This window comes from Coregonus clupeaformis, chromosome 40 (genome assembly GCF_020615455.1).
Source record: "Coregonus clupeaformis isolate EN_2021a chromosome 40, ASM2061545v1, whole genome shotgun sequence".
NCBI classification, from domain to species: domain Eukaryota; kingdom Metazoa; phylum Chordata; class Actinopteri; order Salmoniformes; family Salmonidae; genus Coregonus; species Coregonus clupeaformis.
Window position 1 is genome coordinate 33,368,360 of NC_059231.1, and position 288,358 is coordinate 33,656,717.

Sequence of the window (288,358 nt, forward strand, 5' to 3'; positions counted from 1 at the left end):
GATTATGTAATGGGCAGGAAGAAGCTACGGACAATGAACACAATTGCATTTTATCGATGTCAACTTGAATGCACAGAGATACCGTGACGAGATCCTTAGGCCCATTGTCGTGCCATTCATCCACCGCCATAACCTCATGTTTTAGCATGATAATGCACGGCCCCATGTCATAAGGATCTGTACACAATTCCTGGAAGCTGAAAATGTCCTAGTTCTTCCATGGCCTGCATACTCACCAGACATTTCACCCATTGAGCATGTTTGGGATGCTCTGGATCGACGTGTACGACAGCGTGTTCCAGTTCCCGCCAATATCCAGCAAAATGGTTACAACGGGGGACCAGAGTGTTTGTGTCTCAGGTGAAGAGGGTGGATCTGATCTCCATCACCTAGGACTTGACATAGATTAAATAGATTAATCAAATCTCACATTGTTTTCAATTTCTGCTCAATATTGCATGCTTTCTCAATCAGCTGTAACTGTATATGCATTCGTAAATCAGGTCCTTTCCTGAGTTGGGCTCTGGGATGTAACAACTGTTGAGCATCTGATTTTATGGTTGATTGTGGAGTAAAGGGGTTGAGTGTGTTAGAGTATGTGAGTATGTGCGTGTGTGTTTATCCCACATCTGTTGCAAGGGGTTAGGGATGTTAAGGGGAATATAGGATGAACCACAATAATTGTTTGCTAAAATAATAATTGCTTGTCAAAAATGAAATGTAATACAATGGCAATCCAGGTTATATGATAAAATCCTACGCATGAACTGCCGACATTATTACGCATATTAATTGATAATGATGGAAAATAAGATATGCAAGATATTTGAATAGATATATATTTTTAAAAAGTTATATACTGTGTATATATTGAGGTGACACCATTGAAAATGCTTTTGGCGGTTAACCTGCTTCTGTTTTGTGGGTGGTACTGTGTGCTGTTTTCGATGGATGGGTCCTGGCCTCTCGGGGCCCTGAGAATCCAGAGGGACGGGGGTGGGATGCCGATCACTGGGATGATGGCACAACTTGGGATGAGGAGGGGCTTTAGCGGGGGAAGTAGTGGAGAACAATTGGAGGGTTACTTAGTAGCAAAGCAAATATCATGGTACAGCTATATGGACACTCAATCATTCCGGTATCTTTTATTGGTAAATTTACAAACATATATAATGATAAATAGACTTGAAACATGTATCTCATTGTGTATGGTGAAATAAGTATAGCCAGTTATAATTGTAATGGCTTAGCAGATAATAACAAAAGAAGAACAATATTTACATGGCTCAAAGAGAAGGACTATAATATCTATTGTTTAAAGGAAACTCATTCAACAATTCTAGATGACATTGCGTGGAAAAAAGGAATGGGGGGGGCAAATATCACCTCGTGGGGCATCAATGATCATGAGGAAGGTGAGGGATCAGCCCAGAACTACACGGCAGGACCTGGTCAATGACCTGAAGAGAGCTGGGACCACAGTCTCAAAGAAAACCATTAGTAACACACTACGCCGTCATGGATTAAAATCCTGCAGCGCACGCAAGGTCCCCCTGCTCAAGCCAGCGCATGTCCTGCTCCGTCTGAAGTTTGCCAATGACCATCTGGATGATCCAGAGGAGGAATGGGAGAAGGTCATGTGGTCTGATGAGACAAAAATATAGCTTTTTGGTCTAATCTCCACTCGCCATGTTTGGAGGAAGAAGAAGGATGCGTACAACCCCAAGAACACCATCCCAACCGTGAAGCATGGAGGTGGAAACATCATTCTTTGGGGATGCTTTTCTGCAAAGGGGACAGGACGACTGCACCATATTGAGGGGAGGATGGATGAGGCCATGTATCGCGAGATCTTGGCCAACAACCTCCTTCCCTCAGTAAGAGCATTGAAGATGGGTCGTGGCTGGGTCTTCCAGCATGACAACGACCTGAAACACACAGCCAGGGCAACTAAGCAGTGGCTCCGTAAGCATCTCAAGGTCCTGGAGTGGCCTAGCCAGTCTCCAGACCTGAACCCAATAGAGGGAGCTGAAAGTCCGTATTGCCCAGCGACAGCCCCGAAACCTGAAGGATCTGGAGAAGGTCTGTATGGAGGAGTGGGCCAAAATCCCTGCTGCAGTGTGTGCAAACCTGGTCAAGACCTACAGGAAACGTATGATCTCTGTAATTGCAAACAAAGGTTTCTGTACCAAATATTAAGTTCTGCTTTTCTGATGTATCAAATACATATGTCATGCAATAAAATGCAAATGAATTACTTAAAAATCATAAAATGTGATTTTCTGGATTTTTGTTTTAGATTCCGTCTCTCACAGTTGAAGTGTACATATAATAAAAATTACAGACCTCTACATGCTTTGTAAGTAGGAAAACCTGCAAAATTGGCAGTGTATCAAATACTTGTTCTCCCCACTGTATATGGAGGCTTATATCCTGATCTAGTGAGATATACATGGCGATCTAGTGAGATATACATGGCGGAGACTCAATCAAGCTAGTCGTCTTGACTTCTTTCTTATGTCATTCTCGTTGGCACCAGATATTTAAAAAGTGTTGATAGAATGCGGTCGGACCATCATATAATTGGCATATACATTACTCTTACTGAATCAACCAAGCCTATAGGATGATCATTTATTTTTAACTAGGAGAAAGGAATGTATAACTGATATTTTCCGACATAACATAGGTACAGCAAATCCCCTTATTGTATGGGACACCTTTAAATGTGCCTTTAGAGGCCATGCAATTCAGTACTCATGTCAAAAACAAAAGCAATTTAGGTCTAAAGAGTTTATACTAACAAAGGAAATAGAAGGTCTAACAGAACAGATAGATGGCAATAAAAACTGTAACATAGAGGCTCAGAATAAACAAATAAACAAAAAGAAATGGAGAAACTTATTCAAGAAAGATCAAGTGTAATATATTATAAAAATAAAGCAAACTGGATGGAATATGGGGAAAAATGCACCAAATTATTTTTTAATCTTCAACATAGGAATGATACCAAAAATAATTTTATGAAACTGGTTACAATTGACGGAGTCACCCATGATTCACCAAATTATATTTTGAAGGAGGAAACAAAGTACTTTAAGCATATGTTTTCATTTCAGTCACCTCCATCTCCTCTAACTGAAGCTAATTGTAGAGTTTTTATTTCTATTGATAATATACAATTAACAGCCATACAGAAAGACTCATGTGAAGGTGAAATTACAGAGGAGGAACTTCTGGATGCAATTACAGACTTTAAGTCCAGGAAAACTCCAGGGTTGGATGGCATACCAGTCGAGGTATACCAAACCTTTTTTGATATACTAAGAGGACCGTTATTAGCATGTTTTAACCACTCCTATGTAAATGGTAGATTATCAGACACTCAAGAAGAAGGTCTGATTTCATTATCACTGAAACAGGATACAAGTGGAAAATTATAAAGATCCAGTTCATTAAAAAAGTTGGAGGCCCCTTACACTTCAGTGTTGTGATGCAAAGATTCTAGCAAAATGTATAGCACATAGAATTAAAAAGGTATTGTCGGACATTATTCATTCTATTCAGGTTTTTTTTTACATGGAAGATACATTGGAGATAATATAAGGCAAGTACTGGAAACAATAGAACACTGGAAAATCTGGGAAACCAGGCCTGCTATTCATAGCAGACTTCGAAAAGGCATTTGATAAAGTACAACTGGGGTTTATATATAAATGCCTGGAGCATTTCAATTTTGGAGAATCTCTTATAAAATGGGTCAAAATCATGTATAGTAACCCTAGGTGTAAAATAGTAAATAATGGCTATTTCTCAGAAAGTTTTAAACTGTCAAGAGGAGTGAAACAAGGTTGTCCACTATCGGCATTCTATTTATTATAGCCATCGAGATGTTAGCTATTAAAATCAGATCCAACAATAATATCAAGGGATTAGAAATCCAGGGCTTAAAAACAAAGGTGTCATTGTACGCTGATGATTCATGTTTTTTTTTTTATCCACAACTAGAATCACTCCACAGCCTCATAGAGGATCTAGATGCATTTTCTAACCTCTCTGGATTACAACCAAATTATGACAAATATACTATATTACATATTGGATCACTAAAAAATACAATTTTTACATTACCATGTAGTTTCCCAATAAAATGGTCTGATGGTGATGTGGATATACTCTGAATACATATCCCAAATGAAATAAATGATCTCACTCCAATACATGTTAATAGAAAGTTAGCAAAAATAGATAAGATCTTGCTACCATGGAAAGGAACATACCTGTCAATTTGTGGAAAAATCACCCTGATTAACTCTTTAGTATTATCCCAGTTTACTTGTTTGCTTATGGTCTTGCCTACAACTAGCGACCAGTTTTTTTAAATTATATGAGAAAAAATATTCAATTGTATTTGGAACGACAAGCCAGACAAAATTAAACGGGCCTATTTATATAATGAATATGAATTCGGAGGACAGAAATTATTAAATATTAAAGCATTAGACCTATAACTAAAAGCTTCAGTCATACAAAAGTTATACTTAAATCCGAACTGGTTCTCTAGCAAATTAGTAAGATTCAAGAATGGCCTTTTTCCCTTTATTCAGATTACAACCTCTCACTTTCAGTTATTTGAAAAGGAAATAATCTCCCAAATATCACTATTTCTAAAACAAGCCATAGAAAGTTGGTTGCAATTTCAATTTAATCCTACAGAAACGACAGAACAAATAATGCAACAAATATTGTGGTTAAACTTAAATATACTAATTGACAAAAAACCTATTGTTTTTGACAATGTTTAAAAAAGTTATAATCTTCGTAAATTATATCATTGGTAGGACTGGTGGAGTTTTGTCGCACATGCAGCTAACAAAAACATATGGAAATGTCTGCTCTACCCAAAATTATAACCAAATAATTGCAGCCTTACCGCACAAATGGAAGAGAAAAGTGGAAGAGGGAGAAAGTAAGGAACTTGTCTGTCGGCCTTGCATTAAATAACATAATTGGTTAAAGAAAACTGTGATAAATAATAAAGTATACCAGTTTCATTTAAGGACCAAACGATTGACAGCCTTCCCATATAGATTGCAAAATAGTAGGGAAGAGCTTTCTGACGTACCGATCCCATGGTTTATGGTTTATGAACTGATACGCAAAACGACACCGGATTCAAAACTTAGAATCTTTAAATTTAAATTATTATATAAAATTCTTGCTACCAATCGAATGTTATTTATATGGGGGATACAATGTTCCCAGCTCTGCAGATTTTGCTGCGAAGAGACAGAATCATTAGATAATTTGTTTTGGTACTGTCCATTTGTAGCTTGTTTTTGGACACAGGTCCAGGAATGGCTAAAGGATTGCAATATTTACCTGGAGCTAACCCTGCAGATAGCACTACTGGGTGATCTGAAAAATCATAGTCAATCGATCAATTATATAATAATACTTTTAGCAAAAATGTTTATTTTCAATTTACAATCTGTAGAAACAATGAGAATAGAAAGGTTCAGAACTTTTGTAAGACATCACAGTACAGTTGAAAGATAAATGGCAAATAGAAATCCTATATGGATGGTGTTAAGAGATAGATGGGTGGTGTTGAATGGAGTTGAAGGATGGGACTAATAACAACTAACAACAACTAATAACAAGATAAATAATAATGTAAGCATACTTTGTCCATTATAAGTGTATGGGTTGTAGGTTGGGAGCTTTTGTGAAAGAGCACAGTTAGAAAGATATGGCATATAGAAGCAAACCGGATGGACATCATGAAAATGATCAGAGAGGTTGAGAGTAGAATAAGTTCAGGACCTTAATGTGCTTCTTCTTGAGCCACTCCTTTGTTGCCTTGGCCGTGTGTTTTGGGTCATTGTCATGCTGGAATACCCATCCACGACCCATTTTCAATGCCCTAGCTGAGGGAAGGAGGTTCTCACCCAAGATTTGACGGTACATGGCCCCGTCCATCGTCCCTTTGATGCGGTGAAGTTGTCCTGTCCCCTTAGCAGAAAAACACCCCCAAAGCATAATGTTTCCACCGCCATGTTTGACGGTGGGGATGGTGTTCTTGGGGTCATAGGCAGCATTCCTCCTCCTCCAAACACGGCGAGTTGAGTTGATGCCAAAGAGCTTCATTTTGGTCTCATCTGACCACAACACTTTCACCCAGTTCTCCTCTGAATCATTCAGATGTTCATTGGCAATCTTCAGACGGGCATGTATATCTACTTTCTTGAGCAGGGGGACCTTGCGGGCGCTGCAGTATTTCAGTCTTTCACGGCGTAGTGTGTTACCAATTGTTTTCTTGGTGACTATGGTCCCAGCAGCCTTGAGATCCTCCCGTGTAGTTCTGGGCTGATTCCTCATGATCATTGCAACTCCACTAGGTGAGAACTTGCATGGAGCCCCAGGCCGAGGGAGACTGACAGTTCTTTTGTGTTTCTTCCATTTGCGAATAAGAGTTTGGAATCTGATTGATTGATTGATTCTGTGGACAGGTATCTTTTATACAGGTAACAAGCTGAGATTAGAGCACTCCCTTTAAGAGTGTGCTCCTAATCTCAGCTCGTTACCTGTATAAAAGACAACTGGTAGCCAGAAATCTTTCTGATTGAGAGGGGGTCAATGACTTATTTCCCTCATTAAAATGCAAATCAATTTATAACATTTTTGACATGCGTTTTTCTGGATTTTTTTGTTGTTATTCTGTCTCTCACTGCATTCAGGCTAACGAGTTCAATCTTGGTTTCATCAGACCAGAGATTTGGCAAACTCCAAGCGGGCTGTCATGTGCCTATTACTGATGAGTGGCTTCCGTCTGGCCACTCTACCATAAAGGCCTGATTGGTGGAGTGCTGCAGAGATGATTGTCCTTCTGGAAGGTTCTACCATCTCCACAGAGGAACTCTGGAGCTCTGTCAGTGACCATCGGGTTCTTGGTCACCTTCCTGACCAAGGTTCTTCTCCCCCGATTGCTCAGTTTGGCCGGGCGGCCAGCTCTAGGAAGAGTCTTGGTGGTTCCAAACTTCTTCCATTTAAGAATGATGGAGGCCACTGTGTTCTTGGGGACCTTCAATGCTGCAGACATTTTTTGTACCCTTCCCCAGATCTGTGCCTCGACACAATCCTGTCTTGGAGCTCCACTGACAATTCCTTCGACCTCATAGCTTGGTTTTTGCTCTGACATGCACTGTCAACTGTGGGACCTTACAGTGAGCTCCATAATTCACTGGACAGTGACCATTCTTTTGTTATTTTGGTTCTGTACTCTAGCACTTTGAGTTTGAAAGGATACAATGACAATGAGGGTGAAGTGCAGACTGTCAGCTTTAATTTGAGGGTATTTTCATACATATCGGATGAACCGTTTACGAATTATAGAAGCTTTTGTACATGGTCCCCCCCATTTTCGGGCATCAGAAATCATTGGACAGTTTAACATAATGTAGAATAAAGTAATCATTGTTAATATTTGGTCGCATATCCTTTGCATGCAATGACTGCTTGAAGTCTGCGATGCATCGCCATCACCAGACGCTGGGTATCTTCCCTGGTGATGCTCTGCCAGGCCTGTACTGCAGCCATCTTCAGTTCCTGCTTGTTTCGGGGGACTTATTGCCTTAAGTCTCCTCTTCAGCATGTAAAATGCATGTTCAATTGGATTCAGATCTGGTGATTGACTCGGCCAGTCAAGGTTTTTCCACTTTTTGGCCATCAAAAACCCCTTTGTTGCTCTAGCAGTATGTTTAGGGTCATTGTCTTGTTGCGTGATTAAGTGCCGTCCAATGAGTTTGGAGGCATTTGGTTTTATCTGAGCAGATAAAATATTTCTGTAGACTTCAGAATTCATTGTTCTACTTCTGTCTGTAGTCACATCATCGATGAAGACAAGTGAGCCTGTTCCACTGGCAGCCATACAGGCCCAAGCCATAACACCCCCTCCACCATGTTTCATGGATGAGGTGGTATGCTTTGGATCATGGGCATTTCTTTTTTTCTCCACACTTTTGTCTTTCCATCACTCTGGTACATGTTAATCTTTGTCTCATCTGTCCACAATATTTTTTTCCAGAACTCTTGGGGTTCTTTTAGGTGCTTTTTAGCAAACTGTAATCTTGCCTTTCTGTTCTTCAGGCTTATCAGTGGTTTGCATCTTGTAGTGTACCCTCTGTAGTCCTGCTGGTGTAGTCTTCTGCGTATGGTAGACTTTGACACATCTACACCTGCATCCAGGAGAGTGTTTTTGATCTTTTGGGCTGTTATCAGGGGGTTTTTCTTCACCATAGAGAGTATTCTCCGGTCATCCACTACAGTGGTCTTCCTCTGTCTACCGGGTCTTTTGACATAATTGAGTTCACCGGTTGTTTTTTTCTTGTTAATGATGAACAAAACTGTTGACTTGGGCATGGCCAGGGTTTTTGCAATGTTCCTGAATGATTGATTTTCATGTCTGAGCCTTATGACGGCCAACTTCATTTGCATCGACACTGCTGTCTTCCTCATGTTGTCACACCCCAATAACAACCTCCAAAGGCAATAGCAACGTCTAGAATCATTACTATTCATCAACAGCTCTCCTGCATTCACTAACGACACAAATGAATACACCTGCCTAACGACACACATCTGTGAAGCCAATTTAACAAATACTTGTAGTACCTTAAAATGGGGGGACCATGTACAAAAGGTGCTGTCATTTCTAAACGGTTCATCCGATATGTATGAAAATACCCTCAAATTAAAGCTGACAGTCTGCACTTCACGCTCATTGTCATTGTATCCTTTCAAACTCAAAGTGCTAGAGTACAGAACCAAAATAACAAAACAATGGTCACTGTCCAATGAATTATGGAGCTCACTGTATATAGACAGGCGTGTGCCTTTCCAAATCATGTCCAATCAATTGAATTTACCACAGGTGACTCCAATCAATTGTAGAAACATCTCAAGGATGACCAATGGAAACAGGATTTACCTTAGCTCAATTTTGAGTCTCATAGTGAAGGGTGTGAATACTTCTGTAATCAAGGTTTTTCAGTTTTTTGTTTTTAATAAATGTGCAAACATTTCTATAAACCTGTTTTTGCTTTGTCATTATGGGTTATTGTGTGTAGATTGATAGAGAAATTTTAAATAAAATACATTTTAGAATAAAGCTGTAACGTAACAAAATGTGGAAAAGGGGAAGGGGTCTGAATAATTTCTGAATACACTGTATGTGTTATGGCTTTTCAACCTCTGCCATATCGTGGATTATTTATTGGAAGCTTCTCTAATGTCAAACATGTAAAGTGTGGTGTACCGCAGGGCAGCTCTCTAGGCCCTCTACTCTTTTCTATTTTTACCAATGACCTGCCATCTGGCATTAAAAAACTAATGTGTGTCCATGCGTGTTGATGATTCAACCATATACGCATCCGCAAATATTTATATTTCGTATTCTAATGTTACCTAAGACCTTCATAAACACAACCAAATGACATTGGCACGAAGGGGGTCCAACAGGCCAGGCTTATCTAGTTAAATTGATTTATTAGACTGGCAGCAACTATTCTACTGTTAAATATTCATACATCATGGCGCTTTGAGGATGAACTGGTCAGAACGTTTTCGTATTTTATGATATTTATCTCACAGTACTGCTAGAGTGTAAAATACAGATATTTAGGAAAAGTCAGGGACAGGTGGGTTCAAGGTTTTTGTTGAAATTAAGTTATTGAAATTACTAAATTGAAAATGGTCAGATTTACATCTTGGCGTTTCAAGTGTTAAATGACTAAATAATTGAACAGTGCACCAGGGGCACTTGCAACTATGATACATGAAATACAGAGCCTGTGGAAGTGTTTGTTACCAATATTGTACTGTTGTTGCACCAGATATACTGCTGTTGCATTGTTTGATAGCTAGCTGGTTAGCTAGCTGTCATTGAAAACGTTGCTAACGGCAGTTAGCTAGGTAGCCATAATTAATATCACTTGTTTTCTCCAACGTATCATAGTTATGTTGGCTTTATTAGGAATATAACAACCATCTGCTGTTGAAAACAGCAAACGATTTGAGAGCACTTCAAGCTACAAAAGTAGTTAGCAGCTTTGACTGCATGGACAGTGCATTCAGAGCCATCCAGTGCTAGCCACACAACAAACTTAATTTGACCATGTTCCCATGAAGCAATTGTAATGACCGTTCACCACAACATAACTGAAAGCATCCTGATCAGCAAGGGGTAGTCTGTAAAAAAACAGAGTTTGAGATCATTGTAAGGGTTTTTCTCCAGTGGTTTGAAAGGGGAATTTGGCTTCCCAGAAAATTTTGATTGAGGTTGCAACAGTATCACCTTGTCCTGCAAGGTGAATGGCCGATATCATTGAGTGAGAAGCCTTACTACTCAACATCTAGGATACGATTGAGCATCATCTGCTCATATCACATGGTCTACCTCAACTGCCTCAGCAGCCCATAAAGAAGAATAGATTTCAGTAAAGGAAAATAAAGGGTGAGAACATGCTATGGTAACATGGCATTGTATGCCTGTGGCTGTTGTGCTACAAGGTGAATGGATTTTCTCATTGAGTGAGTGTCGGCCTCGAGTCAGGACACATAGGACACAACTCAGCATATGTGCTCACGTCACATGGTCTATCTCTGCTACTGTACCTCAGAGGCCCATAAAGGAGAATAGAGTTCGGTATAGGCCCAGTCTCTTCCTACCTTCTTTATTACAGGTTGAAGGGAAATGAGAAATGACGCCAGGAGGATATAGAACAACTATTGAATTAAAATAGTATTGAGCGAGCGAGAGAGGATCAGGTACAGCTCTCAAGGATAGTGGAATTATCTGTTAATGCTGTCTGGAAAATAAGAGTTAGCTTAATGCTAACTCTGCCTTCGGGCACAGATCATTTAAGGTTGTCTGCTCTCTCTCTCTCCCCCTCACACACACACACACACACACACACACTCTCTCTCTCTCTCTCTCTCTCTCTCTCTCTCTCTCTCTCTCTCTCTCTCTCTCTCTCTCTCTCTCTCTCTCTCGCTCTCTCTCTTTATCTCTCTCTCTCTTTGGATTCTGGTGGAAGGCTAAACGTATCTTTAGCAGAAAGAAAGGTTAACCCCTGTGCTATCTGTACAGTACCTGTACAGTAAAGCAGAGGATAACAGATGCCACGCCCCACACGCACACACACACACACATACCTCTATAGCTAGTACAGACCCAGGTCTGATTTAGCACATATAGCCAGTGCCCGTGTGTGTGTGTGTGTGTGGATGGGAAAACACCAGGTGAATCCAGGTGAAAGCTATGATCCCTTATTGATCCACATATAAATCCAGTTCAATCAGTGTATATGAAGTGGAGGAGACAGGTTAAAGAATGATTTTTAAGCCTTGAGACAATTGAGAAATGGATTGTGTATGTGTGCCATTCAGGGGGTGAATGGGCAAGACAAAATAATGAAATGCCCTTGAACAGGGTATGGTAGTAGGTGCCAGGCACACCGGTTTGAGTGTGACAAGAACTGCAATGCTGCTGGGTTTTTCATGCTCAACAGTTTCCCATGTGCATCAATAATGGTCCACCACCCAAAGGACATCCAGCCAACTTGCCACAACTGTGGGAAGCATTGGAGTCAACATGGGCCAGCATCCCTGTGGAATGCTTTTGACACCTTGTATACTTCCTAATCTTTGGTATACTATGTTGTTGTTTATCTATCTTAGTTGAATGTACTGACTGTAAGTCACTCTGGATAAGACTGTCTGCTAAATGACCAAAATGTAAATGTATATGTGAAAATAAACATACCTAAATAAACTGCAAAGCACAATGGGTATTATTATTGGGCTTGTTTCAGGGCGGAGCTCATTAGAATAATACTCAGCATGAATTGCAATTGTTCATTTTTACATAAACATTTATATTTAGTTCATTTAGCAGACGCTCTTATCACACCATAGTGCCATCAGACTTCTGATACCAGTGCAGGGTGAAAGGGAGCCACAAAATGTGAACTGCTATAAAAAATGGTATAGAAAAGTTTTGAAAATACCAATTACAGCTCTCGAAAATAACTTGGTACAAAATACATTGGAGTGTAGTTCAGCCCAAGGTAATTCAAATAACAAAATACTCAGAAGTAATTTCAATACATATTTCAAATACATGTAACAGAAATACTGCCAATGTGTGTGTCTGTGTGTGTGTGTGTATGAATGAATGAATGACAGAGGTAGGGATTCTACTAGAGTGGTGAATGGTGAATGGAACACGGAAGCCTGGAGCCTCTAGCTCTGCCTGTGCGTTTATGGATGATCCCCAGCGAGGTTAGGACTATACAGTACATGTAGCGTGGAACCCCGTATTATCGGCATATTCAACAGCGTTTAAGAAATACATTACCTTCAATAGTGTTATCTTGTGATCAAGCCATCAATGTTATGTGATTATTGGTGTCGTAAAAATGTTAGCTAACGGGTTAGCAATTAGCAAGTTTGACATTTCAGTGGAAATACTACTATTATCAGCTTTTTGATAAGCGGTTTAGGAAAAAAAATATCTTATCGGCATACAGCCCCCAGTTATTGGCCACCTTACTATTTTGTTCAATTACAAGATATATCCTTTTAATTTTCTTCAAAAAAGAGACACCAACTACATACCCGAAGTGTTTACTAGATAGTTGACTAGTTGGCTAGCCTTCCGGTAAAAAATAATGATTTGCCTGTCAACTTTTCATTGCGTAGCCCGGTGCGCCCTCCTGTGGACTCTTAAAAAATGGTTCTTCACCAACATATTCAGTGTTGTAACCAAATAATGTCTCATCATTTTCTTTACAGATTAATCTTATGTTTTGAGAAAGTAGATAACAGTTGAATACTAAAATATGAGTATTAATAATTTACATCAAATAAAACTTTAATTTCAGTAACGTGCATTGACATAAACAATGAAAACACTGTTGGAGTTTGTGTTGCAGAGATACACTTGGAAAGTAAAGGAAGAAATACACAAGATGGGTTCAATAAATATATATATATATTATATATATATATATTTTTTTTTGGTACAAATAAATAATTACATATGAACACAAACAAAACAAACAATTAAATCTCGACCTCCATCCCTATTGTCACGATCGTTTAAAGACTGGTTGAACTTCTTGGGGCTGTCTCTCGGGCTTACTCCTCGGCTGGCACCTTCTGCGTTGCCGCTGCTCCTCTCTATAGCGCGCCTCCACTGTCTCCTCCCAAGGAAGGCGATCCATTCCGGCCTGAATCTCCTCCCAAGTCCAGGATCCCTTCCCGTCCAGGATCTCCTCCCAGGTCCAGGCTGTCTGCTCCTGGACACGCTGCTTGGTTCTTAGTTGGTGGGATCTTCTGTCACGATCGTTTAAAGACTGTTTGAACCAAGGCGCAGCGTGATAAGCGTACATGTTTATTTATGTACTGAACACACGACAAAACAACAAAACAAACGATACGTGAAGTCTCAAGGTACACACTACAAAAATATACAGAACAAGATCCCACGACTGACTGGTGCCAAAAGGCTGCCTAAGTATGGTCCCCAATCAAAGACAACGAGCTAAAGCTGCCTCTGATTGGGAACCACCCTGGCCAACATAGATCTAAACGACCTAGAAACTAAACATAGAAACTACACACCCTGACTCAACATTTAAGAGTCCCCAGAGCCAGGGCGTGACAGTACCCCCCCCCCCCCAAAGGTGCGGACTCCGACCGCGCAACCTAAACATAACAGGGTAGGGGCCGGGTGGGCATTCCACCTCGGAGGCGGATCCGGCTCTGGGTGTGACCACCACTTACTCTCCACCTCCCCGTTGCGCCCCTGGTCTGGTCTGGACCTCGGCGCGCTGCTTCCCCTCTCCTTCCTCCCACGACGTACCAAGTCCTGTCCGGACCCTGGTGTGGGAGACCCCAAACCTGGAGAGGGGCTGACGTCTGGGTCTGGACTGGAACCGCTAACTGGAGCTGGACCCGACGACGGTGGAGCGAACTGCTCAGGCTCCGGACTGGAGCCGCTGACCGGATCTGGACTGGACCCCGGTGGAGCGGATTGCTCTGGCTCCGGAGTGGAGCAGCTGACCGGAGCTGAACTGGGCACCGGTGGAGCGGACTGCTCTGGCTCCGGAGTGGATCCGCTGACCGGAGCTGGACTGGACCCCGGTGGAGTGGATTGCTCTGGCTCCGGAGTGGAGCAGCTAACCGGTGCCGGACCAGGCACGGGCCGGACAGGCACGGGCCGGACAGGCACGGGCCGTGCCGTACTGGACACACGCACCACTGGCTTGATGCGAGGGACAGGAACGGGCCGGACCGGGCTGGCGACGCGCACCACTGGCTTGGTGCGAGGGACAGGAACAGGCCGGACCGGGCTGGCGACGCGCACCACTGGCTTGGTGCGAGGGACAGGAACGGGCCGGACCGGGCTGGCGACGCGCACCACTGGCTTGGTGCGAGGGACAGGAACGGGCCGGACCGGGCTGGAGACGCGCACCACTGGCTTGGTGCGGGGAGCAGGAACGGGCCGGGCCGGACTGGGAACACGCACCACTGGCTTGGTGCGGGGAGCAGGAACGGGCCGGGCCGGACTGGGAACACGCACCACTGGCTTGGTGCGGGGAGCAGGAACGGGCCGGACCGGACTGTGGAGGCGGACTGGAGGTCTGGAGCGGAGAGCTGACACAACCCGTCCTGGCTGGATGCCTACTTCCACACAATATGTGTGAGGCATTAGCACAGGACGTACGGGGCTGTGCACGCGTACTGGCGATACAGTACGTAGCACCGGCGCAGGATATACGGGACCGAGGAGGCGTACTGGAGACCATCAGCGTTGAGCCGGCACACCCCGTCCTGGCTGAATGCCCATCTTCGCACGACACGTGCGTGGTCCTAGCACAGGACGTACAGGGCTGTGGACTCGCGGCACAGTACGTAGCTCCGCATAACACGGAGCCTGCCCAGTCACACGCTTCCTTGCATGAGTACGGGGAGTTGGCTCTGCTCTAACACTAGGCTCCGCCAACCACCCTTTTAGCCCCCCCCAAAAAAAAATTTATTGGGGCTGTCTCTCGGGCTTCCTCCTCGGCTGGCAGTTCTTCAACAACAATAGTAATTGATGCAACTGAGAGAGAGAGAAACTGATTATGAAGTACCTGAGAGTAGTGCCATGGGTGGCGTGACAGACGTGACCGGTGGAGCTTTTCTCTTCCATTTCTGTGCTGCAGTTTGATAAAAAGTAGTGTTAGACTGAGCATGTTTCATCAAAACCCTTTTCAACTTTTTTACATCAATACCCCTGGAGGAAGCTGCAGAGGTTTTGGAGGAGGTGGAGATGATTTGATGGCTGGTGCTATGGACTGTAGATATGTAAAGAGAGATTTATTTTACATTGCTGTTTTATAAAACAGATAACAGTCCTTTTTTTGTAATTGAACATGTGTTTACCTGTGGAGGTGGCTGTATTCAAATTGCAGGGGGCAGGGACACCAGACGAGGCTGCTATGGTGGTGTGACCATGGGAGACGGAGGAGGGAGTTGGTCCAGAGGAGGCCGTGTTGGTGGTGACAGACAGGGGGGTGGTGTGCATCGTGATGGTGGTGGACAAAACCGCCGACGATGGCTTGGAGGAGATGGTGTTTGTAATGGTGGGGTTGAGGGGCCAACGATGGTGTGGCCTGGAGAGTAGGCACATAGCCTTCTTCTGCAGCTGGGGACTCTGGCGGCTCCTACAGGTGTTGCACACTGGGAGGCACTGGCAGTGGTGATGCAGCTGTAAGGAGTGGTTCCAGCAGGGGGTCCAGCAGAGGCGATGGGATCAATGGTCACATCCTCCTGTGCCCTCTGTGTTCTGAGGGCTGCCCAACGCTCTTTCTCCTCTGCCTCGGCCCTCTCCTTCTCACCCCTCTCCTGCCACTGGCGCATGTATTCCTCCCCGGTGAGGCATGTGGCGACCACAGGAAGTCTTCTGTATCGATATAGCCGATACTTAAGGACAGTAAGGATGTGCCCCAGGTCCTTCGCTATCAGCCCCCCCTCTATTAGGGGGTGCTCTTCTAGAGCTAGGGCTGGGGCTGGAGCAAGGGCTTGGACTGGAGCAGGGGCTGAGGGTCCTCCTGTGGTCACTGGGGAGGAGGTGCTGATGGACGGCACAGTGCTGCTGGTTCCAGGAGAGGCGGTGGTGGGACCTGGAAGGGACCGAGACGGCATTAAACGGGACCCTTCAATGGCTGAAGGTTGAAAAGGGAAGAGGCCAAACTTCTTAAACCCTTCCACCACATAACGCATGTCCTTGCAGCGCTGGTACAGGTAGCGGAATACTCTGGCAAATTATTTAAAGGGCCAAAGTATGCCACGTCCAGCGGCTGCAGGACATGGGTGCAGTGTGGTGGAAGACAAATAAGTATAACCCCTTCCCTTAGTGCCGCCGCAAGCATCTCTGGGTCCATGTGGCTCTTGTGCCCATCGAAGAGGAGAAAGAGAGGGCTGCATGCTTAATGAAGTGCTGAAACCACTTCCTGAACAGGTCCACGTCAATGTAGCCACTGTTTGACTGTCCATACAAGGCTTGGGGGGGGGCCTCCCAGTGTGTAGTGGCCACCGGGGAAACACTTGGGGTAGATGATAAATGGGGGGACATCCTCCCCAACTGCGTTGAAGCAGACCAGTACTGTGATGTGCTCCTTGGCCCCCAGACTCATCGCAGTTATAGATTTGTCTGGGTTTCTCCCTCAACCCACTCTCCTCCAAGTGCTTCTCATAAGAAGTGAAGAAGGTGTCCATCATCGGGTGTGTGGCACTCTCAGCTCTCCCCCTGTCCAGGGTGTCTAGCCTCCTCATGCTCAGGTTCTTGTGCCTCCTCCTGAACATTTCCCACCACCTCTTCCCCAGTGGTGGGATTGTTTCCCCTGTGTGCCGAAACCTACAATAGAAGAGAATATGTAATTGTCCATCCAGGATGAAAATGTTTGTTTTGGCATCACCTTTCACATCCACATTTACATCACACACATTGAGAACAGTCAGTCCAGCATTCTACATACATAAACACATAGAACACCAAATACCTGTGTATTCTGTTGGCGTATTTCATCAGCCTCTGTCTGGTAAAGGGGAACCAATGGCTGGCGCAGTAGATACAGTACTGCACCAGATAATTGTCAAGCAATGTGGGTGGTCCACTGCGACAACCATGGGTCACCCGGCCGCTCAGCCTGTCCGCCAGGGTCTGCCGAGGTACCATGCACCTTGGTAGATAAGACAATAAAACTGTTACTAGCAAATAAAATTCACATACACGTGGTAATCTCCTAAAAACAAAAGATGCCTAACCTTGGCAGCCTGGATGATAGCCATCCCTGCCCCGCAGTCCTCCATGGCATGGAACATGTCCACCTCACTCCACTGCTTCCTCTTGACTTTCTCCATGCTGTGGTGGTAAATACATGTAGCTAAATAACTTGGCATACTATATACATTTTAGAAAGATAACTCAATCTGAATATGTATAAACATTTACATTTCAAAGCTAAGGCATTGAAAAGTGATGAAAGTTTTCACAATAACTGAAAGTGTACCCACATTTTTTGTTTGATGTTATCTGTAATGAAAATTAGTGTCCCAATTAGTTTAATATTGATGCATACATTGTAACATTAGACTAAATACTGCCTATATGTAGCTGTTGTAAGATTAAACATAGCCAACAAAATTTTTTTTGCAGATTGTGTAAAACGCCCCCGTCAAAGGACTCCAATTCTGAAAAGGTCAAGCTTGACAACATTCAGCTGTTTTCGTGATATGTATTATCTAATGCTTACAATTTCTTTCCTTTTTGCTTACTTAGCAGTTCTATCGACATTTAGCAACTAAGCTAGCAACATTAGAAAATCCGTTTGCTATATTTCAGAGGTAAAAAGTTGGATATTAAATGAGGTGTGGTCTGTCGCGCAGTCGAATTTTACAATATACAGCGTGTCCCACAAAATGTCTATGTATATAACTTTTTTGAAAACTATCAAAACCTAACTTAACTTACAAAAATTGCAATGAAAATCGGTGGTCAGCTAGCTAAAAGGGTGTCTTTAGTCGCAAAACTTACCGTTATTTTCCAGTCCATTTAAATGTTGAACTCGAGGTGATTTAGTCCTCCAACCGCTAGAGAGTGTCCGAAGTTAGCTATGACTGGTTCATTGTATAAACGATAAGAGGCTGTCTGTGCTCTAATTACTGAATAGTGTCTGTTCCAGGTGCGTAGGAGTCATTCTTTGTATAGACACATTATTCTAGTGTAATTGGGGTAATATTATGTCTGTGTAGTGACATGCATAGGTAGAGTAAAGTGGATGTTTACAGGAAATTAATATTGAACAATGAATGTTTCTAGACAGGCATGATGTGAGTGATGAATACTTGCATGTTTATGACATCTTGGTCAAACCGGACAAGCACATCTTGCCCACAAAACTGAAAATACGCACGGACTCATGCACACATAAACACACACAGACACAAGACACACAGACACACAGACACACACACACACAACAGAGAAAGCAGCCAACCAGTCAACCAGGAGGTAGGCAGACATGCAATCAGTCAGGCAGGCAGGCAGTTAAATGGACAACCAAGCACAGCCCACAGCCTCCATCCACCACGCTGCAGGCTGATTGGCCACTTCCACTTAAGGTATGGTATTACAGCTGAGCACTGGGGAGTCTGGGTAATGGGATGAACCATCTCTAACAATCACATACCGGTACATCAGTAACAGACAACAACAAGGTCTTAGTCAAAGAGTCACAGCTATGGGGAGACTGGAACCAGCCATCGAAAATCACTGGGTCTGTGTCCCAAATGGCACCCTATTACCTACATTGTGCACTACTTTTGACCAGAGCCCTATGGGTGCCATTTTGGACACAGGCTGGGAAGTCTCAACGGGGTATGGGACTGTGGAGATGCCCAGGATTAAATACTTGAATCTATCTTGTATGGGAAGCACTGTATTCCCTCTACCACCACCAGCAGCTGGCCCTCACCAGCCTGTCACTGTCCATGACTATCAGCTCTTTTTCTAGCATGGCGATGGACACCATCCCCCCAAGCCATCTCAGCTTGTCCGGTCTCCCACACACAACAGATAGAGACAGGAATACAGATGTGGGAAAGCACGCATGCATGCACACACACACACACACACACACACACACACACACACACACACACACACACACACACACACACACATTTTCACCTAAGCCTGACTGAGATTTCTAACTAAGAAATTATGTACAGTATTATTCCAATTAGGTTTCATTTACTTGAATCATTGAATATGAATGAAAAGCCAATAAAAGGGATGTTTTTGAAAGTGGATAAAACATATATCAACAGATGCCGTCCTGACTGCTTGATAAATAATCTACTATCTAATTGACCATAATATAGTGTTAAGAGACAAGCCGGGAGAGTTATTAGCAAAATGTTAATCTCGTCGTTAAAGTTGGCATACTGTACTATGTGTGAGATGACGACAAATAGGTTATCTTTGCTCCGCTGTATTGACAGTGTGCTCTCTTTGATTACCATCAGTCACACACATCCGTTTAATATGAGTTAATACACATAAATTATAGAGATGCAGACAGGATACATAATTAATGAATGAAGACTGTCCTCTTTATTTGATATTTATTTATTATCTCCAGTGCATCTGCTCTCTAAAATAATAAAGGTCGGCACCGACTATTCGACAACTTCTACACTGACTGACTGAATGACAACTTGACAGCATGACAGCTTGAGTTACAAAGTGAGTAGAGCTTTGCAGTTGCACATAAATAATGGGTTTTTACTTTGTAGTGGAGACAAACCAACACACAGCCCCTGTTCCAGAGTAGGTCACAGACTGGCAGCACAGGAGAAGGACTGAGCTGAGGTGTTTTGGCAGGTAGCTAGGTTGTTTGACAGTGTAACACTGCATTTATGTAAGGGAAATATAATAGCTAGCAGGTATCTGCTGATGATAGCGTGTGTATGATGCAGGTAGGTTAGTGTAATCATAACTGTCAGAATATGAAGACTTGTAAATGTGATATTGTTTGAAACTATTCCACATGTGTTGGTGATTGTATGTAAGGGGAATGACTAGAAGGTATCTGCTTTAGTTGATACCTTGTGCATGACACAGGTAGGCTAGTATTTCTAATCAAAACTGTCAGATTGTATGAAGACTTGTAAATGTGATATTGTTTGAAGCTATTCCACATGTGTAGATGATTGTTTCATCATGTCAGTGGAAATGAGTAATGACTCATGCAGGAGAAAGCCTAATCTACGCAACGGATACCTGAAACCCTGAGGGCAAATCCAATACATAGAAAAGCTTTAAATATGCATCGTAAGATCAAGTCTGCAAGCAACAGTCAGTGTAGACTAATGATTGCTACTCTTGAGGATAGATACACTATACAAAAGTATGTGGACACCCCTTCACATTTGTGGATTCGGCTATTTCAGCCACACCCATTGTTGACAGGTGTATAAAATCGAGCACACAGCCATGCAATCTCCATAGACAAACATTGGCAGTAGAATTACCTTACTGAAGAGCTCAGTGACTTTCAAAGTGGCACCATCATAGGATGCCACCTTTCCAAGAAGTCAGTTCGCCAAATTTCTGCCCTGCTAGAGCTGTCGCGGTCAACTGTAAGTGCTGTTATTGTGTAGTCGAAACGTCTAGGAGCAACAATGGCTCAGCCGCGAAGTGGTAGGCCACACAAGTTCACAGAATGAGACCGCAGAGTGCTGAAGCACGTAACGCGTAAAGATTGTCTGTCCTCGGTTGCAACACACACTACCGAGTTCCAAACTGCCTCTGGAAGCAACGTCAGCACAATAACTGTTCGTCAGGAGCTTCATGAAATGGTTTTCCATGGCCGAGCAGCTGCACACAAGCCTAAGATCACCATGTTCAATGCCAAGCGTTGGTTGGAGTGATGTAAAGCTCCCTGCCATTGGACTCTGGAGCAGTGGAAACGCGTTCTCTGGATTGATGAATCACGCTTCACCATCTGGCAGTCTGACGGACGAATCTGGGTTTGGAGGATGCCAGGAGAACGCTACCTGCCCGAATGCATAGTGACAACTGTAAAGTTTGGTGGAGGAGATAATGGTCTGGGGCTGTTTTCATGGTTCGGGCTAGGCCTCTTAGTTCCAGTGAAGGGAAATCTTAACGCTACAGCATACAATGACATTCTAGACGATTCTGTGCTTCCAACTTTGTGGCAACAGTTTGGGGAAGGCCCTTTCCTTTTTCAGCATGACAATGGCCCCATGCACAAAGCGAGGTCCATACAGAAATGGTTTGTCGAGATTGGTGTGGAAGAACTTGACTGGCCTGCACAGAGCCCTGAACTCAACCCCATCGAACACCTTTGGGATGAATTGGAACGCTTAATGCGAGCCAGCCCTCATTGCCCAACATCAGTACCCAACCTCACTAATGCTCTTGTGGCTGAATGGAATCAAGTCCCCGCAGCAATGTTCCAACATCTATTGGAAAGCCTTCCCAGAAGAATGGAGGCTGGTATATCAGCAAAGGAGGGACCAACTCCATATCAATGCCCATGATTTTGGAATGAGATGTTCGACGAGCAGGTGTCTACATACTTTTGGTCATGTAGTGTATATAGGTTCCAGGTCATCTAACTACAAATCTTAAAAAAGGAGAGCAAGGCTTGTGTTCCATCTTAGAGTAGTAGTGCTGATAGGATCAGTTTTGCCTTGTAAATTAAAATAGTGACAGTGCAAGCCATCCATCATATGATGTTATTTTCCTTCAGTGGGGAACAAAAACTCTGGCTTCTAATTATGACTGAGCAAGACAGTCTGTTGTCTTTGCTGGTGATGATGGCATCAATAGCTGCTGCTGCTGTTTCAACAGCTCGAGCACGACACATACACACACACACATACACACACACACACACACACACCATATTTCATCGGAATGGGAGCATTGTCGCCTCCGAGCACACCGGGTCATGCAGTTTCAGGCGTGAGCAACGAAAATCTATTTGTTGGAATCAGCAGCCGGCGGGCAGGCGGGCAGCTGCTGAAATATGTTACCGTAAACAGCATGGAGAGATTAAGAATGTATATCCCACTCTCTCTCGGCTATCACAGATAATACACACAGGCGTATAATGACACAGCATTTCCCCATGGAAGATGCCGGGTTGTATTCCTCTCCGTATACTGCTACAGTATCCTGACGCATCGTATATCTGAGCCCTGGAGTTTATTTTCCCTTTTCAGGAAACTTATACCACAGACAGACCATGCATGCATCCCAAATAACACCCTATTCCCTATAAAGTGCACTACTTTGCTCCAGGGCCCATAGGGCTCTGGTCAAAAGTAGTGCACTATATAGGAAATAGGGTGCCATTTGGGACGTGCATATTCCTGAATCTCTTTAAGCGATTATTGTATTCATCCTGCTTCCAGAGGTTGGTCTCGCATGGCTGTGCATGGCTCAGCACAGAGAGGAGAAGAGCAGCAGACAGAATCCATAAAGCCAACCCTGAGGACCAGGCCTGTCAATTTGTGTTTTTCTGAGAATACAGATCTCTGTCCTTCATGCTGATCCAGTCTTCTTCAGTCAGAGGGCTGAGGGCTGGGTTGTGGGTCTCGGCTCTCTATGACAGATACAGGGCTGGGCTGTGGGTAGATCAGACAGGATCAGGCCTCAACTCTAAGATATGAGGAGGAGGGCTGGGGGTCCTGGAGGTCTAGAGGGGCAGGGGGGATCTGATCAGGGCTCTGCTAGGATATGAAGACAGAAAGATTGTTGGTTTGTCTGGTGGGGCCCTACCAACTTTGGTTTGTTTGGTGGGGGCTCTGCTGGAGCTCAAGCCCGGGACATGAACATTCAACCACAACAATACTTTGTACCCAAAAAGCATCATGGTAGCCAGTGGTCTACCAAAACTGTTGGTCTACCAAAACCATGACCAGTGGCACGCTACTTCAGGTTCACAGGGACGATGACGTGCTAGCTTCACTGGTGTGCTACACTGACGTCCTACATTGTTGGATGAGCTGCTACACTGGCATTGTGAAACACCTAATCCCAATAGAGCTCCACTTTCAGGGTTTTGCAGAACACTAACTAGCTAATATAGGCCTACAAACAATCATTCTGATTAACACTAAGCGCCGATGCAGGCATTTTGACTGCATATGAATTTAAAGTCCTTGACTTTTCCTAAATAAGTCTATTTAACACACATATGTTGTTCGAATTTTGATATCACAAACAGAATTTGTGTTATTAGCAGTTTTAAGAGGATGTCATTTCCCCCCCCCCCCAGAGCGCCAAAAAGTGACTTTTTGAATCCACCTACAGAGTCACACGCAGATAAGACGTTTTGATTTCGATATAGTATCAAAAAGAGCAGATTCTGAGGTTTCCAAAACACTTACCTTTGCCAAATCGTGATCTTGGAACTAATTTATAAGGTTCTATCTGCGCTAAGCATACTGTAGTTCTGAGATATTGAGCATCAACGTTTTTACATCCCAGATCTCAGAACTGTTTTGTAGTGAATTCTTCTTTCATAACCCGTTAAGGTCCTCACCTTTTAGGTATCTAAAGTGCGAAAGTATCAAAATCCTGAGACATTTGTAAATCCGTTTTTCTAAGGGGGTGCAATCACAGATAGAACCTTATGGTTCTGAAATGTTAATCTGGGTTGAACTATCTGACACTTCTGAATTAGACATTTGAATACATAAATTATAAATAACACTATTTTACCAACACATCCTCAAATACATTAACAAATGTATTATGATCATCAGACGAATTACTGTCATCACTGAACAACGATGTGACAACATCATTTACTTTAAGATTTCTGACTGTGTTGATTTTTTGCTTGTGTGCCATTATTGCTGGCTAGACTAGCCTAGACCATACTTAGAGGGAGATGGCAAAGACTTGTTCTGATTGGTCGTTCTGTATTTGTCCAGGCTTGTGATTGAATTGCAGATAGAACCTTATAGTGCCAAGTTTAAATGGGTTTATGCAGATATAACTTTCTAGATTTTAATTAGTTTAAAGTTTACTTTCAACCAAATCTAACTTCACAGACATAAGAACCATCTAAAGATCAATTATATGTGACTAACTCATTTTTAATAACAATTTCAGATAGAACCTTATAGTCCCAAGGTCTCAAAATTGATAATGGCCTGGCAGTTTAACTGTTAAAGTCTGATTTAAAACACTACCTCCCATTTCCCTATCACCAATAGTTCTCACATTCACACTTCCCTTCCAACCGGCGCCAAAAACGCATATGGGAACCGTTTCAAGATCCCAGAGAAATATATTCATTACCATGAAAATTGGTTTGGGAATCGTTTATTAAAAGCATTCGCCATACTTAATTTCAAAGTCTGTAAATGCAATTAATGTGACTTCATTCACAAGAAAGCGGAATTCACCGCCAGATAATTGTCATTGTCGCCATCCCATTAAAAAAGTTCCCCCTTCCGATCCAGAGGCAGTGGCAGTGCTCAGCGGTTCTTAGGAAAGCCTTTCCCTCATGTTGCCTTGACATGGGCCTCATAATGGGATAATAAAAGTTATTTCATCTGCTGTGAATAGAGCGATACTCACAACAAAGCGCCCAGAAAAGATTTCCACCATTATTTCTGAGAGTGCCCTTGTTCAATTACCACCCCGAGAACAATCTATGCAAATACCTGAAACGCAGTCGCAGCCTGCTGCTGATGACAACCGCTACCGCCGCTTAAGATCCTACTTAGCAGGGATACAGTGTGGAAAATAATAAAGGGGATAAAGAGAGAGAGTGAGGGATGGGGAGGTAGGGAGTGAGAGACAGAGAGAGAGCGAGAGAGAGAGAGAGAGAGAGAGAGAGAGAGAGAGAGAGAGAGAGAGAGAGAGAGAGAGAGAGAGAGAGAGAGAGAGAGAGAGAGAGAGACATAAATAAATGAGCAACTGAAGGACTTTGGGAGAGAGACATTTAGAGGAGAAAGAGAGAGAGAGAAAGAAAGAGAGAAAGAGAAATGAGCAACTGAAGGACTCTGAGACTCAGCCAAGCCCCATAAACAAACAAGTACCCAAACACAAGTTTTTGAGCAAGGCAAGGGTGCCTATTGTTTTCAAATAAGCAGAGTCCAAATTGGACGCTGTAAATTATGCCGTTACAGTGCTCGGAATAACAAGAAGCACTAGGCTATTTCTCTCTCTCTCTCTCAAAGTGAAATGCCAGGGAAAGCATTGCTATGGTGATAAAGGGGACTGTCATTCTGTGTTATTTGAGCAAAGCCAGCCAACTCCGACACTCCATGGGGTCATGAGCAGGTTATCGTCACTGTCACGGAGGCATATTCAATAGGCCTTTGATGACAGGCAGAAAGTACGTTGGAGCAACGCGATACATAGCCTACACAATGTCAGTCAGTGAAGATGTAGCTACTGTAGTCAAGTAAGCCTATTCCCCTTTTGTAGCGGAGTGAATATTTTGCCATGATCAAATAAATGAAACAACATAATTTATGTGAAACAGTAGCATGGGTGGCACTCGCATTGCCTGAAATGAATAGTACTGTATGCGTCAATTCAAAGATAACAGTTAGATTATGTATTCATTCACCTACATTGTGTGACTCATCCTTAGTGTCTGTGTAGATGTCTCAATACAACTCTCTCAAACTCATTTAACCTGTCCTGATGTTGTACATCAAGCCAATCCCTCAGACAATATTTTGTCTTTGAGCCAGCTGTGTATTCTATTCTCACGTGACAGAGGAGAGGATTGTGGATCAGGAACCAGATAAGTACACAGCATATTGGCCAGAGATGCATTTCTAGTGTTGATTCAGGAGTTAAATTAACTCTGTAAGTGTTAAATTAACACTCAGTGGTGTAAAATCACCCCAGTGTTGATGTTAATAACCAGTGTTGAACCAAAACCAGTGTTGAACCGAAATCATGCCCATCATTATCAAAAGAGTTGGCAAAACTTATCAATAATCAACTGACTGACTTTCTTGATGTCAATAGTATTCTCTCTCTATGCAATTTGTTTTCGGCTCTGGTTATGGATGTCACTGCAACCTTAAAGGTCCTAAACTATGTCACCACTGCCCTAGATTCTTTTATTTTTTTTATTTTCTTTATTAGGATCCCCTTTAGCCGATGCCAATGGCGACAGCTAGTCTTACTGGGGTCCGACATATAACGAATAATACATTTCAGACAAAATACTTTACAATATTTACAAACATTAACATGTAGTGTGTGTGTACATCTATCAGTTACACATACATGTCAGTACATACACCCAACAAGTAGGTCACATGGGGAAAGCAATGTGCTGCTATTTTTATTGATATGGTATTTCCATTCTTGTGTGTCAGCTAAGGAGTATTGGTGTCTCTGAGGGATCTTTGGACTGGTTTGAACCAAAACCAATGTGTAAAGTCAGAACATCTGCTGTCTCAGCCACTGCCTGTCACCAAGGAAGTACCCCAAGGCTCGATCCTAGTCCCCACACTCTTCTCAATTTACCTCAACAACATAGCTCAGGCAGTAGGAAGCTCTTTCATCCATTTATATGCAGATGATACAGTCTTATACTCAGCTGGCTCCTCCCCGGATTTTATGTTAAACGCTCTACAACAAAAGCTCAATTAGTGTCCAACAAGCTTTCTCTGCCCTTAACCTTGTTCTGAACACCTCCAAAACAAAGGTCATGTGGTTCAGTAAGAAGAATGTTTAGAGCTTGAGGTAGTCACCTCATACAAGCACTTGGGAGTATGGGTAGACTGTACACTGTCCTTCTCTCAGCACATATCCAAGCTGCAGGCTAAGATTAAATCTAGACTTGGTTTCCTCTATCGTAATCACTCCACTTTCATCCCAGCTGCCAAACTAACCCTGATTCAGATGACCATCCTACCCGTGCTAGATTACGGAGACGTAGATCGGCAGGTAAGGGTGCTTTACCATTCGGCCATCAGATTTGCCACCAATGCTCCTTGTAAGACACATCACTGCACTCCTCTGTACACTGGCCATCTCTGTATACCCGGCGCAAGACCCACTGGTTGATGCTTATTTATAAAAACCCTCTTAGGCCTCACTCCCCACTATCTGAGATACCTACTGCAACCATCATCCTCCACATACAACACCAATTCTAATCAAATCCCCCGTCCCCCGCAGTCTTTTGCCTCTTGATAGGCCGTCATTGTAAATAAGAATTGTTCTTAATTGACTTGCCTAGTTAAATTGACTTGCCAGCATGTTCTATTGCATGTACATTGATTGATGAATTCATCTTATGCTTCTCAAATATAAATAGCATTCATTCTTCTAAACTAATCCAATATATTATTTGGACTTATTGCACCCGTTACTGAAATGGTTGTTCCAGTTTAGATGCTTTAGGTAGTCTCATATCTTAGTCTTCCCAGCCCTGACAGTCATTCTGAATGCAGGTTGCGGGTGAATACAAAATAACAAATGTTGGATATCCCCCACTGGCTGGATTCCAAATAGGAATTACACATAACTTTGCAACCAGCAGAATGTGACTTGCAGGCCTGATGTGGCCTCTAAGCCATGAGTTTCAGGCCATTGTATTAGGGTAAAACTAGGCATCAAAATAAGGCCTCATGAATTATGTATCGCATTGTCTTAAAGAATGTAATATCTATGATAACATATTAGCTTAGGATCTCACTTGGTGAAGTCCCCAGGACTGAAAATGAATGAATGCAACAACCATGTCTCTGTCACTAACAAATACAGTCATGGGTGGCAACTCTACAATTCACTCGAAACGCAAGGCAACCTGGGAAATATGGAAATAATGAGCAGTATGTTAATTTAACACTGAATAGTTTGGACCAGTATAGAAACTGAAACACTATTAAATGTAACACTCTCAGTGTTGATTTAACACTGGATAATTTGTGTAGTGAGGTTAATCTGGTCCTACTAAATTATTTCCAGGTCACTGAGTTCTTTCCATTTGAACTCTGTGTGAGGACACAGTATCTGTAGTGACCTCTCTAATAGGGACATTTAATGTCCCTAATTTCACTCTCAAATTGCAAATTATCACTGGGTGTATAATCGCACCATCAAAATGTCTCGAATGCCATTATATAATCAATGTTATTACATTCCCTCGAGGATCCATTGTCTGTATAGATAGATTTGGTGCTCTGTTCCTGTACATCATTATCCCTCTTGAAAATGATCACTGAGAGAACAGGATGTACAGAAGTACTTTGGTCATCAGGAGGACATGACACATTTAGCCCATATCTCTAGATTATCAGGCAATTGTTATGTGGACTGAGCAGTGCCATAAGGACTGCATTTTCACCTTAGCGTGAAAAGTTTTCAAAGAAGTACCAGGCTGTAGTCATTACGCTCCACTATTGGAGTCCTGTATTCTCTCTCTCTCTCTCTCTCTCTCTCTCTCTCTCTCTCTCTCTCTCTCTCTCTCTCTCTCTCTCTCTCGCCAGTGTAAAATATCAGAGAGCACCCACAATATGAGCAGAAAGCCATCAGGGGACGTACACACACACACACACACACACACATTTTTTTACATTTTTTACATTTTAGTCATTTAGCAGACGCTCTTATCCAGAGCGACTTACAGGAGCAATTAGGGTTAAGTGCCTTGCTCAAGGGCACATTTACGTCATTTAGCAGACGCTCTTATCCAGAGCGACTTACAAATTGGTGCATTCACCCTATAGCCAGTGGGAAAACCACTTTACTTTTTTTTTTTTTTGGGGGGTAGAAGGATTACTTTATCCTATCCCAGGTATTCCTTAAAGAGGTGGGGTTTCAAATGTCTCCGGAAGGTGGTGAGTGACTCCGCTGTCCTGGCGTCGTGAGGGAGCTTGTTCCACCATTGGGGTGCCAGAGCAGCGAACAGTTTTGACTGGGCTGAGCGGGAACTATGCTTCCGCAGAGGAAGGGGAGCCAGCAGGCCAGAGGTGGATGAACGCAATGCCCTCGTTTGGGTGTAGGGACTGATCAGAGCCCGAAGGTACGGAGGTGCCGTTCCCCTCACTGCTCCATAGGCAAGCACCATGGTCTTGTAACGGATGTGAGCTTCAACTGGAAGCCAGTGGAGTGTGCGGAGGAGGGGGGTGACGTGAGAGAACTTGTTAAGGTTGAACACCAGACGGGCTGCGGTTTCTGGATGAGTTGTAGGGGTTTAATGGCACAGGCAGGGAGGCCAGCCAACAGCGAGTTGCAGTAATCCAGACGGGAGATGACAAGTGCCTGGATTAGGACCTGTGCCGCTTCCTGCGTAAGGCAGGGTCGTACTCTCCGAATGTTGTAGAGCATGAACCTGCAGGATCGGGTCACCGCCTTGATGTTAGCGGAGAACGACAGGGTGTTGTCCAGGGTCACGCCAAGGCTCTTCGCACTCTGGGAGGAGGACACAACGGAGTTGTCAACCGTGATGGCGAGATCATGGAACGGGCAGTCCTTCCCCGGGAGGAAGAGCAGCTCCGTCTTGCCAGGGTTCAGCTTGAGGTGGTGATCCGTCATCCATACTGATATGTCTGCCAGACATGCAGAGATGCGATTCGCCACCTGGTTATCAGAAGGGGGAAAGGAGAAGATTAGTTGTGTATCGTCAGCGTAGCAATGATAGGAGAGGCCATGTGAGGATATGACAGAGCCAAGTGACTTGGTGTATAGGGAGAATAGGAGAGGGCCTAGAACTGAGCCCTGGGGGACACCAGTGGTGAGAGCACGTGGTGCGGAGACAGCTTCTCGCCACGCCACTTGGTAGGAGCGACCGGTCAGGTAGGATGCAATCCAGGAGTGAGCCGCGCTGGAGATGCCCAGCTCGGAGAGGGTGGAGAGGAGGATCTGATGGTTCACAGTATCAAAGGCAGTAGACAGGTCTAGAAGGACAAGAGCAGAGGAGAGAGAGTTAGCTTTAGCAGTGCGGAGAGCCTCCGTGACACAGAGAAGAGCAGTCTCAGTTGAATGACCAGTCCTGAAACCTGACTGGTTTGGATCAAGAAGGTCATTCTGAGAGAGATAGCAAGAGAGTTGGCTAAAGACGGCACGCTCAATAGTTTTGGAAAGAAAAGAAAGAAGGGATACTGGTCTGTAGTTGTTGACATCAGTGGGATCGAGTGTTGGTTTTTTGAGAAGGGGGTGCAACTCTCGCTCTCTTGAAGACGGAAGGGACATGGCCAGCGGTCAAGGATGAGTTGATCAGCGAGGTGAGGTAGGGAGAAGGTCACCGGAGATGGTCTGGAGAAGAGAGGAGGGGATGGGGTCAAGCGGGCAGGTTGTTGGGCGGCCTGCAGTCACAAGTCGCAGGATTTTATCTGGAAAGAGAGGGGAGAAAGAAGTCAAAGCATAGGGTAGGGCAGTGTGAGTAGGACCAGCAGTGTCATTAGACTTAACAAACGAGGATCGGATGTCGTCAACCTTCTTTTCAAAGTGGTTGACGAAGTCATCCACAGAGAGAGAGGAGGGGGGGCTGGAGGATTCAGCAGGGAGGAAAATGTGGCAAAGAGCTTCCCTAGGGTTAGAGGCAGATGCTTGGAATTTAGAGTGGTAGAAAGTGGCCTTAGCAGCAGAAACAGATGAAGAAAATGTAGAGAGGAGGGAGTGAAAAGATGCCAGGTCGGCAGGGAGTTTAGTTTTCTTCCATTTCCGCTCCGCTGCCCGGAGCTCTGTTCTGTGAGCTCGCAATGAGTCATCAAGCCACGGAGCTGGAGGGGAGGACCGAGCCGGCCGGGAGGATAGGGGACACAGAGAGTCAAAGGATGCAGAAAGGGAGGAGAGGAGGGTTGAGGAGGCAGAATCAGGAGATTGGAGGGAGAAGGATTGAGCAGAGGGAAGAGATGATAGGATGGAAGAGGAGAGAGTAGTGGGAGAGAGAGAGCGAAGGTTGCGGCGGCGCATTACCACACACACACACACACACACACACACACACAACACACACACACCACAGCCCAGTGCCCTGGTCACCCTGGCTGGCGCTCAGGTATTCATAGAAAATTCCAGCTTTAGAAGCATTGGAAAATGTATAATAACACTGTTTAATTATGTTTTTACTGTATGTTCCATTTGGGATGCAGAGTAGGCCTATGTTTCCCTGAATAAAGGGGTGAAGTAAATAAAAAACAAAAGACATTCAAGTCTACCCATGTATAATGATTGTGTTTTGAACTAAGACATTCAGCTAGAAATAACCATGGACCTCAGGATCCTTTAGAGTCAAAGTGAATTAGTGAGATCCTGTTTGAACAACATAGTGTGTTCCAGGGTGAAGTTTAGGTACAGAGCTAGGATCAGCTGCCCCACCCCCAATCCTAGCCTTAACTATTAGTTGGGAAAATGCTAAACTGACCCAAGGTCAGCGACTAGGGATAACTTCACCATGCACCAATATTACTGTAGCTGTAATACTTCTCCTCTCTAATGGCCTGGTTCTGTTTAATAGGTTTGTATTGTAAATCTCTCCCATCAGGAAGTGTCCTCAGTGGGCCTGGGTAGCTCAGTGGGCGAAAAGCTGAGTTCAAAGCCGCTTCACCATCCAGCCAGACCCAATAAAGAGGAAGTCATCATGTCTAGCCAGATCAAAGGGATAGCAGAGAGTAGCAGAGAGAGAAGGTCAGGTCGGTCTGAATCTGCGTCCCTAATGGCACCCTTTTGCCTATATAGTGTGCTTCTTTTGACCAGGCTCTGGTCAAAAGTAGTCCACTCTGTAGGGAATAGGGTGCCATTTGGGATGCACACAATCACAGATGGCTGCGCGAGGTAGCATCAGGAGAGGCTCCCTACTAAGTGGTGTATTACCAGAACAGAAGCACCACAGAGAAGGCCAGGACTGCATCCCAAAAGACACCCTATTCCCTTCATAGTGCATCTAATATGGGCCCTGGTCAAAGGAGTGCACTATATAGGGAATAGCTATCCATTTGGGACGCATCCTGGGTCTGGGTTTCATACAGAACAGATAAGCCCAGGACAGAACCCTGTCTTCGCACCATAGGACACAACCCAAAAACTAATAACAAAACTTCAGGAAGGAGTCTGTCAAATCTGAAGGTCGTGACCTGAGCATATTTGAGAGCAAAGTTAGTGTATTGAAATGGGGGAGACAGTGTTTTCAAACTCAAACACACACTCCTAGGAAGAGAATAGACTATACAAGCAGAGCTTTGGTCACACTTTCAGAATGACAAAATGCTAATTGAATGACTAATACCAGATTTTTGAATGAACTATGTAGGGCTATTTCTGTATGGATGGCGCTTATGTGATCAAGCTTCTCCCTGCCAATACTCAGAATAAATGTGCTGTGATTTAGCTATTACAGGGGAATTCCATCGGTCATGGGTTGCAGCTTTAGCTACTCATTCACAACAATATTTATATTTTCTACTATACCCCTGTTTATTCATGTCTAGTCATTTCTACCCTCATCAACAGACTGTACATTTGGTGCTTGGAAAAACCTGTCAGAAAAAAGTGAGGGAATGAAAAACATATGTAGGCCACACCTCGTGCCCTGTCTCCTGGCTGGAATTAATGCAGCGAGTGCTGGTTGAGTGTTCCCCGTGCCAAGGTGAGGCCAGGCCCGCTGTACCTGACCCACTGCCAGCGTAGCGCAGGCACCATGCCAACCGCTCTCTCTCCCTTCCCCTCTCTCTCTCTCTCTCTCTCTCTCTCTCTCTCTCTCTCTCTCTGGCTCTCATTCCAACCATCTATTCATGCACTGCTTTCCGTTTAAAACATGCTTAGAATTTAAAATGCTTAAGTCCTGATGTGAGAAGAGAGAGGGGGAAGGGGAATTGATGTAGTGGAAAATAGTATTCATATTCAGCGCTTGTCTGTTAGAATAACTAAGCATAACTCTGAGCTCTGGGTCTTTCAGATCACTGAAGTATGTAAGAGAGTAAGGCTCATAGAAATGGAATCCCTCTATTTTTATGCTAAAGCAGTATGTGGGTCCAGTCCATAGCGTCTTTGAATGGTTTGTAGGCCAAAATTTTAACCAAGAGATAGGCCTACAAACCATTCAAAGATGCCATGGACTCACATACTGCCTTATCCTAGAAATACAATCCCTATTATTAAAAAATATAATATTTCGAATTTAGGGTATTAATTTATTAGATATAATGACTCAGGTTATTAATGCATGGTCATTAATGCATAGTGGCTCATACCCCCAAAACAGAAATGTACAGCACTTCTCTTCTGCAGTTGTGGTGCTGTCCATTATCAGTGGTGCTGAACTTCGAGTTAGGGCCGGCTTAGACACAGAAGTTATGGGATTCCTGCCCAATAAATGATATGTTTAGGCACTATCAATCAACTAACATCCTCTGACATTCTTAACATGTTTCTACACTATAGGACATAAACTATGTTCTGTACAGGTGAAATAATGTTGTGTTTGATATGTGTATGTGTGATTTTGTTTCTTTCCAGGAAATGCACTTACATATATAGACTGTACTCTCGGCAAAAAATTAACACACACACACACACGCCACCTGTGAGCATCCCAGTATGTGAGTTTAGGGAGGGCTGCCTGCATCGGATGGCTCATGTCCTGTACACACAGCAAGAATCACATTATTAAATGTATATGTTTATTGGGGACCGATGTCAAATGTATGTTCTAGTCTCAAATTCATTTGGAGGGAACTTACGACGCATCCTGCGCACAATCTCTCCTTCTCTCACTCTCTCTCCTTATTTCTCTCTCCCTCATCCGTTTTATTCTACCGGTATAGAATAACGGTGCGCATGATTGTGATCTTGATCATCTACTTGTTTGGGTTTGAGGACAGTCGATAGTGACTCGTGATCTCCCAGGACTTTCTTTCTAGGGTAGATCCCATATACTATTCTTTATCAGATTTTAAAGGACATTGTTGATGAACTACATATTTTCAGTGTGTCTTTACCTGGGAGCCTAAACGATTCACACATCCTCCACCACAGTAGAATTAGAGGAGCTTTACGACGTTGCGGTACAAGTGATTGCATCTTTCAGCCTTTTAAAGTAATCATATTGGAGATCATACTGCGATTTCAGGATTTCACCCCTATTCTCTTGAACTAGCCTACTACTTCTAACAATATCACTAAGAAGTAGGTTATTTTTGGAATAAGGAACATTAAACATTTAATTGCGTCACATGCAAAGTAAGCAGCCAAGCGTGCTAAGACACCTTTTTTCATCGACTATGAACTTCAAAAAGATGCTATCTTTTTTACGCACCGGCTGCATAGCCATATGAGAGCTTTTGAAATTAGAGGTTCGTTCTCAACATGTTTTTTCCTGGGATTACACGTGGAGAGAGGCGCTTCTTGAGAGGAAGACCTGGCTGGTGAAATTACTTTTGATTTTTGTGAGAGCATATCGCTCTGTTCAATGGCTCCGGCTTTAAGGTTGACTAAACGTAAGGATGCCAGCCCCTGGCCAAGGATGTCTTCAACTTTCTGGGCTGTGATACTGTTGACCAGTCTCCTAATCATCTACTGCGGTAAGCCCTCTAGCTCTGGCTCGTTTTCCCTGGTCATATTGGTTCATATTGATAAAGTGCTGCGGCGGTAGACTATAGGGTGACCGTGGTGTTACTGTCTGCTGCTTTGACATCAAAATTATGCGACAGCAATATCGGAAATCACTTCAAGGGTTATTGGTTTTGTCATCGCAGTCGAGCTGTTATCGTTTCAAAAGTAGGCTTTTGGATAACAGTTTCGATCTCATGCAAGAACGCGCCCACGCAGGTATGCACAATTACACACACACGCACACGCACACACACACAGGCAACAAATAACTTCCTTATAAGGACACAGTTTATAATTAGAGTAGCAGTTGGCTGCTTACTTCATCATCATGACCATCATCCTGTGGAAAGGACAGTCATGCATCAGCCACTGTTTGTGCTATTGGATCATTACTGTATTTCACCTGGTTGCGGTTGGATTGCACTGGACTGTGATAGACTCATTATGGGGAAGCTTCATCATCATCAAATGTAAATGAAGAAAATACCATAGGCAGGTCATGAATGAAACATCTAATTTCTTATTTATTTTACCTCATCTTTATTTAGCCCAGCCAGGTTAGTCTCATTGAGATAAAATGTAATCTAAGAGAGAGATATTCATGGGCGGCCCTAACTCATCTATTCTGACCACGAAAGGATAGCGTGCCATGCCAGTGTTATTCACCCCCAGGGAGCCAATCACCCAGTCTGAGTCACTTGAGAGCGATCTCCAGCTGGCACTGTGGCTTATGTGTGAAAATGTATGGGAAAGGAAGCGTTCGTTGTGCATTAACCACGATAAGCCTATTACAAGCTAAGCTATTTTATTAGCGCTTAAGCTAATAACTAATATGATCATTCCGTTGTCTTAGGGCACATTTACCACAAAACAGATCCCTCTCTTTCGCTAGAATTTCATTTAACATTTTTGTCATTTAGCAGACGCTCTTATCCAGAGCGAGTTACAGTAGTGAGTGCATACATTTTCGTACTGGGACCCCGTGGGAATTGACCCACACCCCTGACATTGCAAGCGCTCTACCAACTGAGCCACACGGGACTAATTTCCTCTACTCTGCCCGTGTCTTAGGTTCATTATAGGCTGCAGCAAAAGTCGAGGAGGGAATTGAATCTGTTTTTTTATTTTCTTCTATTTTGTCTTGAGAATTGAATCTGCTTTTCTTTTCTTTTGTCATGAGAATGAACGGCCTGTGTTTTTCGATCACATAGAGACTGTAGCTGTTTAATCAGTGGCCGGTGTTTCTCTGCATGTTTCAGATCAATGTGTGTGTGTGTGTGTGTGTGTGTGTGTGTGTATATAAGTGTGTGTGTAGCAACTCTTCCTCGGTGGAAACCTAACCTAGCAGATGTAAAAGAAAAGCCTGAAACTAGATCCCCCACATTCTGGTATTGAGGAGAATTAAAAAAAACACTGTAGAGGGAGGTTCTCTTCTGCAATGTTGGCTGTTTGCTCTGGTCAGCAGTCAACAGAGCCATACTGATCCTCCCTACTGTTAAACAGCCTTTTGTTTCTAACTTGATTTTACACTTGTTTCCTGTGTTCCTTTCCTTAACGATTTCTTCTTTGCCTCACGTTCTCCTCTCTGTCTCTTTGCTTTTGTCCTGACCTACCTGTTTTTGTCAATTTCTTCCCTCCTGGCTTGTCTTTTCTACCATGGTCTGACTCCTTCCGCTGGCCCTTTCCTTGTCCTTGCCTGTTTCCTGTCCAGTCCTGTCTCTCTTGTCCTAGGCTGTCTCTACTGTACTCTCCTGTGTACTTTTGCCTGTCTCTCCTGCACTATTCCATCTCTTCCCCCTATCCAAAATGGCTTCTGAAGCAGTGCCCTGACCGACTTGTTGTCTCTGACATGAATCTCAGTCACTGGACTGGCTGACCAACGGATGGCATGCTTCTCTTCTGTGAGTCACAGAGCAGAGACATAGCCAGAGCTGATCCATGTTTGTTATGCTGAGACATAACTCTCCTCTTGGGCATGAGATGAAAGTGTAGCCTGTGTAGGATTACAGCAGCTGGATGAGAGGGTTTGGACTAGGGCTGGGCGGTGTACTGTATTTTACCGGTATTGATGCACGGACCGGTTTGGATTTTTACTTTACCAACTATAACGGTATTTCAGCGTTTGCTACTTGAGTCGTCTCTCTCCCTATCCTCCTGCATGCCGCTTCCCCATGCGCTTCCCACACCAAGCCCTGCCCCCTGTCACTCAAGCTGTTGCTCAACCAGACAACCACGGAGTCATGAGCACTTGCCATGCTGTTCACTCTGTATGCATGGTCAGATGCAACAAGATGTTAACAACGATGCTGATTTCCACTTTGGTTCTTAATATAAATCCACAAGCGTTCTATAATTACACCATTAGTTTGTGTATCTTACTGTCTGCAAACCGCTAGTTTGTCTTTTCTTAGCAAGTTGTGGCTAAGATAAATTGTGTTAGCTGCTAATGCTAATCGCAAGTAAGCTGGCTAGCTAGCTAAATGTACAAATAGTCAGAGGAAACGTAGCTAGCTCGTACAGCCAGTGCCAGTGCTAGTGTAGGTAAAGATCATTATGTTGTTTGTGCAATGGTATCTTCTAAATCAGAGATGAATAGGCAAAGCATAAATATGAAGTAAGAGAAAACATGCAATCTAACATCTAATTAGGGTCCCCTGGGAAACACTGACCAACACTTTGGTTCCTACCCTTTCACAATAATTCCTCCCTGGCTTTTTCATTCATTTTCATGTCAAATAACAATGTATTCAAAGTGCTGCCCACTACACTGAGTGTACAAAACGTTAGGGACACCTGCTTTTTCCATTACATAGACTGACCAGGTGAATCCAGGTGAAAGCTATGATCCCTTATTGATGTAACCTATTAGATCCACTTCAAATCAGTGTAGATGAAGGGGAGGAGACAGGTTAAAGAAGCATTTTTAAGCATGGAGACAATTGAGACATGGATTGTGTATGTGTGCCATTCAGAGGGTGAATGGGCAAGACAAAAGATGTACGTGCCTTTGAACGGGGTATGGTAGTAGGTGCCAGGTGTACCAGTTTGAGTGTGTGAAGAACTGCAACGCTGCTGGGTTTTTCACACTCGAAAGTTTCCCGTGTGTATCAAGAATGGTGCACCACCCAAAGGACATCTAGTCAACTTGACACAACTGTGGGAAGCATTGGAGTTAACATGTGCCAGCTTCCCTGTGGAACACTTTCGACACCTTGTAGAGTCCATGCCCCGATGAATTGAGGCTGTTCTGAAGTCAAAAGGGGGTGTAACTCAATATTAGGAAGATGTCCTAATGTTTTGTACACTCAAGTATAGAATTAGAATAATAATTATATTTCCATGATTCCAACAGTTCACCAATTAATTAGGCCTAGATATTTTGCCCAATATCATGCAGCCCTACATGGCACAGTGTGGAAATGATAACAGATGAATGCAGGAAATGCCAACATTTATGAAAATGCTTATTGTTGGAGTTGGATTGAACAGTATAATACAATCAGAATGGATAAAGCCCCATTGAAATCACTTTTAATGTATGTGTTGCCACCCTAGGGTCATGAACTACTCATTAAACATATTTAGAACTTTTATTATAAAAAAACTCAAAATACCGTCAAATACCGCCGCACCGTCAAAAATTTAAAAAATATAATGATATGACATTTTGGCCATATCGCCCAGTCCCCAGGCATTATATGCCCGCAGATGATGTTTGTCAGGCAATGACAGAGGTAAAATCTAGCCCTATATAGCCTGGAAAATAACTGGCAAAATGTTTTAAGGGGGTTCTTGTTCATGAAAATCCTGTTACTGAAGGCATATCTATAATCCGTAACTCCTTGTATAATCCCAATTGTATAATGTGTGGATATCTGTATAGAAACCTTCTGAGCCAAACATTTTTCCAAACTGGCACCTATAACTCGGCTGTGGTAGACAGTGGTAGGCTACACGAAAGCGTGTCTTGCATGCCGTCTACCACAGCAGAGTTCAAATCAAATCAAATGTTATTTGTCACATGCGCCGAATACAACCTTACCGTAAAATGCTTACTTACAAGCCCTTAACCAGCAATGCAGTTTTAAGAAAATATAATTAATTAAATATTTACTCAATTATCTAAAATAAAAATAAATAAAAAAGTAACACACTAAAATAACAATAATGAGGCTATATACAGGGGGTTTTGGTACTGAGTCAATGTGTGGGGGTACAGGTTAGTTATAGGTGTCAGTTTGGAGAAAAGTTTTTCTCAGTCGGTTCCTATGCAGATATCCACACATTATACATTCAGGATGGACGGACAAGGAGTTACAAATTATAGATATGCTTTCAGTAACAAGATTTTTCGAAAAACAAGTACCCCCTAAAACAATTAGCCAATTATTTTCCAGGCTCCTCATTGTAGCCATCTAGGACGCCCATGCGCGGTGTCCTATATAAGGCTAAAGAGAATCTAGTCTATGTTGTAATTAGCATATATTGCAGAGCAATGTCATCTGACTTTGTGTACTATTGACCATAAACACACACACACACACACATACACACACAACATTGCATGCTCCGAGTGACACCTACAGTGCATTCAGAAAGTGTTCAGACCCCTTGACTTTTTCCACATTTTGTTACGTTACAGCCATATTCTAAAATTGATTAAATAAAAAATTGTCCACATCAATCTACACACAATACCCCATAATGAAAAACAGGTTTTTAGACAATAATACAAAATAAAAAAATAAAAAAATTAGAAATACCTTAGTGACATAAGTATTCAGTCCCTTTGCTATGAGACTCGAAATTGAGCTTAGGTGCATCCTAAGCAAAAACCAAGCCATGAGGTCGAAGGAATTGTCCATAGAGCTCAGAGACAGGCTTGTGTCGAGGCACAGATCTGGGGAAGGGTACCAAAACATTTCTGTAGCATTGAAGGTCCCAAGAACACAGTGGCCTCCATCATTCTTAAATGGAAGAAGTTTGGAACCACCAAGACTCTTCCTAGAGCTGGCCGCCGGCCAAACTGAGCAATCGGTGGAGAAGGGCCTTGGTCAGGGTGGTGACCAAGAACCTGATGGTCACTCTGACAAAGCTTCAGAGTTCCTCTGTGGAGATGGGAGAACCTTCCAGAAGGACAACCATCTCTGCAGCACTCCACCAATCAGGACTTTATAGTAGAGTGGCCAGACAGAAGCCACTCCTCAGTAAAAGGCACATGACAGCCCGCTTGGAGTTTGCCAAAGGCACCTAAAGGACTGACCATGAAAAACAAGATTCTCTGGTCTGATGAAACCAAGATTGAACTCTTTGGCCTGAATACCAAGCGTCACGTCTGGAGGAAATCTGGTACCATCGCTACGGTGAAGCATGGTGATGGCAGCATCATGCTGTGGGGATGTTTTTCAGCGGCAGACACTGGGAAACTAGTCAGGATCGAGGGAAAGATGAACGGAGCAAAGTACAGAGATGAAAACCTGCTCCAGAGCACTCAAGACCTCAGACTGGGGCGAAGGTTTCACCTTCAACAGTCAACGACCCTAAGCACACAGCCAAGACAACGCAGGAGTGGCTTCAGTACAAGTCTCTAAATGTCCTTGAGTGGCCCAGCCAGAGCCCGGACTTGAACCCGATCGAACATCTCTGGAGAGACCTGTCCCCATTCAACTTGACAGAGCTTGAGAGGATCTGCAGAGATAAATGGGAGCAACTCCCCAAATATAGGTGTGCCAAGCGTGTAGCGTCATACCCAAGAAAACTCGAGGCTGTAATCACTGCGAGAGGTGCTTCAACAAAGTACTGAGTAAAGGGTCTGAATACTTACGTAAATGTGATATTTCCGTTTTCTTTATTTTTATAAATGTGCAAAAAATTCTACAAACCTGTTTTTGCTTTATCATTATGGGGTATTGTGTGTAGATTGATGAGGGGAAAAACAATTTAATCAATTTCAGAATAAGGCTGTAACATAACAAAATGTGGAAAAAGTCAAGGGGTCTGAATAATTTCCTAATGCACTGTATTTGCTCATGAGTGTGACCATAAGTGGCTGAGAGGAGAGAAATGGGAGGTCTGTGATTATGGCTGTGACTCATATGGTAACTGTCTCTCGAAATTAGCATCTCACTGTGAGATCTGCACAGACACAGCTGAGAGCGAGAGAGAGAGCGAGCGAGAGAGAGAGAGAAAGAGTTAGAGAGGAGAGCGATAGGGAGTGTGTGCATGTGTGTGTGTGAGAGAGAGACACACAAGGCTGCACACTAGAGATGACACTTCAGCCTAATTCACCAACAGCATGTGAAAGACTGGTGTTAGTTTATTCCTTAGCCACTGATTATATTTATTGTTATTAAGTGAATTACACACAACTATATTCAGTTATAGAGACAGTTTTATTCAGTGCACTGTAGCTCCCTCCTCTGGATGTGACTCGAGATGCATTTGTTTTCCAGTGATATTATTATTACTCATTCATTGGCTCTGCTTGTTAGCTTTGAAGTGCTAACGATGAGGCCACAGAGGTAAAAGTCAAATTGCCAATGACGTTAGTGCAGTGCTAGTTAGAGCCATAGGAACATATCTGACTGGGGTCCTCTGTGGGGTTACTACATGAATATCAGTCAGATGGTTGTGAACGTGCAAAGTAGAACAAACGCTGGGCCATTAACAAGCTGTACTGGGAGTTTAGGTCGTGATGTTGATGCTGCTGGAACATTATCACTGCATGTATTTGAATGGGAAAAATGTGTTTGTGTGTTTGTGTGTGTGTCCTGTTTCAGTGTGTATGTGTGCTGTTTCAGTGTGTTGTGTGGGAGTCAGTCTATAAGTAGGTGCTCAGGAGCATATTGTTCCTCAGGGTGCTTACGCTGATTGTGAGAGAGAACAGAGAGGGAGAAGGTAGGTGAAGGGAAGACTGTACAGTTTTCCCCTTCCCCCCTGCTGTACCTCCCACCCTCAGGGTCAATTTCAGCAGTAGCAGATGAATCATACCTGGTCCTGATGTAACACCTGCTGTCAGAGATAGGCCGACAGCACCACCAGCCTCTATAACACACCACTGTGAGTCACTACCGCCCCACACATCTTCAGTAGTCATTACAACCCACCACACATCCCCATGCACTTTAGACATCCACTGACTCACACCCACATCCTCAGCATACACATCACTCACCCAAATCCTCGGCATACACGTCACACACATTGTACACACACTGCATACCTGGCTCCTCCAACACCAGCACACACACCCACAGATATCCCACTGACTTAGATTAAGCATCTTCTAATGCTCTCTGTTTTGTTTGTTTATGTACATATCTCAGTCTGCTCTACCTGAATCAATAATACTGTACTGGCCTTCAGACGCTGCATGGGGAACACAGCCTTCTGTAGCCTGCTGTAGCCTCAGTACTGTAGACTCAGCCTTCAGGGCATTCATGGGGAAAACCCAGTATGATATCATCTGATAACACAAGCCCCTGATACCTAGCCTGAGGAACTAGCCTGAGACATCAATGTGTTTGGAATCTCTGTAGCAAGATGAAAAGGAACTGCCCTCAAAATCCAAGTAATACTAGTAGATAAACAAGCTTGCATTTTAATATCTAATTCTATTTCTGGCATTGGCTGAAGGGCATTTTTCTGGGTATAGAAATTGAGCCACTGTCCACATGTACATCTAGAACTATCAAACTTGTTGAAGTTTTCACCAAGAGAAAGGAGAAAGAAAGAAAGAACATAATGGATCTCTGTGTGTAAAATGGAGCTACTGTACAGTTGGTACTTTACAAAATGTTATGACCATGGGTGTCATATATGATGTGGAGAAAGTTCCTCAGCTCTATGGTGTTAATGTATGTATCACAGATGGGCCAGAGAAATGTTGGAAGAAGATGAGGATTTTGTGACTTATAAAATATTGATAAGTGATGAAATCCTCGTTGGTATAATGTGTGAGCATCCATCAGAGCAGCGTGGTATCAGAGGAATGCTTCTCACTGATGTCATAGTAATCTACTGCTGATACTGATCACGTCCATTAACTGATGATCACTTCTAAGATTTGCCTTTGATATTTATTAGTCTTGTGATATTGGTGGATGTGGCTCAAATACTGTACATTTAAAATTGATTTATCTTTTCTATTGCCTGTATTACCGGAGTATCACAGATGGAATCCAACTTTGATCAAATTCCTTAACGATTATTTTTAACGAACTCTCCCTTTAATGAACATGATCAGCTATGTCTTTGATATTGGTGGATGTAGCTCAAGTATATCGGAATATTGATTGTTTATAATTGCTTATGAATCCAGTCTTCTAGAGAAGTAATGATCCAGTTACAATGCTGTGCAAAAGTATTCACCCCCCTTGGCGTTTTTCCAATTTTGTTGCATTACAACCTGTAATTTAAAATTATTTTTATTTGGATTTCATGTAATGGACATACACAAAATATTCCAAATGGAATTCTAAAAAATAAATAACGGAAAAGTGGTGCGTGCATATGTATTCACCCCCTTTGCTATGAAGCCCCTAAATAAGATCTGGTGCAACCAATTACCTTCAGAAGTCACATAATTAGTTAAATAAAGTCCACCTGTGTCACATGATCTCAGTATATATACACCTGTTCTGAAAGTCTGCAACACCACTAAGCAAGGGGCATCACCAAGCAAGCGGCACCATGAAGACTAAGTAGCTCTCCAAACAGGTCAGGGACAAATTTGTGGAGAAGTACAGATCAGGGTTGGGTTATAAAAAATATCTGAAACGTTGAACATCCCACGGAGCATGGATGGAAAGAATATGGCACCACAACAAACCTACCAAGAGAGGGCCGCCCACCAAAACTCACAGACCAGGCAAGGAGGGCATTAATCAGAGGCAACAAAGACACCAAAGATAACCTTGAAGGAGCTGCAAAGCTCCACAGCGGAGATTGAAGTATCTGTCCATAGGACCACTTTAAGCCGTACACTCCACAGAGCTGTGCTTTACGGAAGAGACATTGTTTAAAGAAAAAAGTAAGCAAACACGTTTGGTGTTCGCCAAAAGGCATGTGGGAGACTCCCCAAACATATGAAAGAAGGTACTCTGGTCAGATGAGACTAAAATTGAGCTTTTTGGCCATCAAGGAAAACGCTACGTCTGGCGCAAACCCAACACCTCTCATCACCCCGAGAACACCATCCCCACAGTAAAGCATGGTGGTGGCAGCATCATGCTGTGGGGATGTTTTTCATCGGCAGGGACTGGGAAACTGGTCAGAATTGAAGGAATGATGGATGGCGCTAAATACAGGGAAATTCTTGAGGCTAACCTGTTTCAGTCTTCCAGAGATTTGAGACTGGGACGGAGGTTCACCTTCCAGCAGGACAATGACCCTAATCATACCGCTAAAGCAACACTCAAAAGGTTTAAGGGGAAACATTTAAATGTTTTGGAATGGCCTAGTCAAAGCCCAGACCTCAATCCAATTGAGAATCTGTTGTATGACTTAAAGATTGTTGTACACCAGCGGAACCCATCCAACTTGAAGGAGCTGGAGCAGTTTAGTCATGAAGAATGGGCAAAAATCCCAGTGGCTAGATGTGCCAAGCTTATAGAGACATACCCCAAGAGACTTGCAGCTGTAATTGCTGCAAAAGGTGGCTCTACAAAGTATTGACTTGGGGGGGTGAATAGTTATGCACGCTCAAGTTTTCTGTTTTTTTTGTCTTATTTATTTATTTATTTATTTTGCATCTTCAAAGTGGTAGGCATGTTGTGTAAATCAAATGATACAACCCCCCCAAAAATCCATTTTAATTCCAGGTTGTTAGGCAACAAAATAGGAAAAATGCCAAGGGGGGTAAATACTTTCGCAAGCCACTGTACTTTGGTCCAAGATAAAAACAAAAATCATTCAGAGAGACAACACAAAATTCTATGTTGTTCTCTGTGGAATGGGAAAATCAACGATTATTGCCTTTTCAATCTGCTATTCCAATACCTCACACCTGGTAACACCTAGGAAAAATAAAGACATGCTATTCAATTACAAGCCCAGTGTCCATCTTCTACATATCCCCATCTTATTTATTGGCTCCATCTGTTCCAACAATTCATTTTGAGAACACCCAGGAGAATAGCTTAATGAAATAAACCAGCAGGACAATCCATCTCTGTCACCATGGTTGTTTATGTTTACAGATTACCACACAAACAAACATAACAAATGGGAGGGGTTGAGGGTAGCTGAAGGATACTAACTGTAAGTCGCTCTGGATAAGAGCGTCTGCTAAATTTCTAAAATGTAAATGTAAATGGTTACAAATAAAAGATGGCTAGTGTAAAATGTACCGTGTCCGTAAAATGTATATAGTATGTATAATCTGGAAGTAGAAGCCTAAGTATTGTTGTCCATTAGTTTACTCCAAATACAGGAGGGGTGGTAGGGTTAGGGTAAAATAATAAAGAAGGAAAATATATTTATGGGGGATTGGAAATTATGCAGACAATTACATTGTGTTTTTTGAGAAAATCAAATCTGTTACACTATAAACTACCAGCTTGTCTGTTAAAAGAGTTAAAGAGATGGATATTGTGGATATTTGTAGCTCTGTTTTCACAACTCAATCAGCAGTGAAACTGCAGCTTCTGAAAACTGTACCTCCTCTATTGCCTGCATAGGGTCACCATAAGAGAGGTTTGTTGACTAGAAGACATGTTAACAGATCTTGGGTCCTGTAAAGGGGTGATAGTTGTGAAGGCAGTTCACATTAAGTTGGTTTCACAGGGTAGAGTGCTGGTGTCTTGTGTTGTGTTCTAGCCTAACTAATATGTCAGCTTGGGTTATGTATGGTCCTCTGTAGCTCAGCTGGTAGAGCACGGCGCTTGTAACGCCAGGGTAGTGGGTTCGATCCCCGGGACCACCCATACACAAAAAAAAATGTATGCACGCATGACTGTAAGTCGCTTTGGATAAAAGCGTCTGCTAAATGGCATATTATTAATATGTATGACTACAATGGTTAAAAATCACTATTTTTTACATATTCTATTGAGACCATGTTGTCTCTCAAAAGCCTCTGTCTCTCACTGTGAAACCTGATGTAATTGACACCTATACAGAAAAATAGACCGTAATATCAAACACATGTAAGCTAGTTTGTTAACTTTCTCATAAATGTCATTGAGAATGAATCAAATCAAATCAAATGTTATTAGTCACATGCTTTGTAAGTAAGCATTTCACTGTTAGTCTACACATGTTGTTTATGAAGCATGTGATGAGTAAAGTAAACAAACTAGCCTACATGTGTTTGCATTTAGCTCTGGCATCAGTGAGTGTCATCAATTATAGAGATGATTTCTGGTTAAATGCTGCATGTCACTCACATCATGAGTTGATATGAATGTAATATATTTTTGATAGGCATTAGAACAGCATGCATAATGCATGGGTATTGACATTTCACACTGATGAGTTTAATGCCTGTACTGTAACTTGCAAGTTGATCATTGATAGGCATATAGAGTAATAATTTAGTTACACAATGACTCATAACAACAGAAACACACAAACATATACACCTGGGGTCCTGTCTGGACACTTGGAGAGACAAAAAGAGAAAGTCCGTTTGATTTGCTGAGGGAGAGTAAAGCCATTCACAGAAGACAGATATAGCTACTTCTCTGTATTATTGAAAAAGCAATTGCTTGGAAGAAAATGCCACAATGGCGTTTTGAATTCCTGGGCCCTAGCCCCGTCACAGACAAGCAGCTCACAGACCCACGACAGCAAATGTCTGGAGCAGAGAGGAGATGCCAGCAAAGTGGAGAGAGAGCGAGAGATAGAGAGGGGTTGAGCGAGAGATAGAGAGGGGTTGAGCGAGAGAGAGAGAGAGAGAGAGAGAGAGAGAGAGAGAGAGAGAGAGAGAGAGAGAGAGAGAGAGAGAGAGAGAGAGAGAGAAGGGGTTGAGCGAGAGAGAGAGAGAGAGAGAGAGAGAGAGAGAGAGAGAGAGAGAGAGAGAGAGAGAGAGAGAGAGAGAGAGAGAGAGAGAGGGGTTGAGAGAGAGAGAGAGAGAGAGAGAGAGCTCAAAGACATTGCTCCTGCATTTTTAACAAAATATATAGATTTAGAGTTAGATAAAGTAGGATTTTTTGGCAGGGACATATACAGGATGCTACCCTCCACAACATAACCTTTATTCCAAACCAAAACTCCAAACCTACAACCTGATTTTGGACGGAATTACCTGGAAAGCTTTCTACTACCAAGGATTACTATTCTCAAACTATACAGCAAATGCTCTGGAAAACAAACAGAAACCTGAAAACACCATCCAACCTGGAACTGAGTGAGTAATGTTTAGTATGAAGCTATTTTTCACTTTCAAAAACCAAGAAGAAAAATTCATTACAATGATATATTTTATATTATAAGGACTGAATTCTAAGGCTACCAAGCTTAAGCTTGCTACAAAGAGATACAATTTCAATTAGCACTGACGTATGAAGTGAGAGGTGTCAAAGCCCTTGAGCCCAACAATGTCAGGAGAGTCGTACAGTCTACCCCAACTAGAGGCCTTAGAAGAGGCCTTAGAAGCACCCCCCCACTGTTCAGAGGTCATTAAAATACAGTACCCTCTGAATGTAAAAAACGACAAGACACGAAAAGAGTACAAATTGAAACTTCTTTTGGGGAAGCACGAGACACTTTTTGCTGATTTGTATAAAAATGGGAACATAAGCAACCTTATCTTCCACACAGACCATCCCCTGGCATGGCACAGTGCTATACTAGCACACTACCCCTCTGTTAAGAGGGGGGTGTAGCGACGGTGGAAACTCAGGATACTGGACAACGAGGACTCTGAGTCGTCTAATATTAATCTCTATAAATCTGGAACCGTTTTGGTTCAAGGCAACACCAAACAGTTCCAGCTGGACTTTCACCTAATCAAAGAAATAGCTCAGCAGGAGAAGCTGTCCCTTGAGAAAGATACCTCTACCCCCGAGCGGGTCAGACCAGACCTCTTCATTAAATAACCCCACAGAGCAACCCCAAGCAGAAACTCAACTTCCCAGCACAGAGTACTACTCCCTCATTGAAATGAAGGATAAATTCACCCAGCTGGAGGTAAGGCAGGTGGAGCTGGAACAGCAGGTGAACACACTCCAGTCAGCACAGACCCAGACAACAGTCCAGCACAACAACACCCCCTTAACTAGACCTGGAGAGCTGCAGGTAGAGAGAGACATGTCTGCACTCTGGACTGTGGTGAGACAACATCAACAGGAGAAAGAGCAGGTGCAGGAGAAGAACAGAGCACTAGAGGAGAGGATCAGAGTGCTGGAGGAGAAGGTGAGAACGATGATGGGTGACATTGAACAACCCATTAGAGAACAGCCCACCTCAGATCCTGGCCAAAGTCTCGACACCGCAGCAGAACAGTACACCCTAGACTCTGACCATAGCCTCGACATCACACCCAGACAAACAAATGAAGAACCCCAAGCCCTGGGGACCCCAACCCCTCTGAGCAACCCCCCAGTCAGACACCCTGATAGCCCTCATGACGACCCCCCCACACCCACTGAGGACATACACAAGCCACAGATTGTACTCCTTATGGACTCAAACGGGAAATACATACAAGAAAATAAACTTTTTCCAAAACACACAGTGTCTAAACTCTGGTGTCCAAATACCCAGCGCGCCCTAGACCTTCTGTCTAAGGACCGACTAGGATCACCCAGCCACATAATAATACACACAGGCACAAACGACCTGAGAACACAGCAGGAAAGGGTGGCCACATCACTCAAGGGCGTGATAGAAAAAGCTTCTTCTACTTTCCCCAACGCACAAGTGGTTATCTCAACCCTGTTACCACGAAAAGACTTCCACCCTGCTACCATACAGCGGGTAAACGCAAGTATTTCCCGTGACTGTGCATCAAAACCAAATGTCTTCCTGGCCCACCACTCCACCCTGGACGTGAACAGCCTTTACGACCAGGTCCACCTATACAAGGCAGCAGTGCCCACCTTCGCCCCGGACCCTAAAGGATATCGCCCTCAACCGCAGACCCAACACCTCACACAGGAGCAACAGATCAACAGACACCCCGCCCAGACCAGCGAGACACTCTCCCAGACCTGCGGGACCCCCCAGGACCTACACATAGAGGACCCCCGCAGAGAGGACCTACATCCAGACCACAGCACCATCAACCACATCTACACCCCCACCCCAACCAATTAACTCCCCCCAAGTCAACCATGCCCACACCCCATTTAGGCCCCCTCAGATCAGACCTATGCCCCTCCTACCCACCCCAAGCCCCCACTCCCACAAAGAGGGCCTCAACATGAAAGTCACACATACGCCCAGGCCGTGAGCAGGCAAACAGGCCCAACACCCACTCTTACACTAGCCCAAGCCAATGGCATGTACCAGATGCTCAGCAGGCTCTGCTCACAATTACTGGCCTGAGGCCAAACCACACAACCAACAACATTAGACACTTTATGGAACACAAAGCCTTCACTATTTCATCCTGGAATATCCAAGGCCTGAGGTCATCTGCCTTTGGCCTAAAGAGCAGGAATCTGGACTTCACCAAAGAAATCGGAAATACAGACATTGTCATCCTACAAGAAACATGGTATAGAGGAGACGGACCCACTGGTTGCCCTCTAGGTTACAGAGAGCTGGTAGTCCCATCCACCAAACTACCAGGTGTGAAACAGGGAAGGGACTCAGGGGGTATGCTAATTTGGTATAGAGCAGACCTAACTCACTCTATTAAATTAATCAAAACAGGAACATTTTACATTTGGTTAGAAATTCAAAAGGAAATTATCTCAACTGAGAAAAATGTCCTCCTGTGTGCTACCTATATCCCCCACTAGAATCCCCATACTTTAATGAAGACAGTTTCTCCATCCTGGAGGGGGAAATCAATAATTTCCAGACCCAGGGACATGTACTAGTCTGTGGCGACCTTAAATGCCAGAACTGGACAAGAACCTGACACCCTCAGCACACAGGGGGACAAACACCTACCTGGAGGTGACAGCATTCCCTCCCCCATATGCCCCCTAGGCACAACTACGACAACATAACCAACAAAAATGGGTCACGACTCCTGCAGCTCTGTCGCACACTGGGTATGTACATAGTCAATGGTAGGCTTCGAGGAGACTCCTATGGTAGGTACACCTATAGCTCATCTCTTGGCAGTAGTACTGTAGACTACTTTATCACTGACCTCAACCCAGAGTCTCTCAGAGCGTTCACAGTCAGCCCACTGACACCCCTATCAGACCACAGCAAAATCACAGTCTACTTGAACAGAGCAATACTCAATCATGAGGCATCAAAGCCAAAAGAACTAAATAATATTAAGAAATGCTATAGATGGAAGGAAAGTAGTGTTGAAACCTACCAAAAACAATTAGGAAACAACAAATTCAATCCATTCTAGACAACTTCCTGGACAAAACGTTCCACTGTAATAGTGAAGGTGTAAACTTGGCAGTAGAAAACCTAAACAGTATATTTGACCTCTCAGCTTCCCTATCAAATCTAAAAATCTCTAACAGAAAACCAAAGAAAAGTAATAACAGTGATAAATGGTTTGATGAAGAATGCAAAAACCTAAGAAAGAAATTGAGAAACCTATCCAACCAAAAAACATAGAGACCCAGAAAACCTGAGCCTACGCCTTCACTATGGTGAATCACTAAAACAATACAGAAATACACTACGGAAAAAGAAGGAACAGCATGTCAGAAATCAGCTCAATGTAATTGAAGAATCCATAGACTCTAACCACTTCTGGGAAAATTGGAAAACACTAAACAAACAACAACACGAAGAGCTATCTATCCAAAACGGAGATGTATGGGTAAACCACTTCTCCAATCTTTTTGGCCCTATAACAGAGAACAAACAGCAAAAAAATATACATGATCAAATGCAAATCTTAGAATCAACTATTAAAGACTACCAGAACCCACTGGATTCTCCAATTACATTGAATGAACTACAGGATAAAATACAAACCCTCCAACCCAAAAAGTCCTGTGGTGTTGATGGTATCCTCAATGAAATGATAAAATATACAGACCACAAATTTCAATTAGCTATACTTAAACTCTTTAACATCATCCTTAGCTCTGGCATCTTCCCCAACATCTGGAACCAAGGACTGATCACCCCAATCCACAAAAGTGGAGACAAATTTGACCCCAATAACTACCGTGGGATATGCGTCAACAGCAACCTTGGGAAAATCCTCTGCATTATCATTAACAGCAGACTAGTTCATTTCCTCAGTGAAAACAATGTACTGAGCAAATGTCAAATTGGCTTTTACCAAATTACCGTACGACAGACCACGTATTCACCCCTGCACACCCTAATTGACAAACAAACAAAACAAAACAAAGGCAAAGTCTTCTCATGCTTTGTTGATTTCAAAAAAGCTTTTGACTCAATTTGGCATGAGGGTCTGCTATACAAATTGATGGAAAGTGGGGTTGGGGGAAAAACATACGACATTATAAAATCCATGTACACAAACAACAAGTGTGCGGTTAAAATTGGCAAAAAACACACACATTTCTTTCCACAGGGCCGTGGGGTGAGACAGGGATGCAGTTTAAGCCCCACCCTCTTCAACATATATATCAACGAATTGGCGAGGGCACTAGAACAGTCTGCAGCACCCGGCCTCACCCTACTAGAATCTGAAGTCAAATGTCTTCTGTTTGCTGACGATCTGGTGCTTCTGTCACCAACCAAGGAGGGCCTACAGCAGCACCTAGATCTTCTGCACAGATTCTGTCAGACCTGGGCCCTGACAGTAAATCTCAGTAAGACAAAAATAATGGTGTTCCAAAAAAGGTCCAGTTGCCAGGACCACAAATACAAATTCCATCTAGACACCGTTGCCCTAGAGCACACAAAAAACTATACATACCTCGGCCTAAACATCAGCGCCACAGGTAACTTCCACAAAGCTGTGAACGATCTGAGAGACAAGGCAAGAAGGGCCTTCTATGCCATCAAAAGGAACATAAAATTTGACATACCAATTAGGATCTGGCTAAAAATACTTGAATCAGTTATAGAACCCATTGCCCTTTATGGTTCTGAGGTCTGGGGTCCGCTCACCAACCAAGAATTCACAAAATGGGACAAACACCAAATTGAGACTCTGCATGCAGAATTCTGCAAAAACATCCTCCATGTACAACGTAAAACACCAAATAATGCATGCAGAGCAGAATTAGGCCAATACCCGCTAATTATCAAAATCCAGAAAAGAGCCGTTAAATTCTATAACCACTTAAAAGGAAGCGATTCCCAAACCTTCCATAACAAAGCCATCACCTACAGAGAGATGAACTTGGAGAAGAGTCCCCTAAGTAAGCTTGTCCTGGGGCTCTGTTCACAAACACAAACAGACCCCACACAGCCCCAGGACAACAACAACAACAACACAACTAGACCCAACCAAATCATGAGAAAACAAAAAGAGAATTACTTGACACATTGGAAAGAACAAACAAAAAAACAGAGCAAACTAGAATGCTATTTGGCCCTAAACAGAGAGTACACAGTGGCAGAATACTTGACCACTGTGACTGACCCAAACTTAAGGAAAGCTTTGACTATGTACAGACTCAGTGAGCATAGCCTTGCTATTGAGAAAGGCCGCCGTAGGCAGACCTGGCTCTCAAGAGAAGACAGGCTATGTGCACACTGCCCACAAAATGAGGTGGAAACTGAGCTGCACTTCCTAACCTCCTGCCAAATGTATGACCATATTAGAGACACATATTTCCCTCAGATTACAGCGATCCACAAAGAATTCGAAAACAAACCCAATTTTGATAAACTCCCTTATCTACTGGGTGAAAAACCACAGTGTGCCATCACAGCTGCAAGATTTGTGACCTGTTGCCACAAGAAAAGGGCAACCAGTGAAGAACAAACACCATTGTAAATACAACCCATATTTATGTTCATTTATTTTCCCATTTGTACTTTAACTATTTGCACATTGTTACAACACTGTATATATACATAATATGACATTTGAAATGTCTTTATTCTTTTGAAACTTCTGAGTGTAATGTTTACTGTTAATATTTATTGTTTATTTCACTTTTGTTTACTATCTACTTCACTTGCTTTGGCAATGTTAACACACGTTTCCCATGCCAATAAAGCCCTTAAATTGAAATTGAAATTGAGAGAGAGAGAGAGAGAGAGAGAGAGAGAGAGAGGGGGTGAGCGAGAGAGAGAGAGAGAGAGAGAGAGAGAGAGAGAGAGAGAGAGAGAGAGAGAGAGAGAGGGGGTTGAGCAGAGAGAGAGAGAGAGAGAGAGAGAGAGAGAGAGAGCTCAGCAGAGAGAAAAAAACTGTAAAAAACAGACAATGAGACAAAAGCAGATGGATGAAAATGCTCAGTCCACCAATGCACAGATCCACAGTCTATTTTGGGAATAAGGTGTGAGGTAATACAATGAAGAAGTCAGCTGGAGACGGAGAATAGCGGAGTGGAGACTTCAAGAAGTAGAAACAAATATTACATTAGACGAGACAGGCCCATTAATCTCTGTGCCTGAGAGGTAGTTACTCTGCAGAATAAGGAACCGTGCCTGGTTGATGCATGCTGCCGGGGCACTTAATGGTGTTGAAGTCAACTCTATTCAATCAATTGTCGCTGTCCCGCCATTTAGCCCCACACGCGCTTAACAAGATAACAGATCTATACTCTGAAGTTTTAGTAAGTGCATTATCGTTAAGTTATGACTGTCAGGGCTAATGTTAGGATCCTTGATCTGAAGGTATTATAACAGGTTGTGGCCCTGCAACATGTTTTAGTAGTTGTAACTCAAGAGTTATAAATCCAGTGCACTATATGGTAAATTACATCGACATACCATCTTCCATCTATATCTATCTATATGGTAGCTGGACAGCAGCACTTTACCCACAGTCAGATATGAGAATGTGTTGAAATGTATAGCTCATTCTCCGGTCTGTGTAAAATGGGACAGTCTCTCTTCTCTTGGCAGAATGCCATAAGGTGCATTACCTGGATCCTTGTCTCAACGGAATGTATTACAGCAGCGATTACTGATGGACCCACAGGCGTTTCTTAGGCTTGCATCAATCGTAGGCCATTTCTGGACTGGAATCATTGGACTATATGGTATTTCTTTCTATTTAGCAATTTATGTGATTGATATGCAAATCTCAGCATGCTGCCATTTGTGTTGTGTCTTATAGTTTGTTGTGAAAATGTCGTTTCAGAATGCAGAGTCGAGTATTGTAAGAAATGGCATTCCACACACATTCTGGATAACTTTATGTAGTATTATGTGATATTATTATGTGGAATAAAGGAAAGAGAAAGAAAAAGAAAGACAGAGCGAGAGACAGAAAGGGAGAGCGAGAAGAGAGAGGATAGAGGAGAGAGAGAAACAGATAGAGAAACAGAGAGAGAGAAACAGAGAGAACGCTAGTAGGAAGAGAAAAGGGATAAGACACTCTCTGTAAGAGAGAAGCAGCCGGAATTGAAGCCTGAAGGTATCCATTCAGCTGTAGCAGTGTAATTCCAGCTGATACTTTTCTACATGTGAAACATGGCTTGGTTAAGCCTGCCTGGCAGCTTCTGGATGGTGGGAATATCTCTCTCTCTCTCTCTCTCTCTCTCTCTCGCGCTTTCTCTGCCTCTCTCTCCCACTCCCTTTCTCCCTCTCCCTCCTCTCTCATAACTCTCTCCCTCTGTCCTCCCTCCCCCCTCTCTCTCTCTAACCCTCTCCCTAACCCTTGGAGTGTTAGATTAAGTGTTTAATTGTAACAGTGACACTGGCATGGCATGTGAGTTATATACAGTAAGTGGTGCACCTCAGAGTTAGAATATGGAATACCCATTACAGTGGAACAACAGAGATCCTGTAATCATGGTTGTGTCCCAAATGTAACCCTATTCTCTATATAGCACACTACTTTTCAACAGAGCATTATGGGCCCTGGTCAGAAGTAGTGCACTAAATAGGGAATAGGGTACCATTTCCTTGATGTTAATGAGAAGGCTATGCTATAGTGTCAGCGTTGCCTGTGTGTGTGTGTGTATTTCTGTGTGTGTGTGTGTGTGTGTGTGTGTGTGTGTGTGTGACACACACACACGCAGACACGTTTCAGTTGAAATCCAGTATGTTTTTCAGAGTACGTTCACTGTGTAACCTTTTTTTGCGATAACATGTGACTTAGCGATGTTTCCAGAGATGTAGGAACTCTGTCACATAAAAGGGGACATTGCGTTAAAACATTTACTTTATTGTTGTTGTTGTAATTATTCCTGCAGTGCTGTGTGTTTATTTAGAAAAGCAGTTACTCCTACCATACAGAAAATTACATAATATTGATCATATTTAGCATAGAAAAACATGTAATCCTTTAAACCAAAATATGGTCGTGGGGTATTATATTTTGGTCAAATTAATTAAGATGATAGTCTGCCAGATTTATCAGCCCCTCAAGTGAATCTCTGTAACGGGTGTTAGCTAGCACCATTCCACTATCCAGTGACAAACGAATCCCACAGATTCACACAAATGTAATTACTTAATTTGTCAATGTCTAGAGACAGACAGCATTTGGTCCCTGCACAGATCTTCCAGTGTGGAGAAACTCTTTATATATTTCACAATTACTTTCTTATCCCTCCGGGTCTCCAATATGATTTAATCACACCCATAATCATTCCATAACATTCTTTAATAATTTCATATGTTTTCCTTTTGGCCTGTGGAGGACATTCCGAGGGACATTACTGCATCTAGATCAAAGACAACAGAACAACCCCAGTTTCTAGAACTCCCTCAGAAGCATACACTACCGTTCAAAAGTTTGGGGTCACTTAGAAATGTCCTTGTTTTCGAAATAAAAGCAATTATTTTGTCCATTAAAATAACATCAAATTGATCAGAAATACAGTGTAGACATTGTTAATGTTGTAAATGGCTATTGTAGCTGGAAATGGCTGATTTTTAATGGAATATCTACATAGGCGTACAGAGGCCCATTATTAGTAACCATCAGTCCTGTGTTCCAATGGCACGTTGTCACGCCCTGGCTCTAGGGACTCTTAAGTTGAGCCAGGGTGTGTAGAGTTTATGTTTTGTGCTCATTGTGTCTAGTCTAGTTTTTGTATATCTATGTTGGCCAGAGTGGTTCTCAATCAGAGGCAACGAGTATCAGCTGTTGCTGGTTGTCTCTGATTGGGAACCATATTTAGTCAGGTGGTTTTCCCACAGTGTTTGTGGGATCTTGTTCCGTGTTGGTTTGTGTTTTGCACCTGTGGACGTCACGTATCGATTTGTTGTTTTGTTCGTGTATCATTTAATAAATAAGTATGTTCACCTTCCACGCTGCGCCTTGGTCCTCTGTTCCCGACGATCGTGACACAAGTTGTGTTTGTTAATCCAAGTTTATAATTTTAAAAGGCTAATTGATCATTAGAAAACCATTTTGTAATGATGTTAGCAAAGCTGAAAACTGTTGTGCTGATTAAAGAAGCAATAAAACTGGCCTTCTTGAGACTAGTTGAGTATCTGGAGCATCAGCAATTGTGGGTTCGATTACAGGATCAAAATGGCCAGAAACAAATAACTTTCTTCTGAAACTCATCAGTCTATTCTTGTTCTGAGAAATGAAGGCTATTCCATGCGACAAATTTCCAAGAAACTGAAGATCTCGTACAACGCTGTGTACTACTCCCTTCACAGAACAGCGCAAACTGGCTCTAACCAGAATAGAAAGAGGAGTGGGAGGCCCCGGTGTACAACTGAGCAAGAGGACAAATACATTAGTGTCTAGTTTGAGAAACAGATGCCTCACAGGTCCTCAACTGGCAGCTTTATTAATAGTACCCGCAAAATACCAGTCTCAACGTCAACAATGAAGAGGCGACTCAGGGATGCCATTGGAACACAGGATTGATGGTTGCTGATAATGGGCTCTGTACGCCTATGTAGATATTCCATAAAAAATCAGCCGTTTCCAGCTACAATAGCCATTTACAACATTAACAATGTCTACACTTGTCACGACTTCCGCCGAGGCTGCCTCCCCTCCTTGTTCGGGCAGGTTTCGGCATTTGGTGTCACCGGCTTACTAGCTACTGCCGATCCATTTATCATCACTCCATTTGTCTTGTCTTCAATCACACACACCTGGTCCTTATTTCCTCATTAGTCATGGTATAAGTGTTGCCTCTGTTTCCTTGTCTGTGTGGGTGATTGTTTATTGTGGCGGTTTGTGAAGCTCGGTGGAGCTTGTGTATTGTGTATCGACAGGAGTATTTTCCTGTGTGCCTTGTATTTCCCAGTGTGCCTGTTTTTTACCCTGGAATGTGTTTGACGCATTTCTGCGTAAACCTGCATTTTTGCGGATTAAAGCCTGTTATTCTGTGATTTACCCTCCTGCGCCTGACTTCTTCAACACCACCCAAGCTCCGCCCCTGTGCGTTCTTTTCGAAGAAGCTCAGCCCGGCGGAGCAGAACTACGATGTTGGTGATCGGGAGCTGTTTGCTGTTGTCTGAGCCTTGACCGTGTGGAGGCATTAGCTCGAGGGGGCAAAACACCCTTTCCTCGTCTGGATGGACCACCGTAACCTGGAGTACATCCGGGCAGCGAGGAGGCTGAATCCAGGTGGGCCCTATTCTTTACCCGGTTTGATTTCACTCTATCATACATCCCGGGTACGAAGAACGTGAAGGCAGACGCGCTGTCCCAGCTGTATGACACAGAGGAGAGGCCCAGAGACAACACTCCCATACTGCCGGCCTCCTGCATTGTGGCACCGGTAGTATGGGCGATGGACACGGATATAGAGCAGGCATTACGCACGGATCCCTCTCACCTCAGTGTCCAGATGGGCTACAGTACGTGCCTGCTCTTATCCGTGATCGTCTGATCTACTGGGCACACACGTCACCCTCCTCTGGTCACCCAGGTATCGGCCATACAGTGAGCTACCTGACCGGAAAATACTGGTGACCAACCTTGGCTAAGGACGTGAGGGTGTATGTCTCCTCCTGCTCAGTGTGCTCCCAGAGTAAGGCACCTAGGCACCTCCCAGCTGGTAAGTTACAACCTTGACCAGTTCCACAACGACCATGATCTCCCCTAAAGTGTTGATTTTCTAACTGATCTTCCCCTCTCCCAAGGTAACACCACCATCCTGGTCGTTGTGGACAGCTTTTCTAAAGTCTGCCGCCTCCTTCCTCTGCCCGGTCTCCCCACGGCTCTGCAAACTGCGGAGGCCCTGTTTACACACGTCTTCCGGCACTACGGGGTACCAGAGGATAAAGTGTCTGACCGAGGTCCCTAGTTCACGTCCAAGGTCTGGAAGGCGTTCATGGAACGTCTGGGGATCTCGGTCAGCCTGACCTCTGGGTTCCACACCGAGAGTAATGGGCAGGTGGAACGGGTAAATCAGGACGTGGGTAGGTTCCTGTGGTCATACTGCCAGGATCGGCCGGGGGAGTGGTCGGTGTTCTTGCCATGGGCAGAATATGCCCAGAACTCTCTCTGCCACTCCTCCAGTAACCTAACGCCTTTCCAGTGTATTCTAGGTTACCAATCGGTTCTGGCACCGTGGCACCAGAGCCAGACCAAGGCTCCTGCGGTGGATGACTGGTTTCGGCGCGTAGAGGAGACGTGGGATGCTGCCCACGTTCACCTCCAACACGCCATGCGTCGTCAGAAGGCCAACGCTGACCGCCGCCGCCGGTTTGGCTCTCGACCCGGAATCTGCCCCTCCGCCTGCCCTGCCAGTAGTTGATCCCGTGGTTTGTGGGGCCGTTCAAAGTCCTGAGGAGAGTCAACGAGGTCACTTATAGGTTATTACCTCCCCCCGATTACTGTATTAACCCCTCGTTTCATGTGTCTCTCCTCAGGCCGGTGGTAGCTGGTCAGCTCCAGGAGTCTGAGGTGCGGGAGGTCCCTCCACCTCCTCTGGACATTGAGGGGGACCCGGCGTACTCCGTCCGTTCCATCCTGGATTCGAGGCGTCGGGTGGGGGGCCTTCAGTACCTCTTGGAGTGGGAGGGGTACGGTCCAGAGGAACGGTGCTGGGTTCCGGTGAGGGATATCCGCGATTCCTCCATGTTACGGGATTTCCACCGTCGTCATCCGGCTCGCCCTGCTCCGCGTCCTCCTGGCCGTCCCCGAGGCCGGGGTCGGCGCGCTGCTGGAGCCGCGCGTCAAGTGGGGGGTACTGTCACAACTTCCGCCGAGGCTGCCTCCTCTCCTTGTTCGGGCAGGTTTCGGCGTTCGGCGTCACCGGCTTACTAGCTACTGCCGATCCATTTATCATCACTCCATTTGTCTTGTCTTCAATCACAAACACCAGGTCCTTATTCCCTCATTAGTCATCGTATATGTGTTTCCTTGTCTGTGTGGGTGATTGTTTATTGTGGCGGTTTGTGAAGCTCGGTGGAGCTTGTGTATTGTGTATCGACGGGAGTATTTTCCTATGTGCCTTGTATTTTCCAGTGCGCCTGTTTTGTGCCCTGGAGTGTGTTTGACGCATTTCTGCGTAAACCTGTATTTTTGCGGATTAAAGCCTGTTATTCTGTGATTTACCCTCCTGCGCCTAACTTCTTCAACACCACCTCATCACAACACTGTATTTCTGATCAATTTGATGTAATTTTAATGGACAAAAAAATTGCTTTTCTTTCGAAAACAAGGACATTTATAAGTGACCCCAAACTTTTGAACGGTAGTGTACGTATTATTCATACGAATGACATCATTTAAAGGCATGACATGAAAACAATTCATTTTGGGTGTTTCCCAAATGGCACACTATTCACTAAGTATTGCACTACTTTTGACCAGAGCCCTATGGGCCCCAGGTCAAAGGTAGTGCACTATATCGGAAATAGTGTGCCTTTTGGGACTAAGTATATGTGACCTTGTAATCATTAATATTAATGCTGACGTTTGTGACATCTGCTGTGGTCTGTCGTGTTGTTTCAGGAAGAGATCCCAATACGTCTGTTATTCCCTGCTAATCCTCCCTAACACACAGGACAAATGTCGACACGGTAGTTAACACATCCTTTTGCACTGTTACGGAATATCTTAAGAATGTGTGTGTATGTGAGAACGAGAGAGAGAGGGCGAGAGGGTGTCAGGGAGAGAGGGAGAGAGAGAGAGAGGGAGAGAGAGAGAGAGAGAGAGAGGGAGAGAGAGAGAGGGAGAGAGAGAGAGGGAGAGAGAGAGGGAGAGAGAGAGGGAGAGGGAGAGAGGGAGAGAGGGAGAGAGGGAAAGCAACAGATAATGAGTCCTAGCTGCTCCCTGTATTGTATTGGAGAGATAAAGAAACCAGGAAAATATATATAATCTCTGGATTTCATAACTCACTGTATCATGTCTTCGGTTGCTTTCTATGCATTACAAATGGGACCCTTTTCAGTGTATACCATTTATAGTGCACTACTTTTGACCAGAGCCCTATGGTTCAAAATACTATACAGGGTGTACGGTGCTATTTGGGACACAGCCTTTGTAATTTCCATAATGAGGTCATATAGGATCTCTCCACCATGCTCCATGGAAGAGATTACATTTGACATTTTAGTCATTTAGCAGACGCTCTTATCTAGAGCGACTTACAGTTAGTGAGAGCATAAAAAAAATATTTAAAAAATCATACTGGCCCCCCGTGGGAATCGAACCCACAACCCTGGCTTTGCAAGCGCCATGATCTACCAACTGAGCTACACAGGGCCCATAGATGAACATAATATAGTCCACTGCAAATGTCACAACTGAAAAAGGTTTGACGTTGCATTGCAACCTTGACACTGTATATTGGATATTGAGTGGATTCCATAGTCTAATTTCAAAAGCCACACCTTGACCTCTGATATGGGCTTAGGGTGAGAATGTAGACAGGGCCACACATGGAGAAGCCAGCGGTGAGGTGTGGGGTGTTATGGCTAGAAGGAATTAATGGGATATGGTTATATTTCTGTTGGGATATGCACATAGATTAATACTATGGACAGAGTGAGTCACCAGACAGAGAGAAGAGACTCATAGATGCACACAAGCATTCACAGACGGACGGAAAGCAACCTGCACACACACACACACACATCATCATCATCATCATAGCTATCTGGGACACTAAGGTGTTTAGATGTGGTCCTGAGGGAGGGACCCCCATCCCTATATTCTTAGCTTGGAGGTTCGGTGGGTCCAGCCACCACTAATCTAATGCACACGTTATTCAGCCAACCAGCATCTATTTAAAGGAGAGCTCTACTAGATTTATTGGCCAGGTTTAACTGTATGGTAAAATAGCGCATTAAGCAGATGATATCACAGTGGATGGAATGATTATGCACGCTTGCAGAAAGTGGAGGAGGCCGGCTTAATTAAATGCAAGGTCCTGGTTATACATCACTGGCTCGAATACACACACACGCACACACAAATGGACGCACACACACACACACACACAGGCCACTTAACCAAACCGGGACTTTTTTTTCTCTAAAAAAGGGACAAAACGCTGAGCTGCAGGGTTTTAGATTTTCCTCTCCTTGACTATTTGTCGTAAAAAATGCTCTGAAGTTTTTGGTTTTTGCTTTGTGCTGGGTTTTCAAAGGGCCCTATTGCAGTCCTAAGTGGCTCGTTTTGGGAGCGTGCGCCATGCGCCGTACTGCCAATGGACAGCACACTTCATTTTACTCTGATTGGTTGACAAATCTTCTTGTTTAGCAGACTGTGCTACAGAATGGCTGAATGAAAAAGAGTACTGCCCTGCGTTACTTTGCTAATTGCTCACCCAAATGGCTAAACCTAGCCCAGGACACTGTGGCATGTTATTGTAGAGTAAAATTGTAGTGTTTTCTGGCTAACTCGAGAGTCATAAGGACCTTATAGGGAGATGTAACAAGGCTGTGACCCCTGTTTGTAAGGACATTCTCCAATACTGTACGGCTAGGTACTTGTGGCATGTTATTGCAGAGTAAAACTGTAGTGTTTACTGGCTAACTGGGGAGTCATAAGGAGGGAGTGACTATAGAGAGAGAGAAAGGCTATGACCGCAGTTTGTAAGGACACTCCAACAACATGGCCATGCTAGTGCCAACCCTTTCTACTGTTTGACTGTTTCTACTATTAAACACATGCCAGGGGTCCCTTTAAACCGACAACGCAGCATACACATGCTCAACAATGCACCTCTCCCTATGATAAAAAGCTACATCAATCTCTACCTCCATCTCCAGAACCATGCAACATTTAGCTCTCGTTTGTGAGAAGCAGATTTTGAGCATTTCAGGGTTTAAAAAACCCATACATTTTCCACAATAAGCAACTCACCCTGGGATAATTCAGCCGGAATGAAATCCTCACACTTTTTTTTTTTTTTTGCTCCCGTGGGCCTCCCTCCCTTTTCATTGAACAGCCTTGTTTCTCGTAAAATGGGAACTAGGGACAAGGGCAACTGATGATGGCTGCTTCTGCTGCTGCTGTAGCTGAAAATACACGACTCAAGGGTAAAGTAAGACGAAACAAGTGAAAAGAGAATGATGTTAAAGAACAGTTTGTTGCGTTGGACAAGGGCTAGCTTGACTAGAGACACAGACCCAGTCCAAGTTATTACCCCCAGGATACGGGATTCCATTAGTAAAGCTGTTATGACCACTGGGCAGTAGCGGTATGTTTCCTTTATTTTCGCTGTACATGCCATCTTGTAATCCTATACCCCCCCACCCTCTCTCTCTCTCTCCCTTTCTTAATGCGTTACATGGCACCATACAAACCACATTAATTTAAAAGCAATATATTCTGAGACTTCGGGCACCAAACAATTCCAATACTAATGTGTCTAGTCATACAGTTTAAATACCCACGGCTTTAATTGCTGTCACAGAAATCACCTGATGTCAAAAGACAGATCCTAAATGTGATTTGAATAGAAACGAAAATATGCAATTATTATCTTCCTTTTCATTAATGCGCTCACCTCCCCCTCTCGGCCCCCCTTCAGCACCCCTCCTAACCCCCCTCTCGGCCCCCCTTCAGCACCCCTCCTAACCCCCTTCACAAATACTGTCTGTGAGATCATCAGTATGGTGTCTCAGCTACAGGGTTCTCTCTCCCTCTTTCTGTCTCTCTTTGTCTTCTCTCTCTCGCTCTCTCTCTCTCTCTCTCTCTCTCTCTCTCTCTCTCTCTCTCTCTCTCTCTCTCTCTCTCTCTCTCTCTCTCTCTCTCTCTCTCTCTCTCTCTCTCTCTCTCTCTCTCTCTCTCTCTCTATCAGGGTTCTGTATTTTATGGTCTCATCTGGATAGAACGTCCTTGTGTGCTTTGCATATCGATGATTGGAGACAGGTATGAATTCAGGGCTGGATTTAGCACAAAGAAATCCTGTATTAAGCCCCATCTTCCAAAAATGATAGTATCTTTTTTTTTATCTCTCACTCTCTATTCTCTCAATTCTCTTCAGAGAGTGCATAATGTATTTGAGAAAATATATATAATTGGTTTGATATCAGATCTTAGGACTTTGTTAAATCACTGTTATGTGTCACTGATTGTTTAATTAACTCTATTCCATTAGGGTGTCTTGGTGATGATAAGAATACAGTAGAAAATGAAGTAAACTTGTTAACTTTGTCATTAAAAATATTTTCATGGTATTGAAATCAATTCACTTATACATTATAAAATCACTCTTATAGTGCTCTCATTTTGAATGTTTGCATCTATTTTGAAAATGCTTACTAAATCACCCATGCACATTCATCTGAAATACTTCGCTGAATGTTACACCCTTGAAGAACACTGTTGTTTGAGAAACATGACACTTAGACTATGAAAGGCAATTGTGTCAAGAAATCACAATGCATTTTGATTATCAAGGACAAGCACTCAAATAAGATGTACCAATATGTCACAAATGTCAAACTGTCTGCACTTCAATTTGAATAGATCAGAAATTTGACAAAGTGCCTGTTGCATTGTGAAGTAAGACATCCGTAGACAGCTTTATCTCTGCAAGTCCCTGTCAAACTTAGATTTCTGACAAAAAGCAACCAAAGAATACATAGAGCCAAGATTAGCACTACTCAAACACAGATCAATGATGTTGGATAAATCAAGCATCACAGGCTACAATCATCCCATTTAGACAGAGATTCACCTCTTCCCTCTCAAACTCTTTGGCTGCTCTACTCCAACACAATGCTTGCTGTGCAGCTAAATTGCTCACTCTCCTTCCACGCCGTTCACCACAGCATCTCTGTCTCAGGGGAGAACAGTGGGGAGGCTTTGCGGAGGAGACATGGATGAAAGCAGCCCAGCGGCCCACTGAAATTCCACGGATAGACCTTAACACCCTGGTCATTAGCTTTTCTCATAGACTTCCTGTGTGTGTGTGTGTGTGTGTGTGTGTGTGTGAGAGAGAGTGTGTGTGTGTTTGTGTGTGTGTGTACATGTTTAACCCTCCCGTTGTCCTAGGGTCAAAATGACCCGCCACTGTGTTGAACCAACTTTATTAAATTTTTATATTTTTGGGATCATTTGTGAGAAGGAGGCAGTGAGACTTTAAAGAAAGTATCACTGCCTCCTTCTCACAAATGATCCCAAAAATATAAAAATTTAATAAAGTTGGTTCAACACAGTGGCGGGTCATTTTGACCCTAGGACAACGGGAGGGTTAACTATACTTGTAGGGACCAGAGGTTCCCACAAGAATAGTAAACAAACAAACATTTGACCAACTGGGGACATTTTCTTGGTCCCCACAAATATAGTTGGTCAAATGCTATTTCTAGGGGGTTTAGGGTTAAGGTAAGCATTGGTGTTAGGGTTAGATTTAGGTTTAGGGTTAGGAGCTAGGGTTAGTTTTATGGTTAGGGTTAGGAGTTAGGGTTAGGGTTAGGGTTAAGGTTAGGTTTTCGGGTTAAGGTTACGGCTAGCTAGGTTAATGTTAGGGTTAGGGTTATGGTAAGGGTACGGGTTAGGGTACGTCTTATGGTTAGTGGTTAGGGAAAATAGGATTTTGAATGGGACTGAATTGTGTGTCCCCACAAGGTTAGTTGTAGACTGTTTGTGTGTGTGTGTGTGTGTGTGTTTGCGTGTGTGTGTGTGTGTGTGTGTGTGTGAGAGAGAGAGTGTATGTGAGTATTTGTGTGAGTGAGAATGTGAGTGTGTGTGTGTGTGAGTGCGCTCACGTGTGTGTTTGGATGGCAGTGTGACCCCGCAGGCTTTTTGATGTGGCAGGCCCGTCGGTCCCCTGTGGCAGGCCCCTCCTCTCCCTCCATTCCCTCTGCTCCGACATCTCTGATCTACACAACCAGGACATTGCTGTTCCAGCACTGATAAAGGCCAGACAGGAACCTACCCACCATGCACCTGGTTGTGTGTTGATAAAGAAGCAGGCCAGATCCCATCCCAGCAGGCCATGGGATGAGGGCCAGAGAGGAGAGAGGATGAGGGGCAGAGTGACTCAGAGACACTACACAATATGGCCAATGTATATTGCCAGGGTAGTGTTGCATCGATGTGTTGGTGTACGACCTCCACCACAGTTACATACCAACTGCCAGGGTGAGCTCAGTGATACCTACACACACATACACAAGTAAAAAAAATGATCACTATGATTGATGACTCCAGTGAGAGAGAGAGAGAGAGAGAGAGAGAGAGAGAGAGAGAGAGAGAGAGAGAGAGAGAGAGAGAGAGAGACAAAGAGACAAAGAGACAGAGAGACAGACTAAAGGGCCATATAACTATCAGACAGAAGAGGAGCCAAGTACCTATCAAATATCTTCTCCCCTCTCCCCAACTGTCCCCAGCTGTCATGGGAACTTCATCAAAGTCACTCCCCTACCCCTTGATTGTGATCTGTCTCATCAACTCTCTGGGCTCGGCAGCCGCAGCAGGACTGATATTGCAGAGTTGCACTATCATCGATTACCTTCCCTCAGGACCACAGCCACAGGCTACCTGTCTCTTCATTCCCTCACCATCGACAGACAGACTTGGGTTAGAGTATTTGATTTTGTCATGACGTGACTTTCATTAATATGATGACTGTTATTTATCGAATCAACTAACTATGTTTAATTGTTACTCAATTAAATTAATCATGTAACAATTAGCTCATTAGGATTTGGGGCACCACAGAATAAGTTGTTTATAGAGTTACCATCTCCCAAATTAAACTCTAAAATGTCTTTACCTATCAATATGTATAAAACAGTCAGCATATTAATCATTACCTCTTATCATTCTCGTTCTGAATGGTCGTAGACTACTTGGATCTGCACGAACCCCATCTTTACTTATGATTCAGCACTACACAAATTGACTTAATTATTTATTTACTAGCTAACTAAATAATAACACAGAATAATATACACACTTAATACATGATAAAAAGTCCCTAGCGGACTAACAACAACATGACTGCTTGGTTACCAAAAGAGGGAGGGGTAAAGAGAGAGAGAAAGAGAGGGAAAGAGGGACAAAGTGAAAGAGACACTTATCGTTGATACATTTGGAAACTACCCTCAAAGTAATCATAATACTTTGCTCACGAACCACCACCCGTTTGGAGTAAGAAATCATGAATGTATTTACGTGTGGATGTCTTTGTTCGTCGTCTATCTCTGTTGACCCAAGTCCTCTTGGAAAGTAGGTTTTGGCTGGGTCTTCGCTCAGCTCACTTGTAAGGCTCTGATTCTCCTTTGGGTGTAAGGCTCTTATTGTCCACAAGAGGTCACAATGTCCTTTTTCTTAGTTGTCCTGGCTTGTATTGGAATGTTTCCTCAGAACATAAACTCAGATGTACCAGTGATTGTCTGAGAGGGGAGCTTTCTTCTTCCCCTCGTGTTGAGGTTCAACGTTCCAACACTTTTCAGATGTGTAGACCACCGTCTCACTTCTTTTTGGTCTGATGTGAATTTGTCTTTCAAGCCTTTATGCACTCTTGGTAAAAGGGGCGTTCCTACTTGCTGACACAATCTCTGAGCTCATTTGGGTGTGGCTACTGACTGGTGCAAAGCTTATATGAAAACTATGATCTCGTTAGAAAACTCTCATCATGAATCATATATCTTACACAACATTTGGATGTAAACTTGACAGATAGAGTATGTATACTTTCCAAATTCATGTATTTTCATTTTAACATTTTTATACCATTTTTAATGACATCACAAAATAGACATTCGTTTTCCATAGACCAACTGTCATCATTCCACACATTCTGGTGTTAGAAACATTGTTCCAGTATTCACTTTTTGGACTTAAACGTTTTGGCGGCAAAAGTATTCTGGAGACAAAGGGATATTCCTTTACCAATACTGAAGAGCAAGAGGGAGATTCCTCTCCTCCCTAATTTATGACAGGGTGTGAGTTGTCAAAACCGGCCCTGTCTGTGTCTGTGGCCTCATGGGGGTTGAAAGGTCAGTCATCCTTCCTCCACCCCTCCGTCTTGAACGACTTGCTCAGGGGTTTATTTGTTAAGTGTCTGTCAGATCATATAAACGCTGTAATTATATGTGTGTAGGCATCACCTGAGGGTCCTTGAGGACTGCAGACAGAGATAGTAGACCCCCTCTCTCTCTCTCCCCGCCTTCTGATTGCTGGAGGATATGGTCAATTTTCAACGACTGAAGAATAGAACACTTTCATTCTATTTCAACCCAAGCGTTGGCCAGTTACGTATTCACTAATGCTAACAACGCTAATTTAGCATGAAAGGTGTGTAAACACAGTTTACCCTCCACTACATCGCTAGTGGTGCCTCTGCCATCTAGATTAAATGAATATGGAATATTTACATGGGTGGTGGTGCCATAGAAATAAATATGTGATCACTATGGGGGTTGTGCCATCAACATGGTCAGGTGCCATAGAACTGAATACAGTATATGTAATCTCTATTGGGGTTGTGCATTGTCCAGCCATTATATAATACAGCCAAGCAGAGAGAGAGGAGAGACTGGCTGTCTGGCCACGCTCCCCTTCTGCTCCTCCAGTACCAGTCACATGAAAGCAGAGGGGGAAATGATGGCTGAGCTGAGAGAGGGGATGGCTGATCTTGTCTGCAGAGGGAGCCTGCCAGGCCCCCCTGTTCCCTGCACAGATGGAGCGGTGTCCGCCTCCCCTCCCACTTGCCTCTCCTCACTGCAGAGAGCTCTGCCAGCCAAGGAACCCATAGACTAAAGAGGAAGGGGGAGTGTGTGTGCTCTCGCATGCATGTATGTTTAGAATAGGGACCCAAATCTGCATATAAATGTCATTTTTCAAAAAGGAAATGCCCCATTAGCATGTCTCACTTTATGCTTTTCTTTTACGATTACTGCTCATAAATAAAATAAAGCAATAAATATACATACAGCAAACTTGAATAGATGGTAGATGGTGCATTGGTGGGCAGAAAATCGGCTGAGCTGAATATGCAAATAAGATGGCGGATGGTGCTTCTGTAAAACATAAGCATTACCCTGCAACCATGCAACCATTTTGGGGTCCTGCTTTAGATGCAAACACATGACTGATCACAGAGAACTGATGGTTGTTTGATGATGGCAGCACCCCAAGGCTTTGTTGTTATTAGTTGCATGTAATCCAGGCTCTCTCTCTCTTTTCTTCTCTCGCTCTTGGTCTCTCTTTCTCTCTCTCTCCATTGGCCTGGTTCCGAAACACATCACAGCATTAGGCAGAGTGGGTCCAAAGACCACATTAAGGGACATTATGTACATTTGGTGCAAACTTTGTCTTAATCTGAAATGGCATCCTATTTCCTGTATAGTGGACTACCCTTTTAACTGATACACACTTTTGCCATATAGAGTTTGGCCAAAAGTAGGGCACTATCAGGAATAGGACACCATTTGAAATGCATTCTATTTTGGACACAGCCATTAGGGAATAGGATGCCATCCCTTTGACTTTTCTGAATATTGCCCCCCAGACGAACGACAGCCAGTAACACCCATTTGTGCCCTGTGACTGTGATTATCAGGGGAAGCAGTGATACTGTATGGCTGTGTGTTGAGAGAAATATTATGAATATGTTACAACACTGCTTTCACTCTGCCTAACTGCCAGGGAGGCTGTGTGTGTGTGTGTGTGTGTGTGTGTGTGTGTGTGTGTGTGTGTGTGTGTGTGTGCGTGCTTCACAACAGGGAGTAGGCGACCTTGGAAGCATCTCCGTACTCTTGACTCTTTGTGCCTTGGGAGATTTGAGCTTTAAATCCTCCTGTTTGGTAATCTACTGTCTCTTACACACACACACACACACACACACACACACACACACACACACACACACACACACACACACACACACACACACACACACACACACACACACACACACACACACACACACACACACACACACACACACACACACACACACACACACACACACACACACACACACACACACACACACACACACACACACAGATTCATACATGTCAGACAGACAGGCAGGCACACCTCAGCCTGATCCACCCCATACTAAGGATGAGCTGTGCCTGAGAAGGAAAATGTAATCATAGCAATTCAAATCCAAATCAAATCAAATTTGATTTGTCACATGCGCCGAATACAACAGGTGTAGACCTTACTGTGAAATGCTTACTTACAAGCCCTTAACCAACAATGCAGTTCAAGAAATAGAGTTAAGAAAATATTTACTAAATAAACTAAAGTAAAAAAAAAAAAAAAAAGTAACACAATAAAATAACAATACCGAGGCTATATACATTTTACATTTCAGTCATTTAGCAGACACTCTTATCCAGAGCGACTTACAGGAGCAATTAGGGTTAAGTACCTTGCTCAAGGGCACATCGACAGATTTTTCACCTAGTCGGCGATTAGAACCAGCGAACTTTCGGTTACTGGCACAACGCTCTTTACCACTAAGCTACCTGCCACCCCGATATACAGGGGGTACCGGTACCGAGTCAATGTGCGGGGGTACAGGTTAGTCGAGGTAATTTGTACATGTAGGTAGGGGTAAAGTGACTATGCATAGATAATAAACAGTGAGTAGCAGCAGTGTAAAATGTAAATAATCTGTGTGGATTAATTGTTCAGCAGTTTTATGGCTTGGGGGTAGAAACTGTTAAGGAGCCTTTTGGACCTAGACTTGGCGCTCCGGTACCGCTTGCCATGCGGTAGCAGATAGAACAGTCAATGACTTGGATGACTGGAGTCTTTGACAATTTTTTGGACCTTCCTCTGACACCGCCTAGTATATACAGTTGAAGTCGGAAGTTTACATACACTTAGGTTGTGTCACGAACAGAAGAGGACCCAAGAGCGCAAGTTCAAATTCAGAGTTCTTTATTCAAGGTTACAGGCGGGAAGAGGAGTCCCAGGGGTGTCAGGGGTCTTTCAGGGTCCTCCTGTGGGTACCTGTGCTCCGGGAGTCACCAAATGTCCGGGGGTGTCCAGTCCAAGTGCTTAGTGTGTGTGTTCCCCAGTGATGGAGCGGCGTATCGGGCTGAGGGTGGTGAAACGTCTGGGCACGCTCATCTGGTGGTCGGAGACCTGGGGGAACACACACACACAACAGCAATATGAATGGCAGGCAGAAGTACAGATCAGGGCTGGGCAAATATCGTGGTGAGAGACAGAAGGCAGAAACGAGTTACCGGAGGGGCTGAAGATCGGAGAGTAGTCGAGGTCCAGAAGGCAGGTTGGGATAGACGGGGCAGTAGAACAAGGAGGCAGTCAAGAAAGGATCGGTATCACAAACAGGAGTCAGAGCGCAGACAGGCAGGTTACTGGTCCGGGTTTGAAGACGATCTGACAGGGCTTGGCTGAAAAACAGGGCTTGATATACTGGGAGAGGTAGTGGGGAAATGCAGTTCAGCTGGCAGAGTAATTAGAACAGAGTGAGGCAAGGTGAGGATGGTGAGTGGGAAATGCAGTGCAGCTGGCCAGGTAACAAGAGCAGAGCAGGGCAGGTGGAGCTAGTTAGGCTGAGTAGAGAGAGGGAGGTGAGCAGAGTGGAAGATAATTGAATGCAATTAATGTTGCTACCAGGGAGAGAGAGTGCTCATGACAGGACCCCCCCTCCAAGGGACGGCCCCAGAAGTCCCAAGAACAACATCATGCCGGGAGGGTGGAGGGGAGCAGGCGGCGGGTCAGAACTCCTCCGAGCGGTCCGAGTGAATCTCCTCATCCTCAGAAGGAGCTGGAGGGTCACGGTCGGGAGACAGGACAGGCACTGAGACAGGAGCAGGGGCGGGCCGGACGGCTAGGAACCCCTCTTGGACGGCCCCTACGGATTGCAGGCTGATCAGGATGTAGTCGGTGGAAGTCAGTGATAAGGGTCCGGTCCACTATCCTCCTGGCCGGGATCCAGGTCCTCTCCTCTGGACCATATCCCTCCCAATCAACGAGGTACTGGAGACCCCTACCCCTTCGCCTAGAGCGGAGCAGCCGCCGGACGGTGAAGACAGGACCGCCATCTACGAGGCGCGGAGGAGGTGGCGCCGGAGCTGCAGGGACCAGGGGACTTTCATGGACCGGCTTGACCTTGGAGACGTGGAAGGTGGGGTGGACCCGCATGGAAGCGGGCAACTGCAGTCGGACCGCCGTTGGACTGATGACTTTCTGCACAGGAAAAGGACCAATGAAGCGAGGGGCCAGCTTTCGTGATACAACCCGCAGCGGCAGATCCCGGGCAGACAGCCAGACCTTCTGACCAACCCGGTAAGTAGGTGCTGGGGTCCTCCGTCGGTTGGCACCGGACGGCGTAGCTGGTTCCAGACTTCAGGAGCACAGTGCGAGCCTGGGCCCAAGTGCGGCGGCAGCGGCGGGCATACGCAAGAGCAGACGGACAGGTGGCATCCGCCTCCTGGCTGGCAAACAGTGGAGGTTGATACCCGTAGACACACTGAAAGGGGGAGAGCCCGGTGGAGGAACTGGTGAGTGAATTATGGGCATATTCCACCCAGAGCAGGTGTTGAGCCCAGGCCCGGGGGGATTTTGGGAAGCCACACACCTCAGTGCCTTCTCCAGCTCCTGGTTCATGCGTTCAGTCTGGCCGTTTGACTGCGGGTGGAATCCAGACGATAGGCTGGCGGTGGCCCCAAGGAGATGACAGAACTCCTTCCAAAAGGTTGCTGAGAATTGCGGGCCCCGGTCTGACACTATATCCTGGGGTAGGCCATGGATACGAAACACATGTTCCAGGACCACCTGGGAGGTCTCTTTAGCAGAGGGTAGTTTGGGAAGGGGCACGAAGTGGGTCATCTTACTAAAGCGGTCAACAATGGTAAGGATGACTGTGTGTCCGTCAGAGGGCGGAAGGCCCGTAACAAAGTCCAGTGAAACGTGGGACCAGGGCCTCTTGGGTATGAGTAGGGGTTGCAGCAACCCAGCAGGAGGCTGGTTGGGAGTCTTGTTTCGGTTACAAGTGGGACAAGCTCGGATGAATTCTCGGACATCCCGTCTCATCCCCGCCACCAGAACCGCTGGCGGACCAGATGAAGGTGCGAGTGATGCCGGGATGACAGGCCAGACGGGATTCGTGCCCCCACTGAATCACAGGTGACCTGAGATTTGCTGGAACAAACAGACGGTTGGGAGCGCTGGTGCTTGGACCTGGCTGGTCCCGAAGAGCCTCCATGACCTGCTTCTCGATCTCCCAGGTGAGGGCCGCTACGACCAAGTGGCTGGGAAGAATGGGAGCTGTCATGGCGGTGGTCTCGTCCTTCTGAAACATCCGGGAAAGAGCATCAGGTTTGATGTTGCGAGATCCCGGGCGGTAGGAGAGCGTGAAATTGAAGCGCGTAAAGAACAGAGACCACCGCTGTTGACGGGAGTTCAGCCTCCTGGCTGTTTGGATATACTCCAGGTTCTTGTGGTCTGTCCACACTACGAATGGTTCCTTTGACCCCTCTAACCAGTGCCGCCATTCTTCAAGGGCGAGCTTGACAGCCAACAGCTCGCGGTTCCCAATGTCGTAGTTGCATTCGGCAGGGGTTAGCCGACGGGAGTAGAAGGCACAGGGGTGCATCTTGCCATCCTCAGCTGCTCTTTGAGAAAGCACTGCACCCACTCCCACGTCCGAAGCATCTACCTCCACCACAAACTGCCTTGCTGCATCTGGCATCTGGAGGATGGGAGCAGAAGTGAAACATGTCTTGAGGATATTGAAGGCCTTATCAGCAGCTGATGTCCATTGGTACGGTTGTTTAGTGCTGGTTAGCGCCGTGAGGGGTGCAGCCACTGTGCTATAGTTTCTGATGAATCTCCTATAAAAGTTGGCAAAGCCCAGGAACTGTTGCAACTTCTTCCGAGACTCAGGAACTGGCCAGGAAGTGACAGCCGACACCTTCGTGAGATCCATCTGAATGCTGCCCTCGGTCACCACATACCCCAGGAATGAAACGGTCTTGGCATGGAACTCGCACTTCTCTGCCTTCACGAAAAGAGAGTTCTCCAGCAGGCGGCGCAGGACCAACCGGACGTGGTGCGTGTGTTCTGACAGAGTCTTTGAGAATATTAAAATATCGTCAAGGTACACAAATACGAACGTATTTAGCATGTCCCTGAGGATATCATTCACTAGGGCTTGAAAAACTGCTGGGGCATTGGTGAGGCCGAAGGGCATGACGAGATATTCATAGTGGCCGGTTGGTGTGTTGAACGCTGTCTTCCATTCGTCTCCCTCCCTCATCCGCACCAGATGGTAGGCATTGCGAAGGTCCAGCTTAGTGAATACAGTGGCTCCCTGCAGCAGTTCGAAGGCAGACGAAAGTAAGGGCAGTGGGTAGCGATTCTTAACCGTGATGTCGTTCAGACCCCGGTAATCTATGCATGGACGAAGAGAACCGTCCTTCTTGCCGACAAAGAAGAATCCCGCTCCTGCGAGGGAAGACGACGGTCCTAATTATCCCGGAGGCAAGAGAGTCATTAATGTAGTCCTCCATGGCCTTTCTTTCCGGGGCTGACAGTGAATACAAACGACCCTTGGGAGGTGCTGTGCCAGGCAGGAGATCAATCGCGCAGTCATAGGGTCTGTGTGGGGGTAGAGATGTCGCCTTGGATTTGTTGAACACCTCTTTCAGGCTGTGGTAACAGGCCGGAACATTGGATATGTCGGAGGTAGCGCTAGATCCTTCCCGGTGAACGGGCAGGGTGGCCCCCTTAAACAGGTCTGGTGACAACTCCTTCCCCACTCACGGACTGTTCCTGTCTCCCAGTCGATGTGGGGGTTGTGCTGACGGAGCCACGGGTATCCAAGAATGAGTGGTTGGCCAGGTGAGTGTAGGAGGTGAAACTGGATGGACTCCTGGTGGTTTCCTGACAGCAGGATTGTCACAGGGGCGGAGATATGAGTGACAGTGCCAAGATGATGCCCATCCAGGGCTCGTGCAGGAATGGGTTGTGTCAGTTGATGATGGTTCACGCCCAGTTGCTGTGCAAGCTCAGGGTCCATGATGTTTGCTTCGGCTCCGGAATCCACAAGGGCGGCCAATGTATGAGTCTTGTCAGAAAGCTGAAGGCGGAGATGAAGCAGGGTCTTTCGGATGGAGGGGAGACTGAAGGCTTGTTGAGCTCACCCGGATCTCCCCTACACCTGGTGAGCTGCGGCTTTTGCCGGACAAGTAGCGACACGGTGATTCTCGCCACCACAGTAGAGGCAAAGGTTGGAGCTTAGACGGCGCCCGACGCTCCTCGGGAGTCAGAGAGGCACGGCCAATCTCCATGGGCTCAGGCTGATTGAGTTGGCTATGGGACTTGACAGGCAGGGGCTGGACAGAAGCGGTATCGACCCGAGTACGGATGGCAGGTTGACTGAGACGGCCCTTCTCCCTCCTCCGGGTCTGTATACGGCGGTCAATGCGAACGGCAAGGTCAATGGCGGCATCAAGCGTTGAGGGGCGGGTCATGGGAAACAAGCTGCGTCCTTGATATAGTCCGCCAGGCTATGGAGGAAGGCTTGCACCAGTGCCTCTGGGTTAAACGAGCTTTGACTGGCCAGGGTACGAAAGTCAATGGAGAAGTCTGCCACTGTCCGATTGCCCTGACGGATGGTGAGCAGAGCTTGTGACGCTTCGGCTGTTGGCGAGCCTAGGTCAAAGACCTTTAACATCTCCTCCTCAAAGGCACTGAAGGAGGCACAGGCTGGGGTTTGCCGGTCGAATTCCGCCGTTCCCCACAACCGAGCTCGACCGGTGAGATGTGTGATGACATACCCCACCTTGGCTCCCTCTGTTGAGAAAGTCCTGGGCTGTAGTGCAAACTGGATTCGGCAGCTGCTCAAGAATGGTCTTACTTGCTTCTGGTTGCCATCAAAACGTTCCGGGTTCCCAATCCTTGGTTCAGGAGCGTGGGGATCTGGTGGCAGCACTGCCGGGCCTGCAGCATTGGGACCTCCAGCGGAGGGATGAAGGAGTATCGGTGGTACAGGAACAAAAGGACCAGGGGGGTGCAGGTGGAGTAGCCGGGCTTGAGAGTAGTTGCAGGGCTTGGGCTAGCTGTTGTTGCTGCAGTTGGAACTGTTGTTGCTGCTGGTTGAATAGCTGGAGAAGGGAAGCGATGTCGCCAGCCATCCGATTTATGTCTCCCTCAGAGCGTTCCAGTCGCTGTAGGGCAGTCCTCTCTGGCTCTTCCTCCATCGTGGTCAGGGAGTGCGCTGGGTCCATGATGGTCAGATCGTTCTGTCACGAACAGAAGAGGACCCAAGAGCGCAAGTTCAAATTCAGAGTTCTTTATTCAAGGTTACAGGCGGGAAGAGGAGTCCCAGGGGTGTCAGGGGGTCTTTCAGGGTCCTCCTGTGGGTACCTGTGCTCGGGAGTCACCAAATGTCCGGGGGTGTCCAGTCCAAGTGCTTAGTGTGTGTGTTCCCCAGTGATGGAGCGGCGTATCGGGCTGAGGGTGGTGAAACGTCTGGGCACGCTCATCTGGTGGTCGGAGACCTGGGGGACACACACACACAACAGCAATATGAATGGCAGGCAGAAGTACAGATCAGGGCTGGGCAAATATCGTGGTGAGAGACAGAAGGCAGAAACGAGTTACCGGAGGGGCTGAAGATCGGAGAGTAGTCGAGGTCCAGAAGGCAGGTTGGGATAGACGGGGCAGTAGAACAAGGAGGCAGTCAAGAAAGGATCGGTATCACAAACAGGAGTCAGAGCGCAGACAGGCAGGTTACTGGTCCGGGTTTGAAGACGATCTGACAGGGCTTGGCTGAAAAACAGGGCTTGATATACTGGGAGAGGTAGTGGGGAAATGCAGTTCAGCTGGCAGAGTAATTAGAACAGAGTGAGGCAAGGTGAGGATGGTGAGTGGGAAATGCAGTGCAGCTGGCCAGGTAACAAGAGCAGAGCAGGGCAGGTGGAGCTAGTTAGGCTGAGTAGAGAGAGGGAGGTGAGCAGAGTGGAAGATAATTGAATGCAATTAATGTTGCTACCAGGGAGAGAGAGTGCTCATGACAGGTTGGAGTCATTCAAACTAATTTTTCAACCACTCCACAAATGTCTTGTTAACAAACTATAGTTTTGGCAAGTCGGTTAGGACATCTACTTTGTGCATGAAACAAGTAATTTTTCCAACAATTGTTTACAGACAGATTATTTCACTTATAATTCACTGTATCACAATTCCAGTGGGTCAGACGTTTACATACAGTAAGTTGACTGTGCCTTTAAACAGCTTGGAAAATTCCAGAAAATGATGTCATGGCTTTAGAAGCTTCTGATAGGCTAACTGACATCATTTGAGTCAATTGGAGGTGTACCTGTGGATGTATTTCAAGGCCTACCTTCAAACTCAGTTTTTGAGGATCTGGGGACCCATGCCAAATCTGTTCAGTCTTTGTTGCTTTTAAGGATAATGTAGGCGACTGAGACTGCGTCCCAAATGGCACGCTTTTCCCAATAGCAGGGGTACTCAACTCTTACCCAACAAGGTCCGGAGCCTGCTGGTTTTCTGTTCTACCTGATAATTAATTGCACCCACCTTGTGTAAAACAGCAATGGAACTGGCTTTGAGATCCAGAGTTCAGTTTGATGGTTTACAGTTCGTAGATCCAGCGAGACATCCCTATTGCTTTTATGCCATATGCTGCCGACTACGCTCTCACAACATAAGAACAACCTCATTGAGCATTGCTTTAGAGCAATTCCATGGTAACGGAATTACGCTTTTACTCAGTTCTTTCACTTTAAAATGTATGCCAAACAAAACCCATTGATTTAAAAGTTTAACAAACCATACAACTATATGCACAAGGACTACTGTTAACCATTTCCACTGAACAATTTACAAAAACTAATTTAGTTGTGTAACTGTGCAGATGCAAACTTTTGTAAAGGAATTACAGTAAAACCTGTTTGTATGCGACCACGTTTTCCAAACACTGTTAAATATCTGCTCCGAATTAAGATTCAAAGATGTCTGCAGAAAGAATGACATGGCAGCTTGAGTTAGAAAATAATCTATTTTGGTTATTGAACTACAGTAAGTGAAGTGGATTTACACCCGGTAACGGAATTACAGTAACGGAATCACATCATGAGTTCCTGAAAGGTACTACACAGAAATGCATAATTAGGGATATGAATGTCATTCTCCTGATGTTGCACAAGTTTGGACATCACAGCGCAGCAAAGCAAAGCACAGTAGAGTACAGTGCAGTACAGCAGAGTAAAGTAGGGTAGAGTTCAGTACAGTGCAGTGCAGTAAAGTAGAGTATAGTTCGGTACAGTACAGTAGAGTACAGTACAATATACTGTACTCTACTGTACTCTACTCATTGTACTGTACTGTATTATTCAATATTGCATTGTACTGTACTCTACTGAGCTCTACTCACTGTACAGATCTGTGCTGTACTGTGCTGTACCCAGTACTGTACTGTATTGTATTGTACTCTACTCACTGTACTATACTGTACTGTACTATCCAAACTTGTGAAACATAGTCTATGATAGGTCCAGTCTGGTCCATCTGTGGACGTTAACATAAAGGCCAGGATGGACTGACCTAATTTCAACTACTTTTCAACGTCCATGGACATCCAGTGTCGGTCGGTGCTCAGTGGGTTAGGATGCTGGTTACAAGGTGCTCATGGGTAGTTGTCAATAAGAACTCGGAGAGGTGACATTAACTGGAGAGTGAGAGAGAAAGGCACAGAGAGAGTTAGAGAGAGTGTGTGAGAGAGAGAGAGAGAGAGAGAGAGAGAGAGAGAGAGATGTGAGAGAGAGAGAGAGAGAGAGAGAGAGAGAGAGAGAGAGAGAGAGAGAGAGAGAGAGAGAGAGAGAGAGAGAGAGAGAGAGAGAGATGCTGTTTTAACACTCTTGGTTTGACTACCAGACGAGAGAAAGAGAAAGAAAACAGTTATGAGCTGAACATAACAGTATGCCAGTGGAAAGGAGGACAGTAGCAGCTGACCCAACTTTGGTTTGTGACTATTATGATTTCCCATTGTAGCCAATTCAGTTGCAGTAATTGTGTTACTGCATTTTTGGTAATTCCGTTACCAATTAGGTAACAGAATTACAAGTTTGAATCACTTAATAATTCATAAACAAAATTGATATTAGTAAAATCACTATAACTTATTGGTAGGTCAACCATTATTTGTTACTTCTGTGAACTTTCATTATCCTACCTCATGAGGGAGAGAAATTAGACAATATCTGAAAGATATGTGGGTTTTTGGTAACGGAGGCAATATTTCTTAAATTTACAGAAGGTTAACAAATTCTGCAAAACTAAATAATAAGTGTTGATATTAGTTGGCTGAGGTCTTTACGTCAACATTATTGTGTGTTGATGTATTTCTGATACTTTTTTCTGGTAGAAAAAGTAATTTTCTAAAACCCCTTTTCCATCTGTTAATCCAGAAATCAAAGCCTTTGCTTATGCCTCATTTCTAAGATGGAAAATGGTTGAAAAATGTATCTATTCCTTCATTTCCCACAAATATAGACTCTTAGTATTCATTTGACAGCCAATTTGATAAGCTCCTATGAACTTCACATGATGGTGCTCATGGGTCCTTTTCAATGGAAATGCCCTTTAGATTCAGATATAGGGCATCCTTATCGCCACACAATTGAATCAAATGCAGTCTCTAGATCACTATCCAGGGATAAGGGAATTCCATAGCTCATATTTTCACAGTGTGAGGAGTATAAAGCCATGGTTGAATCAGGATGAGCCCCTTCTATAACACTGCTGTCAGTGGCTGTATGCTTGTGTGCGTGTGTGTGTGTGGGTGTGTACTCCCAATAAGGCAAGGCACAGTCTGGCTGACAATTTACACACACACACACCCCCACACCCACACACACACAGACTCGCACACACAATGACAACTCTAACTGAAGGCCACGTGTTTAGAGAGTAATTGAAAGTGAGCAAGAGGGAATATGAATCCAATAGCAGCTGTCAATCAAGAGGCAGTCACTGTGGTGATAGTAACTGACAGCAACATTGCCTGCCCATCCAATGGCACATCAGTGTGAAATTACAAATCAACAGCATGTTATTCAAACTATACAACCAGCTTGGCCTTTTTCCCTCAGCTTGTATGCAGACACACACACACACACACACACACACACACACACACACACAGGCGCACACACACACATATGCACATAGGTGCACACACACATCCCTATCAAATATATAGAGAGTTCACATTCCAACCTCTCGCTCTCTCTCAAAGTGAAACTATTTACCGCTATACTTTCACTCTCTCCATCTGATAATCACATTTTTCTTTCTTTCACAATTTCATTTTTCTCCCACCACCTCGAGGCATCGAAAGGTGAAGTCAAGGTAACAGCAATCTTAGAATGGCTGGTATCGTTTCATAGAGCTTGTTAGCCTGCTGAGCTCTTCTATTTTTATTATCTGGGTCTCTCAATAGGCTGTTGATAGTGGAGGACACACATTCAGTGTGTCCGTTTTTAACTGTATTGTCTCGTTCATAGCATCTCCTCTTCTCCTCTACATCCATTTCTACAGACAGTGACACACACACACACACACATACACTTTCACACAGACACACAAACACACACACGCATATTCAACGTTCTCCGTGCATTATGTATTGGTACTGTATATAAACAAGGTATTTTGTAATTCTCAAGGGTTGCTTTATTATGCGGTATCTTTACACTGCATTTTACACTGTTACCGTGCATACGCTCGTCTTTACGCTAGTCTTTCCCAAGGTGGTCCATCTGAACTCACGTAGTGCTAATACATTTGTATCAGGGGAAAGAATACGGTTAGACGAGGAACGGTGTTATCGCCAATATCAGTACCTCCACTCACTCGTTCTCTCGTTCTTTCCTCAACGTCCTCTGATTTGCATACTGATATTCTCTCTCTCCACTCCTCCTCTCCTCTCTTCCGTAACACACCCGCTGTGCTCACCTGTTTCCTCTCAACCCTTTCTCTCCTCCTCTCATCCCCTCATCCTCTCCTCCTTCACAAGCGGTCCTGCATCCTGCTTTCCGAGAACAGAGAAAAGAGGGTTTGTTCTTTACAGAGGGAGATGGTATAGATTTTCTCTATTTTCTCATCCTGTGCTTCAGTGGTTTTGAAATGAATAGTCTATATTCTACTGACCCTTCCTGGTCCTTCAGTATTGGGGGACAGGATCCATACTTGTCCAGGTTTAGACTTTAGTATTGTGGACGTGCCAGAGTTATTCAGATACTCTTGGAGAACAAAAAACCAACACATTTCAGAAATTATAACAGCTTTTGTCTCAGAATAGAACATAGTCTGTTTTCAGATCAGAGAAGGGTGTGACCAAACAACACTTCGATCTTTCATTGGCTGACATACCTATAAATAGCCTGTGCTGTAGGTTTCAGTTTTATTAACTTATATTGATACTAGAAATAATGGGCGTATGAATGGTTTATAAGTAGTTCATATATGTACGTATGTATAAACACTATAAATTATGTATAGACATTTGCAAAGCTGTGATGTAAATTCTCAGAGCATGTACGCATGTAAACACGTGAGCAAACATAGACACACTGAACAAAAATATAAACGCAACATGTAAAGTGTTGGTCCCATGTTTCATGAGTTGAGATAAAAGTTTGCAGAAATGGTTTAACTTAGTTTAAATCCCTGTTAGTCAGCATTTCTCCTTTACCACCTGACAGGTGTGGCATATCAAGAAGCTTATTAAACAGCATGATCAATACACAGGTGCACCTTGTGCTGTGAACAATAAAATGGCACTCTAAAATGTGCAGTTTTGTCACACAACACAATGCCACAGATGTCTCAAGTTTTGAGGGAGTGTGAAATTGGCATGCTGACTGCAGGAATATCCACCTGAGCTGTTGCCAGAGATTTTAATGTTCATTTCTCTACCATAAGCCGCCTTCAACATCATTTTAGAGAATTTGGCAGTATGTCCAACCGGCCTCACAACCGCAGACCACGTGTAACAATACCAGCCCAGTACCTCCACATCCGGCTTCTTCACCTGCTGGATCGTCTGAGACCAACCACCCGGACAGCTGATGAAACTGTGGGTTTGCACAACTGAATAATTTCTACACAAACTGTCAGAAACCGTCTCAGGGAAGCTCATCTGTGTGCTCGTCGTCCTCACCAGGGTCTTGACCTGACTGCAGTTCATAACCGACTTCAGGTGGAAAATGCCCTCCTTCGATGGCCACCGGCACACTGGAGAAGTGTGCTCTTCACGGATTAATCCCGGTTTCAGCTGTACTGGGCAGATGGCAGATGGCAGTATGGCGTCGTGTGGGCGAGCAGTTTGCTGATGTCAACGTTTTGAACAGAGTGCCCCATGGTGATGGTGGGGTTATGGCATGGGCAGGCATAATCTACAGACAACGTACACAATTGCATTTTATCAATTGCAATTTGAATGCACAGAGATACCGTGACGAGATCCTGAGGCCCATTGTCATGTCATTCATCCGCCTCCATCGCCTCATGTTTCAGCATGATAACGCACGGCCCCATGTCGGAAGGATTTGTACACAATTCCTGGAAGCTGAAAATGTCCCAGTTCTTCCATGGCCTGCATACTCACCAGACATGTCACCTATTGAGCCTGTTTGGGATGCTCTGGATCGACTTGTATGACAGTGTGTTCCAGTTCCCGCCAATATCCAGCATCTTTGCACAGCCAATGAAGAGGAGTAGGACAACATTCCACAGGCCACAATTAACAGCCTGATCTACTCTATGCGAAGGAGATGTGTCGCGCTGCATAAGGAAAATGGTGGTCACACCAGATTCTGACTGGTTTTCTGATTCCACGGCCCTTCCACGCCCCTTTTTTAAAGGTATCTGTGACCAACAGATGCATATCTGTATTCCCTGTCATGTGGAATCCATAGATTAGGGCCTAATTAATTTAATTCAATTGACTGATTTCCTTATATGAACTGTAACTCAGAAAAATCTTTGAAATTGTTGCATTTAGTGTTTACATTTTTGTTCAGTGTAAATATACATGTACTACTTGTATCGTAGCAACTAGGGAAAACATTGGATATGTTGGAATATTTATGCAACATATTGAATAATTAATCAAGTTTTCCCAAAACTTGGAAGATGATTAAAGAATATCACAGAGAATCTATAAAAAGATAAAAGGAATTGCTTTCAATATAAACATACAGTACATGTTCTACACTAGCCTATAGGCTGACTGCCCAAGGTTTGCCTACAACTACTGTTTTAGAAATGAAAGGGATTGGTATGGAGCAATGTTACCCTTGCTTGGCAATATAGGCTTTTGGCAAAGATCAAAGTAATTTGTATTTTCTTTCTTTCCCATTCTCGTATAAAAAAAATGCACGGCCCCATGTCGGAAGGATTTATACACAATTCCTGGAAGCTGAAAATGTCCCAGTTCTTCCATGGCCTGCATACTCACCAGACATGTCACCTATTGAGCCTGTTTGGGATGCTCTGGATCGACTTGTATGACAGTGTGTTCCAGTTCCCGCCAATATCCAGCATCTTTGCACAGCCAATGAAGAGGAGTAGGACAACATTCCACAGGCCACAATTAACAGCCTGATCTACTCTATGCGAAGGAGATGTGTCGCGCTGCATAAGGAAAATGGTGGTCACACCAGATTCTGACTGGTTTTCTGATTCCACAGCCCTTCCACGCCCCTTTTTTAAAGGTATCTGTGACCAACAGATGCATATCTGTATTCCCTGTCATGTGGAATCCATAGATTAGGGCCTAATTAATTTAATTCAATTGACTGATTTCCTTATATGAACTGTAACTCAGAAAAATCTTTGAAATTGTTGCATTTAGTGTTTACATTTTTGTTCAGTGTAAATATACATGTACTACTTGTATCGTAGCAACTAGGGAAAACATTGGATATGTTGGAATATTTATGCAACATATTGAATAATTAATCAAGTTTTCCCAAAACTTGGAAGATGATTAAAGAATATCACAGAGAATCTATAAAAAGATAAAAGGAATTGCTTTCAATATAAACATACAGTACATGTTCTACACTAGCCTATAGGCTGACTGCCCAAGGTTTGCCTACAACTACTGTTTTAGAAATGAAAGGGATTGGTATGGAGCAATGTTACCCTTGCTTGGCAATATAGGCTTTTGGCAAAGATTAAAGTAATTTGTATTTTCTTTCTTTCCCATTCTCGTATAAAAAAAATGCACGGCCCCATGTCGGAAGGATTTATACACAATTCCTGGAAGCTGAAAATGTCCCAGTTCTTCCATGGCCTGCATACTCACCAGACATGTCACCTATTGAGCCTGTTTGGGATGCTCTGGATCGACTTGAAAGGGATTGGTATGGAACAATGTTACCCTTGCTTGGCAATATAGGCTTTTGGCAAAGATCAAAGTAATTTGTATTTTCTTTCTTTCCCATTCTCGTATAAAAAAAATATAAAATTGTCAAAACTGCCAGTAATAATACTTGGAAGGGATATCAAACCCTAGACCACACTGATTATTCTGTTTGTATCTACAGTGCGATTGTTGTTCCTCAGGTCCAGGTTTCAGAGACTGTTGTGGCCATATGTGGTGGTCACTGTGAACATATTGTTCTAACTTTACTTATTATTCTATTATTGTATTCCCCTTGTGGCTATGACAACACTAGGTAAACAAGCTTCCGTTTACCTTTGATGTTCGGGCAACATTGAATTCCATCTGTTTTATAAAGGGCTTTTAGTTTATGCTCCCTTTGTGTTGCTTGGCCCCTTTTTTTGCCCTCAGAACAGCCTCAATTTGTTGGGGCATGGACTCTACAAGCTGTCGAATGCGTTCCACAGGAATGCTGGCCCATGTTGACTCCAATGCTTCCCACAGTTGTGTCAAGTTGGCTAGATGTTGTTTGGGTGATGGACCATTCTTGATACACACAGGAAACTGTTGAGCGTGAAAAACCCAGCAGCGTTGCAGTTCTTGACACAAACCGGTGCACCTGGCACCTACTACCATACCCCATTCAAAGGCACTTAAATCTTTTATCATTCACCCTCTGAATTGCACACATGCACAATCCATGTCTCAATTGTCTCAAGGCTTAAGAATCCTTCTTTAACCTATCTCCTCCCCTTCATCTACACTGATTTAAGTGGATTTAACAAGTGACATCAATAAGGGATCATAGCGTTCACCTGGATTCATCTGGTCAGTCTATGCCATGGAAAGAGCATGTTTTGTATACTCAGTGTATGTGTGCCAATGTGGAGAAATAAGTGGGCCCTCAAACTGAATGTTTTAACAACTCATTGTGAAAACATGGCTAATTTATGGATAATCAATTAAGAATAATATTTATATTGCTCACACTTGATGTTGTTATTTTCTATAGAAAATTATTATAACAATACCGTTCAGGATGGAAATCATTAGAATACCATTGAAGCAGCACATATTTCATTCACGGCAAATTGTTGGAAATAAGTAGGTTTTTTCAACCCTGTGCAGTCAGGTTTGTGTGGTTAATGAGGTGTCTTCCTGGCTGTAAAACTTTGAGAAACTGATGAATATTCAAGAGCAAACAAAAAATTCAGCCTCATAACACACCAACGTACGCCACTTAAGCTGCTGACGAATGGGATCAGTGCAGGTGAGACCTGAGTGGCTTATACTGACGACGAGAGAAAGAGAGGGGGAGAGAGAGGGGGGAAGGGGATGCAGGAGAGGGGGAGAGAGAGAGAGAAAGTACTGAGAGAGAGAGAGAGATAGAGAGAAAGTAGTGAGAGAGAGAGAGAGAGAGAGAGAGAGAGAGAGAGAGAGAGAGAGAGAGTTGGTGGTTGCAGGTAAAATTACTTCTCAGTGTATCTGTTGGTTTTTCTCAGGTTTAATTAGGGAGCTGTCATGCTTGAGCTCTGCTGCTGATATGTTTCTATTAAGTTTATTGGACTGCAGGCTGTGCTATACTTAACTGTATGTTTTCAGAGACTTGAAGAAGTGTATAGGCTACTGTTGTATGTCTAAGTGATTAGGAGGGGTGCTAAGCTGACATATGGAATTGTTTTAAGATGGTCATAGTATGGATCATTTAGATATTTGATTTTGAATTTAGGATCCCTTTAGGTATCAACAAATATATGTATATCTTTTTTTGATATAATATTGAATTTGTCCTTTACTACTATAGCCCAGAGAAATGCATTAAATAACAACATTCATAAATAGCAAAAAAGAATAATAAGAAACAAGGTTTTGAAGTGTCTGTCCTATATCTAGGAGACATAACAAAGCTCACTAACTATACAGTGCATTCGGACAGTATTCAGACCCCTTGACTTTTTCCACATTTTGTTACGTTACAGCCTTATTCAAAAATGTATTCAATTTACACACAATACCCCATAATGACAAAGCAAAAACATATATATATATACAGTGGGGAAAAAAAGTATTTCGTCAGCCACCAATTGTGCAAGTTCTCCCACTTAAAAAGATGAGAGAGGCCTGTAATTTTCATCATAGGTACACGTCAAATATGACAGACAAATTGAGAAGAAAAAAATCCAGAAAATCACATTGTAGGAATTTTAATGAATTTATTTGCAAATTATGGTGGAAAATAAGTATTTGGTCACCTACAAACAAGCAGGATTTCTGGCTCTCACAGACCTGTAACTTCTTCTTTAAGAGGCTCCTCTGTCCTCCACTCGTTACCTGTATTAATGGCACCTGTTTGAACTTGTTATCAGTATAAAAGACCCCTGTCCACAACCTCAAACAGTCACACTCCAAACTCCACTATGGCCAAGACCAAAGAGCTGTCAAAGGACACCAGAAACAAAATTGTAGACCTGCACCAGGCTGGGAAGACTGAATCTGCAATAGGTAAGCAGCTTGGTTTGAAGAAATCAACTGTGGGAGCAATTATTAGGAAATGGAAGACATACAAGACCACTGATAATCTCCCTCGATCTGGGGCTCCACGCAAGATCTCACCCCGTGGGGTCAAAATGATCACAAATCCCAGAACTACACGGGGAGACCTAGTGAATGACCTGCAGAGAGCTGGGACCAAAGTAACAAAGCCTACCATCAGTAACACACTACGCCGCCAGGGACTCAAATCCTGCAGTGCAGACATGTCCCCCTGCTTAAGCCAGTACATGTCCAGGCCCGTCTGAAGTTTGATAGAGTGCATTTGGATGATCCAGAAGAGGATTGGGAGAATGTCATATGGTCAGATGAAACCAAAATATAACTTTTTGGTAAAAACTCAACTCGTCGTGTTTGGAGGACAAAGAATGCTGAGTTGCATCCAAAGAACACCATACCTACTGTGAAGCATGGGGGTGGAAACATCATGTTTTGGGGCTGTTTTTCTGCAAAGGGACCAGGATGACTGATCCGTGTAAAGGAAAGAATGAATGGGGCCATGTATTGTGAGATTTTGAGTGAAAACCTCCTTCCATCAGCAAGGGCATTGAAGATGAAACGTGGCTGGGTCTTTCAGCATGACAATGATCCCAAACACACCGCCCGGGCAACGAAGGAGTGGCTTCGTAAGAAGCATTTCAAGGTCCTGGAGTGGCCTAGCCAGTCTCCAGATCTCAACCCCATAGAAAATCTTTGGAGGGAGTTGAAAGTCCGTGTTGCCCAGCGACAGCCCCAAAACATCACTGCTCTAGAGGAGATCTGCATGGAGGAATGGGCCAAAATACCAGCAACAGTGTGTGAAAACCTTGTGAAGACTTACAGAAAACGTTTGACCTGTGTCATTGCCAACAAAAGGTATATAACAAAGTATTGAGAAACTTTTGTTATTGACCAAATACTTATTTTCCACCATAATTTGCAAATAAATTCATAAAAAATCCTACAATGTGATTTTCTGGATAATTTTTTCTCATTTTGTCTGTCATAGTTGACGTGTACCTATGATGAAAATTACAGGCCTCTCTCATCTTTTTAAGTGGGAGAACTTGCACAATTGGTGGCTGACTAAATACTTTTTTTCCCCACTGTATATGACAAAAGTGAGTACACCCCTCACATTTTTGTAAATATTTGAGTATATCTTTTCATGTGACAATACTGAAGAAATGACACTTTGCTACAATGTAAAGTAGTGAGTGTAAAGCTTGTATAACAGTGTAAATTTGCTGTCCCCTCAAAATAACTCAACACACAGCCATTAATGTCTAAACCGCTGGCAACAAAAGTGAGTACACCCCTAAGTGAAAATGTCAAAATTGGGCCCAATTAGCCATTTTCCCTCCCCGGTGTCATGTGACTCGTTAGTGTTACAAAGTCTCAGGTGTGAATGGGGAGCAGGTGTGTTAAATTTGGTGTCATCGCTCTCACACTCCCTCATACTGGTCACTGGAAGTTCAACATGGCACCTCATGGCAAAGAACTCACTGAAAAAAAAGAATTGTTGCTCTACATAAAGATGGCCTGGGCTATAAGAAAATTGCCAAGACCCTGAAACTGAGCTGCAGCACGGTGGCTAAGACCATACAGCGGTTTAACAGGACAGGTTCCACTCAGAACAGGCCTCGCCATGGTTGAACAAAGAAGTTGAGTGCACATGCTCAGCGTGATATCCAGAGGTTGTCTTTGGGAAATAGACGTATGAGTGCTGCCAGCATTGCTGCAGAGGTTGAAGGGGTTATACAAGCTGTACACTCACTACTTTACATTGTAGCAAAGTGTCATTTCTTCAGTGTTGTCACATGAAATTATATACTCAAATATTTACAAAAATGTGAGGGGTGTACTCACTTTTGTGAGATACTGTATATATATATATATATATATATATATATATATATATATATATATATATATATATATATATATATATATATATATTTAAATGTTTAACAAATAAATAACAGAAATACCTTATTTACATAAGTACCCTTTGCTATGAAACTCAAAATTGAGCTCAGTTGCATCCTGTTTCCATTGATCACCTTTGAGATATTTCTACAACTTGATTGGAGTCCACCTGTGGTAAATTCAATTGATTGGACATAATTTGGAAAAGCACACACCTGTCTATATAAGGTCCCACAGTTGACAGTGCATGTCAGAGCAAAAACCAAGCCATGAGGTCGAAGGAATTGTCCGTAGTGCTGCCAGCATTGCTGCAGAGGTTGAAGGGGTGGGGGGTCAGCCTGTCAGTGCTCAGACCATACGCCACACACTGCATCAAATTGGTCTGCATGGCTGTCGTCCCAGAAGGAAGCCTCTTCTAAAGATGATGCACAAGAAAGCACAGATCTGGGGAATGTCTGCAGCATTGAAGGTCCCCAAGAACACAGTGGCCTCCATCATTCTTAAATGGAAGAAGTTTGGAACCACCAAGACTCTTCCTAGAGCTGGACGCCCAGCCAAACTGAGCAATCGGGGGAGAAGGGCCTTGGTCAGGGTGACGACCAAGAACCAGACGGAAGCCACTCCTCAGTGAAAGGAACATGACAGCCTGCTTGGAGTTTGCCAAAAGGCACCTAAAGACTATCAGACCATGAGAAACAAGATTCTCTGGTCTGATGAAACCAAGATTGAACTCTTTGGCCTGAATGCCAAGCGTCATGTCCGGAGGAAAACTGGCACCATCCCTATGGTGAAGCATGGTGGTGGCAGCATCATGCTGTGGGGATGTCTTTCAGCAGCAGGGACTGGGAGAATAGTCAGGATCGAGGGAAAGATGAATGAAGAAAGTACAGAGAGATCCTTGATGAAAACCTGCTGCGGAGCACTCAGAACCTCAGACTGGGGCGAAGGTTCACCTTCCAACAGGACAACGACCCAAAGCACACAGCCAAGACAATGCAGGAGTGGCTTTGGGACAAGTCTCTGAAAGTCCTCGAGTGGCCCAGCCAGAGCCCGGACTTGAACCCGATCGAACATCTCTGGAGAGACCTGAAAATAGCTGTGCAGCGACGCTCCCCATCCAACCTGACAGAGCTTGAGAGGATCTGCAGAGAAGAATGGGAGAAACTCTCCAAATACAGGTGTGCCAAGCTTGTAGCGTCATACCCAAGAAGACTCGAGGCTATAATCACTGCCAAAGGTGCTTCAACAAAGTACTGAGTAAAGGGTCTGAATACTTATGTAAATGTAATATTTCTAAAAACCTGTTTTTGCTTTGTCATTATGGGGTAATGTGTGTAGATTGATGAGGGAAAAAACAATTTAATCAATTTTAGAATAAGGCTGTAATGTAACAAAGTGGAAAAAGTGAAGGGGTCTGATTACCTTCTGAATGCACTGTATATAAATACACTGCTCAAAAAAATTAAGGGAACACTAAAATAACACATCCTAGATCTGAATGAATGAAATAATCTTATTAAATACTTTTTTCTTTACATAGTTGAATGTGCTGACAACAAAATCACACAAAAATGATCAATGGAAATCAAATTTTTCAACCCATGGAGGTCTGGATTTGGAGTCACCCTCAAAATTAAAGTGGAAAACCACACTACAGGCTGATCCAACTTTGATGTAATGTCCTTAAAACAAGTCAAAATGAGGCTCAGTAGTGTGTGTGGCCTCCACGTACCTGTATGACCTCCCTACAACGCCTGGGCATGCTCCTGATGAGGTGGGGGACGGTCTCCTGAGGGATCTCCTCCCAGACCTGGACTAAAGCATCCGCCAACTCCTGGACAGTCTGTGGTGCAACGTGGCGTTGGTGGATGGAGCGAGACATGATGTCCCAGATGTGCTCAATTGGATTCAGGTCTGGGGAACGGGCGGGCCAGTCCATAGCATCAATGCCTTCCTCTTGCACGAACTGCTGACACACTCCAGCCACATGAGGTCTAGCATTGTCTTGCATTAGGAGGAACCCAGGGCCAACCGCACCAGCATATGGTCTCACAAGGGGTCTGAGGATCTCATCTCGGTACCTAATGGCAGTCAGGCTACCTCTGGCGAGCACATGGAGGGCTGTGCGGCCCCCCAAAGCAATGCCACCCCACACCATGACTGACCCACCGCCAAACCGGTCATGCTGGAGGATGTTGCAGGCAGCAGAACGTTCTCCACGGCGTCTCCAGACTCTGTCACGTCTGTCACGTGCTCAGTGTGAACCTGCTTTTATCTGTAAAGAGCACAGGGCACCAGTGGCGAATTTGCCAATCTTGGTGTTCTCTGGCAAATGCCAAACGTCCTGCACGGTGTTGGGCTGTAAGCACAACCCCCACCTGAGGACGTCGGGCCCTCATACCACCCTCATGGAGTCTGTTTCTGACCGTTTGAGCAGACACATGCACATTTGTGGCCTGCTGGAGGTCATTTTGCAGGGTTCTGGCAGTGCTCTTCCTGCTCCTCCTTGCACAAAGGCGGAGGTAGCAGTCCTGCTGCTGGGTTGTTGCCCTCCTACGGCCTCCTGCACGTCTCCTGATGTACTGGCCTGTCTCCTGGTAGTGCCTCCATGCTCTGGACACTACGCTGACAGACAGAGCAAACCTTCTTGCCACAGCTCGCATTGATGTGCCATTCTGGATGAGCTGCACTACCTGAGCCACTTGTAGACTCCGTCTCATGCTACCACTAGAGTGAAATCATTCAAAAGTGACCAAAACATCAGCCAGGAAGTATAGAAACTGAGAAGTGGTCTGTGGTCACCACCTGCGAAACCAGTCCTTTATTGGGGGTGTCTTGCTAATTGCCTATAATTTCCACCTGTTGTCTATTCCATTTGCACAACAACATGTGACATTTATTGTCAATCAGTGTTGCTTCCTAAGTGGACAGTTTGATTTCACAGAAGTGTGATTGACTTGGAGTTACATTGTGTTGTTTAATATATATATATATATATATATATATATATATATATATATATATATATATGTATGTGTGTGTATATATACTGTATATATGTATGTATGTGTGTGTATATATACTGTATATATGTATGTATGTGTGTATGTGTGTGTGTGTATATATATATATATATATATATATATATATATATGTGTGTGTGTGTGTGTGTATATATGTGTGTGTATATACAGTGGGTAGAACAAGTATTTGATACACTGCAGATTTTTTGCAGGTTTTCCTACTTACAAAGCATGTAGAGGTCTGTAATCTTTATCATAGGTACACTTCAACTGTCAGAGACGGAATCTAAAACAAAAATCCAGAAAATAACATTGTATGATTTTTAAGTAATTAATTTGCATTTTATTGCATGACATAAGTATTTGATACATCAGAAAAGCAGAACTTAATATTTTATACGGAAACCTTTGTTTGCAATTACAGAGACCATACGTTTCCTGTAGGTCTTGACCAGGTTTGCACACACTGCAGCAGGGATTTTGTCCCACTCCTCCATACAGACCTTCTCCAGATCCTTCAGGTTTCGGGGCTGACGCTGGGCAATACAGACTTTCAGCTCCCTCCAAAGATTTTCTATTGGGTTCAGGTCTGGAGACTGGCTAGGCCACTCCAGGACCTTGAGATGCTTCTTACGGAGCCACTCCTTAGTTGCCCTGGCTGTGTGTTTTGGGTCGTTGTCATGCTGGAAGACCCAGCCACGACCAATCTTCAATGCTCTTACTGAGGGAAGAAGGAGGTTGTTGGCCAAATTCTCGCGACACATGGCCCCATCCATCCTCCCCTCAATACGGTGCAGTCGTCTTGTCCCCTTTGCAGAAAAGCATCCCCAAAGAATGATGTTTCCACCTCCATGCTTCACGGTTGGGATGGTGTTCTTGGGGTTGTACTCATCCTTCTTCTTCCTCCAAACACGGCGAGTGAAGTTTAGACCAAAAAGCTATATTTTTGTCTCATCAGACCACATGACCTTCTCCCATTCCTCCTCTGGATCATCCAGATGGTCATTGGCAAACTTCAGATGGGCCTGGACATGCGCTGGCTTAAGCAGGGGGACCTTGCGTGCGCTGCAGGATTTTAATCCATGACGGCGTAGTGTGTTACTAATGGTTTTCTTTGAGACTGTGGTCCCAGCTCTCTTCAGGTCATTGACCAGGACCTGTCGTGTAGTTCTGGGCTGATCCCTCACCTTCCTCATGATCATTGATGCCCCACGAGGTGAGATCTTGCATGGAGCCCCAGACCGAGGGTGACTGACCGTCATCTTGAACTTCTTCCATTACCTAATAATTGCGCCAACAGTTGTTGCCTTCTCACCAAGCTGCTTGCCTTTTGTCCTGTAGCCCATCCCAGCCTTGTGCAGGTCTACAATTTTATCCCTGATGTCCTTACACAGCACTCTGGTCTTGGCCATTGTGGAGAGGTTGGAGTCTGTTTGATTGAGTGTGTGGACAGGTGTCTTTTATACAGGTAACGAGTTCAAACAGGTGCAGTTAATACAGGTAATGAGTGGAGAACAGGAGGGCTTCTTAAAGAAAAACTAACAGGTCTGTGAGAGCCGGAATTCTTACTGGTTGGTAGGTGATCAAATACGTATGTCATGCAATAAAATGCAAATTAATTACTTAAAAATCATACAATGTGATTTTCTGGATTTTTGTTTTAGATTCCATCTATCACAGTTGAAGTGTACCTATGATAAAAAATTACAGACCTCTACATGCTTTGTAATTAGGAAAACCTGCAAAATCGGCAGTGTATCAAATACTTGTTCTCCCCACTGTATATATATATATATATTTTTTTTTAACATATATATATATATATATATATATTATTATTTTTTTGACATATTTAACCCCTTTTTTTTGGTATACTTCAATAAAAAAATTTTAACCGGTTACCTTGAGACGAGTCCCGTGACACTTGTGGCGGTCATAGAGTGGTCATAAGAGTTTGTAGGTCAAACTGTTTGGACGCTACATAGGTTTTCGTTAGAAGACCGATTTTCAGGATGTCTCATGGTCTGACAAACACTGCTCTAGCTCTGCCAACTTTCACCGCAGAGGCAGAAGTGCGACACTGGTGGATGCGGAGGATTGAGACGCACCCAATGCAAAAACAGATATCTAGTTTGAATTGCCAGATATTTATGGGGATTTAAAAAAATATAAATCCTCTTCGGGATCGGTGTCCCGTATACGGGATGGTTGAGCTAACGTGCTGTCACGATCGTTTATGGAAGATACGGACCAAGGCGCAGCGTGATGAGCGTACGTTTTATTAAGTACTTAACTCACGACAAAACAACAAACAAACGAAACGTGAAGTCCTAGGTTACACAAAACAAACCTTAACGGAACAAGATCCCACACCGACTAGTGCCAAACAGGCTGCCTAAGTATTCGCCCCAATCAGAGATAACGAGATACAGCTGCCTCTGATTGGGAACCACCCTGGCCAACATAGATCTAAACGATCTAGAACATCAACATAGAAAATAATACACAGAAACTACACACCCTGGCTCAACCTTTCAGAGTCCCCAGAGCCAGGGTGTGACAGTACCCCCCCCCAAAGGCGCGGACTGCAACCGCGCCACACAAACACAACAGGGTAGGGGCCGGGTGGGCATTCCGCCTCGGAGGCGGATCCGGCTCCGGGCGTGACCACCACTTTCTCTCCACCTCCCCGTTGCGCCCCTGATCTGGTCTGGCACCGCTGACTGGTGCTGGACCCGACGACGGTGGATCGATCTGTACAGGCTCCGGACTGGAGCCGCTGGCCGGAGCTGGACTGGGCACCGGTGGAGCGGATTGCTCTGGCTCCGGAGTGGATCCGCTGACTGGAGTTGGACCGGACCCTGGTGGAGCGGATTGCTCTGGCTCCGGAGTGGAGCAGCTGACCGGTGCCGGACCAGGCACCGGTGGAACAGGCACGGGCCGTGCCGGACTGGACACACGCACCACTGGCTTGGTGCGGGGAGCAGGAACGGGCCGGACCGGGCTGACGACGCGCACCACTGGCTTGGTGCGGGGAGCAGGAACGGACCGGACCGGGCTGGCGACGCGCACCACTGCCTTGGTGCGAGGGGCAGGAACAGGCCGGACCGGGCTGGCGACGCGCACCACTGGCTTGGTGCGAGGGGCAGGAACAGGCCGGACCGGGCTGGCGATGCGCACCACTGCCTTGGTGCGAGGGACAGGAACAGGCCGGACCGGGCTGGCGACGCGCACCACTGGCTTTGCGCGAGGGACAGGAACAGGCCGGACCGGACTGGGAACACGCACTACTGGCTTGGTGCGGGGAGCAGGAACAGGCCGGGCTGGACTGGGAACATGCACCACTGGCTTGGTGCGGGGAGCCGGAACGGGCCGGGCCGGACTGTGGAGGCGGACTGGAGGTCTGGAGCGGAGAGCTGACACAACCCATCATGGCTGAATGCCTACTTCCACACAATACGTGTGAGGCATCAGCACAGGACGTACGGGGCTGTGCACTCGTACTGGCGCTACAGCACGTGGCACTGGCGCTGGATATACGGGATCGAGGAGGTGTACTGGAGACCACGATCGTTGAGCCGGCACACCCCGTCCTGGCTGAATGCCCATCTTTGCACGACACGTGCGTGGTGCTAGCACAGGACGTACAGGACTGTGCCGGAACACTCGCGGCACAGTACGTGGCTCCGCATAACACGGAGCCTGCCCAGTCACACACTTCCTAGCCTGAGTACGGGGAGTTGGCTCTGCTCTAACCCTAGGCTCCGCCAACCACCCTTTTAGCCCCCCCAAAACATTTTCTTGGGGCTGTCTCTCGGGCTTCCTCCTCGGCCGGTACCCTCTGCGTTGCCGCTGCTCCTCTCTATAGCGCGCCTCCACAGTCTCCTCCCAAGGACGGCAATCCATTCCGGCCTTAATCTCCTCCCAAGTCCAGGCTGTCTGTTCCTGGACACGCTGCTTGGTCCTCTTTTGGTGGGATCTTCTGTCACGATCGTTTATGGAAGATACGGACCAAGGCGCAGCGTGATAAGCGTACATTTTATTAAGTACTTAACTCACGACAAAACAACAAACAAACGAAACGTGAAGTCCTAGGTTACACAAAACAAACCTTAACGGAACAAGATCCCACACAGACTAGTGCCAAACAGGCTGCCTAAGTATGGTCCCCAATCAGAGACAACGAGGTACAGCTGCCTCTGATTGGGAACCACCCTGGCCAACATAGATCTAAACGATCTAGAACATCAACAAAGAAAATAATACACAGAAACTACACACCCTGGCTCAACATTTCAGAGTCCCCAGAGCCAGGGCGTGACACGTGCGCTAATGTGATTAGCATGACTGTTGTAAGTAACAGCAAACTTTCCAGGACATAGACATGTCTTATATGGGCAGAAAGCTTAAATTATTTTAAATCTAACTGCACTGTCCAATTTACAGTAGCTGTTACAGTGAAAAAAATACCATGCTAATGTTTGAGGAGAGTGCACAACAACAAAATACTTATCACGGCAACTGGTTTGATACATTCAGCTCTGAAGGTAAATAATGTACTTACATTCAGTAATCTTGCTCTGATTTGTCATCCTGAGGATCCCAGAGATAGAAAGTAGCATAGTTTTGTTTGATAAAATCCATTTTTATATTCAAATGTAGGAACTGGGTTCTACAGTTTGAACCCCTGCTGTCTCTGGCTCAACATCCACATCTAGATGTGTAAAAGTTAGTGTATAAGCTAATGATCCATCATGTATGACATTCCTGGGAGTGTGTAAACTTACATTTTGTATTACCATATCATTTTTGTATGTTCTCTGACAATGTACTTGAAAATGTATCAACTGACCAATTTGGCACATTTGGGCAGACTTGATACAAAATAGTCCAGTATTGCAATGCTTCGCTGAGTGAATCTGAAACTTTGCACACACACACTGCTTCCATCTAGGGGCCAAAATCTAAACTGCGCCTAAACTGCAAAATTATATTGTGGCCTTTCTCTTGCATTTCAAAGATTTTGGAAAAAAACAAAAAAACTCATGTTTTTTTGTTTGTATTATCTTTAACCAGATCTAATGTGTTATATTCTCCTACATTAATTTCACATTTCCACAAACGTCAAAGTGTTTCTTTTCAAATGGTATCAAGAATATGCATATCCTTGCTTCAGGTCCTGAGCAACAGGCAGTTAGATTTGGGTATATCATTTTAGGTGAAAATTGAAAAAAAGGGTCCGATCCTTAAGAGGATAACTTAGATTAACGCACCTCGTCAATCGACTCTATAGGGTTTTAATACTTTGAGACATGATTGCGCTGTTTGGAAGAGAGTGAACTAACTACATACCTCAAATCAATATAAACTACAGGTCTTACTTCTAATTACTGCAAAAACGATCAATCCAGGAAGAGATTAAATTATTTTATCATATGACACCAACTCATACAATATTGAGGACTGCCCAACCATGTGTCTCAGTTGGGTGCACATCTTGGATTGAAGTATCTTTTTCTATTGTGTGTCTTGAAAATATTAATTTCTTCTGGCAAAAGTAAAATCCTTGCAGAGCCTTAGTCTACTGTATATTTCATAATAAATATATTGGTTTCAGTGGAGCTATTGAACAGTTCTTTGAAATGGTTTGGTAGACAAGTGTTTCACTGGAATTCTTCAAAGAAACCTCAACATATCAAGCAGTAGACTGCTTTTCACTGTTTTTCATTTTGGGCAACACAAATTTAACTATTATTTTTGCTTTAAAAAATGGACAATAGACAACTTAACATTTCACAGACATGGATCCACTAAAGTAGACATGACATTGGCTGGGACTTAATGCCCAACCTTCGACATAAAGAAAAAAGACGAATTAAGACAAAAAACAGCAACTCAGACGTAGGTACATTTCAACATAAATGACATCATACTTGCTCAAACCTACATGTTCCCACAGTATCCATGCCTATCTTGTTTGTTCTCATAATTAAACATAGATGGATAGGTTGCAGAATATGAGAATTGGCACAGACCCATCAAGGGCTTTGGAAATGGGATGGACACTGTTTCTCAGGAGATATTGCATGTGATTGGCCTATATGCCCATATTCTTGTGTTTAAAAATACTTTAGCTTGAAAGAATCTGTGCAAATCTGTCTTTGAAATATAACGTCTATAGGCTACTAAAGGCACAGCTGGGTGCTAGGCATATTGCCCATGGGCTATAATTGAAATAGAAAGATAAAGAAAAAATGCATTGAAATTCCATTGGATATGCCCTAATGTATTACAACTGTAGTTCTCCAAATGCAGAATAGGGACACTAATTAGCGAGTTTACAACGAGCAATGCAGTGTTTTTAATCTGCCAACCAGTCTCGTTCCTCCTCAATCCCCTCCACGCCTCTCCTCCTCTCCTCATACTGCCTCTGAGAATTCGCCCGAGGAAACATATTTTGGGGGGGAGTTGTTGTGACGTCACTCACCGGGAGAGCACAGAGCAGGGAGAGAGAAAGTCGCGTCTGTAGATTGTATCTGCGGTTGCCTGACGAAGAAAAGCGACAAGCCCGAAGAACTGGCACGGAGATCAGGGATGGTGATGCCGATATATACTGTGTCATCATCATCACTAACGGACAAATTGATAGCAATCCTGAAGTAAATCAAGAAACTAAACCGGAGACGGTCTATTGCGCGTTTGGTTTTGGGTTTTTTATCCGATAAAGGTCGGGAGGTATAGCTTCCAAATCGAAAGAGATGCGAGCATCTTTCATGATCTACATGTAGAACGACTAAGACGAGAGGTATCCACAGAACGAATGCACGGTGTGCTATCCCTGTGCGTAAAATGGCAAGCGTGCTATCTGGCGGAAACTAAACGGATATATAGCCCTACTACATAGCGACATGGTGGTGCTGCCTGCTTCTGAGTATATTCCTGCGCGGGAGTTGTGTGGAACATGTACTGGAGGAGAGTGGTGATCAGCGCACCGAATTACCGTATCCGCACGCAGCAGTCAGAGAGAGGGAGCGGAGAGAAAGCTGCTGGTGAGCCTGCCGTGACCGAGTCACTGACGCGGGGGTGAAGTGGTAGTGGGAATGCCAGCACTTCAAACGATGGGGGTTTAACAGCCCCGCTTCATACTGGATAACCCCACATTTCAATTTTGACCCAGCACTGTGTCCTTTTCCACGGGCGGAATCATCTATTTTCCCCCTTCAACTGACGGATTGACTAGTATTTCTTATTCGCCCCAGCTATTTCCGAATCGAACTAAAGGGGAGTTTCTTTTGTGTATTCCACACGTGTTGTAGCCTATTTTCTCTTATTTTCTTTGGGTGAGAAGCATTGCGCTGGATGGGAGCAGAATGGAAGGCTGTGTGTGTCTCTGAAGACTGCTGGCTTCTCTCCTCGGGTGTTTGAATTAAGCCATCGCCAATCGCCAGCCAGGATGCAGCTTCTCAGAGTTGCGTGGGCTTTAGCTGGAGCGGCAATCTGTTGTTTTGTTATTCTTCTCATCCACTCACGCTTGCTCAAAGAAGGTAATTGTTTATGTAACTGATTTCAGACCATTATATAATGGTGTTGTCATATTAAATATCTCCGTTTTCATGTCACCTGTCTGTACTGTAGCCCACTCACTGTCTGTCATATATGAAGTCTCATAGCCCTAGATGACATAAGAGCCTCGTGCAGAATGCGTCTTTGGCTCTCATACTTAATCAACTTTGCCATGGCATAAACCTGCTGGATTTTACCGCAAAGCCAAAAAATACAATTCAATTCGATAATATGAATATCTATCTATTCTATGAATGTGAACAATTCCATGGTCTGATTGTCACCAGCAATGCTTTTCTACTGGTTAATGTCAACAAGTTATAGACCTATCCAGTTGATCCAATTATATTTATTATATATTTTTGTAATTTACACACAAAAAATAACAGCAGATAAATACATTGATACTGTATATAATAATATGCCATTTAGCAGACGCTTTTATCCAAAGCGACTTACAGTCATGCATGCATACATTTATTGTGTATGGGTGGTCCCGGGGATCAAACCCACTACCTTGGCGTTACAAGCGCCGTGCTCTACCAGCTGAGCTACAGAGGACCACAATATATGGGTGGTAGTATGCCATTTCAATAGATAGTGTGATTTATAGTTGAGTTCTTCAATAGATGGCACTATAGTCTAGCTTTAGGGTAAGGCTAAGGTCAAACCCTTATTATTTCCTCCTATTAGCCCGCTGTGATTCTTGTTGTCGTGCCTAGTGCCATGGCCACTGGATACAATCCAACCCTGCTAAACATTCATTCATCTTATGGTGAAGCTCCAGCTACAAATCTTAGTGTTGCCCTCTGCTGCATTGCTATTTGGTTTTTATTTTGGCCTGCATTAATGTCGTTTATAAATCTAAAGGGAGCCATTTTTTGCTGCTTTTAAGATAACTAGTTGGTTTTCATTTGCACACATTCTCCAATAGTTTTATTGATTACATTTTTAATGACCTCTGGCAGAATTAGACATTCTATGCACAAACTGGAATCCCTTTTCTCTCATGTCTGGCCTGAGGCTAGGGGCAAACAAGCACTGTTTGTGTGTGGGTGTGTGGCAGGCAGCAGGGTCATTAGGTTACGACTCGGTCAGGCTCCTCTCCGCACTGTCAGTAGAAAGGCAGGTCAACTGGTGGCAAATGGTCTCTCTCTCCATGGCATCTCTGTGCCACATGGTGGAAAGAGAAATTCATGCGTGCCAAGTGAGAAATACCTTTCCTGTTTGTTTTGTGCCTACAGGGTCCAAGGGGCTGTCAGTGCTCTGAGCACTGACTACAGCCCAAATAATCCACATCCACCCAACTGAACTCCATGTGGCGCGTGATAGGCCAGGACCATGGGATTCTTCCGGAATGGGAATTTGATTGGCAGCCTATCATAGGCTGTGGTATTCTTCCGGAATGGCAATGAATGCACAAATGCAATAGATCTAATGCTTCCTGGTCAATGAGTTTGTGATCGTGGCCATGGCTATATTTGTTCACGTTCAATAGCATTTTGTGAATATCATTATATTCCTTTCCACAACACAAAAATAGAAAATTGGTTAGCAAACATGTCTTGTATGTCTTGTAGCCTCTGGTTATTTTGTTCATGTTGTTAGCTTTATAATATCAGAGGTTTGAGAGGTATTTATTTATTGAAATATATGCAAGGAGGCAAGAAGAGGCATACAAAGGAAGCTGGAACCATGTTCACTTTGTGCTGTTAGAATAGCCAAGGTCAAAACGGACGGTAGGCTACAGAATAAAAGACACGCAGCTGATATAATGAATTCAAAATAACTGCATTAATGACAGTCTATTGGGGCCAGAATAATAAAAAGGCACATATAGTAAGTAGTACAATATGATTTTGCTCATACAGTTGCTAGTAGCTACAATCTTTTCAAATGCTCTCAGTCAAAATGACATATTTCCACATCTGTTTGCATTGAATGTTAACCAACCAAAACAGGTATGGAATAAATAAGTTATCTTTTTTAGCTTCCCCAGCATGACAGATACCTAACATATAAAGGCAGGCAGGACTCTATATAGCCAGAGGACATGAGGAATCATATATCTCATTATATATATTGGCAGCACCCTGACATTTCAATGTAAATACAAGGAAACACATGTCACCCCTTCTGCAAGTTTTCAGATAGCAGCAGGGTGTCAGGAAAGGGTATCGTAGGTAGGCATGCATCATTGCGTTGCTGGAATTTTGAACAGGCAGGAGAGAGGTTGCAACTTGCATAATATCACACTGCATCTCATTTTTTATTTACCCATTATTTTACCAGGTAAGTTGACTGAGAACACATTCTCATTTACAGCAACAGCCTGGGGAATAGTTACAGAGGAAAGAATAAGAGCCAATTGGAAGCTGGGGATGATTAGGTGGACATGATGGTATGAGGGCCAGATTGGGAATTTAGCCAGGACAACAGGGTTAACACCCCTAATCTTACGATAAGTGCCATAGGATCTTTAGTGATCACAGAGAGTCAGGACACCCGTTTAATGTCCCATCCGAAAGACAGCACCCTACACAGGGCAATGTCCCCAATCACTGCCCTGGGGCTTTGGGATATTGTTATAGACCAGAGGAAAGAGTGCCTCCTACTGACCCTCCAACACCACTTTTAGCAGCATCAGGACTTCCACCATCCAGGGACTGACCAGGACCAACCCTGCTTAGCTTCAGAGGCATGGGATGCAGGGTGGTATGCTGCTGGCCTCATGAGTTGAGGGATGAGGATGTGGAAATGGAGATGGTGTGGAGGATTTAGAATGCCACATTATTATAATCCTATGCAGTGGCTCACCTATGACAATGACTAAATAATTATTCATTTAACCCATAAAGTACCTGACTGTCTGTACACTGTTTATATGGAGCATTTTTAACTGATTTTACATGTACAGTTGAAGTCGGAAGTTTACATATACTTAGGTTGGAGTCATTAAAACTTGTTTTTCAACCACTCCACAAATGTCTTGTTAACAAACTATAGTTTTGGCAAGTCGGTTAGGACATCTACTTTGTGCATGACACAAGTAATTTTTCCAACAATTGTTTACAGACAGATTATTTCACTTATAATTCACTGTATCACAATTCCAGTGGGTCAGAAGTTTACATACACTAAGTTGACTGTGCCTTTCAACAGCTTGGAAAATTCCAGAAAATGATGTCATGGCTTTAGAAGCTTCTGATAGGCTAATTGACATCATTTGAGTCAATTGGACGTGTACCTGTGGATATATTTCAAGGCCTACCTTCAAACTCAGTGCCTCTTTGCTTGACATCATGGGAAAATGAAAAGAAATCAGCCAAGACCTCAGATTATTTTTTGTAGTTGGTTCATCCTTGGGAGCAATTTTCAAACACCTGAAGGTACCACGTTCATCTGTACAAACAATAGTACGCAAGTATAAACACCATGGGACCACGCAGCCGTCATACCGCTCAAGAAGGAGACGTGTTCTGTCTCCTAGAGATGAACGTGAAAGTACTGGTAAACATTAGAGTGTAATTACCGTGGTGTAGTAGTGTGACTTACATGTACAGCATGTAAAGATGGCAGGTGCATTCATCAATGTTGCTCTTCTTCACAAAGATGCTTAAACCTGCAGAAAGAAAAGGAGGGATTTGGTTGTTTTGCCCTTGAGCACTGCATCCCTTCAGGCTGAAGTGACATAAAGATGATAATTCATTTGTTTAGCGTGCCAGTAATACTCCCATACAGCGCACACACAGGCAGACACACACACACACTACACACTACACAGATGCAAATAAGAGCTCATGGTTATTGTACTGTATGCGGAAATCCCTCTTTTGTCACATCCCCAACTCTTTTTGTTACCTCCCCAACTATACTGTATAGGTGAGGGTACCTTACATCAAGGATTAGCAGTTGAACAGAATTATCTGAAAGGGGTTGGAATATACTGTAATTCACAACGGTAAGAATACAACAATAACCAATTGAATTAGTGAAAAATCAGGTCGTAGGAATGAAAGATAATTGAAAATACAGATTTGTTGTGGTATTTTTATCTAGTCACAATTCAGATAAAACAGCCCCGATATGGCTAAGGTTGGACGGTGTCCAGATTTTCATATCGTCATACCGTCCTTCTCTCATCCCGGGATATACAACATTACCGTCTTAGTACACAAGGGGGTGCTAAAAACTCAAAAAAGCCCATTGGGCATCTATTAGCAGAATGCTAACAAGATTAGCACAAGTACTAGTGAATTTTCATAGAGGTTGCTAATTAAATATACTAAGGATTGCAAACAAAAAATAACTAATTGCAAAGACAAGCAATCCAGCTCATAAAGTTATACAAGTATAGGTAGTAGCTACCGAATGTCATTTTTGGTGAGCTTGGACATTAACAAGCTAATGTGAACGAGAGACATTGTGCATACAAACAAAGTTTTGAAGCATGCTTGTCTGAAGGAAGAACAGCACTGGCTCTGGAGCAGCATGTGTACACACTGTGTCTGTGTGGAGTCTGGAGTCTCTAGGGCAACAGGCCTGCCTGCTCTGCTCTGAGAAGATGGGGGAGGAGAAGACTGAGGGTCTGAGGACAGAAAGGAGAAGAAACTCAAGGACATCAAGATAGCAGTGGCAGCTGTACAGATAACTCATCGAAAGCGCTTTGACTTCTCAAACATGGCAGAAAGATAACGCTTAATGATGCCCCGTCTTCATATTAATTCAGCCACTTACAGTACTTGGCTAACTACCTGTGCTATTTACAAACAAACACCTGACTGGCTCAACAGTTCTGGGGAACTGCGGTAAGCTTCATAATGTAATGTGACAGGTGAAATGAAGAACGGAGTCTGCTTTATCTCCTAAAGTATTGCACAAGTTGACTGCAGATATTAACTTAAAAAGTAGCTACAAATATTCAAATGTATTAAAAAAATAGTTTTGACGGTATTGAAAAACCATCCCATGGCTATTTCCAAATACCCCGGTATATACGGTATAGCGCCTAAGCCTAGTTGGGGATACAGTATTTCTATTGCACCATATTTACTTTGGGTTTTATTGATTGCAGTTTGTCGGTGCCCTGAGGACAGTAAAATTCCTGTGTTAGGAAATAGCTAAGACTAATGAAAGCTGCCAGTGGAGTTATAGGGTTAGGCATAGGGTTTTTATCAGAAAAGGGTTTGGGGTTTTGCGCTCCTTCCCTAGCTTGTCCCCAGTGAATAGCATTTATCTGATTTAAAGGCTCCAGACCAAAGTGACCACTCTCTCCACCCCTGTTATGTCTATCTATCTGCTTCAAGTACAATAAGCTTTTAGGCACAGATCAACTGTAGTGGCAGCTTCTCCTTCAGCAAATCCTCACCTTAACCTGAACCAATAGGGGTAAAACGCACCTGAACACGCCTAGACCATATATCAGTGTTTAGTGGCATCTAGGGTCTCAGTAAAGCCCACAACAATGTGGAGAGAGAGACACATGCACACACACACACACACACACACACAGACACACATCGGTAGAGAGGCAGGGAGCCGCCCAGCCAGGTCCCTGAGGTTAGAGATTTGGAGGGTAATTTGTCTAACCTACAGTCAGGGAGTGGGAGGAAGATCTTCTCAGATCAGCGTTTTCCTCCAGGGGCGGAAACCAGGAGGTGCTCCTTCTCTCTGCTGCATTGGCAACATATCAATCATTAGCATTTAAAAAGGAGGCAACTTTTCAATTCCTCGTAAATAATGGAGATCATCAGCTGTAATGTAGCAGTACTACATACATCTTAATTTCTTTGTGGTTAAGGGTGGGGAACACACGCGCAGGCATACACACACACACATGCACACACAGTGGGCTGGGATGGTCCTACCCCTCAATGCCTCAATTTGTAACTTTTCTGCTGCGTTAAAGATCCATACTGAACAGGAGTCAACACACCCTGTGTGTGTGTGTGTGTGTGTGTGTGTGTGTGTGTGTGTGTGTGTGTGTGTGTGTGTGTGTGTGTGTGTGTGTGTGTGTGTGTGTGTGTGTGTGTGTGTGTGTGTGTGTGTGTGTGTGTGTGTGTGTTTGTGTGTGTGTGAGTGCTCCACTCAATCTCTGTTTACATCTCCAGCTGAACCTACTCATAATGAGTGTATCGGCTACATTGAAAAGAGGTTGCTTGTTGTTGTTGATCTATAATGACAGAGATACAAATGATTGAATGATGTAATTGTATTATACAGTATAGATTACGTATATTGAAGGCTACTCAATGTACCACTGTTGAAATTGCCCAAGTGCACTATTACAGACATGTTAGTTTATATGGGATTCGTTTGTTTGTAGAACATTACCTTCTGTCTAACAGGGTAAAAACATAGTCCACGCTTCACTGGAATGAATTGCATGTTTCTTTTAGCCGGAATAATGGAGACATCATTGATTTTAATAACGCCAGCCACAGTCTTTGTCTTGCCTGTCAGATTGTGTCTAAAGCAATTTCATAAAGATCCTTATTTTCTGCAGATGACTTGAAGCCAAACAGGCTCCTTCATGTCTCTCCTCCTCCTCCTCTGCCCGCTTCCGTCAATGATCGCCGGCTCTATATTGTCAATTGAAAAACGAATTAAAAGAAATGACACAATGAATATCCTAAAACATTGGACGCCACATTCCTTTAGCTTAGCACAACTTGAATAGATTGAATGCTGAGAACAATTTCATCCTGACCCAAAGACAATGGAGGAAAATAGTGTTTTTGTAAAGGAGTATAGGAAAAGTAATCATGACTGTCTACTTGAAGTACATACTCATCTACCTGGTAATTTCATTATGTGTGTCTGGATGACAGTCAGGTGGGGTGATATAGATGTTAGTCATGCAACTAAACCTACAAAATCATAATACAGTGATCAACTTAATTGACCCCTTTCTCCGCTATTAGAATTATATGTGCTTCAACTGAAATGATATTCAACTGCTATCTTAGCTATAGTGTCATTGGGATAATAATAATGTCCTATGTAATTTGTTCGTTTGAAACTCATTTTAGGTTTGTAGTGGCGAAAGTGGATTGCGTGTATCTAGGGTTAGGCTAGACCATGTACATGTTTTGGAGTTAATAAACGGGAATGGACATTCAGTGCTGGTGTACTGTACATAGACATGGAAGTGTATAATTGTATGAGTGCAATGTACTCCAGAGGTGAAAGGCCGACACTATACCCACCCAACTCTCTCTCTCTCTCTCTCTCTCTCTCTCTCTCTCTCTCTCTCTCTCTCTCTCTTTTGTTGGATGTCAGTTTACAGCTACCTTTACGGTTACAGCCATGGCTACATATAGTTTTACGCTAGTCTTTACAACCCTGTCAATACCCACAGAGAAAAACAAGACTGCTTTAGCTTAATCATAATCATTACAGTTAATTCCATATGGATGGAATAACTTAATTATTAGACAGACTGGGCTTGTTAAAACAGACTCATAAATACAGAACGCTTTTCTTAGATTCTGGGTCGAAGACAAACGACTGCTAGTGCTAGCACCTGCAGGAGTTGAGTTCTGGCTGTTGATTAGGTTACACGCACACATGTATGCACGTGACACACACGCACACACGCATGCGTGCATTGCACGCAGAAACACGTAGGCATGCAGACACAGACACAAACATAAAACACACACACACACACCTAATGTCTGTATAGAAACGTGCATTAGGGCTGGGCTGGCCAGTCGGGTCAAAGCTTTCTACCATCTCAATATTTAATCCCCTGAGTGTTAATGTAACATCCATTTGGTATGCATTGGTGTGCATATTGGCAGGCTGATGGATACTGCACCACCAATCTCTTTTTCTTCTCTTTGATATAACATTGCCTTAAAACTCCCTTTGCACCTCGAGTCCACACATATATATCCCATGACATTTCATATTGCAGGAATAATCACAGTGGGGAAAAATTATACAATCCCGGAGAGGATATGACTCAGACAATGAGGTATCTGTGCCACAGAGAACACACAAGTGTGAACACACAAAAAAAGACGAAGAAACTTAATATTTTAATAATGATATTTATACTGCAAATGAAATATCCCGGGGTCGCACATTTGCCTTGCTGAACAAACAATAAATTATACCTTGTGTTGCTACAGAAGCCCAAGGATAATATCACACCCAATGAGATGAAAGAAATAGGGCTGTTGGATGCAGGAGTGAGAATGCCATTGCTTAAATCAAATGGAGGAATGGGAAACATTCGCATGTAGGTCTTGTCATAGTGGTTTATCTCAAGCATACATTATTGCTACGGTTCCGCACAGCTCGCTGCAATGGGGTCAGCCTGTAAACACACAACTTTACCTAGCCGGTGTGTCCGTGTTTGTCTCTGTAACTCAGAGGAATCTCTATTCAGACCACACACAAACACACACACACAGGCACATACACATGCACACACACACACAAACACACACAACGCCTGCATGCGCACACACACACACACACACACACACACACACACACACACACTCACACTGAAGAATCTCATATGCAGTGAAATGTTAAATAGACTCACTATAACCAAAGAATTTAATGAACTTGCACAAGGCTACTTCATAAAAGACTGTGGCAGAGAGAGGAAAATTAAGCCATGAAAATCTACCAGCGTTGACAGACCATGTCCACAATTCTCTGCATCGGTTTCTCTAGTTTGCCTACTGAATATAGCAGCTCAAGCGCAACATACAAAATGTTGTAAATACAGTACAGAAGAATTAGTCTGTAAAGATTGACCAAATACCCACAGATTTGTATAGATGTTCTTCTTCTGTATCCACTGTCGATTCGTGAAGCAATACAAACCACATGGCACCTGGTTATCCCATGTGACTCTGACTGGTAGAGACTGAAATTTCTGAAGCAGTGTCATCAAAGATTCAGGAAGCCTGAAAATGTGGACGGGACAACAAACCTCTGCTTCTAGTTCTGCGTGTCAGCAGCACACACAAACACACACACACACACTAGGGATGTGCATCTTTCCCTTTCAAGACGATTCGATACGTATCTAGATACATGGGCTCCAATACGATACAGGAACGATACTTTTTAGTTTGAAACGATTCGGTGCGATTCCGTTTGATTAGAGGAACGAATCGAAGCAATTCTGTTCGATGCAATACGATTTTATGCACTAACATTTGTTGCATAAACACATTCATTTTCCATTCTAAATTCAAATCTGCTGCTGATGGAGCTCATGAGCTGACTTCTGTATGTGTGTGTGTGTGTGTTTGTGTATGTGTGTAAATGTTGTATATGTCTATGGTGTATGTAGGCCCCTGAGCTGAGCCATAACTAAAATCTAATGTAAACCCCGATCAGCATGTAGGTGATGAGAGTTGTGTCTCAGCGGTAGCTTAGGCTACTAAAACATCATTTTCAACAGCACATTTTATAAAAATAACTCAACTAATAAAGCGTAATATTGCACAAGCCATTTTACAAGCATTTGAATGCTGAAGGCGATGCGCAGATCTGCCAGATAAGGAATCGGCCTACCTCTCGTTGGTCAGCGTGCGAAGCTGCGCACAGTGCGTAGTTTGACTAGGCAACTGATATTGGCTGGGGTTGTTCTGTATGCAATTACTTGTAGATCAGTTACTGTAAACACAATTACATGCTTAGTTCGACACATTTTAATAGATTTTCTGACCGATGCATGCTACATTATGATCAGTTGATGCACTCATATCTTAAACATTTGAACCGAAGTCCGATGCGTATCAGTGGTTCGGTACATCCCTAACACACGCACGCACACACAAACTTGACACACACACAAACACACTGACACGCAGCAGCAGTCTGACGTAGAGATGGAGAGATAGCATGATGCACACAACATGCTAGCAGAGAGAAAGAGAAACTGACAGACTGACTGACAGACAAACATGCAGGCAGACATGACAAACACTCACACATGCACACACACCCCAACCCCCCCACACTCACCATCATCCCACACACACACTGACATAACCAGCGAAGCCTAGTGAGACAGCAAAACTAGCAGAACCCACCCTCATCCTACCTCACCCTATTAGCTTGTGATCGGCAAGCAGAGCTACACAAAGTGTTCAGCCCAGGTGTAACCACTTGAGCAAATTGCCTCATTAATTGATGGACTTGAACCCATTGCGGTGCGCTCCAGCGTGCAGAGCAGGGAGGCGAGAGGTGGGAAGAGTAGAGAGGGGTGCTGCCTGCCTGCCTGTTTGCTGCCAGTGGAGGGAAGGGAGTCTGTCAGACTCTAATGAAATAATTGGCACAAATGGTTACACATGGGCTCACTGCTTTGTCAGGCCCTTTCTCCCATCAGTACAGATAACCGCTCAACTGGAGATGCCTGATGGACCAAGCCACTGCTTGTAAGAGCAAATGGACTGATGAGCGGAGGAGCAGTAGTATCTTACGACTGGACTGACTGACCACAGACTGACGCGTAGCACTGTGACAGTTAATGAGGTAGAAAGGAAAGGGACAGATGGACTGAGTTCTGTCAAGAAGAGAGAGGGGGGGACAGAGATATTGAGAGAGAGAGGAAGTGAGAGAAAGGAGATATTTAAGAAAGAGGGAGACAGAAAGAGAGTGTCACAGGTTGTAGCTGGTCTGCTACTCTGCTTCCTGAAATAAATTATTTTTGGGCGGTTGCTATGGTGACTCATCCTTAAAAAAAGGTATTGGTAGGAAGTGACTGGCTATGGCCAAGCCATGTGTAAGAGCTAGGTGAGAGAGATATTGTTTGATGTTTACTCACAGACCATAAGCTCACCACTATACAATACCATAAAGAATTTGAGAAATGCAAGTGGTGTGTTTGTGTGTGCATGTGCGTGTACTAAGCAGGTTTCTGTCTGTTTAGCTGTATGTGTGTATACAGTGCATTCGGAAAGTATTCAGACCCCTTGACTTTTTCCGCATTTTGTTACATTACAGCCTTATTCTAAAATTAATTAAATTCCACATTTTCCTCATCAATCTACACACAATACCCCATAATGACAAACAGAAAACAGGTTTTTAGAAATATTTGCAAATATATTAAAAATAAAAACATAAATATCTTATTTACCTAAGTATTCAGACCCTTCACTATGAGAGTTGAAATTGAGCTCAGGTGCATCCTGTTTCAATTGATCATCATTGAGATGTTCCTACAACTTGATTGGAGTCCACCTGTGGTAAATTCAATTGATTGGATATGATTTGGAAAGGCACACACCTGTCTATATAAGGTCCCACAGTTGACAGTGCATGTCAGAGCAAAAACCAAGCCACGAGGTCGAAGGAGAGATCCTTGATGAAATCCTGCTCCAGAGCGCTCAGGACCTCAGACTGGGGGCGAAGGTTCACCTTCCAACAGGACAATGACCCTAAGCACCTAGCCAAGACAACACAGGAGTGGCTTCAGGGACAAGTCTATGAATGTCCTTGAGTGGCCCAGCCAGAGCCCGGACTTGAACCCAATCTAACATCTCTGTAGAGACCTGAAAATAGCTGTGCAGAGAAGCTCCCCATCCAACCTGACAGAGCTTGAGAGGATCTGCAAAGAAGAATGGTAGAAACTCCCCAAATACAGGTATGCCAAGCTTGTAGCGTCATACCCAAGAAGACTCGAGGCAGTAATCGCTGCCAAAGATGCTTCAACTAAGTGTTGAGTAAAGGGGCTGAATACTTATGTAAATGTGATATTTCCATTTTTTATTTTTAATAAATTTGCTAGAAATTGCTTTGTCATTATGGGGTATTGTGTGTAGATTGATGAGGGGGAAAAAACAATTTAATCAATTTTAGAATAAGGCTGTAACGTAACAAAATGTGGCAAAAGTCATGCACTGTATGTGTGTGGGTGGTGGGGCCAGATGATGAGGAGGAAGGAGGGGGTGGTGGTGTGGGAGAGCTGGGGGGTGGTGAGAGTGTGTGGTGAAAGCAGAAAGGCTAAAAGTGTGGACAGCGGCACGAGCAAAGCAAAGCAACACTCCATAATAAGCTCTGACAGTAGAGAACTGCACAGGGAATAAAATAAGAGCATTACTGTGGAAATACAGATAAGCGTGTTTCCTCTCTTATTCTCATAACAAGCCCTGCATTGGGTCTGATGTGCAGAGAATACCAATTACTCTGAACCAATACCTCACTACTGGCAAGCAACCTCTGCTCTGCTCCGAGCCAGAGTGAAGAGAAGCAAAGAGAGAGAAAGAAACGACTCTATAATTTGAACTCCTTGAAGCCCTGTCTGTTTAAAACATATTGATGAGCTCCTTGATAATTTCCTAATACCATTTAGCAAACATGACCAGAGACCTAGGTTGTGTCCCACATGGCACCCTCTTCTCTACATAGTGCACTGTTATTCACCAAAGCCCATAATGGGCCCTGGTCAAAAGCAGTGAACTGTATAAGGAATAGGGTGCCATTTGGGATACAATCCTAGACCTACAGTACAGTACATAACAAAAAAAGCCCCTATAACAGCGTCAGCAGGCGTTTAATATGAAGATTGAACTTTACAGTACGTTGGAGCTTTGCTTTGCCCAGATATAATGATGGGTGACCGTCATCCAGTAATAGCTATTGTGACTGAATCCCAAATGGCACCCTATTCCCTAGTGCACTAGTGTCAAAAGTGTGGTGCTCGATAATACACTGCTCAAAAAAATAAAGGGAACACTTAAACAACACAATGTAACTCCAAGTCAATCACACTTCTGTGAAATCAAACTGTCCACTTAGGAAGCAACACTGATTGACAATACATTTCACATGCTGTTGTGCAAATGGAATAGACAACAGGTGGAATTTATAGGCAATTAGCAAGACACCCCCAATAAAGGACTGGTTTTGCAGGTGGTGACCACAGACCACTTCTCAGTTTCTATGATTCCTGGCTGATGTTTTGGTCACTTTTGAATGCTGGCAGGGCTTTCACTCTAGTGGTAGCATGAGACGGAGTCTACAACCCACACAAGTGGCTCAGGTAGTGCAGCTCATCCAGGATGGCACATCAATGCGAGCTGTGGCAAGAAGGTTTGCTGTGTCTGTCAGCGTAGTGTCCAGAGCATGGAGGCGCTACCAGGAGACAGGCCAGTACATCAGGAGACGTGGAGGAGGCCGTAGGAGGGCAACAACCCAGCAGCAGGACTGCTACCTCCGCATTTGTGCAAGGAGGAGCAGGAGGAGCACTGCCAGAGCCCTGCAAAATGACCTCCAGCAGGCCACAAATGTGCATGTGTCTGCACAAACGGTCAGAAACAAACTCCATGAGGGTGGTATGAGGGCCCGACGTCCACAGGTGGGGGTTGTGCTTACAGCCCAACACCGTGCAGGACGTTTGGCATTTGCCAGAGAACACCAGGATTGGCAAATTCGCCACTGGCGCCCTGTGCTCTTCACAGATGAAAGCAGGTTCACACTGAGCACGTGACAGACGTGACAGAGTCTGGAGATGCCGTGGAGAACGTTCTGCTGCCTGCAACATCTTCCAGCATGACCGGTTTGGCGGTGGGTCAGTCATGGTGTGGGGTGGCATTTCTTTGGGGGGCCGCACAGCCCTCCATGTGCTCGCCAGAGGTAGCCTGACTGCCATTAGGTACCGAGATGAGATCCTCAGACCCCTTGTGAGACCATATGCTGGTGCGGTTGGCCCTGGGTTCCTCCTAATGCAAGACAATGCTAGACCTCATGTGGCTGGAGTGTGTCAGCAGGTCCTGCAAGAGGAAGGCATTGATGCTATGGACCGCATGTTCCCCAGACCTGAATCCAATTGAGCACATCTGGGACATCATGTCTCGCTCCATCCACCAACGCCACGTTGCACCACAGACTGTCCAGGAGTTGGCGGATGCTTTAGTCCAGGTCTGGGAGGAGATCCCTCAGGAGACCATCCGCCACCTCATCAGGAGCATGACCAGGCATTGTAGGGAGGTCATACAGGCACGTGGAGGCCACACACACTACTGAACCTCATGTTGACTTGTTTTAAGGACATTACATCAAAGTTGGATCAGCCTGTAGTGTGGTTTTCCACTTTAATTTTGAGGGTGACTCCAAATCCAGACCTCCATGGGTTGATACATTTGATTTCCATTGATAATTTTTCTGTGATTTTGTTGTCAGCACATTCAACTATGTAAAGAAAAAAGTATTTAATAAGATTATTTCATTCATTCAGATCTAGGATGTGTTATTTTAGTGTTCCCTTAATTTTTTTGAGCAGTGTAGTTGGGGTGTTGAGGGGAATGAATAATGTATATCTTAATGCTGGGTTGTCTGTCTGGGCCTAATGGCAGCTACTAGCTTTATTACTATAGTCATACATACACAGACAGGCACACAGGAATGCACACACACACACACACACACACACCACACACACACACACACACACGCTAATGTAGACATTGTACATTATCTTAACAGTTAAATATTTATCCCATTAAAGTACTGTACTGTATGGAATGTCAAAGCAATGGGCATAATACACAAACACCACAGTGATGGAAGCGGAGAGGGGAGTCAAGCCGTCTATTGTGTCAGCTTGATAATAGCACTCAAACGGTCCATTTTCACCAGATGAATGACAGGGCTTTTAGTCACAATAGGGAGAAAAATGAGGATGCGAGTCGCATTGAAATCATAGGCTCTACCCAGTGTCACCTTCACCACTGACAGCCACAGTATATTATCCCTTTCTTTTTACCGAAGCCTTGCTCATCAGAAAGACAGAAATGTGTTTATTTCAGGAGTCGACTGTCAAGAGCCCGCCTTTGTGATTGGCACAAAGCCTGGTGATGCTCTGTATTGGTTTTGAAAAGCATCACATCTTACAACCTCAGCAGCTCTACTCTTCTGTACATTGTGTACAATATTGTGTACATTGTGCTTGGTAATGCATTTTTCCTTTCCTTTACTTCAGCAATTGCTTAAAAACATATTACCAATAATATAGGCTACTAATAAAATAATGAGTAGACATCAGTAGGCTACAATACATTTTTCTTCTAGACAAGGATTTATGTTTTACAGCCCTCTAACCAATTGTACTATTATGTGTGTTTTTCCGCGTTATTTTGAATTTATTCTGTACATAATGTTTCTGCCATCGTCTCTGATAACCAAAAAGAGCTTCTGGATATCAGGAAAGAGACGGAGATATCGTGGACGTAGGTCGGGGTGCCTTGTAAGGATCCGACGGCGAGCGAGTAAACTGCCTCTTCCATCAATCCTATTAGCCAATGTTCAATATTTGAGAATAAATTGGATGACCTAAGATTATGGTTATCCTACCAACGGGACATAAAAAACTGTAATATCTTATGTTTCACCGAGTCGTGGCTAAACGACGACATGGACAACATACAGCTAGCGGGCTATACGCTACATCGGCAGGATAGAACGGCTGACTCCGGTAAGACAAGGGGTGGCGGTCTGTGTATATTTGTAAACAACAGCAGGTGCACAAAATCAAATTCTAAGGAAGTCTCTAGGTTTTGCTCGCCTGAGGTAGAGTATCTTATGATAAGCTGTAGACCACACTATTTACCAAGAGAGTTTTCATCTATATTTTTCATAGCTGTCTATTTACCACCACAAACCAATGCTGGCATTAAGATTGCACTGAATGAGCTGTATAAGGCCATAAGTGAACAGGAAAATGCTCATCCAGAGGCAGCGCTCCTAGTGGCCGGGGACTTTAATGCAGGGAAACTTAAATCTGTTCTACCTAATTTCTACCAGCATGTTAAATGTGCAACCAGAGAAAAAAAAAACTCTGGACCACCTTTACCAAGCTCTCCCTCACCCTCCATTTGGCAAATCTGACCATAACTCTATCCTCCTGATTCCTGCTTATAAGCAAAAACTAAAGCAGGAAGCACCAGTGACTCGGCTAATAAAAAAGTGGTCAGATGACGCAGATGCTAAGCTACAGGACTGTTTTGCTAGCACAGACTGGAACATGTTCCGGGATTCTTCAGATAGCATTGAGGAGTACACCACATCAGTCACTGGCTTCATCAATAAGTGCATTGATGATGTCGTCCCCACAGTGACCGTACGTACATACCCCAACCAGAAGCCATGGATTACAGGCAACATCCGCACTGAGCTAAAGGGTAGAGCTGCCGCTTTCAAGGAGCGGGACTCTAACCCGGACACTTATAAGAAATCCCGCTATGCCCTCTGACGAACCATCAAACAGGCAAAGAGTCAATACAGGACTAAGATTGAATCGTACTACACCGGCTCTGACGCTCGTCGGATGTGGCAGGGCTTGAAAACTATTACAGACTACAAAGGGAATCACAGCCACGAGCTGCCCAGTGACACAATACTTCCAGACGAGCTAAACCACTTCTATGCTCGCTTCGAGGCAAGCAACACTGAAGCATGCATGAGAGCACCAGCTGTTCCGTATGACTATGTGATCACGCTCTCCGTAGCCGATGTGAGTAAGACTTTTAAGCAGGTCAACATTCACAAGGATTACCAGGACGTGTACTCCGAGCATGTGCTGACCAACTGGCAAGTGTCTTCACTGACATTTTCAACATGTCCCTGACTGAGTCTGTAATACCAACATGTTTCAAGCAGACCACCATAGTCCTCGTACCCAAGGACACTAAGATAACCTGCCGAAATGACTACCGACCCGTAGCACTGACGTCTGTAGCCATGAAGTGCTTTGAAAGGCTGGTCATGGCTCACATCAACACCATTATCCCAGAAACCCTAGACCCACTCCAATATGCATACCGCCCCAACAGATCCACAGATGATGCAATCTCTATTGCACTCCACACTGCCCTTTCCCACCTGGACAAGAGGAACACCTACGTGAGAACGCTATTCATTGACTACAGCTCAGCATTCAACACCATAGTGCCATCAAAGCTCATCACTAAGCTAAGGATCCTGGGACTAAACACCTCCCTCTGCAACTGGATCCTGGACTTCCTGACGGGCCACCCCCAGGTGGTAAGGGTAGGTAACAACACATCTGCCACACTGATCCTCAACACGGGGGCCCCTCAGGGGTGCGTGGTCAGGTCCCTCCTGTACTCCCTGTTCACCCATGACTGCATGGCCAGGCACGACTCCAACACCATCATTAAGTTTGCCGATGACACAACAGTCGTAGGCCTGATCACCGACAACGATGAGACAGCCTATAGGGAGGAGGTCAGAGACCTGGCCGTGTGGTGCCAGGATAACAACCTCTCCCTTAACGTGACCAAGACAAAGGAGATGATTGTGGACTACAGGAAAAAAAAGAGGACTGAGCACGCCCCCATTCTCATCGACGGGGCTGTAGTGGAACAGGTTGAGAGCTTCAAGTTCCTTGGTGTCCACATCACCAACGAACTATCATGGTCCAAACACACCAAGACAGTCGTGAAGAGGGCACGACAAAGACTATTCCCCCTCAGGAGACTGAAAATGTTTGGCATGGGTCCTCAGATCCTCAAAAAATTATACAGCTGCACCATCGAGAGCATCCTGACTGGTTGCATCACCGCCTGGTATGGCAACTGCTTGGCCTCCGACCGCAAGGCACTACAGAGGGTAGTGCGTACGGCCCAGTACATCACTGGGGCCAAGCTTCCTGCCATCCAGGACCTCTATACCAGGCGGTGTCAGAGGAAGGCCCTCAAAATTGTCAAAGTCTCCAGCCACCCTAGTCATAGACTGTTCTCTCTGCTACCGCATGGCAAGCGGTACCGGAGTGCCAAGTCTAGGTCCAAAAGATTTCTCAACAGCTTCTACCCCCAGGCCATAAGACTCCTGAACAGCTAATCATGGCTACCCGGACTATTTGCACTGCCCCCCCACCACATCTTTTTACGCTGCTGCTTCTCTGTTAATTATTTATGCATAGTCACTTTAACTCTACCCACATGTACATATTACTTCAACTACCTCAACTAGCCGGTGCCCGCGCACATTGACTCTGCACCGGTACCCCCCTGTATATAACCTCCCTACTGTTATTTTATTTTACTTCTGCTCTTTTTTTTCAACACTTTTTTGTTGTTTTATTTTACTTTTTTATGAAAAAATAAATGCACTGTTGGTTAAGGGCTGTAAGTAAGCATTTCAATGTAATGTCTGCACCTGTTGTAGTCGGCGCATGTGGCCAATACAATTTGATTTGATTTGATTTGATTTTGATGTACCGTAACTGGTCTGAAAAACTTTTGGGGAAAAACTTCCTCACTCACTGGTTGGACCGCTCATGTGATGGGCCATAATCCAGTGCACCCTGGTTCAGTCTAATTGAACTCCCCCATTGGTGTCCTTATGGGGAGACCACGCATAAGTATTGGAACTCAGCCGCTCGCTCACCCACAATTTTCACAGGTACCGAACATTTGACAGAGACAAGGAGCTCCAAGGACTAACAGCACACAAACACATTTGATGGAAATAAAATTAACGTCTACCATGTGAGTTTAATGAATGTGCACTTTAAATAACGCCATTCAGGATAGAAATGGGTAAATTAAATGAAACAATGTTGCAATAAACGGTAATGAAATGAAATGGTGTAACGCTCGCGATTATTGTTATGCAACAAAGATTTAACAGAAATTAAGTTTAACGTTGTGGGGAAACATGAACAAACATTTATAATGGGGAAACAAAGTGCTATGAAATGGCAGGAGTTTGGAGAGCGTAATAGTGGTGAGACATGTCTAGATTTATAAATTGATTTATCAAATGTTTTCGGTAAATAAACCGCTTCTGGTACTGAGAAGACGGTAGTGAGTTGTGCTGCCTTTCCTTACCTGTCAGCTCTTTTCTTGCTCCCAGAGGTGAGTATTTCCCTGCACCTTGGTTGCAGCTGAAGCGTGTGGTGGTGCTATCTCTGTGTGAACGGTCAGGCGATAGAGGTTTGTTATCACGGTACACTAACACACACAACACACAATACACACACAAGAGGGGAGTTGGCGAGATGGGCATACTTTAGCTTCCAGGGAATTCACCTCACACACATAGGGATCTGAAATTACAACAAGGTTATCTCAGAGTAATGTGATGCTATTTCTGTGCTCTGCTGCTTCTTCTCTTCAACCACTTTAGAAGTCAATGGGATATTGAAGGACTATATAATGTATGGCACAGCTAAGTAGGCCTATGTGAGACTTGTGTCATTGCATTTACATTTAATTTCATGGCATTTATGATTTCAAGTTATTTTATCTACAATCCCCACCTTTCCATTTGAGTCATTGCGATGCAAATACATATTCAGTGAAAAGTAGGCCTATAATGGAAGATACGCACACAATCCAACTAAGGTACATGGAGAGAAGTTGCTTGGATAGACCGAATGGTAAATAAGGCCCTAAAACTACCACCTGATCTTAAAATATTTTGTAGCATCTGTGTTCTTCATGCCTGTGGGTGGGTTACATCCCTCCAGGCATGTGTCCCAAATGGCATCCTACTCCTTATGTAGTGCACTACTTTTGAAGAGAGCCCTATGGGATCAGGTCAAAAGTAGTGCACTATATAGGGAATAGGGTTTCCATTTGGGACACAGCCCTGCTCCAGCTTTATAATCATCTCCCATACTCATAAATCTCATAGCTTATACTGATACTAAACTGAGCTAACTCGTATTCAATATGTAAACTGAATATTCATGAGCAAATGTTTGGCCAAACTGCTTTTCAGCCATAATATTGAAATATAAGAGGTGGTTTGATTTTTATGTTGTTGTTGATGCTGTTGTGGTTGTTGATGATGGGTGCTTTTGCAGTTGGGGCATGCAGTGTGGTGTCTGGTTCTGCGTATCAAACATAGGGATGTTTTTTGAGGGTAGAATAAAATAGAATAGAATATCTAGGGCCCAGAAACAGATACGTAGATTCAGCACCACTTGTGGGTCTCTCCAGGATAGCGGGGTGGGGTTGCTAGTCAGATGCCCATCAAGGTGACATGTCAGCGGGGTGACTGAATGACTCACAGCCCCTAGTGGCACACCACCACCACCATCACACACACACTTACCGTCTCCAGGGGTGAACCAGATGGGGGCATTCCTAATTACTTGAGGCTCTTCAGGCTCAACCCAGAAACATGCCCCATTTCTGTCCCATAGAAACAGTAGCCTAGCTGGGTTACAGATATAGGATCTTAATTTGATCACTCTTTTGTTGCTGAGAATTTTCCTGCACGGCAGGAAATGCAAACTTCTAGTGTAGTTTAGGTTTAAAAAGGCTTCTAAAGTTTGTAATTTCCACTTTGAAATTTCAGACTTGATTTGCCCTAACGAAAAATGTATCATATCCCTTACAGAAATGTCCATTAATTATAATCCACATAATAATTAACATTTCCTGTTGCTGCAGGATTATTTTCCTAGTGTAGCAAACTGGCTCAAATTACTACATCTGTAGTAAAGGACTGTACTGTGTGCAGGTGTTTGTTCCAGCCCAGCTTTATATAATACACCTGATTCCATCAATACACTAATCAAGTCTTCGAATTGTCATGGTCGGTCTAGTTCATGGTCTTCAGTTTACACCATAGTTAATTGAATCAGATGTATGTGTGTTGTCATTGGGTTTCAACAGATGTTCTCTCACACTGTTTCATAATTTCTTAAATGACTGTAGTTGCCACCTGGTGACAACACAATATCTGTGCCTATTTCTGTGTCTGAATAACATGTTAATTTAGGTTTCCTCACCTCACATTCCCCCAGCTAGCCATCAATCTCTCAGAATAATTACTACTCATCTATAAAAGCCCAGCCAATAGAAAATAAAAATCCTCCTCTCTTCTTGTATTTCAAATGATGCCATTCCAGCGCCTAGATATGATATTGCAGACAGTGCAGAGACAAAATGTCTCATTCGGTGACACACAGAGGGAGTTTGGTGCTGTTGAATTGAAGTCAACGAAACAATCCTCCCCGACGTCGACATGAGCTGTGTTCCATGCTCTCAGTGTGTGTTTTTCATTGTTATACAGTCAGTTGTCAGACCCGTCATTGGGATGATTAGGAGAAAGACTTTGTGGAGTGAAGCTCATCGTTATTCTGGGAGAAGAGAATGGCAGGCAGGGAGTGGGAGGATTAGCTGGATGAGTGGTGAACTGACTGCCTGGAGGTTAGAATAGAGCTGTCGTTAACTGGGGTAACCGACGGCACAATGACACACGTATACAGTGAGGGAAAAAAAGTACTTGATCCCCTGCTGATTTTGTACGTTTGCCCACTGACAAAGAAATGATCAGTCTATAATTTTAATGGTAGGTTTATTTGAACAGTGAGAAACAGAATAACAACAAAAAAAGCCAGAAAAACGCATGTAAAAAATGTTATAAATTGATTTGCATATTTTAATGAGGGAAATAAGTATTTGACCCCTCTGCAAAACATGACTTAGTACTTGGTGGCAAAACCCTTGTTGTCAATCACAGAGGAGTGGGACAAAATCACAGAGGATTTTGTCCCACTCCTCTTTGCAGATCTTCTCCAAGTAATTAAGGTTTCGAGGCTGACGTTTGGCAACTCGAACCTTCAGCTTCCTCCACATATTTTCTATAGGATTAAGGTCTGGAGACTGGCTAGGCCAGTTCTTCTTGAGCCAATCCTTTGTTGCCTTGGCCGTGTGTTTTGGGTCATTGTCATGCTGGAATACCCATCCACGACCTATTTTCAATGCCCTGGCTGAGGGAAGGAGGTTCTCACCCAAGATTTGACGGTACATGGCCCCGTCCATCGTCCCTTTGATGCGGTGAAGTTGTCCTGTCCCCTTAGCAGAAAAACACCCCCAAAGCATAATGTTTCCACCTCCATGTTTGACGGTGGGGATGGTGTTCTTGGGGTCATAGGCAGCATTCCTCCTCCTCCAAACACGGCAAGTTGAGTTGATGCCAAAGAGCTCCATTTTGGTCTCATCTGACTACAACACTTACACCCAGTTCTCCTCTGAATCATTCAGATGTTCATTGGCAAACTTCAGACGGGCCTGTATATGTGCTTTCTTGAGCAGGGGGACCTTGCGGGCGCTGCAGGATTTCAGTTCTTCACGGCGTACTGTGTTACCAATTGTTTTCTTGGTGACGATGGTCCCAGCTGCCTTGAGATCATTGACAAGATCCTCCCGTATAGTTCTGGGCTGATTCCTCACCGTTCTCATGATCATTGCAACTCCACGAGGTGAGATCTTGCATGGAGCTCCAGGCCGAGGGAGATTGACAGTTATTTTGTGTTTCTTCCATTTGCGAATAATCGCACCAACTGTTGTCACCTTCTCACCAAGCTGCTTGGCGATGGTCTTTTAGCCCATTCCAGCCTTGTGTAGGTCTACAATCTTATCCCTGACATCCTTGGAGAGCTCTTTGGTCTTGGCCATGGTGGAGAGTTTGGAATCTGATTGATTGCTTCTGTTGACAGGTGTCTTTTATACAGGTAACAAGCTGAGATTAGGAGCACTCCCTTTAAAAGTGTGCTCCTAATCTCAGCTGGTTACCTGTATACAAGACACCTGGGAGCCAGAAATCTTTCTGATTGAGAGGGGGTCAAATACTTATTTCCCTCATTAAAATGCAAATCAATTTATAACATTTTTGACATGCGTTTTCTGGCTTTTTTCAAATACTTTTTTCCCTCATTGTATTCTCCCCAACTTTGAAGTATTATAGGCATGGGATGGGACTGTTTTATTGGTGTTGATGCAAGTAGATAATTGGGCAAATAGTCCATGAGGGTTTGTGTTTGTGTACTTGTTTGGAAAGATATCTAATATTGCCCCTGGTATGTTAGGGTTTGTGAGTGAGAGAGAAAAAGAGAGGGAAAGAGAGCTAGAGAGAGACCAACGGAGAAAGCGAGAGCGATACCTACCAACCAACTGTCCGACAGAGAGAGAGAGCAAAAATGAGAGAAATGGAAAGAGAAAGAGATGGAAGGAGAATGTGAACGTTCTTTATCATACAGCTGAGCCACAGTGAGGGGCTGAATGAGAGAGTGAGATTAAAGGAAGGCTGGTGTGGAGTCTGCATTCAATCACTGCAGTCCCCGAGTCCTCCTGATGAATGCTGATCAACCCTCCATGAAAGAAGTCATGGACTCACACTACTCCCACACACACACACACTCACACTCACACTCCAACTACAAACACATCCCAACTAGGCCTCATTATAGGCTTTTTCTGCCACAGATAAATTGCGTACCTAAGGGTGACCTCTCTATCCTTCCCCCTGGCCCCGAGGGCTGAGACATGGTGTTTAGTTTCAGATTGAGTTTTAACCTGTAAAATCACAGTGGCGTTTAAGGGACTAGCGTGCCTGGCCTCATTTGTGGATCCTCAGGGATTGGAAAATGTGCTTAATTGCAGTGGTGCTATGTGTGTATAAGTGTGTGTGTGGGCAGGGGGGCGGTTGTGTGTGTGTAGTGTTAGGGTGATCAGGGTCATTTGTTTTCCCGTCTTCCACCGTTTTAATTGATGAACATTCATTTCAATGTTCCAAGCCAGAATCCTGCTATTACAATAATTAATTATTCTTAAAGACTAACATGGAGGAAAAGGTTGCCCCTCGTGGGGCATTCTCCATATGCAAGCTACTTCAAGGTCAAACGAGGAAAAAAAGGCTACCATCATTATGAAAAGATACTAATTCATTTAGATGTATTTTCATACAGAGCTGATATATTAAATGATGTGTATACACCCTGTGTATGTACTGTATAATAGGGGCAGAGATTTGCATTGTGATGAACAGCAATTAAAATGTTTTAATTTGCGTGAACTATCCCTTGAAGCATATAGCTGTCAGAAGGCGACGGTGAAATGTGGTAGGCGAAGTCAAACGCAGGACACAGAGCTACTGGAAACATACTTTACTTGAAAGTAACCAGAGAAGAATACCATCTCCATACAAGGAGGAAAACAACCCGCACACTAACACTGCCGAAGACGAATACAATAACACACAACACACAATGCACGACAGAGGGTTAAATAGGGGAAACAATACAACATAATGGGGAACAGGTGTACACAATCAGGACAAAACAAGTCAAACACCGAAACATAGATCGGTGGCAGCTACTACTCCGGGGACGACGAACGCCGAAACCTGCCCGAGCAAGGAGGAGGAGCAGCCTCGGCTGATTCCGTGACAATAGCTTATACTGCAGAAGGTTGTCTGACTCAAAACCTCTAGTTGGCTGCGTTTAGACAGGCAGCCCAATTCTGATATTTATCTTATTTTTTTTAACTAATTGGTCTTTTGACCAATCACATCAGATATTTTCACATCAGATCTTTTTCAGAGCTGATCTGATTGGTCAAAAGACCAATTAGTAAAAAAAAAAAGGATCAGAATTGGGCTGCCTGTGTAAACGTAGCTGATGTTATTCAGACTGCAGGTTGACCAGTGTATGCTTCTGTGTGTGTGTGTGGTCCTCTGTGGCTCAGTTGGTAGAGCATGGCGTTTGCAACGCATGGATCTTATGTACGCACTTTCCCTTTTTATGATGAGAACGCTTGTAACGAGAGTTGTCTCGAGAACTTTTCTGACTTCTGGTAGCATTGACAGAGAGCTAATATTTATCCTCTTTGCCCAGCACTTTAGCGGCCCAAGCTGCCCCTCCCTGATCTCTGTTTTCCAACAGCATGCAGAGTCTATGGCTGTATTTTGTCAGCCCCATACTGTATACAGCTGATGTACTGTTTCATGCTGGATGGGCAGTAATTGTAGTGTGTGTCTGTGTGTCTGTGTCTGTGTGTGTTTGTGTGCCTGCCTGCCTGCCTGCCTGCCTGCCTGCCTGCCTGCCTGCCTGCCTGCCTGCGTTTGCGCATGTATTCATGCACGTGTATATGCGTCTGTGTGTGTGTGTGTACATAACATGCGCATTTGTATGTGTCAGGATGAGACCTGTGGGCGGTGTGCCGTTCTCCCACCTAGAGGTATGCTGTGTAGGGAAGCTGTGCTGACTCTGTGCTGGCTCTAACAGCCCCTTATTAAGTTTGTTAAAAGGCTTCATTTAAATCTACCACGCCAGGCCCGAGGGCAGGGAGCATCATCAAGGTTTCACTAATTTACAGTTTGTATCCAAATTAGATTCCAGACATCTCAGCTTGTTGTTGGCTCTGTATCTCTGACTCTCCGTGAACAGCTGCTATTGTAGTTTATTAATGCAGTCCTCTGTAAAATCGTGTGTGTATGTGTGTGTGTGTGTGTGTGTGTGTGTGTGTGTGTGTGTGTGTGTGTGTGTGTGAGAGAGAGAGAGATAGCTGGAACATGGCTGCATGTCCCTTTGTGTTACTTCGGGACTGGTGGGCAGAGATAGAGTGGACTGTGTGTTGCTGTGTGTTTTGTTGGTGTTTTGCAGAGGGATTTTGGCAGGAATGTATATGAGTATGTGAGTGTAGATATTTGCCTCCCTCCACTCTGGCTGAGTGTGATGATGAGGTGATGGAGTCGAACATTATGCACATCATCAGGGGCTCAGGCACACTGAACTCATCATACACTCTTAGAAAAAAAGGGTTATTTGCAGAGGGATAGGGTTCTACCAAGAACCGTTTTCATCTGAAGAACCCTTTTTGGAAGACAATGGTTATTTCTAAGGCAAATGGTTCTACCTAGAACTTTTAACATCCTAAGAACCGTTTTTGGAAGAAAAGGTTAGTTATTTCATGATTCTTTGGAAGGCAAGAATGATTATTTGGATAGCAAGAAGGGTTCCGCATAGAACCCTTTTGAATCTGAATAAGCTTTTTTATTGTCATTTATTTTCTTTCTTTTAAATGGTGCTTGAGCATTACTGTTTACCTCAGTGTTTACACTCAATATAAGGATTTTGAGTAATCTGCTAAATTTAAAAAGATAGGTGTGAGAATGTTTTAAACTGTACCTATATGGGAATATTTCAATTAATCTAGGGGTGTCAAACTCATTCCATGGAGGGCCTAGTGTCTGCAGGTTTTTCCTTTCAATTAAGCCCTAGACAACCAGGTGTGGGGAGTTTCTTACTAATTAGTGACCTTAATTCATCAATCAAGTACAAGGGAGCCATTCAGCCCTCCGTGGAATGAGTTTGACACCTGTGCCTTAAAAAGTTTACATATACAGTACTGGCATAGTAGATACACAGCAAATTGGCCAGTGTAACCAAGTGTTGATTTTTCAGTGTAACATTTCTAGTGATCATTAAGGTGTTAAATTAACTCTGCAATTGTTAAATTAACACTCATTGGTTTAAAAGAACCCCAGTGTTAGTGTTAATAACCAGTGTTAAACCAAAACCATGCTCTTCATTCATATTTCCCAGCATGCTCTATTATATTTAGATTTTTAGGATTGTTTGTTTCAATATCTATGTTTTCACATGTATGTTGATTGATTAATTAATCTCATGCTGCTCAAATATAAATAACATAAATGTTTTTTAAAAAACTAATTCAATCTGTTACTTGGAATTATTGCACCTGTTACTGAAATGGTTATTCCAGTTTAGATGGTTTTGTAGTCTCATATCTTAGTATTCCCAACTCGGCAGTCATTCTTTATGAAGGTTGCAGGTGAATAAAAATGCCAAATGTCGGATATCCCCACTCTGGCTGGATTCCAATACACATCACTTTGCAAGCCAGCATAATGTGACATGCAGGCCTGATGTGGCCTGTAAACCATGAGTTTCAGACAACTGTATTAGGGTAAAACTAGGCCCTCAAAATAAGGCCTTATGAAATAAGTGTTGTACTGTGTTAACACTGGTGTGAAATAATTGAGTGTGATTGTTTTAATCTACACAGAGTCAAAATGACACAATCAAAACCACGCCCATCAAATCAAATGGTATTTGTCACATGGGTCGAATACAACAGGTGTAGACTTTACCTTGAAATGCTTACTTACGAGCCCTTTCCCAACAATGCAGACAATCACAATCAACAATCATATTTCCCAGCATGCTCTATTGCATGTTGATTTTTTACAAATGTTTGTTTCAATATGTGTTTTTCATGTACATTAATAGGTTGATTAACGTTATGCTACACACAAATAAATAACATACCATTTTCTAAACTAATCCAATATGTTAGTAGTTGGACTTATTGCACCCCTTACTGAAAGAAATGGTTGTTCTAGTTTAGATGATTTAGGTAGTCTCACTAATCAATCTTCCCTACCCTGACAGTCATTCTGAATCCAGGTTGCAGGTGATTAAAAGTTCAAACTGTTGGATATTGTGATGAGGTGATTTCGAAGGAGTCAGGCGCAGGAGGGTAAATCACAGAATAACAGGATTTATTCTGAAACACAGAGTTACGCAGTAATGCATCAAAACACTCCAGTGCGCTCTGGAAAATACAAGGCACACAGGGAAATATCCTGCCGATAAAAAATACACGGAGCTCCACCGAGCTTCTCTGTCCTCCACAATAAACAATCACACACAAATACAAGGGGGCAGAGTGAACACTTATACAGGGACTGGTGAGGGGATATGAACCAGGTGTCTGTAATAAACAAGACAAAACAAATGGAATGATGAGATGAGGAGCGGCAGTGGCTAGAAGGCCGGTGGCGACGAACGCTGAAGCCTGCCCGAACAAGGAGAGGTGGCAGCTTCGGAGGAAGTTGTGACAGTGGATGGCACCGGAAGTGGTCGATGAGGGCCCGCTCGTTCCACCCGGACCCAGCCGCTAGAGTACGAAACTCCAGGGTGAAGTTCTGCGCGGTCCTCGTCCCCTGCCTCAGGTGGACCAACCGCTCGCCCGCCTCTCTACCTTCGGGCGGGTGATCGAAGACGGCCCGAAAGAAGCGATCAAACTCCCCGTAGCTGTCCAACACGGCTCCTCCTTCACTCCAGACCACGTTGGCCCACTCCAGGGCTTTCCCCGAGAGGCAGGAGACGAGGGCAGACACCTTCTCCCTCTCCGATGGAGCCTGACTGATGTTTGAGAAGTATAAATCCAGTTGTAGGAGGAATCCCTGTCAGAGGCAGCTGTCCCATCAAAATCCTGTGGTTGGGATATATGAATCCCTCTGGGTGCTGGGTTGTGGGTGGCTGGATCCAGTCGCTCAGCTGGTCCCAAATGATCGGGTCCTCTCCTCTCCAGGCGTTGGATGACCTGGAGAACCCGATCCATTGCTTCTCCCAAGCTGTAAAGTGAAATGCATTCCAGGTGACTACCTCATGAAGCTGGTTGAGAGAATGCCAAGGGTGTGCAAAGCTTTTTTGGTTACTGCATGATTATATGTGTTACTTCATAGTTTTGATGTCTTCGCTATTATTCTACAATGTAGAAAACAGTAAAAATTAAGAAAAACCCTTGAATGAGTAGGTGTACTAAAACTTTGGACTGGTAGTGTATGTAATGTATTGTCATAAAGAGTAACATTTTAAAGGCTAATAAGGCTGGTGGAACTGTTCATAGAGGGTTCGAAGGAGAACCCTTCAAAGATAAAAGGGTTCTTAGTAGAACCGTTCATAGAGGGATCTAGGAGGAACCCTTCAAAGACAAAAGAAAAATGAAAATGGTTCTACCTAGAACTCTCTAAGATGGTGCCGTACTGGATAGCCACTGTTTTGCAAGCTCCGACCCAACTTTGCTATTTTGTGATTCTTTTGTCTTTTGTTTTTACTCTGTTCTCACTAAATGTATCCGCTATCATTTCTTACAACCAACAATAATTTTTGAACATCAGATCGGCAGTTACTTACCTCAATTCCAGCTTTACTTCGACTTAGCCTCATCTAGCCTTGGCTCTTTCTGTAATTCCGACCTAATTTTCGGGCTACCCAAGAGGAAACGCCGGCTTTACAGAGGCAAGAGAGGCAAGAGAGGGGGGATCCTGTGAGATTAAGGCAAAGGGAAAACCGGTAGTGATATTACGTTTGATGCCGGAGCTCTGAGGCATGTGTCGCAATCCCTAAGCAGTGTACCTCGAAGCAGTGTGCCGATGCCTGTATCACTTTATCAGAAGCACGTGATCAATGATGTCCGAAGCTTTGCTTCGTCGAACAACCACCTGATTGGTTTGGTACAAGCAGGTGCCACTAGTGTACACTGTGTTGATCAAAGCCTTGAGTATTGAACCTATTTTCGACACAATTGGCAGGAAAACCTCCATGCTTCAGGAAGCTTTGTTACCCCATCACTAAAAGCCGCCCACTTCTTCCCTACATTCTACTGGTACAGTCACTTGATAATAAGATAGATGACCTCCGATCGCGGATTTGCTACCAACGGGACTCTCAAAACTGCAATATTCCCCCCATGGCTATCCAACTCGATGGATTCTCCATTCACCGTGCAGACAGGACAGTGGAGTCAGGGAAATCGAGAGGGGGAGGGGTTTGCCTCTTCATCAACAACAACTGGTGTGCTGACTCGAGTGCGGTGGAAGTGTTGACCCATTGTTCACCCATCTTGGAACACCTGATGGTCAAATACTGACCATTCAGCTGTTCTTGTGACTGTTGTATACATTCCACCTCAGGACAAGAAAAATAACGAGGCTATAAACAATCAGGAAAACTTACAACCAGAGGCTGCTTTTCTGGTTGCCGGCTATTTTAATTCTGCGTCATTAAGACACTTGATGCCCTACATCCATCAACACGTCTCCCTCGCCACTAGGGGCGATAAAGACCACAGTTATTCTACCCACAAGCAAGCATACAAGGCCCTCCCTCATCCGCCATTCGGCAAATCAGATCATGACTGTACTCCTGCTTCCTGTTTGCAAGCAGAAGCTCAAACAGCAAGTACCTGTGACTCGCTCCGTTGAGAAATCGTCACCAGAATCAGATACCATGCTAGAGGACTGCTTTGCAATGTTTTGAGACTCCCCTGTTAACATCGACAAGCTAACCACCGCTGTCACCGGCTTCATTACGAAATGCGTAGGTGACATTGTCCCCACAGTGAAGGTTCGCTGCTTCCCCAATCAAACGTATTGGATTAACACTGAGGTTAGCGCTAAACTAAAGGACAGGGCCACCGTACACAGGACTATCACAGACAACCCTGAGGCCACAGCGGAGGACAGGAACAAGTACAAGGAGTCCCACTATGACCTCCACAGAGTTAGGGGGGGCTGCCACCAACCCAGAGGATTGGTGATCTCGCTCTCTGAGGCCAACGTAAGGTCTTCAATCAGGTCAACACCTGCAAGGCCGTGGGGCCCGACAGTATTCCAGGGCACATTCTCAGAGCATGCGCAGAACAGCTGGCAGGCATATTCACGGTAATTGTCAACCTCTCCTTGTCAGTCTGTAATCCCCACATGTTTTAAGATGACCACCATCATTCCTGTTCCCAGGAACTCTAAGGCTTCATGCCACAATGACTCCTGCACTGTAGCACTCACATCTGTAATCATGAAGTGCTTTGAGAGGCTGGTTATGGCACACATCAACTCCATCATCCCAGACACCCTAGACCAACTCCAATTTGCAAACCTCCCCAACAGATCCATAGATGACGCAATCTCAATTGCAGTCCACACTGCCCTCACCCACCTAGATAAGAGGAATACCTATGTGAGAATGCTGTTCATTGACTACAGCTCAGCGTTCAACACCATTGCCCTCTCCAAAGTCATCACCAAGCTTAGGACCCTGGGACTGTACACCTCTCTCTGCAACTGGATCCTGGAATTCCTGACGGGACAACCCCAGGTGGTGAGGGTAGGCAACATCAACTCTGCCACGCTGACCCTCAACATGGGGGCCCCACAGGGGTGTGTGCCTAGTCACCTCTTGTACTCCCTGTTCACCCACGACTGCATGGCCACGCACGACTCCAACACAATCATCATGTTTGCTGACGACATGACAATGGTAGGCCTGATCACTGGTGATGATGAGACAGGGAGGAGGTCAGTGACCTGGTAGTGTGGTGCCGGAACAACAACCTCTCCCTCAACATCAGTAAGACCAAGGAGCTGATCGTGGACTACAGGAAACGGCGGGGGCTAGCACTCCCCCATTGACAGGGCTGACACGCCCACTGACACTCCAACACACACACAAACACTCACTCCATAAAGTTGTTGATTACTGCATTGTTGGGTTTAGAGCTTGCAAGAAAGGCATTTCCTTGTACTTGTGCATGTGACGTTAAAACGTTTAACTTCTGCCTAGAACTCTTCACACAGAGTTTTAGGTAGAACCATTTACAGGGGGTTCTATGAAGTACCCTACATAGAGGGTTCAAAGGGTTCCACCTAGCACCACAAATGGTTCCCCTATGGGGACAAACTGAACAACTCTATATGGTTCTACTTAGTACCTTTTTTCTAAGAGCTTACTGTATTCACACACCATCACCATGCTTATGTTTGGAGATACATAAATCAAATTATATTTTTTGCCTGCATTTACCACAAAGTGCAACCTGTACCTAAACTCCCGGAATAATTCATGTCGTGTCCAAGGCAACAGTGGTAAGTAGAATGAAACCTAAAAAGGAATCTGACTTGCAGTGCATACTGTCTAACTAGAAAGGCTAAGACTAGATGGTGATGCACAACTTTAATTACAGTTCTTGCCACACTTCCCTGAAGGACATTATGTATTTCGGCATAATGTAGCTGAGTGCGTGTGTGATGGATTTCTCATGACAGATATTGACAAGACTTTGTAGAAATGACTTATCTTAGGTTGTACTGCATGAATGTGTAATGAATGTGTTCTGTTCTGCCCTGTCTGGTTGGCTGTTGACTGGGTCAGGGTGAGGAGGGTGCAGAGTAGTGCTGCTAGCCCTCTGTGATCTCTCCTCTCTGGCTGTGTAGAGCCTGTACTTGCAGATGCCGAGTCCTCTTCCCATACAGTAGAGATTGATAGTGAATGAATGTCACTGGAGTGGCCTTATCTGCTCTGGAACACATTGTTATTTTGTTGCTGAGGGGCTCAGAGTAGAGGCTTTTTTCTAGGCATTGTAATTTTGGGGGGAATATACTGTACTCCAGTGCATCGTTATCTAGTTTGAACTCTACTACAGTACCGCCACAAGGGCTACATGCAGCACGAGATGCCAAGAATGTAAGTGGTAATAATGTTTTTCATTCTCTTCACTTCTGTTTTTTCCCCCAAATCGAATCTGGAGTCGGAATTTACATTTGAGTTGAATAGAATGGAAACTGGAAATACACTGAAATGGGAATGTAAAATGACGGAATACATACAGAGTGAGTGAGTCCTCTACATGACTTCCAACAGTTTTTGAAACCATGTAATTTTCTGTTTATGTATGACCTTGTTTACATTTTCCTGGCGGATAAATAAAAACACGAACCACTCGACTTATAAATAGCAAAGCATTTGATTAATCACATTCACACTTAAAGATGCACTTGGTGAATGTTTTTTGAAGTGTAGAAAAAAAAGTCAAGTAAGAGCATGTCTTCCTCGCCAAAAACTGACGAGCACACTTCTGAGATCGTAAGGGCCCAAAGGCGTTGACATGAACATAAAATCAATCACGCATTCCGGCCTTGTGTACTCGCTGCTGCGCCGGACGTTTGTCAAATGACCCGGTACAAAAGAGCAATCCTAATGTGTTTCTGGGATCGCTCACAGAAATAATAAAGCAAAGGAACATGTCAATAGTCTTGCTGTGTATTAAGTTGTATGCCTGGCCAAGTTAATCCATCTTCTATACTGTGGATGGAGGTTTCATTTCGCTGAAGGGCATGATACATACATTTTAAGCAGCTATCTCGCCTGCCCAGATGACAACCAGGTGACAATAGGACAGAAAAATCATACATCAATCTGGCTAACATGTTAGTTTTGTTCAAGCCATTTTAACAATGTGTCTCAGTATATGTGACTAGCAGTGTCCATTCATTATTGTGTGGATTATTCAGTCTGATAGAGACGTTTGTGGAATGGACACCATTCTTTTAATACAAAGCCCTGAGATGGCTGCAACACAAGAGATATTCTTCACACTGACTGCAGTGCTCAGTTCTTAATAATTAGGTGTTACTACCCTTCACCAGCACACAAAGGAATCCGTTTAGACTGTAGATTACCAATCATTAACAGTAAAACAGTGGAGTCAGTCTGGAGAGGTCCTCTGCCTAGCTAAAAGCAGCTGGAGACATTCATAAAAGTCACTCTTGCTCTTCGTGCCTCTATGACACACTGTGCTCCAGCTCCAAAGTGATCCACATATTATATATAATGAGACAATGGTGTGCACGGAAATGTTCTCAGCTTCAGTGAAGAAAGAAATGATTATTTCACAGGGGGCTCTGACAGAGGGAGAGGCAGTGAGTGGACCTTTGTAGAAGGGTGTAAAAATAAAAACGAAGTCTGCCAATGTGCCTGATGCAACGCACACATGAAAAGTCATTATCCTGCATCACCCGGAGAGGCACGGAGGAGGAAGAGGAGGAGGAGGGAGGGCGTTAAGTGTAACACGTGATGAAGAGCAGAGGAAGAGAAGGGAGAGAGGAAAGAAGGAGATGAATAAAGGGAAAGTCTGAGTTGAGGAGGAGGTGAGGGTGTGAAGTGAAAGGTGATGAAGAGGAAGGCAAGGGAGAGAGGGAGAAGAAAGAGGAAGAGGAAGTTAAGTGAAACACGTGATGAAGAGCAGAGGAAGACAAGTGAGAGAGGCAGAAGAAAGAAGATGATGAAGGGAAATCGTGAGGTCTCACATTGTTCTTTAGTCCTAGGCCCCTGCTGGGAAGGACACAGTCAGAGATTAAAAACCCTTCATCAGACGTTATGACATGGTGCAAAGGCAGCCGACATCACAACCCCATCAAAAGCCATCACAACGTAACACAAGACATCACAGCCCTGTGTTCTGTCTCTGCAGATCTGCATCCATTTATTACTAAAGATACAGGTATGTGCTGATAAGTGCTGGCTGGATCTTTTCCTCCTGTCTTTATAAAGAGATAACTACATTTGTACCTTTTGGCTCTTTTAAGGTGGGAACTGCAAGGGTACAGTTAAACTGTTAGACGTTTTTGTAATTTTCAACAGTATGATACTGTATAAACTGAATACAGTAGATACTGTAGAATGCACAGTAAAATACGGTACATTTGTTATACAGCACTCTAAGACCTTTCTGTAATTTTAACAGTAAAACACTGTTGAACGCACAGTAAAATAGCGTAAATGTGTTTTACATTATTAATTATGGTGCATTGTGGGAAAATGTTGTGGGCAGGGACAGAGTCTCTGGCTCATTAACATAATTAAGGCATGCTTTGTAAAAGGCTATATTTGTTGCACCCGTGAGTGAGAATGTATTTTAGGAGTTCTACAAACCTTGTCCTGAAATTCTACAGTACCTTACTGGCCAATTGCTGTCAGTAATTTACTGTAATTCAAAATACAGTACCATAAAACAGTTTAGGAATGCCAAAAACATTTTGAACACTAATGGGTGCATGTTATTGTTGTTTCTCGCTCATTAACATATTTTGAGGCATGTCTTGTAAGAGTCTATATTTGTTGCACCTGTTAGTGAGAGTGCTGTACCGATTTAAATGATACGTGGTAGTGGTTCTCTAGCAATCACATTTATATAGGGAACAGATCAGTGGAAGCTGCTGTATGCTGTGGCGTTAAGATTTTCCTGCACTGGAACTTAGGGGCTTAGCCCGAACCATGAAACAGTCCCAGACCATTATTCCTCCTTCACCAAATTTTACAGTTGGCACTATGCATTGGGGCAGGTAGTGTTTTCCTGGCATCCGCCAAACCCTGATTTGTCCGTTGGACTGCCATATGGTGAAGCGTGATTCATCACTCCAGAGACCGCGTTTCCACTGCTCCAGAGTCCAATGGCGGCGAGCTTTACACCACTCAAGCCAACGCTTGACTTTGCGCATGGTGATCTTAGGCGTGTGTGCGGCTGCTCGGCCATGGAAACCCTATTCATGAAGCTCCTGACAACGTTTTTGTGCTGACGTTGCTTCCAGAGGCAGTTTGGAACTCAGTAGTGAGTGTTGCAACTGAGGTGGCATCCTATGACGGTGCCACGTTGAAAGTCAATGATGTCTTCAGTAAGGCCATTCTACTGCCAATGTTTGACTATGGAGATTGCATGGCTGTGTACTCGATTTTATACACCTGTCAGCAACGGGTGTGGCTGAACTAGCCGAATCCACTAATTTGAAGTGGTGTCCACATTCTTCTTTTCAATATACAAAATACTTTTCTGTACCATTTTTTTATAGCGGTTCAACATTTTGTGGCCCACTTTCACCCTGCATTGGTATCAGGAGTCTGATGGCACTATGGCATGATAGAAGTCTCTGCAAAATTAACTAAATGTATATGTAAAAATGAACAATTGCAAAACATTATTCCAATGAGCTCCGCCCTCAAAACAAGGCCAATAATAATACCCAGTGTGCTTTGCAGTTCATTTTGGCATGTTCAATTTCACATAAACAACAACATATCACAGTCATAGAAAGTTAAACGTTTCTGTAACCGTTACTGAGAATGATGTTGCTGTTCGGCACGGCTACTTGCAAATGTATTTCTGTATTTAAAAATACAACATTTTAATGAAATACATGTTCAAATGCAATTATTTTGTAGTTTATTTTGATATATTGATCTTTATGGTATTTTGTAATTGTATTTAGTAATTGTGTTTTGTAAATTTGACCCATCCCTGGCTATTTGTTTAGCCACAGGATGCTTTCCTTCTTTCTACTCTGTGCACAGATCCATGCATAAATTGATTGGCTACTTCAAACATGGGGTTAAGTAAACTACCTAGTTTCCTCTTTGTAACATGCTGTAACACTGTATGGGTTTGTTTACCTCTCTACCTTGACAGATGCACAGGCTAAAGCATACACAAGTGAGCCATATGTGCAAAGTGTTTATTCTGGTATATATATATATTTTTTAAATCGTTCATCCTGAAAGATTTGAAAGTTAAATTTGGAAGTGAAAGCACACATACACTGTATATCCTAGTGTGCGCTAAAGTAGTGTACAAACACACACACACAAACTATCCGCATTTAAAGTTATAGGCAACCCCTATTGGCACACCATTCCACTGCAAATTGGTCTCCACCGCATTCTAGCGTCCTGGTCTTGATGGATCACTATTACCCTGAGAATGACCCGGTAGTTGAGTTAATTATGTTTCTGTGGTGACTAAGTGCCAGATTAAATCACACCTCTGACCCTGTTGCCAATCACAATTATCCCTTACTGGCACTGATAACCCTCGCCGGATGAGACCTGGGGCTCCCAACACAGACCGGGGTTAATGGGTGAGCAGCAAGGGGAGGGAGTCACACCGGAGTGTGTGTGTATATATATATATATATATATATATATATATATATATATACAGTGAGGAAAAAAAGTATTTAGTCAGCCACCAATTGTGCAAGTTCTCCCACTTAAAAAGATGGGAGAGGCCTGTAATTTTCATCATAGGTACATGTCAACTATGACAGACAAATTGAGAATTTTTTTTCCAGAAAATCACATTGTAGGATTTTTTATGAATTTATTTGCAAATGATGGTGGAAAATAAGTATTTGGTCAATAACAAAAGTTTCTCAATACTTTGTTATATACCCTTTGTTGGCAATGACACAGGTCAAACGTTTTCTGTAAGTCTTCACAAGGTTTTCACACACTGTTGCTGGTATTTTGGCCCATTCCTCCATGCAGATCTCCTCTAGAGCAGTGATGTTTTGGGGCTGTCGCTGGGCAACACAGACTTTCAACTCCCTCCAAAGATTTTCTATGGGGTTGAGATCTGGAGACTGGCTAGGCCACTCCAGGACCTTGAAATGCTTCTTACGAAGCCACTCCTTCGTTGCCCGGGCGGTGTGTTTGGGATCATTGTCATCCTGAAAGACCCAGCCACGTTTCATCTTCAATGCCCTTGCTGATGGAAGGAGGTTTTCACTCAAAATCTCACGATACATGGCCCCATTCATTCGTTCCTTTACACGGATCAGTCATCCTGGTCCCTTTGCAGAAAAACAGCCCCAAAGCATGATGTTTCCACCCCCATGCTTCACAGTAGGTATGGTGTTCTTTGGATGCAACTCAGCATTCTTTGTCCTCCAAACACGACGAGTTGAGTTTTTACCAAAAAGTTATATTTTGGTTTCATCTGACCATATGACATTCTCCCAATCCTCTTCTGGATCATCCAAATGCACTCTAGCAAACTTCAGACGGGCCTGGACATGTACTGGCTTAAGCAGGGGGACACGTCTTGCACTGCAGGATTTGAGTCCCTGGCGGCATAGTGTGTTACTGATGGTAGGCTTTGTTACTTTGGTCCCAGCTCTCTGCAGGTCATTCACTAGGTCCCCCCGTGTGGTTCTGGGATTTTTGCTCACCGTTCTTGTGATCATTTTGACCCCCACGGGGTGAGATCTTGCGTGGAGCTCCAGATCGAGGGAGATTATCAGTGGTCTTGTATGTCTTCCATTTCCTAATAATTGCTCCCACAGTTGATTTCTTCAAACCAAGCTGCTTACCTATTGCAGATTCAGTCTTCCCAGCCTGGTGCAGGTCTACAATTTTGTTTCTGGTGTCCTTTGACAGCTCTTTGGTCTTGGCCATAGTGGAGTTTGGAGTGTGACTGTTTGAGGTTGTGGACAGGTGTATTTTATACTGATAACAAGTTCAAACAGGTGTCATTAATACAGGTAACGAGTGGAGGACAGAGGAGCCTCTTAAAGAAGAAGTTACAGGTCTGTGAGAGCCAGAAATCTTGCTTGTTTTTAGGTGACCAAATACTTATTTTCCACCATAATTTACAAATAAATTCATTAAAAATCCTACAATGTGATTTTCTGGATTTTTTTTCCTCAATTTGTCTGGCATAGTTGACGTGTACCTATGATGAAAATTACAGGCCTCTCTCATATTTTTAAGTGGGAGAACTTGCACAATTGGTGGCTGACTAAATACTTTTTTCCCCCACTGTATATATATATATATATATATATATATATATTTGTATATGTGTGTGTGTGTGTGTGTGTGTGTGTGTGTGTGTGGGTGCGGTTGATGGGTGAAGAGCAAGAGGTTGATTAAAGGTCAGAGGTCACCTGATTGAATAACTCTGGAAGTGAGGGGGACGCTGTGCTGTGATTGGATGGTTCATCAGTATTCATATATTCCATTCATGGCTAATGAATGCAACACGTCCACGGAGGTAGGGTGATGAAAAATGTACAATTAATGAGAAATTAATAAGAAATACCATTGGGTAAAGTCTGGTGGTTTCCAGTGGGGGGGTCTAATAAGTATTAGAATAAAAACCACTCCTCAAAAATGCTCTCTTAAGTGATTGTCTAGACTGCTTTATTAGCTTTTTTCTCAACATTGGGTGCATCTCAATACTCGAAATGTGTGTCCACTCCTTGTCTCCTTTCTTACATCTGCACTGAGCAGGTTCATGCTTTGCCTCATAGAACAATACTGCACACACTTCTGCGATGTTTATGTCCTTACACTCTTAGAAAAAAAGGGTTCCAAAATGATTCTTTGCGGAGGGATAGGGTTCTACCAAGAATTGTTTTCATCTGAATAATTATTTTTGGAAGACGAGGCCCAACAAACATTTCTACATTGGCATGATATGGACCCAATGCAGATTAAAATATTGTCCCCATGTAGGCTGCCAACATTGGGCCAATATGCCTTTGCTCATCAGCCCAACATTGGCCCCTATGCAGGTAGCCCCAAGTGCAGCCCTCACTTCGCCTGAAGTAAGCTAACCCTTTTGGATCGGCTGCCGATTACATTGTATCAGAAAGACAACAAAGTTCTTACTATCAAGCCCCAAAATATTTGTGTGGGCTAGCCCCCGCCCCACTTGCCCACCAAATACCCACATGGGGCCAATGTGGTCATGTTTGCTGGGGGTTCTTTGTAAGGCAAAGGGTTCTACCTAGAACCTTAAACATCCTAAGAACTGTTTTTGGAAGAAAGGGTTCTTTGATGATTCTTTGGACGGCAAGAAGGATTCTTTGGAAGGCAAGAAGAGTTCTACATAGATCCGTTCTGAATTTGAATCCGCTTTTAAACAGTGCATGATCATTACATTTACATTTTACATTTACGTAATTTAGCAGACGCTCTTATCCAGAGCGACTTACAGTTAGTGAGTGCATACTTTATTATTATTTTAAAGTTTACCTCCGTTTTTAAACTTTAACATCAGGAGTGTGAGCAATCTGATAAGTTAAAAAAGTTAGGTGTGAGAATGTTTTAAACTGTACCTATATGGGAATATTTGTGCATGTATCTGGTATTACCTTAATCATTTTACATATACAGTACTGACATAGTTGATATCTTTGCCATGATTTCTGTCTTTCAAATGAGTATTTTCTGTGATTTTATTGAGCAGAGAGTAGGAGAGTAGAAGGGAGTATGAGTGAACCGGCAGTGTATTGTACGGCACACAGCAAATTGTGCAATTTTACCTAGTGTTGATTTTTCAGTGTAATATTTTTAGTGTTGAGTTAAATTAACAACACCACTGTTGGTTTTACTAACCAGAGTTGAGTGTGATTGTGCCATTTTTACTCTTTGTAGCGTAAAACACTGAAAACCACGCCCATCATATTTCCCAGCATGCTCTATTGCAGGTTGAGTTTCAGAATTGTTTGTTTCAATATCTGTGTTTTTGTACGTACCTATATTGGTTGATTAATCTTATTCTACACAAAGATAAATAACATACATTTTTCTAAACTAATCCAAACTATTAGTAATTGGATTTATTGCACCCGTTACTGAGATGGTTGTTCCAGTTTAGATGATTTAGGTAGTCTTATAAACAAATAGTCTCTATCCTGGCAGTCATTCTGAATGCAGGTTGTGAGTGATTAAAAGTTTCAATTGTTGGATAACCTCACTCTGGCTGGATTCCAATAGGAATTATACCTCACTTTGCAAGCTAGCATAATGTGACTTGCAGGACTGCGGTGTATATTCATTACGCCAATTCTGTTGCAAAATATTTATTAAAGCAAATGGAATGAAACGGGGAGGAACCTTCAAATTGGTTCTTAAGCGGTTTCCGTAATGAATACGCCCCTGACGTGGCCTGTAAACCAGGGCCTTTTCTCATTTGGGAAAAAAGTCTGTCCTCCACCCTCTCTCCTCCGTCCTCTGTGACCCGGAAACCGATAAGTGGTTGAGTGGTCGAGGAGATGTCAATTTGTTAGTAGGCGAATGGAAGCCACCTTTCATCGAGGCTAGTCATGTGTATCCTACATGAGTCCTTTGCGGAAGAGTTTTGAAACCTGTCACATCCCTTTGAATAAGTGATGGGGAAACTAAGCTTCCTGAAGCATTGAGGCTTTCCAGCCATTTGTGTCGAAAATAGGTTCATTACTCAAGGCTTTGATCAACACAGTGTACACTAGTGGAACCTACTGGTCAAAACAACGCCAGAGAGCATGCACAGTGTAGCCTTTTTTTCTTCTACTGAAACCAATACCAAAACAATCAGGTGGTTGTTTGATGAAACTGAGCTTCGGACGTCATTGTTCACGTGCTTCTGATAAAGTTATACGGGCATCGGCACACTGCTTCGAAGTACACTGCTTAGCGATTTCGACTCATGCCTCGGAGCTCCAGTATCAAATGTAACATCACTACTTTAATCAACTTTTGTTTTGACGGAGGAGAAAAGCATGCTCACATTTAAAAATAATATGCTACTTATTGGTTTATCTATAAAATGTCTTCACAACTAACTTGTTTTGATCACTTTACACATTTATTTTGGGATCCACCCCTGTAAGCAAAATCTGCCTGATGATGCACGAGTGGAGAAGGAGAATCTCATTTCCTATAAGCACATTTTCGTCCACGTTCCATCACCCCACCGCCTCTCCTTGATTACCTTTGACCTTTTTCCAAAGGAGGCGAGAGAGGACGGAGGAGAGAGAACGCTGGAGTTGAGCAAATCCAATTGAGAAAAGTCCCAGGAGTTTCCTAACACCACCGCATATATTATGACAACATTTTGTGACCTTTTGTTCGTTTTGGCTGTTCAAGCACACAAACATTTTTCTTGAGGCAAGTCGAAGTTTGGTAGCCCCTTCGTTGTTGATTGGTCAACAATACTACTCCTAGTAGGATGGGATTCTTCAATTAAGTGTTTGTTTTCATTCAACGAGAGATGACTAGTTAATTTTTTCACTTGAGAAATACTGCACCAAACATCTTAGTTAGATGTAAAATTGTACGGCTAAGACCTCTTTGGTAAAAACATCTACATTTATGACAGATTTCATGATTTATCTTAGATTAATTCTGACTATTTTGAGGAAGTGTATACTGGCTATGTTGTTGCTACGGCGTCTGAAGAGGGACAAACTGTAATATTGCCGCTTTTGTCTCGTGCTTCAAGCGAAGGTCTTTTAAGGAAGTATGCGAGGCACAGACGTATGCGTCGCCTAGCCGAGTTCTGCTAGGAGCAAACCGAACCTAGTATGCGGGCACCTTTAGGGTATAACTAGGCCCTCAAAGAAAGGCCTTATGATATGCTGTATGTAATGTATTGTCATAAAGAATAACATTTTGTTAATAATGTTGGTAGAACTGTTCATAGACAGTTCTAGGAAGAACCTTTAGAGGATAAAAGTGTTCTTGGTAGAACCCTTTATAGATGGTTCTAGGCAGAAACCTTCATAGAGGGTTCAAGGCAGAACTATTTACAGGGGGTTCTATGAATAACCCTACAGGTTCTAGATAGAACCCTCTTTGCAAAGGTTTCTACTTAGTACCAAAAAGTGTTCCCCTATGGGGACAAACTGAAGAACCCTATATGGCACCTTTTTTCCTAAGAGAGTATGTTCTGCCACTCTGACGTAATGTCCTGTCTATGTGATGTCACTTCCAGGTCAGCTGGCAGCGGGGACATGTGAGATTGTGATGCTGGACAGGGACAGCAGTCAGCCCAGACGGACCATCGCCAGACAGACTGCACGGTGCGCCTGTAAGAAGGGACAGATCGCTGGGACGACAAGAGCCATGCCAGCCTGTGTGGATGGTAAGAGCTTTTTACATCGTTTTGAACAAGTGGAGTGATCCTTTACTGTGTGTGGTCAAGTATGTGGGTATACAGGTGGTGTGTAGACCAGAGTTGGACATATTAGCCACTGAAATAGGCTTATCCTATCACCAATACTGAAGATACATTGCAGATTGAAACATTCAAACTAACCAGTACATTTTCCAAGCGTATAGTAAGGGTTGTGATTGCATTGTTTTTGTCAGAAAGACTGCTGGAAGAGCTGAGTGATGTCATGTCAGTGAATCATTTCTTATACCTTATGCTTCACATTATCTGATGCTTTGGCATGGATACGTCCGTGAAATCTCTTTTTGTTTTTGTGGTTGTCAAGTTACCTTTGACGTTCCTTTTGTCAGCAGTGACAATAGGCCGTGAATTTAACAAATGTTTCCTATTCCCCCCAAGCCAATGCTATTGCTATTTCTCTGACACCATCAATGTGTGTGTGTGTGTGTGTATGTGTGTCTAATAGTGAGTAGAAGGACCTGACTTCATGACATGTAATCCCCCACCACATACACCTCACCCCGAGCAGACTGCGTCGACACAGGGGTTTGATATTTGTGTCATGGCCTGTTTGTCTGGTTCCCCTCTCTCCCCTGAAGTCAGTGTTATTTGTTATATTTCTTCCTGGATCACACACAATGAGCAGCCAGTCCACTGGAAGAGAATAGGACAGAGAATAAAATAAAATAAACAAATTCAATTTCAGTCTTTTTTTTTATTATTATTGTTCTGAAGGTCTGGGCCAGTATTGTAATATCCCACATTTAAATTGATACAATCTGAGTCTTTCTGTACAACACAATCTCTGTCCTTAATTCGTCAATCCTCAATCTCTACTCCTGACGGTCACCTCTTGAGAAGGATCATCCAAATGAGACCCATCACAACCAATGCAGCCTAATTCTGGAATTGAATCCTGATAGAAATTCTGCAAGATGATCTACCCAATGAGTCATCTGCAACATACTTAATCCTGAGAATAATATATAATCTGTTTACTCTCTGTATTGCCATTACAAAATAGTTATTCTGCTGGTTGAGTGCTACACATATCTCGGAAGCAGTTTGTTCAAGTGGAGGACAGGATACATTTAATCTTCCCAACTGCCCCATTTTATGTCATATCATTACATCCGGTCCGCAAGGAGACAACAAACACCGACAACAAAATCTTCTTAAGACAAAATCGAAATTCCATGCCAAAATATTCCTCTCAGCCCAATTGATCCCGATCCACAGGGGGCCGATGTGATGTTGTCTTGTGTTGCATAAATACAGACTCCATTTCACTCTCCTGATCCCTTTATTTTCTTGTAACAATGTCACAGTCTACCTATTGATTCCCATCAAGGCAGGTGAAAAGAGAGCAAGGCTGCTTTTGCCAAGCAGTGTGGTGTTGGAGTGGAGGGGCCACTACACTGATTAAGAGGAGAGCTCGTTGAGGGGCTGAGGACAGAGAAATTGTACCTTCTCCTCAGGTGTTCCGAGAGAGGAGAGGCCCGAGGAGGGTGTTTGCATGTGTGTACCGGGCTCTAAATTACAAAACAATCATTGGTAGCACTGGTGCTTCCAACTTTAAAAAGTTAGAAGCACAACATAACTTTTAGGAGCACCAGAAAATAAGATTTTAAAAATCAATTGAGATATAGCTTATATGAATTCGAATTAGATATATCCTATATGTTGTGCCCTAGAAACACATATGTAACTCTGTAAATACATTTGTTCATTACAAAAAGCTAAAATGTTGATACAAATAACTGTCATTGAAATTAAAAAGTCATTTGTAGAATATGAGGTTTTTAACATTATGTAAAAGCACTATTTTCCTATTGAGATGCATTACATTGAAAATTGTACACTGGCTCTTTAAGAGAGTCAAGTTTGTGAGGATAAGACATCTGTCATTCATTCATTTCTATGATCATTGATCTCCTGAAGAAGTTTATCCCTTTCCTTTCTTTCTGTGCCCCCAAATGTTTGGATATACAGGTAAAGTTACCAGGTTGTTAGCTAGCTAGCTAATGAGTTATCAAACATGACTGTACAAGGTGTAAAACCAATGAGACCCACGAGTAGTTTTAGAACGGCCTGCAACATGGTTTATGAATGTAAAATACAGCCCCCCAATCTGTGACAGAAAGAAAAAATCATTGCTCTGGTAATATGGGTCTCAAAACTTTTGAAGTGTTTGTGCTAAAAACAAGCAGTGTTTGTTGTATTAATGGTGCAAGCATGATGCTAACGAATCTGCGCTCGGGAAACAATGGTAGTGCGAAGCCTTATCATTAAAACAATTATTATTTAAAGAATAATTTTTAAAATATTGGATTTTCTTTGGGTCGCACTGGTGCTCCCAAATTAAAACTCCAGGTTGCACAGCGAAATATTTGGCTGCACTTTAAAGCCCTGTGTGTGTGTGTGTTGGCTATTGACACTGATAACACCCCCCTAATTGTGTGGGTTACACACTCAACATGACAAAACAGGTCAGAGACAGTCTCCAATTGGCCTCTCGTGTTCCATGGGAAACTATACCCATTGAAGTTGCTTGCATTATATACCACAAATTAGTGTGAAAGTACCAGGTTTTGCCAAATAAATGCCACTGTTCCTGCTACTGCCACAGCCTGTTTCTTTGCAACTTTTGGTAGAAAACCAATAGATATTGCTCATGATTCAAATAAGTTGTGTGTCAAGCCAGTCCTCCATGAAAGCAATACAGTTTGTCCTTCTCTTAGCAACCTAATGCTTCAACCCAACTCTCCTTGAAAAGTTAACAAATGGCAGCTTTCTGAGAAGGTCATCCCTATGGTGCCATTCTCATATGAAGACTTTTCCTACAAGCTCAAAACATTGATGGAGAAATGGGCTAGTGACTAAAATGTTATGACAACCATAGTGCTGAGAAATTGCTGTTATTTTCGGTTTTTAAACAACTAATTGACCAATGTCGGTTCAATTATTATTTTGTGAGCTCAACGCACACATTTCTCAGTTTCTGTAGAGATAAGTCAGATCAAGCCCAAACTGTGCGATGTAGTAGGGAGTTGTGTTTCCAACAGGCCAATATTCTACACAGAAAACGTGGTAATTAACTACAATGACCATATTCCATTGCGTGCCTACTTGTACGATCTGTGTTTCTTTTTTACGTCTGCTAGAAGAATGTGCGATTACATTTACATTTGAGTCATTTAGCAGACACTCTTATCCAGAGCGACTTACAGTTAGTACATACATATTTGTATTTATTTTTCATACTGGCCCCCCACGGGAATCGAACCCACAACCCTGGCGTTGCGAACACCATGCTCTACCAACATCCCTGCCGGCCATTTCCTCCCCTACCCTGGACGACGCTGGGCCAATTGTGCGCCACCCCATGGGTCTCCCGGTCACGGCCGGCTACGACAGAGCCTGGATTCGAACCAGGATCTCTAGTGGCACAGCTAGCGCTGCGATGCAGTGCCTTAGACCACTGCGCCACTCGGGAGACACGATTGAGAGGGATAGAGAGCAGTTGCTTCGCAAGGTATCTCTACCTGAAAATACATGATCTAAGTGATTGATAGTTGGTATTCAGCAGTCTTAAAAGTATGCCTTATTTACTTTGAAGAACTACTAAAATAGTGATTTTGTCAGACAGCATAGGCAGCAGCTCTATAGAGATGAGATGATGACTTGGAATGAACTAATAATCAAATAAAACAAATGTAATATACACACCAACTGAAATATTTTATTCAAGTAAAGTAACGTGAATAAATGATGGTTGATAAGGGATGATCAGTAATGAGCAGTCACTACCATCATGCGACTTGTATTAATTGTTTTATTCTGTGTTGTTACAGCATTCAACCCAAACAATGCATAGTGCATTTAATGTAAAAAATAAATAATCGAAACCGAAATCGACCTCAAAAAGCTCTAATCACTAATCAGACAACCCTAATAAAATTATAGACCATTGCATTTCAATACAATTCTTAGAAACATTAAACCCAATCCAAAACCATTGGAAAACAATATACTTTTACCATTGAAGACAATTAGAGACCATAACATTGAAGCCATTAGAACTTCTGTAGGCTAATGGTGTGCTTGTTTACCAGGAATGGTCTAACTACTCCAGACCTTTTTTGAAGATATAAACACACACAGAGAGGACGTTTCCTGGACACAGATTAAGCCAAAAAGAAGGACAAACTGAATTGCTTTCATGGTGGACTGTCTTGAATTGTGAGGATGACCACACAATTTATTTTCATCATTAGCAAAAGTTATTGATTTCTACCCAAAGTTGCAAAGAAAATGTTGGGATCCATTTGATCAACACAGGAGACCAGCAAAATGGATAAAAGGACGTGGCAGTGGTAGGAACAGTGGCATGGCAGCAGTAGGAACAGCGGCATCTAGTGGGCAAAACCTGGTATTTTCACACTCATTTATGGTAAATAACGCAAGTGACTTCGATGGCTAATTTCTCTGAACAAGAAAAAAAAAAAGATTCCAGATTCACAGGAAATACATTACATAAGATGAAAAAGCAATACTCCAAGCCGCAGCATACTACTTGTCAGACATAAAGAACTGATACTGTATACTGGTTGTTGGGATGGGCTTGGCGTTGGGTGTGGGGTGTCCGTGGGTGGCTTTTGATCATTTTATTGGATTCCTCATGTCTTACTCATTGCTAGTAAGAAGTAGGGTCCAATTCGGATGTTAGGTACTATATTTATTGACAATTACACTACCGGTCAAAAGTTTTAGAACACCTACTCATTCAAGGGTTTTTCTTTATTTTTACAATTTTCTACATTGTAGAATAATAGTGAAGACATCAAAACTATTAAATAACACATATGGAATCATGGAGTAACCAACAAAGTGTTCAACAAATCAAAATATATGTAATATTTCAGATTCTTCAAATACCCACCCTTTGCCTTGATGACAGCTTTGCACACTCTTGGCATTCTCTCAACCAGCTTCAATGAGGTAGTCACCTGGAATGCATTTCAATTAACAGGTGTGCCTTCTTAAAAATTAATTTCTAGAATTTCTTTCCTTCTTAATGCGCTTGAGGCAATCAGTTGTGTTGTGACAAGGTAGGGGGGTATACAGAAGATAGCCCTATTTGGTAAATGACCAAGCCCATATTATGGCAAGAACAGCTCAAATAAGCAAAGAGAAACGACAGTCCATCATTACTTTAAGACCTGAAGGTCAATCAATACAGACAATTTCAAGAACTTTGAAAGTTTCTTCAAGTGCAGTCGCAAAAACCATCAAGTGCTATGATGAAACTGGCTGTCATGAGGACCGCCACAGGAAAGGAAGACCCAGAATCGTATCTCTAACTACATAAACAATTTCAGCACGACCTGAGATGGTGGGTGTCAAATTCTCTTTCTTGTGCTTTTTGAGATGGAATGACCCATAAGAGTTAAGTCACAGGTTAGAAGTACTGTACGTTTGTATACACTGGCTCTCTGTATTGTACTTTGTTTTGCGCAGCACTATTATTCCATGAGACAGGAAGAGACTGGAAGAGAGAAATACAGTTGAAGTAGGAAGTTTACATACACTTAGGTTGGAGTCATCAAAACTTGTTTTTTCAACCACTCCACAAATGTCTTGTTAACAAACTATAGTTTGGCAAGTTGTTTTGGCAAGTGCATGACACAAGTAATTTTTCCAACAATTGTTTACAGACAGATTATTTCACTTAGAATTCACTGTATCATAATTCCAGTGGGTCAGAAGTTTACATACACTAAGTTGACTGTGCCTTTAAACAGCTTGGAAAATTCCAGAAAATTATGTCATGGCTTTAGAAGCTTCTGATAGGCTAATTGACATCTTTCTGTCACGCCCTGGCTCTGGGGACTCTTGTATGTTGAGCCAGGGTGTTAGTTTCTTTGTGTAGTGTCTATGTTTCGTTTCCTATGTTTTGTTCTAGGTTATGTGTTTCTATGTTGGCCGGGGTGGTTCTCAATCAGAGGCAACGAGAATCAGCTGTTGCTTGTTGTCTCTGATTGGGAACCATACTTAGGCAGCCTTTTGTGCACTTGTAATTCGTGGGATCTTGTTCCGTGTAGGTTTGTGTATGACCGAGGACTTCACGTTTCGTTTTGTTGTTTTTGTTATTTGTATTGTGTTGCTACGTACACTATTAAAGAGATGTACGCATATCACGCTGCGCCTTGGTCCACTCATTATAACGATCGTGACACTTTCGAGTCAATTGGAGGTGTACCTGTGGATGTATTTCAAGGCCTACCTTCAAACTCAGTGCCTCTTTGCTTGACATCATGGGAAAATCAAAAGAAATCAGCCAAGACCTCAGAAAAATAATTGTAGACCTCCACAGGTCTGGTTCATCCTTGGGAGCAATTTTCAAGCGCCTGAAGGTACCACGTTCATCTGTACAAACAATAGTACGCAAGTATAAACACCATGGGACCATGCAGCTGTCATACCGCTCAGGAAGGAGACGCGTTCTGTCTCCTAGAGATTAACGTACTTTGGTGCAAAAAGTACAAATCAATCCCAGAACAACAGCAAAGGACCTTGTGAAGATGCTGGAGGAAACGGGTACAAAAGTATACATATCCACAGTAAAACCAGTCCTATATCGAATTAACCTGAAAGGCCACTCAGCAAGGAAGAAGCCACTGCTCCAAAACAGCCATAAAAAAGCCAGACTACGGTTTGCAACTGCACATGGGGACAAAGATCGTACTTTTTGGAGAAATGTCCTCTGGTCTGATGAAACAAAAATAGAACTGTTTGCCCATAATGACCATCATTATGCTTGGAGGAAAAAGGGGGTTTCTTGCAAGCCGAAGAACACCATCCCAACCGTGAAGCACGGGGGTGGCAGCATCATGCTGTTGGGGTGCTTTGCTGCAGGAGGGACTGGTGCACTGCACAAAATAGATGGCATCAAGAGGAAGGAAAATGATGTGGTTATATTGAAGCAACATCTCAAGACATCAGTCAGGAAGTTAAAGCTTGGTCGCAAATAGGTCTTCCAAATTGACAATGACCCCAAGCATACTTCCAAAGTTGTGGCAAAATGGCTTAAGGACAACAAAGTCAAGGTATTGGAGTGGCCATCACAAAGCCCTGACCTCAATCCTATAGAAAATGTGTGGGCAGAACTGAAAAAGCGTGTGCGAGCAATGAGGCCTACAAACCTGACTCAGTTACACCAGCTCTTTTTTTATATTTTTTTATTTCACCTTTATTTAACCAGGTAAGCCAGTTGAGAACAGGTTCTCATTTACAACTGCGACCTGGCCAAGATAAAGCAAAGTAGTGCAATAAAAACAACACAGAGTTGCATATGGGGTAAAAAAACATAAAGTCAGAAATACAACAGAAAATATATATACAGTGTGTGCAAATGTAGCAAGTTATGGAGGTAAGGCAATAAATAGGCTATAGTGCAGAATAATTACAATAGTATTAACACTGGAATGCTAGATGTGCAAGAGATTATGTGCAAATAGAGATACTGGGGTGCAAAAGAGCAAAATAAATAACAATATAGGGATGAGGTAGTTGGGTGGGCTAATTTCAGATGGGCTGTGTACAGGTGCAGTGATCGGTAAGGTGCTCTGACAACTGATGCTTAAAGTTATTAAGGGAGATAAGAGTCTCCAGCTTCAGAGATTTTTGCAATTCGTTCCAGTCATTGGCAGCAGAGAACTGGAAGGAATGGCGGCCAAAGGAGGTGTTGGCTTTGGGAATGACCAGTGAGATATACCTGTTGGAGCGCAGACTACGGGTGGGTGCTGCTATGGTGACCAATGAGCTAAGATAAGGCGGGGATTTGCCTAGCAGTGATTTATAGATGGCCTGGAGCCAGTGGGTTTGACGACGAACATGTAGTGAGGACCAGCCAACAAGAGCGTACAGGTCACAGTGGTGGGTAGTGTATGGGGCTTTGGAGACAAAACGGATGGCACTGTGATAGACTACATCCAATTTGCTGAGTAGAGTGTTGGAGGCTATTTTGTAAATGACATCGCCGAAGTCAAGGATCGGTAGGATAGTCAGTTTTACGAGGGCATGTTTGGCAGCATGAGTGAAGGAGGCTTTGTTGCGAAATAGGGAAGCCGATTCTAGATTTAACTTTGGATTGGAGATTCTTTATGTGAGTCTGGAAGTTGAGTTTACAGTCTAACCAGACACCTAGGTATTTGTAGTTGTCCACATACTCTAGGTCAGACCCGTCGAGAGTGGTGATTCTAGTCGGGTGGGCGGGTGCCAGCAGCGTTCGATTGAAAAGCATGCATTTAGTTTTACTAGTGTTTAAGAGCAGTTGAAGGCTACTGAAGGATTGTTGTATGGCATTGAAGCTCGTTTGGAGGTTTGTTAACACAGTGTCCAATGAAGGGCCAGATGTATACAAAATGGTGTCGTCTGCGTAGAGGTGGATCTGAGAGTCACCAGCAGCAAGAGCGACATCATTGATATACACGGAGAAAAGTGTCGGCCCAAGAATTGAACCCTGTGGCACCCCCATAGAGACTACCATAGGTCCAGACAACAGGCCCTCCGATTTGACACACTGAACTCTATCTGAGAAGTAGTTGGTGAACCAGGCGAGGCAGTCATTTGAGAAACCAAGGCTATTTAGTCTGCCAATAAGAATGCGGTGGTTGACAGAGTCGAAAGCCTTGGCCAGGTCGATGAAGACGGCTGCACAGTACTGTCTATTATCAATCGCGGTTATAATATTGTTTAGGACCTTGAGCGTGGCTGAAGTGCACCCGTGACCATCTCGGAAACCGGATTGCATAGCGGAGAAGGTACGGTGGTATTCGAAATGGTCGATGATCTGTTTGTTAACTTGGCTTTCGAATACTTTCGAAAGGCAGGGCAGGATGGATATAGGTCTGTAGCAGTTTGGATCTAGAGTGTCACCCCCTTTGAAGAGGGGGATGACCGCGGCAGCTTTCCAATCTCTGGGGATCTCAGACGTTATGAAAGAGAGGTTGAACAGACTAGTAATAGGGGGTCATCCCCCTCTTCTCTCCTCTGTCAGGAGGAATGGGCCAAAATTCACCCAACATATTGTGGGAAGCTTGTGGAAGGCTACCCGAAACGTTTGACCCAAGTTAAACAATTTAAAGGCAATGCTACCCAATTCTAATTGAGTGAATGTAAAATTCTGACCCACTGGGAATGTGATGAAAGAAATAAAAGCTGAAATAAATCATTCTACTATTATTCTGACATTTCACATTCTTAAAATAAAGTGGTGATCCTAACTGACCTAAAACAGCGTATTTGTACTAGGATTAAATGTCAGAAATTGTGAAAAACTGACTTTAAATGTATTTGGCTAAGGTGTATGTAAACTTCTGACTTCAACTGTATATATAGATGTAGGATATTAATTTGATCACTCTTTCGTTGCTGAGAATTTTCCTGCACCGCAGGAAATGCAAACATAGTGTATTCAAGTTTTTAAAAGGCTTCTAAAGTTTGTAATTTGGCAGACTTGATTTGCTCCCAAAAAAATTTAACAACTACTACAAAATGTCCATTAATTATAATCCGCATAAGAATTCACATTTCCTGTTACTACAAGATTATTTTCCTGCTATAGCAGACTGGCTCAAATTAAGATCCTATATCCTACATCTGTTACCAAGCGTAGAATGAGGAAAATATATGTAGAAAATGTATGAAATGAGACGTCTGTTCCACAAGTTTGGACAGTACAGTACAATACAGTAAAGAAAGTAGAGTAGAGAATAGGTCAGTACTGTACTGTACTGTACTATATGTTCTCTCACGTCACCCCGCTCCTCCGCACACTCCACTGGCTTCCAGTTGAAGCCCGCATCTGCTACAAGACCATGGTGCTTGCCTACGGAGCTGTGAGGGGAACGGCACCTCCGTACCTTCAGGCTCTGATCAGTCCCTACACCCAAACGAGGGCATTGCGTTCATCCACCTCTGGCCTGCTGGCCCCACTACCTCTGCGGAAGCACAGTTCCCGCTCAGCCCAGTCAAAACTGTTCGCTGCTCTGGCACCCCAATGGTGGAACAAGCTCCCTCAAGAGTCACTCACCACCTTCCGGAGACACTTGAAACCCCACCTCTTTAAGGAATACCTGGGATAGGATAAAAGTAATCATTCTACCCTCACCCTACCCCACCCCCCCCAAAAAAAAAGAAAAAAAAAAGAGAACAAAAAAAGTTTGATATATTGTAAGGTGGTTGTCCCACTGGCTATCATAAGGTGAATGCACCAATTTGTAAGTCGCTCTGGATAAGAGCGTCTGCTAAATGACGAAAATGTAATGTAAATGTACACTGTATAGTTTAGTACAGTAGAGAACACTAGAGTAGAGTACAGTATAATTTACTGTATTGTACTGTACTTTACTGTACTGTACTGAACGATACTGTACTGAACTGAACTATCCTCTACTGTGCTGCATTGTACTGTACTGACCTCTACTCTACTGTACTTTGCTGTACTGAACTATACTCAGCTGTGCTGTGCTATACTGTACTCTTCTCTACTGTGCTGTACTGTGATGTCCAAACATGTAAAACATAGATGTCTATGATTGGTACAGATTTGGTCCGGTCCGGACTAACCAAATTTGGCCTTGCTTGGGGGCGTAGCTCATTAGAATGATAGCCGGTGTGTAAAGTAATATCCAAACATGCAAAGGAGGATATTATACTTTTTTAAATCTTTGTGTACCTATTGAGGTACATCACCATGAAGAGAATTACATTCATAAGTGACACATTATGTCATTCTGTTACATTCTGTTACCGGGTGTTAATCCACTTCACTTACTGTAGTTCAATAACCAAAATAGATTTTTTGAAACTCAAGATGTCATTTCATAGCTGATACCCCATTATTTCTGCAGACATGTTTTAATCTTAATTCAGAGTAGATATTTAAGAGTTTTGGTCACATAAACTGAGGAAGATTTTGCTGTCATTCTGTTACCAAACTTTACATCTGCAATGTTCTTTGAGTAAATGTGTTTTTGTAAAATCCTCAGTGGAAATTGTTAAAAGTAGTCTTTGTTCTTAGAGTTGTATAGTTTGTTTAACTTTGCAATTAATGGTTTTTGTTTGGTATACTTTAAAGGGAAAAATCTGAGTCTCAGCATCATTTTGTTACTATGGAATTGCCCATACTGTATGGACTGTGCAACATACACAGTAAGTGGTGAATTCCATTGAGAAAACATAGAATGTCAGCTCAGTACATTGCATTAGTATGAACTGCAGTAGCTGTAACTAGGAGGAAAGGGGCTGTCTGCCAGTGCTGTGTGTTGGGAAGGGAGGTTTAGTGATGTAGTGAATCATAATGGGTTCCTGTAGTAGACATCCAGATGGGGGCTGGGGAGGTTGGTGTGCCTGGTGTGCCTAGCAGTCTCTCTGGGCATGTTAAACCGGCCCTCTGACCTCTGGGTCGGGAGGGGAAAGGCCACCGGAATACAAATCAGACCCTAGAGATAGTGGGAGTCATTATCTGCCACCTCCGTATGAACGCTGCATATAATGTTGGGTTGGAGTTGGAGAGATTAGGAGCAGCTAGGTATGATGTATAACTGCCCACGGAGGTTACATGATGGAGGGAAAGGAGGAATTTGATTGTCAGTTAAACAGACAAACGGTTGAAAATGTGATTATTTTGGCAGCTTGAGAGCACATCATGGTTTATTTTAGGTAACAGTGTTACAAAACAACAACTTTAACATTTTCCTTAAAAAAGTTCCTTATTAACAGCAGTTGGCAAATCCATTTTGAACACAAAATGATCTCGAGAGGGACTCCTCGAAGAACAGAAACTATGCACCAGCGATTCTCCTATTCTCCATTGATATTCTCAACACTTCCACCAGCTCTATCAACACTTATACTCCCCGGAACGTTGTCAGTGAAAATACTGGAGAACTGTCGAGTGTCGAGCCATCACTGATTTCTCTTCTACCAAAGACAGAGGAGAAAAATCCAACTCCAAGGAGTACTCTTCGACTCACTCTGAATTTGTTTCCTGAACCTAATGCAATGTTATTTCTCTAGGGTAGTTATATCAAAGTCGTTTTTTGGTGGGTTTACAAAAAATATATTGTGTAGGTTGTTTTCTGTATGACAGGCAGAAATATAATACACAAAGAAACCTGCATGCTTTTCCCTTCAGGGATGTCTACTGACATGTGACACAGATATTAGCATAGAAATTAAAAGTGTGGTATGCAATGCTGCTCATTACCACTCACTTCTCTTCCAATCTGTTAACATTACAACCCTATTTCTTTTCATTTGTTTATGCTGAATCGCTCAGATTCATAAAGTTAAAAATAAAATAATCCTAGTGGAACTAGCTATACATTAAGAACATGAACATGATACATCATCAAGTCACATAAGTTCCTATCAGGGGGAGTTGACATGAAATTCCACGAGAGGCAGCTGATATAGCAGAGGATATAGCACTGATGCAGTTTGAAGGCAACAGACAAAATAGCTTCCTCCTTATCCTCCTCTTTAACAAACAGCATTAACCGCACTTCCTGTTCCTACCCATAACCCCTTGCTTCCGTCACTTCACCATAAATCAGAACATGGCATGATGAAGAGTCCGAAGGTGTTCCACGGGTTTCGAGGGTTCCGAGCTATTGATAACGTTAATTGTTATTGATGTCAAAATCAAATAAAATCAAATGTTATTTGCCACATGCGCCGAATACAACAGGTGTAGACCTTATAGTGAAATGCATACTTACAAGCCCTTAACCAACAATGCAGTTTTAATAAAAAATAGATAAGTAAAAAATAAAAATAGCAAATAATTAAAGAGCAGCAGTAAAATAAAATAACAGTAGGGAGGCTATATACAGGGGGTACCGGTACAGAGTCCTATTAGTAGTGCTGTGCGATTAACTGATTTTTTTCCCCATTTATTAAACAACTAATTGACAGACGTTGGTTCAATTACTTGAATTCCATTCCATTCCGTTTAGCTTTCTTCTTTTTTTTGTGAGCCCAACACACCATTTTTCTAAAGACAAATCAAATAATTCACGAGATAAATTAAGTCAAGAACTATATGGGATGCTGGGCTGAAGGGAGTTTTCATTAAGCAAGTATTCAACCAAGTTCAGCGCAGAAACGTGGTAATTAACTACAATGACCAAAATCAATTGCTCCTGTTCTTTTCCAGATCGGACAGAGATGGATACACTTTCACGCCTGCTACGTTAGGTTAGATACACACAGACCGCATATGCCTCTGCATGAGAGAGGAATGTACACAACACAATGACGAAAGAGAGGGATGGAGACAGTTCGTGAAAGTATGCTTTATCTACTTTGAAAAACTATTAAAATGATTGTCAGACAGCTCTGCAGCATACTTAGGCAGGCTAGCCTAGCTAAATAGGATGACTAAAGACAGTACAGTATGGGGGTGGCTATGAGGTGGGGGTAAGATTGCGGACAGGAAAAAAATGAAGAAAGTGGAACATATTATAAGTAAATACGGAATAGGGGAATGCACACGCCTTCTGGAAGATCTGATGAAGGAGAAGATGGTGGACAAGAAAAAAACGAGAAAAGTGAAGCATGTTTTGAGTGAAGATGGAGTGGTAGATCACACAGAACTTTTGGAAGAGCTACAGAAGGAAATTGAACGTGACGAGAGTGAGGATGAATTAACTGCGGTGGCAAGAGTTTGAGTGAGATTTTTTGAGAGAATGAATCTTTGCCTTCTGGCAGATCCATATGTGGTGTCAGGTTTGTTGGGGAATGTTGGGTTGGTGAAAGTGACTCGAAGTGCACTCCACACCACGCGGCTGGGGACAAGAACTGTGACTTGCTTTCCTATCCGGAGCAGGGCGTAGAAAGCAGTGATAACTGGAATGGTGTAAAGTGTTGAGGAGGATCAACTGAAGATGAAGATTCCCAGTGTCTGTGATGCCCGCCGTTTGGTGTTACGCGGACCTGGTGGAGAGCGTAGTGAAACAGAGAAGACAGTATCTGTACCACTGAGTTTTGATGCAGTCTTTACCAGATGAAGTCAAGTTAGGATGTGTCAGTTATCCCGTGAGAGCTTTTGTTCTGAATCCATTACAGTACTTTATTTGTCAAGTTTATGGTCATGTGGCAGCAGTGTGTAGGAGGGAGATTCCTAGATGTGAGAAGTGTGTAGGAGGACATGAGACAAAGGCATGTGTAGTATCGGTGGAAAAAGTTGTGTGTGTAAACTGTAGGGGTACCCATGGTGCTGGAGATCAGAGGTGTCCGGTGAGAGAAAGGGAGGTTGAGGTTGCCAGAATCAGAGTAGTGCAGAAGGTGTCATATGCTGATAGGCATGTGCTTCAGTAAGGTTGTTTTTTTGGCATTCATGGCCATGGTTGTCAATTGTACCGCAGGAATGGAACGATATGTTGTGGTGGCAGCTGCAGAGAAGTACTTGGGTGTACGAGATTTTATTAGAGAAGAGTTAGAAGATGTTTTGAATGATAGTGTCCCGTCCTCCCAGGCTGCTGAGGGCAATTTTTTCACAAAGTGTAATGAATTCATACTACAGGTACACAGGCAATACAGTATTCGGCACCTATTATATTTGTTTGCGGACCGCCATTTTACCAAAGAAGAAGAAGAAATACATTATGGGGAGATCAGAGATAACATTAGATGATTGTCTGGCTGGCTGGCTGGCTGGCTGCTACTGCCTGAGCAGAGATGAGATGCTGACTTTAAGGAATAAAAAATTATAAAGTCATAAAAGAAAACTAAGTAATTTCCTATTTTTCTATGTGGACCTGACAGAGACAATGGAAAATGTTCAATGTTTTGAAATTGAATGTTTGGAATTTCCGTTAAAAAGCTAAAAGAATTGTAATCTCATTATTTCATTATGCATTTAAATGATTTAAACCGCAATCGAAAATCACTATTTAATCTAACCAAAACCGAACTGACCTATAAAAGCACTAATCGCTCAGCACTACCTATTCATCCAATTCTCATTCCAGTCAATTAAAATAAAATACAATTTTATTTGTCACATGCGCCGAATACAACAGATGTAGACCTTACCGTGAAATGCTTACTTACAAGCCCTTAACCAACAATGCAGTTCAAGAAATAGAGTTAAGAAAATATTTACTAACTAAAGTAGAGTAAAAAATAAAATTAAAAGTACCAGTACAGGGGGTACCTGTACCGATTATATTGTGATTAATCAAAAATGCCATGCTAAAGAGGGCACAAGAAGTGCTGTCGGGTTTTTGCAGTGTGCTTGGAATCTATAAGGGTTAATAGTGTCTGTGTCCCACCTAATTTTCCCTATATAGTGCACTATGGGCCCTGGTCAAAAGTAATGCATTATATAGGGAATAGGGTACCATTTGGGATGCAAGTCCTGAATGCTACAAGTAGCTTAGGAGTAGTTCTATGTTTGGAATAGCTGCTCCGCCATACTTTTTTGGGCTCTCCGCCACTTTGCTATTTTCCTCTTTTGTGATACAGGTAACTGCCAAAATAATGGAAACACTTGAGTAAATGAGGGTTCTGGCGGCTCTGTTATGGTGTGGGGTGCATTTTCCTGGTCCACTCAACCCCTTAGAGGGCAAGGTAAACACCAGTAAATACTAACCTTCTACCCCCAAGCCATAAGACTGTTAAATAGTAAGTCCGGGTAGCTATTGGTTAACTATTTAACTATCTGCATTGACCCTTTTTGCACTAACTCTTTTGACTCATCACATACGCTGCTGTTACTGTTTATTATCTATCCTGTTGCCTAGTCTACCTCAAGCACAATGACTCGTTACTGGTACCCCTTGTATATAGCCAAGTTATCGTTACTCATTACTCATCCTTGTGTTATTCCTCTTTTTTTCTCTCTGCATTGTTGGGAAGAGACTGTAAGTAAGCATTTCACTGTTAGTCTACACCCGTTGTTTACAAAGCATGTGACAAATATGATTTTGTTTTATTTGACCTATCATAGCAGGCGTAAAAGAAAAGCCTGAAACTAGATCCCATAGATACGAGTCTTGATGAGAAGAACAAAACACTGTCGGGGGAGGTTCTCTTCTTCATTTTTCAACCAATCCAGTAAATGTGGAGGAGGAGTTAAGATGGAGTGTCGCCTTGTTAATGTCCAAAAGTGGAAGTCACGGGCTCTCTTTCCATTTCCCCTGAAAACCGGACCATCCGGTTGTTGGAGACTCGGCAGAGGCTAGTAAACACACAGACATTCTGAGTGATCACCTTCAACCTATGGTGAATCATTTCTATCCTGATGGGAGTGGATGGCAATGCCCCCATCCAGAGGGCACTGAATGGTTTGATGAGCATGAAAACATTGTCTCAGTTACCAGATCTCAACCCAAATGAACACTTATGGGAGATTCTGGAGCGGCGCCTGAGATAGCGTTTTCCACCACCATCAACAAAACACCAAATGATGGAATTTCTCGTGGAAGAATAGTGTTGCATCCCTCCAAAAGAGTTCCAGAAACTTGTAGAATCTATGCCAAGGTGCATTGAAGCTGTTCTGGTGGCTCGTGGTGGCCCAACGCCCTATTAAGACACTTTATGTTGGTGTTTCCATTATTTTGGCAGTTACCTGTATATTGCATATGCAGTGCCTCTGTGCCTCTAAGTTAATTTCTTATTTTTACTTTCACTGTAATAATTACTCGATGTTGGCTGTATCTAAGCACTGTTTGAGTCACCTGTCATTTAGGGAAATCTAAATGGATCCCGTCATATAATTATTCCTGTGATAAGAGAATGCTGTCTGTTATGCACCTCTCACAATGCAAGCTTGTATGAATATTCATGGTTTGACAAGTCATCCTGTTAATCATTGCTTAGGTAACTTTCCATCAAGCTAGCTACATATTTGCTTGCCAAATTGACACCCCTTCATTCCCTCTACTTCAGATTTCTAGTTCTAAGACACATATCCATCCCAGTGGTAACTCTCCATCAAGCTAGCTACTGTAGCTACATCTGGCTTACAAATTGACACTCCTTCATTCTTGTTACCCTTCATTCCTGCTACTTCAGGTTTCCAGTTCTAAGTCACTTCAGTTATACTGTAGCTATATGCTGACTTGCAAATTGACACTATACCATGTTCCTTCTGCTGAAGGATTCTAATTATTTAGTTACGTATACACTCTTAGAAAAAAGGGTGTCAAAGGGGTTCTTTGCGGAGGGATAGGTTTCTACCAATAACCTTTTTGGGAGACAAAGGGTATTTGTAAGTCAAAGGGTTCTACCTAGAACTTTTAACATCCTAAGAACCGTTTTTGGAAGAAAGGGTTCTTTGATGAATCATAGAACCATATATAATATTTCCCAGCATGCTCTATAGGGAGATTTTCAGAATTGTTTGTTTTACTCTGTCTGTGTTTTTGCAGGTACATTGATTGGTTGATTAATTTTATGCTGCACAAAGATAAATAACATACAGTTTTCTAAACTAATCCAATCTGTTAGTAATTGGATTTATTGCACCCGTTACTGAGATGGTTGTTCCAGTTTAGATGATTGAGGTAGGCTGAAAAACCCAAAAGCGTTGCAGTTCTAGATGTAACCGGTGTGAAATGGCTAGCTAGTTAGCGGTGCGCGCTAGTAGCATTTCAATCGGTGACGTCACTCGCTCTGAGACCTTGAAGTAGTTGTTTCCCTTGCTCCGCAAGGGCCGCGGCTTTTGTGGAGCGACGGGTAACGGTGCTTCGAGGTTGACTGTTGTCGATGTGTGCAGAGGGTCACTGGTTCGAGCCCAGGTAGGGGCGAGGAGAGGGACGGAAGCAAAACTGTTACATAGACACACTCAAACCGGTGCGCCTGGCACCTGCTACCATCCCCCGTTTAAAGGCACTTAAATGTTTTGTCTTACCCATTCACCCTCTGAATTGCACACATACACAATCAATGTCTCAAGGCTTGAAAAACCTTCTTTAACCTATCTTCTCACCTTCGTCTACAGTCGTGGTCAAAAGTTTTGAGAATGACACAAATATTAATTTTCTAAGTCTACTGCTTCAGTTTTTATGATGGCAATTTGCATATACTCCAGAATGTTATGAAGAGTGATCAGATGAATTGCAATTAATTGCAAAGTTCCTCTTCGCCATGAAAATGAACTTAATCCCCCAAAAACATTTCCACTGTATTTCAGCCCTGCCACAAAAGGACCAGCTGACATCATGTCAGTGATTCTCTCGTTAACACAGGTGAGAGTGTTGACGAGGACAAGAATGGAGATCACTCTGTCATGCTGATTGAGTTAGAATAACAGACTGGAAGCTTTAAAAGGAGGGTGGTGCTTGAAATAATTGTTCTTCCTCTGTTAACCATGGTTACCTGCAAGGAAACACGTGCCGTCATCATTGCTTTGCACAAAAAGGGCTTCACAGGCAAGGATATTGCTGCTAGTAAGATTGCACCTAAATCAACCATTTATCGGATCATCAAGAACTTCAAGGAGAGAGGTTCAATTGTTGTGAAGAAGGCTTCAGGGTGCCCAAGAAAGTCCAGCAAGCCCCAGGACCGTCTCCTAAAGTTGATTCAGCTGCGGGATCGGGGCACCACCAGTGCAGAGCTTGCTCAGGAATGGCAGCAGGCAGGTGTGAGTGCATCTGCATGCACAGTGAGGCGAAGACTTTTGGAGGATGGCCTGGTGTCAAGAAGGGCAGCGAGGAAGCCACTTCTCTCCAGGAAAAACATCAGGGACAGACTGATATTCAGCAAAAGGTACAGGGATTGGACTGCTGAGGACTGGGGTAAAGTCATTTTCTCTGATGAATCCCCTTTCCGATTGTTTGGGGCATCCGTAAAAAAGCTTGTCCGGAATCGACAAGGTGAGCGCTACCATCAGCCCTGTGTCATGCCAACAGTAAAGCATCCTGAGACCATTCATGTGTGGGGTTGCTTCTCAGCCAAGGGAGTGGGCTCACTCACAATTTTGCCTAAGAACACAGCCATGAATAAAGAATGGTACCAACACATCCTCCGAGAGCAACTTCTCCCAACCATCCAAGAACAGTTTGGTGACGAACAATGCCTTTTCCAGCATGATGGAGCACCTTGCCATAAGGCAAAAGTGATAACTAAGTGGCTTGGGGAACAAAACATCGACATTTTGGGTCCATGGCCAGGAAACTCCCCAGACCTTAATCCCATTGAGAACTTGTGGTCAATCCTCAAGAGGCGGGTGGACAAACAAAAACCCACAAATTCTGACAAACTCCAAGCATTGATTATGCAAGAATGGGCTGCCATCAGTCAGGATGTGGCCCAGAAGTTAATTGACAGCATGCCAGGGCGGATTGCAGAGTTCTTGAAAAAGAAGGGTCAACACTGCAAATATTGACTCTTTGCATAAACTTCATGTAATTGTCAATAAAAGCCTTTGACACTTATGGAATGCTTGTAATTATACTTCAGTATACCATAGTAACATCTGAGAAAAATATCTAAAAACACTGAAGCAGCAAACTTTGTGAAGACCAATACCTGTGTCATTCAAAAAAACTTTTGACCACGACTGTACACTGATTTGACATCAATAAGGGATCATAGCTTTCACCTGAATTCACCTGGTCAGTCTATGTTACATTTGAAAGGCTAATAAGGCTGGTGGGTTCTACCCGTTTATAGAGCATTCTAGGTAAAACCCTCCAAAGATAAGTGTTCTCAGTAGAACCCTTCATAGAGGGTTATAGGTAGAACCATATACATTTTTTTTTAAAGAACACTACATAGAGGGTTCTAGACAGAACCTTCTGCAAAGGGTTCTACCCAGCACCAAAAAGGGTTCCCCTATGGGGACAAACCGAAGAATCCTGTATGGTTCTATTTAGCACCTTTTTTCTAAGAGTGTACCTCCCTCTTTCCTACCCCCATGCAGCCCACATTTTATCACCAGGTGTAAACACCTAGCCCTTATCACTCTTTAAGTGTTAACCATTTCTGACCATCACTGTCAACACATACAGTGGGGGAAAAAAATATTTAATCAGCCACCAATTGTGCAAGTTCTCCCACTTAAAAAGATGAGAGAGGCCTGTAATTTTCATCATAGGTACACGTCAACTATGACAGACAAATTGAGAAAAAAAATTCCTGAAAATCACATTGTAGGATTTTTTATGAATTTATTTGCAAATTATGGTGGAAAATAAGTATTTGGTCACCTACAAACAAGCAAGATTTTTGGCTCTCACAGACCTGTAACTTCTTCTTTAAGAGGCTCCTCTGTCCTCCACTCGTTACCTGTATTAATGGCACCTGTTTGAACTTGTTATCAGTATAAAAGACACCTGTCCACAACCTCAAACAGTCACACTCCAAACTCCACTATGGCCAAGATCAAAGAGCTGTCAAAGGACACCAGAAACAAAATTGTAGACCTGCACCAGGCTGGGAAGACTGAATCTGCAATAGGTAAGCAGCTTGGTTTGAAGAAATCAACTGTGGGAGCAATTATTAGGAAATGGAAGACATACAAGACCACTGATAATCTCCCTCGAACAGGGGCTCCACGCAAGATCTCACCCCGTGGGGTCAAAATGATCACAAGAACGGTGAGCAAAAATCCCAGAACCACACGGGGGGACCTAGTGAATGACCTGCAGAGAGCTGGGACCAAAGTAACAAAGCCTACCATCAGTAACACACTACGCCGCCAGGGACTCAAATCCTGCAGTGCAAGACGTGTCCCCCCTGCTTAAGCCAGTACATGTCCAGGCCCGTCTGAAGTTTGCTAGAGTGCATTTGGATGATCCAGAAGAGGATTGGGAGAATGTCATATGGTCAGATTAAACCAAAATATAACTTTTTGGTAAAAACTCAACTTGTCGTGTTTGGAGGACAAAGAATGCTGAGTTGCATCCAAAGAACACCATACCTACTGTGAAGCATGGGGGTGGAAACATCATGCTTTGGGGCTGTTTTTCTGCAAAGGGACCAGGACGACTGATCCGTGTAAAGGAAAGAATGAATGGGGCCATGTATCGTGAGATTTTGAGTGAAAACCTCCTTCCATCAGAAAGGGCATTGAAGATGAAACGTGGCTGTGTCTTTCAGCATGACAATGATCCCAAACACACCGCCTGGGCAACGAAGGAGTGGCTTCGTAAGAAGCATTTCAAGGTCCTGGTGTGGCCTAGCCAGTCTCCAGATCTCAACCCCATAGAAAATCTTTGGAGGGAGTTGAAAGTCTGTGTTGCCCAGCGACAGCCCCAAAACATCACTGCTCTAGAGGAGATCTGCATGGAGGAATGGGCCAAAATACCAGCACAGTGTGTGAAAACCTTGTGAAGACTTACAGAAAGTGTTTGACCTGTGTCATTGCCAACAAAGGGTATATAACAAAGCATTGAGAAACTTTTGTTATTGACCAAATACTTATTTTCCACCATCATTTGCAAATAAATTCATTAAAAATCCTACAATGTGATTTTCTGGATTTTTTTTCCTCATTTTGTCTGTCATAGTTGACGTGTACCTATGATGAAAATTACAGGCCTCTCTCATCTTTTTAAGTGGGAGAACTTGCACAATTGGTGGCTGACTAAATACTTTTTTTCCCCACTGTATGCTCCAGAGATTCTTTCTCTCACTCCTTCTCTAACTCTCTCTCTCCGTTTCTCTCTCTCTCTCTGGAGGGAATCTTAACAGACCCTGCTGTGGCTGTGCCCTTCCCTCCTAGCTCTCTCCTCTCCCACTCCCTCTCTCTCTGTCCACTCCTTTCTCTCTCTCTCTCTGCCCTCTCTCACTCTCTGTCAATTTCAATTTCAATTTAAGGGGCTTTATTGGCATGGGAAACATATGTTTACATTGCCAAAGCAAGTGAAATAGATAATGAACAAAAGTGAAATAAACAATAAAAAATGTACAGTAAACATTACACTCACAAAAGTTCCAAAAGAATAAAGAAATTTCAAGTGTCATATTATGTATACAGTGGCTTGCAAAAGTATTCACCCCCCTTGGCATTTTTCCTATTTTGTTGCCTTACAACCTGAAATTAAAATTGATTTTTGGGGGGGGTTTGTATCATTTGATTTACACAACATGCCTACCACTTTGAAGATGCAAAAATATTTTTGGGTGTGAAACAAACAAGAAATAAGACAAAAAAACTGAAAAAAACTTGAGCGTGCATAACTATTCATCCCCCCCCAGAGTCAATACTTTGTAGAGCCACGTTTTGCAGCAATTACAGCTGCAAGTCTCTTGGGGTATGTCTCTATAAGCTTGGCACACTAGCCACTGGGATTTTTTCCCATTCTTCAAGGCAAAACTGCTCCAGCTCCATCAAGTTGGATGGGTTCCGATGGTGTACAGTAATCTTTAAGTCATACCACAGATTCTCAATTGGATTTAGGTCTGGGCTTTGACTAGGCCATTCCAAGACATTGAAATGTTTCCCCTTAAACCACTCGAGTGTTGCTTTAGCAGTAGGCTTAGAGTCATTGTCCTGCTGGAAGGTGAACCTCTGTCCCAGTCTTACATTTCTGGAAGACTGAAACAGGTTTCCCTCAAGAATTTCCCTGTATTTAGTGCCATCCATCATTCCTTCAATTCTGACCAGTTTCCCAGTCTCTGCCGATGAAAAACATCCACACAGCATGATGCTGCCACCACCATGCTTCACTGTGGGGATGGTGTTCTCGTGGTGATGAGAGGTGTTGGGTTGGCGCCAGACATAGCATTTTCCTTGATGGCCAAAAAGCTCAGCTTACCTTCTTCCATATGTTTGGGGAGTCTCCCACATGCCTTTTGGCGAACACCAGACATCTTTGCTTATTTTTTTCTTGAAGCAATGGCTTTTTTTTGGCCACTCTTCCGTAAAGCCCAGCTCTGTGGAGTGTACGGCTTAAAGTGGTCCTATGGCCTTATACTCCAATCTCCGCTGTGGTGCTGTGCAGCTCCTTCAGGGTTATCTTTGGTCTCGTTGTTGCCTCTGATTAATGCCCTCCTTGCCTGGTCCGTGCGTTTTGGTGGGCGGCCCTCTCTTGGCAGGTTTGTTGTGGTGCCATATTCTTTCCATGTTTTAATAATGGATTTAATGGTGCTCCGTGGGATGTTCAAAGTTTTGGATAGTTTTTTATAACCCAACCCTGATCTGTACTTCACCACAACTTTATCCCTGACCTGTTTGGAGAGCTCCTTGGTCTTCATGGTGCCGCTTGCTTGGTGGTGCCTTTTGCTTAGTGGTGTTGCAGACTCTGGGGCCTTTCAGAACAGGTGTATATATACTGAGATCATGTGACAGATCATGTGACACTTAGATTGCACACAAGTGGACTTTATTTAACTAAATATGTGACTTCTGAAGGTAATTGATTGCACCAGATCTTATTTAGGGGCTTCATAGCAAAGGGGGTGAATACATATGCACACACCACTTTTCTGTTATTCATTTTTTAGATTTTTCTGAAACAAGTTATTTTTTTAATTTCACTTCACCAATTTGGACTATTTTGTGTATGTCCATTACATGAAATCCAAATAAAAATGAATTTAAATTACAGGTTGTAATGTAACAAAATAGGAAAAACACCAAGGGGGATGCAAATAGTTAGTACAAAAGAGAAAATAAACAAACATATATATAGGTTTTATTTACAATGGTGTTTGTTCCTCACTGGTTGCCCTTTTGTTGTGGCAACAGGTCACAAATCTTGCTGCTGTGATTGCACACTGTGGTATTTCACCCAATAGATATGGGAGTTTATCAAAATTGGATTTGTTTTCAAATTCTTTGTGGGTCTGTGTAATATGAGGGAAATGTTTGTCTCTAATATGGTCAAACATTTGGCAGGAAGTTAGGAAGTGCAGCTCAGTTTCCACCTCATTTTGTGGGCAGTGTGCACATAGCCTGTCTTCTCTTGAGAGCCAGGTCTGCCTTCGGCGGCCTTTCTCAATAGCAAGGTTATGCACATTGAGTCTGTACATAGTCAAAGATTTCCTTAATTTTGGGTCAGTCACAGTGGTCAGGTATTCTGCCAGTGTGTACTCTCTGTTTAGGGCCAAATAGCATTCTAGTTATCAGCCTAATTCTGCTCTTCATGCATTATTTGGTGTTTTATGTTGTACACTGAGGATATTTTTGCAGAATTCTGCATGCAGTCTCAATTTGGTGTTGGTCCCATTTTGTGAATTCTTGGTTGGTGAGCGGACCCCAGACCTCACAACTATAAAGGGCAATGGGTTCTATAACTGATTCAAGTATTTTTAGCCAGATCCTAATTGGTATGTCAAATTTTATGTTCCTTTTGATGGCATAGAAGGCCCTTCTTGCCTTGTCTCTCAGATTGTTCACAGCTTTGTGGAAGTTACCTGTGGCGCTGATGTTTAGGTCGAGGTGTGTATCGTTTTTTGTTCTAGGGCAACGGTGTCTAGATGGAATTTGTAGTCGTGGTCCTGGCAACTGGACCTTTTTTGGAACACAATAATTTTGTCTTACTGTCAGGGCCCAGGTCTGACAGAATCTGTGCAGAAGATCTAGGTGCTGCTGTAGGCCCTCCTTGGTAGGGGACAGAAGCACCAGATCATCAGCAAACTCTCACTCTCTCTCATCTTCCCTCCCTCCTGCCCCTCTCTCCCTCCATCCCTCCCTCTCTCTCCCACTGTGACACTTCTTCTGCTGGTAATGAACCCCCCAGTGGCACTCTGGGGCCGCGTTCCTCCACATCCTCCACTGTGTGTGTGTCTCTCTCTCTCTCCTTCCCTCTCTCTGTGGCATGCTGCAGTGCGCCTGGCCCACTGCTCCTCTATGCTTTGTTTGACGCTCCTCTGCGATCTTGTCTAAAGTGTGTGTCTGTTTTGAAGGCAGTGTGTGTGTGTGTGTGTGTGTTCTAGGGCACCCTGGGATGTGTGCTTATATGTGATGAGCAGAAAAGGGCAGATCTTTCTGTTCTTCATGCATAAGAGGTGTGTCTCTGCAGTGGTAGTGATCAGATGTGGTAAAGAAGTGTGTGTGTGTGTGTGTGTGTGTGTGTGTGTGTGTGTGTGTGTGTGTGTGTGTGTGTGTGTGTGTGTGTGTGTGTGTGTGTGTGTGTGTGTGTGTGTGTGTGTGTGTGTGTGTGCGCGTGTGTGTGTGTGCATTTGGCAAGCGTCTATGATGTTTCAATCCCGACCTCCAGCTAATGTGAAGGTAGTTCTTGTGTTATGCCTGGAATTATAATGTTGGCTGTGTGAATATAAAAATAAGACCAATGTGATTATTTTTTATTTCCCCTCATTAAAGCGGTAAAAGAAACAGCTGCGTTTACAGGAGGCAAGGATAGCAGCGAGCCGAGGCACTCTATTCTGACTGAGATGATAAAACACATAATTAGGCAGTCAATGTTGTGTTATTTCTATTTTTTTAAATTTGGTGTGTTAAGGAAATAATCCTTTATTAATGCTATGCAGTCATATTTTCTTTCTGTCTGTTTTGTATTGTGTAATTTACCTTTACTGGCTCGGTGAGCAATTTCATGAACATGTCTTGTTTAATAATGAATGTGGTTTGTAGTGTTGTACTATTATTTCCCCCTACCTGTAATTGCAGGAGATGTTCGAGTGCAGCTGTGTTCAGTGGGCTGGATATACCAGCGATATGAGCTAGGTGAGGGAGAGCGATAGAAAAGTGTGTGTTAATGTGTGTGTGTGCGTGTGTGTGTGTGTGTGTGTTTGAGGGAGGGAGATGGGAAGGGAGGAAGGAAGGCAAGGTTTGTTTCCTGAAGAGGGCTTCAGGAAACAATCCTGAAGAGGGCTTCTGATGCGTTTGTGTGGGTGGATGTGTGTGTGCGTATCTGTGTCGGTGCCAGTGTGTGGGTGTGGGTGTACAAGTGTGTACATGCTTGTGTCTGTACCAGTGTGTGAGTGCGAGTCATGCAGTATCCGGAGGAACAACCCAACCCACTGTTGTATTCTCTTCTCATCTAATTGTTCTGTGAAGCCCTGCAGAGTATTGGAAGTCATGTCCTTGGGATGGTACAGCTAGCTGCTAGCTGCTAGCTCTGTCAGTAATACAAACGCTTGCTGAACCCTATTCAGTCCCTCAGTGCACCCGGACAGCATACATCATTATCCGTCCCTTCACACATCTGCTCTGCAACACAGATGGCACCCTATTTCCTATGCAGTGCACTTCTTTTGACCAGAGGCCCGGGCCCTGGTTCAAAGTAGAGCACTACTTAATAGGAATAGGGTGCCATATGGGATGCAACCCTGGTCCTTGGTACCCTTTACGCCCGTCCAAAAAACTTGTAAGAGCATGTTACAGGGCATTGCATGGGGAAGGAAAAATTTATATAAAGTATATAACTGATATATATATATATTTATATTAGCACAGTAGTGACAAGCCGCGTGAAGAAAAATGTAAATGTAGAATAAAAAGAAGGCAAATGAATACAAACGATGTATCCTTCACCGGGAGCAGAGGATAAATCACTAAGGCTTAATATGGTTCTGAGACAAGGGCTCCTTCTCTCTCATTGAATTACAGTGTACAGAGTACTGAGCACGGGCCTATTTTAATAACTAACTGATTCAGTGCACAGCAGGACTGGGCCGAGGTGGCAGTGTCTTCATTTACATATGTGGCATCTTAATGTGACCCCTATTGTTACAGGAGGAAAATATTCCTGTAGTACCATAATCTGAATCAGCCATCACATTCCTGCAGGAAATGAATAGCCTCCATTTGAAAGCAAATTTTATCACTTGAATCTGAATGACTGACTCAGCATGAAGAGTAAGGGTTTCCGGGTGTTTCTATTGCATTTATATAAATCATAAAGGCCATTTGTGGCAATTTGCATTTTCCTGTGGAGAAGGAAAACTTTCTGCAACAAAATGGGGATCAAATTAAGATACCAGATCTGTAGGTGTCACAGGAATTGACCTCACAGCATTGGGTATGTAGAGGAAGAGACTTCCTATGGTGTTTCTTTATTTAGGTTACTTCGCAGCATGGAGTGTGAGTCCCCTTGCCATCTGGAATAGCATGAAGTTGCTTGGTCATGCTTATCTGTGGTCAGGGTTGCGTTGTGTCCCTCAGTGGTTTAGGTTAGCATTTGGTTGGAGGGAAAGCTGATCTTAGATTAGGTCAGTGCCTTCTGGAAACTGTAGGCATAAGAACCACACTGTACCATTGATTCCTCATACAGAGTGTAGATTAAGAGATGGATGCAGGAGTTATAGGGTGTTAGATATAGGGTTAGGTAGACAGAGAGGTTGGGGTTTGGTATTTGGTATTTATTAGGATCCCCATTAGTGGTGATCTACTATAAGCCTGTAGGGCAGTGAACTCAGGGTTGTGCAGCTGTCTGTAGCTGAGGCCAGAGACTTGCTCCCTGTATAGACCACTTAACCTGGATATAACCTGGATATAGCCCACTCAAAACCCGGCTGTGAAAATGGGTCACAAACCCAAATTGGAGCCGCCTACGTCGTTGTTAGTCACCCTAGATACAGCTACAGCCATGTGTGTTCGACAAATAGTCACGGAGTGAGTGATGTTGATGGCACTAATGATGGAGAAGACGCCACTCTCTCTCTCCTTATCCCTCTCTCTATCTTTCTCTCTCTCTCCCCCTCTCCATCTCCCTCTCTCTATCTTTCTCTCTCTCTCCCCCTCTCCATCTCCCTCTCTCTATCTCTTCTCTGCTGTCTCGCGCTCTCTTTCTCTCTCTTTCCCTCTCGCCATCCATTCGCTACTTTCCCCTCTTCAGAGGACAGAGGTCCTTAATGGTCTCTCAAAATAGAAAGTGTCTCACTGCCGTCAAACTGATACCACTGTCAGTGAATATTGTGACTCATGATGCTTTAGCGCTGTAGCTACAGCAATGACACATCCCATCACATATTCATTGAACACCAACTTCACTGCTACAATTAGCACCGGTTCAATTACTTTATCATATCCTCTCATCCAAAAAATGCCTCCCACCTAAAAAGAACAGCTAGCTTATCCTAAAATGCCACAGCACCGGACTGGCTGGGACGACAGCAACACTGGGAATACACACACGGTCAAACATTGTCATTGTGCGTGTGTGCGTATGTGTGTGTGTGTATGTTGTGAGTGAGTGTGTGTGTGTGGTTGTGTACTTTCATGCGTGAGTGTGTATTTGTTTCTCTGTGTGTGTGTGTGTGTGTGTGTGTGAGAGTGTGTATGTGTGCGTGTGTGTGAGAGTGTGTGTGTGTGTGGAGCCCAGCTGTGAGGCAGCCATGAAGGAATTACACCCATCATTAATATTAATGAGCTCATTTGCATGGTGACTTGAATACTATTGATGAGCAACATGTTCACCGCCATATGTAGCCCCATTACAGAGATGATGACAGAGGAAGGTTATCCTACACACACAAGCATGTACGCACACCCACAGGCACACACACAAACACACAGATTGTCACTATTCAATCTTCCATGGCACTATCACATACAGTATATAATACACTACCAGTTTTAGAACACCTACTCATTCAAGGGTTTTTCTTTATTTTTACTATTTTCTACATTGTAGAATAATAGTGAAGACATCAAAACTATGAAATAACACACATGGAATCATATAGTAACCAAAAAAAGTGTTAAACAAATCAAAATATATTTTGTATTTGAGATTCTTCAAATAGCCACCCTTTGCCTTGATAACAGCTTTGCACACTCTTGGCATTGTCTTTCCACAGGAAAGGAAGACCCAGAGTTACATCTGCTGGAGAGGATAAGTTCATTAGAGTTACCAGCCTCAGAAATTGTAGCCCAAATCAATGCTTCACAGAGTTCAAGTCACAGACACATCTCAACATCAACTGTTCAGAGGGGACTGTGTGAATCAGGCCTTCATGGTCGAATTGCTGCAAAGAAACCACTACTAAAGGACACCAATAAAAAGAAGAGACCTGCTTGGGCCAAGAAACACGAGCAATGGACATTAGACCGGTGAAAATGTGTCCTTTGGTCTGGAGTCCAAATTGGAGAATTGGCTTTGTGAGACATGGTGTGGGTGAACGGATGATCTACACATGTGTATTTCCCACCGTAAAGCATGGAGGAGGAGGTGTTATGGTGTGGGGGTCCTTTGCTGGTGACAATGTCTGTGATTGATTTAGAATTCAAGGCACACTTAACCAGAATGGCTACCACAGCATTCTGCAGCGATACGCCATCCCATCTGGTTTGGGCTTAGTGGGACTATCATTTGTTTTTCAACAGGACAATGACCCAACACACCTCCAGGCTGTGTAAGGGCTATTTTACCAAGAAGGAGAGTGATGGAGTGCTGCATCAGATGACCTGGCCTCCACAATCCCCCGACCTCAACCCATTTGAGATGGTTTGGGATGAGTCGGACCGCAGAGTGAAGGAAAATCTGCCAACAAGTGCTCAGCATATGTGGGAACTCATTCAAGACAGTTGGAAAGGCATTCCAGGTGAAGCTGGTTGAGAGAATGCCAAGTGTGTGTAAAGCTGTCATCAAGGCAAAGGGTGGCTATTTGAAGTATAAAATATATGTTGATTTGTTTAACACTTTTTTGTTTACTACATGATTCCGTGTGTTATTTCATAGTTTTGATGTCTTCACTATTATTGTACAATGTAGAAAATAGTAAAAATAAAGAAAAACCCTGGAATGAGTGGGTGTGTCCAAACTTTTGACTGGTACTGTACATAGAGTATATTGGAAAGATACACTGCTCAAAAAAATAAAGGGAACACTAAAATAACACATCCTAGATCTGAATGAATTAAATAATCTTATTAAATACTTTTTCCTTTACATAGTTGAATGTGCTGACAACAAAATCACACAAAAATGTTCAATGGAAATCAAATTTATCAACCCATGGTCTGGATTTGGAGTCACCCTCAAAATTAAAGTGGAAAACCACACTACAGGCTGATCCAACTTTGATGTAATGTCCTTAAAACAAGTCAAAATGAGGCTCAGTAGTGTGTGTGGCCTCCACGTGCCTGTATGACCTCCCTACAACGCCTGGGCATGCTCCTGATGAGGTGGCGGATGGTCTCCTGAGGGATCTCCTCCCAGACCTGGACTAAAGCATCCGCCAACTCCTGGACAGTCTGTGGTGCAACGTGGCGTTGGTGGATGGAGCGAGACATGATGTCCCAGATGTGCTCAATTGGATTCAGGTCTGGGGAATGGGCGGGCCAGTCCATAGCATCAATGCCTTCCTCTTGTAGGAACTGCTGACACACTCCAGCCACATGAGGTCTAGCATTGTCTTGCATTAGGAGGAACCCAGGGCCAACCGCACCAGCATATGGTCTCACAAGGGGTCTGAGGATCTCATCTCGGTACCTAATGGCAGTCAGGCTACCTCTGGCGAGCACATGGAGGGCTGTGCGGCCCTCCAAAGAAATTCCACCCAACACCATGACTGACCCACCGCCAAACCGGTCATGCTGGAGGATGTTGCAGGCAACAGAACGTTCTCCACGGCATCTCCAGACTCTGTCACGTCTGTCACGTGCTCAGTGTAAACCTGCTTTCATCTGTGAAGAGCACAGGGCGCCAGTGGCGAATTTGCCAATCTTGGTGTTCTCTGGCAAATGCCAAACGTCCTGCACGGTGTTGGGCTGTAAGCACAATCCCCACCTGTGGACGTCGGGCCCTCATACCACCCTCATGGAGTCTGTTTCTGACCGTTTGAGCAGACACATGCACATTTGTGGCCTGCTGGAGGTCATTTTGCAGGGCTCTGGCAGTGCTCCTCCTGCTCCTCCTTGCACAAAGGCGGAGGTAGCAGTCCTGCTGCTGGGTTGTTGCCCTCCTACGACCTCCTCCACGTCTCCTGATGTACTGGCCTGTCTCCTGGTAGCGCCTCCATGCTCTGGACACTACGCTGAAAGACACAGCAAACCTTCTTGCCACAGCTCGCATTGATGTGCCATCCTGGATGAGCTGCACTACCTGAGCCACTTGTGTGGGTTGTAGACTCCGTCTCATGCTACCACTAGAGTGAAAGCACCGCCAGCATTCAAAAGTGACCAAAACATCAGCCAGGAAGCATAGGAACTGAGAAGTGGTCTGTGGTCAACACTTGCAAAACCCGTCCTTTATTGGGGGTATCTTGCTAATTGCCTATAATTTCCACCTGTTGTCTATTCCATTTGCACAACAGCATGTGACATTTATTGTCAATCAGTGTTGCTTCCTAAGTGAACAGTTTGATTTCACAGAAGTGTGATTGACTTGGAGTTACATTATGTTGTTTAAGTGTTCCCTTTATTTTTTTTGAGCAGTGTATATGTGTGCTGAACAGATGTGCAATTTCAAAATGATACAAGTGAATCATGTTCTTCAAGGCTTATGAATAAACCACCATCATCCCTGTGCTGTGTACAGTGAATCTGATTTCCACCCTAGTCATCCAAGGCATTGATTTAAGATCAGACCCCTTCTTACTTATAGATGCTATGATATTCTTGCATCTATTATATGCTTGGTGGAATGGGTGTTGCACTATAAAGGAAATGCATTATGGATTCTAAGAGTGAGACTTCGTCTCAAATGGCACCCTTTTCCCTATGTAGTGCACTACTTTTGACCAGCGCTTTATGAGCCCTGGTCAAAAGTAGGGCACTATGTAGGGAATACGGTGCCGTTTGGAATACAACCTGAGACAGTGTTAGTTCTGAGGAGAACAGAGCAGAGAGACTATTTTAGCAGGAGAATACTAAAGTACCTGTAGGAAGCCAGGTATGTCGTTGTGAGACAGAGCAAACTGAACATGAACAGGAACATGGCGCCTAAGGGAGCCAGCCATCCACCAGAGACCTAAATCTACTGTACACTACATAGTGTCTTTCTTTTACACAAATGTAGTTCTTTCTTTAATCTGTCACAATTAATGAGGTGGCTGAAATGATGGTTCTGTGTTGAAATTCCTGTTAACAGGGGAATGTATACTGTCAAAACCTTGCAGTGTAACCAAGCTGCTAGAATTAAATAACTATCTGGTTGTGCAGGAGGCATTTGGCCAGTCTTGGAGGACAGTTGGTAGAGCATAGAGCTTGCATCACCAAGGGTCATGGGTTTGTCCTACTTACAAAGCATGTAGAGGTCTGTAATTTTTATCATAGGTACACTTCAACTGTGAGAGATGGAATCTAAAACAAAAATCCAGAAAAATCACATTGTATGATTTTTAAGTAATTAATTTGCATTTTATTGCATGACATAAGTATTTGATCACCTACCAACCAGTAAGAATTCCGGCTCTCACAGACCTGTTAGTTTTTCTTTAAGAAGCCCTCCTGTTCTCCACTCATTACCTGTATTAACTGCACCTGTTTGATACTAGTTACCTGTATAAAAGACACCTGTCCACACACTCAATCAAACAGACTCCAACCTCTCCACAATGGCCAAGACCAGAGAGCTGTGTAAGGACATTAGGGATAAAATTGTAGACCTGCACAAGGCTGGGATGGGCTACAGGACATTAGGCAAGCAGCTTGGTGAGAAGGCAACAACTGTTGGTGCAATTATTAGAAAATGGAAGTAGTTCAAGATGACTGTCAATCACCCTTGGTCTGGGGCTCCATGCAAGATCTCACCTCATGGGGCATCAATGATCATGAGGAAGGTGAGGGATCAGCCCAGAACTACACGGCAGGACCTGGTCAATGACCTGAAGAGAGCTTTGACCACAGTCTCAAAGAAAACCATTAGTAACACACTACGCCGTCATGGATTAAAATCCTGCAGCGCACGCAAGGTCCCCCTGCTCAAGCCAGCGCATGTCCAGGCCCGTCTGAAGTTTGCCAATGACCATCTGGATGATCCAGAGGAGGAATGGGAGAAGGTCATGTGGTCTGATGAGACAAAAATAGAGCTTTTTGGTCTAAACTCCACTCGTCGTGTTTGGAGGAAGAAGAAGGATGAGTACAACCCCAAGAACACCATCCCAACCGTGAAGCATGGAGGTGGAAACATCATTCTATGGGGATGCTTTTCTGCAAAGGGGACAGGACGACTGCACCGTATTGAGGGGAGGATGGATGGGGCCATGTATCGCAAGATCTTGGCCAACAACCTCCTTCCCTCAGTAAGAGCATTGAAGATGGGTCATGGCTGGGTCTTCCAGCATGACAACGGCACGAAACACACAGCCAGGGCTACTAAGGAGTGGCTCCGCTAGAAGCATCTCAAGGTCCTGGAGTGGCCTAGCCAGTCTATAGACCTGAACCCAATAGAAAATCTTTGGAGGGAGCTGAAAGTCCGTATTGCCCAGCGACAGCCCCGAAACCTGAAGGATCTGGAGAAGGTCTGTATGGAGGAGTGGGCCAAAATCCCTGCTGCAGTATGTGCAAACCTGGTCAAGACCTACAGGAAACATATGATCTCTGTAATTGCAAACAAAGGTTTCTGTACCAAATATTAAGTTCTGCTTTTCTGATGTATCAAATACGAATGTCATGCAATAAAATGCAAATTAATTACTTAAAAATCATACAATGTGATTTTCTGGATTTTTGTTTTAGATTCCGTCTCTCACAGTTGAAGTGTACCTATGATAAAAAGTACAGACCTCTACATGCTTTGTAAGTAGGAAAACCTGCAAAATCGGCAGTGTATCAAATACTTGTTCTCCCCACTGTATGTATAAATGTATGCATGCATTACTGTAAGTTGCTTTGGATAAAAGTGTCTGCTAAATGGCATGTATTATTATATTATAAAAACCAACAGGTTTGGGCATATTTGCTATAATATGGCTGAAGTTCCTTTTTCTCAGCGAGAGCTGAGTTTCTGTCAGTGGCATGCACAGACGATTGTGGATGAGTTACCAGGGCAACTGGCAAACGAGAATCTCAGGAATGAGCATTCAAGAATGGATCTGTAGTCTGTTATGTTGGTGTTGGTTGATTTACTATGAAAGCCTTGGGTCTGATGTGCTGCACCAAGTGTGTGTGTGCGTGTTTGTTTACCAAGCATTTCAGCTACTTTCACTCCTTGATGACGTATAGGCAATTTGACACTGAATTCCATGTGAACGTGCTTACCCAAAAACGGTGCAAGGCTTGATTTGCCTGTATTGACTAAACAAGCAAATAACAGCAATTCCACTCACTTAACATCTACGCTGGATAAAGGAATACTCACGACTATAAATGTAGGGGCGCTTATGGTTGAGTAGGACTTTATTCACCATTACCGAATACCGCACACTCTGGGTTATTTTTGCTTGTTCCCGTAGTATTACAACCACTGTCATGGGAATACATCTTCACAATTCATAACCCCAAACTCTCCAGTTTTGAGCAGATGACTGCAATGCTGTTATATATCCCAGAGAAGCGGTATTTGCTTCCGTTTTGTGAGAGACGGAGAAACACAAAACACAGAGGCACTGCTGAGACAGGAACTTGGCTCGGTCTGTTAGTAGCAGGGATGGAGTAGAGAGTGGCTCCTGCCGAGTGGTTGGGTAACATTGCCTTTGAATTTGTCCAGGGACAATGGAGCGAGGGAGAATAATACACCTGCCAGTCCCGCTCAGCCTCAGGGCCCTGACAGGAACATTCTGCCCTCCACTTAAACACAAAGTGCCATCAGAGCAGAACACTGCCTGGCTATGCTCCCTACTTTCTCTACCTCTACCCCCTCTGTCGGCTTCTAAACCACAGAGATGGGTAAATGATAGGGGGCATGAGAGGAGGGAAAAAGTTAACTTTGACTCCTTTCAGAAGGAGAGAGGGAAATGGAGGGAAAGAGTAAGAGAGAGGAGAAGGGAGAAAGAGAGAGATAGAGGAAGAAAGGGAAGGAGAGATGGAGAGTTATACCGAATGAGAGAAAAAGGAAAAGAGGAACAGGCGGGAGCCATCGAGAATCACTTCCACTCTCTGTAGTTCTCGCTGAGGAGGTCTCAGCAGAGCCATGATTGATTGGGTTAATTTGGTTTGGAAAAGTGGATCCCCGAAAACTTGTTTCCCTCAGAAGCCAAATGCCAAATGATATATCGATTAGGTTATTTATAATCTGGTCAGAACAATACCTCTCGCAGTGCATGATGGACCTCATCATGGAGGTCTCTGAGGTTCTCCACTGTGTCGAGGCCAGATAACAGGCAGCTCTCAAGGCCTGAACACCTGCTATGAGACGGATGTTATTGGCTGTTATGTGTCAAACACTCAGAGGCGCCATAGGGGCCCAGCCATAGCTGTAGAAGGAGGGAAGGAAGCCATTCGGTGTGACTGTTTGGGTTCACGCAGTAGTAGCCAGACATACAGTGAGGCAGAAAAGTATTTGGTCCCCTGCTGATTTTGTACATTTACCCACTGACAAATAAATGATCAGTCTATAATTTTAATGGTAGGTTTATTTGAACAGTGAGAGACAGAATAACAACAAAAAAATCCAGAAAAACGCATCTCAAAAATGTCAATTGATTTGCATTTTATTGAGGGAAATAAGTATTTGACCCCCTCTTAATCAGAAAGATTTCTGGCTCCCAGGTGTCTTTTATACAGGTAATGAGCTGAGATTAGGAGCACACTCTTAAAGGGAGTGCTCCTAATCTCAGCTTGTTACCTGTATAAAAGACACCTGTCCACAGAAGCAATCAATCAATCAGATTCCAAACACTCCACCATGGCCAAGACCAAAGAGCTCTCCAAGGATGTCAGGGACAAGATTGTAGACCTACAAGGCTGGAATGGGCTACAAGACCATCGCCAAGCAGCTTGGTGAGAAGGTGACAACAGTTGGTGCGATTATTCGCAAATGGAAGAAACACAAAAGAACTGTCAATCTCCCTCGTGGAGTTGCAATGATCATGAGAATGGTGACGAATCAGCCCAGAACTACACGGGAGGATCTTGTCAACGATCTCAAAGCAGGTGGGACCATAGTCACCAAGAAAACAATTGTTAACACACTATGCCATGAAGGACTGAAATCCTGCAGCGCCCGCAAGGTCCCCCTGCTCAAGAAAGCACATATACAGGCCCGTCTGAAGTTTGCCAATGAACATCTGAATGATTCAGAGGAGAACTGGGTGAAAGTGTTGTGGTCAGATGAGACCAAAATCGAGCTCATTGGCATCAACTCAACTCGCCATGTTTGGAGGAGGAGGAATGCTGCCTATGACCCCAAGAACACTATCCCCACCGTCAAACATGGAGGTGGAAACATTATGCTTTGGGGGTGTTTTTCTGCTAAGGGGACAGGTCAACTTCACAGAATCAAAAGGGACAATGGACGGGGCCATGTACCGTCAAATCTTGGGTGAGAACCTCCTTCCCTCAGCCAGGGCATTGAAAATGGATCGTGGATGGGTATTCCAGCATGACAATGACCCAAAACACACGGCCAAGGCAACAAAGGAGTGGCTCAAGAAGAAGCACATTAAGGTCCTGGAGTGGCCTAGCCAGTCTCCAGACCTTAATCCCATAGAAAATCAGTGGAGGGAGCTGAAGGTTCGAGTTACCAAACGTCAGGCTCGAAACCTTAATGACTTGGAGAAGATCTGCAAAGAGGAGTGGGACAAAATCCCTCCTGAGATGTGTGCAAACCTGGTGGCCAACTACAAGAAACGTCTGACCTCTTTGATTGCCAACAAGGTTTTTGCCACCAAGTACTAAGTCATGTTTTGCAGAGGGTTCAAATACTTATTTCCCTCATTAAAATGCAAATCAATCTATAACATTTTTGACATGCGTTTTTCTGGATTTCTTTTATAGTTATTCTGTCTCTCACTGTTCAAATAAACCTACCATTAAAATTATAGACTGATCATGTCTTTGTCAGTGGGCAAATGTACAAAATCAGCAGGGGATCAAATACTTTTTTCCCTCACTGTATGGACTTCAATAACGGAAATATGAGGAAAACGCTAACGAAGTTGTATCAACACATCTCCTGTGCTACTTGCTCATCGAGCACTCTTGACCATTGCTACTCCCCCTTCCGGGATGGCTACAAGACCCTCCCCACCCTCCCTTCGGCAAATCAGATCACGCCTCCATTTTGCTCCTCCCTTCCTATAGGCAGAAACTTAAACCGGAAGTACCCGTGGTAAGGACTGTTCAATGCTGGTCTGACCAATCAGAATCTACGCTTCAAGATTGTTTTGACCACGCAGACTGGGATATGTTCCGGGTTGCCTCTGAGAATAGTATTGTCGTATACACTGACTCAGTGACTGAGTTCATCAGGAAGTACATATAGGATGTTGTTCCCACTGTGACGATTATAACTTATCGAAACCAAAAACTGTAGATTGATGGCAGCATTCGCGCAAAACTGAAAGCGCGAACCACTGCATTTAACCATGGCAAGGTGACTGGGAACGTGTACGTGTACAAACAGACCAGCTAAGCCCTCAGTAAGGCAATCAAACATGTGAAACGACAGGACAAAGTGGAGTCGAAATTCAATGGCTCAGACACGAGATGTACAGTGCCTTCAGAAAGTATTCACATGGGGTATTGTGTGTAGATGGATGAGAAAAACAATCTATTTGGAATTCAGGCTGTAACACAACAAAAAGTGGAATAAGTCAAGGGGTATGAATACTTTCTGAAGGGACTGAGTGTACAAAACATTAGGAACACCTGCTATTTCCATAACGTACTGTAGACTGACCAGGTGAATCCAGGTGAAAGCTACGATCCCTTATTGACCTCATCTGTTAAATCCACTTCAATCAGTGTAGATGAAGGGGATGAGACAGTTTGAATAAGGATTTTTAGGCCTTGAGACAATTGAGACATGTCTTGTGTATGTGTGCCATTCAGAAGGTGGGCAAGACAAAATATTTAAGTGCCTTTGAACGGGGTATGGTAGTAGGTGCCAGGCGCACCAATTTGAGTGTGTCAAGAACTGCAAAGCTGCTAGGTTTTTCACGCTCCACAGTTTCCCGTGTGTATCAAGAATGGTCCACCACCCAAAGGACATCCAGCCATCTTGACACAACTGTGGGAAGCATTCGAGTCAACATGGGCCGTTATCCCTGTGAAAAGCTTTTGACACCTTGTAGAGTTCAACTGGCAAGTGTCTTCATTGACATTTTCAACCTCTCCCTGACCGAGTCTGTAATACCTCCATGTTTCAAGCAGACCACCATAGTTCCTTTGCCAAGAAAGTGAAGCTAACCTGCATAAATGACTACCGCCCCACTTACATCGGTAGCCATGAAGTGCTTTGAAAGCCTGGTCATGGCTCATATCAACACCATCGTCCCAGAAACCCTAGACCCACTCCAATTCGCATACCGCCCTAACGGATCCACAGATGACGCAATCTCAATCGCACTCCACACTGCCCTTTCCCACCTAGACAAAAGGAAAACCTACGTGAGAATGCTGATCATTGACTACAGCTCAGCGTTCAACACCATAGTGCCATCAAAGCTCATCACTAAGCTAAGGATCCTGGGACTAAACACCTCCCTCTGCAACTGGATCCTGGACTTCCTGACAGGCCGCCCCCAGGTGGTAAGGGTAGGCAACAACACATCTGCCACGCTGATCCTCAATACTGGGGCCCCTCAGGGGTGCATGCTTAGTTCCCTCCTGTACTCCCTCTTCACCCATGACTGCGTGGCCAAGCACGACTCCAACACCATCATTAAGTTTGCTGACGACATGCACTGACGGATGCAATTAAAGACTTTAAGTCTGGGAAAACTCCAGGGTTGGATGGCATACCAGTCGAGGTATACCAAACCTTTTTTGATATACTAAGAGGACCGTTATTAGCATGTTTTAACCACTCCTATGTAAATGGTAGATTATCTGACACTCAAGAAGAAGGTCTGATCTCATTATTGCTGAAACAGGATACAAGTGGAAAATATAAAGATCCAGTCCATTTACAAAATTGGAGGCCCCTTACACTTCAGTGTTGTGATGCAAAAATCCTAGCAAAATGTATAGCGCATAGAATGAAAAAAGGTATTGTCGGATATTATTCATTCTAATCAGACAGGTTTTTTACATGGAAGATACATTGGAGATAATATAAGGCAAGTATTGGAAACAATAGAACACTATGGAAAATATGGGAAACCAGGCCTGCTATTCATAGCAGACTTCGAAAAGGCATTTGATAAAGTTCGACTGGGGTTTATATATAAATGCCTGGAGCATTTCAATTTTGGAGAATCTCTTATAAATTGGGTCAAAATCATGTATAGTAACCCTAGGTGTAAAATAGTAAATAATGGCTATTTCTGGAGTGAAACAAGGTTGTCCACTATCGGCATATCTTTTTATTGTGGCCATCGAGATGTTAGCTATTAAAATCAGATCCAATAATAATATCAGAGGATTAGAAATACAGGGCTTAAAAACAAAGGTGTCATTGTACGCTGATGATTCATGTTTTCTTTTAAATCCACAAATAGAATCCCTCCACAGCCTCATAGAGGATCTAGATACATTTTCTAACCTCTCTGGATTGCAACCAAATTATGACAAATGTACTATATTACGTATTGGATCACTAAAAAATACAATTTTTACATTACCATGTAGTTTACCAATAAAATGGTCTGATGGTGATGTGGATATACTCGGAATACATATCCCAAAGGAAATAAAATGATCTCACTTCAATAAATTTTAATAGAAAGTTAGCAAAAATAGATAAGATCTTACTACCATGGAAAGGAAAATACCTGTCAATTTGTGGAAAAATCACCCTGATTAACTCTTTAGTATTATCCCAGTTTACCTATTTGCTTATGGTCTTGCCTACGCCTAGCGAACAGTTTTTGAAATTATATGAGAAAAAAATATTCAATTTTATTTGGAACGGCAAGCCAGACAAAATTAAAAGAGCATATTTATATAATGAATATGAATTCGGAGGACAGAAATTATTAAATATTAAAGCATTAGACCTATCACTAAAAGCTTCAGTCATCCAAAAGTTATACTTAAATCCGAACTGGTTCTCAAGCAAATTAGTAAGATTGTCTCACCCAATGTTCAAGAAAGGCCTTTTTCCCTTTATTCAGATTACAACCTCTCACTTTCAGTTATTTGAAAAGGAAATAATCTCCCAAATGTCACTATTTCTAAAACAAGCCATAGAAAGTTGGTTGCAATTTCAATTTAATCCTCCAGAAACGACAGAACAAATAATGCAACAAATATTGTGGTTAAATTCAAATATACTAATTGACAAAAAACCTTTCTTTTTTGACAGAATGTTTAAAAAAGGTATAATCTTCGTAAATGATATCATCTGTAGGACTGGTGGAGTTATGTCGCACATGCAGCTGAAAAAAACATATGGAAATGTCTGCTCTACCCAAAATTACAACCAAATAATTGCAGCCTTACCGCAAAAGTGGAAGAGGAAAGTGGAAGGGGGAGAAAGTAAGGAACTTGTCTGTCGGCCTTGCATTAAAGAACATAATTGGTTAAGGAAAACTGTGATAAATAAAAAAGTATATCAGTTTCACTTAAGGACCAAAGGATTGACAGCCGTCCCATATAGATTGCAAAATAGTTGGGAAGAGATATTTGACGTACCGATCCCATGGCATAGTGTTTATGAACTGACACGCAAAACGACACCGGATTCAAAAATTAGAATATTTTAATTTAAATTATTATATAAAATTCTTGCTACCAATAGAATGTTATTTATATGGGGGATACAATCTTCCCAGCTCTGCAGATTTTGCTGTGAAGAGACAGAATCATTAGATCATTTGTTTTGGTTCTGTCCATTTGTAGCTTGTTTTTGGACACAGGTCCAGGAATGGCTAAAGGATTGCAATATTTACCTGGAACTAACCTTGCAGATAGCATTACTGGGTGATCTGAAAAGTCATAGTCAATCAATCAATAATATAATAATACTTTTAGCAAAAATGTTTATTTTTAATTCACAATCTGTAGAAGCAATGAGAATAGAAAGGTTCAGAACTTTTGTAAAACATCACAGTACTGTTGAAATATATATGGCAAATAGAAATCCTATATGGATGGTGTTAAGAGATAGATGGGAGGTATTGAATAGAGTTGAAGGATGGGACTAATAACAAGTAACAACAAATAATAACAAAGATAGCTAATAATGTAAGCATACTGTGTCCATAATAAGTATATAGGTTGTATGTTGGGAGCTTTTGGGAAAGAGCACAGTTAGAAAGATATGGCATATAGAAGCAAACCGGATGGACATCATGAAAATGATCGGAGAGGTTGAGAGTAGAAGAAGTTCAGGAGCAATAAAAAAAAAAAATATATATATATAATAGAATTATTGTAAAATTAACTCTGTCCATAAGGTGTAGATAGTAAGTATAGACCGGAAGTAGAGGCCTGGGCATTGTTGTTCACTAATGGGGTTGAAAAGTAATAAAGGGGAGTATATATATATTTAAAATAAAATAAAATAAAAATAAAAATAATACAATTGGCTGACGACACAACGGTGGTAGGCCTGATCACCGACAACGATGAGACAGCATATAGGGAGAAGGTCAGAGACCTGGCATAGTGATGCCAGGACAACAACCTCTCCCTCAACGTGAGCAAGACAAAGGAGATGATTGTGGACTACAGGAAAAGGAGGGTCGAACATGCCCCCATTCACATCGACAGGGCTGTAGTGGAGCGGGTCGAGAGTTTCAAGTTCCTTGGTGTCCACATCACCAACAAACTATCATGGTCCAAACACACCAAGAAAGTCATGAAGAGGGCATGACAATGCCTTTTCCCCATCGGGAGACTGAAAATATTTGCCATGGGTCCCCAGATCCTCAAAAAGTTAGACAGCTGCACCATCTAGAGCATCCTGACCGGTTGCATCACCGCCTGGTATGGCAACTGCTCGGCATCCGACCATAAGGCGCTACAGAGGGTAATGCGTACAGCCCAGTACATCACTGGGGCCAAGTTTCCTGCCATCCAGGACCTACAGTGAGGGAAAAAAGTATTTGATCCCCTGCTGATTTTGTACGTTTGCCCACTGACAAAGAAATGATCAGTCTATAATTTTAATGGTAGGTTTATTTCAACAGTGAGAGACAGAATAACTATAAAAAAATCCAGAAAAACGCATGTCAAAAATGTTATAGATTGATTTGCATTTTAATGAGGGAAATAAGTATTTGACCCCTCTGCAAAACATGACTTAGTACTTGGTGGCAAAACCCTTGTTGGCAATCACAGAGGTCAGACGTTTCTTTTAGTTGGCCACCAGGTTTGCACACATCTCAGGAGGGATTTTGTACCACTCCTCTTTGCAGATCTTCTCCAAGTCATTAAGGTTTCGAGGCTGACGTTTGGCAACTCGAACCTTCAGCTCCCTCCACAGATTTTCTATGGGATTAAGGTCTGGAGACTGGCTAGGCCACTCCAGGACCTTAATGTGCTTCTTCTTGAGCCACTCCTTTGTTGCCTTGGCCGTGTGTTTTGGGTAATTGACATACTGGAATACGCATCCACGATCCATTTTCAATGCCCTGGCTGAGGGAAGGAGGTTCTCACCCAAGATTTGACGGTACATGGCCCCGTCCATCGTCCCTTTGATGCGGTGAAGTTGTCCTGTCCCCTTAGCAAAAAAACACACCTAAAGCATGATGTTTCCACCTCCATGTTTGACGGTGGGGATGGTGTTCTTGGGGTCATAGGCAGCATTCCTCCTCCTCCAAACACGGCGAGTTGAGTTGATGCCAAAGAGCTCCATTTTGGTCTCATCTGACCACAACACTTTCACCCAGTTCTCCTCTGAATCATTCAGATGTTCATTGGCAAACTTCAGACGGGCATGTATATGTGCTTTCTTGAGAAGGGGGACCTTGCGGGCGCAGCAGGATTTCAGTCCTTCACGGCGTAGTGTGTTACCAATTGTTTTCTTGGTGACTATGGTCCCAGCTGCCTTGAGATCATTGACAAGATCCTCCCGTGTAGTTCCGGGCTGATTCCTCACCGTTCTCATGATCATTGCAACTCCACGAGGTGAGATCTTGCATGGAGCCCCAGGCCGAGGGAGATTGACAGTTTTTTGTGTTTCTTCCATTTGCAAATAATCGCACCAACTGTTGTCACCTTCTCACCAAGCTGCTTGGCGATGGTCTTGTAGCCCATTCCAGCCTTGTGTAGGTCTACAATCTTGTCCCTGACATCCTTGGAGAGCTCTTTGGTCTTGGCCATGGTGGAGAGTTTGGAATCTGATTGATTGATTGCTTCTGTGGACAGGTGTCTTTTATACAGGTAACAAGCTGAGATTAGGAGCACTCCGCAATCTCAGCTCGTTACCTGTATAAAAAACACCTGGGAGCCAGAAATCTTTCTGATTGAGAGGGGGTCAAATACTTATTTCCCTCTTTAAAATGCAAATACATTTATAACATTTTTGACATGCGTTTTTCTGGATTTTTGTTGTTGTTATTCTGTCTCTCACTGTTCAAATAAACCTACAATTAAGATTATAGACTGATCATTTCTTTGTCAGTGGGCAAATGTGCAAAATCAGCAGGGGATCAAATACTTTTTTCCCTCACTGTATATACTAGGCGGTGTCAGAGGAATGGCCAAAAAATTGTCAAAGACTCCAGTCACCCAAGTCATAGACTGTTCTCTCTGCTACCGCACGGCAAGTGGCACCGGAGCGCCAAGTCTAGGACCAAAAGGCTCCTTAACAGCTTCTCCCCCCAAGCCATAAGAATGCTGATCAATTAATCGAATAGCTACCCAGACTATTTACATGCCCCTCCACCCACTGCAGTGCATCGACGGGGCCGCAGTAGAGAGTATGAAAAGCTTCAAGTTCCTCGGCGTGCACATCACTGACAACCTGAAATGGTCCATCCACACAGTATGGTGAAGAAGGCGCAACAGTGCCTCTTTAACCTCAGGAGGCTGAAGAAATTTGGCTTGGCCCCTAAGACCCTCACAAACTTCTACAGATGCACCATTGAGAGCATCCTGTTGGGCTGTAATTGCGCCGTCCATAACCGCAGGGCTCTCCAGAGGATGGGCAGTCAGCCCAACGCATCACCGGGGGCACACTGCCTGCCCTCTAGGACATCTAGGAAGGCCAAGAAGATCATCAAGGACCTCAGCCACCCGAGCCATGGCCTTTTCACCCCGCTACCATCTAGAAGGTGGAGACAGTGCAATTGCATCAAAGCTGGGACTGAGAGACTGTAACACTGCTTCAGTATGAAAAAAAAGGTATGCACTCACTAACTGTAAGTCGCTCTGGATAAGAGCGTCTGCTAAATGACTATCATGTAAATGTAAATGTAAATCTCCAGGCCATCAGATTGTTAAATAGTCACCACTAGCCGGCCTCCGCCCAGTACCCTGCTATGAACTTAGTCACTGTTACTAGCCGGCTACCACCTGGTACTCAACCCTGCACCTTAGAGACTGCTGCCCGATGTACATAGTCATTGAACACTGGTCACTTTCATAATGTTTACATACTATTTTACCCACTTCATATGAATATACTGTATTCTAGTCAAGGCTCATCCTATATAACTTCTGCTGTACACACCATTTCTATTCATATACTGTCCATACTGAATATACACACCATCCTATTGTTTGCTCTTTCTGATGTTTCTTAATTTCTTTGTTTTTATTTTGGGGATTTGTGTGTATTGTTTTTTATTGTTCGGCATCACTGCACTGTTGGAGCTAGAAACACAAGCATTTTGCTGCACTTGCGACAACATCGGCAAAATATGTGTACGTGACCAATAAAATTTGATTTATACCCCACAGTTAATATTTGCCGTCTTTTTATTCCTCTAACAGACAGCCTGGGCTTAATCTCCTGCATCACAATCACCATGACCATTAAAACACCCTCAATCCCTTCCTGACCTGAGTGGTGTTGTTCTCAATCGATGTGGATAGAAATCGGTCAGATATCGCAGGTCGGGAAAGTCATAACCAGACTGTTTTCCCCTTCCTCTTTTTAGCATCAACAAACCTGGGGGCCGTTGTTTCCCTAACCTTTCCTATTGATCCAAACGGATCCTTCTAAATGTCAAGTTAAAACTCTCTGGTTGGCTTACTCAGAGCTACAGGGATTGACTGGTCTGCTACACACACACACACACATACACACACAAGCACACACACACTCATGCATGCATGCATTGCATGCAGAAACACGGGCACGTACGCAGACACATTGGGGTACATTGGGATAATTACGAGTTGTCATCTTTGTGTGGTGGGCATATCCACATTTCCTAATTAGCCGTTGATGGTGTGTCTGTGGGTCTCTGCCACGTTAGCTAAGTTTGAATCAGTCTGTTCTTCTTCTGTGTCCGTCTACTGCTCCTGTTCATTAACCTCAATGGGCTTTTCAAAAGATTCAGACAGAGACATTGACAGAGGGCTTCAGAGGTAAGGAGTACTGTTTTGAGATGAGATGTGTCTCGAGCTCCCGAGTTCTTTTGAAGAGAACTTTGACAGTCAAGACAAAAATAGGATAATAAGGAAGCATGTTATAGCTTTTTCTTTGTGCTTTGTGACGCACTACGGCTGTGTGTGTGTGTGCGTGTCTTTTCTTGCATGCGTGTATGTTTGTGTGTGCGTGCACATGTGCGTATTTGTATGTGTTTGTGTGTGTGTCCACGAATCAGATCAGATTTTGATCTTTAACTCAGCACTTTCCAAGCAGTGGGGAATGATGCATTCTGATCCATTCTGACTTACGCAACAAAAACATCAGGGCGAAGTTAAAAGATCAGAAATCGACATAGACATCAGTGCTGGCTGGACACACACACAGACACACACACACATACATTCATTGTCTCAATAGAGGCTGTGCTGGTCTCTGCATCGGTCATCAGTCACAGAACCCGTCTTAACTGGGTCTAGACCGCTGGGGGCCCGGGAAACCGGTACCTCCTCTACGTTTCTCTCCTCCTCTCTGACTCTGACCGGACCGTCAGCGGCTCTGGGATACAGCTGGAGCCAGGGCATCACTCACACTTAATAGAGACGTTAGGAATTCAGAGCAGAAGAGGAACATGGAATGTTTAACCGTTGATACTTTTGAAATACGCAGTGCTGCCTAGACTTACAGTCAACTGTACAGGAGCTATTAACATAGTAAATAATTCTGTTTATTACTACTCTGTATCATCATTGGGTTCTTGGAATCATTTTTAAATCATTTTTTAACATAAAAGGAGGGTTTAAATAAGTTATTTGAAATGATACAACGTAATAGAGGTTGATTGGGTTTTTTCTTAGATCATATAAATGCATTTATTAAACGCTAATCAGACAGAGGTGATATGAGAAATATACAGCACATGAAAAACATCAATAGCATTCGATTAAGAACAGAAATTGTTCACTGACAGATTGGAGAGATTTTAGAATATGAAACAACAGAGTAATTTGTTGCTTAATTTTGGATATCAAACTTAATCAGGAATAGCATATCTTCTGATCTAGAGATATAACCGTCTTGCTAAAATCCAATGATGAAGCTACTTGAGTGGAATATCAAACATTCTATCACTGTTTCATTTTGTTTTCACTCTAGTAGCAACTCAAGACTGCAGAAGGTAATAGAAATGGCACCCCACACTGTAAAAAAAAAAAGGTTATTGAGGGGTTCTTTGTCAGGGGGTGAGGGTATTATGTGTAACCATTATTATGTTTTGCATATCAGGAACGGTTCTTTACTTCTGTGATGGTTGTGAAGAACCATCCTGTTTTTTCCCGCTCCACAATGTTTTCCTTTATGCCATGAAAGGCTATACTGTAAAAAAGGTCCTGTAATTTTACAGTACACTACAGGCTACTGGTTGCAGTGAAAGTATGGTAAACAACATCAAGTTACTGAATTTTATGTATTTGTGCCAATCGTCAGTGGTCCTCTGTAGCTCAGCTGGTAGAGCACAGCGCTTGTAATGCCAAGGTAGTGGGTTCGATCCCCAGGACCACCCATACACAAAAAATGTATGCACGCATGACTGTAAGTCGCTTTGGATAAAAGCGTCTGCTAAATGGCATATTATATTATTATAAGTGTTGTACCAGTTTAAGTGGTTGATGGTTATCTTGTCAAAGGTTGAGCACCTCTTTTAACACTGTCAGTGCTGCATTTTTTGTAAGAGCATTTTTATTTATTTTACCTTTATTTAACCAGGTAAGCATGTTGAGAACAAGTTCTCATTTACAACTGCGACCTGGCCAAGATAAAGCAAAGCAGTGCGATAAAAACAACAACACAGAGTTACATATGGGGTAAACAAAACATAAAGTCAAAAATACAACAGAAAATATATATACAGTGTGTGCGAATGTAGTAAGTTATGGAGGTAATGCAATAAATAGGCCATAGTGCAAAATAGTTACAATTTCGTATTAACACTGGAATGATAGATGTGCAAAAGATGATGTGCAAATAGAGATACTGGGGTGCAAATTAGCAAAATAAATAACAATATGGGGAAGAGGTAGTTGGGTGGGCTAATTTCAGAATGGCTGTGTACAGGTGCAGTGATCGGTAAGCTTCTCTGACAACTGACGCTTAAAGTTAGTGAGGGAGATAAGAGTCTCCAGCTTCAGAGATTTTTGCAGTTCGTTCCAGTCATTGGCAGCAGAGAACTGGAAGGAATGGCGGCCAAAGGAGGTGTTGGCTTTGTGGATGACCAGTGAGATATACAGTGAGGGAAAAAAGTATTTGATCCCCTGCTGATTTTGTACGTTTGCTCACTGACAAAGAAATGATCAGTCTATAATTTTAATGGTAGGTTTATTTGAACAGGGAGAGACGGAATAACAACAAAGAAATCCAGAAAAACACATGTCAAAAATGTTATAAATTGATTTGCATTTTAAAGAGGGAAATAAGTATTTGACCCCCTCTCAATCAGAAACATTTCTGGCTCCCAAGTGTCTTTTATACAGGTAACGAGCTGAGATTAGGAACACACTCTTAAAGGGAGTGCTCCTAATCTCAGTTTGTTAATGTATAAAAGACACCTGTCCACAGAAGCAATCAATCAATCAGATTCCAAACTCTCCACCATGGCCAAGACCAAAGAGCTCTCCAAGGATGTCAGGGACAAGATTGTAGACCTACACAAGGCTGGAATGGGCTACAAGACCATCGCCAAGCAGCTTGGTGAGAAGGTGACAACAGTTGGTGCGTTTATTCGCAAATGGAAGAAACACAAAATAACTGTCAATCTCCCTCGGCCTGGGGCTCCATGCAAGATCTCACCTCGTGGAGTTGCAATGATCATGAGAACGGTGAGGAATCAGCCCAGAACTACACGGGAGGATCTTGTCAATGATCTCAAGGCAGCTGGGACCATAGTCAACAAGAAAACAATTGGTAACACACTACGCCGTGAAGGACTGAAATCCTGCAGCGCCTGCAAGGTCCCCCTGCTCAAGAAAGCACATATACAGGGCCGTCTGAAGTTTGCCAATGAACATCTGAATGATTCAGAGGAGAACTGGGTGTAAGTGTTGTGGTCAGATGAGACCAAAATGGAGTTCTTTGGCATCAACTCAACTCGCCGTGTTTGGAGGAGGAGGAATGCTGCCTATGATCCCAAGAACACCATCCCCACCGTCAAACATGGAGGTGGAAACATTATGCTTTGGGGGTGTTTTTCTGCTAAGGGGACAGAACAACTTCACCGCATCAAAGGGACAATGGACGGGGCCATGTACCGTCAAATCTTGGGTGAGAACCTCCTTCCCTCAGCCAGGGCATTGAACATGGGTCGTGGATGGGTATTCCAGCATGACAATGACCCAAAACACATGGCCAAGGCAACAAAGGAGTGGCTCAAGAATAAGCACATTAAGTTCCTGAAGTGGCCTAACCAGTCTCCAGACCTTAATCCCATAGAAAATCTGTGGAGGGAGCTGAAGGTTCGAGTTGCCAAACGTCAGCCTCGGAACCTTAATGACTTGGAGAAGATCTGCAAAGGGGAGTGGAACAAAATCCCTCCTGAGATGTGTGCAAACCTGGTGGCCAACAACAAGAAACGTCTGACCTCTGTGATTGCCAACAAGGTTTTTGCCACCAAGTACTAAGTCATGTTTTGCAGAGGGGTCAAATACTTATTTCCCTCATTAAAATGCAAATCAATTTATAACATTTTTGACATGCGTTTTTCTGGATTTTTTTATTGTTATTCTGTCTCTCACTGTTCAAATAAACCTACCATTAAAATTATAGACTGATCATGTCTTGTCAGTGGGCAAACGTACAAAATCAGCAGGGGATCAAATACTTTTCCCCTCACTGTACCTGCTGGAGCGCAGACTATGGGTGGGAGTTGCTATGGTGACCAGTGAGCTAAGATAAGACGGGGATTTGCCTAGCAGTGATTTATAGATGACCTGGAGCCAGTGGATTTGGCCAGCCAACAAGTGCGTACAGGTCACAATGGTGGGTAGTATATGGGGCTTTGGTGACAAAACGGATGGCACTGTGATAGACTACATCCAATTTGCTGAGTAGAGTGTTGGAGGCTATTTTGTAAATGACATCGCCGAAGTCAAGGATCGGTAGGATAGTCGGTTTTACGAGGGCATGTTTAGCAGCATGAGTGAAGGAGGCTTTGTTTTTGAAATAGGAAGCCGATTCTAGATCTAACTTTTGATTGGAAATGCTTGATGTGAGTCTGGAAGGAGAGTTTACAGTCTAACCAGACACCTAGGTATTTGTAGTTGTCCACATACTCTAGGTCAGACCTGCCGAGAGTAGTGATTCTAGTCGGGTGGGCGGGTGCAAGCAGCGTTCAGTTGAAGAGCATGCATTTAGTTTTACTAGTGTTTAAGAGCAGTTGGAGACTACGGAAAGAGTGTTGTATGGCGTTGAAGCTCGTTTGGAGGTTTGTTAACACAGTGTCCAATGAAGGGCAAGATGTATACAAAATGGTGTCGTCCGCATAGAAGTGGATCCGAGCGTCACCAGCAGCAAGAGCGACATCATTGATATACACCGACAATAGAGTCGGCCCGAGAATTGAACCCTGTGGCACCCCCATAGAGACGGCCAGAGGTCCAGACAACAGGCCCTCCGATTTGACACATTGAACTCTATCTGAGAAGTAGTTGGTGAACCAGGCGAGGCAGTCATTAGAGAAACCAAGGCTATCGGTGATCTGGTCGGTGATCTGTTTGTTAACTTGGCTTTCAAATACTTTCGAAAGGCAGGGCAGGATAGATATAAGTCTGTAACAGTTTGGATCTGGAGTGTCACCCCCTTTCAAGAGGGGGATGACCACGGCAGCTTTCCAATCTCTGGGGATCTCAGACGTTACGAAAGAGAGGTTGAACAGGCTAGTAATAGGGGTTGAGACAATTTCGGCTGCTAATTTTAGAAAGAAAGGGTCCAGATTGTCTAGCCCAGATGATTTGTAGTGGTCCAGATTTTGCAGCTCTTTCAGAACATCAGCTGTCTGAATTTGTATGAAGGAGAAGCGGGGGGATTGGGCAAGTTGTAGCGGAGGGTGCAGAGCTGGTGGCCGGGGTAATGGTAGCCAGGTGGAAAGCATGGCCAGCCGAAGCAAAATGCTTGTTGAAATTCTCGATTATTGTAGATTTATCGGTGGTGATAGTGTTTCCTAACCTCAGTGCAGTGGGCAGCTGGGAGGAGGTGCTCTTATTCTCCATGGACTTTACAGTGTCCCAAAACTTTTTGGAGTTAGTGCTACAGGATGCAAATTTCTGTTTGAAAAAGCTAGCCTTTGCTTTCCTATCTGATTGTGTATATTGGTTCCTGACTTCCCTGAAAAATTGCATATCGCGGGGGCTGTTCGATGCTAATGCAGTACGCCACAGGATGTTTTTGTGCTGGTCAAGGGCAGTCATGTCTGAGGAGAACCAGGGGCTATATCTGTTCTTAGTTCTGCATTTTTTGAATGGGGCATGGTTATTTAAGATTGAGAGGAAAGCACTTTTAAAGTACAACCAGGCATCCTCTACAGACGGAATTAGGTCAATATCCATCCAGGATACACAGGCCAGGTCAATTAGAAAGGCCTGCTCGCTAAAGTGGTTTAGGGAGCGTTTGACAGTGATGAGTGGTGGTCGTTTGACCCCGGACCCATTACGGACGCAGGCAATAAGGCAGTGATCGCTGAGGTCCAAGTTGAAAACAGCGGAGGTGTATTTAGATGGTAAATTTGTCAGGATGATATCTATGAGGGTGCCCATGTTTACAGATTTAGGGTTGTACCTAGTAGGTTCGTTGATAATTTGTGTGAGATTGAGGGCATCTAGTTTAGATTGTAGGTTGGCCGGGGTGTTAAGCATATCCCAGTTTAGGTTACCAAGCAGTACGAACTCTGAGGATAGATGGGAGGCAATCAGTTCACATATGGTGTCCAGGGCACTGCTCGGTGCTGAGGTAGGTCTGTTGCAAGCGGCAACAGTGAGAGACTTATTTCTGGAAAGGTGGATTTTTAGATGTAGAAGCTCAAACTGTTTGGGCACAGACCTGGATAGTACGATAGAGCTCTGCAGGCTATCTCTACAGTAGATTGCAACCCCACCCCCTTTGGCAGTTCTATCGAGACGGAAAATGTTGTAGTTGGGGATGGACATTTCTGAATTTTTGGTGGCCTTCCTAAGCCAGGATTCAGACACTGCTAGAACATCAGGGTTGGCGGAGTGTGCTAATGCAGTGAATAACTCAAACTTAGGGGGGAGGCTTCAGATGTTAACATGCTTGAAACCAAGGCTTTTACGGTTACAGAAGTCAACAAATGATAACGCCTGGGGAGTAGGAGTGATACTGGGGGCTACAGGACCTGGGTTAACCTCTACATCACCAGAGGAACAGAGGAGGAGTAGAATAAGGATACGGCTAAAGGCTTTAAGTACTGGTCTTATAGTGCGTTGGGTACAGAGAAAAAAGGGGCAGATTTCCAGGCGTTGTAGAATAGATTCAGGGCATTATGTACAGACAAGGATATGGAAGGATATGAGTACAGTGGAGTAAACCTAAGCGTTGGGTAACGATGAACGAGATAGCATCACTGGAGGCACCGATTGAGTCGGTCTCCGCGTGTATGGGGGGTGGGACAAAGGAGCTATCTAAGGCAGGTTGAGCTGGGCTGGGGGATCTACAGTGAAATAGTACAATAAGAAATAACCGAAACAGCAATAAGCAAGGCATATTGACATGGGAGAGACGCATAAAGCAATCACAGGTGTTATTTGAGAGAGCTAAGACAACAGCTGGTGATGGCGACAAAGTTTGGGCTGAGGCTAAACATAAACAGGATGCAGTACCGTATAAAGGGACAGTCCAGCAGGCATCAGCTGTATAGCTGAGTTATCATAAGGTCCGGTGAACAGCAATAGGAGAGTTCGGAGGTAGTTCGGGGGCTGCTACAGCACTGGCGAGCAAGAGGCCACGGCTTGCGTGTGCTAGCGGGCCGGGGCTAGCACATGGATCATCGTGGTCGACGTCGTAACGGGAAGCCTGTTGAAACCACAACAGACGATTTCGTCGGCAGACCAGTCGTGTTGGATCGGCGGGGCTCCGTGTCAACACTAGGAGGTCCCGTCCGGTTGACAGAGAGGTAGATAGCCGGGAGATGGGCCTGGCTCGAGGCTAGCTCAAGGCTGATTAGCCAACAACAACATCCATTTGGTTGCAGCTAGCTAGTTGCGATGATCCGGTGTTAAAGGTCCAGTGATTCAGTGATTCCGGCAGAAAAAACAATAGGTTCTGGGTCGATAACGTGCTGTGCAGACAGTGCAGACTGGCCGATAATAGTCCAGGCTAGAGCTGGCTGGTAGGTAGTGCAGGCCACGGACAATGGTGAAAAACCGCTAATGGTGGCTAATAGCAAGTAGCTAGTTAGCTGGCTACTCCCGTCCGGTAGACAGAGAGGTAGATAGCTGGGATATGGGCCTGGCTCGAGACTAGCTCAAGGCTAACTGGTGCTTGCTTCGGGGGCAGTGGTGATTAGCCAACAGCAACATACATTCGGTTGCGGCTAGCTAGTTGCGATCCGGTGTTAATGTCCAGTGATTCAGTTATTCCGTGAGAAAATCCGATGTTCTGGGTGAAAACCGCTAACGGTGGCTAATAGCAAGTAGCTAGTTAGCTGGCTAGCTAGTTTCAACTGGAGATTCTAGTTGAAAGGTAAGTCAATAATAGAATCCGTTCCACATTGAGTGAGGCGGGTTGCAGGAAAGTATATTTTGTAGAAGGATCAAAAGTGTGATAGGGAAATATGTACGAAAAATACAAAAAAAATACAAAAATTTGGCTATTTACACGGACACACAACAAAGAACACGACTGCACTGCTACGCCATCTTGGATTCCAAGCATGTGACAATAAAGAGCTGCACTGTTAAGCGGTTACTGTGCATTTCATAGTGACTTAATGGCAGTTAGTTGCCTGTATTTTGCAGCCAGGTCACCCGTGATACATGTCAGTATTCGATGTCCATCCATGTCGGGAGATGATGTGGAAACTGGCCACTAGGGGCAACAGTGAGCACTGTTACCTTCAAGTAGGTTTCGGTTTTGCTATGGCATTGTGGGCAGGGATGGCAGCTGGGCGGAAGCATCTGCCTCTTCTACGAAAGGTTGCACGTTCAAATCCAGTGATAGGAAGTTGATTTTTGTTTTAAGCCTACCCCAAACCTTAACCCTTACCTTAAACTTAACCCCCTAGAGTCAACCCCCAATCTAAATAACATAATAAAAAAATCCCCATCAAAATCTGTCAGTTTAAGCTAGAGATATCATAATCCACTGCATCTGCTCATGTCGCACTTCCACATCTACGGTGAAAGGTGGCAGAGCTAGTGCGCTGTTTGTCAGACCATGAGACATCCTGAAAATCTGTCTTTTCACTAAAACGTCTGTAGCGTCCGAACCGTTTTGCCTAAAAACTATTCTATGGAAAGGGGAGACTCTCATGAGGGTGGTCTCCGTTTTGCTCTACGACCTCCACAAGTGTCATGGGACTCATCTGAAGTCGGTACGTCTATGTGTTTTGTAGCATCCAAACTATTTGCGCTACAAACTAATGTGACCCCACTGTGGAAAGGGTTCTCACAAACTCCCACAAATGTCACAGGACTCGTCTGAAGGTAACCGGTACCGGTTTTAAAAATAAATGGAAGTATGGAGGTAGTTTTGTGCCTACCCAAAAAAGGGGTTCAACATGTGTAATTTTTTTAAAATATATTTCCTGAGCTTTCTTATATCTCCTAAATATAGGACAGACACTTCAAAACCTTTATAACCTAATTATTAATTTTTTGACTGTCTGTTTTGCCATTTATGATTGTGTTATTCAATGCGTTTCTATGGGCTATATTATTAAAGGCCAAATTCAATATTTTACCAAATAATTGTTTTATATTTTTTAGGGATACCTAAAGGGGTCCTAAAATTCAAACTCAAATAGCTAAATGATCCATGGTGTGACCATCTTAAAACAATTCCATAGGTCAGCTTAGAACATGGATGAACATCTAATTCTGTCGTGAGACTGTGATAGCTTGATAGCTGAACAGTGTACTTTGACACAGTGTGCAGATGCCTGTATCACTTTATCAGAAGCACGTGATCAATGATGTCCAAAGCTTCATTTCATTGAACAACCACCTGATTGGTTTGGGATTGGTTTGGTAGAAGACAAAAAGGCTACGCTGCGCATGTGGTACGCAGTGTGGGATATCATCTATAATAATTTGGCTGCTCTAAATTCCTTTGACCAGCAGGTACCACTAGTGTACACTGTGTTGATCAAAACCTCGAGTAATAAACCTATTTGACACAATTGGCTGGAAAACCTCAATGCTTGAGGAAGCTTTGTTTCCCCATCACTAGTGAGCTTGACAGAGATCAGCCAAAGGAAGTTACTGTGAATTTTACAATAACTACTTGCAGTAAGCGGACAGTAAATTATTGAAAAATAAACATGAATTTCCTGGTGACCAGTTGACATTAAGTTAATGGAAAATGCAGCACTCTTAAGAGCTTGAGAGGATCTGCAGAGAAGAATGGGAGAAACTCCCCAAATACATGTATGCCAAGTCATACCCAAGAAGACTCGAGGCTGTAATCACTGCCAAAGGCGCTTCAACAAAGTACTGAGTAAAGGGTCTAAATACTTATGTAAATGTTATATTTCAATTTTTTTTTTAAAGGGTCTGAATACTTATGTAAATGTTATTTTTCCGTTTTCCTGTTTTTGCTTTGTCATTATGGGGCATTGCATGTAAATTGATGAGGGGGAAAAAAACATTTAATCCATATTAGAATAAGGCTGTAACACAAAAAAGTGAAGGGATCTAAATACTTTCCGAATGCACTGTACCTTTTATTGCCATTTTGCATAATGCACTTGCAGTGAAAAGAGCCTTCTTGATCTATATTTGAGCCACAGTAGGGGATTCCCACCTACTGTATATTTTCACTACTTCGTTAAATTCTCCTGGGTCAGACCTTTAATATAAGCCCTTGAAAAGGCATTATTCTTTTTGGGGGGTTGTTTTGGGTACTTTTTAGTGGTTTTGGGTAGATGTTTGGGTTCGTTTGTGGTTGTTTTGGGTACTTTTGGATACTTTTGGGATGTTTTCGGTGTCTGTTTGGGGTTGTTTGTAGTTGTTTTGGGGTACTTTTGGGTTCTTTTGGGTACATGTTTGGGGTTGTTTGGTGTTGTTTGTGGTTATTTTGGGTTGTTTGTGGTGATTAGTAGCACCCCCTAAAAGGTTTCCTCCATAGGGACAGATGACAAAACCATGGAACCAGAGGGTTCTTCGTGAGAGACAAAACTACAGAGACAAAACAAATAACCCACCTAGGGTTCCTTGTGAGAGTGTTCTAAAAAATCAAAGGGTTCTACATGGCCCCCAAAAGGGTTCTCCCATAGGGACAAATTACAGAATGTCTATTGGTTCTAATCTTTTAACAATCTCTGTCATACCCACAGACCCGGTGGACATTCAGGTCACTAGCAACCAGGAGGTTATGACTTCAAATCCCAAGTGAGGTTCACTCCCATCTAATCACAAAATAGCAGTATGCTGTCTCTTACAGCAACAATACATTAATCCATTAAAAAATATAGTAACTCTTTGTATATTGTCACTGCAACCAATAGCCGGGAAATGTTTTACAGTGTAATGAAGAACCCTCTGGTTCTAACAGTGTAATGAATAACCATACAAATGGTTATACAGAGGGTTATTCAAAGAACTGATATAAAAAAGTTCTCCACACCCAAAAACAAATGTCCCCTACAGGGACAAAATGAAGATCCCTTTTTGGTACACACAATTCCTTTTCTTCTAAATAGTACCAGATAGAGGTTCTTTGGATTGTAACCATCGTGCAACACTTTTGGTGATATAGTTGAAGTCGGAAGTTTACATATACTTAGGTTGGAGTCATTAAAACTTTTTTTTCAACCACTCCACAGATTTCTTGTTAACAAACTATAGTTTTGGCAAGTCGGTTAGGACATCTACTTTGTGCATGACACAAGTAATTTTTCCAACAATTGTTTACAGACAGATTATTTCACTTATAATTCCCTGTATCACAATTCCAGTGGGTCAGAAGTTTACATACACTAAGTTGACTGTGCCTTTAAACAGCTTGGAAAATTCCAGAAAATGATGTCATGGCTTTAGAAGCTTCTGATAGGCTAATTGACATCTTTCGAGTCAATTGGAGGTGTACCTGTGGATGTATTTCAAGGCCTACCTTCAAACTCAGTGCCTCTTTGCTTGACATCATAGGAAAATCAAAAGAAATCAGCCAAGACCTCAGAAAAAAAAGTGTAGACCTCCACAAGTCTGGTTCATCCTTCCAAACGCCTGAAGGTACCACGTTCATCTGTACAAACAATAGTACGCAAGTATTAACACCATGGGACCATGCAGCCATCATACCGCTCAGGAAGGAGACGCGTTCTGTCTCCTAGAGGTTAACATACTTTGGTGTGAAAAGTGCAAATCAATCCCAGAACAACAGCAAAGGACCTTGTGAAGATGCTGAAGGAAACAGGTACAAAAGTATCTATATCCACAGTAAAACGAGTCCTATATCGACATAACCTGAAAGGCCGCTCAGCAAGGAAGAAGCCACTGCTCCAAAACCGCCATAAAAAAGCCAGACCACGGTTTGCAACTGCACATCGGGACAAAGATCTTACTTTTTGGAGAAATGTCCTCTGGTCTGATGAAACAAAAATTGAACTGTTTGGCCATAATGACAATCGTTATGTTTGGAGGAAAAAGGGTGAAGCTTGCATGCCGAAGAACTGCTGTGGGGGTGCTTTGCTGCAGGAGGGACTGGTGCACCTCACAAAATAGATGGCATCATGAGGAAGGAAAATTATGTGGATATATTGAAGCAACATCTGAAGACATCAGTCAGGAAGTTATAGCTTGGTCGCAAATGGGTCTTCCAAATGGATAATGACCCCAAGCATACTTCCAAAGTTGTGGCAAAATGGCTTAAGGACAACAAAGTCAAGGTATTGGAGTGGCCATCACAAAGCTCTGACCTCAATCCTATATCAAATGTGTGGGCAGAACTGAAAAAGCGTGTGCAAGCAAGGAGGCCTACAAACCTGACTCAGTTACACCAGCTCTGTCAGGAGGAATGGGCCAAAATTCACCCAACTTATTGTGGGAAGCTTGTGGAAGGCTATCCGAAACGTTTCACCCAAGTTCAACAATTTAAAGGCAATGCTACCAAATACTAATTGAGTGTATGTAAACTTCTGACCCACTGGGAATGTGATGAAAGTAATAAAAGCTGAAATAAATCATTCTCTCTATTATTATTCTGACATTTCACATTCTTAAAATAAAGTGGTGATCCTAACTGACCTAAAACAGGGCATTTTTACTAGGATTAAATGTCAGGAATTGTAAAAAACTGAGTTTAAATGTATTTGGCTAAGGTGTATGTACATTTCCGACTTCAACTGTATTCATAACTTTTTTTGGGGGGTTCAATAAAGAACCATGCTCAATAAAGAACCATGCTCATAAGGTTCTAAATTGAACCTGTATGGTGCTATAAAGAACCCTTTCCTTAGGTTCTATAAAGAACTTTTAAAATAGGTTCTATATAGCACCCAAAAAGGGTTCCGTTATGGTTATACATCTTTATGGGGCCAAATATAACCCTTTTTTATGGTTCTTTATTTTTTATTCTGGTCGGCCATATTATATTGTTACGTTTCCATAGGCGCTAATATTGTGTTAATTGACTAATTTCATTTAGTAACCTACCGCTGGAACAGCTGGGTGTCTCTGAGGGGAGAATTGAGAACCACTGACAGATTTAGTCAACCGTTCTCAATTGACACAAGGCCACCGTCACTGGCCATCATCATATAATTTATAATATGTAATGGTATAACACAAGATGTTGAACTGGAATTAAACTCTCACTCACGGTTGCACAAAAGGAGCTGTGGCAAACAATAATGCAGTCATTAGGGATGGGGGTGTGAGCATGCGGGTCTCGGCAGATGAGATGAGATGTAGTCATTGTTTGTGTGCGTCTGTAATTTGTTTTTCATGTGTATAGGTTTTTGTATGGAGATGAGAAAGAAAATGATGAATTTATTTTAAAATTATTATAAACATTGTGACGTCACGAGAGGCTACACAGCTTTCAGCGGGATTGCTCAAGTAGTGCCAGGAGACAAGGTTCAAACAAAACAAGGATTTTATTATAGGTCTTGGGAAATTAACGAAAATATAACCAAATTCTGTTCTCTTGTGGCTCTTTAAGGGTTAACAGTTCAGGGATGTCTCTTCCACATCCAAAATCATAATTCTCACTCGCTCAGATAACTTTTCCCCAGCCTTACTGTAGTCCACGTTGCAGCTAGTGGCCAACCCAGCAAAAAGTCCTTCCAAATGTCTCTCACGTATTTCCACAGGTGCATATATCCAAAGGTGAGTATTTCCCAAAGGTAAGTATCTCCAAATCCTTATATTCCTCATGGAAGTGGACGTGCAGCACTCTTGTCCTCCAGAGAGCCCAGGTTGGAGACTGTGTCTCTTCCCTTCCCAAACCTTCAGCTCATCAGCTCCTCATTTGTTTCAGCTGCGTGGGAAGATTGGCCATAGAGGGGTGGAGTTCCCGACCATACCAGCAGATGGAGCCATAGCTGTCTGGGTTTGCAGCCACCTCAGGGGGATGTAACGTCCCTCCAGGACACAGCCTCTCGTGACATCACACATCCCCCTCCTCGGGACCGACGTCCTCGTCGGGGTAAAGGCAGCGAAGAAGGCATCACGCCGGGAGAGGGCGTCCGCATTGCCGTGGTGCTTGCCAGACTGCTCTCTCTTCAACTCCTCCAACTCTAGGACCAGGGACTCAGCCTCCTGTTGTCTCTCCTTGAGTTTCTTACTGAACGCATCCGCCTTGGTTTTAGCAGAGTTTAGCTTCTGTTGAGCAGCTTTCAGTTCCTTCTCTCTCTCTGCCTCCGCATTCTTCATCTTGTTCTCCAACACCTTGTACTTCTCCTCTGCCTTCTTCTGGACCTCCTTACTACTGCGCAGTGTCTCCTCACACTCCTCGATGGTCCTGCGCAGCCTCTCCAGCTCCTCCTGTTGCTTAGGGAAGGAGCTCTGTTGGAGTTTAGCCTGGAGGATATCTAACTCTTCTGTCTTCATGTCTAACTGTTGCTTTAACAAACGATACCTCTCAGCGGTCCCCTTCAGACCAGACAGTTCTTTGTCCAGATTCTGTAGCTCCATCTCTGTGTCGGTCTGGGCACCTGCCATCCCTATCAGAGCCCGGGGCGGGAGTGAGTAACTCGGAGGATTGCACCGGAGCCTTCCCAGGATGAGTCTTGCCTCTCCGTTTCCGAGGTACTCGGGTTATCCTCTCCTGAGACTCTCTCCAGAGTGGGTAAAAGGCTGGGCAGTCTCGTCCAATTAGGACAGGGACGGGGAGGGAATCAACCACCCCCGCCGTGCCGTGTGTATGGTTCCCCGTGTGCTGGTCATTGTAAGTTCAGTAATGGGGTATTCTCTGGTGTCCCCATGGACACAGGAAACTGGGAGGACTTTCCCCGGGGTCAGACACGTTGGGCCCACCAAATCCTTACGCACCAGGGTGGCCCGGCTACCAGAATCCAGTAAGGCCTCCACATCATGGTGATTCACAGTTACCGGGCAGGTGGGGGTCGATCTGGGCCGCCATCTACGACTCCCAAGAGCGAGGCAAAACGATGTGTGGGTGCTGAGCTGGAGGACTCCGCAGTGGGCATAGGTTCATCGGCTGGTTTCCCACACTGCCAGGAGATATGTCCCATCTCCCCACACCGGTAACACTGTCGAGGTTCCCCATCCTGGTGTACTCTTCTTGGACCCGCCTGGTTTCTGGCTCCCCCTGGAGCCGGGATAAGTCCTGACGCGGCGGGGTTCGAGACCTTGGGGTCCTTCCGGGAAGCATTCAGCATCTCCGCTGTGGCCTGGTACTTTTCCACAGCTTCCACGGTCAGATCAGCCGTGGTCAAGGCCTGTTGACTGATGAACCGTTTTGCCTCATAAGGCAGGGCGCGTAGGTAACGATCCACCACAACGGGCTCCACCACCGCCGCTGCTGTATTCCTCTGCGGATCCAGCCATTTCCTTGCGATTCGGACAAGTTCATGCATCTGCGCCTGAGGAGGTTGGTCTGGTTGGAAGGTCCAACTGTGAAAGCGCTGGGCCATACCAAACTTTGTGAGTCCATATCTGCTGAGGATCTCAGACTTCAGGGCATCATAGTCAGTAACCTGGTCAGGGCCCAGGTCCCGGACAGCATTCAGCGCTTCCCGGTTAGAAAGGGGGCTAACAGACCAACCCACTGTTGCTTGGGCCAGGCTTCCCTAGTGGCCGTGGCCTCAAATGCATGCAGGTATGCCTCAATGTCATCGGTAGCTCCCATCTTAGATATAAAGTCACTTGCCTTTATTGGGCGGGTATTTTGGACCACCCTCTGTCTCTGCAACTGCAATTCCTCTGCCTTCAGAAGGTTGGCTTTCTTTTGCTCCTCCAAGAGAGCCACGTTTGCTTGCATCTGGGCTTGCTGGCCAGCAACAAGGGCTTTCAATATGTCCTCCATTTCAGTCGGCGCGGAGCCTACGGCCAGCTTGGAAAACTGGGTGATCAAACCTTCGGTATCCTCCTCTGACATGCACTATTAACGCTTGAGCGTGCCCGTATTCTCCACCATCTGTGACGTCACGAGAGGCTACACAGCTTTCAGCGGGATTGCTCAAGTAGTGCCAGGAGACAAGGTTCAAACAAAACAAGGATTTTATTATAGGTCTTGGGAAATTAACGAAAATATAACCAAATTCTGTTCTCTTGTGGCTCTTTAAGGGTTAACAGTTCAGGGATGTCTCTTCCACATCCAAAATCATAATTCTCACTCGCTCAGATAACTTTTCCCCAGCCTTACTGTAGTCCACGTTGCAGCTAGTGGCCAACCCAGCAAAAAAGTCCTTCCAAATGTCTCTCACGTATTTCCACAGGTGCATATATCCAAAGGTGAGTATTTCCCAAAGGTAAGTATCTCCAAATCCTTATATTCCTCATGGAAGTGGACGTGCAGCACTCTTGTCCTCCAGAGAGCCCAGGTTGGAGACTGTGTCTCTTCCCTTCCCAAACCTTCAGCTCATCAGCTCCTCATTTGTTTCAGCTGCGTGGGAAGATTGGCCATAGAGGGGTGGAGTTCCCGACCATACCAGCAGATGGAGCCATAGCTGTCTGGGTTTGCAGCCACCTCAGGGGGATGTAACGTCCCTCCAGGACACAGCCTCTCGTGACATCACAACATAAAAAATAAAATAAAAAAGAGCTGTGTGCAAACCACGCCTCAAAATATTCTAATGAGCCACCTACCCCACATTTGAATTATCACTAAAAGACCAAATAACCCTTTTGTGAACTGAAAATAACCATTGAAGAGCTCAAATAGTTATTTGAGTCATTATGGTTCCACATAGAACCTTCACCCTTCCCAAAGGACCCTTGATGAACCCTCATTTGTTGTGTGTACTAATTAGCACCTTTTTTTGAGCGTGCATTGTAATGAATAGGGTGCCATTTGGGACAGACTGTGTTGCCCCTATAGCTCAACTGTTTGATGATACCGCCAATACCAATAGGTTCAGAAAGAGTGTGAAGCTTTGATAATATACTGTATAGCGCTGGGAATTGCCAGGGAGCTCAATATACGATATTATCACGATACTTAGGTGGCGATATGATATGTATTGTGATTCTCACGATTCTATATATATTTCAATTCAATGCTGCGATTTGATGTTCCAAACATACAGTGGGGAGAACAAGTATTTGATACACTGCCGATTTTGCAGGTTTTCCTACTTACAAAGCACGTAGAGGTCTGTAATTTTGATCATAGGTACACTTCAACTGTGAGAGACAGAATCTAAAACAAAAATCCAGAAAATCACATTGTATGATTTTTAAGTAATTAATTTGCATTTTATTGCATGACATAAGTATTTGATCACCTACCAACCAGAATGAATTCCGGCTCTCACAGACCTGTTACTTTTTCTTTAAGAAGCCCTCCTGTTCTCCACTCATTACCTGTATTAACTGCACCTGTTTGAACTCGTTACCTGTATAAAAGACACCTGTCCACACACTCAATCAAACAGACTCCAACCTCTCCACAATGGCCAAGACCAGAGAGCTGTGTAAGGACATCAGGGATACAATTGTAGACCTGCACAAGGCTGGGATGGGCTACAGGACAATAGGCAAGCAGCTTGGTGAGAAGGCAACAACTGTTGGCGCAATTATTAGAAAATGGAAGATGTTCAAGATGACGGTCAATCACCCTCGGTCTGGGGCTCCATGCAAGATCTCACCTCGTGGGGCATCAATGATCATGAGGAAGGTGAGGGATCAGCCCAGAACTACACGGCAGGACCTGGTCAATGACCTGAAGAGAGCTGGGACCACAGTCTCAAAGAAAACCATTAGTAACACACTACGCCGTCATGGATTAAAATCCTGCAGCGCACGCAAGATCCCCCTGCTCAAGCCAGCGCATGTCCAGGCCCGTCTGAAGTTTGGCAATGACCATCTGGATGATCCAGAGGAGGAATGGGAGAAGGTCATGTGGTCTGATGAGACAAAAATAGAGCTTTCTGGTCTAAACTCCACTCGCCGTGTTTGGAGGAAGAAGAAGGATGAGTACAACCCCAAGAACACCATCCCAACCGTGAAGCATGGAGGTGGAAACATCATTCTTTGGGGATGCTTTTCTGCAAAGGGGACAGGACGACTGCACCGTATTGATGGGAGGATGGATGGGGCCATGTATCGCGAGATCTTGGCCAACAACCTCCTTCCCTCAGTAAAAGCATTGAAGATGGGTCATGGCTTGGTCTTCCAGCATGACAACGACCCGAAACACACAGCCAGGGCAACTAAGGAGTGGCTCCGTAAGAAGCATCTCAAGGTCCTGGAGTGGCCTAGCCAGTCTCCAGACCTGAACCCAATATAAAATCTTTGGAGGGAGCTGAAAGTCCGTATTGCCCAGCGACAACCCCGAAACCTGAAGGATCTGGAGAAGGTCTGTATGGAGGAGTGGGCCAAAATCCCTGCTGCAGTGTGTGCAAACCTGGTCAAGACCTACAGGAAACGTATGATCTCTGTAATTGCAAACAAAGGTTTCTGTACCAAATATTAAGTTCTGCTTTTCTGATGTATCAAATACTTATGTCATGCAATAAATGCAAATGAATTACTTAAAAATCATACAATGTGATTTTCTGGATTTTTGTTTTAGATTCCGTCTCTCACAGTTGAAGTGTACCTATGATACAAAATACAGACCTCTACAAGCTTTGTAAGTAGGAAAACCTGCAAAATCGGCAGTGTCTCAAATACTTGTTCTCCCCACTGTATATGTCAGTATGTCTGCTGTAGAGAGACAAGAGAGAGCATGAGAACATTTGTTCAGATCAGTCATGGAACTAAAAGTGCTGAAAACATGTTGCCTCACTATTTAAAAAGAAGATAGGATGAAATTTACCAGGTGCTAACGCTACCTTGCAGAAAAGTTTATTTCTCTCAAATGTTGTGCACAATTTTGTTTACATCCCTGTTAGTGAGCATTTCTCCTTTGCCAAGATAATCCATCCACCTGACAGGTGTGACATATCAAGAAGCTGAATAAACAGCATAATCATTACACAGGTAACCTTGTGCTGGGGACAATAAAAGACCAGTCTAAAATGTGCAGTTTTTAGAGCTTGTAATTCACATGCTCACTGCAGGAATGTCCACCAGAATTGAATGTTAATTTCTCTACCATAAGCCACCTCCAATGTCAAATTAGAGAATTTGGCTTCACAACCAAAGACCACGTGTAACCACGCCAGCCCAGGACCTCCACATCCGGCTTCTTCACCTGAGGGATCGTCTGAGTGCAGTCACTCGGACAGGTGTCGTAATTGACTTCAGTGTGCAAATGCTCACCTTCGATGGCCACTGGCACGCTGGAGAAGTGTGCTCTTCATGGATTAATCCCGGTTTCAACTGTACCGGGCAGATGGCAAACAGCGTGTATGGTGTCGTGTGGGCGAGCAGTTTGCCCCATGGTGGCGGTGGGGTTATGGTATGGGCAGGCATTAGCTATGGACAATGAACACAATTTCATTTAATCGATGACAATTTGAATGCACAGAGATACCGTGACGAGGTCCTGAGGACTATTGTTGTGCCATTCGTCTGCCGCTACCATCACCTCACGTTTCAGCATGATAATGCACGGCCACGTCTCAAGGATCTACACACAATTCCTCGAAGCTGAAAAGGTCCCAGTTCTTCCATGGCCTGCATACTCACCAGAAATGTCACCCATTGAGCATGTTTGGGATGCTATGGATCTACGCGTACGACAGCGTGTTCCAGTTCCCGCCAATATCCAGCAACTTCGCACAGCCATTGAAGAGGAGTGGGACAACCTTCCCCAGGCCACAATCAACAGCCTGATCAACTCTATGCCCAGATACTAACTGATTTTCTGATCCACATCCCTACTTTTTTTTTAAAGTATCTGTGACCAACAGATGCATATCTGTATTCCCAGTCATGTGAAATCCATAGATTAGGGTTCAATGAATTTATTTCAATTGACTGATTTCCTTATATGAACTGTAACTCAGTAAAATATTTGAAATTGTTGCATGTTGCATTTATATTTTAGTTCAATGTATATATTACTCAATATAATATCTTCCAAAAATAATATTGCGATATGTAGCTGTAGTAATTTGTTTCCCACCATCACTACTGTATATCATGTCATACAGTATACAGCAAACATCACTGTCCCTGTTTTGTGAAGATAGTCTTTGATTATTTCTGCTATTTGTACACAGACTTCATAATTGAATGTTGTTACCCAAAAGGTTTTGAGAAGATAGTTAATGATTCCGTCTTGCTTTTTGTCCGTAGTCTAGAAGAAATAGTGGTTGCCGTTCAATTTCATAGCTGCTTGTTTCATAATTGAATGCTGTTTAGTTTTCAGCAGTCTTTGTGTATTATATTATGGAGAATAGGGAATAAACACTGGTTATGTGGGAAATCTGCCAAGCAAAAGGTTATGCATAATATATAGTGGATATGTTTGGTATGGAGAGGTCAATAGAGGCTAAATTGCCTGATTCACACAAGAGAGAGGAGAGAGAGACAGAGAGAGAGAGGGAGAGAGAGAGAGAGTTGGGGGATTGAGTGTAATGTGTTGTGTCCTGAGGGGGCATTGGTTTAGCCCAGCTGTATAGGTTCTTCATTAACAACTTAACTGTCGAGCTAACACATCTGGGAGTCTGAGTGTGAACAGGAACATCATGTAACACTACGTGTTCTGCTACGCGTGATGGTATGCTATCTCGTTGTTTCTGCCTGTGTGTCCTACATAGGAATTATAATTCTAGGATAGCTAATGACTAGGTCCAGTAGTTTTTCACAATACCCCATAATGACAAAGCGAAAACAGTTTTTTAAAATATATTTGTTTTAATAAAAAATTAAAAACAGAAATAGCTTATTTACATAAGTATTCAGACCCTTTGCTATGAGACTCGAAATCTCAGGTGCATCCTGTTTCCATTGACCATCCTTGAGATGGTTTCTACGACTTGATTGGAGTCCACCTGTGTTAAATTCAATTGATTGGACATGATTTGAAAAGGCACACACCTGTCTATATAAGATCCCACAGTTGACAGTGCATGTTAGAGCAAAAACCAAGCAATGAGGTCGAAGGAATTGTCCGAAGAGCGCTGAGACAGGATTGTGACGAGGCACAGATCTGGGGAAGGGTACCAAAACATTTCTACAGCATTGAAGGTCCCCAAGAACACAGTGGCCTGCATCATTCTTAAATGGAAGAAGTTTGGAACCACCAAGACACTTCCTAGAGCTGGCCGTCCGGCCAAGCAATCGGGGGAGAAGTGCCTTGGTCAGGGAGGTGACCAACAACTCGATGGTCACTCTGACAGAGCTCTAGAGTTCCTCTGTTGAGATGGGAAAACCTTCCAGAAGGACAACCATTTCTGCAGCACTCCACCAATCAGGCCTTTATGGTAGAGTGGCCAGACGGAAGCCACTCCTCAGTAAAGGTCACATGACAGCCCGCTTGGAGTTTGCCAAAAGGCACCTAAAGGACTCTCAGACCATGAGAAACAAGATTCTCTGGTCTTATGAAACCAAGATTGAACTCTTTGCCCTGAATGCCAAGCGTCACGTCTGGTGGAAACCTGTCACCATCCCTAACGTGAAGCATGGTGGTGGCAGCATCATGCTGTGGGGATGTTTTTTCAGCAGCAGGGACTGGGAGACTAGTCAGGATCAAGGCAAAGAAGAATGGAGCAAAGTACAGAGAGATCCTTGATGAAAACCTTCTCCAGAGCGCTCAGGACTTCAGACTGGGGTGAAGGTTCACCTTCCAACAGGAAAACGACCCTAAGCACACAGCCAAGACAACGCAGGAGTGGCTTCGGGACGAGTCTCTGAATATCCTTGAGTGGCCCAGACAGATTCCGGACTTGAATCCGATCGAACATCTCTGGAGACCTGAAAATAGCTGTGCAGCAACTCTCCCCATCCAACTTGACAGAGCTTGAGAGGATCTGCAGAGAAGAATTGGACAAACTTCCCAAATACAGGTGGCCAAGCTTGTAGGGTCATACCCAAGAAGACTCAAAGCCGTAATCGCTGCCAAAGGAGCTTCAACAAGGTACTGAGTAAATGGTCTGAATACTTAAATGTTCTATTTCAGTTCTTAAAAAAAAATGATAAATTGGCAAATAAACATTTTTTTCTTTGTCATAATGGGGTATTGTTTGTAAATTGATGATGGAAAAAAACAATTTAATCCATTTTAGAATGAGGCTGTAACGTATCAAATTTGTGGAAAAAGTCAAGGGGTCTGAATACTTTCCGAATGCATTGTATATTGCTACATATGAACCTGACCAGGAGAAGCTCAGGGGACTACCAATAGTAGTATCAAAAGTTAAGCTCATTAAGAAGGAAATAAATTCCACAAATTACTTTTAAGAAGACACACCTGTTAAATGAAATGCATTCCAGGTGACTACCTCATGAAGCTGGTTGAGAGAATGCCAAGAGTGTGCAAAGCTGTCATCAAGGCAAAGGGTGCCCATTTGAAGAATCTCAAATATATTTAGATTTGTTTAACACTTTTTTGTTTACTATATGATTCCATATGTGTTATTTCATAGATTTGATGTCTTCGCTATTATTCTACAATGTAAATTTTTTTTGAAATAAAGAAAAGCTCTTGCATGAGTAGGTGTGTCCAAACCTTTGACTGGTAGTGTACAGTTGAAGTCGGAAGTTTACATACACCTTAGCCAAATACATTTAAACTCAGTTTGTCACAATTCCTGACATTTAATCCTAGTAAAAATTCCCTGTCCTAGGTCAGTTAGGATCACCACTTTATTTTATGAATGTGAAATGTCAGAATAATAGTAGAGATAATTATTTATTTCAGCTTTTATTTATTTCATCATGGGGCGGCAGGTAGCTTAGTGGTTAAGAGTGTTGTGCCAGTAACCGAAAGGTTGCTGGTTCTAATCCCCGAGCCGACTAGGTGAAAAATCTGTCAATGTGCCCTTGAGCAAGGCACTTAACCCTAATTGCTCCTGTATGTTGCTCTGGATAAGAGTGTCTGCTAAATGACAAAAATGTAAAATCACATTCCGAGTGGGTCAGAAGTTTACATACACTCAATTAGTATTTGGTAGCATTGCATTTAAATTGTTTAACTTGGGTCAAACGTTTCGGGTAACCTTCCACAAGCTTCCCACAAATAGTTGGGTGAATTTTGGCCCATTCCTCCTGACAGAGCTGGTGTAACTGAGTCAGGTTTGTAGGCTTCCTTGCTCGCACACGCTTTTTCAGTTCTTGTGTCATGCACAAAGTAGATGTCCTAACCGACTTGCCAAAACTATAATTTGTTAACAATAAATTTGTGGAGTGGTTGAAAAACAAGTTTTAATGACTCCAACCTAAGTGTATGTAAACTTCCGACTTCAACTGTACATTATTCTATTTCCTTCTGAGCATGTACAGTATGAACAACGCATTGCACATAATGGCTTGATATAGACAATTTAAAAAAGCTTTCAATGTTTGGGTAGGAGCAGCCGACGGGGCCTTGCTGTCTGTCTGGTGCAGATGTACTGACGGAGGTCCCAGCAGACCTGAGTTATTATTAAATGATCTCCATCGACGAAGACTCCTGTTCAGGTTGACATTTCCTCCTCTGGCTTACTGCATCTTCAGGCTATGTGTGTGCGTGTGTGTTTGGAGGGGGGAAATGTCCGAGCACATCTGCGAGTGTACGATATCACTGAAGACATCCCATCCCCGCTCCACACACTTGCCTCAGTATGCCTGATGGCTCACAGACAACACATACACACACCAGTGGAGGCTGGTGACTTGAAAAATTGAGGAGAATGGGAGACCCACGGTATAGGCGCGGAACGCACGGAGACGACAAAGTGTGTTTCAAAAATCGTCAAAGACGAATTATTTTAACCTAAAGCATTTAATAAAGACATTTATAGTACAATATTATGGGGAATGGGAATGAGAGGGCTACTTACACCGTGTTGGAAAGGGATCACAGTAGTGACTGAATGAGGCATGAGTTGAGATGTTCAGAGGCTTGACCAGTGCAGGACAGGATTTGACTGGGAAGACAAAAAAACAGTAACACAACACACTACACAGTTAGACAAAAGAGTTAATAATGAGTTAGTCCAAGCAAGAAGTAAAATCATTGATGTGTAATAATGTGATTGTGTTTGTGTATGTGATAAACATACAGTAATGAGAGAAAATTGATAGGGGTACTCACAGTGCTTGGAGGGGAAACATTCAATGTGCCAGTGGATGAGCGGGCACATGAGATGTGGCCTCAGTTCATGTCAGGAGAAAGTTGACAATGGTAGTGGAGTGGAGTAGTCATCACCTCTTAGTCAGGGAACAGGAGGGGACTAAGCTGTAAATTCAAATAGATACAGTAGGGGAAAAAAGTATTTAGTCAGCCACCAATTGTGCAGGTTCTCCCACTTAAAAAGATGAGAGAGGCCTGTAATTTTCATCATAGGTACACGTCAACTATAACAGACAAAATGAGGAAAAAAAATCCAGAAAATCACATTGTAGGATTTTTAATGAATTTATTTGCAAATTATGGTGGAAAATAAGTATTTGGTCAATAACAAAAGTTTCTCAATACTTTGTTATATACCCTTTGTTGGCAATGACACAGATCAAACGTTTTCTGTAAGTCTTCACAAGGTTTTCACACACTGTTGCTGGTATTTTGGCCCATTCCTCCATGCAGATCTCCTCTAGAGCAGTGATGTTTTGGGGCTGTCGCTGGGCAACACAGACTTTCAACTCCCTCCAAAGATTTTCTATGGGGTTGAGATCTGGAGACTGGCTAGGCCACTCCAGGACCTTGAAATGCTTCTTACGAAGCCACTCCTTCGTTGCCCGGGCGGTGTGTTTGGGATCATTGTCATGCTGAAAGACCCAGCCACGTTTCATCTTCAATGCCCTTGCTGATGGACGGAGGTTTTCACTCAAAATCTCACAATACATGGCCCCATTCATTATTTTCTTTACACGGATCAGTCGTCCTGGTCCCTTTGCAGAAAAACAGCCCCAAAGCATGATGTTTCCACCCCCATGCTTCACAGTAGGTATGGTGTTCTTTGGATGCAACTCAGCATTCTTTGTCCTCCAAACATGACGAGTTGAGTTTTTACCAAAAAGTTATATTTTGGTTTCATCTGACCATATGACATTCTCCCAATCCTCTTCTGGATCATCCAAATGCACTCTAGCAAACTTCAGACGGGCCTGGACATGTACTGGCTTAAGCAGGGGACACGTCTGGCACTGCAGGATTTGAGTCCCTGGTGGCGTAGTGTGTTACTGATGGTAGGCTTTGTTACTTTGGTCCCAGCTCTCTGCAGGTCATTCACTAGGTCCCCCCGTGTGGTTCTGGGAGTTTTGCTCACCGTTCTTGTGATCATTTTGACCCCATGGGGTGAGATCTTGCGTGGAGCCCCTATTCGAGGGAGATTATCAGTGGTCTTGTATGTCTTCCATTTCCTAATAATTGCTCCCACAGTTGATTTCTTCAAACCAAGCTGCTTACCTATTGCAGATTCAGTCTTCCCAGCCTGGTGCAGGTCTACAATTTAGTTTTTGGTGTCCTTTGACAGCTCTTTGGTCTTGGCCATAGTGGAGTTTGGAGTGTGACTGTTTGAGGTTGTGGACAGGTGTCTTTTATACTAATAACAAGTTCAAACAGGTGCCATTAATACAGGTAACGAGTGGAGGACAGAGGAGCCTCTTAAAGAAGAAGTTACAGGTCTGTGAGAGCCAGAAATCTTGCTTGTTTGTAGGTGACCAAATACTTATTTTCCACCATAATTTGCAAATAAATTCATTAAAAATCCTACAATGTGATTTTCTGGATTTTTTTCCTCAATTTGTCTGTCATAGTTGACGTGTACCTATGATGAAAATTACAGGCCTCTCTCATCTTTTTAAGTGCGAGAACTTGCACAATTGGTGGCTGACTAAATACTTTTTTTCCCCACTGTACAGTCCATTACAGCTGCGCCATCGTAGGTTTGGACGAGTTTCTCTATGAAGTTAATCTCAGACATCTCAAAATTCATAAAGTCCAACACAGACTGCGCATCTCACCCACTTGACACATCAAAGTAGCCTAAGAAACGTTCCTGAATAAAGCCCTGATCATCCACATACCAGACAATAACTGACAACTGCAAGCGGACATAGGTCCCAGAGCGGTGGGGTAATTTTTACCCCCTGGGGCCTGGAGTTTTTCCTAATATGTTAACCTAACTAGGAAAACTCTGGAACCTATAAGGTATGACAGTGATTAATCAGTTGTAAAAAAGTTTTATATGGGTTATGATGGGACCAGTTCTTCCTTGTCAGGTCACATGGTTTTAAAAAAGTCCTGAAAAAGACTCCTGGCACTGGGGGGGTGAAAACCCTGTCAAACTGCAGCTACCTTATATTTGTTCATATAAATTATATTTAGACTAGATGAGGAGGGGGATTTCCTCTAGCCAGACACATAGAGAACAACTGATAGACAATAGAACTCACATGGCTGAGCTTGCTTTATGCATGTTTGCATCATGCAGGCCTATGCAACTGTAGGCCTTATAAAAAATTTACTCACATCTGTCATCACTATTATGTTGATTGATTAATTCCAGTGAATAATTTTGGATTAAAAACGTATAGGCAGCCTAGCCAGCCCAATTGAAAACAGATGGGCAGGGCGCATAGGCTCTATGCAGCTGCTCTTATTAGTAGCCTACAGTTGATCAGACTGAAAAATTGTCTCGTTTTCATCCCATACAGAATGTCAGATCTCTAATGTTTAAGTGTAGCCTAGGCTGCTTCAACATGTATGTCATGAGTTTTTGCTTGTGTCTGTCCGGAGTGATTATGTGTTATCATCTTTGCTAAATAAATAACGGAGGAAAGTGGAAAGCGTCAACCTCTCTCTTTAATCTAACTTTTAATAGATGATGCGATGGAAGCTATCAAATCATTCAGAATTGTTTTCGACATCCCAGAAAAGACTGTCGAAAGTTCTATATGTTCAGCAAGTAAAGCATCGTAATGTACAATTACCTCTGCAAGCTCCTTGTAGTTGCCCTTGTTGGCGGAACGTTCCCTCTCGACGTGTACTCCTGAGTGGTGCAGTGGTCTAAGGCACTGCATCGCAGTGCTAACTGTGCCACTAGAGATCCTGGTTTGAATCCAGGCTCTGTCGCAGCCGGCCGCGACCGGGAGACTCATGGGTGGCGCACAATTGGCCCAGGGTAGGGGAGGGAATGGCCGGCAGGGATGTAGCTCAGTTGATAGAGCATGGCGTTTGCAACGCCAGGGTTGTGGGTTAGATTCCCACGGGGGGCCAGTATAAAAAAATATATATATGTATTCACTAACTGTAAGTCGCTCTGGATAAGAGCGTCTGCTAAATGACTTAAATGTAAAAGCAAATCCTTGCATGGCCAAAAACGCAGTGGTGTTGATAAACCACTTGAGAACATCCCTGTTTCTTCTTACTTTCTCGTTGTGTTGCGCAGTTTTAATATGCAGACCTTCGTCATGATCGATGCAGCTTTTTCCCAGAAGCTTGAATCTGATGTGGGCATTTATATGCTCCCTGCTTTTGTTTTGCCGTTTAGCTGAATGTTTTTCAGGTCACTGTACCCACCTTTCCACCAAGGCTTTCCAAAAAGCAAGCAAGGCCGGCAATACAGGCGGCTTGATGAAAGGCTCCCTGTTAACCAGCTATACTTTTGATACCAATTGGTATTGAACGCCCTCACCTTTTCATCCTTCTTCATGGAATTGATCTCAGGCAGAGGTCGACCCTCGCTTTTAAATCACACCATTTCCATGTACCGCAGAGAATGAAAGGGGTTTCTTCAACAAAAAGTCCACAACATTTTCGGCAGTGTTGGCCATTCTACCATTCTGGCGGAGAAAAAAACTGCACACTTGTCCTGGTAGGTAGCTAGCTACTGAAGTTAGCAAGGCAAATTTAAATCAATTCCACTAACTGGACACAAAAATAAAGTTCTAAAACCAAGAAAACAATTTATAATATCCCTCCGTCTAAGGTAATTTGAATTGAATAATATCCAAAAAATGCTCAACTTTCACTCTTAATCTCTATCCAACAATGTCACCAAGCTTCTCAACACATAGAACCCCCATAATGCTCTGTGGCACAATCCCAATACAACACACTAGGTTCATTCTCTGATCCTAATTCTATGATTGGATGGAGACATGTTAGTTCATACTGCAAAAGTTTTGATTGGTTGGAGGACATCCTCCAGAAGTGGTCATAATTACCATGTATGTCTATGGAAGGGGGTGAGGCCTACGAGCGTCCTAGGTTTCCTATTGAAGTCAATGTAGCCAGAGGAGGACGGAAGCTAGCTGTCCTCTGGCTACACCCTGGTGCTACCCCAGACAGTGCTGTTGAAGTTACTGTAGACCTCCCTTGCAAAACAGTGTATTTTAATCAATTATTTGGTGACATATTTAGTATAGTTGTATCTAAAAACGATAACTTTTTTAATGTTTTACTATTTTTATTTTTATGACATTTCACTGAGGAGGATGGTCCTCCCCTTCCTCCTCTGAGGTGCCTCCACTGACACACACAGGCACATGCCATGGGCCCTGGCAGACACCATGAGCTCTGGCATTTCAAAATACGGCCAATTATGCACCAAAATGGCACCTACAAAAACACAGTGCTGTGCTACATTTTAGAAATATTCCAAAGGCTTGAAATGAAACCTTTGGATATTGAACCACTAACATCTGTAGTACATTTACATAATACTCTATGCAATAACAAACCTATACATACAGTATGTCATAACTCAAGGTCAATAGGAATTTCCCAGTAGAAATATATCCAGTTAAAATATGGCCAGTAAAAATATTATAATATGGCCTGCATTTTACAGTCCTCCCTTTATTGCACACACGGTATCGCCATACAGTATTTCATATCCTTGATATCAATGATAATAAAATATTTATGAAGATCATAAATTGTCACACACACCTCTCCAGGGACACGTGGGCCACCATTAAACGCATAGGAAAACAAGGATTATTGCTATGTGTGTCGGCATGCTATCTCGTTATCACAGCCTCTTGAAGCTTCATGAGTGACGGAGCTATTTGGAACACAAATTCAATGCAGTACAATCTCAGGCTTTAAAAGGCTTTGCAGATTTTAACACGAGACATTCATTAAGCCAGCAAATGGGTGTAATAATCATATGAAAATCAGAGACCGCAAGGGAAGAGCGAGAGAGAGACAGAGGCTTGTGGCTAATTACAAAGCTAGGATTTATTTTTATTCCTGATGCACAGTCAGTCTGAGCACACGCATGCACACACAGACGAAAGAAGCCCACACACGAGCGAACATAGACCATGAACACTAACACGCAAAGATGTACGCACACACTTGCATGCACACAACACACACATACTGTAGGTATACACACACATACAAACAGGAACCTGCCAGGGCGTGTGTCATGCTTATAGCATAGGAGAGTGGTGGATAATGAGTGAGATACTGTGTTCATCCCAAATGGCACCCTATTCCTTGACCAGGGCCAGTGAAATATAGTGCACTGTATAGGTAATAGTATGCCATTTGGGACATACACACTGCAGTTTAAAGAAACATGAAAGGGGATTTCGATGATGAAAGCAAATGACCGTGCGCTAATGTGTGTGTGTGTGTGTGTTCAGTTTGTGTTCAGTGTGTGTGGACGGTTAGCCATTTAGCCCATAGGAGAGGAGTGGGGACTGACAATAGGGCCCACCGTGTTTGGAAATGCCTGTGTGAAATTTAGACACACTACATTTGCTTAAAAGGGTCTTGGAGCTGTCATGCAGGGGCCTGCTGAGCATGCTAATGTAGGAGAGGAGCTGGTAGGCAGAAGGCCAGGACTGGGGACTGAGGGTGACTGGGACTGAGGGTGAGGGTGAGGAGGGTTTGGAGGCTTGGGCATGGATTCAGAGAAGGGGACAGGCTAAGGGATGTGTGTGTGTAATGTAGAAAGATACAGATAACAGAACGACAAGAGAGCCATTACATCTTGAAACATTATTTTTGGTAGTACGCCATCAGCAGCACTCCAGATGTAGGCTTTAACTGCTGATGCTGGCCCTATCAGCTATAATAGATGGTTCCTAGCTATAATCATGTGAGCAGATCTAGCATCAGTACAGCGACTCCTGCTGTATCCATCCCCATCCTATCCCAGGCTTTGGTAGATGAGCATTTCCAGGCCCTCCCTCTCCCTCTCCTCCCTGCCAGCCAGAGCATCACCTCTTCTCTCTATTTAGCCAGGATTTATCACCTTAGCCCTCTCTCAGGCTGGTTGACATGAGTGTGATATATCATTTCACTGAGATAGTGTCCCACCGTGGGTGTAATGATGTTATTCCTCCCTTTATCACCGCCACATGAACTCACCCACAGATACCTTCCCTCAACCAAATTACATCTACTGGACTGGGCTGGGAAGGAGGGAGTGTTTTTATTTCATAACACCGCTTGCCCTGGTTACATGGTACGCTGTTGTCACGGTTTCGGCCGAGGCGGCTCCTCCTCCTTGTTCGGGCAGGTTTCGCCGGTCGTCGTCTCCGGAGTACTAGCTGCCACCGCTCTATGTTTCTTGTTTGATTGGTTTTGTCTGTTAGTCACACCTGTTTTGTGTTATGTCTCATTTAGCACCCTATTTAGTTTCCTTGTTGTTAGTTTAGTGTTGTGTGTAATTGTTCGTGTCGTGTTGTTGCGCTACCCGTGTCGGTACGCTATTTTCATAGCTTCCTCCTTGTGTTAGGAGAGTATTTTCGCACCTGTGTGTGCGCTCGCTATTTTACGCCTGTGTGCGTCTTTTTTGCCTCCGGGCTGTTTGGATTATTTTTTGTGTGCTCTAGTAAAGTCTTGTTGGACTTATCCTCTGCTTCCTGCGCCTGATTCTACACCACACCAATCCACAGCAACGTGACAGAATTACACACCATACATGGAATCAGCAGGAGCACCCGTCGACATCATGGAGGAGCGTCTCCTTGGTCAAGAGCACCGGATCAACCAGATCGGGCACGCCTTGGAGGGCGTCATGGACACCCTTCGTCGATGGGAAACCAGCGGGGTTCCCACAGCCCCACCTATCGCACCATCATCACCGGACAGCCAGCCCGTCCATCGACCGGAACCCAGTGGGATTCGGCTCTCGCTCCCGAGGGCGTACGACGGCACCGCTGCCGGGTGTCAGGGGTTCCTCTTACAAGTGGAGCTCTACCTTGCCACCATACACCCGGCGCCCTCGGGATACGAGAGCGTTTCCGCCCTCATCTCCTGTCTCACCGGCAAGGCGTTGGAGTGGGCCAACGCCGAATGGAGGGGAATAGACGCCGCCACAGTCACCTATGCGGAGTTCTCCCGCCGCTTCCGTGCAGTCTTCGACCATCCACCAGAGGGGAAGGCGGCGGGGAGCGTCTATTCCACCTCCGACAGGGGATGAGGAGCGCTCAAGAGTTTGCGCTGGAGTTCCGGACTCTAGCGGCTGATGCTGGGTGGAATGAGAGGGCCCTCAGACCACTTTAGATGTAGCCTTCGGGAGGACGTCCGCAGGGAGTTAGCATGCAGGGACACTACACTAACATTTGACCAGCTGGTGGACATGGCCATTCGACTGGACACCCTGCTTGCGACCCGCGGACGTCCCAGGTGGGGGCCTCCCATTCCACCCTCCAGCGCCTCCGAGCAGAGTCCGATGGAGCTTGGAGGTGCTGGCGCTAGAGGGAGAGGAGGTAGGAGCCCGAGGGGGGCAGTCTCCTGCACCAAGTGTGGCCGCGGAGGGCACACCGCGGCTAGGTGCTGGGGAGGGTCCCCTGGTGAGGGAGATGGCAGGTCATACAGTGGGGAGTCCTCCCAGGTGAGTAGGCGCCCTACTTACCCAGAGCTTTCTGTCGTACACCTTACATTACCTGTTTGTTTCCCACAGGTTGCACCTCGTTCCCAGCATAAGGCGCTAGTCGATTCAGGCGCAGCTGGGAATTTTGTAGATCGGAGATTCTGTGTTAAGTTAGGGATTCCCCTCCTTCCAGTCGAAAAGCCCTTTCCTGTACATGCCTTAGATAGTCGTCCGTTAGGATCTGGGTTGATTGGGGAGGTCACAGCGCCACTTAGGATGATGACGCAGGGGGGTCATGAGGAGACGATTCAACTCTATCTGATCGACTCTCCTGCGTATCCGGTAGTACTGGGGCTTCCCTGGTTGATTACCCATGATCCTACTATTTCGTGGCGAGAGAAGGCTCTTAAAGGGTGGTCTGCTCAGTGTGAGGGGTTATGTCTGGGTGTTTCCGTAGGGGCGACCTCGGTGGAGAGTCCGAACCAGATGCCAGCACTGCACATTCCTCCTGAGTATGAGGATTTGGCGCTCGTGTTTAGTAAGACCAGAGCGGCACGGTTGCCACCTCATAGACAGGGGGATTGTGCGATAGACCTCCAGACAGGAGCCGCGCTTCCCGCGGAGCCATGTGTATCCTTTGTCACAGGAGGAGAAAAGGGCAATGGAAACTTACATTGCCGAGTCTCTGAGACAGGGATACATACGGTCCTCCACTTCTCCCGCGTCCTCGAGCTTCTTTTTTGTGAAGAAAAAGGATGGAGGTTTGCGTCCGTGTATTGATTACCGCGGTCTCAATCAGGTAACTGTGAAATATAGTTATCCACTCCCGCTGATTGGGACCATGACGGAGTCATTACACAGGGCACGGTTCTTCACAAAATTGGACCTCAGGAGCGCATATAACTTGGTGCGCATTAGGGAGGGCGATGAGTGGAAGACAGCATTTAGTACTACCTCCGGCCATTACGAGTATCTCGTCATGCCATATGGGTTAATGAATGCTCCATCAGTCTTCCAATCGTTTGTAGATGAAATTTTCCGGGACATGCAGGCGCAGGGAGTAGTGGTGTGCATAGATGATATTCTTGTGTACAGTTCTACTCGGGCCGAGCATGTAGCCCTGGTGCGCAGGGTATTGAGGAGACTGTTGGAGCATGACCTGTATGTCAAAGCTGAGAAATGTCTGTTCTTTCAGGAGTCAGTTTCCTTTTTGGGTTACCAGTTGTCTGCGTCAGGGGTGAGAATGGAGGTGGACCGAGTGGCAGCCGTGCGTAATTGGCAAACCCCAACTACGGTTAAAGAGGTGCAGCGGTTCTTGGGTTTTGCGAATTACTACCGGAGGTTTATCCGGGGTTTTGGACAGGTGGCAGCTCCCATAACGTCTCTTCTGAAGGGGGGTCCGGTGCGCTTGCAGTGGTCGGCTGAGGCGGACAGGGCCTTTGGGAGACTGAAGGACCTGTTTACCTCGGCTCCGGTGTTGGCGCACCCGGATCCCACTTTACCCTTCCAAGTTGAGGTGGACGCGTCTGAGGCCGGTATCGGGGCAGTTCTTTCTCAACGATCCGGTACACCACCTAAGCTCCGCCCCTGTGCTTTTTATTCTAAGAAGCTCAGTCCGGCGGAGCGGAATTATGACGTAGGGGACAGGGAGCTGTTAGCCGTAGTACAGGCCCTAAAGGTGTGGAGGCATTGGCTTGAGGGGGCTCAGCACCCTTTCCTCATTCTGACCGACCATCGTAACCTGGAATACATTCGGGCAGCTAGGGAGACTGAATCCTCGCCAGGCTCGATGGACTATGTTTCTCGCCCGGTTTGTGTTCAAGATCACTTACATCCCTGGGTCCCAGAACGGGAAGGCAGATGCTCTGTCCCGTCGGTATGACACGGAGGAGAGGTGCGTGGAGTCCATCCCCATACTACCGGAGTCTTGTCTGGTGGCACCGGTGGTGTGGGAGGTCGATGCGGAGATCGAGCGGGCGTTACGCACCGACCCTAGTCCTCCACAGTGTCCGGTGGGTCGGGCGATACGTCCCGCTCGAGGTCCGGGGATCGGCTGATTTATTGGGCTCACACGTCCCCCTCCTCTGGACATCCAGGTATTGGCCGGACAGTGCACTGCCTTAGTACGAAGTACTGGTGGCCAACGTTAGCCAGGGGATGTGAGGGTTTATGTCTCCTCCTGCTCAGTGTGTGCCCAGTGTAAGGCGCCCAGACACTTGCCCAGGGGTAAATTACAGCCCCTGCCCGTTCCACAACGACCCTGGTCTCACCTCTCGGTGGATTTTGTTACCGATCTTCCCTCCTCACAGGGGAATACCACCATCCTGGTCGTTGTGGATCGGTTCTCGAAGGCCTGTCGTCTCCTTCCCATGCCGGGTCTTCCTACTGCCCTACAGACCGCTGAGGCTCTATTTACTCACGTCTTCCGGCATTACGGGGTGCCCGAGGATATAGTGTCCGATCGAGGCTCCCCAGTTTACCTCCAGAGTCTGGAGAGCATTTATGGAACGTTTGGGGGTCTCGGTGAGCCTTACCTCGGGTTACCACCCGGAGAGTAATGGGCAGGTTGAACGAGTCAACCAGGATGTGGGTTGGTTTCTGAGGTCATATTGTCAGGGCCGGCCGGAGGAGTGGGCGAGATATGTGCCCTGGGCCGAGATGGCACAGAACTCTCTCCGCCACTCCTCCACGAGACTAACCCCTTTCCAGTGTGTGTTAGGGTACCAGCCGGTTCTGGCACCGTGGCATGAGAGCCAGATCGAGGCCCCCGCTGTGGATGAGTGGGTGCGGCGCTCGGAAGAGACGTGGAACGCTGCACACGTCCATCTGCAGCGTGCCATACGTCGACAGAAGACGAGCGCCGACCTACACCGCAGTGAGGGGCCAGTGTACGCACCTGGAGATCGAGTCTGGCTCTCAACCAGAAACCTGCCCCTCCGCCTGCCCTGCCGGAAGCTGGGTCGGCGGTTTGTGGGGCCTTTTAAAGTCCTGAGGAGATTGAACGAGGTGTGTTACAGGTTAGAACTACCTATTGATTACAAGAATATTAACCCCTCGTTCCATGTGTCTCTCCTCAGGCCGGTGGTAGCTGGTCCACTCCAGGACTTTGAGATTGAGGAGACTCCTCCGCCCCGTTGGACATCGAGGGGCTCCGGCGCACACTGTTCGGACCATCCTGGATTCGAGACGCCGGAAGGGGGGTCTCCAATATCTCGTGGAGTGGGAGGGGTGCAGTCCGGAGGAGCGGTGCTGGGTGCCGAGGAGGGACATTCTGGATCCGTCCCTGATGACCGAATTCCATCGTGGTCATCCTACGCGCCCTGCTCCGCATCCTCCTGGTCGTCCCCGAGGCCGAGGCCGCGCGGCTGGAGCCGCGCGTCAAGGGGGGTACTGTCACGGTTTCGGCCCAGGCGGCTCCTCCTCCTTGTTCGGGCAGGTTTCGCCCGGTCGTCGTCTCCGGAGTACTAGCTGCCACCGCTCTATGTTTCTTGTTTGATTGGTTTTGTCTGTTAGTCACACCTGTTTTGTGTTATGTCTCATTTAGCACCCTATTTAGTTTCCTTGTTGTTAGTTTAGTGTTGTGTGTAATTGTTCGTGATCGTGTTGTTGCGCTACCGTGTCGGTACGCTATTTTCATAGCTTCCTCCTTGTGTTAGGAGAGTATTTTCGCACCTGTGTGTGCGCTCGCTATTTTACGCCTGTGTGCGTCTTTTTGCCTCCGGGCTGTTTGGATTATTTTTTGTGTGCTCTAGTAAAGTCTTGTTGGACTTATCCTCTGCTTCCTGCGCCTGATTCTACACCACACCAATCCACAGCAACGTGACAGCTGTATAGGCCAATACTGCTGGTAGCCCACTATAGACAGAAAGAAGGAAAGATAGTGTAACAGGAATGCCAGGAGAGAGTGAGTAGAATGAATGGCATCATGACATGTGGAGGGTGTTACGGATGGAGGGTGAATCTGATTAAAATGTTGTCGGATGGCTCAATGAGCTGCTAGGGGTGTGTGTTGTGCCTGTGTGCGTGCATGTGTGCTTGCTTGTGGTGTGTTAGTAGTGTAGTACAGGAGATAAGCCGTGTGAAGAGTTGTGCCTTGTAATTTAATCCCATGGTTGAATGTTAGTGGAGCAGGGCACCTTCATCTCGTTTTATCCTAGATTGGATTATTCATTGGGGCTAACAGGCTACCACAATCATTGTGAGCCTTCCAAACAACCCAGAAGGACCTACAGTATTACCATGGCCGAGTCACAAATGGCACCCTTTTCCATAGGGCTCTGATCAAAAGTAGTGCAATGTATAGGGAATAGGTTGCCATTTGGGACGCACACCATATTAACCAGACTCCACAATATGTCTTTATCAATTGAGGGTCGTCTGTCTTGGCGAGTACTTGACAAAGACTCCCAACATGTTTCCCCTTTCACCTGCAGTGAATGGACATTTTTCATGTTTTCTCCCTTTCTCTTTTTTTCCTTTCTTCCAAGGGCTGAGCTTGATTACTTTTTCTCCTGACACGTATCCATCTCTATAGATGTCTATCTCTCTCTTTCCCTCTAACTCTCTAACTCTCTCTCTAACTCTCTCTCTAACTCTCTCTCTAACTCTCTCTCTAACTCTAACTCTAACTCTAACTCTCTCTCTAACTCTAATCTCTCTCTCTCTCTCTCTCTCTCTCTCTCTCTCTCTCTCTCTCTCTCTCTCTCTCTGAAGGCCAGTTGAGGGTGCCATTTGTCTGAAGGTGTGCAGGTGTGGGAATAGTGTGTCCTACTTTTTAAAATTAGACTTTTGTGTATAATGAGTCCCTACGCCAAAGAGCCTACCTCAAATACAAAGCTTTGTGATTAGACAGACAGTTTGGTTGGTTTCAGAAGAAGTGTTTATTATTAGTCTGTACTCTATCCGTTGATTAGTCCACAGTCAAGCTGGATAAGGATAAGGACACACTTCTGCCCATGAAGACGTTTCAGAAGTGCATCATCACAAACAGACAACCCCAAACAAGGCTGATGTAGAAAAAGCGTCACTTTTTGTGGCTAATCAATGATAATATTTTGGATGCACAGATGTAGGATCTTAATTTGAGCCAGTTTGCTAAATCAGGAAAATAATATTATCTGGTGTGATTTATGTAGGGGCTGATACATTTTTCGTAAGGGAAAATCAAGTCTGAAATTTCAGAGTGGAAATTACAAACTTCAGAAGCCTTTTTTAACCTCAAATACACTGCAGGGAAGTTATCCTGCAACAGGGTGATCAAATTAAGATCCTACATTTGTAGTGTGAGCGAGCCAGGTGGATTTTAGTACTCTGGCTCTGTGTGCTAACTATTTAGTAGTTCATATACACTTGCCGTATATCCAGAAGGCTACTATTTTTAGTGCCTCAATCAACTGAGTTTAAAAAACCAAATTAACATTTGAAAATAATATAAATACCGACTTATTGTTTTAAATACTGAGAGTTGTGTGTTTTGACCCCTCCGAATGAGGTTAACCATGCCTCTCTATTTCTCCCTTTCTGTCCTCCTCTCTCCTTATCTCTCTCCATCTCTCCTCTCCTCCCTCCTTCACCCCACAGCTAGTATCGTCCGGACCAAACAGTGGTGTGAGATGGTCCCATGTCTGGAAGATGAGGGCTGTGACCTGTTAATCAATAAATCTGGATGGACTTGTACACAACCAGGAGGCAGAGTCAAAACCACTACGGTGAGTTTTAACATTCTCACTATGTTTGAAAGTACATTATGGGGGTAACTCCTTGGAATTAGAATGACCAGAATGTTAACTTGAATAGGAATGTCAATTGTAGTCATTCTAATTCTATCAACCACCAATGTGTATCCTCAACCCAGTGTGAACCCTTTCTCACTCACTCACTCACTACACCACAAGCCATGACTTGGCTCCCAAGTCACAGTTTAGCTCCCGACAGTTCCACAGTTCCATCTTAGAGTTAGCTACACTAGCTGGCAGCAGACAGCAGAACACTCATATTAATGAATCCAACCCGATCCAGGTACACCTAAGCAAGCGTACCTAAAACACTTCTCCTCTCCCTCCTACTTCTCCCCAACAACACAGTGGTTTGTTTACCTGTTCATCGCTCGCAATTAGTTTGAATTAAGGTTCCCTCTTAACGCTAATGACTGGAGCAGATGGAGTCTTCACGGCAGGTATTTTGGGGAGAGAAAGCAACCTCCCTCCCTCGCTTCACTCACGCACATACTGTAAGACTTTTTCCTGTAATTTGAACAGTAATACTGTAGAATGCACAGTAAAATACCTTAAATGTGTTTTTACAGAATTAACGCTCTAGATTGCACTGCATTAAGGGTAAAATGCTGAAAAATACGGTTGTTAACTGTAATTGGAAGCCTCCTGTAAAAATTACTCTAACATACTGTATTTCTTTACAGTAATAGCTCTGCCTACTGTAGATTCAAATGTTCAGTTTCACGCGCCAACCTCTGTCAGGTGAAATGAATGAAGCACAAATTATTTTAGTAAAAAAATATATACAGTACCAGTAAAATGTTTGAACACACCTACTCATTCAAGGGATTTTTACTATTTTCTACATTGTATAATAATAGTGAAGACATTAAAACTATGAAATAACACATATGGAATCATGTAGTAACCAAAAAAGTGTTAACCAAATCAACATATATTTTATACTTGAGATTCTTCAAAGCAGCCACCCTTTGCCTTGATGACAGCTTTGCGCACACTTGACATTCTCTCAACCAGCTTCATGAGGTAGTCACCTGAAATGCATTTCAATTAACAGGTGTGCCTTGTTCAAAGTTAATTTGTGGAATGTCTTTCCTTCTTAATGCGTTTGAGCCAATCTGTTGTGTTGAAAAGGTAGGGGTTGTATACAGAAGATAGCCCTATTTGGTAAAAGAACAAGTCCATATTATGGCAAGAACAGCTCAAATAAGCAAAGAGAAACAACAGGCCATCATTACTTTAAGACATGAAGGTTAGTCAATCCCAAAAATTTCAAGAACTTTTAAAGTTTCTTCAAATGCAGTCTCAAAAACCATCAAGTGCTATGATGAAACTGGATCTCATGAGGACCGCCACAGGAAAGGAAGACCCAGAGTTACCTCTGCTGCAGAGGATAAGTTCATTAGAGTTACCAGCCTCAGAAATTGCAGCCCAAATAAATGCTTCACAGAGTTCAAGTAACAGACACATCTCAACATCACCTGTTCGGAGGAGACTGCGTGAATCAGGCCTTCATGGTTGAATTGCTGCAAAGAAACCACTTCTAAAGGACACCAATAAGAAGAAGAGACTTGCTTGGGCCAAGAAACATGAGCAATTGTCATTAGACAGGTGGAAATCTGTCCTTTGGTCTGATGAGTCCAAATTTGAGATTTTTGGTTCTAACTGCAGTGTCTTTGTGAGATGCAGAGTAGGTGAACGGATGATCTCTGCATGTGTGGTTCCCACCGTGAAGCATGGAGGAGGAGGTGTGATGGTGTGGGGGTGCTTTGCTGGTGACACTGTCTGTGATTTGTTTAGAATTCAAGGCACACTTAACCAGCATGGCTACCACAGCATTCTGCAGCGATACGCCATCCCATCTGGTTTGCGCTTAGTGGGACTATCATTTGTTTTTCAACAGGACAATGACCCAACACACCTCCAGGCTGTGTAAGGGCTATTTGACCAATAAGGAGAGTGATGGAGTGCTGCATCAGATGACCTGGCCTCCACAATCACCCAACCTCAACCCAATTGAGATGGTTTGGGATGAGTTGGACCGCAGAGTGAAGGAAAAGCAGCCAACAAGTGCTCAGCATATGTGGGAACTCCTTCAAGACTGTTGGAAAAGCATTCCAGGTGAAGCTGGTTGAGAGAATGCCAAGAGTGTGCAAAGCTGTCATCAAGGCAAAGGGTAGCTATTTTGAAGAATTTAAAAAATAAAATATATTTTGATTTGTTTAACACTTTTTGGGTTACTACATTATTCCACGTGTTATTTCATAGTTTTGAAGTCTTCACTATTATTCTACAATGTAGAAAATAGTAAAAATCCCTTAAATGAGTAGGTGTGTCCAAACTTTTGACTGGTACTGTATATATTATATAATAATTGTTGTAATGATTAGGCTTCGCTGTACCACAGCCTCTCGGTGCCATAGTGAATAAACATGCATTTTCGTGACCATGATGTTTGCACCATTACTACAGAGAAAACAGCTTGTTTCTGGCCCAAACACTTCAAAAGATATGACCCATATTACAGGCGCAATATTTTTGTTTTTACAGTATTATACAACTGACAGCAATGTACTGTAATAACTATTTCCAGTAAATTGCTGTAAATGGCAATGCACTCTGGGTGGTTTTAGGCTTAACTGTTAAATGACATAGTAAATTCCAATGAAACTTTGGTTTAACAGTAAATTACCTTAAAGAAGTTGTGTATTTCAAATGGTACTGTAATTCACCCCACAGAATACAGTACCCTACACTGTAAAACCGGATAAGTTCTGGCTACTCAAATATTTTGAGGAAACCGATTACCTTAAAAATAAACTTAAATAGCTGAAGTTATCAGTACTACCTTCATATGAGTAATACAAATGCAGATTGTTTTGTAAGGTATACTTCAATTTAATGCCCCCACTAAGTCACACCAATAATTTCTCAGTGTGCCTTGCCTTTTCAATTGAATTGTAGAGTTACCACCAATGACTTGTTAGTGACAGAGACATCATTGTTGAATTTGATAGTGTTCAATCCTGTGGCCTTCCCCAAGTGAGTTCGTAGGCGAATATTATCAGTATAGGTGAACAGTTACATATATCATAAGGCCTTATACAGTTGCCTGAAACTAATAGTTTACAGGTCACATCAGGCCTCCAAAATGTTTTCCAGTAATCTTCCAACCAGGATATCTGGACAATTTACTTGCAAAGTTATGTGTAATTGCTATTGGAATCTAGTCAGTGTTAAGGCTATCCAACAACATTTATTCATAATGACTGCCAGGGTTAAGAACAGTGGGAGGAAGCTATTTAAGCCATTTAAACTGGAACAACCATTTCAGTAAAGGGTGCAAAAGGTCAATGATTGGATTAGTTTAGAAAACAATTATTTATCGTTGTGTAGCATAACATTTATTCAATCAATCACTCAATGTACATGCAAAAACACAGATATAAAAAAAAATAAAAAAAATCCACCTGCAGTAGAGCATGCTGGGAAAAAAGTTGTTATCATATCTTTTTTTTTATATAGTTGGTGTGAATTCTCATTTAGTTTTGAGTCAGTACTACATAAACCTTTTAAGTAGTAATTTCATTGACTTTGAGTACAACTTACTAGAAGTGTTTGAGTAAAAAATGCCTTGGGGTTTACAGTGTACCGTATTTTTGGATCATGAAAAACCTTTTGACCTCTAATGGTTGCATTGTATTGTTGTTTCTGGGTCATTAACATATTTTGAGGCATGCCTTGTAAGAGGCTATGTTTGTTCCACCTATGAGTGAGAGTGCTGTACCAATTTAACTAATATGTGGTAGTAGTATGCTAGTCCCCTGTAGCTCAGTTGGTAGAGCATGGTGCTTGCAACGCCAGGGTTGTGGGTTTGTTTCCCATGGGGGGCCAGTATGAAAATGTATGCACTCACTAACAGTAAATCACTCTGGATAAGAGCGTCTGCTAAATGACTCAGATGTAAACTAAATGTGTGTAGGGGACAGATTGGCGTGGCAGCAAGCCTCAAACCTTTAACGGTTGCGTATTTGCTATGTCCTTGGTCTGTTTTGCTCTGTAGTCACTGCAAGTTTGGAAGCCTTTGTTAAGGCCTCTAGAAGTTATTCATACATATTTGATATACAGTATATGTATATACATACTGTATATATTTGATATGCTGTAATATGAAAACACATTACCTAGCAGTCAACCTGCTTGCACCAATCCCATGTAGTTACAGAAAAATACTGTAAAATACAAACCCTGCCTACCCTCAATGAATTTAATTAATTTATTTAGCTGGCATATCTGCTGCCAGTATATTGCTGTACATTTACAGGGAAAAGTTTTACAGTGCACACACCCACCATCACTTCCCTCTCTCCCCGTGTCCCAAACACTCTCCTGCCTCCACCCCACCTTCCACTCATTAGTAATTAAATGCAGTTAATTTGGGCACATTCGTTATGCAGCTCTCTCTCTCTCCCCAATTTGCCTCCCCACCCGCCCTTTGTGAACTCTGACCAGCGTAGGCCCCATCATTAATGTATCTGTCATATTTTAGTCATCAGCTGAGTCTAACTGTTTTACTCCTTCTCCTGAAGAGATGCGCCGAGTCACACCGGCACCGTGTCTCAGATCCGTGTAGCATTTTTAAAGAGTTTAATCCAATTGATACAGTTCATTATCGAGTCTCTCTCTTGCAAGTTGAGCCCCACCAACCTCTTATAGCATTGCATACTATAGACATTAACATTGACATTTTAGTAATTTAGCCGATGCTCTTATCCAGAGCGACTTAAAGCCAATTTATGCTTCATCTGCACATGTGGTTGGAGGCTCCGTATAGAGGGTGGGACACAATTGCGGAGCCTCCAGAGGCATGCAGAGGCAAAATTGAGCTCTGTACCGCATCGCTGTGCGCTCCCAAATTTTGTAACAATGAGGAGGGCTCCGTATCGCTCCGCATTGACATGATTGGTTGACGGTAGGTGGGGGCGGGAGGTCCTGTATAAACACAAACTCACTTCCTTCACAACTTCGTTCACAACAGCTCTGCGCTGCTCCGCAAAGCGCAAGAAGTATGAATGCACTGACTTCTGCAGAGGCCGTATCACCGTAAATGCTGCACGGCCTATGCAGATGTCGGATTGACCATGCAGCACCTTATACAGTCAGAAGCACTTTTTTATTTTATTTTTACCTTTATTTAAACTGGGAAATTCCATTGAGACCAAGGCCTGTACCCCCTTGTAACAAACAACCTTCTACTGTTTACCTGCATATGAAAACCTTATCCTTGATGATTGACCTCAACCATTTATTATCTGAGAAAAAACAGGTATATCTATCACACAGAGAAATCCCCGAGCTATAGGTCTGTTGTGAATGACAGATGTGAGGTATAGAGAGAAGGTTGGGTGGGTCTATTTCGACCCGAGTTAGAAGGCTGTTTGTCATCCTGTGTTGACGTTGGCTCTGAGAGGCTGAGAGATGACAGGTATTCATGTCTGCTCCATATTGTACGTCAAACGGACAGTCAGAGGCCCTAGTTGGCTAGGGACGAGCTGTCTGTGTGAAGTGACGCACTGGCTGGATGTGTGTGTGCGTGGGTGCGTGTTTGCCTGCCAACCTACGTGCCTGCCTACCCGCCTTTCTAGTGCCTACCTCTCTCTCTCTCTCTCTCTCTCTCTCTCTCTCTCTCTCTCTCTCTCTCTCTCTCTCTCTCTCTCTCTCTCTCTCTCTCTCTCTGCCTGCCTGCCTGCCTGCCTCTGTGACATGTACAGCCAATCTCTCAGGTTTTGACAAAGCTTACAGTTCATTGGCCTGCCAATCTTTTTCTATTTTTTATGTGGTAAAAACTATGACTTTTCTTCAAATCCAACCATCTCATTGATGCATACTTTTTCTTTGGCTTCACAGTGGTGACCTATTCTGATCCTTTCTGAGGCCTGGAGGCTTTTTGTGGTTCACAGTGTGTGTGGATGTTGATAGTTATGAATCAGCTATAAAGAAATGACAGTTCAGTGTGTCATCTGCAGAGCATTGAAAAAGAGAAAGAAAGGCCAATCACTCTCTCCCTCTGCCCCTCTTCACGTACAGTAAATGTATGGTAAAGTAACTTTTCCTTCAGTGGGCTAAATCAGGGTCACACAGAGTGATTCTTAGTAGGTCTTAAATAAATCTACTTTGAAACAAATGTATACACCTCACACGATGGTTATGGGCTTAAAAAAAGAAGACATCTGTACCATGTCATATATAGAGTTTAAATGCATTCAATTTTGAGTTTGCATCCCAATATTACACTTTATATACACCACAGACGACTGAAATATAACACAACTGTTTAACATAGAAACACTGGATTTTCGTTCCCCCCCCAAAAAAAACGTTATTAATGATGAATTATGAAAAATATTAATAACATTCCACCCATGAGGCCAACGAGGGCGCTTTTGGTCATTGACCGCAGGAAAGGACTACCGTACCTACATATTCATCATCCAATGAAAGTCCAATTTAGCATTGACTGAGTACTGTACCCACCCCAAAACCCTCACAGAGAATTTAAATATGTATTTCTCCCACACGGCAGCAGAGTTAAACGCTAATGTCTAACATGGTTAACTGCATTTCAGAGACATCTCTCTGATGATGAAATAATATTAGTTTCAGCAGTCATCCTTGATACCTTTCAGCAAAATGTATTTAAGCTAAATTGCTTATTGCGCTCTCTCTCTCTCTCTCTCTCTCTCTCTGCAGATGCTTCACATTATTGTCTCCTCCATTGTACTGGCAGATAAAACAAAGAGAACTGTCTATCTCTCTCTCTCTCTCTTTCTCATCACAGGGAGCAAATGCATGCTGGTAAAAATAAGTTAAAGGGAGAGAAGAATCACCTTAGGTTATATCTTGACAATATAATAGGATGAACAATTCAAATGAGTTTGGGAGAAGGCAAAGGATGAGACGGAGAAAGAGATGAGAAGGGGAAAGAAAATGCTTGAGCCCATCAGTCTGACAGATACATTTTTACAAGTAATTTTTCAAATTGGAGCACATCAAGTAGTGACCATTGTCTTTCATGGTTCTGGACCCTGTTACGTTTGTGAGAAGGCTGAGGTTTTCAAGAGAACATTTAATCTTGGCAGGAAGTGATAATGTCATGAACTTGCTTTCTCCTGGCGGAAAACCGCCTTCTCAAGAGAATTCTTGTCTTTGGAACACCATGCAGTGGTTCTTGAGGTGCATACAACAGTGCAGTATACAGTATATCCAAGCCCTGCACGTTTTTTACACTTCCTCAGCTAAAAGCTATCCCTCAAAGCGCTACCGAAACCCTCACTTGTTATACAACTAATTTCGAAAAGATTTGTTCAGTTCCATTTAGAACAAACATTGACTCAAAAAAATGGAGAGTGAGTCTCGTCTCAAATGAACAACCTGACTCAGTGAAAATGATTTAACACAACAAACACACACACACTTTCCTTTGTCGGCCTAAATGGCACTTGCTACTTCTCGTCTTCACACAATGATTCTACCATACATGGAGGGGTAGCACACACACACACACACACACACACACACACACACACACACACACACACACACACACACACACACACACACACACACACACACACTATAACTATGTCTATAATTGTCATGTATTTGTACGTTTTATGTGGACCCCAAGAAGAGTAGCTACTGCATGTGCAGTAGCTAATGCAGATCCTAATAAACTAAAACACACAAACAAACGTGAGCACGCACGCACACACACACACACACACACTGATTATACCATACATAGAGGGGTAGCCTCTTAAGTGGCGGATGATGAATTAAATCAGTGAATCCATTAGCTCGCTCCTGATTGGGGTATTTAACTACAGAATGGAGAGTGGGGTCGGTGGCATCCACTGAGAGAAAGCCTGTGATTATGCACCACACTGTAATCAGGGCTGTTTCACAGCAGCAGACGTGGAGTGGAGGGGTTGCTAATCAAGGAAGTGAAGGACTCAGTGTGTTAGGACTGAGGAGATTGGGAGGAAAGGGTGATCCCACAGTCTTAATGGAGTCTGGGGGTGTTACCTCTTCTTGGTGTTCTTCTTGTGCGTGTGCGTGTGCGTGTGTGTGTGTGTGTGTAGTCCTCACAAGGAAAGTAAAACAAGGAAAAAATGTGGGACATTTCGCCGTACCCCACAAGGAACATTATGTTTTAGGCTTAGGGGTTAGGTTTAGGGTTAAAATGAGGGTTAGAGTTAGAATTAGGGTTAGGGGTTAAGGTTTAGGAGTTAGGTTTAGTTTTAGGGTTTTGGGGTTAGGGTTAGGGTTAAGGTTAGAGTTAGGTTAAGGGTTAGGATTAGGTTCAGGGTTTGAAGTTAGGGAAAATATGATTTTGAATGGGAATAAATGTTTTGGTCCCCACAAGGATTGTAAAACAAACGTGTGTTTGCGCGTGCATGCGTGTGTGTGGGTATATAAATAGACTGCATGTGGGTGGGTGGGAAACCACGCTTGTACGTGTGTATGTGTGTACACGCGTTTATATTCGCACACACTACCCTCTTAGAAACAAAAGGTGCTCTCTTTTTTTCTTGGAGTTTATTTGTACTGTATGACTGTGTTGACCAGAGTGTGTAACAAATCCCTTGAATTTGGATCATCCATAGTCCCAGTCCTAGCTAACACATTAGAGAGGCTGCATAGTACTGGAGGCTGTGGGTACTGGAGGGAGCCCCGGCAGTGTGGTGCTGGTAGAGCAGGGTTTGATACGATACGGCCTGCCTTACCTTTTTGTGTAATTGATCCCTTTGGGCCCGGCTGGTACGACAGAACACACACACACACACACACACACACTGCTGGCATGCCATACAGGACACATCCAGTTGAGGCTTTAACAGAATCACCGCGGAGAGGACAGATGCTCCGACTGCCATGCAACAGACTCAGCCGCTGCAAACGATTAGCCACCTCTGCCAAGCCTCCCTCCCTAGTCTGAGACTGCATGGAGGAGCCTTGCACGCTTCAAACCATTAGCTAGAGAGAGATACATACCCTCACGCTCACACACAGTAATGATGCACACACACACACACACACACACACACACTTACTCTCACACACACATAACCTCCTCCATTTTGAAAAGTATTTTATGGTTTGGAAAACTTGTAGAGAGATCTCACATTGATTTTTGTGTTACTGTATTATTCTTTACGGTAGCTGCAGAATAGGCGTTTGACCATATTGCTCTAATTCTGTTGGTCAATTGTGGTAACACTCTGGTTTGAAAAAGTTACCAGAGCTACAAAATGACTTCTTCCCTTTCCTCCTCTCTGTGATTTCCCTCCAGGCTCTATGACGTGACTGGAGTCCCTGTGGATCCTCCATTCCTCTGACAGTCCCATGGCGGAGGAGAGCATTGATGACCCTGACAGACAGCCTCAGCCCACACCACCAACCACCACCTCCGGTCCATTACTACAGACATGAACAACCTACACAACCAACTCTAAACCATGCTGGGCATTATCCACAAAGTAAGGTACAGAATGAATCCATCAACACAGGAATCGGCATCAAAACATAATGGGAAAACAAACATCTAACCTAACCCATGTTGTTTTTATGATTCTGACAGATTAATAGTATTGCAGCATGATGTTGACAAGTGATACAATGGTAATAATATGATCTTGTACATTAGTGTTGCAATTCTATTTTATATATATTATATGTTATATGTTGTTTTTAAAGTATTACACCCATTACAGAGCCTTGTATCCACACAGAGGATTGAACGAGACGCCACACACGCACACACACACACACACAGTATACAACCAGACGCCATACAGTGGGGAAAAAAAGTATTTAGTCAGCCACAAATTGTGCAAGTTCTCCCACTTAAAAAGATGAGAGAGGCCTGTAATTTTCATCATGGGTACACGTCAACTATGACAGACAAAATGAGACATTTTTTCCAGAAAATCACATTGTAGGAGTTTTTATGAATTTATTTGCAAATTATGGTGGAAAATAAGTATTTGGTCAATAACAAAAGTTTCTCAATACTTAGTTATATACCCTTTGTTGGCAATGACACAGGTCAAACATTTCTGTAAGTCTTCACAAGGTTTTCACACACTGTTGCTGGTATTTTGGCCCATTCCTCCATGCAGATCTCCTCTAGAGCAGTGATGTTTTGGGGCTGTCGCTGGGCAACACAGACTTTCAACTCCCTTCAAAGATTTTCTATGGGGTTGAGATCTGGAGACTGGCTAGGCCACTCCAGGACCTTGAAATGCTTCTTACGAAGCCACTCCTTCGTTGCCCGGGCGGTGTGTTTGGGATCATTGTCATGCTGAAAGACCCAGCCACGTTTCATCTTCAATGCCCTTGCTGATGGAAGGAGGTTTTCACTCAAAATCTCACGATACATGGCCCCATTCATTCTTTCCTTTACACGGATCAGTCATCCTGGTCCCTTTGCAGAAAAACAGCCCCAAAGCATGATGTTTTCACCCCCATGCTTCACAGTAGGTATGGTGTTCTTTGGATGCAACTCAGCATTCTTTGTCCTCCAAACATGACGAGTTGAGTTTTTACCAGAAAGTTATATTTTGGTTTCATCTGACCATATGACATTCTCCCAATCCTCTTCTGGATCATCCAAATGCACTCTAGCAAACTTCAGACGGGCCTGGACATGTACTGGCTTAAGCAGGGGGACACGTCTGGCACTGCAGGATTTGAGTCCCTGGCGGCGTAGTGTGTTACTGATGGTAGGCTTTGTTACTTTGGTCCCAGCTCTCTGCAGGTAATTCACTAGGTCCCCCCGTGTGGTTCTGGGATTTTTGCTCACCGTTCTTGTGATCATTTTGACCCCACGGGGTGAGATCTTGCGTGGAGCCCCAGATCGAGGGAGATTATCAGTGGTCTTGTATGTCTTCCATTTCCTAATAATTGCTCCCACAGTTGATTTCTTCAAACCAAGCTGCTTACCCATTGCAGATTCAATCTTCCCAGCCTGGTGCAGGTCTACAATTTTGTTTCTGGTGTCCTTTGACAGCTCTTTGGTCTTGGCCATAGTGGAGTTTGGAGTGTGACTGTTTGAGGTTGTGGACAGGTGTCTTTTATACTGATAACAAGTTCAAACAGGTGCCATTAATACAGGTAACGAGTGGAGGACAGAGGAGCCTCTTAAAGAAGAAGTTACAGGTCTGTGAGAGCCAGAAATCTTGCTTGTTTGTAGGTGACCAAATACTTATTTTCCACCATAATTTGCAAATAAATTCATTAAAAATCCAAAAATGTGATTTTCTGGAGATTTTTTTTCCTCAATTTGTCTGTCATAGTTGACGTGTACCTATGATGAAAATCACAGGCCTCTCTCATCTTTTTAAGTGGGAGAACTTGCACAATTGGTGGCTGACTAAATACTTATTTTCCCCACTGTATAGACTGGTCTAGATACTGCCAGAATGTCTTGGTGAAACAGAAAAGTCTCATAGAAAATTTTACTTATCTTGTGATGAAAATGCCTGAAGCCAGTTGTAAAGCAAGACAGTGCTATTTCACTATATTATTTGTAAAGGACAAACTGTACAGTCGATAGTCTCAGTCTCGGTTTATGTTTTGTTTATGTTTACTGTCAGTTGATTCATCCATCCTATATGTATCTCAGACACTACTGTATGTCTAGGTTCAGACTAATTTTAGCTACATGGGTGGAACACCCTTACAGACATAAAGTGGTGAGTGAGATGATACTGTATAGAAGAGCAGAAATATCCAACTTACTATGCTACCTACATTCAGAAATAAAGGTTTAGAATTGTTCCTAAAGTAGTACAACCGTTTGTCACTGGAGTGGTACTTTTAGATACATAAATGTACCCCAGTTCATACCTCAGATAGTACTTTTTTTGTTCCTTGTAAGTGCCAAAAATTGACCTCTAACATTGACCACTTCAATTGGTACAACACTTCCACTCACAGGTAGCCAAAAATAACTATCTGAAAGCCACGCCCCCAGTAAGCCATTCTTCCAATATAATTTAAAAAATGCATAATTGTACCTTATGGTAAGTATTTAAGGGTATTGAGGGTACACAAAATATGTTTGTACCCTGGGAAACATGCTTCTGAGTGGCGCAGTGGTCTAAGGCACTGCATCGCAGTGCTAGCTGTGCCACTAGAGATCCTGGTTCGAATCCAGGCTCTGTCGCAGCCGGCCGCGACTGGGAGACTCATGGGCGGCGCACAATTGGCCTAGCGTTGTCCAGGGTAGGGGAGGGAATGGCCGGCAGGGATGTAGCTCAGTTGATAGAGCATGGCGTTTGCAACGCCAGGGTTGTGGGTTCGATTCCCACGGGGGACCAGTTTGAATTTTTTTTATTTTTTTTTATAATAAAATTACAAAAATATATATATATGTATTCACTAACTGTAAGTCGCTCTGGATAAGAGCGTCTGCTAAATGACTAAAATGTAAAAATGAAACAGAAATGTACTTTGTACCCTTTTTTTTGAGAGTGAGAGTGTGATGATTGTACCTTTATATTTTAAATATGGGGTAAAAAAATTTACCATTATAGTCTTTATCCGCATATGTACCCTAAAACAGGGTTTCCCAAAGTCGGTGCTGGCCCCCCACCCGCACCCGGGTGCATTTATTTTTTTTGCCCTAGCACTACACAGCTGATTCAAAAAACCAAAGCTTGAGGATGAGTTGGTTATTTGAATCAGCTGTGTAGTGCTAGGATCGAGTTTGGGAAGCCCTGCCATAAAACGTACTGAAAGGTACCATGTGAGATCATTATGTGTACCTCTTAAGGTACATTATTTATATTTTGATATTTTTGTACCCCAGGGAACAATACCGTGTATGCACTCATTGAGTGACCATGTTTTCATCCAATATAGTGGATTAAAAGTGAACATACTGTACACAAACACACACTTTGATCTCTGGAGACCTAATGTACTGTGCACAAAAAAATGTTTTATCCAGAGTCTTAATATACTGTACACTGTGTGATGTGTATTTACACTGGGCTTAAAACAGCGTTAGTTTATTTGATGTGTAGAGGAAATGTAATATGAAAGAGCTACAGTACCGATAGCTTTGAACTTCCTTCTCCCGAGAGAACATGGGGAGTGTCTGGGGAATATCAAACACACACGTCTAACATAACGATCCTCAATCAGCCCTGGTAGCATTTGATCACATCTTCCTCATGCACTGATTCTACTAGTCCTACTTTCTCTGTTATCAATCTAAATCATACTAATGTGTCTAACATACAGTACCTCAACCATTTGATCACATCTTCCTCAGGCACTTTAATATAGGCCTAGTTACACGCTCTGCCACTTATCAATCTAAATCATATTAACCCTTGGTTACTATTTTGGGACACAAATCAGCCTTTGTTACACACATCACACACAGACACGTTTGTTTTACTATTCTCGTGGGGACCCAAAAATGTATTTTCCCTAACCCTAAACTGAACAGCTAACCTTAAAACCTAACCCTAACCCCTAACCCTAATTCTAACCCTAAACCTAACCTTAAAATAGCCTTTGTCCTCATGGGAACGTGGGAAATGTCCCCACGAGGGGACCTTCCTTTTTTTACTATCCTTTTGGGGACCTTTGGGGATTTTAGGTCTCCACAAGGATAGAAGAACCAACACACACACACACACACACACAGGGGCTGAAAGTAATAGTCTCATCCATTGGCTCCGCTTGAAGGGTCCTGGGTCCTGGATCTTCCTCAACCCCCCTGCTTCGCTACACACCCAGAGGGAGGAAGATGGAGAGCGGAAGAGAGGGAGAGGAAGACAGAGAGCGTGAGAGTGAGAGTGAGAGAGTAAGAGTGGGAGTGAGAGTGAGAGTGAGAGTAAGAGAGAGAGAGAGAGAGAGAGAGAGAGAGAGAGAGAGAGAGAGAGAGAGAGAGAGAGAGAGAGAGAGAGAGAGAGAGAGAGAGAGAGAGAGAGAGAGAGAGAGAGAGAGATGAATGGGGGAGGGGAGAGAGGGATGGCCTCAGGACATATTTTACTTCCATAAATTGTTTTTCTTATTCAGGAGAATACTGAAAACTATTGATTGTTTCGTTCTGTTTCCCTGTAACAGCACAGTACTCCACGCCATTTGAATTTCCCAGAAGTTTTGTCACGTCCTAACAACATTTGTGCCGTGAAAATGCTATACCTCGTGCTATTGTCAATAAAGTGACATCTCATTGATGCTCTTGTTTTGGGTCACCCTGAAAGTTGGGCAGCTAAAGCAGAATATATCTGTTTGGCCAACAGGATTACTTTTAGTATTCTCCTAAGCATCATAAATCTGTTACTGGAGATACAGTATAAGATTAAGAAATAACATATTTTTTATGTAAACCTATTCAATAATCATGCTGTGCCTATACATATTATTTACAGGTCAGAATTGCCCATATTCATTGCCACATTAATAGCCAGTTTCCATTTTTATAGAGATCATATTTGTGTGCAAGATTTACAGTATTACATTTTACCACGGCCAGTGTGAGAGAGATATTGTAGTGGAAGAAAGAGGGAAGCCAACACAGACAGACTCTCACTGCCTGCGGTCTATTTAAAGTAATTTGCATTCAAATTCTCCTGAGATATCACAGAGACACGTTGCCACCACTGTATTAGGCTGTCATGTTTTCTCCATTAGCCTGTGTTGAATGAATGGGTCAATTGATGGATTGATGAATGAATTAATGAATTAATGAACGATCGATCGAACTAACAAACAAATCAACAAATGAATGAACCAACAAACAAATGAATGCTCATTTCCATGTCGTACCACCACTTTTGTTGCCTATTCCATCCGTTGTGTTACTGTAATGCAGTCTCAGTGTAATCACTACTTCACCACTAGAGGGCAGCATGACTGTCACTGCCATAATGACGGGGCAGCATTACAGAATCTCAAATGGCGCTAATTGCCACGTTGGCTGGTGCTGCACTGGGCGTATTAGTGGGAGACATGCCCCTCTTCTTAGCCCGTATACTCTTGGGTCATTCCCTCCATACCTTCTCTCCTGCAGCCACTGACTACACTACACTGTGACATTATCCTATTAAATGACACAGGTTCATTTAGTTACTGATTGCTCCATTCCTGTTGTTTTTATCCCCAGATCTCCCCAGTTTTAATCTAACTCCTGCCCCGTTTCATGGCAATTTGCACTCTGTGTAATTGTCAAGAGTTCATTATTATAAATTAAGCAGCCCCGGCAATCTTGGAAGGCATCAATGCCTTTATCAAGTTGGCTGGAGACCACACATAGGCCAGATGGCATGCCGACGAACTACACGATTTTTTTCTCTCTCCAGATTTCTTCTGTGAGGCTGATTAATTGTTTTACAGTTCTGCACTGCAACACTTGTTTTGTTATTGGGTTTAATGCCCCAGCAGAATTCACAATATTTGGATGCCAGAACATACTGTTGTTGACAATGATTAGTATGGGACTGTCTAGACATTTTAAGAAGTTCCACATACAGTACCTATTAGGGAGTAAAAAGTAATGAGAGTAAAAAATACAACGTTCATCTAGGGACAATCATTGTGGAATAGGTAGATGTTGACCCTAACAACTAGTCTAAGGTATTCTTCACCCACTTCAATTTCAACGAGATTTGGCATTTGGTAATCTAATCCTAGATCTGTCTGTGGTTAGGGCCTGGGCAACTTCTACCACAAGCATTGATTTCTTTAGCATGTTTTGAAGTGTTATCAACTTAGCATTGTTTAAGGATTGTCTGTCATAAGCTAGCATTGATTATCCTGTACTCTGACAGAACTTGTGTTCTCATTGATCCGCAGGTCTCTTAAACACATTCAACGACAGCCAATTCCGGAGGGTTTGAGGTCACTTGAAGTCAAGAGCGAGGTCTCATCTTTGACTCTGTCCTGTGCCCTGACTCCATTCTCCACCACTCTGCGGCTCCGACCAACCAATGACCATCCGCTGTAGATTACCCACTGTTTGTCATTGGATCAACATGTCCGTCTGCCTCCTCCTATTACCGTCCGTCTGCTTTGTAAATGAGCAGAACCCTCTAGTGCCATGGAGGTCTGGTGTCCATCAGCGCCTTGTCCAGAGAGGAAGAGAGTGGTAACTATGGAGCCATTTTGGATCGACTACTGTACTGTTCAGCTACTGTCTGCTAATGTTCAGCGGACAGAGGACTCCCACTTACTTCAACCTCACCTGCTTCTGTTAGACTGTAATGGGACAGAGAGATGTGTCCCAAAGAACAGGATTATTGTGAACCAGGCTCGAGGCTCTCTGATGTGTCTGACCTAGCACCAGACTATGGACTGGACGAAACGTTGGACTGGATCTATCCAGACTATGGACCAGACTGGACCAGATCCTACTGCTCACTGCTTGCCCTCTGCTCTGCTGTGAATAGTCCTTCTGCTGGAGGAGTACACCTTTGGCACTCTTCATTTTTTTATAGACCAAAGAGGTTAAAAAGAACAGTTTATTGTAAAACAAGATGGACCAGATTGGGAAAGAGAAATGGATACTTGTTTTTCTCGCTACACAACAATGACTGCCCTCATAGCTGTAGATGTTGGGCTTTATGCCATTTCGAACATAGACTATAGAGTCTAGTGGGACACGTATACAATCAAAGGAGTTACATTTAAAAACGTTGCTGACATTTTTTTCTCTGACTAAACCCACCTCTGTATTTTGAAACTGGAGATATAGGTAAACATAGCTGTGTATAAAAAAAATCTGATTTTCATTTTTCAATAGCTACAAATTGGGACACATTGCAATAAGCATGGTTAGTAAAAATGGTAAAAGTGTAAAACTACTGATCAATGAAAAATATAATATTGAAACTGTCATTTCTGATTGCGGGGGAAAGACAAATTTCATTAAATTGATTTTGAAAGGCCTAAAACGTATATATTTAACAGTTTTATATGTTGTACCTTTGTAGAGAACCTTATTCGACATGAATAACGTGGTCACAAAATGGCAGCCATAGAACATGAAAAACAAGCTCTCTAACGCTGGTTTGTCCTGCTCTCTTTCTGTTCTCATGACAAGTAGCTTCTCTCCTCTCATACTTCTAATCTCACAATCTATCAATTACAGATGAAGGACAAAATGCACTTGAGTTCACTCAGAATGTGTGTGAGAGTGTCTTGTGAGAGTGTCTTGCAGTGTACGGTTTTAATGTGGTCATCAACTCTGATACAGCATAAACAATCTGACTGAACCCTCAATGCTGTTGACCTTTATCTGCAACTGTTTGAATGCCGGCCTGAGAGTCACAATCTATCAAAAACATGAAAAATTACATTACAACATGAATTGAGCTCATCGCAGACAGAGATTTTGTCACTTTAGTCAATGAGCAGCCTTTGGAACCTGCTAATTGCTGCAGTATTGCATTGTAAAAGGTGTGGAATATTTCTCTCTAATATCTCATTTATTTTGGTGCTTGTGTTTGTCGCACAATGCTGACCTCCAGTCCTGAGCGAAGAAGATGATGATGACATGTGAAGAATGGAGGCATTGCGGGAAAAGTTTTAGAATCATTTACATTCGATACTTTTTTATCAATAAGTATTTTAAGAATAAATTAAATACATGAAAGAACCATCACTTGCTAATATAGACACTTTGGTATTCAAAGTCATCCAATTTATTCAAGGAAGTAAGATTTATCATACCTTATTTTGTATTATGTTTATTTAATTGTTCTGTCCCATATGCCAAAAACTGACAGCCAGAAATATTTGTTTATTTTCTTCTAGACCATCTACTTTACAGTGTCTAATTGTCCACATGTAAGTTCCTCATACATATCTAATACGTGGTCCTCTGTAGCTCAGCTGGTAGAGCACGGCTCTTGTAACGCCAAGATAGTGGGTTCGATCCCCGGGACCACCCATACACAAAAATGTATGCACGCATGACTGTAAGTCGCTTTGGATAAAAGCGTCTGCTAAATGGCATATTATTATTATTACTAATAGGTAAACACCTAATATACATAAGTAAACCAAATCAAATGATTTATGGACAGTCTTACTGGGATTTGATTACAATAACATATTAATGTATTGATGCAGAGTTGATAAAGGCATTTGCTCAGAGTGACAGTTAGGACAGAAATAATAGAAGGTGACTGACTCCATGTGTGTATGCTGCTGTCTGTATGCATTATGGTGGAAGGGATTCCATAGTTATACAAGAATATACGGTACATATGCAGAACAGTACACCTGGTCAATATTTAATGAACTGTAAGATTATGATGTTGAAGAACTTGCAAAGGGTTACCCTGCAAAGGACTACGGATCTAATGTAAGTGAAAACACATAAAAATAGATGATATCAGTCCCTTGGACAGCACCACATAATCAGACACCCGCTACATTAGGTGATGCTGTCCAAGGTCCTGGTTTTCAGCCAGGGGCTCTGATTCCATGAAAGACACAAATCAAAGCCTTCAAAGAGGCTTCAAAGGTCTTGTGTTGAGCTCTGAGTGAAGGCCTACACCTTCCAGATTAACCCCCAACTTGCCCAGATTCATATCTGTTCAGATCCAGATGCTGAACTTCTCTTACCCACACTTGGCTCTCTGCTGTTCAGTCCGACTGACAGACTTTCATTGACTGACTGACTGACTGGGACCAGTCTGACTAGCTGGCTGGCTGGCTGCCTGACGTTCCTTCCTAATACTTACTGACTGGATCAGCCTGTTCCACCAACACCAGCTGGAGATTAATACATACAGCTGTTGTTAACAGATACGTTTTCTAAGGATGCAAATGAGAAGTGAGTTTCCTGAAAGGATCCGTGTGCTTTTCATTGGTGTTTGTGTGTGTTTGTGTGCGTGTTTGCATGCGTGTGTGATGTGCTCGTGTAGCCTACGATTGTCAAGACGATTGTAAATATTCAATTACATCTCATTGAATTTCAATAATCTCTCCCGTATCCTTGAGGTTCGGTGTGATGTTCGGAGGAGTCGTGTCTCATACATGTTTTAATTTGATTAGAGCAAAGTACAATGAGGAGTTTCTCCTAGAGCTATATGGTACATGTAGGTACAAAAGAGAGCTGGCGATAATATCTTTGCCGTGGAGAAAGAGGCAAAGTGGTTCACATACAACATAGAGAATATTACTGTGTGTGTATATGTGTCTGTGTACACTCTTTCTTTCTCCTACAGCTCTATAGTGATATGTGTATCATATCTGCATTTCTGAATCCTGAGCTGTTAATGTGTTCGTATTTGTACAGTGCCTTCGGAAAGTATTCAGACCCCTTGACTTTTTCCACATTTTTTTTACGTTACTGCCTTATTCTAAACTAAAAAATGCAGCAAACTACACACAATACCCCATAATGACAAAGCGAAAACAGTTTTTTTTTTTTTTTTTTTGTGCAAATTATACAAATACACACAACCAGTCAAAAGTTTGGACACACCTACTCATTCAAGGGTTTTTCTTTAGTTTGACTATTTTTAACATTGTAGAATAATAGTGAAAACATCAAAACCTGAAATAGCACATATGGAATCATGTAGTAACCAAAAAATAGTTAAACAAATCAAAATATATGTTTTATTTGATATTCTTAAAAAATCCACCGTTTGCCTTGATCACATCTTTGCACACTCTTAGCATTATCTCAACCAGCTTCATGAGGTAGTCACCTGGAATGCATTTCAGTTAAAAGGTGTGCCTTTGAATACAGAGGATAGCCCTATTTGGTAATAGAGACAACTCAAATAAGCAAAGAGAAACAACAGTCCAGCATTACTTTAAGACATGAAGGTCAGTCAATCCGGAAAATATCTAGACCTTTGAAAGTTTCTTCAAGTGCAGTCGCAAAAACCGTCAAGCGCTATGATGAAACTGGCTCTCTTGAGGACCGCCACAGCCCAAATAAATGCTTCACAGAGTTGAAGTAACAGACACATCTCAACATCAACTTTTCAGAAGAGACTATGTGAATCAGGCCTTCATGGTCGAATTGCTGCAAAGAAACCACTACTAAAGGACACCAATAAGAAGAAGAGACTTGCTTGGGCCAAGAAACACGAGCAATGGACATTAGACCGGAAGAAATCTGTCCTTTGGTCTAATGGTCCAAATTTGAGATTTTTGGTTCCAATCGCCGTGTCTTTGTGAGACGCAGAGTAGGTGAACTGATGATCTCCGCATGTGTGGTTCCAACCATTTACATTTACATTTACATTTTAGTCATTTAGCAGACGCTCTTATCCAGAGCGACTTACAGGAGCAATTAGGGTTAAGTGCCTTGCTCAAGGGCACATTAACGTCATTTAGCAGACGCTCTTAGCCAGAGCGACTCACAAATTGGTGCGTTCACCCTATAGCCAGTGGGATAACCACTTTACAATTGTGGGGGGTAGAAGGATTCCTTTATCCTATCCCAGGTATTCCTTAAAGAGGTGGGGTTTCAAATGTCTCCGGAATTTGGTGAGTGACTCCGCTGTCCTGGCGTCGTGAGGGAGCTTGTTCCACCATTGGGGTGCCAGAGCAGCGAACAGTTTTGACTGGGCTGAGCGGGAACTATGCTTCCGCAGAGGAAGGGGAGCCAGCAGGCCAGAGGTGGATGAGCGCAATGCCCTCGTTTGGGTGTAGGGACTGATCAGAGCCTGAAGGTACAGAGGTGCCGTTCCCCTCACTGCTCCATAGGCAAGCACCATGGTCTTGTAGCGGATGCGAGCTTCAACTGGAAGCCAGTGGAGTGTGCGGAGGAGGGGGGTGACGTGAGAGAACTTGGGAAGGTTGAACACCAGACGGGCTGCGGCATTCTGGATGAGTTGTAGGGGTTTAATGGCACAGGCAGGGAGGCCAGCCAACAGCGAGTTGCAGTAGTCCAGACGGGAGATGACAAGTGCCTGGATTAGGACCTGTGCCGCTTCCTGTGTAAGGCAGGGTCGTACTCTCCGAATGTTGTAGAGCATGAACCTGCAGGAGCGGGTCACCGCCTTGATGTTGGCGGAGAACGACAGGGTGTTGTCCAGGGTCACGCCTAGGCTCTTCGCACTCTGGGAGGAGGACACAGCGGAGTTGTCAACCGTGATGGCGAGATCATGGAACGGGCAGTCCTTCCCGGGAGGAAGAGCAGCTCCGTCTTGCCAGGGTTCAGCTTGAGGTGGTGATCCGTCATCCATACTGATATGTCTGCCAGACATGCAGAGATGCGATTCGCCACCTGGTTATCAGAAGGGGGAAAGGAGAAGATTAGTTGTGTATCGTCAGCGTAGCAATGATAGGAGAGACCATGTGAGGATATGACAGAGCCAAGTGACTTGGTGTATAGGGAGAAAAGGAGAGGGCCTAGAACTGAGCCTTGGGGGACACCAGTGGTGAGAGCACGTGGTGCGGAGACAGCTACTCGCCACGCCACTTGGTAGGAGCGACCGGTCAGGTAGGACGCAATCCAGGAGTGAGCCGCGCCGGAGATGCCCAGCTCGGAGAGGGTGGAGAGGAGGATCTGATGGTTCACAGTATCAAAGGCAGCAGACAGGTCTAGAAGGACAAGAGCAGAGGAGAGAGAGTTAGCTTTAGCAGTGCGGAGAGTCTCCGTGACACAGAGAACAGCAGTCTCAGTTGAATGACCAGTCCTGAAACCTGATTGGTTTGGATCAAGAAGGTCATTCTGAGAGAGATAGCAAGAGAGTTGGCTAAAGACGGCACGCTCAATAGTTTTGGAAAGAAAAGAAAGAAGGGATACTGGTCTGTAGTTGTTGACATCAGTGGGGTCGAGTGTTGGTTTTTTGAGAAGGGGAGCAACTCTCGCTCTCTTGAAGACGGAAGGGACATGGCCAGCGGTCAAGGATGAGTTGATCAGCGAGGTGAGGTAGGGGAGAAGGTCACCGGAGATGGTCTGGAGAAGGGAGGAGGGGATGGGGTCAAGCGGGCAGGTTGTTGGGCGGCCTGCAGTCACAAGTCGCAGGATTTTATCTGGAGAGAGAGGGGAGAAAGAAGTCAAAGCATAGGGTAGGGCAGTGTGAGCAGGACCAGCAGTGTCATTAGACTTAACAAACGAGGATCGGATGTCGTCAACCTTCTTTTCAAAGTGGTTGACGAAGTCATCCACAGAGAGAGAGGAGGGGGGGAGGATTCAGGAGGGAGGAAAATGTGGCAAAGAGCTTCCTAGGGTTAGAGGCAGATGCTTGGAATTTAGAGTGGTAGAAGGTGGCCTTAGCAGCAGAAACAGATGAATAAAATGTAGAGAGGAGGGAGTGAAAAGATGCCAGGTCGGCAGGGAGTTTAGTTTTCTTCCATTTCCGCTCCGCTGCCCGGAGCTCTGTTCTGTGAGCTCGCAGTGAGTCATCAAGCCACGGAGCTGGAGGGGAGGACCGAGCCGGCCGGGAGGATAGGGGACACAGAGAGTCAAAGGATGCAGAAAGGGAGGAGAGGAGGGTTGAGGAGGCAGAATCAGGAGATTGGAGGGAGAAGGATTGAGCAGAGGGAAGAGATGATAGGATGGAAGAGGAGAGAGTAGTGGGAGAGAGAGAGCGAAGGTTGCGGCGGCGCATTACCATCTGTGTAGGGGCAGAGTGAGTAGTGTGGGAGGAGAGCGAGAGAGAAAAGGGAAACAAAGTAGTGGTCGGAAACATGGAGGGGAGTTGCAGTGAGATTAGTAGAGGAGCAGCATCTAGTGAAGATGAGGTCAAGCGTATTGCCTGCCTTGTGAGTAGGGGGGGACGGTGAGAGGGTGAGGTCGAAAGAGGAGAGGAGTGGAAAGAAGGAGGCAGAGAGAAATGAGTCAAATGTGGACATAGGGAGGTTGAAATCCCCCAAAACTGTGAGGGGTGAGCCATCCTCAGGAAAGGAACTTATCAAGGCGTCAAGCTCATTGATGAACTCTCCAAGGGAACCTGGGGGGCGATAGATGACAAGGATATTAAGCTTAAATGGGCTAGTGACTGTGACAGCATGGAATTCAAATGAGGAGATAGACAGATGGGTTAGGGGAAAAATTGAGAATGTCCACTTGGGAGAGATGAGGATTCCTGTACCACCACCCCTCTGACCAGATGCTCTCGGGGTATGCGAGAACACATGGTCAGACGAGGAGAGAGCAGTAGGAGTAGCAGTGTTTTCAGTGGTGATCCATGTTTCCGTCAGCGCCAGGAAGTCGAGGGACTGGAGGTTGGCATAGGCTGGGATGAAGTCAGCTTTGTTGGCAGCAGAACGGCAGTTCCAGAGGCTGCCTGCGACCTGGAACTCCAGGTGAGGGGTGCGTGCAGGGACCACCAGGTTAGAGAGGCAGCAGCCGCGCGGTGTGGTGCGTTTGTGTAGCCTGTGCAGAGAGGAGAGAACAGGGATAGGCAGAGGCATAGTTGACAGGCTGTAGCAAATGGCTACAAAAATGCAGAGGAGATCGGAATGAAATGAGCTAAGCATCTGGGAGAGGAGAGAGCAGGGCCTCCCTCACCAAAAACTTCTACCTCAGAAACTAAAATTGTTTCACTGAACCACCCGAACAAAAACTCTCCCAACTTCCACCTTTAGAAATCAGAGTTGTTGTGAACCACAGCGGTTCAATGTTTAAAGGAATAGACTCAACCCACTTTATTCAGCTAGCTAACTATGACACCATAGCTAACTAGCATGCTAGCATCCAATAACACACAGTTTAACACACAGTTTAGCACCAACACTTGGTCACAACAAACCACCAATAGTGTGTTAACTAGCTAACTAGCATGCTAGCATCCAGTAACACACAGTTTAGCACAAACACTTGGTCACAACAAACCACCAATAGTGTGATAACACACTAAACAGATCATTCGTGTCTGTGTCAAGTTCCTTTCATGACGCAGCAATGATTAAACGTTGGCTAGCTAGGACAAGTATATTGTATTTAGCTACTACAGTACAGTTAGCTGGACGTGTTGGGTAGCTAGCAATGGCCACTGTGTTGACTTTGTTTGAAGAACGGCTAGCTAGCTAGCTTCGTGCTACACCCGGCACACAATGGCTACTGTGTTGACTCTGACTGTTCGAAAAAACGGCTATTTAGCTCGCTTCGTGCTACAGCCGGCACGGCCGAAGACACTGCCAAGACACACCAATAGTATGATAACACACTAAACAGATCATTCGTGTCTGTGTCAAGTTCCTTTCATGACGCAGCAATGATTCAACGTTGGCTAGCTAGGACAAGTATATTGTATTTAGCTACTACAGTACAGTTAGCTGGTCGTGTTGGGTAGCTAGCAACCATGAAGCATGGAGGAGGAGGTGTGATGGTGTGGGGGTGCTTTGCTGGTGACACTGTCTGTGATTTATTTAGAATTCAAGGCATACTTAACCAGCATGGCTACCACAGCATTCTGCAGCGATACGCTTTCCCATCTGGTTTGCGCTTAGGGGGACTATCATTTGTTTTTCAACAGGAAAATGACCCAACACACCTCCAGGCTGTGTAAGGGCTATTTGATCAAGAAGGAGAGTGATGGAGTACTGCATCAGATGACCTGGCCTCCACAATCACCCGAGCACAACGCAATTGAGATGGTTTGGGATGAGATGGACTGCAGAGTGAAGGAAAAGCAGCCAACAAGTGCTCAGCAGATGTGGGAACTCCTTCAAGACTGTTGGAAAAGCATTCCAGGTGAAGCTGGTTGAGAGAATGCCAAGCGTGTGCAAAGCTGTCATCAAGGTGGCTACTTTGAAGAATCTCAAATATAAAACATATTTTGATTTGTTTAACACTTGTTTGGTTAATACATCAGTCCATATGTGTAATTACATAGTTTTGATGTCTTCACTATTATTCTACAGTGTAGAAAATAGTGAAAATAAAGAAAAACCCTTGAATGAGTAGGTGTGTCCAAACTTTTGACTGGTACTGTATATATACAGTTGGGAGAACAAGTATTTTATACACTGACGATTTTGCAGGTTTCCTACTTACAAAGCATGTAGAGGTCTGTAATTGTTATCATAGATACACTTCAACTGTGAGAGAAAAAAATCCAGAAAATCACATTGTATGATTTTTAAGTAATTAATTTGCATTTTATTGCATGACAGAAGTATTTGATCACCTACCAACCAGTAAGAATTCCGGCTCTCACAGACCTGTTAGTTTTTCTTTAAGAAGCCCTCCTGTTCTCCACTCATTACCTGTATTAACTGCACCTGTTTGAACTCGTTACCTGTATAAAAGACACCTGTCCACACACTCAATCAAACAGACTCCAACCTCTCCACAATGGCCAAGACCAGATAGCTGTGTAAGGACATCAGGGACAAAATAGTAGACCTGCTCAAGGCTGGGATGGGCTACAGGACAATAGGCAAGCAGCTCGGTGAGAAGGCAACAACTGTTGGTGCAATTATTAGAAAATGGAAGAAGTTCAAGATGATGGTCAATCACCCTTGGTCTGGGACTCCATGCAAGATCTCACCTCGTGGGGCATCAATGATCATGAGGAAGGTGAGGGATCAGCCCAGAACTACACGGCAGGACCTGGTCAATGACCTGAAGAGAGCTGGGACCACAGTCTCAAAGAAAACCATTAGTAACACACTACGCCGTCATGGATTGAAATCCTGCAGCGCACGCAAGGTCCCCCTGCTCAAGCCAGCGCATGTCCAGGCCCGTCTGAAGTTTGCCAATGACAATCTGGATGATCCAGAGGAGGAATGGGAGAAGGTAATGTGGTCTGATGAGACAAAAATAGGACTTTTTGGTCTAAACTCCACTCGCCTTGTTTGGAGGAAGAAGAAGGATGAGTACAACCCCAAGAACACCATCCCAACCGTGAAGCATGGAGGTGGAAACATCATTCTTTGGGGATGCTTTTCTGCAAAGGGGACAGGACGACTGCACCGTATTGAGGGGAGGATGGATGGGGCCATGTATCACGAGATCTTGGCCAACAACCTCCTTCCCTCAGTAAGAGCATTGAAGATGGGTCGTGGCTGGGTCTTCCAGCATGACAACGACCCAAAACACACAGCCAGGGCAACTAAGGAGTGGCTCCGTAAGAAGCATCTCAAGATCCTGGAGTGGCCTAGCCAGTCTCCAGACCTGAACCCAATATAAAATCTTTGGAGGGAGCTGAAAGTCCGTATTGCCCAGCGAAAGCCCCGAAACCTGAAGGATCTGGAGACGGTCTGTATGGAGGAGTGGGCCAAAATCCCTGCTGCAGTGTGTGCAAACCTGGTCAAGACCTACAGGAAATGTATGATATCTGTAATTGCAAACAAAGGTTTCTGTACCAAATATTAAGTTCTGTTTTACTGATGTATCATATACTTATGTCATGCAATAAAATACTAATTAATTACTTACAAATCATACAATGTGATTTTCTGGATTTTTCAGTGTATATACCTTATTTACATAAGTATTCAGCCCCTTTGCTATGAGACTCGAAATTGAGCTCAGGTGCATCCTGTTTCCATGGATCATCCTTGCGATGTTGCTACAACTTGACATGAGTCCACCTGTGGTAAATTCAATTGATTGGACATGATTTGGACCCACAGGAAGTCTCAAGGTTCTCATGATTAACAGCAGACCACACAATTTACCAAGAGAGTTTTCAACTACATATTTCGTAGCTGTCTATTTACCACCACAAACCGATGCTGGCACTAAAACTGCACTCAATGAGCTGTATAAGTCCTTAAGCATCCTAGTGGCTGGGGACTTTAATGCAGGGAAACTTAAATCCGTTGTACCTAATTTCTACCAGCATGTTAAATGTGCAACCAGAGGGAAAAAAAACTGTAGACCACCTTTACTGCACACACAGAGATGTGGACAAAGCTCTCCCTCGCCCTCCATTTGGCAAACCTGACCATAACTCTATCCTCCTGATTCTTGCTTACATGCAAAAACTAAAGCAGGAAGCACCAGTGACTCGGTCAATAAATAAAAGGTCAGATGACACAGATGCTAAGCTACAGGACTGTTTTGCTAGCACAGACTGGAACATGTTCCGGGATTCTTCCGATGGCATTACGGAGTACACCACATCAGTAACTGGCTAAGTGCATCGATGACGTAGTCCCCACAGTCACCGTACGTACATACCCCAACCAGAAGCCATGGATTACAGGCAACATCCGCACTGAGCTAAAGGGTAGAGCTGCCGCTTTCAAGGAGCGGGACTCTAACCTGGACGCTTATAAGAAATCCCGCTATGCCCTCCGACGAACCATTAAACAGGCAAAGCGTCAATACAGGACTAAGATAGAATCGTACTACACCGGCTCCGATGCACGTCGGATTTGGCAGGTCTTGCAAACTATTACAGACTACAAAGGGAAGCACAGCCGCGAGCTGCCAAGTGACACTAGCCTACCAGACAAGCTAAATTACTTCTATACTCGCTTCGAGGCAAGCAACACTGAAGCATTAATGAGATCATCAGCTGTTCCAGACAACTGTGTCATCACGCTCTCCGTAGCCGATGTGAGTAAGACAGTTAAACAGGTCAACATTCAAAAGGCAGACGGATTACCTGGACGTGTACTCCGAGCATGCGCTGACCAACAGGCAAGTGTCTTCACTGACATTTTCAACCTGTCCCTGACTGAGTCTGTAATACCAACATGTATTATATAGGGAGGAGGTCAGAGACCTGGCCGTGTGGTCCCAGGATAACAACCTCTCCCTCAACGTGATCAAGACAAAGGAGATGATTATGGACTACAGGAAAAAGAGGACCAAGCACGCCCCATTCTCATCGATGGGGCTGTAGTGGAGCAGGTTGAGAGCTTCAAGTTCCATGGTGTCCACATCACCATCAATCTATCATGGTCCAAACACACCAAGACAGTCGTGAAGAGGGCACGACAAAGCCTCCGACCTCAAGGCACTACAGTGGGTAGTGCATACGGCCCAGTACATCACTGGGGTCAAGCTTCCTGCCATCCAGTACCAGGCGGTGTCAGAGGAAGGCCCTAAAAATTGTCAAAGACTCCAGCCACCCTAGTCATAGACCGTTCTCTCTGCCATCGCACAGCAAGCGGTACCGGAGCGCCAAGTCTAGGTCCAAAAGGCTTCTCAACAGCTTCTACCCCCAAGCAATAAGATTCCTGAACAGCTAATCAAATGGCTACCCAGAGTATTTGCATTGTTACCCCCCCTATTTTACGCTGCTGCTACTCTCTGTTTATTATCTATGAATAGTCACTTTAACTCTACCTACATATACATATTACCTCAATTACCTCGACTAATCTGTGCCCCTGCACATTGACTCTGTACCGGTACCCCCTGTATATAGCCTTGCTACTGTTATTTTACTGCTGCTCTTTAATTATTTGTTATTTTAATTTTTTACTCATCAATTTTTTACTGAACACTTATCTTTCTTAAAACTGCATTGTTGGTTAATGGCTTGTAAGTATGCATTTCACTGTAAGGTCTACAACTGTTGTATTCGGCGCATATGACAAATTGATCTTATTTTATTTGACAGTGCATGTCAGAGCAAAAATCAAGCCATTAGGTTGAAGGAATTGTCCGTATAGCTCCGAGACAGGATTATGTCGAGGCAAAGATCTGGGGAAGGGTATCAAAAAATGTCTGCAGCATTGAAGGTCCCCAAGAACATAGTGGCCTCCATCATTCTTAAATGGAAGACGTTTGGAACAACCAAGACTCTTCTTAGAGCTGGCCGCCCGGCCAAACTGAGCAATCGGGGGAGAAGTGCCTTGGTCAGGGAGGTGACCGAGAACCTGATGGTCACTCTGACAGAGCTCTAGAGTTCCTCTATGGAGATGGAAGAACCTTCCAGAAGGACAACCATCTCTGCAGCACTCCACCAATCAGGCCTTTATGGTAGAGTGGCCAGACGGAAGCCAGTCCTCAGTAAAAGGCACATGACAGCCCACTTGGAGTTTGCCAAAAGGCACCTAAAGACTCTCAGACCATGAGAAACAAGATTCTCTGGACTTATGAAACCAAGATTGAACTCTTTGGCCTGAATGTCAAGCGTCTGGAGGAAACCTGGCACCATCCATACGGTGAAGCATGGTGGCGGCAGCATCAGGCTGTGGGGATGTTTTTCAGCGGCAGGGACTGGGAGACTAGTCAGGATCGAGGCAAAGATGAACGGAGCAAAGCACAGAGAGATCCTTGATGAAAACCTGCTCCAGAGCGCTCAGGACCTCAGACTGGGGTGAAGGTTCACCTTCCAACAGGACAACAACCCTAAGCACACAGCCAAGACAATGCAGGAGTGGCTTCGCGACAAGTGTCTAAATGTCCTTGAGTGGCCCAACCAGAGCCCAGACTTGAACCCGATCGAACATCTTTGGAGAGACCTGAAAATAGCTGTGCATTAACGCTCCCCATCCAACCTAACAGAGCTTGAGAGGATCTGCAGAGAAGAATGGGAGAAACTCCCCAAATACAGGTGTGCCAAGCTTGTAGCGTCATACCCAAGAAGACTCGATGCTGTAATCGCTGCCGAAGGTGCTTCAACAAAGTACTCAGTAAAGTGTTTGAATACCTCTGTAAATGTGATATTTCAGTGTTTTTTTGTTTTTTTTCTATTAGCAAAACAAAAAATTGCCGGTTTTTGCTTTGTCGTTATGGGGTATTGTTTGTAGATTGATGAAAAAAATACAAATCAATTTTACAATAAGGCTGTAACATAATAAAATGTGGAAAAAAAGTCAAGGGGTCTGAATACTTTCCAAAGGCACTGTACATGTGTATATGTGTTTCCTTGCATGTGTCTGTGTGTGAGTGTTGACGGTTATGTTATGACTTGGACTGTTACCAATTACCGTCCTAAGGCACAGTGTTGTGTTTCTGTCATTGAGCTGCATCTACAGAGGAGAGAGACAGAGCAGACAGCCTGCCTCTGCTTTAATAACCAACACTAAACTCACAGGGAAGACTCCTTCTCCCTTCACAACCCAAGATAAATCTCTGCAGTCTGCTGCAATACCAATACTGCACCAATGGCACAAAATATGAACTGCAGTGATGGATAACATTTAAGTGCTAATTCACATTTGATATTATAAGCCTTTGTTTATAATATAAATCTAATGAAGGGCAACCAGTGCTTTTTGAAAGGGGATCAATAAGCAATATGGCTCGCGCTGCTGCTTTCCTCCGAAGATGTCTTCCGTCACCAATATTTTCTAGCCATAAAACTGTTGGGTGTTTTCTAAGCACTGGGTCCAATGATCTGTCAAGGTTAGGACAGTGAGAGACTAAACATTACCTGAGCTCTTGACTGATACACCAGGGATGTACTGTAGGAGGAGAGGTGTGCTAAACAGTTGTGGCATCCTTTGTGTTGTATGATGTGATTCTATTGACTACCTTTTACATTTTGATCTTTGCAAAGATAGCTGAGAGTTGGACTGTGAATTGGTATGTCTGTTGCTTTCCTTACCCAGATTATAATTTGTGACAGATCTAAATATTTTGCAATAGAGCTGTTCAACTAACTGTTAATTTCAGATTAAAACCCAGTCTCTGTATAAACAAACACCTCTCCTTATCATCGTACCCTTTGCCTGGTCTTGTACAGTATCCCTCCACATCTGTGCTTGGTGCTCCAGGCCAGTGCTATTCTATTGAATCTTGATCGAGGCGCTCTGGCTCTCCTCTCCAACCCAAGGAAGAAGAAGACATGCTGGTGTTAGCTGAGCTTTCAGGCTCCATTAAACACCACTAACTAACTAACTAACTAACTAACTGCCAGTGATGGAAAAAGTACCCAATTGTCCTACTTGAGTAAAAGTAAAGATACCTTCATAGAAAATGACTCAAGTAAAAGTGAAAGTCACCAAGTAAAATACTACTTGAGTAAAGTCTAAAAGTATTTGGTTTAAAATATACTTAAGTATCAAAAGTAAATGCATAAATAATTTCAAATTCCTTATATAAAGCAAATATATACTTATTTTTGCGGATAGCCAGGGGCATGCTCCAACACTCAGACATAATTTACAAAAAAGCAAGTGTTTAGTGAGTCTGCCAGACCAGAGGCAATAGGGACGACCAGGGATGTTCTCTTGATAAATGTGTGAATTGGGCAATTTTCCTGTCCTGCTAAGCATTCAAAATTGAACAAGTACTTTTGGGTGTCAGGGAAAATGTATGGAGTAAAAAGTACATCATTTTCTTTAGGAATGTAGTGAAGTAAAAGTAAAAGTTGTCAAAAATATAAATAGTAATGTAAAGTACAGATACCCCAAAAAACTACTTAAGTAGTATTTTCAAGTATTTTTACTTAAGTACTTTACACCACTGCTAACAGCCTGCATTAATGACTAACTCTCTCTTTCTCTCATTATACATGCACCTCACAGGAACCCAGCAAACATCTGGTGCACGTGGACATGGAGCTGGCTTTGAATATTAGTTATTGTTATTCGGTATTGTAAATGTGTGTGTTTTCAGAAATGCTCATTACTCAAAGGAGGAAAAGGTCATCTTGCTTGAAGGTAAATAACATTGGCTTGGAGACATTATTGGAAGGTGAAACGTAGTCGTGAACAAGAACAAATTGAGTATATGGAGCCATGAACAGTACAAAATAATGTTCAGGATAACTAAGGCCACCTCTTCAACCCAGCAAAGACAGGAACAGAGTGGACAACAATAAATCATAAGCTTACAGTTACCAACGCAATTATAAAGAAACACACAAAAACACCTGGTATCACCTGGTAGAATTAATATCAACCCCAAATCCTATTGTGCATCATTTTGTTATGTATTATCCATATCCTTAAAAACCCTGTGTCCTTATGAAGCCCTTAATCAGGTATTTAGTACAAACACATGCAATATGGATAAGGCCGGTCCATTAAGGCTGGTTTGGCTGTTCCTATAGGCTCTTTGTATTGAGGAGGGAGAGAGTTTCTGACACACAGCCAGCCGAGCTGGAGCCTAGAGAGACAGGCAAGAGAGAGAGAGAAAAAGAGAGGGTGAGAGAGCCAGGTTGGAGAGACAGGCAGGGGCGCCTGGAGGAAGCAGAGCACATCGCTATGGTAGCCTCACACTGCTGCTGCTTTTATTTGCTGCTGAACAGACCTACAACACAATACTTTTAAGCCTTGACAAAATCCTCCCTCCCTAGGTTTCTTGTTCTTTCTCACTTGCTCTCTCTTTCTGTTTCTCTCTCTCTGCTTCACCCTCTGCTTCCCCATTTAGGGAGGGAAGCAGAGCAAAGAGAGGGAGGGAGAGAAAGAGAGAAAGGTAGAGTGAGAAAAAAAAGAGACACATTGAGGGAAGGAAATGGAGTGAGGAGCAGCCTCGTCAAGATGGTAATCAAGGCCTGATGTGTTGAATTGAGCCTCTCGTCCTCTTAATCCACAGGAAGGAAAACAGACAGCTGGGGGCTCGACCAGCTCATCTGACCACTAAATGAGAAAAATGACCATCCGCCAGCCAACTATTTTAAAAATGATTTTACATCCTGTCAGCTTCCATTATGGCCGGGACTGCTGGGGCGGACGGGGTGGACGGGGTGGACGATTTTCTGAGGTCGGAAGGAGGGAGGACAGAATTGGCCATTAGCGGTGAGTGTTAACGTAACCCCCTGCACCGGCCAAGCGAGGAGGATCATTCTGACCCTGCTCACCGGGCGAGCTGACAGCTGAATCTTGCATGTCAAGGCTTTGGCTTCTTTCTTTACCATCTCTTTTTTTCGTTCACTCCATCCCTCCAATTCTGCCTCCATCCATCCCTCCGTTCTCAGGCATTAACTAACAGTGGGTGATTATCTGAGTGCCTGAAATCCCACTTTTACAGTGTCATACAATTATGGCTCACCTAAGAGCATCAGCCCAGGATTAAGACTGCTAAATGCTGAACCTTGAATAAATTATCCACATGTTTTTTGCATAAGCGAGAGGAGAGAGAGAGATGAACTGGGATGGAGAGAACTAGAGGCAGGGAGAGAGAGACAGAGGTATGAGGGAGGGAGGTATAGTTAAGAGGTAGAGGGAGAAAATAGTGGGATGGAGGGGTAGAGAGCTGAGAGATGGAGAGAGGGAGGGCTGAGAGTAAGGAGTACAGATAGAGAGAGCTGGGTGAGCTGAGAGGTAGAGAGAGATGAAGAAGAGAAGGAGAGCCAAGAGAAAGCAAAAGAGGTGTTATGGTTGATAATGTTAAGGCAGCAATGAATCAACATATGTTTTCTCTTTATCTGCCTGAGTGATTATGTGTATTTTTCATGTCTTTTTGAATACTATTAAATAACGGTACAGTAATAGCTATCGTAATAGTGTTAAAGTGGACATTTAATTAAACAGGGATTGCTGTGTGTGATTTCAATGGAGGTGACATGTTTTCTGTCATATGTCTATCATCATAGCAGACCCCTGACAAAGCTTTGGGGTGATCTGCAATTCAAATGGCGTACAATTCATTATATGACACTGAAATGCATTACAATTAATAGGCCATATTTTCATGTCCAATAAATGTCAAATGAAACTGGCTTCAATCTCTTTGCTATTGTAGCGGTCTTTATATGTACCACAGAAGAACCAAGAAATGAAGAGCGACACCAGATGTCTTTTTGGGTTATATGTAGATCTGTAATGGTATTATGAAAAGTCAGTCTTCAATGCACCATCTGACAAGTTGTTATTTCTCTCTCAGTGTTTTCACGGACTGAGGAGAACGGGTGCTACAGGTAGTACCAGGGTGTTAGTGGGTGGCGTAAGCACCCAGATTAAATAAAATACTACATTTAATGAAATAACAACCAAAGATGTTAATATCATCCAGCTACTGTAGCTGCCTCCTTAACATTAACAGGCAGTACTAGTAGTGCAACTAATGAAAATATAAACCAAAAGTAAAGTTCCTGCCGATCATAGCAATCTGATTCCCCCTTCTGTCTGAACTTGGAACATTCCTGTTCGCGGGCTTGGGCCACTGACCCTTAACCTGGATGTTCTCTTCTGCGTTGTTTACTATTCTAATAATTAGAAGTTTGATGGAATAACCATTTTAGCTCTCCTACACTCATCCCTTCTTAATTCAAGCAAACTTTAAGACATAAGGTAAGACTTTTTCCTCAGTCGTCCAGAAGGACAGCAAAGAGACTTTGTCAGGTAGAAATATGCCCTTATACATATAACCTATGACCCAATAATAAAGTATTTATCATTCCCTTAATATATTGTCTTCTTTCTTGAGATCTACAGTATTTCTCTATTGATCTATCCTCTGGGCCTCTATGTTTCACTGGGGGTTATGTCACTTAGGCCTACACTTCAACAAAAGTTAATAGGACTTGAATCAGGGCAGCTAGATGCTCTCTTTTGTCAGGCTCAGCGATCACTTGACTCATTGACTCTAAACGTCTTCTGAAAGACTTCATAACTCTTCTAGTTTGAGTTCTCAAGGTGCCTTCACTAGGTCTCAAGACTGTATCAGGACTGAGATCAGCCATCTGGCTGTTTCTGTGCTCTTCCTCCCTCTGGTTACTCGTTCTGTTCTTAATAGATCTTATGCATCAAGAGCAGCTGACTGATGCACTTCTACTGCTGATGCCATCTAGACTGCTCACTAATGTCCATTTTCTACTTGTGTAATCTTCGGAAAGATCACTTTAATCATCACTAGGCATCCTTGAGGAGCTCCCTGTGCTCGAGCTAGCTGCGTCTCCGGAGATCATGTCCTCCCGTGGACTTGGAGGATCGGCTTCTTTCATGGTTACTCCATCTTCCAGTCCTGAAGAATTTTGGGGCTTCAGCTTCTGTGGGCCCCTCAGGGTTCTGGCTATCGAGAATCCAGGCAGCAGTCCTTTGATCCTCTGAATCCTCATCCATATCGAATACTGGTCTTTTGTCACCGCTTTCTGCGTTTGTGAAGCAGTAGCGCGACTGTGGACACCTTGTCTGTCTGTCCCACCGGAACTGGTTCCATGACTTCTGGGCAACCACCTTTGCTGTCTGGTTCAGGCAAGGAAATGCTTGTGCCAGCGTCGTGAAATGGTCTGTGATGACAGTACATCAACGCTCTCTCCGTTCCTTCCGTCTGCTGACCAGAAGTCTATGCACACCAATTCCAACACTGTGCTGGTCTGTAGAGATTCCCTAGCCCTGGCTCCAGTGTCTTGCCAACCACACAGCACTTACAGTAGGAGACATAATTCTTCACTTCCCCGTCCATCCCAGTCCAGAAGAACCTTTGACGCACAAGATGGAGGGTTATAGTCTGGCCTTGGTGGCCAGCGTCGTCATGGGTTCCCCTCAGAACGATGGCTTTAAGGAAGTCTGGCACTACCCGCTGGTGCCTCTTCTTGCCAACTCTGTCCTTAGATATTCGGTAGAGGATCCCATCCTTGATTTTGAGTTTCGCCCCAATGCTTCAGCATTCTCAACACTTGGGCAGTCTCATGAGCTCTCTCTCCCTCTGCGAAGGTCTCCTCCTCTCAACAAAGTATGCTACCCGGTCCAGCACCTGATCCGCATTCTGTTTTCCCTGTATCGCGTCATGCTGAAGGATGCGGGCAGAATACTAGGCTAATTGGAAGCTGCACACTGGCACACTCGCATCCCACTCCAGACAGGATTCCAAAACTGCTTTCATTCCTTCAGGAGAGACTTGAGCCAGGATCTCGCCTATTTGGATGTTGACTGACAGTTTGAATGCTTCCTGGATGGACTCTGAAGTCACATGCTCTGCTCCATACTCTGGGATCACACTTGCCTTCCTAACCCCAGAGAACGACTGTCGAATAAGAAGGTCTGCTGGGACTTTCTGGGGCCCGGGGATGTACTTCAAGTCAAGTTGAAGAGGGCAAGTTTAGAGACCCACTGTTGATACCTGTTAGGACTCTGAATCTATTCCCCTTCAGCCAATGAGTGAACTTATCACACACAGCCCACTTAAGAGCGAAGAACTCTAATCTGTATGCTGGGTAAAGGAACTGGGACCTCGACAGAGTCTTGCTTGCAAAGGCTACTAGTCTTGGCCTACTCTCACCCTGAAGTGTCTGGCTAAGTACTGCACCTAGGCCATACATCAATGCATCTGTTGATAGAAAAAAACTGTCTGCTAACGTCTGGGTGAGCCAGCATGGCTGTTTGGGAGACTACAACTTTTAGTTTCTCCAGCGCCTCCTCACATTCAGAAGTCCAGTCTTCAGGTTTCAGACGTTTTAGGTCACCGCCATGAGGTTTTCCTTTTTCTCCTTTCCGCTTACATTTCTGTCCTGTAGTCAGATGAAACAGTGGTTTAGCTAAACTCACAATGAAGTGGGAATAATAGTTCCCATACCAAGGAATGATCTGATCTTGGTAGGTGAAGGTGTTTTCCCATAATTTTCCATCAGGTCAGCTGCTGTGATGTTAATTACAGACACTTTTTTTCTGCGTCGGTTGCAATGCCCTCAGCCATGACGATATGGCCTAAAACTTGACCGATTTTCGGAGGAGGTAACATTCTGGTTGTGTTCCTTGAGGCGGGAGAACACAATTTCAAGATGGTCCAGGGCTTCCTGCTCACTCTTCCCGAAAACCAGGGGATCATCCAAGTAACACAGGAGGGACAAGTAGTTCTGGTCGCCGAAGATCGAGGTCACCCTTCTGGCAAATGTTGCTGGGCTGTTATATAACCCCTGAGCCATTCTGTTGTACTCCAATAACCCTGCAGGTGTTGTGCACGCTATGTACTTGTGGTCATCTTCATGTATGGGGATGTTGTGGAATCCCGAAGTCAAATCCATAGTACTGAAGAAGCAGTTCCATCCCAAAGCAGCGAGAACATCGGCTTGATGGGGCAATGGGTACGCATCTTTCTCTGTCCTCTGGTTCAACCATCTGAAATCAGTGCAAATTCTCATGTCTCCTTACAGCTTCCAAACCAGGACGAGGGGGAGGCCCACTCACTACTGGACTTACGGATGATACCCGCTCCTCCATCTCCTCCAACGTCTGGCTCAGTTTCTGGTAGTCGGATGGTGGAACCCTCCTGTACGGCAGCCTGAAAGGCTTTTCATCTTTGAGTCAGATCCGGTGGATGATGCTCTTCGTTTCCCCACAGTCAAGTAGGTCCCTGGAGAAGATGCCTTCATACTGAGCAATAAGGTCCACTAGTTTTCCTTTCCACATGTCAGACACTTCACATGACTCTATCAACTTCTGTTAAGCCTAGTTCTTTCAACTTTTGTAGATACTCCCTCTTTGCCCTTTCCCCACTCACTGAACGTTCTTCCCCGGCTTGGGTGACATTCTGAACAGCAGAGCTTGGTGTTATGGCAGAGAACAATATGGCGGTCCAACATGTTGATCACTTTCATGGGGACCCACTTGTCACCTCCCAAAAGGCATACAGTGCGTCCTACTAGGACATTCCTTGGTGCAGATCGTGCTATAGTGGCCTCTACGACTACAGTACTACCAACTGATAGAGGCACCTTTTCTTTCAGTTTTCCCCAGACTAAGTGTTCATGCTGAGGCATGAGAGTCACACTCTGCTTGAGCACTAGAGTTCCCACTTGGTCTGGTATCTTGTCACCATGCCAGCGGTTCACGTTGGCTAGCATGCTGAGTAAAAGTCCATGTGAATGTTCTTTGGCAGGTTTGGAGAGGCTGTCCCAGTACGACTTTGTTTTCTTAACCTGTTGCATCATGTGTTTTATGGCGTTTGATCCAACTATCATGGGGTCTGTCTGTCCAGGTACAACTAAAACAGACACTGCCATCTTGTAATATAAAATATAAATGTTCAATAACTACTTGAGTTGGCTTTCTAGACCCTGGTTTTATCACGTTCCATCTCAGTGTGTCTTCAGCTGACTCACTTAACGTGCAGGTTCTAGACCCAGTGTTTATCAGAGCTTGAAGTTCTTCAATTTCTTGCACTATTACTGGAACATAGAAAATACTGCCATTACTCTGTCTTTGTATCCATGGTGTTCTGTGGTGGTGTAACATGTTCGCCCACACTGCCCCCCTCTTGGCGTGAGCATGTCAGTTTAAAACGGGCCCAGGGGAGCCTCGGCAGTTGCCTCTCCAACTTGTTTTCAAAGCCTCTGTGGCCTGTCATGTGACACTTGAAGCATGTACCCTCCTTAAAGCAGTGCGACTGAGTTGAATGGTCTGAAGCCTTACAAATTCTACAGGGGCCAGCGGATGTATTAGTTTGTGGCGTTCTGGACGAAGTTCTCCGTTGATTCTGTTCCTGGGTTAAGATAAGTTTTTCCAGGGGAGAAATCACTTTGTTCAATGAAGCCTGATCACTGTTATTGGGTGTGGCTGAATTATCATGACCGACAGCTTGTTGCTGAGTCAAACACCAAGCGTTGGGGGTCATCCCGTCTTCTACTTTGGCAGTACTCTCTGCCCTGTGTCTGGCTGACTGTTTGTCTCTGTGATGGCAGTCAATCATTGCCTGTAAATCTCCAACTGTCCAATTTTCAATAGGCTTGCACCTAAGGGCGGCGTATATTGCTGGGTCAGGGCAGTGCTTAACAAACATTGTCACCTCATGACCTAGATCATCCACTCTTTTTTCCTGTCTTTGCAAGCACTCATTGGCAAGGTCAATTGCTTTGTTCAGTCTGGCCCAATAATCCAAGCAGCTCTCTAACTGTCTTGGTAAGGTTTCATAGAAGTATCCTAATGGAATTGTGGATGAGATTGCCTCTCCAAAGTGCTGCCTCTGGATATTGTATATGGCTTCAGGGTCTCTGCTTATGTTAACGAGGGGGTTTCCACAGAGCCCAATCCTGACTATGTCTTTAGCCCGCCCCATTAGTCTGTTCTGTGTCTCTTGCCCCTGTTCTGATATACTGTATTCCTTATTTTTCAGGTAAGCTTGAATCATTGATTGCCATTCAGTCACTGTGCACCGGTCTGTGCTATCACCCCTGACTTCAGAATTAGGTTGACCTTTGACCAATCAGGTATTTGTGCTATGGGCTGGGGAGTGCATGGATCAGCCCCTGCTAGACTAGCAGCAACTTGATTTCCTATTTCACTGTCCAGTTGTTTGACTAACTCTGCTAGGGCTTGAAACTGGGTTTGGTTTTCATTTTCACCCCTATGGGCTTCTGAGACTCTTCACTGTTATCATTGCCTGGTTGGCTACTGTTATCACTTGGCCCTCTAGTATTGACTGCTGGGCATCTAACAGGACTGGCTGTAGCACTATGTTCCACCATACTGGCCAACTGAGCCCCCCGCCCCATCCCAGTGGTAATACCTTGTGCACCTCTCAGAGTAACACCAACCAGAGTAACATGTACATTGTTATCACCAACATCTGATACTTATTTTCTCTGCTGTTCTGTAATCTCATACAACTGAGGTGTACGCAACATATTGTACAAAGTTCACCATACCCTCAAATGTTCTAAGCATGTGATGTCGATCAACTTCTGTGTTGGGGTCCCCCGGCGAGCCGCTGCATCTGATCTGTTGATCCGGGTCACAGCACCAATCTGTAGCGTTCTTTATATGTACCACAGAAGAACCAAGAAATGAAGAGCGACACCACTGATGTCTTTTAGGGCTTTTATGTAGATCTGCAATGGTATTATGAAAAGTCAGGACAGGAATATGTCAATCTTCAAGGCACCGTCTGACAAGTTGTTCTTTCTCTCTCAGTGTTTTCACGGACTGAGGAGAACGGGAGCTACGAGTAGTTCCAGGGTGTTAGTGGGTGACGTAAGCGCCCAGATGAAATAAAATAAATTTAATGAATTAAAAACCAAGTTGTTAATGTCATCCAGGCGGTACTAGTAGCACAACTATGAGAGAGGCCGCAAAGTTGACATAAGCCCCGCCCCCCCACAAACTTTGCTGATGCCCAGTCATCGGGGGTCAAAACCCTGGACCCCCAAGTTGAAGTCCAAATGTGCACATGATGACCGAATGGGTTACCATGTGCAGCAAGGGGGAATAGCTCCAGGGGCCCTCAGGGGCTGCAGAGAAGTACTTGGGTATACAAGATTTTACTGCAGAAGAGTTACAAGGTGTTTAGAATGATAGTGTCCCATCCTCCCAGGCTGCTGGCCTGGAGTAGGATCAGATAGGGCCAAAGTAGTGGAATAGAGCCCCACAGTGGAGGTGTCATAATACCCATAAAACCTAGAGCTCAAACAGGGAAATGGTTCCAATCGTTTTTCCACCATTCATTTATCCCATAGGGGAATTTAGAAACTTAAAATGAGGACTGTTTTTTGTATAGGCTTACCCTGCCGTGACGTTTTGATAACCATGTGGACAAGTTGACTTTTATCATGCTGTGGAGTCTCTGAGTGGAAAAGCGAGTGGGTTGCCATGTGCACAGAGCCTGTTAGTGGTACCAGTTGCACAGAGTGCATTTGGGTCACCAGGTTCCAGTGGTTCCTCACAGCGGGGCTATAGAGGTCTTAGTGGCTGGGAGAGTGGTGCTGATGTACGGGTGCCCCAGTTAGCCTCGTGGTCGAGGTTGTTTAGGTGGCTGAGCCCCGGCAGGGACGCGGTGATGGATGATGCCCAGAGAGAGAAGTGTTGGCTGGTTAGGGAGAGTAGAGGATCACCTGGCCCATGCACCTGGCCCTCTATCTCAGGAGCCAGAGCCCCCATCTTTGTCTCACCCTCTACCCGCCTGCCTGGTTCTCACACTCTGTCTCTGCCCCCTGCCTGACAGATCCCTGAGCCTGAGCATCCAGCTTACTCACTGGAACGCCAGACCTCCAGGCCTCCACATCTACTCTCCCATCCCAGTTCAAAACCCCTCTCGTTGGGCATTACCCATGACCAAATAACATACACAAGGGTTCATTTCAAAGTTATCAACTGTATTGATTCAACAATGGATGAAGGGTGTATTGCTGCCTCGATCAGAGCTCTGGCCTGGCTGGTGTTATGAGGCAGACGATGGAAGCGATAATAGTGGGGTTGCGTTTGAATCGGGTGATTCATGTGATCTGTGACAGTGGACAGGTCTATAACAGAGTCTTGATTAAAGTTAATTGTCCCAATACTGCGTTGGAGTGTGCCAAATATCACATGAGTTCCCAAGCCAAACTCATCAAAGATCCGGCCGACGTGGTCCCTGAGATTACAGTTTGATTTACTGCCAGACATGAAAAATACTCCATCTCCCTGCCGAAGCCGCTTAAAGAAGGCCTGAGCGCGTGGTCCCGCCTCAGCCAACCGTACTCTTTGGCTGAATTGGACACTCGCCAAAGCTATAGTTTATTTTATGGCTTGCAACAGATAGCTGATGGCCCCCACTTTACTGAGATATTTCTATATATTCCCTTTCACTGAACATAGTCAGTAGGGATCGCCTTGTCCTGTTACACACTGCTAACTGGCTGGTTATGAGAGCCGTGAATCTGCGTCTGTCGGAGCAGGTAGCTCGGGCTTCCAGTCTTTCGAGAACTGCTGGAATTGCTTGCGAACTCAGGAGGATGAACCAACCCAACTGCTCAGGGCTGAGAACCCCTTCTCTACAGCGCCTGCATTACAGCACTCTGTGCATTGCCAGTTCCTGCCACGACTCCCAATCCAGCTTTATCAAGCAGAGCAACACCTTTCGAATCCCACTGGCTTTGGCCCACAGAGTCTTCGGTCTGAACTGCAGAAGATACCGCAGAAAACGTCTAATATCGGCCCAATAGATTTTCAACATGGAAGCGGCCAAGTCACTCTCTTGGCACTGACTGTACCATTCTGACACAGGCCTGTACTTTGCCGTGCAGCACAGTCCTTCGTCGGCATTGCCCCCGGACATTATTTGTAGGAATTCCCACACTCGGGATAGGCTCGACTGGGTATTATCCAATTGCTTCTCAGATGGGTCTTTACCCAGTAGAAACGCTTCGTATTCTGTCAAAATGTAATATTTTTTTCCTCGCTTCCTGTGAGGTCTTGGAGCCTCAGTAGTGGATGAAATGGCATCACCCTGTGGATGCGAGGGGGACTCACCGCTGCTTGCTGTAGGTCTATCGCCCCGCTCTGATTGTTCACTCTCACTTGCCGGCGGCATTCCAGCGCTCTCCGTCGGCTCATGCCGCATCCCACAACCTCTCTGCTGTGTCAGCCGCTGCTCCGATTGCTCATTCTCTCTTGCCGGCAGTGTCCCAGCTCTCTCTGCCACCACCACCAGCGCTCTGCTGCGTCGGCTGCTGCATTCCGGGCTGCTGTCTGTCGGGCCGAGAGCCGGCTCGCAAGCATAGCTTGTCTCCATTCGATAGTACCAGACAAAGCTGCAATATGTAACTTTTTGGGCGACCCAACCAAATTCACATAGAAATGTGAGTTATAGATCTCTCATTTTCATTGAAAGGAAGTATAAGAAGTGGTAGATCTGTACGCTATTTCTATGCTTCCCGTTCTTAAGTTTTGTTTTTGTACACCAGCTTCAAAAAGCTGAAAATACAATATTTTTAGTCATGGAAAATATATTTCACAGCGGTTTAGATGGCACAATGATTCTCTACACAATAATTGTTTGTTTTGTCACAGAAACTGAAATTAGCGATCTATTCGAATTTTAGCAAGCAGGAAATGGTGGAGCGATTTCTTCATATTGCAACTGTAAGTTGTTGGGCAAGTTTAAAATGTTGATCTATCAGCCTGACGTTCTGCTTGGTACAAAGCCCACAGTTGCTTTTGGGTCTTGCTTCTCTCTCCTGCCTGCTTGCTCGACCGACCGACGAAATAACCCTAAATAATATTTAAGATCACAGTATTTTAAAATCAACCAATTAGTGCTAAAAAGGATATGAATAGGCATATGCATGTTTTTAGATGGCTTTCTTTCATTGATTCCTAATATTCTGAATCGTCCTCGCCATATACTCTCCATTTTACTGAGTCTGTCGAGAAAATTCAAATTAAAGGTACACCTAATTTAAATTGATGGTTTTAGATAAATGTACAGAAAACCCTATTGAATGAAAACTCCATGAGAAAATCTGTTGGCCAGCAAGTGGGAGGGTTTTCAGCGGTTGAATTAAATGTATTCAGCGTGTGCAAGGGAACCATGACTGCAAAGCCTTTTGCGCACCTGCATAAGGTGAATCTGAATACCAACTGCAGTAATGTGTAGGAAAGGCATACATTTTCTTTGCCTGAATCAGGCCCTTGATGCTGATTTGCAAAGTGATGTGTAATCCCTTCATAATCTAGCCAGAGTAACAATATCCAACAGTTGGAATTGTTTTATCCATCCACAACCTGTATTGAGAATGACCACCATTATTTGGAACATTATGAGGAGACTGTCTAAGCCATTTAAAATGGAACAACCATTTCAGTAATGGGTGCCAAACATTTTGCTAACTAATTGGATTAGTTTAGAAAAATCTATGTTATTTATCTTTGTGTAGCATAAGATGAATCAATTAATGTACATACATGCAAAAACACAGCTATTAAAAACAATTCACCAACCTGCAGTAGAGCATGCTGGGAAATATGATAATGTTTATGGTACAAATGTGCCTTTTTAGGGTACCACCCAAGTGACAAAGCAGTTAGTTCCTTTTAGGTGGCAAAAAATATTCATTTTTGTACCTTATGTTGGGTACAAATATGTAGCTTTCTTCAATACTTTACTTTTCTGCTACGCAAAGGTATAAATCATTACCATCAAGAGTTGAGGGTAGACAAAATAAGTTTGTACTCTGGGAAACAGAAATGTACCTTCACCGTATTTTGAAAGTGAGAGCGTGATGATTCTACCTTAATATTCAAAATATTAGGTACAACAATGTACCATCATACTCTTTATCTGCACATGTACCCTAAAAGGTACCAAAAAGTACCATGTGAGATCATACAGTGGGGAAAAAAAGTATTTAGTCAGCCACCAATTGTGCAAGTTCTCCCACTTAAAAAGATGAGAGAGGCCTGTAATTTTCATCATAGGTACACGTCAACTATGACAGACAAAATGAGAAGAAAAAAAATCCAGAAAATCACATTGTAGGATTTTTAATGAATTTATTTGCAAATGATGGTGGAAAATAAGTATTTGGTCAATAACAAAAGTTTCTCAATACTTTGTTATATAGCCCTTTGTTGGCAATGACACAGGTCAAACGTTTTCTGTAAGTCTTCACAAGGTTTTCACACACTGTTGCTGGTATTTTGGCCCATTCCTCCATGCAGATCTCCTCTAGAGCAGTGATGTTTTGGGGCTGTCGCTGGGCAACACGGACTTTCAACTCCCTCCAAAGATTTTCTATGGGGTTGAGATCTGGAGACTGGCTAGGCCACTCCAGGACCTTGAAATGCTTCTTACGAAGCCACTCCTTCGTTGCCCGGGAGGTGTGTTTGGGATCATTGTCATGCTGAAAGACCCAGCCACGTTTCATCTTCAATGCCCTTGCTGATGGAAGGAGGTTTTCACTCAAAATCTCACGATACATGGCCCCATTCATTCTTTCCTTTACACGGATCAGTCGTCCTGGTCCCTTTGCAGAAAAACAGCCCCAAAGCATGATGTTTCCACCCCCATGCTTCACAGTAGGTATGGTGTTCTTTGGATGCAACTCAGCATTCATTGTCCTCCAAACACGATCGAGTTGAGTTTTTACCAAAAAGTTATATTTTGGTTTCATCTGACCATATGACATTCTCCCAATCCTCTTCTGGATCATCCAAATGCACTCTAGCAAACTTCAGACGGGCCTGGACATGTACTGGCTTAAGCAGGGGGACACGTCTGGCACTGCAGGATTTGAGTCCCTGGCGGCGTAGTGTGTTACTGATGGTAGGCTTTGTTACTTTGGTCCCAGCTCTCTGCAGGTCATTCACTAGGTCCCCCCGTGTGGTTCTGGGATTTTTGCTCACCGTTCTTGTGATCATTTTGACCCCACGTAGTGAGATCTTGCGTGGAGCCCCAGATCGAGGGAGATTATCAGTGGTCTTGTATGTCTTCCATTTCCTAATAATTGCTCCCACAGTTGATTTATTCAAACCAAGCTGCTTACCTATTGCAGATTCAGTCTTCCCAGACTGGTGCAGGTCTACAATTTTGTTTCTGGTGTCCTTTGACAGCTCTTTGGTCTTGGCCATAGTGGAGTTTGGAGTGTGACTGTTTGAGGTTGTGGACAGGTGTCTTTTATACTGATAACAAGTTCAAACAGGTGCCATTAATACAGGTAACGAGTGGAGGACAGAGGAGCCTCTTAAAGAAGAAGTTACAGGTCTGTGAGAGCCAGAAATCTTGCTTGTTTGTAGGTGACCAAATACTTATTTTCTACCATAATTTGCAAATAAATTCATTAAAATTCCTACAATGTGATTTTCTGGAATTTTTTACTCAATTTGTCTGTCATCGTTGACGTGTACCTATGATGAAGATTACAGGCCTCTCTCATCTTTTTAAGTGTGAGAACTTGCACAATTGGTGGCTGACTAAAAACTTTTTTTTCCCCACTGTATGTGTACCTCTGAAGGTATGTTATGTTTATTTTTATATTTTTGTACCCCAGGGAACAATTCCATACACTTATTTCTAAGAGTGTAGATAGTTAGTTGAAATGTTACTGACAGTCTGTAGAGTATCTACAGATGGACTATCCAAGTAAAGTGTTACAGTTTGTTTGAGCCAGCCTCAAATGTGTCTTCTACAAATTATTATTTCCCTTGAAGCTCCAAATGACTGTAGATTACTTAAGTGATAATGCACACAGAAGACATGGTACTGCATATGAACAATGTCACGGCTAAAACCCCTTATATGTGCCAATATTCATGATATACCTCTTTAGTGCATTATAATCTTCATGAAACAGATCTAACGTTTCACTGTAATAATAAAATATATCCTTACATAACTTTCTTCCTTTGCTCACATTCACTTCCTCTGAAGCATAAGGCGGTTTCTGATATTGTTTCGGTACTTGAGCAAACAGGACTGGAACTTTTATATCTCCTTAACCCCATTTTGTAGCAATGCCACAGAGAGTCACCCTACTAGGCTACTACACACACTGATCTCTACATTCCCCCCAGGCCAAGGAAAACTTTACCCTCTCTACACAGCCAGCTATCAGGGGTGACATCCGCAAGGAGCTGACACACAAACACCGTCAAATGACATTTTAACGACTGGTGTCATTGCGAGCGTGGAGAGAGGAGGGGAGCGAGGGAAGAGGGGAGGGAAGCGCCCAGGTGAATGCATTACTATGGATGCGTCCCAAATGGCACCATATTCCCTATATAGTACACTCCTTTTGAACAGGGCTGACTAGATCTGGTCAAAAGTAGTGCACTGTGTAGGGAATAGGGTGCCATTTGGGACCCAGTCAGTGATTTGTCAACTCACCTTTGTGAGCGGGGGATAGCGCCGGGGCGTCCACTCCATTCAGCCTAGCGACCGACGGGTATTAAGTGCGCTCAGTGGGGGACCCTCTTTGTGCCGCATCGGGGACAAAATGTTTGAAATGTTTTAATCAAATCCTGTCCCTTCATTAGTCTAACAATGTGGAGTCGTGGAGCGGTCGGCCCGGGCGTCTTATGATGGCCCCTGAGGGAACTCTTCTAATGAAGTCGCTGTGAAACCTCATGGGGAGAGAGATGGAGATGTGACGGAGGCGCTGCTTGCAAGCCGAAGAACACCATCCCAACCGTGAAGCACGGGGGTGACAGCATCATGCTGTGGGGGTGCTTTGCTTCAGGAGGGACTGGTGCACTTCACAAAATAGATGGCATCATGAGGAAGGAAAATGATGTGGATATATTGAAGCAACATCTCAAGACATCAGTCAGGAAGTTAAAGCTTGGTCGCAAATGGGTCTTCCAAATGGACAATGACCCCAAGCATACTTCCAAAGTTGTGGCAAAATGGCTTAAGGACAACAAAGTCAAGGTATTGGAGTGGCCATCACAAAGCCCTGACCACAATCCTATAGAACATTGATGGGAAGAAAAAGCGTGTGCGAGCAAGGAGGCCTGCAAACTGACTCAGTTACACCAGCTCTGTCAGGAGGAATGGGCCAAAATTCACCCAACTTTTTGTGGGAAGCTTGTGGAAGGCTACCTGAAACATTTGACCCAAGTTAAACACTTTAAAGTCAATGCTACCAAATACTAATTGAGTGTATTCCCACTGGGAATATGATGAAATGAATAAAAGGTTAAATAAATCATTCTCTCTACTATTATTCTGACATTTCACATTCTTAAAATAAAGTAATGATCCTAACTGTCCTAAGACAGGGAATTTTCACTAGGATTAAATGTCAGGAATTGTGAAAAACTGAGTTTAAATGTATTTGGCTAAGGTATATTTTAACTTCCGACTTCAACTGTACTTCAGATCATCTATGTGATTTTTGTGTCACATCTATGCCTTAGAATATGGCTGCAGACTGCAGCCATGTCTTAAACCTACACCATATGTCACCTCACGGCTTCAGTCAGTAACATGACAGAGGAAAATAACTGAACCAAAACAAACAAACACATTGTTTTAGAAATTCCATGTCCTCATTACTTTATTATTCAATCAGCTAAGTTATGAAAATATATGTACATGCTGTACAAATACAATGAAGGTGAGTCATTGCTAAAGATGAAGATATTCAATAAGAAACAACATTTGTTTCTTCTCTCTACTGAAGATTTTTTTTTTTTTCCAAGATGGCGTAGCAGTACGGTCGCTTTTATTTTTCGTCCTGTGTAAATATCCCGTTTCTTGTTTTTTTTTTTGTCTATATTTCTAAATTTTTTTACTTTCACTCTTTAACTAAATATACTCTCCTGCAACCCGCCTCACCCAACGTGGAAAGGATTCTATTATTTCTTTATAACTTTCATCAAGAACCGTAAGCTGAAACGTGTGTAGCCGCAATCTGAATTGGCTACCTGCTATTAGTTACCGTTAGCGTCTCCACCACTGTCCGTGGCCTACACTATCCACCAGCCAGCTCTAGCTAGCCTGGACAATTCGTCGGCCAGTCTGCACAGCGTGCTATCGACCCAGCGTGCTATCGACCCATAGCTTATTGGACTTTCTGCCGGAATCACTGGACCCTAGCGCCGGATCATCACAACCAGCTAGCTAGCTGCAACTAAATGGCTACGTGTTATTAGTCACTGTTAGCGTCTTCATCTTTGTCCGTGGCCTACACTATCCACCAGCCAGCTCTAGCTAGCCTGGACAATTCGTCGGCCAGTCTGCACAGCGTGCTATCGACCCAGCGTGCTATCGACCCATAGCTTATTGGACTTTCTGCCGGAATCACTGGACCCTAGCGCCGGATCATCACAACCAGCTAGCTAGCTGCAACCTGTTGCTGGCTGATACCATTGCCATATAGCAAGCACCAGTTAGCCTTGAGCTAGCCTGCTAGCTCCCTGCTAGCTGTGCTGAAGCACCAATTTGAACTGCTCTCGGACTCACATATTGCTGTTCACTGGACCTTATGATCACTCAGCTGCACAGCTGATGCCTGCTGGACTGTTCCTTTACACGGTACTCTGTCCTGTTTTTTCTGTTTAGTCTTAGCCCAAACGTTATCGCTATTTCCAGTTGTGTCTTAGCTCTCTCTAATAACACGTGACTGCTTTATGCCTCTCTCCTATGTCAATTATGCCTTGCCTATTGCTGTTTGGGTTAGTTGTTATTATACAATTTCAATGTAGAACCCTAGTCCCTCTCAAACTGTCTCATATAGTTCCTTTGTTCCCCCCCATACACGCCGAGACCGGCTCAATCGATGCCTCCAATGATGCTATCTCTTTCATTGTTACCCAACACTTAGGATTACCTGAACTGTACTCATATCCTTCCATATCCTTTTCTGTACATAATGCCCTGAATCTTTTCTACAACGCCCGGAGAACTGCCCCCTTTATTCTATGTACCCAACGCACTAGAAGACCAGTTCTTAAAGCCTTTAGTCGTATCCTTATTCTACTCCTCCTCTGTTCCTCTGGTGATGTAGAGGCTAACCCAGGCCCTGCAGCCCCCAGTATCACTCCTACTCCCCAGGAGCTATCATTTATTGACTTCTGTAACCGTAAAAGTCTTGGTTTTCTGCACATAAATATCAGAAGCCTCATTCCTAAGTTTGAGTTATTCACTGCGTTAGCACACTCCACCAACCCTGATGTTCTAGCAGTGTCTGAATCCTGGCTTAGGAAGGCCACCAAAAATTCTGAAATTTCCATCCCCAACTATAACATTTTCCGTCTAGATAGAACTGCCAAAGGGGGTGGAGTTGCAATCTACTGTAGAGATAGCCTGCAGAGCTCCATCATACTATCCAGGTCTGTGCCCAAACAGTTTGAGCTTTTAGTTCTAAAAATCCACCTTTCCAGAAATAAATCTCTCACTGTTGCCGCTTGCTACAGACCCCCCTCAGCCCCCAGCTGTGCCCTGGACACCATATGTGAACTGATTGCCCCCATCTATCCTCAGAGTTCGTACTGCTTGGTGACCTAAATTGGGATATGCTTAATACCCCAGCCATCCTACAATCCAAGCTAGATGCCCTCAACCTCACGCAAATTATCAACGAACCTACCAGGTACAACCCTAAATCCGTAAACATGGGTACCCTCATAGATATCATCCTGACTAACTTACCCTCTAAATACACCTCCGCTGTCTTCAACCAGGATCTCAGCGATCACTGCCTTATTGCCTGCGTCCGTAACGGGTCCGCGGTCAAACGACCACCCCTCATCACTGTCAAACGCTCCCAAAAACACTTCAGCGAGCAGGCCTTCCTAATTGACCTGGCCCAGGTATCCTGGATGGATATAGATCTCATTCCGTCAGTAGAGGATGCCTGGTTGTTCTTTAAAAGTAATTTCCTCTCAATCTTAAATAGACATGCCCCATTCAAAAAATACAGAACTAAGAACAGATATAGCCCCTGGTTCTCCTCAGACTTGACTGCCCTTGACCAGCACAAAAACATCCTGTGGCGTACTGCATTAGCATCAAATAGCCCCCGTGATATGCAACTTTTCAGGGAAGTTAGGAACCAATATACACAAGCAGTTAGGAAAGCAAAGGCTAACTTTTTTCAAACAGAAATTTGCATCCTGTAGCACTAACTCCAAAAAGTTTTGGGACACTGTAAAGTCCATGGAAAATAAGAGCACTTCCTCCCAGCTGCCCACTGCACTGAGGCTAGGAAACACTATCACCACCGATAAATCTACAATAATCGAGAATTTCAACAAGCATTTTGCTACGGCTGGCCATGCTTTCCACCTGGCTACCACTACCCCGGCCACCAGCTCTGCACCCTCCGCTGCAACTTGCCCATGCCCCCCCGCTTCTCCTTCACACAAATCCAGACAGCTGATGTTCTAAAAGAGCTGCAAAATCTGGACCCCTACAAATCATCTGGACTAGACAATCTGGACCCTTTCTTTCTAAAACTAGCCGCGAAATTGTCGCAACCCCTATTACTAGCCTGTTCAACCTCTCTTTCGTAACGTCTGAGATCCCCAGAGATTGGAAAGCTGCCGCGGTCATCCCCCTCTTCAAAGGGGGTGACACTCTAGATCCAAACTGTTACAGACCCATATCCATCCTGCCCTGCCTTTCAAAAGTTTTTGAAAGCCAAGTCAACAAACAGATCACCAACCATTTCGAATCCCACCGTACCTTCTCTGCTATGCAATCCGGTTTCGAGCTGGTCATGGGTGCACTTCAGCCACGCTCAAGGTCCTAAATGATATTATAACCGCGATCGATAATAGACAGTACTGTGCAGCCGTTTTCATTGACCTGGCCAAGGCTTTCGACTCTGTCAACCACCGCATTCTTATTGGCAGACTAAATAGCCTTGGTTTCTCTAATGACTGCCTCGCCTGGTTCACCAACTACTTCTCAGATAGAGTTCAATGTGTCAAATCGGAGGGCCTGTTGTCTGGACCTATGGCAGTCTCTATGGGGGTGCCACAGGGTTCAATTCTTGGGCCAACTCTTTTCTCTGTGTATATCAATGACGTCGCTCTTGCTGCTGGTGACTCTCAGATCCACCTCTACGCAGACGACACCATTTTGTATACATCTGGCCCTTCATTGGACACTGTGTTAACAAACCTCCAAACGAGCTTCAATTCCATACAACACTCCTTCAGTAGCCTCCAACTGCTCTTAAACACTAGTAAAACAAAATGCATGCTCTTCAACCGAACGCTGCTTGCACCCGCCCACCCGACTAGAATCACTACTCTAGACGGGTCTGACCTAGAGTACGTGGACAACTACAAATATCTAGGTGTCTGGTTAGACTGTAAACTCTCCTTCCAGACTCACATTAAGAATCTCCAATCCAAAGTTAAATCTAGAATCGGTTTCCTATTTCGCAACAAAGCCTCCTTCACTCATGCTGCCAAACATGCCCTTGTAAAACTGACTATCCTACCGATCCTTGACTTCGGCGATGTCATTTACAAAATAGCCTCCAACACTCTACTCAGCAAATTGGATGTTGTCTATCACAGTGCCATCCGTTTTGTCTCCAAAGCCCCATATAATACCCACCACTGTGACCTGTACGCTCTTGTTGGCTGGTCCTCACTACATATTCGTCGCCAAACCCACTGGCTCCAGGCCATCTATAAATCACTGCTAGGCAAATCCCCGCCTTATCTTAGCTCATTGGTCACCATAGCAACACCCACCCGTAGTCTGCGCTCCAGCGGGTATATCTCACTGGTCATCCCCAAAGCCAACACCTCCTTTGGCCGCAATTCCTTCCAGTTCTCTGCTGCCAATGACTGGAACAAACTGCAAAAATCTCTGAAGCTGGAGACGCTTATCTCCCTCACTAACTTTAGGCATCAGTTGTCAGAGCACCTTACCGATCACTGCACCTGTACACAGCCCATCTGAAATTAGCCCGCCCAACTACCTCATCCCTATATTGTTATTTATTTTGCTCATCTGTACCCCAGTATCTCTATTTGCACATCATCTCTTGCACATCATTCCAGTGTTAATACTAAATTGTAATTATTTTGCACTATAGCCTATTTTATTGCCTTACCTCCATAACTTGCTAAATTTGCACACTGTATATTAATTGTATTTCTGTTGTATTTTTTTTGATTTTTGTTTTGTTTTACCCCATATGTAACTCTGTGTTGTTGTTTTTATCGCACTGCTATGCTTTATCTTGGCCAGGTCGCAGTTGTAAATGAGAACTTGTTCTCAACTGGTTTACCTGGTTAAATAAAGGTGAAATAAAATAAATAAAAATAAAAAAAAATTCCATTTTCTCTGGCGTCTGAGGCTCCCTGCCTGCCTCTCTGAGCCTGTCCTAGATTGCCCCATCCTAAATATACTTTATAGTGTCATTTCTGCTGTCCAAATGTATTGATCAGTGGATTAAGACAAAGTTTTTTAAGCTTCATGACTGAGAGTTTCATATCTATTTGTCTAGCAAAAGGCAATTCCAATCATCAATAGAAAATCAAAGACCTGCTGGCCTAGAATTTACTACGACCCATAGATTGATGACACCTGCCTGGCCGGCCGGGCAATGATGTAGGCCTATGAGCCGTGTCTGAGTCGCATCCTTCAACATAACTCAAAATAACAGCTAATGGTTTTTAAATTAATTATAAGGGTCATTTAAATACCTTTCACCACAAATGTCCCTGTGACTCCCTCGTAAATAAAGTGTCTGGGTCAGCTGAGCTTTGTAAAAAATGTGAACAGAGAATATATTAGACATAAAAACCGAAGCTGCGTGGCACGCTTGACGCCATGGCAGAAACGACATGCAGATTCTCACAAACCAATGTACATTTCTATTATACCTGAAGTTATTTTCCTTAAGAGAGTATAAGTAGCTGCAATGGTGTCAAGGTCAAAACGTGAGATCATTAGAACGGGTACTTGGAAATAAAATGACTTTAACCAGCTCTTCATGTTCTTACTCTGTTGTCGTCAATTCAGAATGCTGTAAATTCAGGCCTCAACAAAAGTATGGTCCATGGTTCCTCATACTGAAGGCCGGAAAGGAAAATCACATTTCATATCGGCTACAGTATGCATATAGGATTATATGTACATGAGACACATTCCAAGTCATATTTCCAGAGCCTGACATCCCTATTTCAACATCATCAACAAACAATAATTTCTTCAAAAAGGTATAATCTTTACATCTCCTTATAAATCTGTGGCATTTGTGTGATAGCATAGCGACAGAGTGGAAATCATCTGTGGTGTGTGTGTGTGCAGTGGCGTGTATTCATGATTGCCAAGGGAAATCAGGCTTCCTCAAAAATGTGACCAAGGAGAAAAAGACAAAACATACTAAATAATGTATATTTCGTTTCCCTGTGTTTCATAATTTTCCTTCAATTCGCAAGTGGCTGAATCTATCTCACCCACAGAGATAGATAGAGATATCATCTTTATATATGTCCCATTATTTTGTCTGTGAGCGCACTGTCAGCGCCATTGAGAAAATCTCCATTTTGAAGTAGTCCATGTTCTTCTTCTACTACTTTGATGTGTTGGCAAACAAACTGAAAAGGTGCATACTGCCACCTAGTGTTTGCTCACAAGTACAATTAATTGGCCCTTTCCTAAATTAGCCATGGATGGAGATTTGGACTTGTGGTTTTATATGATTATAACACTGGTTCTGATCCAACTATAAATTCATACAGTGCCTTCAGAAAGTATTCATACCTTTTGACTTATTCCACGTTTTATTATGTTACAGCCTGAATTCAAAATGGATTAAATAGATTGTATTTCTCACCCATACCCAATAATGACTAAATGAAAACATGTTTTTAAAATTTTTGCAAATATATTGAAAATAAAAAATAAAAATAAAAAAAATACAGAAATATCTCATTTACATAGGTATTCACACACCTGAGTCAATACTTTGTAGAACCACCTTTGGTAACGATTACAGCTGTGAGTCTTTCAGGGGAAGTCTCTAAGAGCTTTCCACACCTAGATTGTGCAACATTTCCCGATTATTATTTTCAAAATCCTTCAAGCTCTGTCAAATTGGTTGTTGATTATTGCTAGACAACCATTTTCAGGTCTTGCCATAGAGTTTCAAGCAGATTTAAGTCAAAACTGTAACTCTACCACTAAGGAACATTTGCTGTCTTCTTGGTAAGCAATTTGGCCTTGTGTTAGGTTATTGTCCCGCTGAAAGGTGAATTAATCTAACCGTGTCTGGTGGAAAGCAGACTGAACCAGGTTTTCCTCTAGGATTTTGCCTGTGCTTGGCTCCATTCCATTTATTTTTTATCCTGAAAAACTCCACGGTCTTTAACGTACCCATAACATGATGCCGCCACATGTGACGAGGACTGATTATACGAAGAGGCAGGACGCAGGAATGAACAAGGTCAATGTTTACTTAACAATGACAAGGAGAAATAACAAAGATGAAGCTAAACAATCACACACAACATATTACAGAACAGACCAGGGCTAAATAGGGGTGGTGATGAGATGATGAGATAGTGTGCGCTGGAGGTGATTAGGGTGCGTTGGGTTTCCATTCCGGTGTTGCCGAGGTGGTGCGCTCAGACCGGTGGCTCAGTAGACCGGCGAATCAGAGCACCGGAGGGGAGCAACGGGAGGAGACGTGACACCACCACTATGCTTGAAAATATGGAGAGTGGTACACCGCAATGTGTTGTATTGGTTTTTCCCCAAACAACACTTTGTATTCAGAACAAAAAGTCAATTGCTTTGCCACATTTTTTGCAGTATTACCTTAGTGCCTTGTTGCAAACAGGATGCATGTTTTGGAATGTTTTTCTTCTGTTCAAGCTTCTGTACAAGCTTCTTCTGTACAAGTTAGTATTGTGGAGTAACTACAATGTTGTTGATCCATCCTCAGTTTTCTCTATTACAGCCATTAAAATCCTTAAGACTCTATCGATGCACCTGTGCGTAATTCTAAGTAACATAATAACAAAATCCCCATCAAAATCTGTCAGTTTACGCTAGAGATTTTTTTTGCATGGGCAAAACTCCACCGCATCTGCCTATGTCGGCTTTCCGCATCTGTTGTGGAAGGTGGCCGAGCTACAGTGGTTTTTGTCAGACCATGAGACATCCCGAAAAGCAGTCTTATCACAAATCAAATCAAATCAATAGTATTTGTCACATGCGCCAAAAACAATAGGTGTAGACCTTACAGTGAAATGCTTACTTACAAGCCCTTAACCAACAATGCAGTTTTAAGAAAGAATACCAAAAAAATACAATATAAAAAAATACAAAATAAAGTAACAGATTATTAAAGAGTAGCAGTAAAAATAACAATAGTGAGGCTATATAAAGGGGGTACCGGTACCGAGTCAATGTGCGGGGGCACCGGTTAGTCTAGGTAATTGGCGTAACATGTAGAGTTAGGTAGAGTTATTAAAGTGACTATGCATAGATAATAAACAGAGAGTAGCAGCAGCGTAAAAGAGGGGTGGGGGGGTCAATGCAAATAATCTGGGTAGCCATTTGATTAGATTTTCAGGAGTCTTATGGCTTGGGGGTAGAAGCTGTTTAGAAGCCTCTTGGAACTAGACTTGGCACTCCGGTACCGCTTGCCGTGCGGTAGCAGAGAGAACAGTCTATGACTAGGATGGCTGGAGCCTTTTACCATTTTTAGGGCCTTCCCCTGACACCGCCTGGTATAGAGGTCCTGGATGGCAGGAAGCTTGGTCCCAGTGATGTACTGGGCCGTACGCACTACCCTCTGTAGTGCCTTGCAGTCGGAGGCCGAGCAGATGCCATACCAGGCAGTGATGCAACCAGTCAGGATGCTCTCGATGGTGCAGCTGTAGGACCTTTTGAGGTTCTGAGGACCCATGCCAAATCTTTTCAGACTTCTCCAAGTGTCACGGGACTCGTCTGAAGGTAACCCATAAAAATGAATGGAAGTAGTTTTGAGCAAACAAAAATAAGGGGTTAAATATGCGTCCAAATAAATCTATAATATATCCTGAGCTTTCTATATTCCTTGTGCTTATTTTTTTCACTGTTTTTTTTTTCATTTATTAATGTGTTATTCAATGTGTTTCTATGGGCTATCGTAGTAAAGGCCAAATTCAATATTGTATCAAATAATTATTTTCTATTATTTTTCAGGTTGTAACACAACAAAATTTGGAAAACGTCAAGGGGCGTGAAGACTTATTTTATTTTTTATTTTTTGTATATATATACAGTGGGGAAAAAAGTATTTAGTCAGCCACCAATTGTGCAAGTTCTCCCACTTAAAAAGATGAGAGAGGCCTGTAATTCTCATCATAGGTACACGTCAACTATGACAGACAAATTGAGAAAAAAAAATCCTGAAAATCACATTGTAGGATTTTTTATGAATTTATTTGCAAATTATGGTGGAAAATAAGTATTAGGTCACCTACAAACAAGCAAGATTTCTGGCTCTCACAGACCTGTAACTTCTTCTTTAAGAGGCTCCTCTGTCCTCCACTCGTTACCTGTATTAATGGCACCTGTTTGAACTTGTTATCAGTATAAAAGACACCTGTCCACAACCTCAAACAGTCACACTCCAAACATCACTATGGCCAAGACCAAAGAGCTGTCAAAGGACACCAGAAACAAAATTGTACACCTGCACCATCTTGGGAAGACTGAATCCGCAATAGGTAAGCAGCTTGGTTTGAAGAAATCAACTGTGGGAGCAATTATTAGGAAATGGAAGACATACAAGACCACTGATAATCTCCCTCGATCTGGGGCTCCACGCAAGATCTCACCCCGTGGGGTCAAAATGATCACAAGAACGGTGAGCAAAAATCCCAGAACCACATGGGGGCACCTAGTGAATGACCTGCAGAGAGCTGGGACCAAAGTAACAAAGCCTACCATCAGTAACACACTACGCCGCCAGGGACTTAAATCCTGCAGCGCCAGACGTGTCCCCCTGCTTAAGCCAGTACATGTCCAGGCCCGTCTGAAGTTTGCTAGAGTGCATTTGGATGATCCAGAAGAGGATTGGGAGAATGTCATATGGTCAGATGAAACCAAAATATAACTTTTTGGTAAAAACTCAACTCGTCGTGTTTGGAGGACAAAGAATGCTGAGTTGCATCCAAAGAACACCATACCTACTGTGAAGCATGGGGGTGGAAACATCATGCTTTGGGGCTGTTTTTCTGCAAAGGGACCAGGACGACTGATCCGTGTAAAGGAAAGAATGAATGGGGCCATGTATCGTGAGATTTTGAGTGAAAACCTCCTTCCATCAGCAAGGGCATTGAAGATGAAACGTGGCTGTGTCTTTCAGCATGACAATGATCCCAAGCACACCACCCGGGCAACGAAGGAGTGGCTTCGTAAGAAGCATTTCAAGGTCCTGGAGTGGCCTAGCCAGTCTCCAGATCTCAACCCCATAGAAAATCTTTGGAGGGAGTTGAAAGTCCGTGTTGCCCAGCGAGAAACATCACTGCTCTAGAGGAGATCTGCATGGAGGAATGTTCCAAAATACCTAGCAACAGTGTGTGAAAACCTTGTGAAGACTTACAGAAAACGTTTGACCTTTGTCATTGCCAACAAAGGGTATATAACAAAGTATTGAGAAACTTTTGTTATTGACCAAATACTTATTTTCCACCATAATTTGCAAATAAATTCATAAAAAATCCTACAATGTGATTCTCTGGATTTTTTTCCCCTCATTTTGTCTGTCACAGTTGACGTGAACCTATGATGAAAATTACAGGCCTCTCTCATCTTTTTAAGTGGGAGAACTTGCACAATTGGTGGCTTACTAAATAGTTTTTTTCCCCCACTGTGTATATATATATATATATATGCATGCACTTACATACAAATATACACACACACAACATACATACATACATACATACATACATACATACATACATACATACATACATACATACACATACATATCCTTTTTAAAAATATATATATTCCTCTTTATTACTTTCCAACCCCGACACCCTTTCCCCACTTGGAGTATACTAGTGAACAACAATGCCTAGGCCTCTACTTCCAGCCCATACCCACTATCTACATTTTATGGACATGGTCAATTTTACAGTAATTACATTTTGTTTGTTCTTTCTCCTGAACTTCTTCTACTCTCAACCTCTCCGATCATTTTCATGATGTCCATCCGGTTTGCTTCTATATGCCATATCTTTCTAACTGTGCTCCTTCACAAAAGCTCCCAACCTACAACCAATACACTTATTATGGACACAGCGTGCCTACATTATTAGTTATCTTGTTATTGTTTGTTGTTAGTTGTTATTAGTCCCATCCTTCAATTCCATTCAACACCTCCCATCTATCTTTTAACACCATCCATATAGGATTTCTATTTGCCGTATATATTTCAACTGTACTGTGATGTCTTACAAAAGTTCTGAACCTTTCTATTCTCATTGTTTCTACAGATTGTGAATTGAAAATAACACATTTTGCTAATTGTATTATTATGTTATTGATCGATTGACTATGACTTTTCAGATCACCCAGTAGTGCTATCTGCAGGGTTAGCTCCAGGTAAATATTGCAATCCTTTAGCCATTCCTGGACCTGTGTCCAAAAACAAGCTACAAATGGACAGTACCAAAACAAATGATCTAATGATTCTGTCTCTTCGCAGCAAAATCTGCAGAGCTGGGAAGATTGTATCCCCCATATAAATAACATTATATTGGTAGCAAGAATTTTATATAAAAATTGAAAGATTCCAAGTTTTGAATCCGGTGTCGTTTTGCGTATCAGTTCATAAACACTATGCCATGGGATCGGTACGTCAAAAATCTCTTCCCAACTATTTTGCAATCTATATGGGACGGCTGTCAATCCTTTGGTCCTTAAATGAAACTGATATACCTTTTTATTTATCACAGTTTTCCTTCCTCCAATTATGTTCTTTAATGCAAGGCCGACAGACAAGTTCCTTACTTTGTCCTCCTTCCACTTTCCTCTTCCATTTTTGCGGTAAGGCTGCAATTATTTGGTTGTAATTTTGGGTAGAGCAGACATTTCCATATGTTTTTGTTAGCTGCATGTGCGACATAACTCCACAAGTCCTACCGATGATATCATAAACAAAGATTATACATTTTTTAAACATTTTGTCAAAATATTTTATTTTTTGTCAATTAGTATATTTGAGTTTAACCACAATATTTGTTTCATTATTTCTTCTGTCGTTGCTGGAGGATTAAATTGAAATTGCAACCAAATTTCTATGGCTTGTTTTAGAAATAGTGATATCTGGGAGATTATTTCCTTTTCAAATAACTGAAAGTGAGTGGTTGTAATCTGAATAAAGGGAAAAAGGCCATTCTTGAACATTGGGTGAGACAATCTTACTAATTTGCTAGAGAACCAGTTCGGATTTAAGTATAACATTTGTATGACTGAAGCTTTTAGTGATAGATCTAATGTTTTCATATTTAATAATTTCTGTCCTCCAAATTCATATTCATCATATAAATAGGCCCGTTTAATTTTGTCTGGCTTGCCATTCCAAATAAAATGTAATATTTTTTTCTCATATAATTTAAAAAACTGTTCGCTAGGCGTAGGCAAGACCATAAGCAAATAGGTAAACTGGGATAATACTAAAGAGTTAATCAGGGTGATTTTTCCACAAATTGACAGGCACCCACCTTTCCATGGTAGCAAGATCTTATCTATTTTTGCTAACTTTCTATTATAATTTTTGAAGTGAGATAATTTATTTCCTTTGGGATATGTATTCCGAGTATATCCACATCACCATCAGACCATTTTATTGGTAAACTACTTGGCAATGTAAAAATTGTATATTTTATTGATCCAATACGTAATATAGTACATTTGTCATAATTTGGTTGTAATCCAGAGCGGTTAGAAAATGTATCTAGATCCTCTATGAGGCTGTGGAGTGATTCTATTTGTGGATTTAAAAGAAAACATGAATCATCAGCGTACAATGACACCTTTTGTTTTTAAGCCCTGGATTTCTAATCCCCTGATATTATTGTTGGATCTGATTTTAATAGCTAACATCTCGATGGCCACAATAAATAGATATGCCGATAGTGGACAACCTTGTTTCAATAGCCATTATTTACTATTTTACACCTAGGGTTACTATCCATGATTTTGACCAATTTTATAAGAAATTCACCAAAATTGAAATGCTCCAGGCATTTATATATAAACCCCAGTCGTACTTCATCAAATGCCTTTTCGAAGTCTGCTATGAATAGCAGGCCTGGTTTCTCCGATTTTCCATGATGTTCTATTGTTTCCAATACTTGCCTTATATTATCTCCAATGTATCTTCCTTGTAAAAAACCTGTCTGATTAGAATGAATAATATCCGACAATACCTTTTAAATTCTATGCGCTATACATTTTGCTAGAATTTTTGCATCACAACACTGAAGTGTAAGGGGCCTCGAATTTTTTTAATGGACTGGATCTTTATATTTTCCACTTGTATCCTGTTTCTGTAATAATGAAATCAGACCTTCTTCTTGAGTGTCAGATAATCTACCATTTACATAGGAGTGGTGAAAACATGCTAATAGCGGTCCTCTTAGTATATCAAAAAAGGTTTGGTATACCTCGACTGGTATGCCATCCAACCCTGGAGTTTTCCCAGACTTAAAGTCTTTAATTGCATCCAGAAGTTCCTCCTCTGTAATTTCACCTTCACATGAGTCTTTCTGTTTGGCTGTTCATTTTACATTATCAATAGAAAAAAAAATCTCTACAATTAGCTTCAGTTAGAGGAGATGGAGGCGACTGAAACAAAAACATATGCTTAAAGTTCCTTGTTTCCTCCTTCAAAATATCATTTGTTGAATCATGGGTTACTCCGTCATTACATTCTTTTTGGTAGCATTCCTATGTTGAAGATTAAAAAATAATGTGTGCATTTTTCCCCATATTCCATCCAGTTTGCTTTATTTTTATAATATATTACACTTGATCTTTCTTGATTAAGTTTCTCCATTTCTTTTTGTTTTTCCTCTAATTTATTCTGAGCCTATATGTTACAGTTTTTATTGCCATCTATCTGTTCTGTTAGACTTTCTATTTCCTTTGTTAGTATAAACTCTTTTGACCTAAATTGCTTTTGTTTTCGAGATGATTACTGAATTGCATGGCCTCTAAAGGCACATTTAAAGGTGTCCCATACAATAAGGGGATTTGCTGTACCTATGCTATGTCGGAAAAAGTCAGTTATAAATTCCTTTGTCCTAGTTAAAAATAAATTATCATCCAATAGGGTTTGATTAAATTTCCAATATCCTCGCCCACGTGGAAATTCAGTAAGAGTAATGCATATGCCAATTATACACTGCTCAAAAAAATTAAGGGAACACTTAAACAACACAATGTAACTCCAAGTCAATCACACTTCTGTGAAATCAAACTGTCCACTTAGGAAGCAACACTGATTGACAATAAATTTCACATGCTGTTGTGCAAATGGAATAGACAACAGGTGGAAATTATAGGCAATTAGCAAGACACCCCCAATAAAGAAGTGGTTCTGCAGGTGGTGACCACAGACCACTTCAGTTCCTATGCTTCCTGGCTGATGTTTTGGCCACTTTTGAATGCTGGCGGTGCTGTCACTCTAGTGGTAGCATGAGACGGAGCCTACAACCCACACAAGTGGCTCAGGTAGTGCAGCTCATCCAGGATGGCACATCAATGTGAGCTGTGGCAAGAAGGTTTGCTGTGTCTGTCAGTGTAGTGTCCAGAGCATGGAGGCGCTACCAGGAGACAGGCCAGTACATCAGGAGATGTGGAGGAGGCCGTAGGAGGGCAACAACCCAGCAGCAGGACCACTACCTCTGCCTTTGTGCAAGGAGGAGCAGGAGGAGCACTGCCAGAGCCCTGCAAAATGACCTCCAGCAGGCCACAAATGTGCATGTGTCTGCTCAAACGGTCAAAAACAGACTCCATGAGGGTGGTATGAGGGCCCGACGTACACAGGTGGGGGTTGTGCTTACAGCCCAACACCGTGCAGGACGTTTGGCATTTGCCAGAGAACACCAAGATTGGAAAATTCGCCACTGGCGCCCTGTGCTCTTCACAGATGAAAGCAGGTTCACACTGAGCACATGTGACAGACGTGACAGAGTCTGGAGATGCCGTGGAGAATGTTCTGCTGCCTGCAACATCCTCCAGCATGACCGGTTTGGCGGTGGGTCAGTCATGGTGTGGGGTGGCATTTCTTTGGGGGGCCGCACAGCCCTCCATGTGCTCGCCAGAGCTAGCCTGACTGCGATTAGGTAACGAGATGAGATCCTCAGACCCCTTGTGAGACCATATGCTGGTGCGGTTGGCCCTGGATTCCTCCTAATGCAAGACAATGCTAGACCTCATGTGGCTGGAGTGTGTCAGCAGTTCCTGCAAGAGGAAGGCATTGATGCTATGGACTGGCCCGCCCGTTCCCCAGACCTGAATCCAATTGAGCTCATCTGGGACATCATGTCTCGCTCCATCCACCAACGCCACGTTGCACCACAGACTGTCCAGGAGTTGGCGGATGCTTTAGTCCAGGTCTGGGAGGAGATCCCTCAGGAGACCATCCGCCACCTCATCAGGAGCATGCCCAGGCGTTGTAGGGAGGTCATACAGGCACGTGGAGGCCACACACACTACTGAGCCTCATTTTGACTTGTTTTAAGGACATTACATCAAAGTTGGATCAGCCTGTAGTGTGGTTTTCCACTTTAATTTTGAGGGTGACTCCAAATCCAGACCTCCATGGGTTGATAAATTTGATTTCCATTGATAATTTTTGTGTGATTTTGTTGTCAGCACATTCAACTATGTAAAGAAAAAAGTATTTAATAAGATTATTTCATTCATTCAGATCTAGGATGTGTTGTTTAAGTGTTCCCTTTATTTGTTTGAGCAGTGTATGATGGTCCGACCACATTTTGTCCCCTATCCACACTTTTTAAACTTTTGGTGCCAACGAGAATGAGATAATGTCACGGATTCTGCCGAGGCTGCCCCTCCTTCTTGCTCGGGCAGGTTTCGGCGTTCGTCGTCACCGGAGTACTAGCTGCTGCTGATCTATGTTCTATGTTCTATGTCTACCTGTTGTTGTCAGATTGTTTCACACCTGTTGCCCATCTTGTAATTACTCCGCCCCTATTTTACCCAGTGGCTCCCATTGTTTTCTGTGCGTGTTTGTTCTTTGTTTTCGGATGTCGTTAGTGAGCGGGATTATTCCTCCCTGCGTGGAGGTTTATTGTTTCTTTACGTGTTTCAGTAAAGATACGTTTTCTTTGAGTTCTGTGTCCTGCGCCTGACTTCGTCTACCGCTTTACACTGACACCGTGACAGAAACACGCACCAATATGGAGTCAGCAGGAACAACTGGATCTACTGAGACGATGGAGGAACGAATCCAACGTCAAGAGACGGTACTTCAGAATCTCGGTGCTACAATGGAACGAGTGTTCCAGATGATGGTACGAATTGAGAGAGGTGGTATTCCTTCCCCATTTCCAACCACACAACCACCTACAACACTGGCTACCACTTCGCCACCTGGGTCCAGTGGAATTCGGCTCTTGCTCCCGAGGGCATATGACGGTACACCTGCCGGGTGCCAGGGATTTCTCCTCCAGGTAGAGCTCTACCTGGCCACCATTCACCCGGCGCCCTCGGGATACGAGAGGGTGTCCGCCCTCATCTCCTGTCTATCGGGGAGGGCGCTTGAGTGGGCCAACGCCGAGTGGGGAGGTATAGACTCGAGAACTGTCCGCTACGAGGATTTCACCCGCCGCTTCCGGGAGGTATTCGATCATCCACCTGAAGGGAGAGCACGGGAGAACGTCTGGTCCACCTACGACAGGAGATGAGGAGCACGCAGGATTTTGCGCTGGAGTTTAAGACTTCAGCAGCCAGCGCGAGATGGAATGAGCGGGCCCTTATCAACCACTATCGTTGCAGCTTAAGGGAGGACGTCCGTCGGGAACTGGCCTGCAGGGACACCAATCTCAACCTGGACCAACTGGTGGACATGTCCATCAGGTTGGATAACCTGTTGGCAGCCCGCGGAGGTTCTGATGGGGGGCTGTCCATTCCATCCCCCAGCACCTCCGAGCCTACACCCATGGAGCTCGGAGGTGCTGCAGTTAGGGAGACTGGGAGAGGGACCGTCCCCTGCACCAAGTGTGGCCGCAGAGGACACACTGCTGGTCGGTGCTGGGGAGGGTTCTCAGGAGGTCGAGGCAGCAGGCAGAGCACTGGTCGACCGTCTCAGGTGAGTAGGCACCCGACTAACCCAGAGCTCCCTGTTGCTAATATGTGTATTGACATTATGTTTCCAGAATTTTCTCCCCATTCCCAGCATAAGGCGCTAGTAGATTCAGGTGCGGCTGGGAATTTTATTGATCGGCAGTATGCACGTAGTCTAGGGATTCTCACAGTGTCTGTTGATAAACCTTTCCCTGTTCACGCATTAGATAGTCGCCCGTTAGGGTCAGGCATAATCAGGGAGGTCACCGCTCCACTGCTGATGATGACGCAGGGGGGTCATGAGGAGAGGATTAGCCTCTATCTGATTGATTCTCCTGCGTATCCTGTGGTGTTGGGACTTCCCTGGTTAACCATTCATGACCGCACGATTTCATGGCAACAGAGGGCTCTCAAGGGATGGTCCGGTCAGTGTTCAGGGAGGTGTTTAGGAGTTTCCTTGGGGGCAACTTCGGTGGAAAGTCCAAACCAGGTTTCCACCATGCACATTCCGTCCGAGTATGCCGATTT

General features: G+C 43.7%; 1 protein-coding gene across 4 annotated transcripts; it reads left to right on the forward strand.

Annotated features, from left to right (window-relative positions):
* The first annotated feature begins 33,962 nt into the window (after nt 1–33,962).
* On the forward strand, nt 33,963–241,199 carry LOC121555072 (chemokine-like protein TAFA-5). 4 transcript variants are annotated; one of them, XM_041868858.2, is made up of 5 exons: nt 33,963–34,656; nt 140,579–140,728; nt 223,454–223,581; nt 232,961–233,152; nt 239,485–241,199. In XM_041868858.2, the coding sequence occupies exons 1-4, from the start codon at nt 34,545–34,547 to the stop codon at nt 232,967–232,969; spliced, it is 399 nt and encodes a 132-aa protein (XP_041724792.1). In that variant the 5' UTR covers nt 33,963–34,544; the 3' UTR covers nt 232,970–233,152; nt 239,485–241,199. The 4 variants fall into 4 exon arrangements, with proteins under 4 accessions (XP_041724792.1, XP_041724793.1, XP_041724794.1 ...); XM_041868859.2 differs by having other exon boundaries at nt 232,961–233,147; XM_041868860.1 differs by lacking the exon at nt 239,485–241,199 and adding an exon at nt 233,249–233,279.
* The last annotated feature ends 47,159 nt before the right edge of the window (nt 241,200–288,358 follow it).

Bases quoted from the DNA above. Each gene is read 5' to 3' on its own strand.
- LOC121555072 (XM_041868858.2), top strand. From the start codon at position 34,545: ATGGCTCCGGCTTTAAGGTTGACTAAACGTAAGGATGCCAGCCCCTGG. The intron at 34,657-140,578 runs GTAAGCCCTCTA...TGTCACTTCCAG, and splicing joins TCTCCTAATCATCTACTGCG to GTCAGCTGGCAGCGGGGACA. The intron at 140,729-223,453 runs GTAAGAGCTTTT...TTCACCCCACAG, and splicing joins CATGCCAGCCTGTGTGGATG to CTAGTATCGTCCGGACCAAA.